At 43.7% G+C, this 231,000-nt stretch overlaps 9 protein-coding genes across 11 annotated transcripts; 6 read left to right on the top strand and 3 right to left on the bottom strand.

Annotated features, from left to right (window-relative positions):
• Positions 1 to 4,725: 4,725 nt before the first annotated feature.
• Positions 4,726 to 9,609, top strand: LOC119163394 (U6 snRNA-associated Sm-like protein LSm2). Its single transcript, XM_037415382.2, has 4 exons — positions 4,726 to 4,860; positions 5,056 to 5,123; positions 5,210 to 5,300; positions 9,316 to 9,609. Exons 1-4 carry the CDS (start codon positions 4,858 to 4,860, stop codon positions 9,439 to 9,441), a joined length of 288 nt encoding a protein of 95 aa, XP_037271279.1. The 5' UTR covers positions 4,726 to 4,857; the 3' UTR covers positions 9,442 to 9,609.
• Positions 9,610 to 11,078: 1,469 nt separating this feature from the next.
• LOC119163393 (uncharacterized) lies at positions 11,079 to 23,645 on the top strand. Its single transcript, XM_037415380.2, has 11 exons — positions 11,079 to 11,545; positions 12,363 to 12,449; positions 14,055 to 14,117; positions 14,410 to 14,488; positions 16,011 to 16,096; positions 16,546 to 16,599; positions 17,361 to 17,468; positions 19,565 to 19,676; positions 21,436 to 21,595; positions 22,349 to 22,443; positions 23,458 to 23,645. The coding sequence occupies exons 1-11, from the start codon at positions 11,471 to 11,473 to the stop codon at positions 23,547 to 23,549; spliced, it is 1,011 nt and encodes a 336-aa protein (XP_037271277.1). The 5' UTR covers positions 11,079 to 11,470; the 3' UTR covers positions 23,550 to 23,645.
• A 9,235-nt stretch (positions 23,646 to 32,880) lies between these two features.
• On the bottom strand, positions 32,881 to 48,535 carry LOC119163392 (uncharacterized). The gene is made up of 4 exons (XM_037415379.2): positions 48,203 to 48,535; positions 46,142 to 46,325; positions 35,880 to 36,034; positions 32,881 to 33,332 (listed from the first exon to the last, which is right to left on the bottom strand). Exons 1-4 carry the CDS (start codon positions 48,398 to 48,400, stop codon positions 33,054 to 33,056), a joined length of 816 nt encoding a protein of 271 aa, XP_037271276.2. The 5' UTR covers positions 48,401 to 48,535; the 3' UTR covers positions 32,881 to 33,053.
• Positions 48,536 to 49,595: 1,060 nt separating this feature from the next.
• MAN1 (LEM domain-containing inner nuclear membrane protein MAN1) lies at positions 49,596 to 88,714 on the top strand. Its single transcript, XM_037415378.2, has 13 exons — positions 49,596 to 50,407; positions 56,385 to 56,531; positions 57,624 to 57,709; positions 58,590 to 58,671; positions 58,820 to 58,911; positions 59,763 to 59,821; positions 60,785 to 60,936; positions 68,480 to 68,581; positions 71,644 to 71,737; positions 75,880 to 76,137; positions 79,851 to 79,956; positions 87,421 to 87,499; positions 88,418 to 88,714. The coding sequence occupies exons 1-13, from the start codon at positions 49,840 to 49,842 to the stop codon at positions 88,567 to 88,569; spliced, it is 1,977 nt and encodes a 658-aa protein (XP_037271275.2). The 5' UTR covers positions 49,596 to 49,839; the 3' UTR covers positions 88,570 to 88,714.
• Positions 88,715 to 93,331: 4,617 nt separating this feature from the next.
• On the bottom strand, positions 93,332 to 98,106 carry LOC119163390 (uncharacterized). Of its 2 annotated transcripts, none has more exons than XM_037415376.2 (6): positions 97,867 to 98,106; positions 96,686 to 97,149; positions 95,516 to 95,824; positions 94,936 to 95,052; positions 94,346 to 94,482; positions 93,332 to 93,895 (listed from the first exon to the last, which is right to left on the bottom strand). In XM_037415376.2, the coding sequence occupies exons 1-6, from the start codon at positions 97,966 to 97,968 to the stop codon at positions 93,669 to 93,671; spliced, it is 1,356 nt and encodes a 451-aa protein (XP_037271273.2). In that variant the 5' UTR covers positions 97,969 to 98,106; the 3' UTR covers positions 93,332 to 93,668. The 2 variants fall into 2 exon arrangements, with proteins under 2 accessions (XP_037271273.2, XP_037271274.2); XM_037415377.2 differs by having other exon boundaries at positions 95,516 to 95,800.
• An 863-nt stretch (positions 98,107 to 98,969) lies between these two features.
• Positions 98,970 to 134,988, top strand: LOC119164830 (transmembrane protein 209). Its single transcript, XM_075873033.1, has 16 exons — positions 98,970 to 99,268; positions 99,986 to 100,044; positions 100,109 to 100,240; positions 104,700 to 104,862; positions 107,577 to 107,655; positions 116,103 to 116,184; positions 117,839 to 117,919; positions 118,749 to 118,903; positions 119,549 to 119,611; positions 120,313 to 120,409; positions 122,594 to 122,719; positions 123,695 to 123,795; positions 124,776 to 124,890; positions 131,328 to 131,422; positions 133,405 to 133,478; positions 134,488 to 134,988. Exons 1-16 carry the CDS (start codon positions 99,102 to 99,104, stop codon positions 134,540 to 134,542), a joined length of 1,644 nt encoding a protein of 547 aa, XP_075729148.1. The 5' UTR covers positions 98,970 to 99,101; the 3' UTR covers positions 134,543 to 134,988.
• A 2,607-nt stretch (positions 134,989 to 137,595) lies between these two features.
• Positions 137,596 to 159,422, top strand: LOC119163389 (cathepsin L-like peptidase). The gene is made up of 10 exons (XM_075873032.1): positions 137,596 to 137,751; positions 138,786 to 138,932; positions 145,850 to 146,040; positions 148,308 to 148,593; positions 150,231 to 150,423; positions 151,771 to 151,964; positions 153,645 to 153,736; positions 155,653 to 155,811; positions 158,062 to 158,248; positions 159,185 to 159,422. Exons 1-10 carry the CDS (start codon positions 137,715 to 137,717, stop codon positions 159,367 to 159,369), a joined length of 1,671 nt encoding a protein of 556 aa, XP_075729147.1. The 5' UTR covers positions 137,596 to 137,714; the 3' UTR covers positions 159,370 to 159,422.
• Positions 159,423 to 164,035: 4,613 nt separating this feature from the next.
• Asx (transcriptional regulator additional sex combs) lies at positions 164,036 to 230,785 on the top strand. 2 transcript variants are annotated; one of them, XM_037415370.2, is made up of 15 exons: positions 164,036 to 164,227; positions 164,754 to 164,836; positions 182,350 to 182,455; positions 186,498 to 186,606; positions 194,096 to 194,232; positions 197,500 to 197,590; positions 200,606 to 200,712; positions 200,893 to 200,926; positions 213,519 to 213,598; positions 213,842 to 214,125; positions 214,567 to 214,696; positions 216,630 to 216,750; positions 225,480 to 225,706; positions 227,425 to 228,027; positions 229,774 to 230,785. In XM_037415370.2, exons 1-15 carry the CDS (start codon positions 164,153 to 164,155, stop codon positions 230,335 to 230,337), a joined length of 2,751 nt encoding a protein of 916 aa, XP_037271267.2. In that variant the 5' UTR covers positions 164,036 to 164,152; the 3' UTR covers positions 230,338 to 230,785. The 2 variants fall into 2 exon arrangements, with proteins under 2 accessions (XP_037271267.2, XP_075729146.1); XM_075873031.1 differs by lacking the exon at positions 164,754 to 164,836 and having other exon boundaries at positions 164,091 to 164,227.
• On the bottom strand, positions 192,001 to 193,380 carry LOC119163387 (uncharacterized). The gene has a single exon (XM_037415373.2). The coding sequence runs from the start codon at positions 193,171 to 193,173 to the stop codon at positions 192,001 to 192,003; it is 1,173 nt and encodes a 390-aa protein (XP_037271270.2). The 5' UTR covers positions 193,174 to 193,380.
• Positions 230,786 to 231,000: the final 215 nt, after the last annotated feature.

The raw sequence follows: 231,000 nt of genomic DNA, 5'->3' as shown, positions 1-231,000 counted from the left end.
AGCCCACACAGGGACAAATGTGCAAAAATGGGAGTTGGTTCTCAGAATGATTTCTTGATCAAAAACATAGGAATACAAAACAAGAACGCGAATACAAGCACCAACCCTTCAAATACCACTGTAGAGAGCTGTAAAGAGGTGCAAGCAAGACCTCGTTTACTTCTTAGGTGCAAAAAAAGAAAAAAAATGTTGCCCCAGGTCTCCCAGTTAGAATCGCAAGACTTAAGGAGAAGTACTACATCCAAAGCATCCCGTCAGAGTGCCATGTCCTGCCTCTGAAATGCTGTAGGACAGAATTCAAATGGTTGAGTCCATCAGTAGCGAGTTTGAAGGCAGGATTTCAACTATGATGCAAATAACACAGCTTTCAAGCTCAACTTGTATAATGACACAAAGTTGGTGCATGTCATTGCTGCTCTTCTTTTAGTCCTCTCATCAATCATGTCGTGCCAACTCTCCATAGAACGCACGTACAGCATCAGATAGCATCCAGGTGCATCAATGCTCTACCAGCCTTGACATATATATCTGAATTCTCTAACACTGTGGAACCCAAGTACAGCCTGGGACCTGACAACATCGGGTTTACGTCTTTAGTGTGCACAAAAATTCTAGCCTTGCATGAATGGTGCACTGTTGCTGGGCCAGTCTGGCAAACAGTCTCGATTTCTTAAACCTGATCGAGGTGAACATCAATTGAGTGGAGGGATTGAATTGATCTCGAAGTCCCCCCCCCCCCCCAAAAAAAAAACATGCAAATACTAGTATAATAACTTTACTTGTTTTTATGTAGTCATTAAACTTGACTATGCCTAATTGGAGTTAGCCTACCATTTACAAAATTGGCACTAGTATGGAAAAATCTTTTGCACCAATATATGCCAAAATTTTTATGGGACAGGGGGAGTTTTTGAAGTCACCTCTAGTAAAGCCTCTCTCCAATACATATACAACATATTTATTATATTCAGAAATTCAATGGAAAATGGAAACTTCAAGAAATGAAAGATTCCTGTACACAAGTTGTTGCTGGAGCCAATGTTTCGACAAGCGGTTTGGTCTTTTTCAAGGCTGCAACCTTGAGGTGGCTGCCTTAAAGAAGACCAGACTGCTTGTTGGATTGTCGATTCCAGTGTCAACCAGTGTGCAAAATCTATTGTATTTATTTCACAGAAAGATGGCACAAGTGCATTAAGCTGACCATTCTAATAACTTCTGCCATAGTATTAGGTTTACCATGCACTACTTTTCTGTTGAATATAACTTTATCTGCACTACAATATCCATTGAAAAAGGAAAATTAAAGACTATACTCTGTAGAAAACCAACAGATAGACAGCATTATCTAGATTACAATAGTCATCAGACACATGCAAGACTCTAAGCCAGGAATATTTGTCAGACAGGTGAGACATTTAAGAAGGATACGTCGCCGAGGACCTCAGAAGATGTTCCTCGAACGATGTGTCCCTGGCAGCCTATCCCCGGGCACAGCAACAATCGTTGGGCAAATAAAGTTTATTCAACTCAACAACAATATGTAGTGACAACAGTAAGTTCATTTACCACATGAGCAATTTAAAGGCATCTTTAGTTGAAAAAAAAAATTGCACACATGACATGCTAAACAGAGCCTACAATGAAACATGTAAATTAGTCACAAAATCACCACTAGCTCGAACAGACCCTAAACCACAGCCCAGCCAGCCACATCCATTTATAAAAAGAAGTACTTAATTAAATGCACTCCCAAGCATATCAAATATCTCAATAATCAAGTTTCAACAATTCAAAAGCTTCTAAAAATATTGATATTTATAATTACTGATTTTTTAATTTAATTTGAGAACATTAGAACACCCTTACACGTGTCGATATAACTGACAATATTTATTGAGCAGATCATAAATAGTTCATGAGTCATGACATTTTCATGCTTACAGAGGGGCTAATTGGCAGGAAGCAAAAGCAACATTTAATTTAAAGGAAACTGAAAGCTGCCACTCTGACCGTGGTATTAATCTTGCAATATCTTCCTAATTAAGCCCTTTGCTTTGAAAACCAGTGTTGTCACCTGTCGAAGCTTGGTACGCTTCAATGTAGTGGGCAGCTTGCATTGTAACCTGCGGGATGCACACAGGCTGCTTTTTGTGCAAGCACATTATTTTTTGATTACCAAGAAAAAAAAACTTTTGTTGAAGCAAAAAAGGCACTCCTTTCAGACACATGGGCTCACATGAACTATTAACAATACAGTTCCTCTTCACCGTGTTGGATGGGCCAAGGAGGATAAAAAATAACGGTAGAGTGGAATATCTCGCAATCATTTCATAGATGAATCAGTTGTTCTTAATTTTGGCACCTCTACTCTGGGCTACAGACACAGGTATTTTTTTTATGTAATAGAAGAGTATAACTGTTAAAGTTTCTTGACATTTTTCACATGTTGGTGGTTTATCGTTTGTGAGCTGCATGTCAGGTGTGCGAGCCCAATTGGAGTCAGCATATCATAACTAAACCGGTCTTGTTGTTGTTAGAACCATAAATTGTCAGAATGACGAAACCATTGCCAGAACGCTGAAAATTTTCACACTTTGTCTTTTGTTTCTTCTCGCTGATTACCATCACGTTAGCTACATTTTCCAAGCTTGAGCAATGAACAATAAACTTTTTTTGGTTTGGCTAGCACACCCTTCAAATTTTTCCAACTGCAGGAACTTTTTTAGAAGAGATATATTCAACACAAACTTCAAACAATTAAGAAAAACAAGCACTTATGGGAGAAAACTAACAAAAAAATAATAGAATTAAGCAGGTTCGTTATAGCATTAGGTTATAGTCTTATGAGTGTACACAGTTGCTTCCAGAATACTAAAAACAATGCGAGAGGTAGATGAGACAGTCACATTACCGAGCTTTCCAGAAATGTACCAACTCATCCAGCTCTTGATTTAAAATGCGAATGCATTTCTTATATAGTTGGGCTATGTCAGGCATCCGGCGTTGTCCGCGTGCCGGCAGGTGTTATCTCTCCGCTCTCACTCCCTCTCCCATAGCAACAGCTGCAGGCGCGTGCGCCTATCCTCGCCTCTATCAACCGGAGCATGTGGTGCGAGAGAGTGTAGGAAAGAGTAGGTGCAGTGCTTCAACGCTCATTCTTTCGCCGTTCGCTCTCTCTCCTCCCTGCGCCCCACTTTTCTGGCCGCTCGCGCCTCACTTTCGACCGTTCGCTGGCTGGTTTCCTCTCAAGAACACCCAGAAATCAGTGTTCGAGCAAAGCTTTGGTTCGAGACGCCACTGTGAAACGCCAAGCCGAGACCGCTGTTTGTTTTGTTCACTTCATATTATTTTTTAACCGTGAACGCTAGCTATTAGAGCTGGAAACGCGGTACGCGTCGCGTTTTCCCGACAGAAAAACGCCGCGTGCTGTGAACAGCGCTATTGGCTACATGGTGTAAGAAAAAAAAAAAGACTGCAGTTTCCCGAGTGGGAACGTACTGGTTAGCATGCGGAGCATATATGTTGAACTGCGATAAATGTGGTTTGTAATTTGCGACATGCGAGTGTGTTATGAGTGAACACGCACGCACGTATGCTGCGAAAGACGATGTTTATGGACGCTTTGGGTATTTTGAGCAAGATGGCTTTATGGTCCGTAAAGTGAAGGGTGAGTGGGACTAGTTGCAGTGGTCGAAGGTCGAAATTTGCAAAGACGTGGTCGATGCACGTCCCGCGAACGCAACACAGTGCGCTGTGTTCAGAGGAGGAAGGGATGCACAGATGGTTGGCGGAGGAGGAGGGGAGGCTGCGGACGGCGATGGCGCATGACTAGCCCCTAGTATAACATGCTCCGCATGTAAAAAGAAAATTATTCTTCTAATGTTGGGTTCTCACGTGCGAAACACCGCTATGGAGGCAACGCAATGCATTCGCATTTTCTCACGATTTCCTTCGGGGAGGTCGGGGCATTTTTGTTTTTAACAGGTACGTATGCACAGACAGTTTCACGCTTGGGTAAATGTTGAAGGGCAATGCTGTCCGAGTTTTGCATCTCCATAATTTGTTGTTGGGGTAGTTGGTGCATATTACAAGAAAATTAGACGACGCAAGCAACGTGGAAAAATAGTCGATAGGCAAAAGTGCTTGGGTGTGAGTGATCATGATTCATGAAGCAAAATAAAAGAAACAAACAAAAAGGGGGAGAGGGGGTGGGGTGGGATGTGCGTTGCAACTTGTTCTTCCAACAAGCACGTGGATGATCGGAACGGGAAAGAATGTTCGCACGTGTGCCCGACCTCATTTCAATCACCCGGTGATTATCTTAAGATAGCCGTGATAAAGGCAGGACCACTTGTCCAAGCGTTCTGTCTTGATCGAGTAATGTGCACCTTCTTGAACTTTCTGCAGGAAAAAAAAAAAAGACTGACCATGTTATTCATTTATCAGCATGATTATAGAACGTGATCTATCAATTTTTCTTGTCCAAGTTCGTCATTCTTCAGCGCGCCTATAGGCTGCTGTGCAATTCAACAGGCACATACCAACACTTAATTTTTTGCGTAGCCTTTGAAATGCTTTACCGGAGTTACAGTGGAAGAAATGCTCTTGCTCCGTGGTTCGGAGTTGGTTGCGGAGGTCATGCTCTTCGCCCGGACCTTATGCTGGTTGCGCCGGTTGCGCCAAGCGTCGGCCGCTCACAACACTAGCCTTGAAACTGGTAGGTGTTCTGTGCTAGTACCGCCTGTGCCGTCTCTTGCTTTACAACGCTCGTTTATAGCCACGCACGGAAGATCGGCGTGTATCGCTTGTAGTGTACTGGTGTTGTCAAGAAAGCTGTCCTTTTTCGTGTTTGTGAACATGGTAAGGAACTTACCATATATCTTATTCGTTAATTGTACTGCCTGCCGACCTAAATTTGCGCGGACTAGCACTCGGGAAAGAACATTTATGCCTGCATACTACTTCACCTTTGCGTTGACAAAGCGTTTTTGCGTGCTTAGTCTGTGTATGAAAAAATTCGACCTGGTGTTTACATTTATGCAATGCCTTTTACAGCTGTTCTACTCGTTTTTCAAGTCCTTGGTCGGTAAGGACGTCGTTGTTGAGTTGAAAAACGACTTGAGGTGAGAAGTCTGTCCAGCTGCGATGCGCCTTTGGAATGCATTGAATTGAATAAATCTTGTCTTTTTCTTCCCCCTTTTTTTACCAGTATGTGTGGAACGCTCCACTCAGTGGACCAGTATTTAAATATAAAGCTAACAGACATCAGTGTCACTGAGCAGGACAAATACCCTCACATGGTGAGTAATGTTTGATCTCTGTGAAATGGCGCGAAGTACGACTGCACAGTTTATGCGCACTAAGTCTTGTTGACTGCCGCATTTCAAACCTGGCGCTCCTTTCGTGTGATGATCCATATATAGTTACACGCTGGGTGTGCCGCATGTACTGTTTGAGTGCTTGTTAAAAAAAGCGAGGAACAAGTCACATGTGCATCACCGTGCACCCAGTATTTCGGAGTGGGGTTGAAACTGGTGATCTCGTAGAGTTACGACAGAGGAGGGAGAGCAGGCGTTTGCATGATATGATGTTTTCTCGCGTCATCAGGAATTCAACAGCAAATAAGATGTCCAATAATAGTAACATCAATGATGATGTTTACCTATTTAATCGAAATTCCTTGGAAGGTCGAGAATCTGTCTGGGAAGTTCAACCTCAAGCCACCTTCTGAATTGCAGTAATGTCAACTGAACACTTGTGTGAACGAATACTGCTACCCTAAGTTATCGCTAACTCTTTGAAATCGCCCTGGTGCTAAGGCTTTCTTCAAGATTTCTGCTTAATGTGCATTCACTATACAAGGTGGCTTGAACTGTGCATACGAAAGACCCGAAGTATGACTCTAATTGCAGGAGTGTGTTTCAAGACTTTATTGAAAACAAAGTTTGAAAGAAAATGGGAACGGGAGAATACCGAGGAACAGTGCTGTGACCACTTTAGGTTGAGTCGGCTCTGTGGGAGCCAAGTGTTGTCACATGCGGTATTTTCTGTTGGGCATCCCGCTAACAAATCTGTGCCTTGTAGTGTCGGGCATCACCTTTGCCACACATACGATTTTGATCTGTTTTCGAAACAGTCTTTTTAAAAAGGTGGGAATTCTACTTGAAAGGGTACTGACACCTTTTTTCCGAAAATGAGTTTACTCGACCCGTAGAAATCTTCTGTATACAGAGATAGCTCTAAAAAAGTGTGAAGCTCATAAAATGCTGATAAGATCTTTTATTTTGATATTAGTCAATTTTCCTGTGGCACACCTAATGTTAAAACTAGCTTGACATCAGGCTACAGTATGAATGCTGGTGACTTCACACTGAAGTTGGCTAGTTGTGATGACGTCGGGTCCCAAAACTTCAAAGATGTCCGCTTGTATGTTGTCAATGGAGCTAGAGTGTACACAGGTCGGAGCGGTCATGGAAATGTCACTGTATTTTGCACGAGCACGTGATGAGAAGCTCAAGTTTAAATGTCAGGGCACAGTGGGAACCGAAACTAGCTTTTAAAAACATACTTTTTTTAGAATTAACTCACGCTTAGCACTGCATTTTGTAGGCTCTTGAATGCTTGAACGTTCATTTGACGAAAAAGCAACCCAAAATTTTCATGTCAGTGCCGCTTTAAAGGCTTTACTGGTATTCTCTGTAAAGAAGATTTGGGCAGTGAAGGCTAAGTTAAGTTCCCTGCCCCCCCACCCCCCATTTGTGCAGCACTGCTTGCACATGGTTACAGACAGTGCCTCAAGATTGATTGTAGGAAATCACCATAGTCTGGGCAAAGTCAGCATAAATAATGATGCAGATATAAACTCGTGACATTCAAACAAATTAGATAAATGCCAGCAAGTTGAATGCGGAATAGATTACTCCAATCAACACTATATTTCTTCAAAAGTTTTCGGGTGAGACCCTGATATTCTATGCGTTAAAGCAGTACTTGCACAAAAAATTTTACATCTTGTATTTTTCTATTTTCTAATAAGTAGTTAATAACCTAATTATCACTACTGGAAGTCTTGTTTTCTGGAGTGTGCAATGTCTACTGTGAGATGCTTTTACTGTGTGGTTTGTTTGTAAATGCGCCCACGTGAACTCGCAAAATAGTGATACACTCGCCACGTGTTCAGCATGCAGCATCATATTGACAACTGCGTGAGAGTGTGCACACTTTGAGCGTGGCAGCCAAAACAGACTTTTGACATAGGTGTTTGCTGGTTCTTTGCATTCAAAACAAGTTGAAATTGCAAGGTGCTATGTTTCACATTCATTTTCGTGGCACACACTTTATAATGGATTTCAAGTATGTGACGGTTTATATTAGCCATCAATATTTTGTGGATGGCATGCGCGTGTCCACACAAGCCTCTCTTGCAAGTTATTTTGCCTTCAGAAGTTTGTGTCGGTACTCCTTCAAGGTAAGCGGGGCTAGAAAACAGGGTGGTTTAACGTTGGCTGAAGTCAATTGGTTGACCTAAATGTGGTAAAGGGGAAAATATAAAGAGAAAGTCTGTGTGCTCACCCATAGATGAATGCTCACTTATATATGGTAATAGGGCATTTGGTCTTGATAATGGCACTGATCATTTGTCAGCTGTCACTGAACATTTGTGTATTTACGAAGCCCACTTCTAATTTCTCATAAGCTGCTGCCACTTCCATATGCTATCAAAGTACTCCCCTAGGAACAATTCATTCCGCATGGCAACATTGGCTTGTTATTTGCATGAATGGTTGCAAAGGAAAATTGAGTGGTGCTAGTAGCATTCATGGCAACTAGGAGTACTTGTTTATGACTCGCCATTTCTTGTGGGTGTTCACTGTCACACATTGACATATGGTCATGAAGCTATTTAGAGGACCCCTGACAGCAAAAGATTTGTTTGCGTGTTTTTTACAGTGATTTGTAGCTGATTTGGATCTGGTTAGGCTGAAATAATATCATAAATGCTCTAACGCATCATATGTTTAATGCTAGCGTCATTAATTCAAAGCGATTTTGCATCAGTTCGAAACGCCCGCTTAAGATACCATAAAAAAATAGCACCCCACAGCAGAGCAACACCTGAGATCACGTGCGCTTAAGCTTCGGAGACGCTGAAACATGCTGTTTTCAAATAGGGAGACCCACAGGCGGTAAAGAATGAGATGACGTGGGGACTTTGAGCGTGTCCCCCTCAGAAAAAAAGAAAAGCATTCTTGGCGTAAGCAGCCAAAACCACTTCGAGAGCAGCCCGACAACAGAGCGGGAGGGATGATGAACAATAGTCCTCACCGGGTGCCAGACTGAGTATTATGTGCGCTCCACAAATGTTCTTGACCTCTGCAACGTCACAAGGGTTTCCCCGGTCTATGTGAAACCACAGAAAACGTCAATTGTATCTGGATACTCGGAGTAGTGTGCACCCTACTTTGAAACCAAATTAAAATATCTTCTAGGCAATGCTCGCCACTAATAATCGGTCAGAGGTGACCCCGCATGTAGGACTATTAAACAGCACAATCATCTTGAGTTTCCAAATTTGGTGTCAGGGATTCTTTAATTAAGTTGCTTGTATAGATAATTTGCTTGCATAATTACCATTTTACTTCTTTCTTCTTCATATGTCAAAAAAGAGTGCACTATCATCAACTCATGCCATCAACTAGGTGAAGCACCACTAGACAACAAGTGATAATGGAGTTTTTAAATTTTTGAACCCATTTTGGGTCTGAGAAAGCAGGTGTATCAAGAAAAACTATAGGTTATGGCCCAGGAGTGTCTCTTCATTTTTTTGTCATTATGAATATCAGCACTAGTTAAACCAACATGTTTGATACAGTTTTCACCTTGTGTATTTTTATTACTTTTATTCACATTGATAACTTTGGATAACAGTGAGCATAAACTAGATGGACAGACTAACATAGTGAACCTTAGTAGGGCAAATCTTTAGAATTGAGTGACATTTTGACCTCAAAGGTGGATTCGCACAAGCCTGCACATATTAGACCGACAACATGAGTTGGAAGGTTGGTGACATCACCAAGTAGATGAGTAGGACCGTTTCTTTAGTCACTGAGACAATGGAGTGTCACACTTTGGTTGCTTTGGTAGGGTCTCTCCTGCGTTAAGTTGTGCTTCTCTATTATAGGGCAATTACCACACTGACTTTTCATAGATAGGAAACAAAAGTGCTTCCTTCTTTGTAGCTAAATGTGACAGCTTGTGTACTTGGATCACCTACAAAGTTGTGTGCTAAGATGTCTAATTTTGTTATTTCAGCTCTCTGTCAAGAACTGCTTCATAAGAGGTTCCGTTGTGCGTTATGTTCAGCTGCCAGCAGACGAAGTGGACACACAGTTGCTCCAAGATGCTGCTAGGAAAGAGGCCTCGCAAAGCAAGCCATGAGTAGATGCCTAGACATATGGAGCAAGCAATGTTACCTTCATCCCTTTGTTTTCATCATTTCAAGTCTTCATGCATTGTCACTATGATGTGTGGATATTTGGTTTCGTTATCTGCTTAAACATTTTGTAAATAGGAAATCAATAAAGTAAACCTGACGCATGGGGCTTATATTCTGCAAGGAAATCATTTTTTTTGTTTCAGTAGTAAAGGTGCACAACTGTGGTTCGGTGGCTGTGGTGTGGCATGTTTGTTTTATTTATTTATTTGTGCCACTTACATCACCCAAGTGGGCGTTACTTAGGGGGGTGAGGAAAAAAGAAGTTTTACACTCGAAAATGGCACACATTTGTGCAGAAGCGCCAGTGCATTCACAAAAAGCGCACATCTCGTAGTGACGAACAAAGAGCATCGGCTGGAACATCAACAACACATGCATTCAACTGGTTTGATACCAAACAGGACAGCCCTGTTCATGGGGGTGTAGAATACAGAATGCATAGCATTGGTACTGTCCTTCATTGCTGCTTTCACTTATACTGGGCCTTGGTGTGAAATATTTATTAACCTCACTTACGCACAACATATCCATCAGTTTCTTCTCTTTGTAAGTGTTCTGATAGTGAAAGTTCAACCTGATGTATAATGCATTGCACTAGAGATACTTGTCACTTTGAGTCTCTAATGTAAGCACAAATGTAGTCATTTTACCAACAATTTAGTGACCCTGCTATGTTCAGACTGCGATTTGCTTCAGTTACAAAATGATTTTCGTTGGGAACAGTTTGTCGGGGAGCATGGGGGACATTGCAGACATTCAATAATAGCCACCACACTAAAAGATATGCTGCTGCAGAGCATAAATAACAGGCTAGATTTTCAGCATTGGTGGCTACTGGTAAGTGTGTAATGGAAATAATGCTTGTGGGAGCACGTAAAGAACCCAGGCGGTGAAGATTAGCCTGAAGCCCCCCAGTGTGATATCCCTCACGAATTGCCATGCCCACAATGGTTCAGCAGCCTCAATAAAACTCGTGAAATTTATGTGGTCATGAACCATGTGTAGCGAATGTAATGGCACAATATTTTTCCATGGGACATGTAAGAACCAATAAGAACAGACTTGTCATGTGTCAGGCTGAATAAGCTAGTGCCGATGCAGGCATGAGCGTCGCGGGTTTCTACACCTTACTAGACTACCTGCAAAGGAGTAAAAAAGAACCCAAGATCTTTCAAAAGTTCAATCGGCTCTGAAAAGTAGGACGTACGTGTGGTTCGTGACGACAGGTGTAGCAACAGAGTCGAATCTCCTCCTTCCTAAACTTACCCAAATTGCTGGGAGGTCGGTTTCGACGCCGGTGAAAACCTTAGTGCTAGGTTCTGAAGCTAACGAAGGACTTCCTGTTTATTTTAAACAATTTAGTTTTTACTGGTGACATTACGTCGTTGATTAAAGTGGTATGTTGGTGCCCTAAAAGTCTGATCGCTTACACTGGTGTTTCGGTTTAGGATACCTACAGCTAGACCCATCGCCATGAACACTGCGCTATGCACTTCGCTTCGTTATGTCTGCTGCTGTGTGTGATTTGTGTCGCAGGAAGAGCAAGCAACAGTCGTGCATTTTGCGCAGATCAAAGACGCTGCTTAATCACTTTCGACTCGTCGCCATGTGGTGAACAGTGTGCCACGCGAAACGTGCCATTTGAGGTGTTTGATCGCTGCGTCGCCGAGCGCATAGTGCATCGCTAAGCAGCCGAGGCGGAGGATGCCTTCGACGCGCTGGTTGCGAGTCCTTGATGGACGCTGGCGCAATGAAACCCGTATGGCGCAGGCGTTTACTCCGCTGCTCTAGCACCTGTGCAGCCGAGTCCACGACTGCGGCGCTGGACTGGTTGGGACTGCGTGCAACAAAGATGCGTGCCCTTCGGGTCGAACCGAGATGACTGTTACCGAGCGTGCAGGCATTCGTCAACTGTTGTTGTGTCCGATCACGTAAGGGCCTCGGGCCCCTACGCAAGCACGGCGAACAGCAATGCAAAAAGAGGGTTCCCCCGTTTTTCTGCGGTACCACCAAGGTAGCGTACGCGGAGTGTCGTTCAGCCCGCGGGTAAGTGCTCAATCTTCCTCCTGTAAACACGCCTCGATTGCTGGCTCAGCTGTTCGAGGAACTGACACGTACCGTTCACGTCGATGCGCATACAACTACGTGCCGAGTTGATTTACAATGCTATGTTCGTACATCTACCGTGCGCTCGCATAATTGAGAAGTGTTGATAAGTGTGAGATGTTTTCGTTTCTTCTTAGGAACGCAAGTTGTTTGATTGAAGACAGTCTGTTAACAATGCATGTTTTGTCTTGGTTAGGTAAATGTCACGCGTTGTAGTCGCACCTATGCTGGTGTAAAATATGAGGGGGAAAATCTGTTACGATGTAGTATGGTGCGTTTTGTTTCGCTGTACAGCAACCACCTGTTAGCCTAAACCCCCTCTCCCCCTTTTCCTTTCTTTTATGTCGCTGTCGTTGGGCTGAAAGAGCGTGCAAGACAAAACAATGCTGGCCTAAACAATGCAATTACGTTCGGCAAATACTGCGGGTGGGTTTGCAACTACGCTGCTAATTGAGTATTGAGCAAGAAATGAGCACCAATTTAAACATTGCAATGATAGACGCAATCGATGTATCTTTGCAAAACTTAGCCTTAAATAGTTTGTTTTATATGGTGTGTGTTCTTAGCTTTCGCTGCGGAACTTGCACTCGATGATAACTATAAAACGATAAAGTAAGCAATTGGATCATTTTGATGTTGAATTACATATTTACTACAGGAATCACGATTTGTTGCATTAATTGAGATTACACCACTTCATCCCCGGCTGTTATGCTCTGTGACTTATTTAATTATGTATGTTCTGATGCTTACACAGGACAGATACTTGTTCTGTTCGGGTGCCTATGATGGAAAAGTCAATCTGTATACAGCACAGCATATGGAGCTGCTTATGTGTTACCAGGCAAGTATTAATCTCCAACAGCCATTTATCCTTCAGCACCAATCTTTTTACCTTATTCAACTTTAGCCTCAAGTTAGTCCCAGTTACTTGCCCAAGTCATGGCTCTATCACAGTTGAAAAATTTGTTTATAGTGCAGAGTGAAAATTATTTCAGATGATTTTCTGAGCGTGTTGGTGATCTGTACGCTTGTGGGAAAGATATTGTCAGTAAGTTGTCTAAAGATTTCAGAAAGTTATCATATTTAGCCGGTACATACTATGCTCTACTACATGTCATGTTCAAAGTGTTCAGCTAGTACCCAAAGGCAATCAAAGTGAACTGCAGGGGAGAGTGGTCATTGCTGCGCTCCTAGTTCAGTGATACTGTGTGATAACTCTTAATGCACGCCTTTGGAAAGCAACAGCTGTTTCTTGACAGTGTCTATTGCCTTATTTGGCAGTTTTAAAATTGGGCAGTCAAGCTTTGTGTTTGTTGCGACTGTGCATGTGTCATACTCCACCCTTAAGAGTACACACACAAAGTGATGGAAATAGTGTATTATACCCAACAAACGACATCCCTGCATACCCCATTTTAAAAACTGCCCGTTTATTGTATTATGGGACTCACTTGGCCATTGAATTATAATTTCAATCATGCCCTAAATGTTCAATAAATATGTGGAGGAAATGCTCATGTATGGCAAGTTAATGCCCAAAGCTGTTGAACTGAATGATTGATTAACCTTGGAATTTAATCCTGCACTGCACATTATTAAAGTTACAACTTAAGCATATCCTAGCAAGGCCATGGTAACTTCTGCGAAGTGAGCTAAAATTAAGATATTAGAACATATGATTAGAGGGACTCTAAAAGCAAATATTAAGTTGATATTGATTGCTGAGATAGCGGTCCAGAAACCTCAAAGTGTTACTCTTGCGCCAAGGAAGTGCTTATTTTGAAATAAAACCACGTTTTAGTGGTCCGCATCACGTTAGCACACTTCAAATCTCTCTCTTGAAAGTGGTTCATTTCACGTCACTGTTGCCGGGCACAACATTGCCCGGCTTTGCTTCACAGCCGCCGGCACTAGTTGCACCAAAGAGAAAGTAGCGGGAGCCACAGCAGCAACAACAGCCATTGAAAAATGTTCTGCCATGGCCTTCGAGATAGTGGGCATGCTTGGTTCAACTGTGCCCCGCTAGATGGCATCACCTGTCCATTTAGCCAGGCGAAAATGTAACTTTTAAACCACTCACACCATTTCCCATGGTAACTCCTGGCGGTTCTTTTTTCTATAAACTTAACAGAAATGAACAAGCAGTATTTTATTATGTCTCTTGGTGCACGGGAGGTTATTTTTTATTGCTGCTAATTTGATAACTAATGAAAACTAATGAACAATTGTAGTCCGTCGCACTCATGACATCAGGATCATTTCCAAAATATTCCACTCATGGGGCCCGTCGTGTTATACATTAAGCTTAATTTTTCAGTAAGTAGGGCACTGCTGTTGATAATATTGCCATTTTAAAAATTGTCATACATTGAACTTTCCCTCTGACATAAATTGTTATTTGCCTTTAGTGTCCCTTTAATGTGACTTATGTTTGTGTCACCTGCAGATAGCATCCATGGGAATGACGCGCAACATCAATGCAGTTCGTTTCACCAGTGACGGCTCACGTGTAAGTGCAAGTTGATTTTATGGACGTGAACAAGTGTCTTAGATTGTAACTTTCTTTTTGTGTATGTGTGTTTTTAACACATCCTTTTAGCAGAGTTTTTCAAGGGGAAAATGTCATAAATATAAATGGACAGGTTGTCTCCAGTTGACTTTCGAACCCTCATCTGCGTACTACTAAACATGGACCTATATATTTCGAAAGCATACTAAATTGAAACTGAAGTGGCTACCTGTAGTTGTCCAAAACTGATTCATAAAATCCGGAGAAAACTTACAATTTCTTGTCTCTACAGATTCTTGCTGCAACCACAGCCAGGAGGTTGGCTGTGATAGACGTGGAGCGTGGGGAGCAAGTTATGACGTACGACAACTGTGAGTACACTTCACGAAAACTGGCATTTAACTGGTGTTGGTGTTTATTTTCTTTTTATTCGCCTTTTGCAAGCTGTGTTATGCAAGCCTCATTTGAATAATGCCAGTCTTGGAGAAGTGTAAATAGAAGGATGTGCAGATCCCATAAGTAGCATGTTCGGTTGGGTCATTGAAGAAGATGGTATCATGCAGAGTCAAAACTCGAATGCTAATGTTGCAACAAGCACAAATGTCTTCATTTTATCCAGTATATACAGGCTGTTTCACACTTAACAGTGCATTGAAACATGCTCACAGTTTTCTTTTAAATGTGAAACAGCCTGTACATATATTTTTTGTGTTATACATAATAGTTCTCTCCTTGTCTTCTAGATTTGTTTGCTTCCTTCCTTATACCTTATAGTTCATTGCTTAAGCAAATAAATAGGTGAGATGCGATAGAGCATTGTGCTGCCAGCAATACCTTTGACACAGGTTGTAAAGAAGACGAATTTAGGCTTGCAACTGGAGTTATCTGTTACGGTGGTCTGGTAGTTGTGCTAGACTTCTGACATGAAGGTCATGATATCCAATCTAGCCACAGCAGCTGCATTTCAATAAAGGGGAAATGCTACTTGCCCGTGTGCTTAAATTTAGGTGCACGTTAAAGAACACCAGATTGCCAGAATTTCTGGAGCACTCTGCTGTGCTGTCCCTGAATAATAATATTGTGGTTATTGGACGTAAAACCCCAACAATTATTATTGTTACTATAATTACTCATAACCACACTTCTGTGCCTAAGTCTTAGTCATTTTATTTAACTTTTTGTGTGGTAGTGGCCTATTGAATAGGCTACAGCACCCCCGCTCACTTTTTTCTTTTTCACGCATCTATTTTGCTCTTCACTTTCTTTTTTATCTTTCTTCCCCTTTTCCTTAGTGCAGGGTAGCAAACTGGATGCTCCAATTTCTCATCAACCTCCCTGCCTTCCCCTCATTTTATTCTCTCTCTCTCTACACCTTGTCAAAGCTTACTTCATGGAAGTACTTTGCGCAGAACACACGGGGACGAAGAAAGGAGACACATGGATAAGCACACTCTAACAACTTATTTATTTCTGAAAAAAAAAAAAAGACTTGCTTAATATCTAATGCGATCTGCACGATTCCACCAGAGAGCACACCATTCGCGCATATAACAATCACTCTGTCCACACACACCGTGTCCAGACACACGCACACAAAAAACTACATCAACGGCACACGTGCACTGACCAAGTGAAAAGAAAACAACATTAAATATATGCAGCTAGTTGCAAAATCTTTTCATCTAGTAAAGCAACAGTAGGATGGCTAATGCACTTGTCTTTTAGTCGATCAATCCAAAGGGCTTCTACTATTTTTCTCGCACTCTTTTCACAGTGTTTTCAACATACTGTTGTTTTCCATGTAGGGTTGTGGCATACCACAGAACCTCATGACGTGCTACAACACGTCATGAGAGGAGACCACAGCTGGTGCTTATTCTTGTGCACTTGCAGGTGCCTATGACACTAAGGACAGGGCAAGCCTTGCCGCTGACCCCATCTGCCCTAACATGGCTGTCTGCAGCTCGGCCAATGGAAAGGTGTGGAAGAGATCCACGTCACTTTGACAGAAGGACGTTGCAAACCATGGAGCTCATCATTCAAATGGGCCCGATTGTTGATTTAGTTCGCTCTAGTTTTCTAGCTGCTCTGCTAAATTGACAGCCAAGCATATACGCAGGTTGTGCAAACTGAATCTACAGATCAAAAGTTCCTTTATTTTCGTACCTTCGTTATATGTTACATGGGTTTTATATAGGGTAGGTGATGACCTTACTATTGTTTCGTGATTTCTTTAGGTAGGACAATAACAAGCACAATATTTGGCCAGAAAAGTAGATTAGAAATAGATTTTTAGAGCGCTGGCAGAATATAAATATCCGCTAACAGTTCAGCAAGGCGTTACAAGCTGATTAAAAATTCCCATGTTAGTAACGGTGTGCCTGTTCTCTTCTTTATTTGCTTTTTTTGTGTGTGTATGTGTATGCAGGGGTTGACCCTTTTTGATCTTCGGATGCCACTGCCACTTGACTTTGTGTATGATGTAAGTCTTCACATGTTATTTTGCTTATCTGTATGATCATAATGCAAGAGGACAGATCAAAAATATAAAAAACATCATCACAATGACATACACATGATTGATATTGGCATGTGATGTAAGATTGTTGAATTGGTGACAGTCCATATCCCCTTCAGGTATTAAAATGCTGTGTCTGGTAATGCATCAAATTTGCATGGCATGATTGCAAGGCATTCAATGTTGCATTCTAAGAAAAAAAATAAGGTTTTTTCTCCCCATAATTAAGTGTAATTAGTATATAACTGTACATCTATTAATTATGTCATCAGTCAGTTTCAATCCTTGCATAAGAAGAACCAAACATTAGGTGCAAAGTGCACTCACAGTTTGTTTCTTTTATTTCGAGCATAGAAAAAAAAAGTCTTGCTGTTGGTCCTGGAACGAGGCATATTGAATAAAGTAGTGCCTCCAGAAAAGTGATCCTGTGCAGTTATATGCGGCACGACAGAGTTAAATGACCCCTAGTTGACCACCCAGGAAGCTTGCACGAATGTGCATACTGTGTTTCAAGCTATGTATTTGAAGAAACACGCGGTACATGACACACCTCTGAAGTTGACGCGTACAATTTTACACGCTGTCACTGAAGGGGATATAACAAACAGATACCATAAATGATGAAAATATAGATGACAGGGCAGCCACACAAGAGATGTATGGGGTTTCCTTGCTCCTCTGGAAGACCAAGTGTGCCTAATAGACAACTAATGCTTGGCTTTCAGCTGCACGACAATGCAATCCGGGACCTGCTGTTCTTGCACAGTAGCTGGCCGTTTGTGCGTAGTCACCAGAGCACGGTGCTTTCACTCTCTGCTGATGGTGTCTGCAAGGTGAGCTGGTCACGTAATCACTTTTTATCACAGAGCCCCCGAACAGCTTCATGCATAGCAAACAAACAAGTTGACTTTAATTTTAATAGCACACAGTAAAAACTAAAACAAACAAAGAGTGACACACACACACAACCAGCGCTGACCTGCAATAATTTAAGAGTATGTTTGATTAAGAGGAATTCCATAATAAAAGGCTCAGAAATTTCGACCACCTGGGAATTTTTTTATATGCATTTAAGTTTGGATTCATGGGTCTCTAGCATTTTGCCTCTATTGGAATGTGGCCAGGGTTCAGTCCCACAACATTCAGGTCAGTAGTCCAGGACTGCTAGATTACTGAAGTGGGTTGAAGGGTTTGTTTGCTCTTACAACAAATATGCACAAAACATAGCTACACTTGATACTGCCACACCCCCCCTTTCTTTTTATGTTTTGTGTCTTTGTCCTCTTGCATATGTAGATAATGCCTTACGCACACCAAGCCAGAACGTCTGAAAGCATTCCAGATTATTTCAGGGTTATCTGTTAGGCTTGAGCATGGAAACATGATGAGCTGAGTTTATTTTCAAACAAACGCGGCCCCCGTTGATAATGCTTGAATGTTCACTGCCACATGTATAAATGTGAACACGTCTTGCCGCAGATCGAATTATTAATGGCCAGCGTTCTGTTCGCCGCTATCAGTGCCAGTGTGTATTGTTGTAGTTCAACTTTCAGCTTCTCGGCGCCAACTGTTGTCTTCGCTAACTTCACGGCCAGATGACAGTACAAATCGCTAGTGTTCTCTATGTCAGCTGTAACTGAGGAAGTACAGTACAGTTGCAGAACAGTAAATTCCTTGTCATGTGAATCAACAAAAGTTGGGCTGACATAGTTCTCTTCGATCGTAATAAGGCTAGATTAGAGGCAGTCACAACCTTTAGAGAAGGGGTGTGCTCCCTTAGTCAAGTGTTAATGCCATGTTTCATTTGCCCACTGTACAAGTTGACCATGTTCTGCTTAGTGGTGACAATGTCTGCAAAGTGTCTAAGCAGCTGCATGAAGTGATAACTTTCATTTTTCAACAGAGGGCCACATATTATTGTTTTTGAGTAAACCATGCTTCAGGAGAGAAAGTCATAAGCATGTGTGTTCATGTACGTTTGTGTGTGCATGCATACATATATACGTATAACATTTAAAAAAAAACATGATGGGACGATTTGACTCCCCCCTCTTCGAGTTTGCAAATGGAAGCAAGATATCCATATTGATGTAGTGTGGGCCGTTTGTGACTGCATACAGTGGAATATTCTGGCTCACACTCTTATGCTGCTGTTATCTACAGATTGTTACTATTTTTTTACTTTTCAAAAAAAGTGTTGTAGTGTCCATATCATTGGCTATGGCCAACAGTAGGTAATTGGAGGATTCAGCAGGGGCATGAAAATGCTCATACATTTTGAGAGGAAAAATAGATTGGTTGATTGATTTATATGTGGGGTTTAACGTCCCAAAATCATCATATGGTTACGAGAGACGCCGTAGTGGAGGGCTCCGGAAATTTCAACCACCTGGGGTTTTTCAACGTGCACCCAAATCTGAGCACACGGGGCTACAATATTTCCACCTCCATCGGAAATGCAGCTGCTGCAGTCGGGATTCGATCCCGCTATCTGCGGGTCAGCAGCCGAGTACCTTAGTCACTAGACCACTGTGGCAGGGCGAGGAAAAATAGAGCTTTTGACTGTTAGTTCTTCAGTTAGGGTAACTGCTATCTACAATGCGAAATGCACCCTTCAATACTTCACACTAACATACAACCGTTTGACTACTGGCTGTGAATGAAATAGAGGAGTTACATCCCCTATATTGCATATTGGCGAGCCATAAGTACAAAATCAACTAGCACAAACTTTAAAAAATGAGGAAAAAAAAAAAACGAAAAATACTTCCAGAATGCTTTCACCCACTGACCCGTATTGGAAAACTACCATTGAACTGATGCCGGTATATTTTGGTTGTGCTGTTGCACATATGTCCAGCTGCTGTGAACAGTTTCATCCTTATACTGCACATGAATGGGTGAACAATAGTGCTGTTTCCTGTTCCAGGTGACCACGTTGGACGGCCGGTACTTGCACGGATTCGAAGTGGGCCACGGCGCGAACTCGGTGGCAGCTACTCCAGAGGCCTATGGCTCGGCAGCTGAAGATGGCTTTCGCAGTGAGTGCTGCCCTTCCTTTTTGTTTGAGTGTTCTACAATGATTACCTTGCAAATTATGTTAGTGTTATCACTGTCAACAGCTTGATATCTAGGCATAACTTGTTTAGCCATATGGAGAGCAGTGACATCACGATAACTAGACAATTTTCCGCAGCTGGTTTGTTAAAACATGATGGCACGACCACCGCTAAGTGACCGTCTCCTACCACGGCTCTCTCCACGTGGCCTTTGGTACCACTGCTCAATGTCCTCATCCACATCACATTGTCTACTCAACGTTTTCATAGCGTCTGCTCTAACGCGAGTAAAAGCGAACCGGCAGACGCGGCGAAAAATGTAACGTGGCTGCTTCCGTGGATGCAGCTTCCTTCCACCTGGAACTTATCACATAGCTGTCCTGTGCCGTGTGGCCCATAAGTTCACAACATACGCATTTATTTGCTTTAAACTTACGTCCTGAAGCTTGTGGAGATAGGTTTGCACTAGGCTTACCTACTAAGCGCAACCGTGTAAGGATGCGACGTCCTCCACTGCCGCTGCGTGCGACGACGCTGCGGCCGGGTTCGTAGTTTTTTCTAACACGGCCCAAAAACCACGCACGAGGCAGGAAAACAAGAACAACGGGTTTATTAACCCAAGATGGAGCATAGTGCGACACTCGCGGGCTTGCAGGCCGTATAGGGAACTTCGCAAGACCGAGCAAGTACGGTTGCCTAGGGCGCGACGACTCCCGCACGAGGGCCGAAGTCGAACGCACGAATGAGAAGCCGCCTGCTGAGCAGCGTGTCAACCCCTTGTGGATGCCTGAGTGCATCTGCCGCGACGAGCGAATCGTCGGGCGCAACATAGCTCGTAGGAGAGGAGGATGTCACGCGCGGCCCAAAGGGAAATGGCGCTGCGTTGTGACGTAGGCCCACGCAGCGTGCCAGCGTAGCATGCCCGAACATGCCAGCGCGGGACAGAGCCGATGCTTGACTCGCCCAGACCAAGAGGCCCCCTGGCAGCCATCTTGGCGGATGCCGATGCTTATGCCCGCCCAGGCTACATTGTCGGCGCACGCGCGGCCGCTGGGGAACGAGGCGCCAGGTAGGAGGGCGCTCTCGATTTCCACAAGCTTCAACAAGAGCAATGAGTTTGTAGGTGTCTTGAACCGTTTTCAAGATTCATGCTCAAATTCTCGAAGATGAAGCTTAGCAGGCACCGCTAAATGAACCCAACTATTCTTAATAATAAAGACAGAACATAACTCATGTTTTATCCCCAGCGTGAGATGACAGAAAGCGACAGCCGATTTCACTATTTATTTATTGCTGTGAAGACAGTGGGGGTGTAGCAAGCGCGAGTTTGGATCGAAACGGGTGGTCGTGTCCGCACGGGTGCTGCCACGTTGGCTTCCAGTTTGTGTTGTGTGGTAGGGCTGCTGCCGCTGACCTAATGCGTTGGCTGGGGCAAGTGGCCGTAGGAAGGCCAGTTATGATCAGTGTCCGTGCGCCGCTTAGGAAAATCGTCAATAACAGTGTGCAAGGACAAATTCTACGTCCCTATCCATCTTTTCGCAAACGTCTGCAGTGTTTGCATGTGAAATATAATTGTTGTACAGTGATATTTTTCTGCTAATTTGTCTTGCTTTATTTGGTTAATTCACCTTAGCATAACTTGATTACTACTTATTTTACTTATATCAGATGCAGCCTGTGGTGATGTAGCTACGGGTGTACATAGTTTCTTTCAGCCCTCTGAAATGGTTGTGTTGTGCAGGTGTGTTGCTCGTAGGAGGCGACACAGTATCGGGATACGTGCCAGACATCGGAGTTCAAGAGAGGCTGTGCGAACATGGCAAAAATTCCGTGTGGAAGCTGCGGTACACCTCAAACGGAGGCCTACTGTACACCGCCTGCAATGGTGGCATTGTTAGGAGGTGAGACAGCATTGCAACCATGGCCATGCGCACAGAGGGAGATGGAAATTTTCGTTTTATTGCGATAGCAATTATATGAACACACTCAGCTGAATTTTGTCGCCAGTGTCAGCGTTGCCATCACTCACCGTATATGTATATGTATCTATATACATAAAAACACAAGAAATAAAAATAATTCAGAAAGACTCCAGCGTGCGGAATCGAATGTGGGACCTCTGAATTGTAAAAGCGAGGCGTTAACTACTGAGCCACGAAGGAGCACCTTATTCAACGTTCAAACAGCAAGTTATTTATATTTACCACTTACAAATGGTGATAGGCTACTCTGGGCGAACTATCGTGTTTTGCCCTGTGGAGAGGGAGCAGGGCAGACGCTAACGCACGCGCTTATCTCGCGGTGAGGACAATTTTACGTCTTGACTGGCCTTGGGCTTTCACCAGGACGGTTCTGTTGTAGTTACCGGGCGCACAAAGGTCACTGCAATCATTGCACAGTCCCTATTTGTGAAAAGGGCACACTTTTGAGACACAGTGAAGTAACAACCGAGACGCTTATTTGCATTCATCTGTATCTGTGAGTACGTTTTGTGCGTCATTTTTGCACGTGAGAAACGCAGGGCATGTTTCGATCTGCTTGCCATTCTGCGCGTGACCTTCCTATTTGTTGCTATTACGTTCATTGCTTTGCCTTTGTGGCAAAGCTGTCACTTTTTACATATTGGTGACCACTTCTGGTGCTGCTGCATGCAGGTACCGGCGCTACCCTGACCAGCACAAGTTTCTGGGCGAGGTGCTCTGGCATGAAGCAAACATTCAAGATATGGATCTGTCACTGTACGATGATTGTATCCTTTTGATAAGCTAGGATGTGTGCTGCTGATGTTTTCATCAAATGCCAAGCCCTGTATACTGAGTGATTCATGCGTTGAAGTCCTGGGGCTTCCGGTCTATGCCACTGGATGTTTCCTCTTGAGTCCTGTTGCACACGCACAGGAACATCTTACAGTTGGATAAATTTAACACTGTATCATTTGCATGCATTCCTTGCTGGAAACGCAACAAACAATTTTTCGAAAAATGATTTGCGTAGATTGAAACGTGTACATGACTGGTCAAGTTTGATGTTATGCCATAATTGTGAACCAGGTAGCCAGTGTAATTCCACTAGATTTCAGTATGCATTAAAGGGGCCCTAAAACACTTTCTTGAGTAACCATGGAAATAATTCACTGGAAAAGCGTATTACCTTACAAATTCAAGGCCGCAAAAATTTTAAGAATCCGTCCAGTTCAAGCGGAGTTACGAAGATTCGTCACATGCTGCAATCACATTCTCTCTTCTCTCGTCTCGAAGAAAGCACTGGAAGCTAAGCAGGGAGGGATAGGAGGGGCAAACAAAAAACGTCACTTGGGCCTCACGACCTTGAGCACTTCTTTTTCTTTTGCGCGCGCATGCGTGGACAAGTGACGGCCTCTCGCGGCCGTCATCTGTAACAACCGAGCACGCCATGTTGAAATCAGCCAATGGCTGATAGATGGGCTTACTACGAGTGATTTTTGGGCTTATTCCGCGATTTATAGAGAGAAGAAAAAAAAGCTAATTTTAGCTGACTTTGATAATCTATTGTGAATTCCAGGCCGCGTGCTGTGCTCCAATACTTGACCCGTGTGTTGTCGGGAGCCTCTACTACTGATCGGCAGAGTTTTCTGACCATGCTCAAAAAGTGTTACCGGGCCCCTTTAAGGCAGAACGAGTCCCATGTAGCAAGGGCATAATAATTGACTTGCTGCATCTCTTTCTTGCTCTGGTACATTAGACAAACCAGCCTGTCGATTGATGTCCTTGACCTAGGCTGGCAGACTTGATCACCGCATCCAAGGACCGTTCAGTGGGGGTACTTCCACTAGGCCCACCTAACCATGGCTGGACGGAGTACTGTGAGCTCTGCTGAGCCTGGCAGCAGCAGCAGTATGGTGTTTGTTGTCGATGCAATGAAGAATGCATAAATTAAAGAAGCAAGAGACTTGCCACTCATCACCTTCTCACAGCTACGCTTCCATTGCCATTTAATACTTGGCTGCACGGGTGCATGTTGCATCAAAAGCCTGCACTCTTGAGTCTGTGCCTCTTTCCCTTGTGCAGAGTGGCCTATATGCCAGTGCACAAGCAGGATCGGTTTGGTTTAAAACTGACTATTGGCTCACTGAGCTTGTGGTATTGTCAAGGAAGTCATATATCATGAAGATCAATGCAAGGACAAAAAAATTTTGTATTAAGGGCAACAAACCCAAGCATTTATGGTCTCCAACATGTTTTCGCAGCCATGCTCCTACACACTAATGCAAATCAATACAATCAAGTAGCATAAAATTAATGGAAATTATTGCTCAGGGCAGGGGAAGTTCTAGATCACAATAGTACCAATTTCCTGCAGTTCTCTTCTTGTGTCTACCATGCATTGCTGTGCTAAAATTTTTAGTGTCAAATTCGTTTCACTAGGCATGAAAAAAGACAGATGCACGAAGATAGTTTTTTTTTATGAACACATTTCCATCACAGCCTTATGAGCAACAATTGTCAAAGGATTACCTAGTGACCTTCATTATAATAAAATTTTGAGGACCTCTTGTTCTATTGTTAACACAACTTGAAGGCAAAAGCTGAAGCCTTATATGGCAATGCATTAAAGACTGAAACCTCGCATTAGGTTTTGACCGGCCATTTGGCTCATATGCTTCATTTTGTACTTGTCAACACAGGTGTGCTCAGCTTTCCCCTTCAGAGGGGTGGGGGCGAAAGGTTTTCGGAGCACCCCCCTCCCTATCAAGTCAGCATAGACTCATATCAAGTCTGGCATAGACTTTGCGCCCACATCCCCCCATGTGCAGCCTATGGTTGTGAACCCTTCTTTAGCATTACGTACTTCTTCGGCCTGCCATAAATATTAATATGCCATGGCTCGTATAATTCTGTAGTGTGCTCTTTGAGTGTTAGTTCACAGCCATCAGTAGGCCAAGTTACGTGAACGCTGCTTTTTTTAACGCTCTCCGAGCAGCTAGCAAGACTGCTGTTTCCACGTCTGCTCCATCTGGTGATTGTCTTCTTTATCTTCTTCACTGCCGTGGCTTCACACTTTCGCAGAGATGAAGTGAGTGTGCAGCCTGTGCACCTCAAATCATGCTTGAAAGGTCGCGCGATTAGCATTTTGTGCAGGCGCTAGCTTTTTGTTTACAAGACTCGTAGGCCTTCACGCCCGATAGGGACCCTGAAACGGTTCTTTGAAGTTTTGTCAGCATTTAGGCTGGAGCATCATCAAATTATTTGCACTACAAATTTAGCGACACGCCGTGTACAAAGGCCGCTACAGATAATTATATCATATACTCCTTCTCACCCCCCTTCTCATATACGCCTTGCCTCCTCAACTCATGAGACACGTTGGCAGCAGTAAAAATCGGAGAGCTTTTGCCCTGTCATGACCTCCGAGATTGAATGTCGACAGGTTGCATGCAATCGTGGAAACCATAGCCCAGTGTGCCCAGCGACACACACGCTGTCTAGCAACAGAGATGAAGATCGCAGAGTGGTGGATATCTGATCCAACAGCTGCCGCCACCGTACCAGCTAATCTTTCTTACATGCAGCGCATTCTATATCCAATCTGATCAGCAGCCTTGGATTGTCGTGTTTCCATGGATATTGTACTGTGTATGGCTGGTTGAAAAAGCATTTGTCTGAGACGCAGTGATCTGCAGCTTCACAGCATTGTAATAAATTACACAGTTTACGCAAAACTTAAATTAGTCTGTAAATGACCCTTAGGACTTTGTTTACCGGCCCAATAAGCTTGTACAAAATCGTCAAACCTGTTTCAGGGTACCTTTAAAGTGGTACTGACAAAATTTCGCAGCAGAGATAGCCTGTGGAATTGATACCTGTGAACATGTGTATATAATCTTTAAAATATCAACAGCAATTATAGCTTGCAAGGTACTTTACATGAATTTTCAAGTTTGCGTGCACGAGCGAGCACTGTATGCTGCACCTTGTGACATTAATAGGCTTTAAAGTGACTTGGTGGTGACCCCTCTACCTCCGTCACATTACCACGCTGCAGCTGCCACAAGTTATAATAGCCGCCATTGTTCAAGACTACTGCTTGGTGGCTGCCCGCGAGTCCGTGGCGGCGCCGAATGTGTTGAAAGTATTTTGTTCTGCAACATTGCTTTCCAGTTTCCTGTTTAAAAGGACTTCTCGATGCGAACACTTTTGAAGTGAGTTACAGTTCTGCGTACCGACATGCTTTAGCATTGCACACGCAAGGTGCTAATAGTAGCATTCAGTGGCTTGTCGTTTTAATGCCCTTTCAAACCCATAATGAGACATGGTCGGTAATGAGCGTGTTATTAGGGGCAAGGCTCCTTAGGGCGTGTTTTTTAAATTCTCCAATGCATGTAGTACGCAGCCACCTTTAGTTCGTGCAGTGTTCTTTAGATGGTGGTACTTGTAGTTGATGAAAAGATGGTACAAAACCAAATGGAACTACACCCGTGCTTCTGTCCGTCCGTCTATTAGTTCGTCTGAGCTTCCGTCCGTCCAAACGCTTCGCCCCACTCATCATCATCCACTCCGTGCATATGCTGTGATTTTTTAGTTATTTGCCAAGCCAGTGTTTGACGATGTGTCGCATTATGGCTAACAGGCCTCCAGCAACAAATAACGGTGGGAAAAAAAACTATAGGCCAGAATTTTTGTCAGTAACCACTTAATAATATTTCTCTAACATTCTGTCCCATTAAAGCACAGCTATGGGATATTGCAGTTTAGTAGGACTGACTGGTAGGCTAGTTGGCCTCGCATTGTCACGATGCCGATTTAAGGCACATACGGTACTAGTGTAAGCGTGATAAGATTACTTAGGTTTGTGTACACAAAAGCACTCATCCTTGTGAGTGCATTTCTTTTGCATGTGTTTAATTAACAATAAATGTAGTGATGGCGACACAGCAATTGTTCACTAGTGAAAGGACCGACAGCTTTCTGAAGTCATGTGTTTAATGAGGCTTCACAAAAACAGAAATGTTGGCAGTCATTACAGGAAATGTGCACCATTGTAGACAGCTAGCACAGTGCACTTGCAACACTGCTTTGCTATTCACTGCAAGCAAACAGACAACATTGTAACAGCAAGAAACAAAATGTAAAATCAACTGCAGGCCTTCAACTTGTGCGCTGTACATTACGTCGACAAGAAAGCCCACTATGAACACTTCCTCAGGCAACAACCATCATCACGTTCCCTCGAACCTCGTAGAGGTGTGTGTCACAGTGAAATTTGTTTCACACAGTGGCTGGCTGCCTTACCCAAACATTCCGTTCAGAATAAATTGGAATTGTACACCGGTAGCAATGCCTCACCAAGCAAAATGAAAGTGAACAACCTAGAAGCACATGCTCTTGTGCAATGCTGAAATGTTGTTTGCAACACTCAAACGTTGACACCAATTTTGTTTATTCGATTTCGCACTGTGATCTGGTACCACTGTATGAAATTTGAGGTGAAATGAAGCACTGCTCAGGCGGGTAGAGCTGTTCACATTTTGCTCCCTTATAAAGTACATCTTTAACTGAGTACTTGCAAGGTGAGTATACATGGCGCTTAGGTTATAAAGATGAAGCAAGGGCGCATGTACCGAGTCACTTTGCTAGAGCACAAATTCAGCTTCTGTGACAAATGCTTATCAGCAATAAATTACTTCAAGCAGCAAGAAGTACTAGTGTAGACAATCTATCGGCGCTACAGCAATGTTTTTGGATACGTTAGGAGGCATGACTTTGCAAGTCAACTCAAAGTTTTCCAAAAACAAACAAAAAAAGCCCCTAACACATTTATCACATTCGCAAGCTGGTGCACACTTGTGACAGATCAAGACAAGACCTGGGCCTGACAGAGCACTGCGTACATGTCTGGTTATGCATCTTTGATGGCTTGCACAGCTTGTAGTTATTACGCGATGTCGCACAACATAATGCTCATATGGACATGTAAAGGCCTGCATTCACTATACAACAATGTCCTGCTTTCCAGCATATGATGTGTGCGACATAATGAGCCCAGTAACTAGCTTGGACAAGTTTATCAAGATTGATGCTACCCGACTGCTTATATTATAGACTTGCAGAGCAGATTTACACAAAAGTCATAAAATAATTATAATAACGAAAAAGGTACACTTGCTCATTCTGATTATTTGTGTAATTCTGCATCGAGATACACTATCCCAACTCGCCCACAAAATTGGGCGCTTTTAACAAGATGGCTAAGCATTTGGAGAGAGAGCAAGATTTAATGTTGTGCTTGGACTTTCAGCATGGTGCTGTACCTAATAAATGGATGTGATGACACCACACAGTGCAGATGGCAACTACTGAAAGAAAAGAGCAGTACCACACCATATATCTGGTGTTTTGCGACATAGATTTGACGAATGCTGTAACTGCATGTATTGCACCTCTGTGGTGCATGAAATGAGACCGATGAAAAAAACCTATGGCTGTGCAGTTTGAGCTGCCACAACCTTCCAAAACTGCGCACATACCTTGATGCGGCTGTTGAGTTAATGGGCACATGGAACTCGCCGGATACAAGAACTGCGAGGGCTACTAAGTAGTTGCAATTTTCACTAGCGTAAGTATACACACCATAAGCCATGTAAGATGATGCAGCTACATCAACAAACAGTGCTCTGTGAGGATAGGACTTAAAGCACACCTATTTCATGCATCCTAAAGCAGACAAACACATAGTACAAACATGCACGACATATTTCATTGCTCTTCTGGCATGCGGACAGGCCATTACAAAAATGCAAAACTGAGGCGATGCAGAACACAGTTTAGCCGACTAACCAGGCGTGCGAAAACAGCATTTTGCTTAAAAACAGGCTGCTCTTTAAAAAAGCAAGAGGAATACAGTGGGAGAGAGAAGCACTAAAAAGACAGCGCTATGTAAAACAGGAACCAACTAAACCCTGAATAACCGAAGGAAACCTGTGACCTAAGCTTGACAAGAACTACAAATATTTTCCAGAAAAAAAATCTTAAATACTTTAGGCATGTGCAAATACAGGTATATAAGCACCTGTTAATGTGTCTACAGATAAAAATATATTTTATACCAAGCCAATGCTGCAAGATAACGGGGCCTGTCTAATGACAGAATCAAGGTGAGCATGTCCAAACTGGCAATGCACACCTGTAATGATAAATATGGTGTGGAACAGAAATATGTAAGAAACCTGAAACAAATGATACCACACACCTACTTTGACTGGGTTCCTGAAAGGCTTTTTTGTCTGCTAGGTACAGTCGCAAGTGAAAAATGTGTGTCAGGCAAAGAAAAGCACAATTGCACTGAATTGTGCAGTTAACAACTGTGGGCAAGATTTGTTTAAGAGAAATCGGTATTTTGTAAAATTCTGAAATACAATGCAAACAAAACAATCTATATCTAGTGCTTTGCCCTAGCCACACCATCGTAGAGAGAGCTAGTTCACAAAAATATCTCTAAAAATACTGGACACACACACGCAACATGCAATTCCTGAATACTTTCAGTATTCTCATGTAGCTGTGTGCTACTGCATTCCATTTTACTGTGTCAACCTCACTCTTTGACAGTGCTGTCTCGTCAAAAAGGCACAAGGAATCATTTGGCTTGTCATGGCAGTGAAAGTGAAGGAAATAACAGGGTACAGGACTGGAATACAACATGAAGGCCAACTTCACAAAAGCACGGCATCACAAGGGCCAAACCCTGAAGGCACATCGTGTCCGCATACACTGTGGTCCTTGCAAATGTTTCTGAGGTCTAGCGCAAACATAGAATTCTCATGGTTGAAAATAGCAATGGCTCAATTTGTTCATTACATCAGTGCTGTCCACTGATGGTAGTTATAATAAAGCTGCCCAATTCAATGCTTCACTAAGGTACGACTACGATAAACTTCATATTGCAACATTGTTGACACCTCCTAGAGACTCCTTTAAGCATTGCGCTGCTCTTTACACAGTATTTGTCAAAATTATGCCGGCTACGTTACCTACTGCAACTACAAGGCTGATTATATATGCTACTAAAGTGACTTCTTTTGTGTTTTCAATCGGTCCTAGTACCTTTGGCTTGCTGTCCAGCAGGGACCACACTGAGCCATCGCAAGACAAAGTGAAATCGCATGGCAGCCTAGATACTTCTGCAGAAGGCTATACATGTATTCCTAGATGCAGAACACAACACTTAAGCAGGATCTAAGCTGTGATCATGAATACAATGAACCAAAGAGCTTTTTTTCAAGCCTATGGCCTTCAAGATATGTGTTGTCACGTAGCATTTTTATCATCCATGTGTCCTTTTTTTTTTAAACCCCAGGTCTTCAAAAGTTTTGTCCATGTGTTAGATTTGTGGGACCACTACATTCGTGAAGACGAGGTTTATACAGCGCTGAGGTAAAAAGTAGAGAGTTTGTTGGAACATCAATAGCACCACGAAAAACGAAGGCACGTTGTGACAGCACATTATGTAAACAATAACCAACAAACCGACAGCACAAAAAAAAAATCATGAAAACAGATTCATGAAAGAAGTGTTTCTGCAACGGTTGTAAAAAAAAAAAAAACATTCTAACAAAGGCGCAATGCCAGCCGAGATGTACGATTGTCCCCATCGGGAGATAAGCTACGTGAGCGAGCATCTAACCTCTACTCCAAAGGGCAAAGTACGCGTGGCAGATGCGAACGCGTGCCGTTGCGCGCTCATTGCACCATCTTGCTGGTAATGTGAAAAACGTGATAGTTTCCCTTCCGAGACATGCGCCTATGTGAGCTCATTGCACCATCTTGTTGGCAATACTGAAAACACAATAGTCCCCCCCCCCCCCCCCCGAAATGCCCATCACCAGCTGTAAGTGGTAGATATTAATAGCTTGCCATTTGAATTTTGAAGGACGTGCTCCGTGGTGGCTCAGTGGTTAACACCTCGCGTCCACGACTCAGAGGTTCAACGTTTGATTCTGTGTGCCGGAGTCTTTCTCAGTTGCTTTTTCTTTCTTGCGTTTTCATATATATAGATACGTATACATATACAGTGAGCGATGGCAGCACCCACGTCGACGCCAGCGACAAAATCCAGTGGAGAGTATCTATATAATTGCTATCGCAATAAAAGCAGTACACATTGTTCGATATAACTACCAATGTGCACGGTGAATTCACTAGAAAAGATTAGGCTCAAGATTTCACCAATCCAGATTCAATATAAAACAAAAATTAAGTAGCAAACATAAGTAGTATGCGAGTACGTCTTCAAGAAAAGCACTGCATTTGCTATGGCTTTTCTTCACCCAGCAAATGAGCTTACAAGGTGGCAAAAGAAAATAGCATTATATGCACAGTATTAAACAGTAATATGAGTGAGATATGCAGCCATACTTTTCTTCATCATCTAGGTCAAGTGTAAACTACTCTCCCAACTCTGTTGCATAGGCAGATGCACTACAGCAACGGTTTAATGAACTAACAAGTTGAAAGTATTATCAATATACTTTTGGTGCAGTTCTATCTAACACTATATTTTATGCATGTACTGACTTCACCACTGCAGTGCCCGAGATGTATTATGAATGGTGCAAGCAACACCATAGCTGGCATTTCAAATCATAATCCAATGCTGAAAATAGCACAAAAAAAGTCCACCAGAAATGTTCATGGCAGTTGATGCTTCAGAGATACCAGTCCTGCTTGCTTCACTGCCTCACACCAAGAAGACAGCTGTTGCACACGGAAGCTCATTGAAAAAGTATTCCTTATGGTGGATTCATGTGACGGACTGAACCGCTGTTTTGGCCAACCGCCACGCCATCACATAACCATCCGCTTCCAGTTGGAGGAGTTCACAGCTGGGCCAGAGATCAAGAGAGCCAACAATGCTGAAAACGTATTTACGTACCACCTGTCCCTGGCCTCAGCTAAGGGCCGCGCACTCAAACGGGTGGGACGTCAACAAGACAGGTTTTTTTTTAGGCTTGTGCGAATGATAAATTTTAGGTTCAAAGCAAATTAAAATAATATATATAGCACATATTATAAAGAAAAATTAGCGTATTTGTCATGACCCAACTAACCCGCACAAAAGTTAAAAACTGACAAAAAGCATGTGTCAATTCCATTCTCTTTGACTCAAAAGAAGTGTAAGCAGCTTTGAATCGCAGCAGGATTTGATTTTCGGTAGAATACAAGTGATAGTTTGTATAACATGTTACACTTTAAAATTTGCTATACTTCAAGTATATGAGCTGGTGGTAATCTAAATACACCTTTAGAAATCTTTCACGCTTTGTTTCTCAGTTTTTTGCCTCTATGCAGTGGATCCTTAGTAAAATGAGAATTTTCCAAATACCACACTCTATTTTCTGATGAGTGAATGCAACACAAAAAAAGAAAAATATATGACCCAAAGAACAACATGGCAAGAGACATACAGAAGACATCAAACCAGCACAAGAAGATTTTACCACGTGGAAAACTAGCATGTGACATTTTTGATGAATCAGCGGCACCAAAAGCATGGAGATAAGTTAACTGTCATATTTTGCTTTGACATCGTTGGTGAAGTAAAAAGAGGAAAACGGAACCTAGAGGCGACAAAGCTTCAGCTGTAAGGGATGGGAAGATCAGACAGCACAGATGTCAACTACTGGTAGAGTATACACAGCCTGTATGACCTTCATGTGGCTGTGACGTCTATGCGAAGTCACAACATGAATAGCGACAAAAGCAGTGCCACATCTTCGGCAGAACGTACAGGAAACACAAACACAGAAAGTCTCCGAAGTAAGCCACCTGCAACATAGAATTTACTAAAATGAAGCGGACTCTGGCACTGTGACTGTTCAGACACGGGTTTCCCTAGTCTCCGTACTTGTGGGCCTCGAATTGCACTTGTGACTTCGTTTATTGCCGTGTTTCAGTTTTGTTTTAAAGAAAAGAGCAAAACCTTTCGAACTTTATGACCCGATTTGAAATGGTAAGCTTAAAAGATGAAGGAGGTGAAGTGCAACTACAGCTCAACATTTGCTGATTGTCGTGTTGCAGCAAAACAGCTTCAAACCACACGAACCGTAATGAAGCGAGAAGGACGAAGATTAGACAAATCCGTGTGCTACCCATCATTCCCATGTTCGCTGAAGTGCCGAGCATTGCAACTCCCATAGACACTAACACCAGAGTTTCCTCTAGTGTGTTTATAGGAAACTCTATGACCTGCAAAGACCACAACGACTAAAGTCTGTTTGAGAGGCGGGAAAAGTGGACGAGGACACTTTTGGTGGCTGTATTCATCAGGATGCTAGTTTTCACAACCAGCCCTCAATGTACTATGTGACTCTTGCGACAGACGATGTCATTCAATTGCAACTCGTGTGTAGGTGGGAAAAAATGGTGCCAGTCGGCTGTTGCCGGGGGGAGCCACGTACGACCCTTCTTGGCGGCGCACCACGTAGCTGTTTTCGGGCACGGCATAGATGACATCGGCCTCTGGAAGAGTGACCACCGTGAGCTTCTCGCCAGTGCCAGGTGCCTCCTGGACATGGCTGCGTGCCTCAGGCAGCTGCACTGGTCCAGCTGCACTGCTGGGGGCAGCTGCGGTCGTAGGAGCACTGCTAGCCTGGTTTTGTGGCACCTGAAATTAGAGCAGGGTAACGTGGCAAGCTTAAGGTGAATGGTTCTTATCTCTTAAGGTTAACATGTAACCTTAAAAGATAAGAGATCAGAGGGAACCAGGGTTAAGGATATCATAGTCAAAATCAAGAATAAGAAACCGACATGGGCTGGGAAGTAGTGCGTAGGCAGGATAATTGCTTGTCATTAAGGGTAACTGACTGGATTCCCAAAGAAGGCAAACGCACAAGGGGAAGACAGTAAGTTAGGCGGGCTGATGAGAATAAAAAGTTTGCAGGTACAGTCTAGCCCGCCTATAACGAACCTGAGTGTGACGCGACATCCGTTCGCTGTATCCGAAGTTCGTAGTGTATGAAAAGCACAGGTTTGAAAAGAGTTGCAAGTGAGAACACACACTCCCCCCCCCCCCCCAAAAAGTCTGTGATGCAGGTGTTTCGAAGAGCCAAAGATATAAGAATGGTCTCGAGTTTAAAGCCACGGCGCGCTCTTCGCCGAAGTCCGTGGCATTTACAAGCTGCCTGAGTCTATTAATGTAGCCAATCGCTACAAGCATGCTTGTTTTGTCGTCCTACAAGTTTCGTCGTCCTTGCTATCCTATTCCTCCAAATCGCTATTGCCGTGCACTCCATTCACAATGCCCTAATTCGTGCACGGTTCCACAGCGTTGGCATCATTATCGGCTGTAATTAAATCATCGCAACAGATGTCCCACACGCCCTCCTATGTCGGAGTCGAGGACGTGCTGCCACAAATCGACACCGGATTAGTCCTGTTCGGAAGCTTCAGGCTCGGCATCGGGTCCGACGTCGACGAAGTCAGCCTCGCAAAAACAGCTTTGCACACATGTAGCCATCACCGCCACCCAAAAAGCCCTTGCAACCTCCGCAGCCGAGTACAGGGCCACCTGAAGTGGCAAGTTGGCTGCCGGGCGGTCAACAGATATGAGCAGGCGCTCCACAACGCAGAACCTATAATAAGCCTTGAATGTGCGAATTACACCCAAGCCAAGCGATCACATTTTCGACGTTTCGTTGAGCCGCAGAAAAAAGTGCAGCAGGCTTCTCGTACGTCATCCTAACCACACATGCACACCAACAACGAGCAAGACGTGCATGCACGACATAGAATCCAGCACGCGTGGAACTGCTCTGAGGAGCATACAGCGAGAAGGCGACCTTGAAAACCAAGACACGCGAAAAGCAGGCAGCTCGGGTAGCTTGATTGCAAGGCCAACGAAACACACAACTCGCACGTGGAGAAACTTGAGAGAGCGGTCTGCGCGCACAGAGGTCAGAGAATTGCATTGTAGTGCCAGCGAACTTGGTGCAGCCCCGCTGACTTTAATAATTCGTGATTTGTTCCGTGTGAAAGCTGTTTTTATGCTTATGAACGCGTGCGGAGGGCATGCTCAGCCATGTGTGAACGAGAACAAGTCTTAAACACAAAATGAATCGGGAATTGTTGAAGTCGGTAGGTAGCGCAAGCGCGTGCACTGAAGCGATATGACATTGATCCAAACAAGACACAGACACCGAAAGTCTGGTACATTCAATGGCCGACAGTGCTGGAAAATGGTCTGGTTACTCCAGGCCGGCGAGTGGAACAAGACTGAGGGGAGAGTACTTGGCCGACCGGTCTTGGAAAGATCAGTGGCAGTGTGAAAACACTGGCATCGTCTGATGATGTTGGGTGCTCAGAGTAGCCGGGGGGCAAAGGACGAAGGGGGTGCGTAACAGAAAACGGTTGGTGTTGCGGAGGTTGACAAGGTTGGTATTTAACAATAAGAATCTATGGGCACATTGCCGATGGCTTATAGGTATGGTATGGTATGAAGAACTTTATTATGGCTTATCGGTGGTCGAAAGTGGTTTCCTGGGAAGTCGCCGGAGCACCGACTTTATTCGTTGTAACCGATCGGCGACGCTCAGAAACGTTCATTGTAAGTGCGTTTTTGTGCCATTGAAATAATGTACATTTCCACGGTCACGCACATATCGTTCGTTTCAAATGGGGCCGTTATATGTGGGCTCATCTGTATAACGTGGCAGCAGAAAGCACAAGGCCTGGTTGATTGCCAGATCACGGGAGAGGCCTCTGCCGTGCAGTAGGCATAGTCAGGCTGATGATGAACGCGGCAAGCAAGTTCAATGAGCATTCGAAACTGTTCTGACTCTCATTCAATGTGACTGACAGTGGAGATAGATAAGAGAGATAAAACTGTGCTTTTCTGTAGTTCATGTTTCTTTGACTCTGTTGCAGCAAACACATTTTCTTGTCATAGGCCTTTTCGAAATGGTGAAGCTAAATGTCCTGCAGTGCAGTTAGCCCAACTGATGGCAGCTCGTCCCCTATTACAAACAGCGTGTCCAAGTGTGAATTTGATTACACTATGCCGCAAAATGTATGGATTCGGCTCTCTTCACAAAAGCACACTAAAGAGACAAGCCTCAGTTTGCAGCAAAACATGTGCCGCCATTAGTTGGGTGAATGTGCAGCGCACTGGTGGGAAACGCACTTGAGGATTATGAAAGAGGTCTATTGCACCCACCTGCTTGGTAGCAACATCCCTGTGGAACGTGTCAAATGTGACAAGGCCGGCACCGTTACGGCACAGGTCGGGCACTGCCACGCCCGCACAGACACCTCCCAAAACATGGCATGTGTAAGTCAGAACCACCTTGGACAGGATAACTGCAAAGAGGGCTGCCAAGACAAAGCCAAGCTTTCTTAGAATGAAATCCACATAAGCGAATAAATGATCTCTAGAACAGAAGCAAGCATAAACAACACTGTGAAATGCAACAGAAAACACGACCTGTGTCCTATTGCGGAAGCTTTGCCATCTCAAACGCTCCTTGTAGTGAAGGAAATGAGAACACAGTGCTGGTTCAAATGTAAAATACACAAACTAGAAGTTTTGTTTAGTGAGCATACCTTATTTTCCTGCATATATACTGCCACTGCACATTCGGCCTCAATGCGATCACTGACCAAAATACTCCTACGCCCATACCGAAACTTTGGCGGCAAAAACTATGGGTGGTACCATTACCCCGCATCATAAAACCCGAGCTACATCCCGGTCGGGGACTAGCACGTTCCACGCGCTTCAGGCGCGACACTCTGATCGCTCTAGCGTTTTCACGTAATCGTCTCGGCCCATCCCCTTCGGGTCACTTCACAGCCGCCGTGATCACGGAGAGAAAACACGTCGATGGACTCTCCTTTAGAGCCAACACTGTGACGCAAGCTGAGGAGGTTGCCATTGCTTTGGCCGCCTCGCATCCCACTTCACTCACCATCCTGATGGACTTGCGCCTGGCCTGTTCCCAATACCTTCAGGGTTCCATCGCGCCGCTGGCAGCTCACCTACTTTGGGCAGCCTCTTGGTGCTTTAACCCTCACTCCATTCGTACAGTATGAACCCCAGGCCACTCGAGCCCGCCCGGCAACGAGGCGGCGAATGCCACTGCCCACGCTTCTTTCATCCGGGCCGTTGCCCCTCCATGTCCAGAGTCAGAATCTGGCAATATGAACCTGACACACTTTCGCGAAATTCTTGCTTATTACCAGGCTTCGCACCACCTCTACCCAGACCCCGCATACGGACTGGAGAAAGCAAACGAGCGAATGCTACGCCGGCTTTGCACAAACACCTATCTCAGTCCGGCGGTCGCCAGGCATTTTTTGCCTGTAGTGCCTGCTCGACCTGCCAGGTCCTGGCCAACACCTACCATGTAGTCGCTTCGTGCCCCACCAACCCCTTCATTTTTCACCCCCTTTTCCCATCCCAAGTAGAGAGGCTTGGGAGGAGTACCTGCTCGGCTGCTAGACCTTAGATGCTCAACGCTCCTTGGTGAGGCACGCTCGAGCAGCGGCTAACTATGATTGGCATCCCGGAATAAGGTATTGCCACTCAAAACATGCAATGTGCCGCAACTCTCTGCTACATTTTCTGTAATAAAATGTTTTCCACCACCAGTACCACTGCACATAAGTTTCAGCTTCATAAAACAGAAAAAAAAAAACACTAATTGTTGTGAAGTTACCTTCCTTGCGTTATCATAAGGCAGCGCCACAAAGCATAGCCACCGAAATTCACATATGATTCACACCTTGACTTTGGCTCCGCATTTTCTGTACATTTCATGCGAGTTATAAGCGATAAATAAGGCATACTCATGAATGTCAAGCTGAGCAGTGCTTTACAACATAAATGGGAATACTTTCCTAGTACTTGTTTTCAAACGTAGGCTGACATTTCACCATAACCTGCTGAAAAGCATTGCCAATATAGGTAGCATAAGCCCGGTATTTTTCTTGCTAATTAAGCGAAAAAATTGCAGAGCACTTTTTAAGTAACTAGCATTAACCATTCTTCAGGTGCCATGGTCGTTTACCTGTCAGCACGCACATTTTTCTTTTACCAAAAGTATGGGCCAATCCCGAAGGGGCTGTTTTGAAAGGTTGCCCTGTGGATATATATATATATATATTGTTACGGGGATTACAAATACACGGAAGATAGAAAGGAGTGTATTTGCAATATTTACAGCTAGGTGTGACACCTCAGGGTTGCTAGGATCTCGCGTGCCGAATCCGCTTCTTCTTCAACGATGCGTCTACGACGAGGCGGAGCCATGCCCACTGCCTCGTAATATCACCCTCGGCGGACGAAGTGCTGTCACGGTGCCGCTAAGTCAATCACGACTGGCAGTGTAGTAGCGTTTTAGTCGCAACACATGGACAACATCAGTAGGTGTTGTGGCAGAAGATGAAAGTGGTTCAACGGGAGTGATGAGGTAGTCGACGTTAGTGACCTTGCGGAGAACTTTGTAGGGCCCGGTGTATCGTGGAAAAAGCTTCTCGCACAAGCCTTCACGTCGATGCGGCGTCCAAAGTAGGACGAGAGAGTCAGCAGGGTAGTCAACGTCGCGGTGCCAGTCACCGTAGCGGACTTTTTGTGAGGCCTGAGAAGCAGTGAGCCTAGTGTGCGCGATTTGGCGAGCAACGCGGGCTCGAGAAGCAACGTCCTGAGCATACACCGTTGGTTCGGTAGTATCAGAAGGAAGGAGTGTGTCGAATGGCAAGGCAGGGTTGCGGCCGTACAGAAGAAAGAACGGAGAATAGCTGGCGGTGTCATGCCTTGATGAATTGTACGCAAACGTAACGTAGGGGAGCATTGCGTCCCAGTCACGGTGATCAGCAGAGACGTACATGGACAACATGTCTGTAAGAGTTCGGTTGTGGCGCTCTGTGAGACCGTTGGTCTGGGGATGGTAGGCAGTGGTAAGGTGATGTTCGGTAGAGCAGCTACGGAGGATTTCGTCCGTAACTTTTGCGAGGAAGCAGCGGCCACGATCCGTCAGAAGCTGGCGCGGAGCCCCATGCCGCAGAATGACGTCATTCAGTAGAAAGTCTGCAACGTCTGTAGCGCAGCTACTTGGCAAGGCACGAGTTATAGTATACCTGGTCGCATAGTCTGATGCGACAGCGATCCATTTGTTGCCTGACATGGACGTTGGGAAAGGTCCGAGCAAGTCGATTGATTGATTAGTATGGTTTAACGTCCCAAAACCACCATATGATTATGAGAGACGCCGTAGTGGAGGGCTCCGGAAATTTCGACCACCTGGGGTTCTTTAACGTGCACCCAAATCTGAGCACACGGGCCTACGACATTTCCGCCTCCATTGGAAATGCAGCCGCCGCAGCTGGGATTTGAACCCGCGACCTTAGCCACTAGACCACTGCGGCGGGGCTCCGAGCAAGTCGAGGCCGACGCGGAAGAATGGTTCCGGGGGAATGTCGATAGGTTGGAGCAGGCCAGCCGTACGGAGAGTAGGACGTTTGCGACCCTGGCAGCACTCGCAAGCAGCGACATAGCGTAAGTGATGTCACTTAGGCAGTGAGTAATGACGAATGGTCCTGAGTACTTAGAAAGAAACTTCTGGCAAAGTCCCTTCTTTCGAACGGGCGTCCACAGCCAGACCAAATCACCTGTAGCGAAAGTCAGGGGCGGGTGTTGTGCGTTGTAACGGCCTTTCGCGCAAGCGTGGGCGGAAAGAGTTCGGAGCCGAGCAAGTCGACGAGCTTCTTCGGCGCGACACAAAGTCTGCGCGACACCGGCGTTTTCGTTCGACGAAAAAGGAAGTATGGTGTCAAGGAAACTTGGGGACGACGAGCATAGAGAAGAAAGAAAGGCGTATAACCTGTGACTTCGTGTTTCGCGGTATTAAAGGCGTATGTAACAAAAGGTAATACGGCATCCCAGTTCTTGTGATCCGCTGCGACGTACATCGAAAGCATGTTGATGATGGTACGATTGGTGCGCTCAGTGAGGCCGTTGGTCTGAGGGTGGTATGGCGTGGAATGGCGATACTGACAGCCACAAAGCCGTAGCAACTCTTCAAAAACGTCAGCGGTAAACTGCCGGCCGCGATCACTTATCACCACACGAGGGGCCCCGTGACGGTGTATGATCGAGTGCAGAAGAAACCATGACACATCAGATGATGTGGCTGAAGCAACCGCCATCGTTTCAGTATACCGCGTGAGGGAATCTACGCACACAATAATCCAGCGGCAGCCGGTGGTAGAATTGGGGAAAGGGCCCTCTAAATCTATGCCAACTTTTTCGAATGGTGATGTCGGTGGCTTAACCGGCTGCAGTGGGCCGGCCAATGGTGGGGTAGGTTGTTTGTGGCGTTGGCAGACATCACGATTTGCGACGTAGTGCTTGGTGGTCTTCCAGAGTCGAGGCCAGTAAAAACGTTGTCGGATACAGTGAAGCGTTTGGGCAAATCCAAGGTGCCCAAACGTGATGTCATCGTGCATGGCTTGGAATACCGCAAGACGCAGGCATTCTGGCACGACGAGGAGTAGTGTGGAACCATGGCTGGAGTAATTCTTGCGATATAGTAGGGCGTCATGAATCATGCGTTTAGAGCTACAAGCCACATCAATCATTGGTTTCAGCGAAGGGTCACGCTGTTGCTCGTGACGGAAGACGTCTAAATTTGGGCAGTTGGATGAGATTGCGGCCAGGTAGTTGTCGAAATCATCATCCACAGCCGGAGATGGAAGACGAGATAAGCAGTCGGCATCTGCGTGACATCGACCGCTCTTGTAGGTCACAGAAAAGTTATATTCTTGAAGCCGTAAGGCCCAACGAGCCAACCGACCAGTTGGGTCGCGTAGTCCGACGAGCCAACAAAGAGAATGATGATCTGTGACAATCTTGAACTGCCGGCCGTACAAATAAGGTCTGAACCTTTGGACGGCGAAAACAACTGCAAGACATTACAGTTCGGTGACCGTACAATTCCTCTCCGCCTTAGTCAAAGCACGACTTGCATAGGCCACGACGTGCTGGCAGCTGTCGTGATACTGAACTAGCACGACACCAACACCGATACCACTACCATCTGTATGCAGTTCCGTGAGTGCTTCCGTGTCAAAATGGCACAAGTGAGGCCCGGAAGTAAGCAAATACTTCAGCTGCTCGAAAGCAGCCTCACACTCAACGGTCCATCGGAATGGGGCGTTTTTGCGGAACAACTCTGTCAGGGGATGAGCAAGCTGGGCGATGTCTTTGATAAACCGACAAAAATAAGAACACAGTCCCACAAAGCTACGGAGATCCTTCACAGACGTTGGTTGCTTGAAGTCTCGGACAGCACTGATTTTTTGCGGGGCTGGCCGTATACCGTCCCTGTCGACTAGATATCCAAGCACAAGGGCTTGACGCTCCCCAAAATGACACTTCTTTGCGTTTAAAACGAGACCAGCTTGTTTGACGCAATCTAGAACAACGCTAAGCCGATGGTTGTGCTCGTGGAATGTCTAGCCAAAAATAATTACATCATCGAGATAACACATACATATCTCCCATTTGAGACCGCGAAGGATGAAGTCCTTGAATCGCTCGAAGGTAGCTGGGGCATTGCAAAAGCCAAACGGCATAATGTTGAATTCAAATAACCCATCAGGCGTGACAAAAGCAGTCTTCTCTTTGTCAGACGGATGCATTGGTATTTGCCAGTATCCAGACCTTAGGTCGACGGACGAAAAGTATGCGGCCGAGTGCAGACAATTAACAGCATCGTCGATGCGTGGTAGCGGACACACGTCTTTCTTTGTGACGGCGTTGAGACGGCGGTAGTCTACACAAAATCGCCAAGAGTTGTCTTTCTTTTTTACCAATATAACAGGAGCTGCCCAGGGACTGCTTGACTCTTGAATAACGCCTTTCTGCAGCATGTCGTTGACCTGATTGGCGATCACTTGCCTCTCTGACGGGGATACGCGATAGGGTTTCTGGCGTATCGGTGTAGCATCTCCCGTGTTGATGCGGTGGTGCATACGGGATTCGGGCAACATGGAACAACGCTTGTTTTGAGCGAAATCAAAGACTCCCGCGTAGCGTGTAAGCACCTTCTCGAGGACATTCTGCTCGGAAGAAGGCAACGACTTATTAATGATACGTTTCGTCTCGCTGAGTAGTTGGGCGCAGTCTGACTGATGGCTGGAGACTCTGAGACCATTCTGACGTCAATTGTGGCCTGCTCCTCGAACGTTCCCAGTTTGAATCCGGCTGGTAGAACAACAGGCTCTGAGGCTGCGTTGAGCGCCCACAAGCAAGCATGTCCGTCGATGGCTGTAAGGACAGACCGTGGGACCAGCACATTCTTCTTGATGGCGTTTGCATGATCAGGCTCCACAAGTCTAGTGCAGGGTCCTGAGCGGACATGAGAAGAGCATACGGGTACAAACACTGCTGTCTGACCAGGGATCGTCACATCTTCAGACAACGAAAGCGCATCGATGGGCAGAGTCGGAAAATCGTCAACTACTGCAGCGGGCAACGTACTTTGTAGAAGAATCTCTCCAGTTCCACAGTCAAGCGTAGCGTCGCATTCATGAAGGAGGTCTATCCCTAAAATGACGTCATGAGTTGCGCGAGCCAGTACAGTGAATTCAACTCGGAAATTTTGTCCACCAATCGCGAGTACAACTGAACAAATACCAACAGGGTATAACGCTTCGCCTCCAACTCCACGAAAAGTTTCCTTACGATTCCACGCGAACATAACTTTGTGACCCAAGAAACGATGTTTGCAACAAAGACTCATAACCGAAACAGCAGCACCAGTGTCTACAAGAGCAAGAGTATCTACACCGTCTATACACACACGCACTTTGTTCATCAACATCACAGCAGAAGGAGTAATTGGCGAAACTGACCGTCCCGCGACCGCACCTCCATCGGTTGCACCAGTTAGTTTTCCAGCTGATGCGGGGAAGGTGACCGACGACGCGGAGACGGCGACCGGCGGGACAGTGTCAGAGGCGGCGTCAGGCTTCGCTCGGAGGCGGGGGACTCGCTGCGAAATTCGTTAGGCCATTGCTGTCGGGGACAGTGGTTGGCCAGGTGAGAGGTCCAGGTTTCGTGCATACGAGGCGGGTACGTCGAAAAAACGTGGCGGCACAGGCGTTTCGTACATACGAGCCGGATTCGTCGAAAAACGTGGCGGCGCAGGCTGCTGTCTGGGACAAAAAGCAAAATATGCCCTGGGAGATCGCATGTGTAGCAAACAAGGACTTGTCGGCTAACATTAGCAGGAGCAGAGGTGGCAGAAGGGTCCTGCGGAGACAGGTCGTGCTCCGCAAGAACATTTTGTGATGGCGCATAGTAATCTTCTGGTAGAGGCCTGGTTGACGAGGGTCGGAGGTCCGCAGCGGCACGTCGAAATGATGACATCCGGTGGTGGCCGTGACCCGTCGGGGAAAACGGAAACCGCGAGGTAAAATCTGCAGTTTCTGTGCGTGGTCGGTTTTCGACATGGCGCTCTCGCATCCAGTAGGGAGGTGGTTCGGGGCACGCGGCGAACGAGCATTGGTGGTGAACGTCACCTGCTTGAAGTCGTACGAGCTCTTCTCGAACTACCCGACGTACGAGGAAGGGAATGTCTTCGCAGGTGGCGACGTCCATACTTGCAACAGTGGGAACATTGTCCAAGCGCCCAAACTTTGGTAAAATTCTCCGGGTCTTCAACGCCTTAAATGCGCGACACTGCTGCCTGAAAATAGAAGGAGTGTTCAAGTTTTCTTTCGTTACCGAAAAATTGTACACGTCCTCGGCGAAGCCTTTTAACAAATGACCGACTTTGTCTTCGTCAGACATATTTGCGTTGACAATCCCGCAAAGCTTCAATATTTCTTCAATGTAGGTTGTGCACGTTTCGCCGGGCAACTGAGCCCTACGTGACAGTGTTTGCTCAGCTTTCTTCTTCATAGAACTCGTGTCCCAAAAGCAGGCCTTCAGTTCCTTAACAAATATATCCCAAGTGGGGAGGACATGTTCATGGTTCTCAAATCAAAGCAAGGCTGTCCCGGTAAGGAAGAATACTACGTTCACGAGCTTCGCCGGTACGCCCCATTCATAGTAGCGGCTCACTCTGTCGAAGTCTTTTAGCCAAGCGTCCACGTCTTCGTCAGTTTTACCTGAGAATATTCGTGGCTCAGGTACCCAGTAGTCCGGTTGTCGAGGTTGACAGCCACCTTGTGCCGTGTCGGTGGCACTGGTGGATGCAGCAGCGTAGTACGTCAATGGCATTGCTGTGTCGTCATTCATGCTGATGTTGTCTGGGGGTAGGCCAGCTAAGCGTCTGCTTCTTCGAAGAACTTCTGCTGCGGGGTCCAGGATGGAAAGTCACCCCAGCACCGCTCCACCAAAGCTGTTACGGATGTGATGGGTTTATATTTACACTGAAAAATGTCAGCGCTCTACCGTCACTGCCGAATCACCATCGCTCGAGAGTGTCCGATCTCTTCTTCCTCCTCGCTCTTTCAGTCCGCGTTACAATATATATATAATATATATGCCTGCATGTGCAATCTCTTCGAGACGTTTCTTGCTGTTATTTAGTAACAAAAATACAGTCCTCAAGTTTTTTTTGATGAATGTTAGAATATAATAAAACATGTTATACCGGTTCCTCCAACACAGAAGCTCAACAAGTTTATGCGTAGCACGACAAAAGCCTGCAGTTAGAGATAAGCGCACATTGTTTGCACAAAATGGCATATAATACGGATCTTAGAGGTCACAGCCTTTTCGTGAGTTAACAACTAAGTGGAATAGTGCAGTGGAAGTGAGGAACGTATTTCTCGCTGCATGTAGCACTAATTTATGACATCCCCTCCCCCCTTCCTACTGCAAGGAGTCCCTCACATCTTCAACCGGTCCACAAGGGGTCCCAAAGATCTGTGGCTGAGAACCACTTGCACAGTGTATTTGGGGGTAAGTGCAAAGGAGAAGCACAGCTGCAGCATATGTGTCATGAGACATACAATGCACAATGCATTCTATAGAAGGTGGCAATGTGGTATGTCTTTACATCACGTCCGCATCAACACAAACCATGAGATCTTCGTACCGCACTTGTCGCTGTTACAGTGATGGAAGTGAGATCTTGATTTTTGGAGCAGATTCCGAAGCAGAAAAAAGGTGCTTTGGAGTAGCCATAAGTGTTTATGGAGCAGAAAAATATGCTACTAGCTTGGAGCGACTATTGATGTTTTCGGAATAGATGGCAAAATATTCCAGACGCCTCCTGGAGTTTGAAGCGTCACCCAAGCTTTTTATAAATATGAATACTAATCAAACATATTGCACATACAATAATCACTTGAAATAGTGTGAAACAAATAATTAAGCAGATGGATGGTCAATGAACACTAAATAAGATGAGCGACCTATATTTGAAATGCCAATAGTTGTGATAGATATCATACACAAGTGGTAAAGGTGAACAACAAATTACAAAACCAGCCATAGCCACATGTAACTATTGCTGAAGCAGCATGTGAAAATTGGTACGGGTATTGTATGTTATTTTCATTTCACCAACACAGGCAGCCTTAAAAACTTCAAAATTAAAATAAGCTAAATGAGCTTAAGAATGATAATAAAGTGGTAAATGTAATCAGTCACACATCACAGTAGCAGTTAGTAATCATTATGATTTTGAAGTAATTTCACACATATTTAAAAAAATAGCCTGATATATATATATATATATATATATATATATATATAGTCTCGTACTGGCAGACTTGGCGCCTTAGGTTGTACACGAGGGACTATATGTCAGCTGCCAGCTCGTAATAAGTTCACGTGCTACGTGACGCCACACAGGCTCATAAAGTGTGTGCTACACATGCCGCCATGGCAGCTGAGGGCGCTGACTGACACTCCCACGTTTAAATTCACATATAGACCAGATAAAGTGGCTGGGAGAATAGCCGCCGTGGTAGCTCAGTGGCAGAGCATCGAACGCGTTATTCGATGGTCGCAGGTTCGGTTCCTGCCCACGGCAAGTTATCTTTTCACCCACTTTTCTTTCTTCACATTTACATAACAATTCGGTCTAATAACTTGCCCTATACTTTCCTTGGAGTTATTGTCTGTTAAATCTCATTTTTTGTGTCAGAAACATGAAAAAATAAGCCCTAAAACATACGCTTCTTTAAATATAGATATCCAGAATGTTACAGCCAGTTTTTATTTTCGTTTAGGCTTGGTCGATGGTCATGCGATTGAAGTTCACTGTTTTCAGTTTCCCAGCTCTATTTTGCAGCAGGTTTGGAGCAGCACAGAACACCATTTCTTTTTTGGAGCAGCACTTCCATCACTGCTGTTTTCCATAGTTGCTTCTCTGATGCCTATCGATCAGTAAAGGAAGTGGATATGTCCAGTAAAGGAAGTGGCAAATGTGGGCTCCGAGACAAGAAAGTAAGACATACCTGTAGTCCTGTCGCCGGTGTAAGTGGCCAGGCACGTCACGACATTGAAGCTGACAACTGCCACAAGAAAGGACAGCAGAACGTGCACTGCAACTAGGACTCGGTTTGGGTGTCCCTGCGTTCTAACTCGACGCGGTGAGTACGCTGCCAGGGCAAAGGCACCAGACACAACGCATACGACACCCTGCAAAAATTGACACATTTCAAGCACTGCTCAATAACAGCCCAGTTGGATGGCAGTATTTCAACCACTTTTCAATGAAAGTCCCATTGAATGACAGTAATGTAAATGGCATAGAGTACTACCACGAAACTTTACGAATGTATTTTTGGAACCAAGCTGTTGAAGCAAAGCTTAAAGGGACACTGAAAGCAAATATTAAGTCGTCATTGAATGCTGAAATAGCATCCCAGAAACCTCAGTGTTACTTTTGTGTCAAGGGAACGTATATTTTGAAATAAAATTACATTTCAAAGGCCCGCACGGCGTTAGTGCACTTCTAATTACTCGCTTGAAAGGGCCTTTCGATGCGGCATTTGCCTTGCCTAGCGTTGCCCACCTTTATTGCACAGCTGCCGACAGCAGAGCAAATGTAGCCGGAGACACAGCAGCTACCACACCCATCGAAGCTTGTCCGGCATGCTGCGATGGAGGTCGGCGGCAAACCTGACAAGACAGTGGCTCGCAACGCTGGTCACAGGCATGGCACTCAGCCATTATGAGAGTAGAGATTTGTTTTGCAGCACCCAGTAGAAAGTCACATTGGTTTACTTGGTGGAGCTCAAGTGGCATACGCTGTTTGAGTGTCTGGCAACACACACATTCACACAGCATTAAGGACTTTTAACTTGTATGCATACTTTCTAACGTTACCGTGTTATTAGAATAACGTTCACCGTGTTACTGAAATGCATGTTTTTGAAAATATTTAGTAATGCTTTAGCACCCCATGCGTAAACATTTACATAAATCTATAAACATATAACTTTACGTTTGTGCAAACCACTAAATTGTGATAACTGTATCTAAATAATATTTTATTTAGACAAAACTGAATCACTGCAGTGGAAAAATCATATTGCCTTTTAGTTTGTACAGTATATTGGTATATGCAAAGGGTTGTAGGAATGCAGGGTTACCGTATGAGGGTGTCAACATCTTGTGATGCTTTGTGCATTCACAGTCATGCATACCTTTGTATGCACCTAGCGTCTTGGTAGCAAAGTTGTAACGGGCTTGACTGCTCTCTCAAGTGTTTTCTTAATGTGCGTAAACGACATTCTACGTTAAAATAAAGGTGGGCTCACTTTTAAATCACGATATCAGTGAAAGTTTTAACGAAATACCTGCTGTAACAGTGATATTGTTAGTTCTAGCCACTCCAACCAAATCAAGTTGCACCATTGGTCTTTGTGGTGTTTGAATTATTTGAAACCTAAAATAAATGCTATTTGATGAGGTACTATTCGATTCGAATTCACAACACGAATATTCGTGCACCCCCAAGATTATATTATTTTTAAATGCTGACTCAAGTCACTGGGGGACATGGAACAATCTGATGGCTATCTTTTTATGGACAGTTTACTTTATATATAGCATCCTCTCATTTTCATTATTGGGCATGTATCTAAACATCGCGCTCACTTCGTGATACCCCATTGTGCGTACTGACATTTTATCAAACTTGTGAAACATGGATGGCACAAATAACTCCCAGCTATGTGTCAGTGTGTAATGAAACTTCGTCGTTTGATAGCACACTACCACGATACGAGAACTAAAGCCACGGTGCCGGAAATCGCGACATGCCGAATACAGCCCTAGCAACAGTACGCGATCGCCGACGGTGTTTCTGGCCATGTTTCGCGCATTCACGACGAAACGCTGTGCACGATGACTCCCACGCTGGCGGAGAAAGTCTTCGAGCTGGGCCTCGAGCCGATTGTACGGCGCTCACTGGCGCTTTCCGCGCACAGCTTGCCCCTGAACACGCGCGCGCGTGCGAAAGTGGCTGCACGATCGAAAACCGCGGACAACAAAAGGAGCGCGCGACTTGCCTGCAAGAAGGAGGCACCCGTGCGATCTTTGCACTTGTGGTCTAGCGTGAAGACAACGTCCGCGGCACCGACGGCCAGGAGGCCCAATCCGATGATGAGCTGGATGATGGCCAGCACGAAGCAGGCCACCCATCTCCGCGGCAGTCGTCCACTCTTGGTGGTTTCGTGCTGTCCTTTGGCTTTTTCGCGGGACGCCATCTTCGTCGCGGCCGCCGAACTGGGCGTGGGTCCACCTCACTCCGGTCCTGTTGCTCCTCTGGCATCTTTATTTTGGCAACTTTCACTCTTCTCGGGGGACCGTCTACAAATATAGCAGCGTCTTCCCAGCTTCCAACTCGGCGCGCGCTCACTGCAAAGAAAGACTCCAAAGCTAAATAGTTGTACCAACTCCTTTCAATGTGTTGCCATATAACAAAACCAAAACAAGTTTTACCAGATGTACGCGCCATCTATAAACTAAATAAACAGTTACGTATCTTCACTAACGTTAGCATACTGAGGAAAAGTTAACTCTAGGACGAGCGAGAGGGTAACCTGTAAGTTCTCAGCATAAATAGTTTTTTAGTTATGCCGAAAGAGTTTCGCGACTGAAAGTATGTTAGATATTAGCGTCTCCTGTTGAAGTGGCTTCGTCGCACAACCTTGCAGGGATTCAGGGAGCGCGAAGAGCTCAAAATTCCTGCAAACTTTAAGCGCCCCGTGATTTCGGGCAGGCTGCCACTCCATTTCTTAGGAGCGCGATGATTTGCGAGCTGTTTAAACAGCTCGTTGACGTGCGCCAGACCTCTTTCATCGCGCGCATGTTCGGTATAAACGAGGCGTTGGGTAAACAAACAGTAGTGAAGGTACGATCGCTCAGCCTGTTGTGTTTTGAGCCCGTGGAATGCGTAAATGACTCATGTATTGTGCGCGCATGCCACAAACAATTAAGATATTCAAAAATGCTAACACAGCGACGACCAATTCGTTTGGTCATTTCGTTACAAAGCGAAATGGCCAAAAATGGTCATTTTGTTACGAAACGGCTAATCGCAGTCGTAGGTGAAAAGCAAAAAAGAAAATGAACCGTTCTCCGCGAAAGAAGTTGAATGAAGCCAAATTGCGCATCTTGTAGATTGCGAGTGAACCCATATAACAACTTTACATTTAATACTGTATCGTGGTTAACTGTGGTGCAGTGTACTAGTGATAGTAGTGTACTGTGGGCTCGTTTTATCTGAAAGCAGACCGGCTCGATCAATGTGATCATTGTCTCGACTGTCCGTAGCGTGATTCGCTTGTGCAATGTTGGCAACCCGAGCGAAGACAAAAGTCAATAAAAACAAGCCATAGACGGGTAGTAGACGTTGGCCGTCTCCTTTTTCCGCTGTTGTTTACCGGACGTGCATTTCTACAGATAAGCGCTGTACTGCCTCTCTGTATTCGCGTGCAGGAGACTCGGTTTAACCGAAAGAAAAAAAACAAAAGCAAAGAAAGGCGAAATCTGCATTCATCGATGGCAGAGTGGCGTCAGGGCTGGCGGCTAAGCTGACGCCCACGCAAGAGCGGCGGTGTTGCGCGCCATGACGAACGCGTGCTGTTTCTGACCGTTCCATTGGAGGCCCGGCGGCGTCAAGCGGGCGCGCGCGACGAAGATCATGGCGTACTATCGTCGCTCCCAGCAAGATCTGGACGACCAATATCTGCGCGAAAAGTTGAGCGGATTCGGCGAAAAGGTCGGCCCCATCACAGACACTACGCGCCCTTTGTACCAGCGACGGCTGTCACACCTTCAGCAGAACGGCACCAAGAGCAGCCCCACCGCGCGGAGGAGTGGCAGTCCCTCGTCGTCAACGTACCGAAATTTGGCCACGCTAAGCTCCGACGACAGCGACTACGACTCCGCCGCCGGTCAACGGAGCGCGCGCCGCAGGTCCGCGGTGCCGGCGCGCAAAAAGACACCGACGGCCCCCGATAAGACGTCGCGGCGTTCGCTACCCGCTACGCCGCTCGAGCGGCCCAGCTTGCGTAGTCGCACTGTGCACACTACTCGCGCTGATGACTTCTCGGACACGGACAGTGAGCATGCGCTGCCCTCGGCGCCGCACTACCAGCTGCCGCAACAGTCGTCGCCGCTTTATTCTAGAACGACGCATTACCAGCTGCCCCAGGCGCCGCCGTCGTACAACAGCAGCAGCACCAGCCTTCTGGTACACAAATCTGACGGTGAGGGCTGCTCGGTGGTTTCGCAGTGCGAAGCGGCCCGTAAACGAAGCTGTGCTTAGCGTTGCATTACCGTTGCATTACTGTGTGCGTGTTCATTGCAGGGAAAAGCGACCTGGTTTGATGCAGTACCTGCACAGACCGCTGGTTAGCGCAGCTGAAGTTATAACATTGCAAAATAGTGCGCTTATTGCATGCGTGTTTCATGAAAAGATTTTGAACGGGCACACGCGTAATTATGCAAATTGAATACACAGATGTTATTGAGTAGCTCGCTTACGTTTGCTGGATATGCCTACCTATTTCTATTCAGGCTGCATTTTAGGAGAACTTAGTAAAACTTGTTTTTGAATCACTTACAATGAAATTAACCCTATTGGATGCCACCTATGAACAAATGTCTCTAAATGTGTGAAAACGATACGCTGTCCTAACACCACTTATGAAGACCTGTTTGTAAATATGTCAAATCGATACAACATAGTTTTAAGGCACCCGTTATTCTATTGTAACAAAAATAGGGTCATAGTGTGTTAATTTATGTGTGTTATAGGAACTAATCCTAATTAAGTTTTAATGAAACATCTCTCAATCCTGAAGTCACTGATGCTCTGTTTTGCATAAATAGGCTAATGAGATCTCGGGCTCATAATATAGGGCAAGTTTATTTTTGGTTATGTCCATTTTGAGCAAAGCAAATTTATACTTTTCACATAGCTCGCATGAAGTGACACATTCAGCATGGTAGTGCCTTCAGCAATGTTATATGCAACATTGAACTTCACAATAAAGTTGAAGAAAGAGAAATTCATTATGCAGAAGGCTTAAACCATTCAACGCTATATATCTCGTGCTTTTTAGCCCCTAGTTGATATAACTATCTAGAACAAGTGGTGTATGCAGTTGTGTACGAAGTGTGTCAAAGGGTTTAAACCTGACTTGTCGAAATTGCAAGCTTAAGAGCACAGAAGCTTGGGCACGTTTGTAAGATGTCATTGAACAACTTCACAGTGCTGAAAAGGAGGACAGATGAAAAAGAGTAGACATAACAAGCTTCAGTTGTGTCCACTCTCTTTCATCTGTTCATGTTTTCGACACTGTTAAGTTGTTCCTTTAAATTCAGTGTCGGTGGCATAAACGCACGATGCACATACAGCTGTGCCATACAGTGTGCAGCAGTTGTATAGAAAATGAGTGGAATGTTCGTCCTGAGTGAGAGGGCCACTACTGTATGGCGTGGCTGTCATATGCTGAAAGCACAGACAACATGCCCATTTGAATACTTTTACAAGCATGGTTGGTAATGCTAATAGCGCTCCCTGTGCATATGATTTAGCATGCAGGCTTGCCTCGAAGTGCCTCAAAAACATTCTTTGAGATAAATCAAAACTAAATAGTGGTTTGTTCTCCACAGATCAGTGATAGCCGTTGGCTGTGCCATTAGATGCAATGTAGTAGCTTTCAGTTTGTTTACTCTTAGGTTTGCACATCACGTGCTAGTTGTTGCTTTGTAGTTTTGCATTTTGTTATTAGTGAGAATGAACATTTTAGCTAAAAATGGCAAACTATTCTTAGAATCTGTGGGGTCTCGAAGTGGAGAATGCCATGCTCTTGGAGTGAACGGACACAGTTGACACGGTCGAAACAAACCAAAACAACATACATTTATTTAACTACTTTGAGAACGACGATATCTTCAGCCGAATTATTATAATATCATTTGTGATCCACACGTTAAACAACCTTACACAATGTTCGACAACACTCAAAAACATAATGGGCACAAGGCGGTTTCCCCAACGCCTGTCTTACCACGAGGGCCCACCGCAGATGACCCGCGGTGTCGTCTGCAGCAGATCCGCCGCTAGAGCCAACCACTCGCGCCTAACGCCACGCGCAAAAGAAGGCAGCTTATCTCCCTCGCACCGCCACCAAGGCTTCCCGCCAGGCGTCACCGCCGGCGCTACCGATCTAATCATGATGATGATGGTGGTGGCGATAACAAATGCTCGCAAGCACAACGCCACCTACCGCTCGGTAGTTGTGAACTCGAAATGCGGCTTATGCACGGAACACGTGCGCCACGAGGCTCAAACAACTTTAAAGAGATGATAGCACCTCCACATCCCCCAACCTTAATTTAAACCATATCCCGAAAAAAAAAAGCATGAAAGAAATCAGCTACACAAGCTGTAACAAAAGATGACAACACACGTCCCTAAATGTTGTCCGTGTACTACGACACCGCCGCCGGTCGGCAGTGCTGCACTGTCCGGCTCGAGTACCTCACCTCAGTAATGGTCCCACAACAGCAACGTTGCCGTCGGTGTAAGGAACCGACACTCACGCCGACACGTCTTCTGTTTGCGATGAGCACTCACGAGGGCGCCGGACTGCAGGCAGTTGCGCAGGTCCCAGGCATGTCCATTGCCCGACCTCATTCCCGGCCAGCGGTGCTGATGTGCAGAAGACAACCAGCCGCAGGTTACATCACTCCCACTGTGTACATTCCAAAACACTCGACGGAACAATGCAGTAGGGCATAGGGAAGGGAGCTTCGGGCTCCTCGCCCACGTGGTACGATGGTCAGTACTGCTAGTTAATCCACCAATGGTGACCAAGACGCCCAGCTAAAATAAAACAAAGGCCGCTTTTCCTAACTCGTGCATCGCAAGATGAAAAAAAAAAAAAAAAGGGAGGGAAGCAAGGTGCAACACCTCAACGCCATGATCCACCTAGTTTTGCCACGTGCGACAGGCGGCTGCGCAAAGCCTTAGGCCTAATGAGTCGCTAGACAACAACCGGCATCCACCCAGCTTAGGCGCAGAAAAGGCAGCCGCAAGGTGACGTCTACTCTGTATGGTTGCCCTACTCGCTCGCCGCACACAGCAGCTTACTGAGCGATCAGCGCCCACTGTCCGGGATAGTGTCACGACGCCCCGGCATTGAGCCGCAAGACAAGGCAGCAACGACGCCAGACTCCTTAAGTCCAAAGATATAGAAGAAGCTATTTACAGAAAATCGGTTCACCCCCGAGGCTTTAGTACTCACTCGCTTCGGGCTTGGCCTATAATCCACGTGCTCTAAGCTTTGCTCACCCCAGGATGCAGACCGCATGGCTCTTGTAACAACTTCACAACATTCTTACAAATAACAACAATAACAAAAAAAGTCTTGTGAGCAGAAAAAAACAAGAAAACTTAACGTGCTGACATGTTCAAACACGTCACATCAACCAATCTCCTCGCTCTCAACAAAGCACACTGCCGACGCTAGCAATGGAAGTCCCTTTAGGCCCACTCTACCCCGACTCAAACAAAAGCTTGTACTGAACTGCGAAAACAGTCGTCCGTTGCTCCAAGAGCTCCACGTTGGGCAGCCAGTGTTGGGGTCTTGAAGTGGAGAACGCCACGCTCTTGAAGTGAATGGACACTGTTGACACGGTCGAAACGAACCAAAACAACACACATTTATTCAACTACATTTAGAACGACGATATTGTCGATCTAAAAGCAGTTAAATGTGTGTTGTTTTGGTTCGTTCCACCGCGTCTACTGTGTCCGTTAACTCCAAGAGCGTGGTGTTCTCCACAGCGATATCCCACAAATCAAGAATTTTTATCCCTGTGGAGGAACATTACGTGTATGATTACTACTTGATCAAGCAGGTTCAGCTCAACTGATGCTGTCAAATGGGGATCTCTTTGAAACCACTTGATGATTCATTGCTTATTAACATGATTTGGCACAAGTAGCATCGTTACTACATTGACTTGGCCATGTAATTAAATGGATGTCATCGAACTGGTTTACATTCAGTGGCTCAATTGTAACTTTAACATTGATACTTGAAAGCTCATCTTGAACTCACACTGACATCGGTTACCAAAATGGGTAACATGTGATGTAGCAGCTGTTGTGCTTCTTGAACTGTGAAGAGAGTGCAGCTTGTTTGGGTGATGCATGTTGAATTATACGGTTTTGTGGCGCCACCCTTGTATCGTTTACCATGTGTTCCTACAAGAAAGCACTCGCATCTGCGACCTGTGCAAGAGTTTACCAGCTGAGTGTGTGAGGTGTGCAAAAAACATGATGCAGGCTGTAAAGGTTACTAGGCCATGCATTGTTTGAAGTGAAAACTACAGCATGCCTATGTGCTTTTGTTGGTACAGTTCGTACTATTGAAGTGACATATCTGTATGTACCAATTAGGCGGGAATGTGAATGGCACTAGGTAACTAGTTGTGTGCAGTAAGATCACTTTCCTCCTGCTGCTCCATTTTGCCAGAGTAGTAGCAGTAGTATTGCACAGATGAATGCTAAGGAGACCACCTTTTTGCATAGGCTGAGAGATATAGATATAGGCTCCCTTTCACATATTCAAGGCTGTAATCATTACTAAGCTTTTGCTTGCATAACACATTTGGGACTCTAAAAACTGCCATTGTACTTTGAAAGAGCTCTGTAAAAGTCATTGCAGGTGCATCATATTACAAAGTTAATCTTACTCTCTCATTGTAAGGGCTAATGTGGGACTTGCCAACTCAGCTTTTAGTAACCCAGTCATATACCAGTGAACTGCTGCCAAACCTGGTAATGTTGATGCTCTCGCTCAAGAGTCATTCAGGCTAGGTAGAGACAGTGGAAAGTTTTCAAATGTGAATCGAAGTGTTGGAAAATTGCAGCTTGTCCATGTATGTGCACCCTTCATGGAGTACAATTTTACTGTACAGAATGGACTTGCCTTGTATGGAGGCCACTCTTCCAATCCAAAATATTAAAAACAAAGAAAGGTTTTTCAAAATGTTTTTTGTGGATGCTACTATTGATGTGTAGCCTTACCTTGTCCTAATCATTATCGTAACCATTAGAGCCTTTTATATTGCATCTGCAACTGATATTCATTTTTGATAACTTTATGATGTCCTGACAAGGTTTTCTCTGCTCTGGCACATGCAGTTTTATGAATGTTATTGTGCTAAAATACAGTGCTTAGAAAGTGCGAAAGAGTGTCTGCTGCAACTTTGGAAAGTTTTACATGTTTTAAAACCTTTAGCAACATCTGTGCATTTCGTTCAATATAAAAGATATGTGTCTAGGCAACGAAAAGTGTTTCATGAGCAAAGCCTTGTGGTAAAAAGTTTCTGTAGTGCATATAAGCAGGATGCTGTAAAAAGCCATGACGTCAAGCCATGCTCATGCAAGGACTATTGCAGCGAACATCTTTCGGGCCTTTATTCTTCCTAACGTTGCCACGCCTCCAGTCATAAGCATAAGGATGCAGGCTTACGTCGCGCTATGCACGATTTTTATATAGAGAGCCTGCTCGTGCTTAGTTAAAAAAAAGAACATTAGCCACAATTAGCAAAGCGGAAACCGGGCGGGGCAATTGCCTGCAAATCATGCAAGGCTAGATCCGCCGGCTACCCCCAACATCCTTTTCCAGTCATGGTAGAGCTGGCATTTTTGCAATTCCAGATCTAAAAGCTGGCAACTTACTGACTTGTCTTCGGTGCTATAGAGTTTCATGTATCCAGTAGAGGCAGCTCTGGCGCTAGTGTATATGAGAGCTGCAATGCATGGCTCTTCTGTGAGCATGGGAATGATGGGTAGTACGTACATGAATTTGCCCTATTTTCATACTTAATGCTTCATTTGGCTTCGCTTGGCTTGGAGCCACTTCGTCATGAAGTAACAATCGGCAAATGTTCGGCAGTTACGCTTCGCCATCTTAATCTTTTAGGATCACCAATTCAAATTGGGTCACGAACTTCAAAACGGTGTCAAGAAGTTCAAAACGAAGACTAGGCAAATTCATGTAATACCCATCATTCTTGTGATCACTGAATGATTGCAGTTCCAGTGTCCCCTTAAGTTAATTTCAAGAAAGCCCCTTTCAAGGGCTTTGAAAGTTCACCCAATGTTAGTACACCATTTCCTTACAAAGTGTTTACTGCACGTTGCCCTGCTCTTTTTTTCAGAGGCCAGTAGGGGCAATGGCTATACAGCTCTTGCAGAGCCAAAGCCCCGATACCAGTGGGTCTCATTTGTGCTGGTTCTAGCTGCTAGCCTTTTCTTTGCGTTCCTGGGTGCAGCATACATGGGTGTGCGCTACCCATCTCAGTCAGGTAAGCTCATATTTTCTCATGTGCCTAGGAAATGAAATGTGTTTCTTCTGCAAAGTTTTGTGGTAAAAAGTTTCACTAGGATATAGAACTCTTGGCTGAATTTTACAAATACAGTGGGAGGGTTTTTTATATTGAAATAAACTTGTTTTTGCTAGTGATGTGTTGTTGCACATTCAGACAGGGAAGTGCAAGCCTCTTACTATGAATACTACCTGCCGTGGTGGCTTAGCAGGTGACTTGCTCTGTGAAGGTCAAGGGGGCAGACTTGAATCCTAGCCTCAGGGGAGGCCTATTGGTTGGGGTGAAAATCAAAAAAGCCCTGCGTGTGTAGATTTATGTTCATCATGAACTCCAGTTGGTTGTAATTATACCGGGGTTCACAATCATGATCGGCCTTATAATCATATCGTGATTTTGACCTGCAGAACCCCAGCGATTATTATGATATTGTACGTACATACTGCATTGAACTGTACTTCACAAACTAGTTCTGTGAGTTTTGCAAACAATGCAGTATCAATAAGGCATTTTTTCTTGTGCACTTTTTATATGCACTATAGTTGTTGAAATCAAGGAATTAAAGTTGGTCAGCTCTTGAGATGCACTCAATAGCTATCTTACTAGCACCATTTTTCATGCATTTGTTTTTAGGAGCAGTTTTGCACACCCAGCAAGTTGTTGGATTGTGTAATGTAGTTCTAGCCCACAAAGCAGAAGAAAAGCTTTTCTGCAAACTGTTTGAAACATAGTATGTTTCACAGAAACCTTTTAACTAGTTATGTTAGAGCTCTGAAAATACTGTTGTTGTTTCAAGGCTGAACTTCTCCACATGGTATAGTACACAATGTATAGTAATCAATGCAGCAAGGAAGTCCACTATGAAAAATGTGTATATGGTGTGAAACTGATCAGTTTTTTTTTTCTTTTCTAAGTCGTTAAGTTCTTACGGTGATACATATTACATCTTATTTTTCCCTCAGAGACACATTTTGTGGGGTCTTGAAAGAGCCGTGCACCCCGCAGTCTTCAGATACTTTTTTGCAAAAACCCGCGTGCTCAAAGTAACCCTTGGATTTTTTTTTACACCGCCAGGTCAGCTGCCCTCTGATGCCAAGACGCCTGGCAGGCCACATGCAGATGCACCTTTTAATGTCACACTCTGTGAGAACAGCCGTGAGGTAGGTCAAGTCTGTGGATATGTACTGAAATGCAAGATTTAGAAGAATAGTGCAGGGCTTGTGGTGATATCACATGACACTGTGTTCAACCAATGCTCTGTAAAGAGACTGAGGACATCTCGGTCGATTTAAAAAAAGATGAACATGGGCACAGCAAGTAGCACACAGTAATTTGGTCAGTAGGGATAGCTGACTCGATTTCTCGAGAAGGCAAACGCACCAGCGGGAGACAGAAAGTTAGGTGGGTTGATGAGATTTGGAAGTTTGTAAGTATAACATTGCCGCAGCAGGCTGCATTGTTTGGCGCAACATGGGAGAGGTTCTCGCCCTGCAGGGGGCATAGTCAGGATGATGTTGATGACGACTGTTTGTATTAATCGGTCTGAACTCTTGCAGAACATATATAATGATGTTTACTTATGCATGGTGGAGATAATTATAGGCGGGCCCCGCCGCGGTGGTCTAGTGTCTAAGGTACTCGGCTGCTGACCCGCATGTCGCGGGATCGAATCCCGGCGGCGGCGGCTGCATTTTCGATGGAGACGAAAATTCTGTAGGCCCGTGTGCTCAGATTTGGGTGCACGTTAAAAAATCCCAGGTGGTCGAAATTCCCGGAGCTCTCCACTATGGTGTCTCTCATAATCATTTGCTGGTTTCGGGATGTTAAAGCCTACATACCATATCGAGATAATTATAGGCATTTTGCGGTTCAGCATCACTCTTGTTGAGCTCGCCAATGTTGTGTGTTACATGTTGCCACTGTTAAAATTGAGAGTGAGAATGACATACAGTGTGGAGTGTAAACCATTATCCAGAATTATGGATCATACTCTTCGTAATTGTGCAGTCAAGTAATGTGATGATTGTGTGTGGCTTGCAGAAACCCTGTATCTATGAAAATGACGTTCCAGATGCATTAGAACTGGCTGGACGGATGCAGAAACTTTTGGGCCAGACTGCAGGTGAGATGCAAAATATATTTTTGATACAGCAGTTCCCAGTTTTTGTGTTATCTTTTGGTATTGAGGCAGTTGTAGTCAATGGGTTATGTATTTTTTTTTTTATCATTAAGTAAACTGGGATTTGAAAACCATTTTGATTCTCTCGTAGGGAATTACGAGTGTGGACAGGCACCATATCGCTCTCTCACAGCTGCATCCTGTTTGGAATTTCTGCGAGCCAACAGTGTGGAGCCCATCACTGTATGTTGTTTGCTTGCACTGTAGACCATTTCACTCTTCATTGGTCGGGATAGGTTCTGCAGTGTTTTCGCATGCTTGTACTCTCCTGCATTTGTTGCACATTACCAAAGGTCATCAAATGAGTCCATATTAATATTCAGATTAGTACTTAGCCTTGCTTTGTTGGTGTAAGGAGGAGTTAAATGTCTAAGCCAATGCTGTCATGGTCCCTTGAAATGACTGAAAACTGTGGTAAGAGTATTCAAGGGACACCCAAAAAGGTACTGACATTATTTTCGGAAGGCGAGTTGATTCTGCCACACGCTTTTGTGTACACTCTTCTGTGCACAGAGACGCCTCTCTCATGCTTTAGAATGCCTGTTTTAACTTTTTTGTCACTTCGAAAGAGCAATATTTTCTCCGCTACCATTTCTGAAACGTTCATTTTAAAAGTACGAGGCTTTGAAAAATATTTGCTATATGTGGACTCGTAAAAAAATTGAAAGTGTGATGAAATATGGTCGTTATAATGGATAGATTGTTACATCTGGGATCGTTGTAAGTGGGCTCAACTGTATATTCCTTATGACAAATAAGGAATATATAGTGAAGCTTAATGTTACTGAACAATGCTGATGAAGAATCTGTAAATGTGGTGTGCTGGGGTCGACGCTTTGACACGTCTTATTTTAGCACGCTTAGAAGTTTGCAGCCTTTAAGAAGACAAGTCAAAATGTTGACTCCAGCACATCCTGTTCACGAATTTCTTAAAAGCTTCCATCTTCCCTTCTTGCCTTTTTTTTTAAACAATGCTGAGAATGTTGACAACCTGTCTGTTTATTTCTTCTTCTTTTTGTTTTTCTTTTGTGCAGGACACTGCCTTTGGGAACAGCTTGTTGCTTTTGTTTGAGAATCCTGCCTGGGGAGTCAAGTAAGATACTCTGACGAGTGCCTTTTTTCTCCTATCTTGAGTTGTCTATGTAAAACTTCAGTTGCTAAGTGTGCCAAACTTAAGCACGGTCCGTGGCACGAAATCGCTTCAAAATGGCATTTTAGCAGAACATTACTCTTCGCTAATGCTTCCTCAATAGACAAACTTAAACCTAAAGGAGAACACCAAGTTTGGCTGCTAGCTAAATGTTCATTCTAACTGCGCAAATAAAACAACGACACAACGTAAGTAAATGACAGCGCATGCACAGACTCACAACTAAAATTTATTGAGTTATGGTTGTGGGTGTGCGCACGTGCTGTCCTTTACATTCTTTGTGTCGTCGTTTTATTAGCACAGCTAAACCCTACTGGATGTAAAGTAGGCCATTATCCTCTTGGAAGGTGATAGAGCAGCGATACTTTCAGATAGACTACCTCACTGCTCGCTTGTTTGCTGCTCCTATGCTTTCATTTCTTTCTGGAGGAGACTCAGTGCGCTGATTCTGTAGTGTCTTGTTTTGAGGACTTGCACTAGTTTTTTACCTCTCTAGGAGTTCAGGAAAAATGCAAAGTGTGCATGTGCTTGTTTTTGTGTGATGTCAATCATGGTTAAACAGATTATTTAAGTTGTTAAATTGTCACTTGTGCTGACATCACTCCAGGCTATACAGTGTGTCTGTTGCAAAAGGTAGCTGTAGAAATAGTACACAAGGAATGGGAAGTAAAGAAGTATCACATTTAGGATGACTGCCAGTTAGGCGTGTTGGTAAAGGTTCATTATGAAACAAGCGCAAAAATACACACACTGAGAGAGGACACAGACAAGCGCTTGTCTGTGTCTTCTCTGAGTGTGTGTATTTTTGCACTTGTTTTATCATGAAGTATCACATTGACTTGTTTACGATGGTCAGAAATAAAACCTCTTTCTTCATGAGGTCTTGACCAGTGAAATGTGCTGCAGGCTCCTCGATTCTGGTGGGCAGTTGCTGCGCACCTACTCCTTGCCCAGTGACGTGTCCTCCTTGGAGGCTAACCAAGCTGTCAAATCCTTCTGGTGCTGCTTGCGCCTTGCGGTGCATCGCATCCTCAACCAGATCATTATGGTCGTCTTTGGTAAGATAGAAATGTAGCATTATACACTCAGCATATAAAGGGCAATCAACTACATACTCAGAACTGTACTTAGTCTAATGACGTGTAAATGTAATGACGTGTAATGACAAACTATCGAAAACAAAAATTAAGTTATCACGTAACTGTGGCTATACATAAAATGTCGATGAATGTTTTGATATTGTCTTAAAATTAATTCAAAAACGAAGCAAAGAAATATTTACCCAAATCTGGTTTGTATTTTGTAACAGTTTGTTTTTTATAATGCTTTGGGTTTTGTCTATGCTGTATGTCGAACAGCAGCATTGCATTACACTGGCAAATGCAGCTAACTCTGCAATTACAGTCGACTCCTGATAATTTGAAACTGCTTAATTAAAATTTCCGGGTAACAAAACGTCAGCAAGTGGTCCCATCAATTTTGCATGCACGCCTATAGGAAAAAATGCTCGATAGTTCAAAGTTAAGAGCCCATAATGTTGGTTAATTATAAGTTCTTCAGTCGAGAGCCTCGAGGCGACTGTAATTCTTCAATTAAGTTATGAACTTTTACGTGCCAAGACAGCTGTCGGACCGTGCTGTTGTCGCCATCGCCACTTCCTGCAGCGATAGGGTTCACGAAGTTGCCACCTTGTTTAGTCAACGCCGGGGTACCGCATCAATCACATCGTCTAACTAGGTCTTTCATTGTGATGTGTCCAGTGCTTCAGCCGCGCGCTTGGTTGAAGTCTGGTTGAAGTTAAAGCAGCACAACTGGACACTAGTGGAAAAGAACGCTCAAACACGTGCACAGCACTGTGTGTGTTAGCGTGTTTCACTGTTCAAACACAGCATGATAAACTAGCTCGCCAACGCACTGTGGGTTGATTTAGAATGTGTTTCCACAGCTGATTTTGAGAGTTGTGGTGGTGACGTTTGACAATGGGAACTTGGGGCCCCTACCAAATGCTTGACCTGGCAACGAAAGTGGAAAGTCTTGGAAGAAGTTGACCAGGGAGGCACCGTCAAGCAAGATATCACACGAAAGTGTGACGCTAAGCCCAACTCCCTCTCGAGTTTCATCAAGTGCGAACAGGTGAACTCAACGATGGTAGTTTTGGGGCCGTTCTTAGTGACGCCTCTTTTGAAAAATTCGTTGCTGTGGACTACATCGTAGAAACATGCGGTCCAGTAATAAACAGAATAATTGTGCTGGTGGTTCGGCTATTGGACGACGACATAGAAACAAACCGACACTGAGAACTACCGATGTTGCTGCGGTTTTTCGTCTTGCGCTGTGGTTTCCATGTTTTGTTGATGAAGACAATGCTGAAAGACCGCTTCGACATGATTAGTGCTTGGAAAACTTGCTGGCCCCAGCCAAGTTCAGCAAGAGAAGATGACAGACTATTTTTTAGAGAACTGTCAGGTTTGAAGCACTAGTAGGACAGTTTCTTGTGTATTTTGCTTAAGGGGGCAGACTGGTCTTTGGAACTGAAAAGTGGCAAAAAGTGCATCTTTAAAAATTGGCAAATTTGGTTTCTGCAAGTATTTTTCTATCTTGTAGGGGTACTGCTACTCTCCTGTAAAGTTGTTTGCGCCGCGTGGCGCAGGTGTCTCGCGCAGAGGTCGCATTTCGGAGTCACGGCTGGTGAGCTATGGGTGGCGTTGTGTACGGGAGCGGTGATCACCGCTATCATCATCATCGTGGTTATTATAGAGGTAGTGCCGGCAGTGACCCCTGGCGGCAGGCAAGCCTTGGTGGCGGCGCGCGACAAATAAGCAGCTCTTTTCTGCAAGTGGCGGTTGCTGCGAACGGTTTTCTCTAGCGTGGGTTTCCGGTGCGTGGGTCCCCGGTTGCGCGTCGGGAGCCCTCGTGGTAAGTCAAGCGTTGGCGACGCCGCCTTGGGTGTGTTATTGTGTTTGTCATGTTCTTTAGTGTATGGTAATGTTGTGTAAGGATGTCCTAGCGTGTGTTGATCACGATTCATGTTATAATTATTTGGCTGACGATATCATCGTTCTAAATTAGTTAAATAAATGTATGTTTGGTTTGGTTTGTTCTGACTGCATCTGCTGTGTCCGTTCACTCTAAGAGCGGGGGTGCTCGCTACATCGTGACCCCACAATCTCTATGCAAATTTTCACCCACCAGGATGTGGTAATTTTTTGGCAATGTCATTTTGCCTGTCCAGATTCTTGGTGCAAGCACAATGCAGAACCTGCAAAAAATGGGGAACCTATTTTGAGGCTTCTTCATAATTTGCCAGGACCTGTGTCTGAAGCTCTACTACCAATTAATGAGCACCTTTATGGTCATTGCAAAACATGCACACCGTGATTGGTGCTTTTTGAAGAAACTGGGTGTTATCAGTTTTTTCCATTTTTCTCAAAAAAGTAAATTTACGACTGTTCAATTTGTAGGCCTTGCTGTCTCTGCTGGTAGGGCAGGGGCAACAATAATTCTTTTTGCAATAGAAACCTGTGCGGGAATAGAATGCAAGTATGGGAGCAGAATTTAGAGCACGAATCTTTCTTATTAAATACTCATCAAAATTGTAACACAGTTAAAACTGCTTTTGAAAATGGAAAGTTAATTTTGCTGTAAAGTAACCAAGAAATGCCTAAAAACAAAAACAAAAAAACTCTTGCATACTTTCTATATATTGTCATTAGTCTATGTTGGCATATCTTAAATATCACTTTTAATTAAGCTCTCTTTTTTTATGGCGGCCTTAAACAATAGGGAGTGAACTTAAGTTACCTCAGGAAGAAGATGAGTTACAGGAAAACCAATTATATATTTGAATTCAGCAGAAAAAAACTGCATAATTTTGTGTAGTCAGATCAAGATCGCTGAAGAAATATACAAAAAATGTCAAAGACCAGTCTGCCCTCTTAATTGGAAGTTCTTAATTTGAAGTTTTTTCCTGTGAACTTTGTATTGACGAGAGTCGATTGTATTTGCTTGCGTTTATTGATGTCAGGCTGTACAAGGGAGCTGAGGCCTTTGTCAGGCACTCCAGCCTTTAATTTGGGCTTCCTCCTTAGTGTAAAAAGAAAATAAACTTCACATCACTTCACAAGAGGTATAGTGCATTACTGGGTACATTGTCATTATAATCACGGTTTTCAGGCTAACCTTATTTTAATGTAGAAAAGAGGCAATTTCCTGTTCGTTTTTCCTCCTGTTCGCCTACCATCCTGACAATTTTGTGTATAACAGGCTTCCATAGCTTTAAATGAGCTAGCAAGCATGCTATGCTGATCATGTAATAGGAATCGCTGCTAGGCAAATCACTTCATCGGTCACTGGCTATCTGGCATCATTTATGGTTCTGCATAACCTCACTAGAAAGACCAACGCATTTGCGCAAGGCAATCATTTACACTTGAGGTAAAAAAACAACGTAAGGTCATTGATCAAAAGATCAGATATGATGACGATTTGAAACTCCAACTGAGCACTCGTCACATAGTGGCCAAGCCTGGAAACCGTGCTAACAGGGTCCACATTGAAAGGAGATATGTTACCATGTTGTGCGTGTTGAGAAGCGGCCGCATAGTTCTTTTGTTTCTCTATGCTGCACGTGCGAGCCCGAAAAAGGAGGAAGTGATGTCCAAATACCATTGATGTGTGCCGTAGCATGTGGCATCTCGGTGGAAATATGGCGACGCATCGTTCAATTATTTCCTGAAGGATGCAGACGATGCACGACGGAGAACGGAGCATATCAGAAACTTGCGCATTGGGAGAAGGTGACCGACACAATGGGAGTAGTTTGTTCTAATCAATTCACACGCTACAACTTAATTCTCTTCAGTGAGTACACCATTATTTAGCGTGTGGGCATTATTATGAGCGTGTATTATTTAGCGTGTGTGCATTATTATTATTAATAGTCTAGTTTTGTTTATGTAAATGAGTGCTTAAAGGGACACTGAAACACTTTAAAAAAAAATGAGATTATGATGTCATGATACGTAATTCAATACGTAAGGCAAGAAACTAGCACAATAATAAAGAACAATGCACTTTATCTTCGCCAAGTTCAGCATACCAGCTGGTAGATCACTTTGAAGAAAAATAGTCCTCAATAGAATTTTGCCGACTCTTCCTCACGTGGATCACTGCTTTTTCAGCTGCAGCAGCTATTTCGAGTCCGTCCTCATTGTCACCGTATGCATCAAAGAAGCGGCGCAGCAGGTCTGTCGCAGTCAGTGCTTGCGCGGGCGTCGGTATGTTGGGTTCGCCAACATTAGGCTCCGGGATGTCGACACATTCGTCACTGTCGTCATGCACCCCCGTCACCGCGTAAACAATTTCCGCATCTGACAACATTTCGGTTGTCACCGCATCAGCATTGGCACCGACGTACATGAAGAAGGTGTCGCAGTCAGGCACAACGACAGCGTCAAGAAGAGCGTCCCACGATGTTTGGGGGTGGTCGCCTGCGGCACCCTCACTTGTGACATTGCTGAAACCTTTGGCCACTTTTTTTTTTCTTGATGCCGAACTCAACGGCTTTCAACATTGCTGACTTATGCTCGGTTGTTATATTTTTGCGCTTACGTTTGCTGTTGCTGTTGTCCATCTCGTGTCTAGTGGCGGAAACTGATAGAGCTGGTGTTGCTCTTCCACAGCGAACTACATGGAACAAAGCCACAATCTCCACCGTCCCGGCATGAAACTGAAGGGGAGAAGGAGGTCATATGCGCGGGTGTGTCAACGTGTTCTACAGGAGAGGGGAGGCCGGCTAACGCTCACGCGAGTTGCTGCGCGGGCGAGTCCATTAGTTCCTGACAAAAGGGAGGCAGGGAGACTCATACACATGTGCGTGTGTACAGGTGGCTCCCAGGGAGCGAGTTCTGAATTACCGGTGCCGTAATAAGACGTAAACTGTCGCGCGCTATGAGATATTGAATTGACATATACCAAAATTATCAGTAAATGCTTGTTGTGGGCAAAGAATGGTTCGTTATATTCATTGCGAGGAAATTTTTGCTTCGTTAAAATGAGGTTTCGTATACATGGGCGTCTATGGGAATTTTAAAGGGAATGACAGTTGCTTTGTTATACACATTAGTTTATGTCCCGCTTCGTTATAACAATGTCCCACTGTACTGCCAACACGAACAAGTGAATGTCTGGAAGCACACAACTTTATTCATTAAAAATTTATTAACATGGATCATCGAACAATAAGTAAGGAGCACTCCTGTTATAATCGAAACTACGATTTGCCTTATCTTAAGATCCACTGGCCCAGGCATAGCTCCATTTTGTAATCAAGTGAACAGCATGTGTATTCAGCTTTTGATGGGACAAAGGAACTCAACAGAATACATGCAATCGGCCGCACGAGTTGGAGCATAGTTACCTCGAAAACTGTCAAGGCCTTGCCTGTAGCAGTGTTGCAACACAGCGCAAAAGTGTAGCACCAGAGAGGCCCGCTACACATGAGCATTTGCCTCCTCCTACATCGTGTTCGCTAGACAGGTTTTTCAACTTGAATTAAATCTGATGTGGTTTGCAGAAGAGGCTTGATGTTTGCGTGCACGGCGCAACTATTTTTGCTGTTTTGCCAGCGAAATCCTTTACGCCGATGAGAATGAGGCGGTCCGCGACCAGCATCATTTCGCCTTTGACGAAACTGTGCAATTCGATGCCACAATCAACAAACCTCAGCACAGCGCCAAGCGAATGTGCCGTGTTGACCCCGTTAAGCATAGTCATTAGTGCTTTTCCAATGAGTGTTGCGAGCACTCTGGTGAAGAAACTTTACAACCAGTTCTGTTTTAACATGAGCCAACCATGAAGGCATTGCAATGTTCTGCCAATTCTGCTAACTTCTATAATGAGAGGACTGGGCAATGTCAGCTGATTCCAAGGGTTATGATGTCAAGCACATCTCTCTGTGCTTGCTGTCCTGGAAGAATGAGGGAGCTGGCATTCTTTTAATTTGACCAGGCAACTTGCAATGATTAGGGCTCGAGCATTTCACTTCTATGTATGTGACCTAGTGGAAACTGGTTAAAGAGAAATGGGAAAGCTTTTCTACAGAAAATCTTTGCGAATGAACATCACATTGAGTGGGTGTGCTCTCTGATAACGAAAATGTGTTTTGCAACTGTAACTTGAAACGAGCCTGTAGGCTCCTTTCTCTCATCTCTCTAAAAAGCAGAACTCTCTTTGATGGTTGATCTCTCTTTCATAGGAAATGTTTGTGGCACATCTTTGTGAGAAATGCGTCTCCATGGAAGTTGTTGCAGCTGGTTGGCCATTCAAGGGGCCCTGCAACACTCTTTGAATGTGGTCAGAAAACGCTGCCAATCCGTAGTCGAGGCTTCCCAGAACACGTCAGGCAAATATTATACTGCAGCACACCGCCCGAAATTGACGATAAATTCTAAATGTCAGCTAAAAATTGCCTTCTCTTGACAAATGATGCTACAGGCTCAAAAATCGCTGCATCTCTGGCGAAGTATCAGTTATTGGCTGATATGAGCATGGTGCACTTGGTTGCTACTGGGGCTGCTGCGACTTGTCCACACGTGTGCTTGCGATTGCACTGAAAAGCCGTGCATTAGAAGGAAAAAAAAAGAAATAAGAAAAAAGTGCTCAAGGTTTTGAGGCATGCGGGACGTATTTTCTTCCCCCACGCCTGCCCTCCTTGCTTAGCTTCCAGTGCATTCGTCAGGACGAGAGAAGAGAGAATGCATCTGCAGCGTGTGACAAAACTCTGCCCGTACTGGATGGATTTCAAAGATTTTTGCGGTGGGGATGAATTCGTGAAGCAATAAGCTCCTTCAGCAAATCTATTCCATGGCTACTTTGAAAGGCGTTGCAAGGCCCCTTTAAAGGGATATTAAAAAAAATTTTAGTCCCCCCCCAAGATTTTCGACTACATTGAAAGATTGAGTCATCAAATCAATAGAGACAACCTTCATTCCATGCAGAAACTACAGGAAAATGATGAATTTATTGTGTTTTTCACAACAGCCACTTTGTGAACCAGTGGAGGCAATGTCACATATACCCTGAACGGGCCAGCTATAGTACTAGCCGAGTGTGTCCCACTGATCATAGGGTCATAACTATCGTAACGCCAAGATGCTGCAGCAACAGCTCGGTGTCGTGGAGCGGTGGTACTTCAGTCGCGCGACTTTGCACTGCTATCACTGCCTTCATGCCTATTAACGTGTTTACGTTTGTGGCACAGTGGCCACTTTTAATGGGGATCAGGCTTAATTGAGATGAAGACAATTGTGACTGTGCACGACGTCAGTGCTGATCTTCGTTTTTTCTAGAAGCCAAGACACAAGACACCTGCCGAGCATCGTCTGCTATTGCTCGCCACAACCAGAATTAGGTTATGCTTTAATGATATAACTTGAAACACTTGCATAAGGTGATAAAGTTTGGATGAAGAGATAAAGCCACATGTATTTATATCAGTTAAAAAAAAAAAGGAAGTGGATTAATCTGACAGTGACTGGTTAAGGTTACCAATTTATGCTTTTCTTTTTTTTTTGTTCTGTTATGTTTTCACTATGATTGTAGTTATTGTGACGCTTGTGGCACTCTACATATGCGTGGTGTGGTACAAGGCACGGAGGGATCGCTGGCAGCAGCAGGTCTACAACCTCGCAGAAAAGATCACAGGTGGGTGCCTCTAAACTGAGATGTATAGCACATCCCATATTTTGGTATACGCAACGGCTTTTGCTTAATATCCTAATAATATCTGGGGTTTACGTCCTGAAACCAAGATATGATTACGGGAGACGCCGTAGTAGAGGGTATCAGAACTCTCGACTGTCTGGTGTTCTTTAAAGAGACACTAAGACAAATGACATTTTATGTCAGAGTGAAAACTGAATGTATGAAAACATCTGAAACTGAAATGATCAACAGTAGTGCTTTACTTGTCAAGACATTAAGCTGAATGTATCGTAAGACATGCGCCACGAGTGGGAAATTTGTGAAATGATCCCAATAACGTGAGAGCGTCAGACTACTATTAATAACTAGTAATCAAACTAGCTGCAATAAATAAAAAACTTTCCGGGAATCGAGAGACGTAATAAAGTGCTGCTTGTTTGCTTCTATTTGATTTATTGAAAAAATAACTGTCATTACTATGGCATTATGTCGATGGCATAACTATGGGGAACAGCACGAGTGGTTCAAAAGTTCAGTTTTCGGCCAGTTAGACCAGATAGGTGTTGCCATCTAGCTGGGCCTAGTTGAACCATGCAAGCAGAACCATGGCCTCTGAGATAGCAGAAAATTGTTCAATGGCTGTTGTTGCTACTGTGGCTCCCACTACTCGCGCTCTGCTGCTACTGGTGTCTGCGTCCATGTAGTAAAGGTGGGAAACGTTGGGGACGGTAACAGTGACGTCTTTTATGCAAGTGACGTCTGCAAGACGTCACTGTTGTTATGCAACAGTGACGTCTTTTATACAAGACCGCTTTTATGCAAGTGATTTGAAGTGCGCTAATGTGTAGACACATTTATAATCACATTTTTTTTGTGTGTTGGATGATTGCGCTAGTAGTATAAACATTAAACTGAGGCACAGATACGAAACTTTACACTAGCAGTGATGTCGAGTGTGCTTGTTTACTGTAATGTTCACGTGGTAAATCTCTGCTTTACAAGTGCCATTACACATGTTTATGCCTCCAATTTGCAGATGATGACATCGAGCCGTATGGCTCTTTTTGCTCTGTCAGTGTAGACGGTGTGTTGGATTGGGTTACTTTGTGCTAGTTTTTGTTTGGTTTTACCGTAAAAGCTCATTAATTCAGATTTCACGAGATGGGAAAAAATGTCTAAATTAACCGAATGTCAACTTATCGAAAGTATCAAGAAAACAATTGTCTGTTACATCACTACACTTCCATTTTCTTGATGAATTTGAAACCTCATAGTTACATAAGAGCAGTGTAAGAACTGCAACTTTTATCCTGCAACTTCGTTATCGATACGACTGCGGTGCCAGACTCTTGTGTTTACTTACCCTGAAACGTGCCCCGCACTCTTCCTTGTGACCGTATTTGCACGATTGTAGATTGATCCATATTATATAAATTCAAAATCTGAAGTTGGGAGGTCGACTTACAGTTGAAGCCGAAACAAGAGCTGCTGCTTTTTGTCTCTCTCTCTTCTTTTACTCATATGATTTTTGAGCAGTCCACCTATATTTCAGTTAACTTACAATCGTGTAAAATACAGTACATATGGCCACCACTACCTACAATCGTGTAACCTACAATCGTGTAAATACGGTCACAAGGAAGCGTGTGGAGCACGTTTCAGGGTAAGTGAACACAATAGTCTGGCGCCGCGGTCGTATCGATGTGACAATAGGGTGACAATAATCGTAGCACGTGACAATAGTCATATTGAAGTGAAATGGTGTACAGCTGATAGTTTATTCATCATCACGTGAAAAACATTTTATGCCATGATGCAGACCGTGGCTGAAAGCTCTTCATCTTCAAGAGCTCTGCCATGTTTTAGCTTTGTGACAGTGCGTGTGCATTGCATCGAGTTACAACGAGGTGGCTGAGTGTCGAATCCTCATATAGACAAAACTGTGGTCACTAACTGTTGTCGATAGCGGTGTGGACAACAGCGCTTCGTTTTGGCTGTCTGCAAGTGCATTTTTGCTCTTTTGTGTGGCACATTTCTGGCGCTTCACGCTATGCACACTAAAAGGGCCCTGCAACGCTTTTCGAGCATGGTCGGAAAACACTTCTTGATCGGTAGTCGAGTCTCCCGAGAACATGCGAGCCAAATATTATAGCTCAGCACGCGACCAGGAACTTGCAATAAGTGATCAAAGTCAGCTAAAAATTGCTTTTTGTCTTCTCAACAAATGACTGAACAAGCTCAAAAATCACTCCTCACAGCTGTTGTATCTGCGATTGGCTGATTTGAGCATGGCGCGCTTGGTCGTTACTGGGCCCGCCACGGAAAGCCGTGACTTCGTCTTTGTGTGCACGTGCGATTGTGCTGAAAAGTCAAGTATCCGAAGAAAAAAAAATATATACAGAGAGAGAAAGTGCTTATGGTCACGAGATGCACGTGGCGTATTTTATTTCTCCGTGCCATCCCTCCCTGCTTAGCTTCCTGTGCTTTCGTCAGGATGGAAGAGAGAATGCTGTGGCAGTGTGCGGCAAATATTTGTAACTTTGCTTGTACTGGATGGGTTCTAAAAGCTTTTAAGGCAGTGAATTTATGGCTTCTTGAAAATGTTTAGCAGGGCCCCTTTAAAGGATCATCTGAATTGAACGGGTTGCAGCCAAAGGTGATTGACTTAATTAGGGTTTGATGTCGTTAAGCACATACTAGACAGGACCAGGGAACACGTTTCAAAATATCTGATTTTCTGAATTAACGAGGGTTCGTTGTTATGTTAGGTTGTAGAGGTTTGCTGACAAACTAAAAGTTTCTTGCGTGTGTATTATATACAGGCAGCATGCCATTAGCCATTATTGTTGTCTAGATGGCAGTTTAATCAATCAATCCGTTTATTTACACTTAATGTGTACAAGATAGTAGTCTAGTTATGAACAGATGAAAAACTGAACAAAGAACAGCTGCAGCACATATTTTTTTAGAGCACTTAGTTAAATTACAGGCTCTAGATTAGCTCAAAATGCAAGGGGGGGGGCGGCAAAAACTGTCGTGGACTGTACTTATACCATTTTCAGCAATTCTGAAGGAGCATGCAGAGCAGCCAAACTGCCGAGAACCCTTCCTGGCGCAAGTGCACGTGCGGGACAGGCTTATCAGCCCTTCCCAACGGTACGTGTCTGAATATTTCACCTACATTCCAGTCCAGGTAATGGGAGCGTGTCGCATGATGTTACATTTTATAGGAGCAAGTATGAATGCCAGTTACTCTCATATGGGCAGAATTAAAACCATCATTCCAATTCAATTCAATTATCTTTATTATTTACAGGAATAGAATAGAAAAGTATTATGAGCAGGTTTGTGGGTTAAAGGCTCCAAAAAAAGGCAATTTTAGAGGGTTTAGGAGACCCATTACATGGCAACATAGGAGAGTATACAAAGAACAATTGCATCAAGCTACAATGACAGCAACATGTGCTGTCAATGTGTGACAGCATACATGTTTCGAGCCTCAGTGCTGAAGGTAATGTTGTGTGGTATTATTAGGCAATCTAAAAGCATAGCACAGTTGAACATCATTAATTTGAACTCGATTTAATTTTAAAAGTTTGCTTAGTTCAACGAATTCCTGCTGTGCCATATTTTGCAATGTGTAAGTTTGAGTGAATAAATTTAAACAGCAGTGAGCACCAGCCCGATCAATTTGAAATTTAGGTGCCATGTGGCAGTGCTGATCCCGATTTTGCTGCAAATTCGCGAAACCCCGGCTTTTACGACCCTCAAAGCAATGCATTATAGCCATACTAATGAGTGAAAGGTGAAGCACCCCAGCCTCACTGCGACCAGCGCAAAATAGATAGTTAACTTTATTAGGGTCCGGAAGAATCTTCACCCCGTTTTTATAGGGGCAAGACCGCGGGCCGCTCCCACATTGGGATAGGGAGGCCAAGCCTCACCGCCGCATCGTGGGCCTTCTAGACAGCCCGGAGTTGGTCAAACCAGTCGTGGCTCGTGAGGAAAGCAGAGAAGGCTTCCTCCGTCAAGCCGTGGATTGTGTGGTACTGCAAAGAGGGGCACGCCCAGAGCATGTGCTTAAAGTCGCTAACCGCCCCGCAGTCGGGACACAGAGGGGAGACCTCTGTGTACCTACTGAAGACGGAGAGTGTGGGATACTACTTTGTCTGCAGAAGCCTGAGAGTCACGGCCTGGGGCCTCGTGAGATTTCGATGTGACATGGGGAAAGCCCTGCGGCTCATCTGGTAGTGGCTAGTGATCTCGTTAAAGGTGGAGAGAATGTCCCTGAAGCGGGGTGGGTCAGCTTCCGAAAGGGTCGGACTAAGCCCGTCGCCGGTCCCACCCGGCACACCGGCTTCCCAGTGCCTGGCGCGGCCGGCAAGACCTTGCGCCTGGGCATGGGCCAACTCATTGACGTTGGCCAACCCCCCTACGAAGGCGCCGAGAACCATGTAATGACGTGATGAGTCAGCACCTTACCCTCAAGTGCCCTAGCAACTTCCTCACAAACAGCCCCAGTTGAGAAAGCTCGAAGGGCTGATCTCGAGTCCGTAAATATCTTCTCTGTCCGACCTGAGGATTGCCAGTGCAATGGCCAGTTACTCTGCCTTATAAGCCGACGACGTGCTGATTGACGCGGCTGATAATATGAGTCCCTTTAGGTCCACAACGTTAGCAACAAAGCGATTGGAGTCACCTTCGTACTTGGCAGCGTCTACGAAACACGACTCTGCCTCATGCGCATGCGCGTACCGCAGAAGCGCGGAGGCGCGAGCCGTCCTCCTGCCAGCGTTGAAAGTTGGATGCACGTTCCTTGGAATAGGGCAGACTGTAATAGCCTGTCGAACACTATCCGAAAGCTGAATGGTCCTATCCTCTAAAGTCATCGGACTGAGCCCGACCTTAGTCAGGATTCCCCTTCCAGCTGTCGTAGACGAGAGTCTGGAAATATGTGCGGTCTGCTGAGCTTCAATCACTTCTTCCAATATGTTGTGTATGCCAAGTCTTGCTAGGTTTTCTGTGCGTGTGTGCATTGGGAGTCCGAGGACTCTCTTAATACACTTCCTGATTAGCGTGTTCAGCTTGTTAATCTCATGTTTCTGCCATCTGTGCATGGGAGTGACATAATTCACATGACTCATGAGGAACGCGTGAAATAGCCTGAGTAGATTATCTTCCCTAAGCCCCCCCCCCCCCCCCCCTTTTTTATTGGAAACCCTTGCAATGAGTCTGAGTACTCCTTCAGCATGCCCTGTAAGCTTATCTATAGTACGCCCGTGCTGACCGATAGCTTCAATAATCATGCCAGCACCCGGAGAGAGCGAACCCTGGGGATCTCGCACCCGGATGAAGTTGGTACCCTAATATCTGTCTCCTCGGGAGGCCTTCACCCTCTAGGCTTCGGTCCCCATCTAGTGGGACGATATAGGAGCAACTCTGATTTAGAAGGTGAGAGACAGAGGCCCATCTGACTAACGTGTTTCTCGACGCAATGCACTGCCGCTTGCAGTGCTTCTTCAACGCTAAATGCTTCTCCAGTGCAAAAAAAGAAAAAAAATGCAAGCAGCCTTGTGGTCAGCTGACATGTGCACCAGTGAAAGGGAAGATGTGCTTCATTTCAATACAGCAGGGACGCGTGGGCAGCATGTTGAATGATTCTCGCAACGTCAGCGCATCGTGATTCATCGTGATTTCTGGGAATATGAAAAATATTATAAAGGACAGTCTGATGGAATTCGCAATGAATGGGTACCTCCAACTGGCGGTTTCTTCAGCAATTTGTGCACTTGCAGTGCTGTTGGAGTTATTGCCTGCGACGCCTACTTCGATTACTCAGTTCAAAAACTTCAATGGTGATGAGGGAACGGTCGCCTCACAATCCACTGAGTTGGTAAAGTGCTGCCACGTGTCAACACTGCGTGGCAGCGAGGCGCGTCTTTTCTGCTGGCAGCAGCGAGGCTCATGGCTCCCCGTGTATGCTGCCCAATTGGAATCGGGTATTGCTGGAAAACAGAACCCTTACGGAGCCAAAAGCTAGCCAGCACAACAAATTACCAGCACTGATTAGTTTCAATAATTCAATGTTCCTTGCATCCCACTTTGTGTATGTTTTGTTAATTTGAAAACCCACTTAATTCAGATATTTTTCACAGTCCCAGTGGCTTTGAAATTATGAGGTTTTACTGTACTAACACAAAATAATCTAAAGAACCTTGTAACCCAAATTAAACATGTTGTTTTTATAATTTCTTATGGTACTTTCGAGTGCACCATTATCATGAAGCAAGTGGCAGCGCCAACCTCTTGCAGTTTTATTTCAATGGAAACCCTACCTTGATATTGAGCTACTGAAATACTCAACGGCTATTTTTGTGAGGGGAATCACGACGTTTTATTACGTGGCTATAGGAATAACGGCTGAGTGTTCCGATTTGCTCTAAATGTCACATGTACTATTCATATGGTCTGAGCTGTGCCACGCTATGTTGTGTGTTAAGAAATTTGAAGAACCCTTCTTATATTTCCTAAGATACAAAAGAATATACATTTTGGAATACCAAAACTTAAAATTCCTGTCAGAATTGCTGCACGTCGATTCTGTCATTGTTGTTTATGTGCACCATGTGCAGCTAGAAGTGGACCACAGAGTTGCTGCTAGTATACATCACAGATTGCTGTCTTAAAAAAATTCGAGCAAGAAAGTCACGAAATGCGTGACGCCTGCAATGCCCGCTGCCAAGTACTCACGGGGAACGTAGCTTTCAGCATGAAATATATAGTGCAGCCTCATGCACAGTATTTCACGCTATAACCAATCATTGTGTAGCTGATGGTGAAGATCGTGGAGCGCGTGCAGGAACTCTCACTACTTTTTTTTTTGCCTGGTTTACACAAGTTCTATCTTCAATAATTTTGTCTATTAGGTGTGTATGCAACCAAGAGGTGGCACACGAGATGTTACGTAATTCTGCCGTACGTTTTTTTCTTTATTGCAAGTTTCTCGTTTCTGTGGCATATAGAGAATTCGTGACATACATAAAAGTATGCATTAAAGTTGCATTTTAGATAATTTAGCTGTTGAATCATTTAATGGTTGCTATTTAAAGCTGGAAATTGAGAACACTTTTTCTTTTGTTCGGAGTTTTATAACACAGACATGAAAGGGTTAACATTCTCTACGCCAGTGTTTTATTTACAGCAACAATAGCATTAGGCAAATTTTTAAAATTCGTCCCAGGACTTCAAAAGTGCCTTGGCGGTAAAGAAAGTCCAATACGATGTTGAAACGACTGCAGGAAACAGCTGAGCAGCCTGTGGCAAAGTGCGGTAGCATTCCTCGAGCAGAATGATTCGCGCCTTCGCACGGAACTACAGCAAATTGAGGGAGAGAGCTACCTGGTGTGGCGTTGGCTGGGCACAGCTTCCCCCTCACGCTCCAAGGTGTGGCAGGGAAAGGCCTTCGAAAGCCAGAGCGGGGCCACGGGCACGCCTCCGGGACCAGCTTGCGTGCCGGCCACCTGCCTAAAGATTCGCCACATGTTCGACCCTGAAGTGTGAGTATGTCCCACGATCTTGTTGGAAGGAACTGCTTGTCTGGATCAGTACCTCCTGTGACACGGTGCCTGGAATTTGAGCTGCGAGAGCACTGTAATTTCCCCAGTGTGTTCTTTTGAGCACTTTTTAATGTGGACCAGGCAGTACTGTATGTAGTATGCTGTCATGGTCGCTTGATCATCATCATCATCATCATCATCAGCCTGACTACGTTCACTGCAGGACAAAGGCCTCTCCCATGTTCCGCCAGTTAACCCGGTCCTGTGCTTGCTGCTGCCAATTTATACCCGCAAACTTCTTAATCTCATCTGCCCACCTAACCTTGTGTCTCCCCCTAACCCACTTGCCTTCTCTGGGAATCCAGTTAGTTACCCTTAATGACCAGCGGTTATCCTGTCTACGCGCTACATGCCCGGCCCATGTCCATTTCCTCTTCTTGATTTCAACTATGATATCCTTAACCCCCGTTTGTTCCCTAATCCACTCTGCTCTCTTCTTGTCTCTTAAGGTTACACCTACCATTTTTCTTTCCATTGCTCGCTTCGTCGTCCTCAGTTTAAGCTGAACCCTCTTTGTAAGTCTCCAGGCTTCTGCTCCGTAGCTAAGTACCGGCAGGATACACCTTTCTCTTAAAGAATAGTGGCAATCTTCCAGTCATGATTTGAGAGTGCTTGCCAAATGTGCTCCACCCCATTCTTATTCTTCTAGTTGCTTCAATCTCGTGGTTCGGCTCTGCAGTTATTACCTGCCCTAAGTAGACATAGTCTTTTACAATTTGAAGTGCACTATTACCTATCTCAAAGTACTGCTCTCTTCCGAGGTTGTTGTACATTACTTTTCTTTTCTGCAGATTAATTTTAAGACCCACTTTTCTGCTCTCCTTGTCTAACTCCGTAATCATATGTTGCAATTCGTCCCCTGAGTTACTCAGCAATGCAATGTCATCGGCGAAGCGCAGGTTACTAAGGTACTCTCCATTAACTCTTATCCCTAACTGTTCCCATTCGAGGTTTTTGAAAACCTCCTGTAAGCCTGCGGTAAATAGCATTGGGGAGACTTACACCCTTCTTGATTGGTATTCTGTTGCTTTCTTTATAAAGCACTATGGTAGCAGTTGATCCCCTGTAGATTTCTTCCAGGATGTTTATATATACCTCATCGTCGCTTGATATAAAGCTCTATATAGAGAATATTAAGCATGAGATCACACCAAAGAGAAGCCTTCCTCCTCTTGTTCAAGTGCCTTGATGATGATTACTTATTGTCAGGAAAAAAATAAACTAGTGCACTTAACGCAGGCAAAACCACATACAAAAACAGCAAAAAAAGTAAGCAAATGCAAAGTATAGGTAGGATTGAAAAAATATAAAAATATAGATAGAGAGGAAAAAATAAATATAAATAAAGAGACAAAATGAAACAAAAAGGAGAAAAAGAACAAAAAAAGAATAGGAAGGAAAAAAATATATATAGAGAGGGAAAAATAAATAGAAATAAAGAGACAAAATGAAATGAAAAAAAAAGAACAACAAAAAAAGGGAAGGAAGGTGTGGAAACCAAAGAGATCAAAAAAAAAAAAAAACACTGCACTGCCGGGATCTGTACTTTTTTCAGGCTTGGCACTCTTTGTGCTAAGCTGGTCTTAATTTTTTTTGTATGTGTGACAGTACCTCTCTTGGTGTTCCCTTGTGAACACGCATAGCTTTAGCAACTGGCTCTGAGTGGCTGCCAATGTTATGTTATGTCACTATGTGGTACAGTGGCTAGCACTCTGCCACGGCATCAGTGTGCAACATGCGGCAGGAGGATTGGCTTCTGCAGCTTTCTCAGAAGGAGGCTTTCACTGAAAAAGAGGGCAATGTTCTAGGCATATAGTTAGAATAGGCGTCCTGGTAACATGTAACTGTGCATGAACTGTTGTTGACAATAATGATACAGAATAGGCATTCTGGATACATGTAACTGTGCATGAACTGTTGTTGACAATAATGATACACGGGTTGAATTTTATCACTTACTCTTTGTATAACTACTTCTAGCCTGTTATGAGCTTGAGGAAAGAGTGCGGTTCAGCGTCGATGTGTTCTATAGCAAATTGTAAGATATGGCCTATGTTTAATTTTTCATACTTTTTAGGACCTTGAAATTGTATTTGAAATAGGGTATTCTGAAGGTAATGCATGTTTTTTGGCTTTTCTTATGGTTCTTAACCTTCTCAATCATATCTCCAGTAGTTCGGAAGGCCTGCTGGTTCGCTTAAAGGTGTCTGGGTGCTTGTACTATGACAGTAGATGGCAGATGCATGCTAATGCCGCATAACCACAGCTCCTTTTCATTCTTGGTATGCTTTGCCACAACATCATGTACGTTTGACCAGGGAGCGTTTTTATACTGTAGTACAGTAAACCTAAGGGATTCGCCACGGCTATCAGGGGACCGGCGCGCTAAAGGACTGCTTCGAGGCTGTGGAATAAGTAACAAAAAGGGAGTGGTGGCTTCGAATAATGGCATTTCTTAACTGTAATCGTGGCAAGAAGTCATAATAATCAAATGGCCAATAATTTCATCTTTTGACATTGTCAAGTGTCTTTATGCGATGGCTGTATCAAGTACATTATAATGCTGGGAAGTTGTCTGAAATATCGAACATGGCTGAAAGGGCTGTTCTTGCTTGAATGTATAATAAAAAGTAACCTTGAAGTGTTTTGTAGAAATATATACCCGAGGGAAAGAATTGGAAAATTCAACGACTTGTTTTTGTTGGACACAATATTAATGAGAACTAACAGACAATCACGCAGAGGAATGTATAGGGGATGTTATTTGTAATAATTATGATGTAATTGTGAAGAAAGTAAAGCGAACAAAAATATAACTTGTTGTTGCCAGGGGCTGCACCTACGACCTTCAAATACTGATGGGTTGGGTGTTCTTCCTATCGAGCTACAATGGCGGTCATCCCCTTGTCCATTTCACGGAGTATATAAGTGCACTTGAATGCGAGTGTTAGCCGGTGTCGCTAGTACTTGTGATGGAGAGTGCGAAACACTCTTTTTCTACCTATTGGCGTCACATAGCACGTGATCTTAGGAGCTGGCAGCTGACCAATAGATAGCTTGCAAGTGACGTCATTGTCGCAGCTTTGTAATGTGCCGGTTCACCAACATGGCAGCCTTGATGACGTAGAGACAGCATGATCACATCATGTTTGACTTGCTTCAATATCATAACGATGTGGCCAGAATTTGATTGGCCTCTTTCCATCAATAACGAAAGAACTTGCGAGGGAAATAAGAATAACATTAACGCTTGACGTCTATACAAAAATAACATTAACGCGTGACGTCTTGAACTTTGCGCGCGCCATGCAGTTCACCAACATGGTGGTTTAGGCACATCAGCGCAAGCCATCTATAATCTCTCGCCCAGTACCTGAAGGCATCAAGTCTGGAAGAACGAGACCTTTTCTATGAGTGAGGGAAAAAAGTGGAAACATTTAAGGGCTTGTTCATCTTTGTTGGACACATTATTAGTTATATTGATATTGTATGCTAGCTATATTAACATTGTATATACATTGTAGTAATTAAATATATGCCTGTAATGTCAGACACTATACAACTTTCATATTAGTTACGGTTTTTCTTTGAGCTTTGGCTGTAATTAGAGCATCTGCATTGTATAACTTGGACTGCATTCAATGACACTGCAGGGAGTATGAAGATGACTGGCCCAAGCAGATTGAGAATGCGATACTAGAGAAGTGTGAAGGAAACACTGGCATCGTACACATACATGTGGACACGTCATCTCGAGAGGTAAGCACAATCCGATGTAATGGCATGAGTGGCTTAGTGGTGGCAGCCCTTACTGTTATGTGGTACTAAAGCACCTGTTATGCATCCTCATTTTGGATGTGAAAGGTGCTGCGGGGCTCGACTTGTTGCTAAGAATTACCAGACCATCTGTCTCGTGCGAACACGAGCTTGAACGAAAAACCTGCATGAGGGAAATGGAGCAAAAAAAGTCTAAGTGATTGAAAGCTACACATTGGCTTTGTCAGTGCTGCATTCACGTGACTCAAAGAATAAAAAGGAGCAGATATGATGGGACTATGTAGGCTGATTGTTCACTTTGTTCTTGTGGCATTCATGTAACAAACTAAAAGAAGAGGTGTTTCGCTCAAACGTGCATCGAGTCAGGCAAGCAGTGCATTAACTTTGTCTGTGGCAGGTACATGGGCAAAATAAATTTTTAAAAGCAGTGTTTGTGTGATAACAAAGTGCACAGAAAAATAACTAGACTGGATGGTTTTTGCCTTCAAGTCATTTTAGGTGAATGCATCAGGTGCTGTCCCCTGCTTTGTGTAAAACAAGTGAAAAAAAGGAATGTCTTGTTTAGTATGCTTGTGCGAACATTCGTACGAATATTGCGGTATTTGAATTTGCTGCAATTTGAATTTTAATTGTTGAAAATTTGGAAGTATTCGAAATGAACGAATAAACATTAATAATCGACACTCAGTTTTTTTTGTAAAAGTGGTTTCACTGCAGTGTAGGCGTGCTAAGCTGTGAGAACACCTATCCAGGGGAAATCTGCACTGCCGTGAAGCCCCACTTCAAGGTTAAATCATCTTACCCTCACACCGATTCATCTCATTTTAAAGGGGCCCACTTTTTGAGCATGGTCAGAAAACCCTGCCGATCGGTAGTAGAGGCTTCCGAGAACACGCGAGCCAAATGTTATATCGCAGCATCCGGTCTTGAATGCACAATAAATTATCAGAGTCAGCTAAATATTGCGTTCTCTTTCCTCGATAAAGGACGGAAGATGCTAAAAAATTACTCGTAAAATACCCATCTATCGGCCATTGGCCGGTTTGAACATTGCGTGCTCTGTCGTTACAAAGATCGCCCCAAGAGGCCGTCACTTGCCCACGCGTGCACGCACGATCGTAATGAGAAAGCTATGTATTCAAAGAAAAAAAAAAGAAAACGAGTGCTCAAGGTCACGAGACGCTCTTTACGTATTTTGTTTGCCCCTCCCATCCCTCCCTGCTTAGCTTTCAGCGCTTTCGTTAGGGTAAGAGAAGAGAGAATGCAGTTGTAGTGTGTAGCAAATTTTTGTAACTCAGCTCGTACTGGATGAATTCTTAGCATTTTTGCTGCGTTGAATTTGTGAGGCAATAAGGTCTTCCAGTAAATTAATATCATGGTTACTCAAAACTGTGTTTCAGGGCATACTTAAAGGGCCACTCACCAGGCCCCATACCGAACTTTAGCTAGACAGTGGAAGTTGTTGGGTGTCCGATGAGGAACGTTTTGCCACAAATTTTTTTCGAATCGGTTCATTACGAGTGGAGAAAACAGGTTTTTTTGAAGCGGCGCGAAACGAGGGTGAGAGGAGGCGATCTCGAAACTCTTGCCGCTCCTCCGCGTAGCCTTCGCAAGCCAAATCTCATCCCCACACTCTCCGGCATACGACCAAGAGGTGACGTTCGCATGACGTGCCTGAACAAGTCCAGCCCCCGTGCACGCGAGTGGCGTTGCTTTGTTGACCAGCGTTATTTTGTGGTCTTCTGCCTGTTTCTGCGCGATTGTTTGGAAACGCTGGCTTAGACGCGGTAGAGTAGATGAGTACAATGAGTGAGCGAACGCGTAGGAGCGTTCCACGGTGGTCGTCTGCTCAATGCGCTGACCGTGGGGACCCGAATGCATGCGAAACGCTGGCACATTAGCCCTGCATCTCGTAGCATTTCACAGGAAAAAATGTAAAAAAAACGTGCACAATTTTTTATTGCGTCTCATTATTTATTTCAAGTTTTATTCATCTCTTAAACCAATAAATACATAAACTACACATGTTGTGTTAAATCAATTTTGCCATGCCACGTGGTATACTGTTGACAATGTCAGAGCAGAGTCGTCGATGTAGAGGACCAACATCGCTGCATTGCCGTGTACGTAGGGCCATTCCTACGCCTACCGTATTTGCACGAATATAACGCGACCGCGAATATAACGCGAGGGGGGTACTATAGGTCTCGACGAAAAAAAAAAAAGTTTAGTACGATTATAACGCGAGGTGATGCAACTGTAAACAGCAATCAAAGAGGCTTTATTTATATTTGCAGCAGTTAGAAATGCTATTATCACTGGCTTGCCTGATCAGTCATCATCGCTGCTAGAGTCTTTGTCACTGTCGACAAAAACCGCGTCGTCGTCCGTGCCGTCCAGACTGTTCGAGAGGCAGCACTTAAGGAATGCCCGTGACACTATTGCCGACGGCAAGGCCTCCCAAGCATTGTGTATCCAGCGAGCGACCTCGCTGACTGAAGCTCGCTTCATGCGACCCGATGGAGTCAGTTGGCGATTGCTAGCCTCCAGCCACTGCTCGTACTCCCGGCGTACGAGGTCCTTAAAAGGCTTATTAATACAGACATCCAGTGGCTGGAGCTGCGACGTCATTCCTCCGGGAATGACAACAAGGTCAGTGTTGGCCTTGGCGAGCGCTTCTTTTACCTCATCGGTCAAGTGGCCTCTAAACGCGTCCAGCACAATCATAACTGGAGTGTTGAGAAGTGCGCCCGGACGTCTTCCCCACACAACACGGATCCACTCAGTCATCATGGTGCTGTCCATCCAGCCCTTATCATTGCACCTGACGTGCATCCGGTGTGGGAATGTCTCATTCTTGGGCAGAGTCTTCCTCTTAAATATGAGAAATGGCGGCAGCTTACGCCCGTCCGCCGTACACGCCAGCATCACCGTCACCCGGGTCTTTTCGTTACCCGTTGTGCGGACGCGCACCTCCTTGGTGCCGAGCTGATCGATCACATAGCCAGCCGGTATGTCCAAAAAGATCGGGGTCTCATCCGCGTTACCGATCTGGCCTAGGGGGTAGTTTTTCTCTCTCCTCATCTTGATAACGTAACGCTGAAACTCAACGAGTTTCTCTTCATACTCGGCCGGAAGTTTCTGGCAAATTGACGTCCTTCGGCGAAGCGAGAATCCCGCCCGACGCATGAACTTCTGGACCCACGAGCGACTGGCTTTGAAGGTGTCACGGGGCACGCCGGCCTCACGTGCAAGCTCCCTTGCTTTTATCTGCACAAGTTCGGCGTTCACAGGCAGAAACTGGCCACGACGTTGACGCACAAATTCCGCCAGGTCCACTTCGATTTCCGGGAAACGGCCGGTCTTAGGCCCACGGAACGCCTTGCGTGTCGGTGCGGCTTGGAATATGCGCTCTCGAAACTTCATCCAACCTCGAATGGTAGACTCCGTCACTCCGAGATGCCGTGCCGCACTTGAATTTCCCCTATTTTCGGCCAGCAGGATCGCCTGTTTTTTGAACGCGGCAGTGTATTGATTCCGTTTGTACATGATGACGGGCCAAGCGGAAGAAAGAACACAGCAACGAGCGACCGCAAGGCGTAGGAAGGCGATGCACACGTTTTTCCGAAATGATTGTTATCCACGTGTTGCCACTGGGGCTGCTGTGGCGCTAGCAGCGCTAGCGCAGATTGCGACCGCCGCAGCCTACCGTAGTGGCGCGCACGTCGCCGGCGCCCTGAGCGGCGGTGCTCCGAGACGTCCGGCGGCCGTCGGCGCCACGGTGCCTTGCCACGCGCTGTCACTGGATGCGCAAGTCAGAATAAAATGTGCTATATGGGGCGACAAAACCACGAAGTTCGTGGAATGTGCGGCGCGCCTTACAAGAACGAAGATTTAAAAGAAAAAAAAGAAAGGCTCGAAAAATTTTCGCGTTATATTTTTGCCACTTTTTGTCACGAACGCGAATATAACGCGAGGTGCCTTTTTCACTCGCATATTTTTGGAAAAAAACTCGCGTTATATTCGTGCAAATATACGTTATTCCCTCATTCTCTACGCGTGCGCCGGCAGAGGGGAGGGGGAGCAGCTTTCATCTTGAAATTTGACCCATTTCCACGGCACGTAGTGTTGTAAATTTTGGCAGACGTGATCATGAACGCCTCGTCTACGCATTGCGCTTGTCAGCTCAAAATTGTCAAACCTGGTGAGTGGCCCTTTAGGGGAGATACGGGTCGAAAAACGTGAGTTTTTTTTTTCAAAACTACCAATTTTTTATTTTCACCTGTTTTGACAAGATGACTACCTCTACTGTTATGTAAAAAATATTACAGGTCGAGACTTAATTGGAAATGCTTTAAAATTTCATTAAAGAGTGTGGGGTCTCGGCGAGGCGAACGAGCGCCTCGCCACGCCACGCTCTTGGAGTGAACGGACACAGTTGACGCGGTTCGGTACAAAGCACGCAACATACATACATTTATTAACTAATTTAAACGACGATATCGTCCGCCGAATGTTACATCGATTTTAATTAACACGCTACTATACAAACAACATAACGCAGTGACACACTAAACACACAATAACATGATAAACACACACTAACACACCCAACACACTAACACATACCCAAGGCGACGTCGCCAACGCCTGACTTTCCACGTGGGACCCCGGCGCGAAGCCTGTGGTGCCGAGCACCGGGGACCCACACTACAGACAACCATTCGCAGCAGCCGCCACGCGCAGAAGAGACTCGCTCAACGCTCGCCCACCACCAAGGCCTGCCTTCCGCCAGGGGCCACCGCCGGCGCCACCACTCCACCAACAGTGGTACTCAAACCGAACACAACGCCATCTATCGCCCGGCGGCGGTCACCACCGAAATAAAGCCTTGGGGTGAGACACGTGCGCCACGCGGCGCAGACAACTTTACAGGGGGGGTGTCAGCACCCCCACAAGAGCACAAGGTGCCTGTTAAAAGGTCGGAAGTGTGCATTCTTCGAGCACCTTGCCGCTGATAATGCGCCGCCGCTAGCCATTGTTGATCGCATGAGTCGAAGAGTCGAGCCTCACTCTTCAAATAACAACAGTTTCTCTCGCTGATGCAGCGCAAGAAATAATAAAAAGAATCACTCTTCTGTGCGTTTTTCGAGCGCAGCGAATGGCTTATCACATGGTACGAATTGGGGACCGCCATTGGCCACTGCGCGACTGTATGTTCTGTGAAACCTATTTGCGGGGTCCATGTCTTGTCGAGCAGTGCAGCTGAACAATGCTTTTATCGTGTAATTATCTTCGTTATGAATTGTAGTAACACAGGCACGCGCAGCGAAGCAGCAGGGACGATGGTCGGGCAGTCAACGACGGCGTTTATTGTCCGCAGCGTGGTTATATACATTGGCATTAGGAGAGGGTGAAGGGAGGGGGGGAAAGGGAGAATGAAGGCGCACAGGGCCCAAACAAAACGGTGCGCGCACAGCTGGTTTTGCTGGCGTTACAAACGAAACAAATACAACATGAATGAAAAAAGTAATTGCTCGCAAATGAAAGCCGTTGTGCGGCATGCTCTGTAGGAATAGGCTGCGAGCAGCTGGTCCGATTTGCAGCAGTTGTTGGCTTGCAAAAGCCAATGCATCAAAAGTCATTCACACCTGTCAGCCGGAAAGTTCGGGATGTGGCAATGGATGACGTCAGCGCCAATCTTGAGAGGTCGAAAGAGGTCGCAGTGAGAAAACTTAGCAGGGACGACATTGCCATTATGTACGACGGTATGTGTCACAAGCATGGCTGCAAAATGGCATGACACTGGACTTAGTTTGGATTTCGCAGTCCTGTCGAGCTTCTTCCTAGCTTGCAGTTGGCACAAGGCTCTGCCAGATGGAGCGGAAGTTTGGCAAGCGTTTCATGGTCCTGTATATGAGCGAAATGTCTGTGAGGAGTCGGCTCGAAAAAGCCGAGAGGGGCAAGCTCATGGTGCTGGCGTATTTTAGTCACAGTGGCCGCTACAAGAAGGATTGTTCTTTTTGGTGTGCAAATTTCATCTGATTTAATGATATCTTTCATAAATAAAAACTCTATTTTAACTTTAAAACTCGTTGTTCTCAAAACACAAATTTTGTCATTTTTTCCAATGTGCCCCTTTTTTTTTTCGGGCACTTCTAGTGCTCAGATCAGCATGAAACTTCGCCCAAATTTTTTCCAAGGTATGACAAATGCAATTATCTAGTTTAAATTTCAATATTTTATTGTATAAAAAATTGTATGTATACATTTATTAGGGTAGGTGAAATATGGACTTTTTACGCCTATTATTTTTCACGCATATTACATATTTTGTATGTGCTTCCTAATTAGTTATTTGCACTCTACACTTTATTTGAAGCATTATGAGCTATGAATGGTAAAAAGTTACCGAAGTTTAGGGATGAAAAGAGGGGGGGGGGGGGGGGGGGGCAAAAGGGTTAAGGTTTTCACTTTGTCATGTTGCAGAGCTAGAAGTGTGTAACTTGCAAGAAAACTATTTATATATTTGAAATCAGCATAAAAAGTTCCATTAACAGCTCATGTTTCATTGCTCTAGGATGAATATTAAAAAAAAAGTGTCTTCGAGTAGCATCTCCCCTTAAGTTTAAAAGATTGTTATACCGGCTCCTATGCTCTGAGTACTGTCAACTTCAGAACGCTTCATGTTTTACAGGTTATCTCTTGCATTCTGATGAAAGTCAAATACTGCTAGTATTCAAAGTTGTTTCAACTTTTTCTGAACTAAAAAAAGTGGCTTTTGCTCAGGCCAGAAATATTGCATAGGTTAGTTGGGTCGTGCAAAAACGCTTATTTTTTGTTTTTATAATATGTGATATATACTACTCGAATTTGATTCAAAATTATTCTACCAAATCACTATTCACTTCGAAAATAATATTTGCTATTGGCACTTGCCTATTGTTTAGTGTTGAAACTGGGCTCTCTTTGACAACTAGCACCACTCCACTGATTATGTCCTTAGAGCATCAGACACCTGAATGCATGAAGACTGGGATTCTCAAATGGAAATAGAAATTAGTATCTCTTTATGCGCAAGTACTATTATTCTCCTAGTTCTATAATTACTACAGAAGAATATTGAAGGCAAGTGCATGTCCAGATGTAAATGACTAGCACTAACCACTTTCTGTGAAATTGCAAGCTCTCTTCAATTTTCAGAATGGGTGGTCCTAGCCATGGTTTTGTAGCTTACCTTTCCTGTTCATTTTTTTTCTCTTATGTTGTTTCTTGGCGTTCCACATGTTGGGGACCATGTCATTAAAAACTTCTGCTGCCGTATCGTTTCTTGAAAGCAGCCACTCACATGAGAAAGATATGTAAAGGATGACAATCACAGAAGTGTTAAAGCGATTTAGTCTTCATTTAATGACCATCGTTTCATGATCTCATCGTATTGAACAGGGCTGCGTCTACATGAAGTGTTCCAGCTTGGAGTCAGCGGGACAAGCATATCGTTCCCTGCATGGCTCTTGGTTCGACGGTGAGTGTTATTTGTACTTTTCTTTGTGTGTACTTGTAAGCATAATAAACACAGATCCAGAATGACAATGTGAAAATTATGCTTTTGTTGTTCTGTGTGTGTCTGCTTTGTTTTTGCTAATAGCAGCAGGCATGCTTATAATGATAAAAAATATGGCAAAAGTATTCTTTTCTCTGTATGGGGCTTGACTGGTGACAAAAACCGAAATGCGGCCTACCCACGAGACATGTCTGCACCGTAGAGTTCACTATAAATACACTAGAGGCAACTCTGGCACTAATGTCTATAGGAGCTGCTATGCACGGCGCTTCAGCAAGCATGGGAGTGATGGCTAGTACACGCATTTGTCTAATCTTCGTACTTCTGGCTCCGTTAGGGTTCACGTGGCTTGAAGCTGTTCTATTACGAAACAAAAATCAGCAAATGTTTGGCAGTTACACCTGACCACCTTAATTTTTTAAGTTTAACATTTCAGATCGGGTTATGAAGTTCAAAAGGGCTCATTCTTTTCTTCAAAACACAACCGAAACACAGCAATAAACAAAGCCACAGGTGCGTTCGCCACCTGTAAGTGCAAAGACTAGGCAAATTCGTGTACTACCCATCATTCCCATAGTCGCCGAACGATATGGTGCGCACCACGAGGCACAAATTATTTCAAAAGAGGTGATAGCGCCCTCCTCTCTAGTTCATTTTAGGAAACCGTACGGTGTGCACTGTGAAATGAAAACGATTTCGAAGGAGATGATAGCACCCTCACAATTTTTTGACTTTTACACATACTTCAGCCTTTTTTTTTTACTGCACATTAAATGCTGGTCCCCCTCATATTTTCACTCTCCGAATATTATAGTGCTGTGCATCTTTGGGAGATTAAGCTACATCATTTCATTTCTGTCATTTTCGAATTCTCTGCAGGGAACCTGATTACGGTGAAGTACCTGCGGCTGGAGCGATACCACGATCGCTTTCCGGAGGCACGATACTGCCAATCGTCGCTCCGGCCCAGCAACTCGTTGAGACTTTCAATGGACAGCAGCCCACCCAACCCCGAGGAGGACATGCTCTGAGGCACTTGGTGGCTTTTAGGATGATCGACTAATTATCACTCTCGCTTTATTGCGGGCTTTTGGCAAGTGGTCCAGCTCGCCCGAGTTCCCTGAAGCACTCAAAATTTAAGCTTGATTATAATAATAAAAAAAAAAACGAAAATAATTTACAGCTCAAGTTGAGCAGCGTCTCATTTTTTCTAGGGTGCAGGTGTGAAGAATGGTGGGTGTTTGATTCTTGTGCACTTTCTGCATAGTAGCAATAAACTGTAGAGTGCATGAATGTGTACAGTGCATGAAAAAAACAGTCGCGAAGGTGGCATTTGCCGACAAACTGGATGCGGAAACAGCATCACATGCTGTAAATTTCATTCCAGCCACTGCTATAAGAAAGTGTTATTCATTCCAGCTTTTTTTGTTCTTGTACTCCATGCTTCAGCCTCATGTTTCGTTTGGTTGCAACATCATGGTCAGGCTATTTACAGGTGCTGCAGCACAAAAATACTAACACATGGGTACTTTAAAAAGCCTTTCTACCTTTGGCCTTTCAGTCCAACATTGCAATCCTTCCCAACTGCATGAAAATTTTATGTTAAGGGGCCTTCATAATATTAGACTGCATTTTTATGCTGAGCCTTTGGAATGGTCACATTTTAAAAGGTGCAGAGGTTTAGAACAGCTGGTCAATAGTATGGAACTCACAGTGCAACATTTTCAAATTCCTAAAGAAATAAGAGGTAGTGCAATAAACTATGGTAGTCACTGGTTGGCTACTGTTAATACTATTAAAAAAAAGAATTACATGTTTTACAAAAGGGTTGGCAAGTCTGACTGGCTTTTCCTGCCTAAGTGACTGTGAGAAAACAGAAATTTGGAAATATCTGCGATCCCAGTGGTTGTCATTTGAACTTGAGGGATATGCGAACCAACAAGTTTAAACTGTGTCTATTGGAACTGTAAAAGTGTGAACAGGGTGTTCTAAGTAAAAAATCTGGCTTTCATATAATCAGGTCTTTGTAAGTCATAGTCTAAGCATGGGAGGAGACGACCCAGATAGTCTCGCCTTTAGTTGAAGTTTTCTCTCGTAAGAAAGCTAAAGCCAGTTCGACATCTTTGCAGTCCAAGTGAGCAGTGGAGCTGCCAAGCAAGCCTCACCTTTTGGCGAGCGCAGATTGAGCTGTTCCTCAGATACTTGGCACAGCCTACTCCAGGGGATAGGTCATTAATCGGAGCGTGTTTTACAAGAAATTAATTAGCTTGCTGAAGGAAAAGGTTAAAGAAAGATTTAGTTCTTTCATCCTTGTTGATTTTATCCTTTCACCCCCACTTTCTCAGCCCTGCATGTTTATTTATTTTGTTCTTCTACTTCTTTCTTTTCTTATCTGTTTCTATACTATTGCCCTCTCTTGTCTTTCTATCAGTCTAACCCTTACATTTACCATATTTTCGCACGCATAACCTGCCCCTGCATATTATTTGCACCCCCACTTTCAGCTAGTCGAGAAAGAAAAAAAAAATCCTCCCGTATTTCCTGCACATTTGATATACCAAAAAGGCTGTACAAAAGCTACTGCTCAAGCAGTAGAGAGCCCTTGTCGCTTCATAAAGTAGTGCAGCCATCCGCGGCTTGCACAGAATCCATAAGGTAGGCCTTGCTTCCTCGACAGTCACTCCGCTTTGCTATTCCTGAATTCCTTGACGATGATCTTGAGCTTTTGCTGTGCAGTGAAGGACTTCCGCCGAACACTACTCATGGTGACAGAACAGAACGAGCTAGGCTTGGCCAACAGGTCCAGATGTGGAGAACTAGTGTTATCGAGGTAAAGATAGCAGATGACTGAGGCACCAAACACATTTCGTGAAACGGGAAGAGCAGAAGAGCAGGAAGAACAGCGCGATGTGCCAAGGGGCTGCCAGAAGCAGCACACTAAACCTTTTAAGATGTGCACAAGGGGTGGTATACAAGACGCCCCTAAGCTACGGCAAGTCCTACTAAACCTTTTGGGCGATGCGCACAAGGGGTGGTATACAAGACGCCCCTAAGCTACGGCAAGTCCTACTAAACCTTTTAGGCGATGCGCACAAGGGGTGGTATACAAGACACCCCTAAGCTGCGGCAAGTCCTACATCGGACAAACGGAACGTTGGATCAGTGATAGATTGAGGGAGCATGCCAATAGCTTAATCAAAAGTGATGATGCACGTCTTCCTGCGTACTGTAGAGCGTGCGGATGTGAGCCATGCTTTGAGCAAACGGTGATTCTTGGTAAGAGTAGCAAACAAACAGCTAGAGAGCTCTGGGAAGCTTTTTTTATCAAAAAGAAAGGGCTTGATTGTATCAATGAAACATTTATGATGTTGCATTCCACAGAAATGCGGTTTTCGATAGCTTATTGTCTTGACTATGTCCCTGTACGTCATTTGTTGGCTGTGCACGCATGCGCAGTCTTCTTTTTTCCTGTGTATTTCTTAGATTGTCGTTAAACAGTTGGTAGTTGGCGCTGTTCTTTCTTCTTTTCTGCTCTTCCCATTTCACAAAATGTTTTTTGCACCTCAGTTATCTGCACCATGTAAGCACCAAGTCACCCAAAAACAAGTGCTTTTGGAAGTAAAGAGAGTTCACCAGCGCCGACAACTTTACTTGACAGCACCGTGGAAGCAATAGAAGTGAAATGCATGTCTGCTACCTCGAATTTACTGATATCTGATTTGCCGTGCTGAAATAAATACTGCTTTATTTATTATGGAACTCAAAACGGTTGTGGGAAGATGTAAATAAGATACGGGTATTGTTTACTTTGCAAAAATTCCTTTCCTTTCTATTTCTTAGACAGCACTACCTTTTCGGCAAGCCTTCTTGCAAGGTAAACATGGCGTCCATAGCGTCCGTGACGTAGGGGCACCTGGAGGGTGGCGAAGTCACTGTGCGGCCGCAAACGTCTAAAAACATACTTGTGATGTAACAGTAAGGTTTACACTGAACAAACGAGTTGTCTATCCCCAAATGTTTCTCTAATAGCTTCAGCTATGCAAGGAAGCAATACCAAAATCGACCACAAGCTGTAGTGCTTCTTGCGGAGCAACACGAATTTGCAGAAACCACTTCCATAGCGTTCGCTACATTGTCAAGAGGCTTAACTGCACAACACACAATGCTGTGAAGCAGCAATACAGAAAAAAACTCAGCGCATTATTCGTACCCTCACTTGCGCCCTGAAATTTTTAGGTTTTTGGTGTGGGTTATACATGCAAAAATATGGTAATTTCCCTTCGCACCCTTTGCTATGCTATGATTTACCTTTTCACTTCCTCATCAACCGAACGTCAGCCTTCCTCAGTCATGCTTCCCTTTCCCCCCGCCTTGCCATACTGCTATGTTATGCATGGTCATGCTATGCTAGGAGCTGTTTGGCGTATACCTGTTTCTGTTGGTCATGTAAACTAGCGGAATGAGAAGCCTAAACAGCTTTGCTATTTCGTACTAAGTTGAGAAAGACCCCATTGCATACTGTTAGAGATAAGCAGGGCAACATTAACAATTTGTAATGATGTAGTGAAGGTAGTTGAGTACTTCTACTCGGAACAAAAGAGCCCCAATGCTAATCGTCTTCCTCCAAGTTGAAGCAATATCAACCACCAAGTGTAACTATCGATTAAGTTAGAAATACCAAGTGTAACTATCGATTAGGTTAGAAAGGCCCGACAGCACATGTCCCACAGTAAAGCAGCTGAGAAAAAAAAGCATAACCGATTTGATTAAAGGGCCACTCACCAGGCCCCATAACAAATTTTAGTTAGACAGTGGAAGTTGTGTGACTGTTGCGGAGCATTATGCCATAAAATTTTTTTCAATCGGTTCATTACCAACTGAGAAAACTGTTTTTTTGAACCGGCGCGAAACGAGGACGAGAGGAGGGGAACCCTTGCCGCGGCCCGGTGCTCGAAACCATTGCCGCGGCCGGTGTAGCCTTCACAAGCCAAATCTCTTCGCTATCCTCTCTGGCATCCGACCAAGAGGTCATGTGCGTATGACATGCCCAAGCGAGCCCAACCCCAGAGCACGTTAGCGGTGTTTTTCTTTGTTGTTGTTGTTGTTGACCAGCGTTTTTTTTTGGTCTACTGCCTGTTTCTGTAGGTTGGTTTGGAAACGCTGGCTTAGCTGCGGTTGAATAGATGAGCACAATGAGTGTGCGAACGCGTGGGAGCGTAACCTTTGCTTCCACGGCTGTCGTCTGCTCGGTGCGCTGACCGCGGGGACACGTACGCATGCAAAACGCTAGCACATTAGCCCCCCAACTCCTTGCAATTCATTAGAAAAAAATTGAAAAAAAAAAAAAATTTACCATCTTGAAATTTTACCCGTGAACGCCTTATCTACGCATTGCACTTGTCAGCTCAAATTTGTCAAACCTGGTGATCGGCCACACCCCGAGCAAGCGCCCCCCTCCCTTCCTTCTTCGGGAATACGCGGCCTGTTCTCTTCCACAATTTTCACTATTTCATTCAGTTTTTATTTGCCCCATGATGGCAAACGAAAACTTTAATGCTCGCATATTCAATAAAGCATTCAATTACAAGCACGGGAGTGCATTGTTCATTTTTTGCGGTTCTTCTGCTGCCATTTTGAATTTTTATCCCTGACTGAGCAAGGGCCCCACTACAAATCTTGTCGAATCATTCTTCTCCGTAGGGGTGGGTGGGTGCTTGCTTGGGATTTTATGGTATATGCAAGAAACTTGCATTCCCATACATGTCTTTTTAAGAGTTTGAATGTACCAGTGAGTGAGAAGAATGTCAATATATTTATTATAATATACAAAGAGGGAGACGTTCACTGTTAAATATTCATCTTTTATGTTTGTGCATTTCATAAGAACCGACTACAAGTACTGTAGTTTGTCTTATTCGCATCTTGCAGGCGGTGTGACTGTGCTTTTGTAGTGACAGCAAGTTTTTTTTTGTAATTAGCCAAGCACTGTAGATCTTCTGTATAATAGCATGCCCCAAAGGCTTCTGTATAATAGCATGCCCCAATACTGCTTTATGAAGCAGGTTTTCCCTAGCAGTAGATTTTTCTGCCCATTAACCAACAAATTTACGAAGTTAAATGGCATTCCTGACTACAAGATCACAATACGTGGCCGGCCTTGCGAAACATTAACATTTGTCCGTTGATGTTGAAGTAGGGAGTCATACTGGGCTCGCACTGTTTGGGAAGCATTTGATGCAGCTGCTATGGTGGCTACAGTAGTTGTATTGCCACCAACAGCTATGCTGGACGAAGACCGCACGTTCTCTTTTGGGCTTGCAGTCTTGGTGGATTGGTTTGCTTGCGTGTGGTCATGCTCTGAAATGAAAGCAAATGGTTCTCATTACTGACCACTTGAAGTTTTGAGCGAAGTCATAATGAGAGAGAATTAGCAGCACTGCCTAGGCACTCTAAATTTATACGATTTTAGTAAGGTTACCATCTCATGGTTGCATCAAGGTGTTACAATGAAAGGCCTTCAGTTGCAATCACCATTAGCTACCACAAACTCAAAAGTGACCTCAGCAATATGAAATGTAAGTGTTGTGTGTCACTCCTTGAAAAATGACCACTGAGCAAGCGTGATTTTTGTTAATGCTGCACATTTGTACTGGCTTAGTACACTAGATTGCTGAGCCCCTCTGCAGTGCAAGTGCTCCCAAGTGATAGGATGGCTTCTGTAAGAAGCTGCTGTGCACTAAGATACCACTTCCAACAATTCACTAAATCCTGTCTTTGGCCTCGAGCATGTTGTAAAAAAAAACTCACCTGCAGGTACAGAGAAAGAGTATATCGTGATGCAAAAGCAGGCTACCATTACAATGGTTAGCAGTGCAGCCACAACAATGAAGCGAGACTTTGGGATGGAGATGATCTCTTGGTGGCCTGGTTTTGAATGCACCACACTGCAGAGGAAAACACAATTTTTTTTTACTGTTATCTGCATACCAAACCTTGCTAAACAATCTGTGCACTTTGCAATTGTGTTTATCACATAAGTGTTGTGGCAAAAGTGGTGAAGCCAGTATGCACTGCACCTATATTTTCGTTCCAATAAATTTGTTTGCTAACAAACAATTAACAACAAACTGCAGAAATTGCATGAATTGTTGCTCATGATGATGCTGTTGGGCAAATCATGCTGCTATGCTATCTGTTGCTTTAGCACAAAACCTAAAAGATTTGTTTTCTACCAAGGAGGCTTATTGTGCCCACAATGTTTTTTGCGACATGGGAGTGCACTAACTCATGTGCTTCCCCAATTCAGCTGATCAAACGGCTTTCTCCTGAGCTTGCCTCCACAGAGAGATGTCAATCCAACTAGCCTCAGTTAATCCAGAAGCAAATGCATACATTACCTAACCATAGAGCTGTCACGCTGCAGGCTTCGCTCCGATATGGATCGATGCGTTGTGCATGAGTGATTTACCGTCATGAGGACTTCTATGCTTGTAGGGAAGGTGCTAGGAAAGTGGCTGCAGGAGAGACAGAAAAGCTCATGACAAGCACTTGCATCATATCAGTTATATATCAAACAAAAACGGAGCGAGAAATATTTTTCATTCCATCTTCATTTTAGTGAGAAATATTTGGCATTTTGTATTCGAAAAAAAACAAAACATGTGCTTGTGTTCAGTAGTATTCATCTTTTTTGGTCATTGTTTTAAAGGTTATTTGCAGCTGACAATACTTAACTTGAAGGACTTTTACTGAACTAGCAGGGGCCACATTTCTGTCTTATCATATTATAAACAAGAATATAACAAGGTAAATAAAATATAGAAGGTTCCTCACCAAATCTTTGATATAACAAAAATGTGCTATATCGAATGCAACTTGGTTAAAAAAAATTGTTCGATTGAAGCATATGTACAGAGTCCCCTAATGTTAGGAAAGCGCATTTCAAAAGCAGGTGAATTGTCAGTGGAAGAAACTTGCCTTCGGCTGCATTGAGCTGCCTCTTTCATGCAGCAGATTTCGTTGTGTTTGTGGGCATGTGTCTTGCTGTCATCATCCTTGTGGACTTTGATGTCTTTGTCCTTGTTTGCCCTGCCCTCTTTGTCCTTGACTTTCATGGAGATCTTGCAGTTGCCCGAACAGAGCTGGCCAAGCAGGGCATCCAGTGACTGAACACCCATAGCTCTGGCAGGGCTCTGGGTGAGAGCCCTGGACGGTGAGTGGCCAGAGGCCGCCTCTTGGTTGTGGCACCCTGGGAAGGCCAGCCTGCAAGAACAGTGTTTGCCACATCTGCAAATATGAGCGTACTAAGCAGACTTTCAAACTTTAACAGCTCAACAGAAACCATTAAGGGATGACTGCCAAGCTTTCTAGCTAAACTACTGAGATGTGCTACTGGAAGCACTCATTACATGATTGATTTGTGGTGTTTAACGTCCCAAAACCACCATATGATAATGAGAGACGCCATAGTGGAGGGCTCCGGGAATTTCGACCACCTAGGGTTCTTTAACGTGCACCCAAATCTGAGTGCACGGGCCTACAACATTACCACATTCATCGAAAATGCAGCCGCTGCAGCCGGGATTCGATCCCACGACCTGCGGGTCAGCAGCAGAGTAAATTAGCCACTAGACCACCGCAGCGGGGCCACTCATTACTTAATTAGCTGTGCTGTTTTGTTATATGAGTATCCTCATTCATGAATCGACTCATTGGACTGATCCAGGTTCGGATCGAGTCGCGAGTATGAGTGAGTCTGAGTGACTATATTGTTTGGCGAGTTTGAGTTCTAGTAAGTATCGCTGAGAAAAATTTTAGCAAGTCTGAGTACAAGTAAATCCAGTTTAGGAAAACTTTGGCGAGTTGCAGAAAGAGTTTCAAAGATAAGGCATCACAAGTGTGCCTGGTGGGCTATGGATGGACCCTCATATGTGCAATGAAAGCATGATCACAATATTGATGCTTGTTGCTATGAATATGGCGTGCATTATTTAGCAAAGATTCATGTTTCATATGTACAATGTTTTGGCAAAAAAGACGCGAGGTTCTTTTATATATATACTGTCATGCGTGGCATAATTGCAAAATGCTTCAACCACTGAGCTGTACGTACACTTAGCCTCACTACAGCCTCTGGAGCATACGTACCGGGCTCTTTCGGCTGGACACAATGACCGTGTTTTGTTGGGTAGCTGCATGGGCTGACATGATGCGGGTCTGGGTGGCAAGGCGGGCACCTCAGATTTGTCTGCACGTTCGGCTTGCTGATGGGCCACAGTGTGGCCCTGCTGTCTGGCCCTGGTGCTCAGGTCTTCCTCTGGCAGGGATATGCGCACCCGCGGGCCATAGGTCCCACTGGCTGCTGTCGGCTTGTGCGGCTGCACAGACGTTGTGGAGGAAGGGCACTTCTTGGACTCGCAGTTGCTGCTGCTTTTGTTGGGTTTCGCCAATGACTTGGGCGCTCCCCCTGAGCCATTAGTGCTGACTGCCCCAGGTTGTCGGCTGCCCCGCACCTGCTGCTGCTGCTGTGAATGGCTTTCGTGACTGGCATCATACTCGGCATCCAGCAGCCCAGCTTCATCGTCTTTGCTTCGCCGTCGGCCGCGGTACCACTGCACTCGATAGCGGCCACATTTTAGATAGCGATAACTGATACTCCAATTGGAATAAAACTTTACAGTCACTTTGCATACAGTGCACTGCTACCCACATTGCACAGATCGCGCACGAAACGGCGCACAAAAAGTGGCTAGGTCATGGTGGACGACCATTGTTTTCTGGTGGGAAGATCGGAGCGGAGTGAACTGGGGTCATGAACGCAGTCCAGGAGACACTGTGGGAATTGTTGCAGCGCGGCTGTTAACATTCTGATGTAAAATCGTCTCGAGGGAGCTGCAGAGAACGGCCATAGTAGTGGGAATGAGGAAGAAATAAAAGGGGAGGGAGGTTAATGCATAGTTTAGCGATGACGAGTGGAGGAGGGAGCAAGTGGAGATTGCAGACATTGTTAAAGAAGGGTATACCTACTCCGTTGATCTTTATTTTCGCACCACTAGTGCGCCGCTGCTTTGTGTGTATGTGTGTGTGTGGGGGGGGGGGGGGGTGCGACTAAGCTCTCTATATTTCACGATTCGTGCGGCGCATTAAAATCGCCTGCGCTCGCATATGCTCGCATATGAAATGAACAATCCAGCAATATGAAACCAATCTTTCACACAACGCCCCATTATGAACTCTAAAAATAACTACGATCACTAAGCTCTGGAAAAGAAATAGCAGCAATGCAGGAGTATCGCCCGTGTCTTCAGGAGCTCTGATCGTATGCGTACCTTGCTGAGAGGATTCCTGAAGAGGTGTTCTTCGCCGGCGTTTTCGCTGCGGCACTCAACGCTGCGACAGCGCCGAGAATGTCCCCTGCGAGGCTCCTTCATGTTACAAGCGGCTTTGCGCGTTTTAGATCACTATCATGACAGCGGGCAACTCCGCAAGCCCAGCAGTTTCTACGCCAGAGCGTAGCTTCTGGCTATGCCGGAATCGCCCCTTGAAGCAGACCGCGCGCGACAAGGTTGTTGTTGTTGTTGTTGCCCCTTCGCACTGGCACATACCCACTATGGGGGATTGGCCATGAAATCTAGAAGTATCCTATATGAGATATATTAAAAGGTTTATCCTTAATGAAAAAACTAATGATGTAATAGAAAAAAATAATTAACTAAAAAGGAATATTAAACTAAACAAATAATTGAAGATTGAATCAAGAAGAGAAAAGGTGAGGTAATACTACAGTGGAAGACAGAAATTTTGAGTAGACCAGACAATCGAGCTTATCTCACCCGGTCACAATCAAATGAATATGCAAATTTCATTCAAAATTAGACAAGTGTCTTCAGAAATATATTTAAGCAGGCATTATTATGACATGCGCTTTGATTCTCGAATGAAATTGCATACAGCATCGAATACGCTCCTGTGGCAATGTCCCAAGCTAAAGGCACCGAAACTTAGAACATTATCTGCAGTTAAATTTAAACCTACTGCTTGAAACGGAACAATTTTAATTGTTCCGTTTCAAGCGACAAGGTTCGCGTTTCGGTTTCGTTGTCTTCTAATAAAAGGCGCCGGCAGCGCCTTGTCAACGATGGAGGAATGTACTTCCTACAAGCTGGAACTTAACAAAGCAATTCGTGCTTTTAGTTTTCTTAACTGAAACGAACGCACAAGTCAAGTTATTCGGGATATTGCACAAAAAAAAAAAAAGCTGCATATCAAACATAAGTTTTGTTTTGTTGATTCCTTTGTACATTGTCGTGTAAATGACGAGCTGATGCCATGAGATGCCTTTATTTATAAGAGCACATGGATTTTCATACAAAACTTTATGTGAGAGCATTAGAAAATATTGTTTGCGGCAGCTTGGACAAACGCATCGCAGTAAGCATCAACATTAGCGGCATTTGCCGAAGTAGCCGAAGCGTGTTTGTGAGGTTGAAAGCTAGCAGGACTATGAAAACAATTTTGTGGAACTCTCTCGTTTAGGCGGAACGCATTGCAGATAGCTGCGAACATGAGTAACAATCAGGGGAACCTCAGTGGTCGGTTTTCTTCGAGCAATGGCCGAATGCCGGTGGTCGACGACATATTTGCCAAAAGAGCCAGGATGGAACGTGTGAAGCCAGCATTGAAACAGGCGACTGTCAACTCTCTCCTCGCTTTGGCCGTGCTCATCGATCTGTGCGTCTACTTTTCTATATGTTTGTACTGCAATTCCGTCCGTTACGCTTGTCAGGTGGCACTTAATGGCCGTTCATCGTGCTGCTTCTCGCTCGATGTTTCGCTTGGTTTTGATCGAGGCAAGGTTCTGTTTGGCGTTGCATAAGTCAGTTAGTTGCCAGACTTTGGCAACTCATGGGTGATCGACACCCATGATTTCATTTGAAGGATGAAACCAAGCACGCTACTAGGATCAACACAATGATCCCACTATAGCACAAATAACGCTGAAGTCTTTAATGCAAATAAAGGCAGAACACCCATGCTGGCGGGTAAATTTTCTTTCTACCAGGGCCCTAGCTCTAACCAGCGAGTCCACCAATGTTCTCTTGCAGCTGACAATTTAGGCAGCCAGAATATTTCCCGTGAGAGCAAGCCCACAGTGATATATAGCCTATGAAAATTAAGTTCTATATCGTATTTACTTTCTAAGTAAGTTTCCTTTAGCGTATACATAATACAACATAAATTCTTCAAGACTGTTTTGTTCAAAGAGTGATGTATAAAAGAAAACCCGTAAGCATATTCAGTTGCGAAATGTAGACTCAGCGTCGCAGAAATAACCCTCGGAGCTGGTGCTACATTGATAGGATGGCACCGTAGCCGTGATTGGTTGTGTAATTGTTTAATTTTACGAACAGTGTTAGTTGAGTTGACTTTACTGTTTTGTTCCGGCAGGCGCCTAGGATCGGTGATGAGGTTTTTTGAAGAAGAGTGGTTAGTGCTTTGGTACATTGGTAAGTTGATCTACTTAAAATGCTATTTTGGTGCTAACCATTCCCGCTTTATTTTGTTATGCAGAGTGTACCTTGGGTGCACTGCTTTGTTGCAACGCCCTTGTGTACATTGCTTCATACATGTGGACTCACTTTTGGGAGCAGCCAGTGCCCATCACTCCCAAGCAGATGAAGTTGTTCCGCATATCTGAAAAGGGTAAGCCTGTAGCATTTCCCTAGATGTTAGGTAACAGTAAAGCGCAGACTCTGATGTGCAGTGGTCAACACACATGCCTAGAATGACGGAGCATTGAACTCAGAACTGCAAAAGTGATATCTGCTGTCGTAAATACTACACACCTAATCATGGGCCGTGCCATCAATGCGCCCGCCTTGAATTTTTTATCCTTGCTTGTCACCGCGTATGCAATTGCTTTGACCATCGAAAGCACTCTGAATGGCTCAGCACACACAAAAAAGCAAAAAACGAAATGAACTGCTGTTATGACATGATACCATGAACAAAGAATGAGCTCATAGTATAAAACGCACCGACCAGGTGATTGAACTTTTTTTTTCTGTTCTATACAGTTGACAGCACTTCTGTCTGCCAAAGCAGTTGTCGTGGCCACGTCAATAAACAAGAACAAAAACGGCAAAGCAGGAACATTACTGACTTTGTGCATGCTCAGACGTGGCCTGCTTTGAACTCCAGAGGTCGCTTGTGCTGTTGTGAGCGTGAGGCTCCATCGTTTTAGGGCACGCGTGTTGACCACTGTACCTGGTCAGAACTGGTACAAGATGACTGTGTTTCCTGCTTGCTCAGTATCATTCAGTCATTTACCACTCATTAGCATTGCCACATTCCCTCCTCAAGATTTGTTATCGTCCCGTCTCACTGTCACTAATTCTCAGCGCAAAACGTGCTTGCAGTGTTCGAGAAGCTTCAGAATTGCAGTAAATCACTTTGTTAAGATTACGCCTATTTCATGAACATTACAGATTATTCTGGAAGCTACGTGGATGCTAGTGATAACGCTAGAATATTCGATGGCACGTGTACAAATGCTGACACACTTCGCCGCTATCAGTGCCGGTATGCTACTGTAATCTGACTTTTCGTTTACTGGCCACAAGTTCGGCCCAAATAAACAGTTTGACCCGAACATCCAGTCTGCTCCCTTCATCCACGTCACGACCCCGTGACAATATGTACGGATGGGCTAATTGGTGAGCCATGATTTTTGAAGAAGCGGTGCACAGAAGGACACTACTCTTTGTGGGTGGCACTCATCATCATCAGCCTGACTGTACCCTCTGCAGGGCAAAGGCCTCTCCCATGATCCGCCAATCAACCAGATATTGTGCTTTCTGCTGCTGCATTATACCTGTAAATTTTTTAATCTCATAGACCCACCTGACTTTCTGCTTTCTGTCTTCCGCTCGTGTGTTGGCCTTCTGTAGGTATCCAGTTTCCTAATGACCTGCGGTTATTCTGCCTTCGGTGGCAGTATAACCGCTCGTTGAACTATAACTATACGATCGACACTTAGATTCGTATCATACAAAATTATTGGTTCACATTGTTGGTTAATGGTGAATGAAGCCATTGAAGTGTAAAATAAATACAAGCATGATTGAGGAACACAAGACCAAACACCACGTCCTCGGTGTCTAGTTTTGTGCTTTTACTTGAATTTATTTTTGCATTGCATTACAATACAGTAAACTCTCATTAAACGAAACCTGAAGTGAGGGGACCGGGTAAATGTGTTCTATTTAACAGGACTTACAATGACTGAGAGGTGAAGCGAGTTGCAGCATTCAAGTATGAAACCAATCATATAACAGGAACTTGTTCCATTTAAGCAGCAGTTATGTCTAACAGATTTACGTTTACTGAGAGTCTTAGATACTTTCAAATTATAAGAAGTGCTAATGCGCCCCGCCGTGGTGGTCTAGTGGCTAAGGTACTCGGCTGCTGACCCGCAGGTCGCGGGTTCGATTCCCGGCTGCGGCGGCTGCATTTACGATGGAGGCGGAAATGTTGTAGGCCCGTGTACTCAGATTTGGGTGCACGTTAAAGAACCCCAGGTGGTCAAAATTTCCGGAGCCCTCCACTACGGCGTCTCTCATAATCAAATGGTGGTTTTGGGACGTTAAACCCCACAAATCAATCAAATCAATCAAGAAGTGCTAATGCAATTTTCCTAAGCTTCTTGACGTAATGCTTTTATGTGGTCAAGAGAATATGGTCTCTCAAATTTGTTCATGGGCTGCCCCTTACTTCTTCGACTTAGCTAGTACAAATTTTCACCTTGTTCGACCAATATGACATGACTAACATGCAGTTTTAGTTTCAGGAGCATTGCTTCTAAAGAACGTTTGAAATTGATCTTTGTTAAGACTTAGGTATAGGTTCATCTGGCAGTCTGTGCGATTCTCAGAAGTTTGTGATGGTCCCACAGCCCGAAAGTGAAGGTTTTTTTTTTCTTTCATATTTCTACGGAGTTGACATCTGCTGTGTTACTCCTATGTCAAAGTGGTACTGCTGTTTACTACAGTGCTCTACTCAAACTTCAATGATGATTGAAGTATCAGGTCCGACATGCTATCATCTCAGAGTGCAGTCACACTGATAGGTTGCATTGGTTGAAAAGCATGTTTTAGTAAAATGGCTTTCCGGCTGATTCTCCAGCTTTGCAGCTACAGTCTCAAAGGTGCTGAGCCTATGAGATCACAGGGCTATGGCACTGCAGTAGCTGTGGCAATATGCTGAAGGTCATTTTTTAACGCAATAGCGTTAAAGAGCTCATTTCGCAGAAGTTCCTGTGTCGGCGTTGTTGGTTATGAGGGAAAAATCATCTTCTTTGCTTGACCAAAAAATAGAGAAACATGGAAATAAAATAAATAATAAAAAATCACAGCATATCTACAGAGTGAATGATGATGAGTGGGGCGAAGTATCCGTCGTATACCCATGCGTTCATCTGTCTGGCGACAAGCATGAGCTGCCGCGGCCCTCAGCTGCGCTTCGTCCATGCCCACCATCGAGGCGATGAGCACGAGCCGCTGCAGTGCCGCTGCTCTGCTTCATGCATGCCCCCGATCCGCCACATACAGCGGCGATCCAGGAGACGGAGAGAGGCACTTGTTCCCCGCGCACCCAGGCACAGCCCGCGCAGCAGCCAATCGGAGTGTAGCAGTACAGCGCCATCTAAAATATCCTCACTCAACTGCAGTTTGTATGTATGTTTTTGAGATAGTGCCATTTATTATACTGTTCGGGAGATACTGCCTTTCTTTTTTCTCGTTTTCTTCTTCCGGTTACCCCTGACGCAGGAGAAGGTTAGACTAAAAGGAGATTCGCCCCTGAAAACTATGGGTATGAGTGGAGAATGAATCCGGGTCGTTAGCGTGGCAAGCAGATGTTGTACTACACTGTCACTCGTCTGTTTGTGAATAGAATGAAAATAACTTCCTCTGCTTAGAAATGCAGAGACGGTTGTGGGAATCGAGGCTAGCCCGCCGCCTATGTACAGGCTTTGCCACCTTTTTCTGCATTCTCATGTCCAGACATCACTCTCCTTCGCGGTCTGTCGCGCTGGGAGAGAGGGAGTAAGTATTAACCCCTCTCACCCGGTAGCAGATGTCGACTGTGGCGCCATGCGCAAAGTCTCTCGGGACGTTACACGCACGCCCGTCAGGAGTGAGGGAGATTTTCTGCGGGACGACATGGGGTAAGCACGCAATTCTTTTCCGTTCGTCGGCTCCCTTTGTTTGGGGCTCGTTCGGACTTCGCCAATGGCGCCCAGGCCCAACGCTTACCTTTTGTAGCCCCCCCCCCTCGTGCACTAGGCCGAAGAGCGGTGCGGTGTCCTAGTGCGTGGTCATACTACGACGATCCGTACCTCTCAGAAGCCAACGCGACCAGAGTTTTTCCTTCGCTTGAGTAACAAGGCCCTTTTGTCCCTGTGTTCCCGTGAATCACCTTTCCCCACGGGGACGTGCTCGCGACCACCTGTGTAGTACTTTTTGCCTGTGGCGTGGATAAGCCCATTTGCTTTCTCGCAGCTCCTGTTGCAACGAGCTCTGTACTGTGTTTTTGGTGTTGTCGCAGGCAATAAAGTGTTGCGACCTTTAGCAGTACCATGTTCTCGCCACGGCGACGGTCAATGCGTGCCCTGCAGCTCGCTAAGACCGGACCCACGCTAGTGACCCTAATCCTTCGGGATCCGTGTACACTACATTGGCGCTTAACATGTACACTACAAAGCCATTTTCATGCTTTGCAAGCGCACGCATCCTGTATATACATGCTTCACAATACAACATGAAATATTGCAGTAAAAATGCATGTTACAAGCGCCGATTGCTATCGAGCATCAGAACATGTGGTTATCATAAGGGCTTCATCTTTTTAAAGCCTGTCACCCTCTAGAAAAGGCACACATATTTTATTATTTTATGTGGCCATGGTTGTGCTTGCAATAAAACAGACGGGAACAGAACTAATCACAGTTTTGATGAAAGGCATGTCCCTATTTCCTGTGTGAACCATGGTCGCAATGAGTAGCTTCTTAGTTGCCAGTCACAGACTTTTGTCAGTCAGCAGTGTGAATGCTACCTTATGATAGTGACAGCGTTTCGGATTTCACGAATTTCCTGGCTTGTAGACCCTGGCTTCAACGTGAAGAGCCCTCCTCAGACGAACCAAACTGAGAAAAGGTGGCCCAGCCTTGATAGCTTTGTCCTGCCTTCTGCAACCCCTTCGCCACTTTCAAGATCAATGGCAATGACTCCACACGACACATCCGCGGCAAGTTGGGGCTCTGCTGGGTATGTTTCTTCAATTGCCTTTGTATTGCTTATGTTGTGTTATCATTGTTTTTGTGATGTCACTTTACATTTTGTTTCTTCCAAGCATTGCCAAGGCAATAGATGTGTGTGAATTTTGGTGTACATATTGGGGGGTCTCGAAATGGCGAGTGAGCACCACGCCGCGCTCTTGGAGTGAAAGACACGGTCGGTACATACCAAACAACATACACACATTTATTTAACTAATTTATAACGACGATATCGTCCGTCGAATGATACATCAATCGTGATCAACCCACTAAGACATCCTTACATACATAGTGCAAAATAACAAAAACAAAAACGGTGACCAAGGTGAAATACACAAAACTTAAAAATTTTCAATTTTTTGCTGAAGGCTCTGTATCTGAGGCTTTAGCTGTGATCACTCATTGACCGTGACTGAACAGGCGACGACCGGCCTTGAAACACTGCATGCTCGACCCAGAGCATGCTTGGACCTCACAAACACATATGGCACATTCTTGTCTTCGCATAGAAGTGGCAGGTGTAAGACGATTTCCAGGGGCATCGCGTCGGCGGCCATGACGAGGGCTCGCCGAAATCATCATCATGGCCGCCGCGACGCCCCTGGAAATTGTCTTACACCTGCCGCTTCTATGCGAAGACAAGAATGTGCCATATGTGTTTGTGAGGTCCAAGCATGCCCTGGGTCGAGCATGCGGTGTTTCAAGGCCGGTTGTCGTATGTTCAGTCACGGTCAGTGAGGGATCACAGCTAAAGCCTCAGATACAGAGACTTCAGGAAGAAATTGAAAATTTTTAAGTTTTGTGTATTTCACATTGGTCGGCGTTTTTGTTATTTTGCACTATGTTTGTCCCCGACCAAACGGGATTCCGTCGGATTTTTGACTATATCCTTACACACAATTTCCATGCACTCCAAAACATGACAAACACACAATAACATACCCAAAACGGCGTCGCCAACGCCTGACTTACCACGTGGGCCCCCGGCGCGCAGGCCGCGGTACCACGCGCCGAGGACCCACGCTAGAGACAACCGTTCGCGGCAACCGCGACGCGCAGGAGAGCCTCGCTCAACTCTCGCCCGCCACCAAGGTTTGTTTTCCGCCAGGGGTCACCGCCGGTGCTACACCATGATGATGATGACGATAGTGGTGGCCAACTCTCGCAAACACAACGCCACCTATCGCCCGGTGGTTGTAACTCGAAATGCGGCTTTTGGGCGAGACACGTGCGCTGTGCAGCGCAAACTACTTTACAAAGGGCGTCAGCACTCTCACAATATTAAATTGTGAGAAAACCTCACCATCCTTGATCTCCTCGTAAAGGTCAAGTCTAACGTTCCTAAGTATCTGGTCTGTACCAAAAAGATTACTTACTGAGGGCAGCATAGGAATCTGTCCAGACTAGAGGCACCACAGGGAGAAGTTGCAGAAGTTGGCATGAAAAGAGCTCATACGGATTTCTCTGAAAGGAAGAGTTCTAGTTAATGTAAAATTTGTTGTGGTGTGGGACTTGAACCTGGCACCAACAGCTCTTTGGATTGGTCACTATGCCAGCTGAACTGAGTGGTTGGCTGGCAGATTTCTGTGCTACTATAAATTTTTTGACAAGGCACATTAGTGTCTTTGTAGCTTTACACTGCTAAATGGGTGGTTGACAGCATCCTTACACTAGTGAAGTTTCCTCCTATCATGTGATCTTTCACTGAACTGATTTTCCAGGGAAGAAGTGTATTAGAAGTGGCAAAATAGAATATTTTTCTAATTTCAACATGATTGAATTCTTGTATTTTGACTTAGCTAGTGACTTCAGTGGCCTTTTATATGAGGACCAGCAGAACCACCTCATCCATTGTGTGTGCTAAGCTAGCTGTTTCTTCAAATGCTCCCTAACCTGAGACATAGCCTTTGAAATAAGTCAAGTACATTTTTCCATGTCTGCCAGTGCACTTCAGAAAGATGTGACAACTGTGGTTCTGATGTACTATATCTAGGGGTGTGCGAATACTTGAAATTATAAATATTTTTCAAAAAGCATTTACTATTCAGTTTGATTTGGGCTGAAATTTTAAAATTCGAGCTATTTAAGCTTCTTGAACACAAATATACTGCTAACGTTCAATTGGCAGGGGCTCCTTCAGAAGTTTGATGTGCTTCACCCCATCACGTTTGCATTGCGGCAAAGATGTCTTTGAGGTTCTGCAGCAGTTGCAAATGTATTGATGCAACAAAACTTTGTTTCTAATATGGAGATGATAGATGTGGAAAAAGTGGGTGCTCAATTTAAGCGTTTTCGGACCTGAAATGTGGGCAGGAAGTGCCAAAAACTGGGTGCTGAAGATTTTTAGCATTCATAATTTAATATTGTTAATAAGTTTGGCTTCGACAAAAGTTGAAAGAGGAGAGGCTGAGGGTGTTTGCCTTTGATGTGTAAAATGTTGTCGGCAACACTTTGGTCGCAGTGTCTCATTCTTGATAAGACAACTATGAAACACTACCATGCCAACACTTTCTCATAAGAGTATGCTTAGAAATCCTCTTCAATTTTTTTAATGCAATTTCACTTCAGCATATTCAATTAATATTTGAGTAATATTTAAAAAAATGATATTGTTCATACTCAAACTTTAATATTTAGATTCACTTCCAATACAAATTTTGCCATTCACACAGCTCTAACTATTTCTTACACTGTCTGTTCCAGTTCAAGCTTTGGTGCCAACGCGAGCCTGTCCTCTAGTTCCTGGATGTACTACCCAGGATCAAATGCTTCCCTTGACAAGGTGGGTACACTTTATCGCACTGTACTGTGAGGGCAGGGTTACATGTTCTTGCAACTGGCAGCCACAGCTTACTGTTTGCGCTCACAATAAGAACATAGTGCATCTTGTACAAGGAACACAGGTGGGTGGGCTGCGTCGATTGTGCCACACTGTACTAAACCGACTCTGCTGCGCCATCCTGCTCCAAAACGCATTATTGCGCCGAAACTGCTCCCACGCGGTCTTTGGTGCCTTCATGAGCCGTCATCCATGATGTGCGTGCCCAAATGAGCTCCTTTATCATCATCACCTGGGGCGCCCTCTGTGAGTTTGGGGATGGTGATGGTGCAGAATAGAAGTTTCGCCTCAAAGGCAAAACAATCAATGCTATAGCAACAAATTTGAATGTTATACGAAGTAAGGCTTTAGCTAACTCTATTGGATCCGATCTCGCATAACTCTTAAAAGGTCAGTGGTGTAAGGAAATATGGTAGCTCAATGGAGTGAAGCAGTTTTTGTACTCTGAAATCTCAACACATAGTAAACAAACTGTTTGGTGATGTCTGCCAAGATAGCATGCACGTTGGCACCATTGACAGTGCCGTTGCGGTCGAAGTTTCAAGTTGCCTCTCTAACAACGCAGCCTACCCCAATGCAAACGAGAGACAGGTGGGGCATTTTCTCTGCTTGAGGGGTCATCAAGAGCATGCCTCGCACAAGGGGCAATGTTATCGCATGCACGTTGCGTGCAACGAAAATGACCAGCCCGTTTTATCTCTGCCTCAGCCACTTTTGTCACAAGCGCTTGCGTGCACATGCTTGAAAATTCAGACGCTTTCACGTGACCGTCACAAGCTTTATAAAGGTAATGTATGGCAGCATCGAAAGTTTTGGATGTTGAAACTTTTGCGAGTTTAAACTGTTTATTCGAATTGCGTGTCGGAAAATGCAATAAATAGCCACCACTGCTACTGCAGCATAGTGCATTTTGAAAGTAGGCTTTGCTGCAATGCTACAACACTGTGCGTTGAAGCATATTGCACATCCAAAGGGGCATTTGGGGACGTTGGAGTTGCTACAACACTGTGCGGTGAAGCATATTGCACATCCAAAGGAGCATTTGGGGACATTGGAGTTGGGGGCAGGAGTTCAGTTGCTTGAACTTCTGATTTGTTTTTCTTTTCGAGGATTTTACATTCCGTTACATTTTGTCACAGACACATAACAGCCGGAATTCACTGTTGTCACCGAGAATGTAATATGCAGATATTGCCCTATGCAGGTTATTTCACCATAAAAGACATAGAAAAGTTGATAGTGTAGCAGCTTCTCGTTGTTTTAACAATATAGTTTTATAAGCAGTACCCCTATAAGTTGGTTACAATATATATATATATATATATATATATATATATATATATATATATATATATATATATATATATATCGGTGTGTGTGTGTGTATATGAACGCAATAACATTACAGTGCTCATTTCACAGAAATTCTGGGTCTGAGTTGGGATCGAACCCGGGTCGTTTGCGTGGCAAGTGGATGTTCTACCGCACAGCCATGTGTCTGCTTGTGGATGGAGTGAAAATAACTGCTGGCCTGTGGTGCAATCTTATACGCGTTCCAAATCTGGCCATAAGTGTTCTGTTCCATCGAGTCGCTCGTGATTGGCACATTTGAGCTGTCGGGAATGCCGTGACGTTCTATGTCAAGTGAGCCCAATTCGGACGGAGGCGTTCCGCTCGATCGAGTCGCACGTGATTGGCCCATTTGAGCCGTGACGAATGCCATGACATTCTAAGTCACGTGAGCCAAGGTGTCAGGTGTCTGCTTTCGTCCATTTCTCGGACGGAGGCAAAGGAATGGTTGAAGAGACCGTTTGGAATGAAACGAATGGATTGAAATGGCTGCGAGGTGGCATAAATTGGATTTAAATGTATGCGCTTCGTGCCTTTCAGTATCCGAGTACTTTGAGAACATGGCGTCGCAGCGGGACTGATGCCCTTTTGCTGTGACTCTATCCCCCTTCCGTTGTCGTAGCCACCAGTCTGCCTGTCTATGTACCTTGTCGTAGACAGAAAGATGGATGGACAGACAGACAGACACAGATAGACAGACAAACAAACAGACAGATGGACACACAGACAGACGTATAGACGAACAGACGGAGAGACAGACAGATGGATGGAGAGACGGACAGATGAAGGGTTCACGGTTTATCGATAAAACTCTTTCAAGCTTTGCCCCACTCATCATCATTCACTCGGTGGAGTTACGAGCAAGCTGTGTCTCTTGCAGAGACACTGAGTGCGTCCGTCACGGACATTGGGCGCGTCCTACGCAGATCGTAGCAAGAAGATGTGCTGGTCGGAGACTATGCGCGCATCTCACAGAGACACTCGAAGCTTTTCTTTTCACAGGGGGCGCATTCCACACAGTTAGCAGAAACGATTGAGGAATCGCTCAGCGAGTTACGTGACCGAGAAGGGGTGCCGCGGTGCAAAGTGATTTCCCTCTCACTTGATGGGAAAGCTTTATTTACAAATCAGGTACATCCGTCATTAATTGAAGTAATTAGTGATACACGTCTGCACACGTTTGCCTTGCAGTGAGTCAATCAATTTCGCACGCAGCAGTTTGCAAAGCGTAGTAGCGCGTGGCCAAGTCCAGCACCAACACTCTCTAAAGACGACAGCAACGACTGCATCTCCCCTGCTACCCTCTGCACCGATAAAGGAGGAACGTCTCCACGTGGAGAGAAGCACATTAGCAATACAGAGAAGTCAACTCTACTCGACAGCTTTCTTTTTTTTTTTTCCTCTCTCTTCGCGCGCAGCCTTGAGAGGAGAAGGGTCTCTATGTGCAGAGACGGAAAATGGAGAAGTGTGGCACAGGCTCGTTGCAGATCGGCATTTGAAAGAGCAAACAATCCGCCACAGTCTTTTCTTTCCTTTTCTTCTTTGTCTTCTTTGCGTGCAGCATTGAGAGATGCCGCCACGGGGTCGGGCATGGTGCTGAGAGCATTTTCGAAGTGCGGTATGTTCGAATTAACCGTCGCAAGTGCTTGCACGTTCGAATTACAGGGCGTTTTCGCCCCATTGGAATACACATAGCTTTGGCGGGACCACAGCATGAGTTCGAATTAACAGGAAGTTCGAATTAAGCGTGTTCGAATTAATGAGATTCGAACGTCGCACGCGTAGTCGCATAGCGGTATATTGGGCTGCGAGGTGGTTTCCGTTTTTGCATGCTGATAGGTGTGCCCCATCTGAGCATACCTTGCCACAAACTGTTATAATCGATATAATGAAATAATGGATATAACGAAATAATTGTGGCTCCCCTTCAACTTCGTTATAACGAGGTATAGGTGTAATCGAGGAGGCCTTATTTTCGCTTAAGGAACATCACTCGTGACCTCCATTAAGTGCGGATGCCCTTGATGTATATATAACGAAAGAGCCTGCGTGCCCACCTGTTGTCATTCATGGTCTGTAGCCAATATTTAAAGGAGATTTTGGTATGGGCCTCTCGATCCTCGAACGAAGACCAACTGACATCCCCCTGGATAGCCTTCATGGTGACACGCTTATAGCGGCCTAAGGCTATGCAGCCCACCTCTCATTGTCCTCGTTCTAGCCAATCCCGTCTCGGTGCTGCCAGACAAACAGCCAAGTTTGCGTGGGTGAGACCAGGCATGTGCACAGCTTTCCACAGTTCGCGCACCATGTGGTATCGACTACAGCCCCACAGGCATTGTTGACGCACTATGCAGCTGGCTCGCTGTGCCGCTTGTTTCAAGCATGCTTCATGTCACGAGATGAGCTTCTCTGAGGTGGACAGTAACACGCCTAGGTATCGGTATTCCTCTGGCCTGGGCAGTTCTTCGTTGTTTGGCAGCACCAGACCAGCCTTGGCACAATCCCCAGAGAACTGGAGCACCGCTGACTTATTTGGATTGAAGGCCAGACATAGGGTGTCAAGGATGTTGGCTGATATTTTGACCAGATGTTGCAGTTGCACCTGATTTACAGCCAGCAGCATGAGATCATCGGCAAAAACAAGGCTGGGTAGTGTCCAAGTTGTTGGGGTGCCATCGTAGGAGCAGTTGAGGTTGAACCCCACACCTGAACCCAGGAGGGCATGTTCCAGACCACTGTATATATGGCATATGTAGCAATGGGGAAAGAAGGCATCCTTGTTTGAGACCACGTTGTACTGGCACGATGCACGTGCATGTTCCACCAAAGTTGGTTTCAACTGTATTGTCAGTGTAGAGTCAGCCCAGTAATTCAATCCACACAGGTGGCATGTTAGGATTTTCCATACGATAAATGAGGTGGCCACGGGGCACCTGATGACAACGTGCCCCGCTAATATAGTGAGCGGTTCGGCGGACCTTTTAAACTTAGTTGTGGCGGGCCCTTTTAATGCATCCTGTCGTCTGAGTCTCAGACTCTTCACCAAGCAGTACTCACATGACAAGGAAGAGCCACGTTGGTGTTACATTGTTACATTGTAGTGCAGTGACCATCCCTAAATAGTAATGGCCACACCTGGGTGGGTGTGACCGTCACCCTCGAAAGTTGTATGTGACGTGTGATTGGACAGTGCAATCTGCACCCATTCCTTGATCTAGGGATCTGGGGAGAATGTACCCTTTATAATGAGCCACCCGCATCGTTGAAGAGGCTCGCCATGTACAGAATGTAAATAAACCCTCTGTTAAGTTCGCCTTCCTGCTTCCTCGAAATCTTTCTCTGGAGTCGCCTTTGCCGCAAAGGCCGGTCGCAACAGTGTACATTGTCATCAGGTGTCAGAACATGGGATCATCATAATGATTTAATCGTTTAAAGTCAGTGACCCATAACAAGAGGCACACACGTTACTGTGCCTTTTCCCTTAAAGGGCCCCTAAACCACCCAGCTGTCGAAAGGAGATGAGAAAGTTGTGCTCAAGATTACAATGAACACGTAGCCGTGAGAATTTTTTGAAACGGTGCTGTAATAGCGGAATTACACGCGTTTGATGATCGAAACGAGATGATCGCTTTTTTTCTATTTCTTACGCTGCCCTCTTCCAAAACCGCTTGGCCCCTCCTCGCTGAGTCAGCTGAGTGCCCCTCCTCATCTCGCGTGGCATCCGTCACCGCTGACGCGCTCTTCAAGACAGCGTCTATTTCCGGTTGCCGCGATCCACCACTCCTACCACCCAGCTCGCCGTCAACTGTGTTCTGTGTGTCATCTGGGTGCACTGATCGTTGACTAACCGCTGTTGCTGTCGCGCTGGCCCGTGCCCTTATGAATCGTGCCGGTATGGACCCGATGTTGCCTTACGGGTCACAGATGTCGATTCGCGAGTGGCAACATGACCAAGAACAGCAAAGTGCGCGCAAATTTATTTATTTAAATACCTTAAGAGCCCAGAGGGCATTACATAAGGGGGGATACATACAAGAGGTTACTATAGCATCAGTAAAACAACATGTCAGTAATACTAGTAATCAAACTGACCGATAGCCCAAGCAACATTACTAATAACACAATAAGCAAAAAACACAGTAAGCAGCTCACCATAACAGGAAACATATTTCAAGAAATAGCAATAAACATTCTCTAAGCATGCGTTACACATTAAATGTCAATGGTGGTTACAAATTATTGTCAACTTCTAAGTAAGTTAGTACTGCAGACTGGAAAATGGAGGGTTCTGTAATAGCGACGATGTTTGAGGGCAGCGCGTTCCACTCGTTAATGGATAACAGCAGAGGTGAAAATTGGTATTTCTTAGTGTGTGAGTATATTGGATTGACCTTATGTGCATGACCAATGCGATCAGAAACGTGGGGAGCCGGGTGAATGAATGATCGGGAAAATGACGAGTCACTATGATATAAGCTATGGAAAAAACATAGGCGGGACAACTTTCTGCGCGTGGCAAGCAATGGAAGGTTCAGAGAACTCTTAAGACATGTTACGCTTTGGTGGCGAGAATGACAGGAGGTGATAAACCGAGCTGCTTTATTTTGTACCGATTCTAGCATATCAGATAACATTGCCGTGTGTGGATGCCAGATGGTTGACGCATACTCTAGTGAAGGCCTGATCAGAGCTTGATATGCGTGAAGTTTAGTTTTCAAGTTTGCGCATCTGAGGCGGCGTTTCAAAAGACCAAGTTTTTTTGATGATTTGCTGGTGATGTATTCAATGTGACTGTTCCAGGTTAGGTCGGAACTAAAGAAAATGCCGAGGTATTTTGTGGATGAAACGGTCTCAAGTACGGTGCTATTGACTATGTATCTGACGGATGATGAGGGGTTGACTACGGAAGTAAATCTAATATGTTTGGTTTTTTCAGCGTTGATGTGCATCTGCCACAAGTTGCGCCACTCTGAGTTTTAACAAATCTGACTGTAGGATGCTACTGTCATTCGGTTCGGTAATCTCCTTATATATAACGCAATCATCTGCGAATAGGCGTAGAGAAGAAACAATATTAGATCCAATGTCATTGATGTAGACCAAAAATAATAATGGTCCGAGCACGGAGCCCTGGGGGACACCGGATTTTACCATGCACTTTCTGGAAATTATGTGGTTAAGTTTGACCGATTGCGACCGGTTACAGAGGAACTCTTGAATCCAATGGATTGTTTTCTGATCAAGCTGGAGGTTACGGACTTTAGTTATTAATCGGTTATGTTGGACGCGATCAAAAGCCTTTGAAAGGTCTATAAAAATAGCATCTGTAGGAGCAGAGCTATGCATGGATTTGTGCAAGTCTGTCAACAATTCGAATAGTTGGGTGTTGCAAGAGCGTTTTTCCCGAAAGCCGTGTTGGTTTGGGATGAGGATGTTGTTTCTGTTCAAGTGAGATATAATTTTCGAGTAAATGATATGTTCTAATAGCTTGCAAGATATACAGGTTAGAGAGATTGGACGGTAGTTGTTCGGACTTGACATTTGGCCGGATTTGTATATGGGTTTAACAAAGGCATATTTCCAGTCTTCCGGTACACAGCCCGTGTCAAGCGACTGCTGAAAGATCAGCGACAATAAATACGCTGATCTGTGGCAGGTTAATTTTAGGAGTTTGGCACTAATTCCGTCGGGCCCCGGGCTAGTCTTGCGAGGAAGGCGTTGTACAGCTTGTGCGACACCATTTTCAGTTATTGTAATTGAAGAAAAAGGGTCGTGAATGGTAGGTTTTAACAGTGTCAGTGAGTCTAGTGGAAGTTCTTCCGTGAACACAAATGCAAAAAATTCGTTGAAGCATTCAGCACTTTCCTCTGGCGACAAAGCTTTGCCTTGATCACTCAGTAGAGTTGGCTCAGAAGGGTAGGCTGTAGGGTTCACCACGCGCCAGAATTTCTGGGGGTCAGTTTTCAAAAGGTTAGGTAAGGTGCAGTTAAAATATTTTTCCTTGGCCTCTTTTATTGAAGCCTCAGCTTGTTTTGAAAGATTTTTATAATTAAGCCAATCTTCCGGAGTATTAGTTCGTGTAGCCCTTTTAAAAGTTCGTTTCTTCCTATTTAGGCATCTTTTTGCATCGCGTGTGAACCACGGGTCATTTGTTTTGGTGCTGATTGTTAGTTTCGGGACGCAGCATTCTTCTATTTTTTTTAGTGTGTCACGGAACTAAAGCCAATTTTCGTTTGCAGCGCGATGTTCAAAGCTTGACTCAAATATTGGTATAAGATCATCTAACATACGGTTCATCTTATCGATGTCAGCACATGCGTAATTCAATAACTGCTTAGTTACCTTTGATTTGTCGGCACGTGGTAGATATAGTGAACAAAGGACAACTCTGTGGTCGCTAATTTCTTCAAGCACGTGGGTAAGAGCTTCCTGGGAAAATAGCTGTTTGCAGAATGACCGGAAGTCGCCGGTTGTCGTTCGGCCAATCGCAAGCATCGAAAGTGGCAACGTCTTCGAGTTTCACTGGTGATGTTACACATGTCAGTGGTGGGAATGGCGGGGACTGGAAAGGAGAAGCTATTGTTTTTTTGAAATTGCGGCGCTCCCGGTACCTGTAGCACTGCGATGCTTGGCATAGTTGATTGCGACGACATTCTGCACGCGATTCGCTTATTTACTTGAAATGTTTGGGAAAATATCAGAGGGGGTTCAGGGGCCGTTTAAGGTCACGTAGTGGGTGCATAGCAAATACGAAAGGATTTCATTTGCTAAGTGTTTGAATTATGCACTCTAAATTCTACAGAGGCTGTATGAACAGGAACAAGTACATCATTTCAACTGGTGTACTTTTACATGTGTTCTGTTAAACAGAACACATTTAATGTGTGCTATTAGTACAATATGTGATTTTAACACGGGCCATAATAGATCCAAATTCTTGGAGCACAGGGTGTCATTATAGCATTGCACCCACACATACGTGCGCACACACATGCGTGTACACGCGCTCATTGGTTTTGTTGTTTTCCTTGGCATAGAGTGGCTTTTCAGATAGGTCTCCAGATTCTGCACTCGGAGGAGCCACAAGTGGCCTACACTGGCGGGGTTCCTCACCTCAAGGTACGGGTGCTGCTCTTCCAATTTCATGGTTGTTTCTTTCTTGTGAATTGGTAATCCATTAACTCTAACTCCAACTTCATCTTGTGTCAAGTTGGGTTTTACAACTTCAGCAGTACACACACAGCCTTTTTTGTGGAGCTTAAAGTAAAAAATTGAGCAGAAGAAATAATATAATTGAATGTCCTCATAATGTTAGCCACGCCTGACGTAAAAATAGCTTTGTTTTATCGAATATGTATTTGTGAGAATGTATGTACATTTTCAAGAGCAGTGCAAGAGTGGTAAATGAGGTTTTTGTTTCCATTATTTATCCCATAATCCAGTGGTAGCATATAATGTTCATGATATCTAAGTCCGACTATGTGGGCTCATAGATGGGCGATTAATCAGTGGTAACAGACAATGATGCCAAAAAAGGTATAGAGGATGTTATTAGTAGTAACGATAATTCAAATCCGAACAAAGAAAAGTGGATGAAACAATAACTTGCCGCTGGCAGAGATCAAACCTGCAGCCTTCAATTCTCTACCAACAGCCCCGCCTTGGTGGTCTAGTGGCTAAGGTACTCTGCTGCTGACCTGCAGGTCGCGGGATCGAATCCCGGCTGCGTTTTTGATGGAGGCGAAAATGCTGTAGGCCCATGTGCTCAGATTTCGACGCACGTTAAAGAACCCCAGGGGGCTGATATTTCTGGAACCCTCCACTACGGCGTTTCTCATAATCATATGTTGGTTTTGGGATGTTAAACTCCACACATCAATCAATCAATCATCAATGCTCTACCATCAGAGCTACAGTGGAGGTCATCTCCCCGTCCACTTTATGGGGTATATGTGTATATAAACTGTAGACTCTTGAGTAAAGTGAAATCTCTTAAGTGGAACTGCTTCTTAAAAATGGAAGAAGTGCTTACGACAAGATCGGTTTGATACTTGTATTCTGCACCCCTGTTCATGTCTGAGTGAACTTAACTCCTATTAAATGGAACAGGTTTTCCTGGTCCCTTCAGGTTCCACTCAGTGAGAGTCTACTGTATACTCCATAAAGTGTGCAAAATGGAAGACTACATTATTAAGTCGAGTTCAAACTGCTTATGTATATGTATGATATATTTATTCATAATTTGAAAGAATTTTATAGTAAACGAATAAAATCTTTATTTGGATGCCATTCTTTAGTTCGGGAAAAATGTGTGAACACTCTTTTTCTGCCTGTTGGCGTCATGTAGCATGTGATCTTATGAGCTGGTGGCTGACCGATAATCCCTCGCATACGACTTTAACACATCATGTCTGTGAAATTGAGACTCTCACTATGAAAGAAGGAATGCATAAATTTGAAGGCTTATTTCTTCTTTTGTTAGACACAATAATAATGAGAACTAACAGACAGTGATGCCAGGGAAACTTTCCTTGGCATCGTTGTCTGTTAGATCTCGTTAATATTGTGTCTAACAATGAAAAAAATGAGCCCTCATAGATGGGGCACCATCTTAAGTGGTATATAAGTGCATTTTTAAGAATACAAAAAGAAATATTTACATGCAGATACAATGCAGTTTTCTCACATTGCTTGCTCATCACAGGGCAAATTGTGAAGCTTTTTTCCACATAGTGAATTCTATTTCTTAGGCACTGTTTTTTGATTCATGCAGTAAGATGGCACATAAGCGATGAACGGAGCTTGGATGACTACCTGGCTTCGCACGAAGAATCTGATCGTAGCCTGTCATTCGGTATGTAACTGAAATTTGATAAACCTGATGAGACGGATGCTTGGGCTGGTTGGTGATTCGTAATCAATATATTTGCACAGCAGTGCAAAAAAGCGAGTACTTACTGCATAACTGCAGAAGGAAGAAATTCCTTCTGTAGTTACAGAAGTTTATTTTCCCGTCCATGTTTCTTTGTTCTGTAGTTAACGCTGTGACTACTCGTCTTCTTGCGCTGTGCAAATATGATGATAAACCTTTTGCTGTGTGTGTGGTCGGTTACTTTTGAGTAAACCAATTTTACTCAGCTTTCTTGCTCTTCCGGTACATGTTGAGGGTAGTGTTGGGGAGCATAGCTGACTGCCTCCATCTGCCTTTCGTGCACGGTCACGAATGCCTTTTGCGGTCTTCCGCTCAGGTCCGGTTTTATTTCTTCTGGTGGATTTGGAACATCCATTTTTGTTGCGCTGCAATCGGCTCTGACTCCATATTATTGTGATATGCTGATTTACTCTGCATATCTCTTAGTTTAGGCACTTGCTCCTAAAGCAAATGAAATGATATTTTATATTTTAGAAACTAACTTTATAAAGGAAAAAAAATAATTGCATATATGAAATCAGCACACAAATATACATAAACTCACCAAGTTCCACCAAACTGATCAAGAAAAAAAAATTTGTTTGTCTGCCTATTTAAATTCTAGCATCGTAACGATTCAAATAGAATGGTTCGAAAGGTGGTGTGTAGAGGAATGCTACATTATTGTCAGCAGAATTCGCTACGCTTGCTGACAAAGTGTCGAAAAGGAAAGATGCGGTCGAGTGACTTCTTTAAACGCTGCTTTGTACAGACCTACCTGAGAGCGCTGGTGTGTTGAACTCTTCCCTGCGTCTGGATGCTGACATGGTGATCTCTCAACTGAACCACTATCAGAAGGCGACCAGGTCCCCACAGACAATGCACGGTGACGACCTGAACTCATCAGCCACCTTCAGCGGAGACAGTGTCAGTGGTGCCTTTTTGTTTTTACCTGATAAAAGTGTGCTGAACAGCAAGCACTACATTCACCATAACTTCTCGCACAATGTTCACTTTAAAAATGTAAAAATGTGCGGGCTATGTGGATAGACTTTCTTTTTTTTTTTTAAATAGAGTTTGAGCTACGTGTTATTTGCAGAGGCTGGTTATATGCAAGAAAATAAAGTTTATTTATATGGCTAGTTTTCAGCAGTGTAATTCAGAGGGAGGCTTTTTATAACCTTGAAGATCATCAGTGCCACTGCAATGTGTGTTATTGGTTTAAAATACTGTAATGGTGGTGATACAGCAAGAATATAATTTACAAAAACATGCATTACCACTGAAGCTGATATATGATGTCTTGCAGCTCACAGTAATATGATATGTGTGGTTTTAAAGATAAGCGAAAACACAAACTTGGCATTTAAAAAGGCACACTGGAATTGCAAAAACTTGTGTAATTTTTTCATCTCTGATAACAGTGCATTTTGTTCACTTCTACAAAAAATGGTGTGTTTTTATTGCATTCTTTCATCATAAGACGATCCACAATATGGAATAATTTATTTTTCTCGTTTCTTTACTTTAGTGTTTGTTTGATATTTTGTTACTATTTGGTCACAATTGTAGGTCTGGAAGAAGTGGTCTATTGATAAAGACAAGCTGGACATTTGGGTCGAGAATATTCGAAAGGTTTGTGAATACTTTTTATGTCTGCCAATGGCCACACTGTGACAGAAATGGCGACTACCAATTAGTAATTTAAAAAAGCCAACTGCAGAAAGCGTGCTCTTCATGGATTGATGTTAAATAAAAGTAGGAAATTTTGTAACAAACCACTTTGTCAAGAATGACTGGTTTCTTGATGGTAAGAGACCTAATGTACATTGATGCCAAAGGGGCTGTTACGAGCAGTGTTGGGATGTAAACAGGAAAAAGAAAAGCTGACTAAGAAACAAATTGACACTGGAAGGGATCAAACCAGTAATCTTCGAATAATGCGTCAGACACTGTGCTGTCTGAGCTACGGCAATGGTCACCCCCCTCCATTCTCTTTGTTGGGTTTACATTCTTGATGGAATGATTGGAGTTCATTATATTTTGCATCCTAGTGTTTCCGATAGCTAACATATAGCCATGTTCCTGTAGTAGCAGTTAGTTGTCAGCTATATTTGTTATGTAGGAAACTTGGGAACATATCCTACTCAACATGAGGAAAGCCACATGTAGAAAGCACACTAATAGTAAATGTGGGTGCATGAGCATAATGGCTTAAACAATGGTGTTAATGTGTGATCAGTTGCTCTGTACCTTGTAAAAAAACTTGTGGCTTGACTCTGAGGCAGTATCTCACCTTGTGAAGATGAGCAGCAGTATTTTTGTTTATGTCGCAGTGGATCAGCCAGACCATCGTGAAGCGAGTGGACTCCGAGATAGACTCTATCAACACTACGCTCCAGAGGTTAGGATCTTCAGACTTGCGTATTGGCGGTAAGTGCAGCACCCTTAAGCACTCGCCAGCTACTTCATTTTGAAGTGCACTAACATTGATAACTCGCATCATGGTTCTCATGTTTGTGTTGGTAATGAGTTGTACTCTTGCTTCTCTTTCACCACGCTATAGTAGCACAGTGCTTGCCTGGAATTGTGTCTCGCGAATCTCCAGTATAAAGCATCATGCTAACGTCATGCCAGGGTCACTTCAAAACACTGCTGATACAAGTATTACCAGCATTTTGATCACTTGAGAAATACTGTATTCTCAGGAACACAACAAGCTACAACAGACATCTGCAGTTTTAGCAGGTTTTTAACATAAGGCCTTATTAGTCATTATTCTACATAAAACACACAGTCAATAAAACTAATAATTTAATTCATTATATTGAAACTAGTATTAACTTGAAATTTGACTCATGTAAAGTACAATCACTAGAGGATTTGAACTGGTATAGCACATTACGGGGAGGAAGAAACGGCCAAGCAGACCGACACAAGAGGACAGAGCGCTAGCGCTCTGTCCTCTTGTGTCGGTCTGCTCGGCCGTTTCTTCCTCCCCGTAATGCGCTATACCAGTTCAAGTACGACGAACCAACTCGCCCAATCTTCAACACTAGAGGATTAATTTTTTTTGTGTGTGAAAAGTGCTGCAAGGATGTCCTTTACTATGGCAATAAAAATAAATGTCAATAATATGAGAAAAATTGACTTTGTTATGCGTACACATATATTAAGATTTCTGATAAACATGGTTCATTGTATCAAGGAAAGAAATGCCGTGTTCTATGGGCATGAAGTCATACAAAGCTAAAAAATGTTATAATAAATTTCATTATGTTGAGGTGTAACTGCACTGTTATACATGTTATCAGATTTCTCATGTGGTTTGTCGCATCAATGTTCAAAGTTCAAATCAGGTTAAGCTACGAAATAATCCAAGTGCAAAAAACGGGGACACAGGTTGAAACAAACACAAGATATGTGCATCTTTCTGTGAGTATATCTTTCAAAGCGATACTTCTTTGCAGACTAGCTGGTTCATACTTGAGTTTTCAAGTGTATCTCTTTGGTGTTTGATTTGCCATGCATTGTCAACATGCTGAAGCCTCTAAACTTTTCATGTTCCGATGCTCAGAGCAATAATCACTGAAATGTTATGGCATAGCATGTACATAGTATAATCCGTTTTATGGGACCTCCGTGTGATAGAGATTTCTAAAGGGAAATGTCATGAAGATTAGTGGGCTTGTGTGAATAGCAAATTCGAAGTGAAGTGTGATTTGGTCAAATAATATCAAAGTGAGTTCGAATAGTATGTATTACATACTATTATGAAATTTAGCTTATTTCTCATGACCGAACTAGCCTGCGCAATTTTTTTTTTTTAAATTAAAATGAAGCACTTGAAAATGTCTTTTTTTTGTTCAAAGGAAGAGGAAGCAACCTTGAATTGAAGGATTCGGCCTTTGGTAAAATGCAAGGGAAAACCTCTAAAATATGTTACGTTTTAAAATTTGCTATACTTAGAGCATATGAGCTAGCATAACAAGCTTTTAATATTAAAAAAGGATCAATCAATGCCGGGATGTTCATTTTGATCCTGAAGTGAGGCTTTCTGGCAGTGTGAATTTCGTCTGGATAAGTGTATTCACGGTGTAGCATCTCTAAAGTGCACAAAGACAACCTGTACAGGGGTTACATGCATATTAACATCCCAGAACGGTTAATTGAGCTAGTTGGTGTGCTTCCATTTTGAACGTATGGCCATGTTCATCATGCCACTTCCATGTCTCATCAGCCACATAGGCTGTTGGTGTTTCAATTGTCACTTTGTGCATGCGTGATGATTGTTTATTTTCTTGTTTTTTCTAGGTGCTATTTATTCCGTTTTTTTTTTCGCCATAAAATTTTAGTTGCGAATCAGTGCTGTAGTCTGTCTTTCCTCTGCTCATTTTTGTTTTTGTCATGCTATTATTCGTTCAAGATTATCACCTATTTGCTAATTTTGAATGTTTCAAAATTTTAAGAAATTCAAAATTGACTCGGAACGAATTCGAGTTCTGTAATATTCATTCGAATATTCGAAGTGCTTGAATATTTGCACAAGTTTAGAGATGCGCTAACTACAGTTTTCATTCTATGATCTTTACCTGAGAATTGTGCCTGCTTTGGCAGAGGCCAACCCGTCGACATTGCAGCAGGTGGCTCTCAGCAAAGGTCAGCACGTGCCCACACTGGCCTCACTCTTGCCTTATTTGGACCTGAATAGCAACCATGAGTATCTGGTGCAGCGTATCAAAGGTAGGTAGTGTCTTCACTCTCAAGCTGTGTGCCATTTGTTGAAAAGGCTAAACTGTCGATGTGGGATATAAATATCGAACTCAGCCGTGTCAAGTCATTGTTTGCATTGAACAGTCAAGCCGTTCCTTCAGAAATATCATCCAGTTGTGTGTTATTGTTCTACTCATTTATTCTCGCATATAAAGCACACAACATAAACAGGAAATTCATAGGTGGAAGTGCAGCAGTTTTGAGGTGCAAGTTGGCTTTGTGACACTGCTTTGTGGTAATGCAAAGTAGGTGGCTTCACAGCTGTGTGCGAAAATTTTTTTATAACTGAAAATATTCAGGGCCAATAAAACAACTCTATTTTGCCAAATGCCACTAAGCAAGACAACGTTAAGTGTGCTTCAAAGAGAACATAATACTGGGGTACTGCAAATTTGCATGGCTTGTGCAAAAGTGTTGTCATTTGTTTGATATTTGCTGGAGTAGATCGCCATGCTGCTTTAAAACAGTCAAAGGCTTGCCTAGTAACGAAGCATAGATGATATTTAATTTACTCACAAGTGGCTGAACTGCAGATGTTTGCATCTGTGAATTTCTGCGCAGTTTGCCAAGTTGCTCTGGCTCAGTTTAGCCAAGAGGCAAAACTTTCGTCAGGATGGGAATAGTACCACGTCCCTCCCGATGTAAGACAAGCCTGCTACTCCAAAATTCCCGGCTTGCTGATTCAAGCTGATTGAAGGGGAGCACTAGTGAAGCACGGTCTGGTGCTTTCTGACCTTGAGGCTTGGGCTGATATTGTTAACAGCTACTAAGGCCTATGCAAGCAGCAGAAATTTGGTTGCCATGCCTTTCAGCGAGACGGTGGCACCCTTGCATAACTTTGTGTCAAATAGCTCGTGTCACAGCAAATCCATTATCGTCATCTGTGATAACGCTCTCCACTCTTAAAGGCAAAGCTTAAAAATGTTATCCAATTTTTTTACTCAGAGCTAGCACGAGGTGGCTGCATGAGCGACTTTCGGTGGAACAGTGGCAGTCAGAACTATAGAGGCAAGCCATGGAGTGACTCCCTGCCCACCGACTCAGCTGTAAGTAACCTGTCGAGTGATTGAATACGTTGAGGAGATAATTTGTCTGACTGTTGTCCCACGTGAAAAGTGAAGTTACGGACAGGCTCTGGTTATGCAAGCTCTTCAATTTTTACATTGACAACTGTCACTTGTTTTTCCATGGCATAAAATGTGCACCTGTACAATGAATGCCTCTACAGAAAAGGGACCTTTATTATAATAGCATTCCATGTGTTCTGACTATACTGTGAGCATTTCAGTGCATAAATTTTGCAATGAAGTTGGTGAAGTCAGTGCTGAACTATTTTGAAAATTTGAAGCAGTTCTTCATAAAGGTGTTTTCTTTTTGTAACACCAGTGCTAATGAAAAAGTTGCACACTCAAACCGTGCTTTAACAATGTCAGATATGCCTCGAAAATACTTCATTATATTCAAAAATTTGTTAGAAACATATATTCTTAACACTGTATCTACAACAAAACTATTCTTCACTTTGTTATAACCGATAATTCGTTATATCCGAGTTCACTATATTAAGGTATGAGTGTACCTGCAGATTTGTTTTGCCAAATTTGCGAACCGATATTCAAAGGCTCAATTCAGGGATTTTCTTCCAAATCTTGGTTGACTAGAGCTAGTCTTGTGAGTCTAATCAAAGTTGCTTCAGTGGATGTGAACTTGAGAAGAAACCAAGATTTCAGTATTCAATTGCACCATTGCAAAGTTATCATGACCTAATTCTTGCACTATCTGTAACAATTTTCGTTGCCTTAACTGATGGAAATTTTCTTGGGCATTTCTACTTGGTGCTCATTGAACATGTTTTGAAATCGTAGGTGAAGGGTTATGGATAACAATATTTTTGAAATGCCAATATGATTGAATTTTTTGGCCATGTTTTGCTACACGAAAGCTATGTCCCTCTATGCTAAATGCTTTCTTCCCTGTTACATATTAGTGAGGTTTGCTGAAGGTTTCTCTGAATTGCTCCTTGCAGATAGTTCTGCACTTGCTGTGTACTTACCTGGACTCCAGGCTGCCTCCTGATCCACGCTTCCCAGATGGGAAAACTTTCACCTCACAGTTCTTTCACAAGGCACCGAACAAGCCTTGTGAGTGCAACACCTTTCTTCTAATTAAATGCTTGGCTGAGGAAAGAATCAACACTTTGCAATTCTGGGCATGCAACAGACTGTATTCTGAAAAGCTAAACAGTAGCTCTAATGTTTGTTGTTGTGGATACTTTTCAACATACTGTGTTTTAAACAGACACTGAAGATCAAAACGATTTTTCACCAATTAGGCAAGTGCAATTTAACAATCCCGAGAACACTGCTCTTATGGCGCCATGACACTTAGTAAGCGAGGAAACGTGTAAAAAGGGAATGCGGCTGGCGACGCCACCTTGGGATTCCTACACCAAACTCCGTAATGTAAGAAATTTCGAAGGCATCCTATGGGCCCTACATAGCTTCCAATACATAAATGTGAAGTACATTGCAATTTGTGGGCACCATAGACTTAGCATACGAAGTTTCAGAAATTTTCTTACATAAAGCGTGGAGATTTTGGCACGAAATAAAAAATGAAACTTCAACCTCAATTTTCTCCACTATGTGGGGATGCTGACACCCCCTGTAAAGTTTTTTGCGCCGCGTGGCGCAAGTTTCCGGCGCAGAAGCCGTATTTTGGGGTCACGACTATTGAGCAGTAGGTGGCGTTGCGTTTGCAAGCGTTGATCACCACTATCATCGTCATGGTTAGATCGGTAGTGCCGGCGGTGACTCCTGGCGGCAAGCGTTGGGGTGGGGGGTGGGGGTGGGGGGCACGAGAGAATTGAGCGAGTGTCTTTGGCTGGTGGCGTTTGGCGTGAACGGTTGTCTCTCGCAGTGGGCCCCCGGTACACGGCACCACGGGCCGTCTGCCGGGGGCCCTTGTGGTGAGTCAGGGGATAACGGCACCGCCTTGTTTGTCATGTTGTTCAGTGTTGTGTAATATTGTGTAAGGATGTTATAGCGTGTTGATCACAAGTAATGTTAGAATAATTCGGCTGACGATATTGTCGTTTTTAAAGTAGTTAAGTAAATGTGTGTTGGCTTGGTTTGTGCTGACCCTGTCTGCTTTGTTGGTTCACTCTAAGAGCGTGGTGCTTTCTCCACTTCGAGGCCCCACAGCTAATAATGAACTTATGGTAGTTAAACATATGACATTAGAATTCTCAGATTACAGTTTGTCAATATAAACCAAGTCATTGTTTGTCTTTAGTGTCTCTTTGAGGTGCTTTCTTTTTTGTCCCCTCAGTGTAAACCAGATAGTCCTTAATCAAGACTCTGTTAATGCATTTTTGTGCTCATATTTAGCTGTTGCGTGTGCACATGACTCTAGCAGACTTGCGCTATTTAGTATGTTAGTACTACTGCAGTGTAAACCTACAAAGCCTTTTGGGACCTCTTCTATGCCTGGATGAGTCAGTGTAAGCAGCTAACAAATTTTTTACTCAAAACTGGAACAAAAATATGTGTACAGAAATACATTTAAAAAAAAAACATTGCAATGTTGATGTCTTTACGAAGAAAACCTGGCACAACTGTTAAAGCAAATGAAAGCTTTGTAAACAGGCTTGTTTTGTAAGATCAGTCAAACTTGGTTTTACATTTGTCATGTCCCTAAGCATGGCATTGCTTGTCACCAATGCGGAGTTCATATTTTGCATTCAAGCATGGCTTTAAGGCAACATGAATTTTGTGAAGTGAGAATATAAAGTAGGAGTTTGTCGAAGTTGTCTGAAATGTAGAAGTTGATGGAAATATGCACTCAATCAAGTTTCAAACTGATGTAGAATAATAATGAGTGAAACAGACATATAGCTAAATGCATAGTACTAACTGGTAGCGTGCTGTTACGTAGCAAGGGGAATCAATGTTAGAAATAGTGCTTTGATGTCAAATGTGTAGATATTCAGTTGTTTATGCAATATTAGTCTTATAATAAGCACAAATCCTCTGCCTATGCAAAGATAAGAAATGTCAAATTAATAGGCTTGTGCAGATATTCAAACGAATAATAAAGTATTTGAATTTGCTTTGATTCGAATTTAAGTAAGTGAAAATTTCGTAGTATTTGCGATGAACGAATAAATGTATATTAATCCTCATGTAATTGCTTGTAAAGGTGGTTTCACTGCAGTGTAGGGATGCTAAGCCATGAAAGCACTTTTTTTTTTTAGTGGGAATTAGCTCTGCCGTGAAGCCTCGCTTCGCATTTTAAAGGGGCCCTACAAGGCTTCCGTCAGTAAGCGCTGCCGATCGGTGGTCGAAGCTATCGAGAACTCGCGAGCCAAATAATATAGTGCAGCATGTGGCCTGCAATTCACGATAAATTCTTAAAGTCAGCTAAAAATTGCTGTTTTCTCTCGGCAAATGACGCCACAACTCAGAAATCACTCGTTACAGCCGTTGTATCAGCCATTGGCTGACTTGAGTGTGGCGCGCTCGGTCGTTACTGGTGCCGCTGCGGGAGGCCGCCACTTTTCCACGAGTACATGCGCAATCGCACTGAAAAGCCGCTTATTTGAAGGAAAAAAAAATAGAGAAAAATCACAGCAAATTTATGGGGTGAACCATGATGAGTGGGCAAAGCTTCAGACAGAATCATCAGTAAACCGTGAATTTTCCATGTAATTCGCCTAGTAGATCATCATTTAAAGACGCGAGAAATGCTGTGTATGTATGCCGTGTCGCTTGGGCCTCCCGCTCTCGTACAACAGGATCTTGGAAACGGCGGCACGCAGCTTCGGCCTCGCGGGCTCGCACATCGGCCTCGCGGGCTCGCACATCGAGATTCTATCTGTGAGCGCGCGCTGCCGCCGCCTTGCGCTCTCGCCGCTCTCCATCCTTGTCCATCTGGCGACTCCGAACATGCGCCAACAGCGAACGAATTTCATTACATCGCCCCCCTAGCGTACGTCGCCACACTAAATCGAACGATTGCCTTCCACCAATGACACGTGCCATATTTATTTATTTTATTTATTAAGTACCTGCTTTGACAAGGCATTACAGCAGGGAGGGTACAGTACATATGATCATACACATAAAAAAACATTCATAAAGCATGGAAAAAATCATCACTTGAATCAATAAAGACTATTTCCGGTGGCAGAGTGTTCCATTCTCTTATAGTGCGGACAAAGAAAGAGTAGTGAAAAGCGTCACCCCCAAAAGGAATCTAGCGTGTTTTTAGGTGATTATCGCGTCTTTGAGAAACATAGTTGGGTGGTTGAATACAATTGCCTGATGATCCCTGTTCTCAAATGATAAATGCTATGAAAGAATTTTAATGGGACCTTTCGACGATGGTTTTTAAGAAGATCCCAATTTAATGTTTTTCTGCTCTTTGCCACACTAAGCATCCTGTCGGAATTTTCAAGGACAAATCGAATCGCTCTATTCTGCAATTTTTTATGTTTATCTGTAAGTTCTTTAGTATATGGGTCCCAGCAGATGCACGCATATTCCAGTATACTGCGGACGTGTGTGAAATAGAGTTGCTCTCTAATTTTTTGTGGTAAACTACTGAAGTTATGTTTCAGAAAACTTAATGTTCCTACCGCCTTGTTCCTAACGTAAGTGACATGTTTATTCCATCTCAAATCAGCTGTGAAAAATACGCCTAGATATTTATATTCCGTGACATGTTGAAGATTAGCGTTATTAATCATGTAATGATTTCTGCAGTGCGAGAGTTTTCTGGTAAAGGTGACGTGGACGCTTTTTTTTCACATTCAACAAGATTTTTCATTTTTCACACCATGCAGCAATTAAATCTAAATCGTTTTGCAGTGCTCGTTTGTCAAGGTCGCTATTGATGGCCCTATATACTATACAGTCATCTTCAAACATTCTAAATGATGATGTCATACCAAAAGTGATGTCATTTATGAACAACGAAAATAAAAGTGGACCTAAGACTGATCCCTGTGGTGCACCAGAGGTCACAGCAACATATGTAGAGTAACAACCGTTCAAAGCCACAGACATCTGCCTTGAGCGAAGATACTCAGCTATTCAAGCAGTAACCCTATCATCCAATTTGTAATTTCGAAGTTTAGCGATCAAGAGACTATGCGTAACGACGTGAAAAGCTTTCCTGAAATCCAAAAATATACAGTCAACAATGTGACATCATTCCTATTATAACATCTCACCTCTTTCATTATCAAATACAAATACTGCCATGTAGTGAATACTGCAAAAACTAAACTAGAGGTGGCTACCTACTACTACAACTACGTACCTCAGGGGATGTACAGACTCACGCCTTAAGGAGCTTCACCTCTAAATATTCTCAAGGTCACGCGGCACGCGTGACGTGATATATTTTCTTTCCAAGTGCATCCCTCCCTGCTTAGCTTCCAGGGCTTTCACAGGGACGAGAAGAGAGAATGCAATTGCAGCGTGCTACAAATCTTTGCAACTTTGCTCATACACGACGAATTCTAAAAATTTTGCAGTGAACTCATGAGGCAATAAGCGTCTTTAATGATTCCATTCAATGGAATTGCTGCAGGGCCCCTTTAAAATAACCAATTACTCTGAAATCGATTCATTATTTAAGATTAAAAAGCTTGTAAGAACAGCTTATATACCCTAAGTATAATAAATTTTAAAATGTTATGTATCTTACAGGTTACGAATTCATTCGTATCCTGCTACTACTCAAATCCTGCAATAACTCAATGTTGTTTTGACTTTCTTTGAATGAAAAAAAAGGGCATCTGCATAGAGGCCTTATTTCAATTTTTAATAAATATTGTGCAGGTATGATAAATATGCCCATTTTTTTATGTCATATATACTATTCGAAATCGTTTCGACCAAAATAACTATTCACTTCGAACCTAAAATTCACTATTTACAAAAGCCGACAAAGTAAGCTTAACACTTATGTGACCGTGCCTATCTCTATCGATAGTATGTTTTCGATGTTTAAAATTTCAATATTTTCCCTGTTTTGATCGCTTTTGGACTCCTCGCGCTATCTAACGCGTAAAAGAAAAAGTATTTTATCAGGTTTGTTTTTGTGTTTCTCTTTTTTCACCGTGTGGTGATTTTAAAGTGCCTTTCCATGTGCGCGAGTGAACGTGCATAGTTTCAATCATGGCGTTGACGTCGCGTGTTACCGATTCACGAAAACGGCGAATTTCGGGGGATTATCATGCATCGGGGCTAGAATATTGAAATGAGGACAACAGCACAGGCTCGGAAGACAACATCAACACTTTTGATTTCAGCGCGTTCAATGAGAGTTCGTCAAACCGCCCCGGAATATAAGGGGTCGTCCACCGCTGAATTAGCTTTGTGCTCGGGCCGCTTTATTGCTGGCACGCGTCTGTGTAAGTTGATCTGATGTGTTCTGAAGGTTCGGGCTCTTGTCTGCAGGGCGTCCACTTTCGGGCGGGATTACTCACAAGCGGCAGCGCAGAGAGTGCAGTTCCATAAGTGGAGGCAGCTGGGAGTGAACCTTGAAACCGCGTTACGTAGTGCTGCGCGGCGCTTTGTAAACGCTGTCGACTTTTTGTTTCTTGCTGTTAAAGTTATTGGAGCGCTATGCAAAAACACAAATAAATATGCTCGCATGCATATTTTTCAGAAGCCGATGTACAGCGAAAGAGGCGGTGGTTGAAGGTCCCACAGTCCATCTTAATGCTCCTACACGAAACGCTCTTCAGTGCTAGCAGCACCAGCCAAAATAAATAAATATATATATATATATATATATATATATATATATATATATATATATATGGAACTGTAAATTATGCTATGAAGAAAGAAAAGTTGAACAGAGAGCAAGTGATTCCTGTGAAACATGCGTAGCAAACCTGTGTTTTACTGCATCGTGAAATTGCTTAGCACGGTGGCATGAAAGACACTAATGTGTAGTGTTATTTTATATATACAAAAACTTTTGTATTAACAGCGCTTGTATTACCAGGTTAATTGTGTGTGCTCCTTATGCTTAAAATGTATATTTTGATTTTTTTATGCTTAGCCTGTCCAGAGCAGTGTTGATGGTTCTATGAAATTTCTTTGTTCATGTTTACAATGTTTTTCATTTGATGATTTTTTCGTACTATTGTTAATAAATTTGGTGTTTCAAACTAACTGTGTTTGAAAAATAACTCCTACCCGCATAATATGACACCATAAACATTAACATCAGTAACTTTGAGTGCCATTAAAAAAAAATAAGGTTTTCTGGACTACCCAAGAACGGCCAAATTTCTCGCAGTCACGAAAGTGTTAATCTGAGAAAATCTTGTGTTTAATTGTGTGGTATGATGTCTCTTGAAAGTGAAGGAATTCATTTGAGGAACTGAGTACTGAATGAACTCGTCAAAATTGTGTATCTTCCGAGTTTTATTCGTTAAGCCTAAGCTGGAGAATCTCAAGAGCCAGCTTTTCTGTTTCTGTGTGTAATATAGCTGAACGTGTGGATGGCATAAAACAATATCTTCTCACAATCTTGCTGTTGTTATTTGATGCAGCTGCGGACAAGGGTGCCTTATGTATTTATCAGACCAGCGTGCTACCACCACACTACCGTGTCATCGTAGGTGAGGACACCTGCGACCTTCCAAAGGTACATTGTGTATTTATTTATTTGCTTACTTATTTTCATATACTGCAGCTTGGTTTCAGAGCTATCGCAGGAGTGGGTACAGAGCAGCAAATAATATGAAAAGAAAACAAGCAATGACAGGTCAGACAATTATGAAAAATATCTTAAACATAATTATATAAACATTGCAAAGCAAAAAGTAAGGATTAGTGTATACAATCTTTTAGTGCTTCCAAAAATTCATTTTTTTTAATGAACGAATGTGACCTGGTATAATATATCACATTTAAATGCATGGGGGGAAAAAGTGTATTTGAAAGTGTACTTGTAGTGGGTGGTTTTTAGGAATTATATCTTTGTTCATTTCCAGAGCGTAGCCAATTAATCAGTAGTTTTATATTTATTTTTGCCACAAAGCGAGGAACAGGCACAAAGTGAATGGATTACTGAAACCGCTAGAATTTGGGGGGGGGGGGTGGCGGCGGCTTAGTAGTAAAAATGTACGTCTTGTGAAAAATTCAGCAAAGTGAAGTCCCCGATACAGCACCTTAGATTGAGCACATTAGCTTTCTTCCTGCTAAAGACAAGCTGAGCTCGTCCACTTGGTTTGTGCCGTTCCTACCGCAGACAAGCTGGGCTTGTCTACGCAATGAAGCTGCTCTGATTAATTTTGCCGAGTGCTCCTTAACTTTAACAGATGGTGCAGCAAAAAATTTAATACATTCAAAGCATGCATTCAGTATCAAAATGCACTGCACTTGCATTTATTTTTGGCCAGAAAGCTTGCCAAGCATTGGGCTATGAACTAAATAGTGAGGCATTCACATTGAATCTTAATGTGTATCTTAGTACAAGGGAACTTCAGTATAACTGAGCAATGTTGCACAGTCGGCATTGTTAGCCACGCTATAGGCTCTATTGGTCGTATGAAACTGAAACATCCACTTTTTGCACAATCTTATACCCCTGTCACACGGGCACTTAAAAGTCTTTTAAGTAAGCGGTCTTTTTCCGAAAAGGAGTTCCTGACAGCAGACACACGGCACAGAGCGAACTCCTTTTCAGAAGCGGTCTTTTTCGTAAACGGCGTTCGTCGATCTCTTTTACGGCTCCGAATGAGTAGCCTCGAAACCAGTGGGTGCCAGCAATTTTCGAGTGGTGGGAAAAAAAGAGCGAATGCTTATTTTTTTGTCACCAAAGCTCTTTGTAAAAACAAATTTCATATCCTGCAGAAGGTGTAGTGAACTCTTTTAATGGTTATTTCCTTTTCTACTCTCGTAAGCAGCTACAACGCATCAGCAATATCACGTGGTGACGCTCGGTCTTGCGCTGCTTTATCCTCTCCTTGGCGGCTTTTGCAGCGTCGGCCTCGCTTTCCAGAGCGAGAAGGCAGGCCGTGAGGCTTGCGATCTTCGCTTTTTCTCCCGTACGGTCGCCCATAACGTGTCGAGAGCAGTCGAGAGCAGCGAAAAACAAATACGGTAAATAAAAGCACAGTGGTGCCAGACGGACTTGTGCACGTCGCTAGTTATGGGAATGCTTCCTTAACTAGTGCAAAAAACATTCACATTGGTGTTTCTTCATCTCTTATTCTTAAATTTATTTGAAGAAACGAGCAGTGCAACAAGTCTTTAATTTGTACATCGCGATACATCGTTTAATTTTCATTGCTTCTCTTTTAATTGCTAGCGCCACGCTTTCGCTAGCGTCTTCGAACGAAAACACTAAAAGGAGATCGTTGCTGCCGTGTGTCTGCGCCGCAAACACCTCTTTGTTAAAAGTCTTTCAACTTCGTAAAAGACCGCTTACTTAAAAGACTTTTTGTTCGCCCGTGTGACACAGGTATTAAGAACAAGACGTGGTGGTTATGTAATAAGCAATATAGGGTAGGTTTTATCTGACTGGCTGGGTTTGGACTGGCAGTTTTTTTTTTTTATTTAATTCGTGAATTTCACTGGCTGGAAGCTTAAATGGGTTCTGTGGCCATGCCTTATTTGCCACAGGGTCGGAACAATCTCTTCTATGCCATCCTCCTGTTCCTGCACTGCATCAAGACTAAACACGGAGGCATGCTAGGGTAAGTAAATGGCAAACACGTTCCTAACTGTCGACCTCCCATGGCGGTGCAAGCCGATGCAGTGATCTTGTACGTCCTACCGGATGACATCTCTTCTAAGTTTCTCTTTCTCACAACCGTGCTCGTTTCCCATGTTCCGCATGGGCTGAGGGCATTCCCATGGCCAAGGTTTGCCCACCTTTAGCTGAGTTGTTTGATAAAATGCTGCCAGAAAAATATGCGTAGGCATGAGAGGTAAAAATGTCAGATTACTATTAAATTTGATAATTAAAAACTGTGCCAGTGTCTGTGTCATGCAAAGCTGCAAGCTTTAAGATCTTCAGCTTGCCACAAGGGGTTCCTGATCTTGGAGACTGTGCCAAGGACTTGCACTGGTTCCCGAAATTTGTAGTCGTGTTTTAATTATTATAATCAGCAGCAAAATCATCAACAAAGTGAGCAACAGCATAGGTTCATGTGTTGCCTTATGAACTCATGGAGGGCCCTTCGCTGATTTGCAAAATACATGAATTACAGTGTTGTGAGCACATTGCAACTGTACTTGCAGTGGGCATTCTATGATAGTTTTAAATGGCCAGCGTTATGTGCACAGACATTCATTTTCTTGTAGCACAGCCGAGGCATATGTCGAGAACTGCAACCAGGCTAGCGATTAAGAAAGCGATGTGCATGAGGCCAGATTGCACTGCCTCATTCTGCTCTTGTAGGCGAAACTCAGTCATCCTCCCAGTTCTTGTTTCTAGTGGGCAGCATGACCAGTTATTTATGTTCTCTTTTCTTTCTTTGAAATTCTCTACATTGAAAGGGCTTTCAGACAGGAATAATGAAATTAAGGACAGGGACTAAACAAAGTCACATAAAAAGAAGGCACGCTGTGCTGAAGAATGGCAAATCTTTTTCTTCTTCACCTCACCGTTGTGCTTGGAGTGGTTGAAAGTGTAAATACATATAAATAAATAGTCGATGCTTTCACCTTCAAAGATTAATGGCTTTGTGACCAACTGTGCAGGAGGATCAACCTTGGTCTTTCGGGAGTGAACGTCCTGTGTGTCTTGGATGGATAGCGTTGCTCACCTAGACGTTGTGCAGTTGCTTCAAGTCAAGTGGGCCTCACCTGAAGGAAGCTGTCCAGTGGGACAATGCCAGGCATCGCCATCAAGTGTTGCTTGCGGACATTGGTGACTGACGCAGTGTACGGTTGAGAACAGTCTTCCTTCAACCAACAGTGCCATTTTTTGTGCAAGCATATGAACTGGGCATTTCTATCGTGCTCTAGTTTAGCACTTCATTCATTACTATTCATCTCGCCATCTTGTTGCGTCATAGTCACGGTAGTACATATATTGTATCGGTACTCACATTGCATAAACATCCAAACGACGAGTTTTCTTTCACTAATTATTGTGGTTCATTGAATTACGATTGCCTTCTGCATCTTGAGCATGTGATTTTGAGATCATCAAGTCATACCATGTACAGATTCGTATAAATAAGCATTCTTGCACTGTTATTTGTCTTCTCTTATTTCTGCTTTTAGGTGTTCAAGAATGTAGCTAAGAACGAAAGCACGAGTTAAGGCATAGTCACATCGGGCACAGATCCAGAAAGCAAACATGAATTTACCGAAGAAGCAAAAAACCCACAGCTGCTTGCCCATATTGCCCCCGGATAGACCTCTGCACGGAGCAGTTGGGCGCTTTCACTGTAGCCAGTTAGGCAGTGGCATGTGCTCCGTAGATTGGTAGATTGCACTGCCTCTGTGATTGAGCGGGCAGGTCAGTCTTAACAGCCGTGTGCAGTTTCCTCTTCTCCTAGAAAATCCACTTCCCTGCTTGCATGCTCCGCAATCAGTATGAATGTGCCTTTAATGCAAAACTCCTGCGCATAACTTGGTGACATGCTGTGATCATCTTCATAACAGGCCCCTTTAACCTTTTGCTGCTACACAAACTCCGCAAGTTGGATGTCCTGCACATCTTTATTTAAAACAAAGGCCATGTTTCTGAAATACATATTGAAAAGGAACTTAGACAATTAGAAGCTTGCAAAGAGATTTTAGCATTATAAAATGCTAACCAACAAGTTGGGCTACCCTTTTTCTGGCGATGTGAGACTTTATTTTTGATGTTGAGTTCACAATGGTCAATGCCTACATTGAAGGTCTACACCCCTTCGTTTGTGGTGTTACAGATGTCAGGTAGATAAATTGTAACTGTGGGATTAAATTATTCATTTTGCACTTAGGGAAAATGAAGGAAAATAACTGTGCATTGCTACATTCATAGCAGATGTTTTTTCTACTTGTGCTGGGTTCCGCAAGCAGAAACACGATATGTAATCATCTATTCAATGGAAATGTAAATAGTGATGTGCTCCAGAACTTCGCAGGGTATTCAAATCAATTACTGTACTCTCGTTCATGGACACACAGCGCAAGAAAATAAACAAAATTCATCAGGCTGTAGAAAAAAGCAATACGACATATTGCAGATGTTCTATACGACTTTCGTACATCACTTACGGCGTAAGTGTAGTGCGAAAAAGACACGGACAAGAAAATGCACACCACAAGTGCTTACTCACAACTGAAAGCTTTAATGCTTGAACCGAAAATATATAACACTTACACTTGGTGCTCAACAAAAGCCCACGCGTGCGCATCGTGGGCAAAACAAAAGGCAATAAATCAAACCAAGAACGCGCATAGGATCAGTACCAACTCGCTCGCCTCTCCGTCTTGCTTCGTACATCAACCTTATTCACAACATTTAACGTGCTTCAACATGAACAGCTGTACAAGGTCAATCTATTTGCTAAATACAAGCATGGCTTGAAGAATAAAAGCAATTTTCTCACCATATGTCAACTAAAAGAGTCGTCTGCAACTCAAGGAAAAAAGACAGGGCATATACCGTTTTCAAGAATGAATTATGGTCTTAAGTTTTGCATATCATGCCAAATTTTTTTTATTGCCTAAACAAAGGTATTGCAGCTGACACGTTGACAAACAAGCAATGGATGAAATATTTAATTGGCAACCCCAGATAGCGTCTTTGAATGCGATCAATTAATCGCATCTTTCTGTGATCAGTTTCAATTTGACATTTCATGTTTAGTTTGATTAGAATTTCATTTTGCTTTTTATATGTACATGCAAAACATGAGCTGTATTATGTATCTAATTTTTTGTTATGCATACCATTTTTATGCAGTATTGTTTTGAGCACATGTTTGGGCTCATTTCTATTCTTTCTTATTTTCTTCTTCCATATGTATACCTTATTTCTCAGTGTTTACAGATTTCTACTTCGGATCTGCAGTTACAATTTGCTGCTAAATTTACTGATGTTTTGCTTGCTTGCATGTTGCTTGCTTGTACTTTGTATGTTAGTTTACTTGCATTTTTTTTATACATGACCATGTGTCTGCCGCCAAGCTGCTTTAGGGTGAAAAATCTCATTAAGCTGCTTTTTTAGCAGCTTTTTATTCATGTCCTTGCATCTTTTTCACTTTTTAATTTTGATTTGCATTATGTTGTGTTGACCATTGCCATTGTATGAAAACATTAAATCATTGTAGCTCTAACATTGTACTTTAACATGATTAGTGAAAAATACTGCTAAATAAACTGAAACTGAAATACAGTGTCTCTTAGATGGCAAGTTAGGCTTGGTGCTGCAACTTTAATTTTGCTGGCATTGTTCTGGTTACTTGCCAATTTCACATACACCGCCTAAGTGTTATGGCTTGGTGTGATGGTTGCTGTATTTCTTATCATTTAAAGTGATAAAGAATGTAAAATAAAAATATTTGCACATATAGAAAAAAATATGCATATTAGTGTATTCCTGTTTCCACCTTTTATAACTAGTAAAAGAGTTGCCCCTGCTCTCTCCTCTAAAAAACAATGGTTGGTATGGACACAGAGAACATATAAAAGGGGCGTGTGTATGCATTCCAAGTCTTATCCTTCCTTTTTGTAAAAAAAAAATAAAGAAAGCAGCTAGTCACACTATCTGCAGTTGCTAATGGCTATCTGTGTAACTTGAAACTGTTTGTGTCACAGCTTTTACTGCCATTGCATTCATCTGGAAGCTTTTTTATCTGGTTTGTTCAAGTGTCAGACGTGAAAGGAGATAACTCGGTTATCTCTTGAGAGCTTCTTCAATAAGCGGGCACTGGCTGGTGCCAAACGCAGAGGTGGTAAGAACCGCCTCCGGGAACGGCTGTAGCATAATGTGGCACGCCGGTGTTGTGCTGCTGTGGAGCATCGGTAAGTTGCATACCCGCACACATTTTGCAGTGCTTGTTTACCTTAACCATGCTTGTGGTTTGTATTGTTTGCACTAACTACCGTAGGAGTGGTGACAGGTTCTAACACAGGAAGTTGCTGCGACTAGTGCAACTATGTTTAACAACGGTTAATACAGTCACTAAATGTATAAACTTCATTGTCAGACAGCCTCACTTCTGTAATCGGGGCCATCCTGTAATGTGCTTAATGTAAAGTTAAAATATTGTCGGCACACAATTTCTTGTCAGAGGTGTTCATTTCTTAGAGCAATTTAGCTGACATGACAGAACTTTGAGCATCTATCCGTTAGTAAGCCTGTTTCTATAAAAATTAGTAGCCCAGCAGAGCTAAGCCTCGATTTAGTAAACATTACTATAATTTACCTGTGTAATGTAACGAAGAAAGTATAAAACTTTGTTGGCCATGCATCTTTTTGCATGCATTATTTCATTCAGTATTCTACTTCTACACTGAAGCTGAAAATGCAACATCTGAGCATTATCTGATGACCAGTTATGGTAAAGCAAATGTCTATTTTCATGCAGCTCCATGTATGTATTCTAACAGGAAAAATTCAGTATGCTCCTGACCACCGTAAAATAGCACTTTCTGGTTATTGACAAAGCCTAGATGATTAGCATTGAGATCATACGTTGTCACACTGGTCGTACTGACGCGGATGGGCCATCAAAGTTATCAAGAAACTATTTGCCCACCTGCTATACACATTGAATTTCCATTTGCTTCACACGTGTTTAATCTAGAATTCTTAAAAGTGTCAATGTGTGTGTTGATAATAAACACTGGTTACACTGAATAGGCTTTTTAACCATATCTAATATTGTTTTGGGGGATTTTCAAACTACCAAAATTTTTGCTGCACAGTTTGCTTCCCAAGCTTTATCATAATTGCCACTTCCCATCATGTTCTATATTGTTAAATGCACTCTAGGTGCTCGCATTTTGTGAATGCTGTGGATATGGTTTTTAGATTTGTTTTCATGCTTTTGCAGCAGCATGCTTGGCTCAAGATTTGCCCGACTGGGGCAGTTTCTACAAAGTGAAAGGCGTTTTGTATTTGCCATATGCGGAAATTCGTGAACCATTCACAGGCTACTACGATGCTACGCAGAACACCAGCCGCATTGACTACTACAATGGTATGCATTTTCACCCTTAAGAATTGGGGGCTCACAGCTTGGTATACAGCACCAATACATTGAAAACAAGAAATAGAGATCCACTACTACAAAAAATATGGTGCATTACCATTCATAAATTAAATCTTATGGAATGTTACCAATGTAGTCAAAACAGTAACCTCAGATACAAAAAATGCTTGAGCTGTTTGAACCATTTTTTATTTGCAACAGAGACATAATTTCATCTAAGAAAAGCACTTGAAATTCTACATGTGTGTGGGTATTTACTGTACATTTTAAAAGAGGCTGTAATTATCGAAGATAGCCTAATGTGTAGGGGTATTTATTATCCATTTTGTAAGTTTTTTGAAGTAATTGTCAATGATGGCTGAGTTGAACCTATGTGGATATTGCAACAAAATTTTTGTGTATATCAAATGTTGTACACTGCTAAAGTTAATGTCGCAGGCAAACTTTTTGTGCCACTCAAACCATCTAGATCTGGTTTTTCAGTACTGTTTCACTGCAAACTTGAGAGATTTGGGACAAAAAAAAATTGTGGCAAAGATTATCACGGGGTTACCAACTAGCTCATGCATGCATATTGCCAAGTTATATTTCTGGCTTTTTGCAAGTTTTATTGTCAACCTAATTCTCGGTAAATGAGTGTTACATAGTGTCTCATAAGTAATGTCTTATCATAGCTAATCAATCGTCAGTGGCCAAGTTGAAGACTCGTGAGCTTTTCATTCATTGGAATTTTGACAAACTCTGTCAAAATTATATAAACTGCATTTGCTGGTTCATCTAGAGCAGACGAAAATTGTGTTACATACCACTCTGAGAAATAAAGACAGAAAAAGAAAAAAAAGGGGGATACATATAAGTTTCGTGTTACCTTAAAATTGTTATACAACCATTTTTCATATGCTACAAATTCACATACCGAATTTGCCTGCTCTAAATGCTCTAACAAAGCCTGATTACGGAAGTACAGTACTGTCTAGTTTTGATGCAGAGCTGTGAATTTGTAAAAGTTTCTTGTTAAAATTTTTTGAACAACCAAAATTTTCAGACATCTCTAAAAAAAATTTTAAGTCCTAAATCAAGATTCCACTTCCTAGGACCACTACAATTAAACTTGCTCTTTGAGATGGGATGAATTTTATTTATATCCATTTGGCAGTTGCGTCATTGCGGCATTTTACATGTAAAGTTTGGACAAGGAACTTTCGGGTACAGGTTGGCACTGAGCCAAAGCACTCTGGGATGGATGTGGGGCCTTGGGTCTTCTTCGAAATAGGGTTGTTTTAAGCTTTCCACCTTTTCTTTATATTGGCGATGCATGTTTGCATTGAAACACATTCAGTCAGCTGGTTTCATTAGATCCTCATTGTTGTGCGAGGCATTGCTGCATAGGCACTGTACCTTAATAAGAAAGGAAAAAAAGACAACGACCTGTTTGTAGCACAAAGCCACAAGCCCTTAATCCTTCCACCACCTCGCGGGCTTCGGCAGAACTCATTTGCGGCACTGTACCTTATCTGACAGTACTTGTGCGCTTGAAGCAGTACATGCGATTTGATTTATCTGGTATGTGGAGGTCTTGAGAATGTATAAATATTTCACTGCTTATGACCCTTGTGGTGCTTCATCTCTATGAGTACATAATGGCAAGTTATTCTAATGTTGCCAAGCGACATCACGTTAAGTGCGTAACACTTTAGGGGTCTAGGCTGTTGTATGTCGTGTGCGGTCATCATTGCTTGGCATAACACAGGCAGAACCACGTATAGTATAGCCGGCTGTAGAATATTGAGTGTGCACTCGCGCTAAGCAGAAGTCTTCGTCCCCTTATTGGTCGAGCGCCTTCTTGATGGTATTAAGTGCATACATTACGACGATGGCTAGGGAAGTGCAACACAAACTATGTACAAAAATTGAAAGAGGAAGCTAGTGAGAAATAGAAATAAAGAGAAATAAAGAAGCAAAATCGAAATAAATAAAAAAAAGAAAATGGGAAAATACAGAAAAAAGGAGGGAAAAAAACAAAATGCCAAAAAGGAAAAGGATGGCTATCTCATGGAGAAAGGGAAACGTTAGCCAGCTCTGCTGGAATTAAAAAAGTGTGATGCAGTGAAAAATACTAAGGATTAGAAAGGGACGCCATCACGTGACATAGCATCCTCTAAATGACTTTTTTTTTTCTTAGGACAAGTTTTGTCAATTCCCATAAGTGGCTTTGCAGAACCCTGAAGTCTGCGGACCCCCATTAAAAAAACCACTGAACTATGGGTTTTGTGAATTAAAAAAAATATAGAAAGAGATAGGATGACATTCATTTTTTTAAACGTTGGTTTTATTCACACTTTTCTGCTGGTTGTCTTCGTGTGGCAAGTTAGCACTATCTGGGAGCTGTCGTGGCTGCTTGCCTTGCAAGAGCAACGCCTTCAGACACCTCTTGTGACTTTCTATCTATTGATGCAATCCACTTAGCAGAGCATATGTCGATAAGGATTTCCTCATGGTCCAAGATATGCCTCTCCAACACCGTGATGCCGTCATCAATGGACTTTCAGAGAATGCAAGAAGGGGAAATTTCCCCGAGGGGCTCGTTCAAATGTTAGGCACAACCGAATAGATCCAACAGAGAATTATGCCAAGCAAAGCATTGAGGATGTTAGTTGATGTCTTGAACTGCTGTGCACTGCTTGTGACATAAATTGAAATGAATTGAAGTCGGTGAAAAATTGAACTTTTCATCGGTACATGATCCCCTCGTATGCACATCCCTAGTACGCACAATTTGAAGGTTGTGTGCTTAGATTTCGTTGGCGTAGAAGTTTTTTTTTTATTTCAATTTATGTCACAATAAATACTCTATAGTTAAAATAACAATTAGCATCAGTTATGCTTTCCCTGGCTTACTTCTCTGTTCAATTCATTTGGATAGAGTTGGAGAGTTATTCTGATATAAATTACACCCAGATGACACTGCATTCTATTCAACATTGTCTCTTTCGTTTGAATGCTTGTGATAATGATTCAAAAAAAACTTTGCTACGTGAGGGCACTGAAGACTCCTCTAGTACCTATAAACAGCTAGCCTATTCGGCATTTACCGCTTGATGGACAAACTTCTAAGTGATACTGTTATGTCTTATCTTTCGTGGCTTCTTTTTTTCTCACTTGTATTTGTCGACTCGGCTTTAGCTATCAATCGCTATAGCTCTTCAGACCCGACAGTCGCGTGATGCTTCTAGCATGATAGCTGCTGCTATGGGCGTCGCCGGTCTTTAAATTCTCTGAACTATCAGTTCTTGCTTTGTTCTCTAAACAAGTGCCGTATGTCTTTTGTCTGAGAAACTGTCTGGTGCGATGATGAACAATAGTGCCGATTGAACGGGGGCACTAGAAGAGGACACACAATGCAGGCGCCAACTTTCAACCTAATGTTTATTACCACACTTGCTTACATATATCGCCAGAGAAATGGCATGGCATGACATATGATGCACAAAAGAAAATTATTTCTTTGAAAAGACTGTTCTTTTTCACTTAAGTTAAGCGATTGTTTCTAATTATCTTGCTATTTTTGTAGTATCCTCAAAAAGAAAGGGATACAAATATGAAAGCTAATTTGTCATTTGAAAATCAGTAAAGATTCACTGCACAATTATGCAGTTCCTATCACCAAGCCAGAAAAGCTGCAAAAATGACAGATTGGTTGTAATAAAATTTTCGAATTACTGAAATAGCTCTCCATCTCTTAATAAACTTGGTAAATTTTATTAATGCCTTCTAGGACCTAGTCAATATTTTTATCTGTATACAAACAGTTTTAAAGGACTAAAATATTGAACTGAACAAGTTTCAAGGGCTTTGACAAAACCAGTTTAGGTAGAATATTAGAAAATACTTCGAAATTTGTGCAATCAACGTAACATAGCTGCTCTGGATTTTCAGCATGAAATTCAAGAAGTTATGGTATTATATACATAGTAATGAAATCCAGGATGTGAAGGGATGCCATCTAGTTGAAAAGAGGCATTGTAAAAGGGAAGAAAACCGACCACAATAAAAGCATTATATCTGCCTCCTGCACGAAAGCTCCTGCACTAAACTTCTATAGTCCAGAAAAGCAGGGTTATAGAATACAGCAAATGCATATAGCATCATGCCATGGGCTGTTCCCTGAATTGTATTTATTCTTAGTTGCAAAAATCATGAAAATATTTATTTCTTTAATTTACCCTCTGGGTTTACACATTGAGAAGAGGGAGTGTAAATTAACCAGGTGATATTGCAGCAAATTTGACACAATAATGAACACAAAACAAATGATCCACATGTACAGGAAAATTGAAGCTGAAAAAAAGTGCACTCATACCTCGATATAATGAACCCAGATATAACAAAACATTGGTTTTAACCATGCTTGTGCGAATATTGAAATATTTGAACGAATAATGCAGTATTTGAATTCGCCTCAAATGAAACTTCAATTCTTGAAAATTTCAAATTATTCGAAACTAACGAATACTAAGTGCATATTAAACTGCATGTAGCACTTTGTAAAGGTGGTTTCACTGCTGTATAGGGATGCTAAGCCCTGAAAGCACCTATCCAAACATATTAATTTGCATGTAAAAATGGTTTCACTGCAGTGAAGTGGTGCTAAGCAGTCAAAACACATGTTCCTGAGAAATTCGCACTACAGCGAAGCCCCACTTCAAAGTTTTAATGAATAATTATCCTCACATTGATTCTGTCTTTTTGTTTATTTTATTTTCAGTTTAAAAGCTCGTTACACCGATTTATATGCTCTAAGTATAGCAAATTTTAAAACACAGCATATTTTACTGCCTATCACTAGGACTGTGCCGAAAGTCAAATCCTGCTACTATACAAAGTTGTTGCCATATTTTTTTTATGCAAAAAAATGGCCTTGTTTCAATTTAAAAAAAAACGTTGTGCAGCTTAGTTTGGTGATGACGAATATGCCCCCTTTCCATTATAATATGCAATGTATATACCATTCCAATTTGATTCGAAATTATATGCCCAAAATCACTATTCATTTCAAATTTGCTTTGAACCAAAAAATTCACCATTTGCACAAGCCTAGTTATTACAAAGTAAATGAAGAATGGTCTTGCAATAGATATAGTGTTAGGAATAAACCTTTACAACGTATTATCGGATATAGTGAACTTATTCTCCCGTAAGATGCAACTTTGCTATAATGAAGTTTGAGTGTACATCAAATGTTATTCTAGCATAAAGATTTCTCTGCTCTACTCAATTGATTGCTTAGCTTCAGCAAAAGAAAAAAAAGCTATAAACCTTCTTTAATGACTTAAGTGTCCAATTCTATATTTTTAGTACAGTTATTGGGAACCACAAGAGAGCAAAGAAAAGGAAAGAAGTGTATATATAAGCGCTGCTTTTTTTTTTGTTAGAAAGATCATTGTCTGTTATTCCTCATTAAAAAAGCAAATAGGTGATATAGTAAATCAATGTATTGAAACAGGCACATTTTAAGAAATTCACCTTTAAAAGGGCCCTGAAACACTTTTTTAAGAAACCATGGAATGAATTTACTGGAAGAGCTTATTACCTCACAAATTCAATGTTGCAAAAGTTTTAAGAATTCATCCAGTGCGAGTGGAGTTGCAAAGATTTGTCGCATGCTGCAATTGCATTCTCTCTTCTCTCATCCTGACGAAAGGGCTGTAAGCTAAGCAGGAAGGGATAGCAGGGGCAAAGAAAATACATCACGCGTGCCTCGTGTCCATGAGCAATTTTTCTTTTTCTTCTTCGAATACACCGCTTTTTTCAGTGCGATCGCGCATGCACTTGTGGACAAGTTGCAGCTTCCCGCAGCGATCTCTGTTATGACTGGGTGCGCTATGTTCAAATCAACCAATATGGTAGATGAGCTTTTTACAAGTGATTTTTGAGTGTCTTCCGTCATTTTTCGAGAGAAAAAAAAAAGCAATTTTTAGCTGACTTTGATAATTTATGGTTGAAGGTTGTGAATTCTAGGCCACATGCTGCTTTCTAATATTTCGCTCACGTGCTGTCGGGAGTCTTTACTACTGATCACCAGTGTTTTCTGACCATGCTCAAAAAGTGTTGCAGGGCCCCTTTAACATCAGTGATATATTGTCATGGGGATATTTAATTGGCTAAACTGAAGAAAAATAAGCTAATGCAAAGATATAGCTTGGAATGATAAACGGTTGAGAATGTAAGTTGGGATTCATTGTGGACAGTATTATACACACTCAAGATGGTGTCCGTGCCTTTTTTTTCACTGATACTCTTGTTGGAATGTCAGTATGCCTGACCTTTTCGCCATGCTGGTCTAGTGCTTATGGTGCTTGACTGCTCATTTGACGGTCATGGGATCGAATCCTGGCCACAGTTTTGATGGAGCTGAAAATGATTGAGTGTGCTTAGATTTACATGCATGATGAAGAATCCAGGTGGGCAGAATTTGCAGAGTCCTCCACTATGGCATCTGTCATAATAATAGTGTGCTTTTGCGACAGCTTACCTCAACAATTATTATTATTATCATGTCGGACTTTTTCAAGAATGCCCGTCTTGGTGGAATAGTGGCTACGGTGCATGGCTGATGACCCAAAAGTTGCTGGTGCGATCCCAGCCGTGGCAGTCACATTTCTGTGGAGATGAAATGGTAGAGGCTTGTGTACTGTGCTATTTTAGTGCACGTAAAAACACCAGATGGCCAAAATTTCCGGAGCCCTGCATTACAGCATTTGTCATAATGATATGGTGCTTTTGGGATGTAAAACTTTAGATAATATTATTATTACATTCTAGGACGAAGATGGGAATTTGATGGACATTATACGGTGTTATATACGCATGAGAAATGTTTTTAATTTTGCTTATTTTCATTGTAGGCATGGTGCAAACAGTGCAGCTTTCACCGAGTGCCCAAACAGAGGGATACCCCTATGGCACTAACTACAAGATCGCATACATGCCAGACCCAAAGACATGGGAGTCGGTCCGCACCTGCTTTCAAGTTAATGGAACCGAGAATGCCACTGTTCCCCTGCAAGACGTACTGCCAAATGTTGAAGGCTTCACGGTGAGTCCCAACATTTCCAAACATATTTCTCAAGTTAAGAAAAAAACTACTTTTGGCTTAGGAGCCTCAATAAAAGCTAGACATTGCCTCTCTACTCCTGCTCTTTTTTCACTTTACCATGCATTAATTCATACACACATTAATTGCGGCCTTACTGCCTACGACCACACGTATCATTGTCACTTCTCATCTGTCCAACATACACAAAACCAAGCTCTGCGCATTATTTCAAACTTTAGACACAATAACATCAATATCGTACGCTTGGAAAGCAAAGTGCTCATAACTAATGATTTATTTGCACTTAACCTAATCACCACATTTTTGAGGTTAATCAACCAGAATTTCACCGACGATGTTATTTCATTGCATTCCTTGAAGAATGATGAGCCCACTCGTTTTGCTCAAAACATTAACTTCTTGCTGCCGAAAGCATTTACAAATTACGACAAAACGACAGCATCATTCTGTGCTGTCAAAATGTAGAATTCTCTCCATCACCCAATCAAAACATCGTCATCTTTTACTGCATTTAAAATAACACTTAAAACTCATTTCTTGAGGCAATAATTAATGTAAGCATGTACTGTGTTCTTTTAGTGCTTTTTTATTTTTCTGTTTAATCACATAAGAACATTACCTTAATTTGTATTGTTACTGTTCATGGTGGCTTTTGCTGCATGTTGTCAAAATGAGCTTGTATTTCTTTATTCTAGTATTTTACAAATAAAGTTCTATGTACTAAAATCCATTATTGTCACCTATTATCGTCGTATTTCTTTTGCGTAACTTTTGCACCCGTGCATGTTTGTGTGTTTTTTGTTGACTGGTATTTTTACATTTTTGTGCATATTTCGTAGTTTGTATTTGATCATTCTGTACAGAGTGTCTTGGTACGGTCCCCTGACCTTGGGAGCCTCTTCTGTATGTCCTTCATGCTGTAACCACGTTATGCCAAAATAAAACTTTGATTTAATTTGAAGTCATCCAGGGTAAACAGTTTTTAAAAAATTGGTAGATTTGTCAATGATTGGGTTGAGATAGCAAGAAAACAACACTGCAATATTACTTGTCTTGAAATGTCAGCTTCAGCTTGTGAAATTCAACTCAAGATAAAATGTTCTTACTACGTTAAAGGAAGTACTACCCTAAAGAATTGAAATAAGGTCGTACAATACATCCTTCTATTCACACAAAATGTGCCGAGTTTGCCTTGGTTATGGAATTGGAATGTGTGGTGTGCCTAGCAAAAGACTGCCTCTTTTCAAGGCAGCTCATATTATATGATAAATTATAGACGTCTTACCCTCTTTGCTCTTCTTCTTTCTTTTTTCAATTTGTTAATGTACGGTAGGCTGTCATTAAAGCAAAATCAAAAGAGGCTATGAAAATTTGCTTGCTCCTACAGACCTTTTCACCAGGAGTGGAAAGGAATTCATTATTATTGAAGAACAAATATGCTAAAAATGAGGCACATGCATTAAAACATTTATTGCACTTGCATAATTAAAACATTTGCTTTGGATTTCCGTACAGAAGCCACGTGTTCAGAAATTGATGCTTGCCGATACTGTGCCTTCACAAAAGTTTACTCTTCATATAACTGGTTAGAAAATTCTTCATTGTCTCAGACTGTTCTAAAAGGGGCCAATGTATTTACTGCATTACCTTGCATCATGTTCAAACACAAATTGTGAACGTTTGCCATAAACTAAGGAGCAATTAATAGTGTTCAGCCGACCTTTTCCATATTAAGTTGGTGAGACATCAACCATATGCTTGTGCATTCTATGTGTAGTACATTAGAAAAATCAGCTTACGGTGAAGTGCTGACAAGCATCCCCTCTCCTTTGGCAATATTTATTCAATCTGTCCTCCGCTACAGAATCCTGAAGTGGTTCCCAAGACCCCAAGTTCTGAGATTCAAAGAACGTTTTTTTTTTCTCTTGTTATAGTAAATGAAATTTTGCTCAGGGATTCTTTTTGATTCAGTAAAAACTGTAAGTGCATGCGTAGTCACTAAAGCATTTCATTAGAAACACAGGTGTTCATTACTTTTTAGAGGCTCTTTCACCTCAATTTTGGCCGAAAACCGAGCAAGAATTCTCCTCCGAACCTCGTTCATTATCACTTTTTGTAGCAGGAGTGCTTGCTCGGGATTTTATGGTAGCCATTTTTTATGCAGTTTTGTTCTACTATTGATAGCTAGTGACCCTAGTGATAGTTAACGACGCTTTGTTTTCAAGTGTGCTCTGGCATTTTTGCAGTTTGTGCGCAAGGAGTCATGCTGGCATGGTAACGATGAGCTGCTCGCTCACCAAGGCAAGAGGCAGTGTGAGCGATTCCAACTCACCGTGCCCACAAGAGATCGTGTGAGCAAATACACACTGTGGGTGTCACGAGACCCTGAGGGACAGGCCGTGCCGAGGCGCTATCTGATGCGTGGCTACAACACCTTGCTAGGCTCCCACTTTGACAAATACGAGGTTCTCTACTATGGCCACTCCCGAGACCCAGTGTCTCCCAGTGTATTCGACGTTACCACGCTTTTCAGTAAGTACACAGCAGCTCAGAGTGTGTAAAGTCAAATTTTATGCAAACACAATTGGGGGACTTCATTTTTACGTTTTCATTTGCTTATTTCTGGCCACTGCACTGTGTTTGCTCAATGCTAGTGCAAATCTCAAGAGATGGGTGAATATTTAGGTACTTGGAATATTCAAACGAGTGTTAGAGTATTCGAATTCACTTTGACATGAATTTAAATGATTCGAAATGAATTGATTGATATGTGGGGTATAACGTCTCAAAACCATCATAGGATTATGAGAGACCTCGTATTGGAGAGTTCCGGACATTTTGACCACCTGAGGTTCTTTAACGTACACCCAAATCTGAGCACACGGGCCTGCAGCATTTATGTCTCCATCAAAAATTCAGCCGCCGCAGCCGAGTACCTTAGCCACTAGACCAGCGCGGCGAGTTTTATTCAAAATAAACCTGTGCACGTGTTTGTGTGTGCGTGTGTGTGTGTGGGTGTGCGTGCATGTGTTTGTGCGTAACCACTTGTTCTCACAGCTGTGTGGGCTTGATATGTTGTAAAACAAGCTATTAGGGAAAAATGCACTCTGAAATTTAAAAGCGTGTTATACAGACTTACATGTGGGAAATGCAGTCCTTTTTAATGTGTAACATAATGTATAAGTTATAACTTGCACCCTGCTGCTATGCAAATCTTATTGTTATTCAAAGGTGCTTTCACTTCACTTTGAACCAATGTGAGACATTCACAAATGCCTACTTACAATATTTAACAAGTTGTGCAAATTAGTTGGGTCATGACAAAAATGCTCATTTTTGTTAAAATAATAAGTTAAATATATAATTCAAGCTATTGACTTGAAATTATTAGACGAAACCTCTATTCACTTTGAATTCACTCCAAACGTCAAGGTTACTGTTCCACCATCTCTACAAATACCACAATAATACAGGCTATTTGGTCACTTTTTTTCATGAATCTTACATTGAATGTTTCAAACACACTCTGGGGTGGTTCTTCAGCCACTTTGGAATACTGGTGCATTCCTACTGAGTAAAATATTTCTAGCTTTCGTTGTTGTGCATCGTAAAGGTACTTGAAGTTTGGAGTTAATGGGGTCAATTGGATTAGCATAAGGCTTCATGATGATTAAAAATGGCATAAGAGTGGTTTAATTGACAAGTATTTTGTTCTCACAGTGTGCTTAATGTGTACTGTAAAAATTTTAAGTTCTCTTGTTTGTGTTTGTGAGTTCACACAGTGATGAAACTTGAGTTTCTTATAAACTTTCTATTTACTCATATTGTGATATGGTTGTGTGTTTCTTTGGTTCTGGGCTGGCTAGAGTGTCATTTACAGAAGGAGGGGGCAGGGTACACTGACAACCCCCACCCTTCTTCAGGCTGAGAACATTAACAAGAAAATTGGCATTTTACTGTGGTAGAGTATTGTCGTAACTTTAAGAGAAAGCAAGTTCTAGTTTATAGCAGTTACACTGATCCATTTCCCCAAGCTAGGTGAATGTTTGCTGCTTTCAAGCCTGTTAGATGAAATTGCCTTTAATGTCTTGGCAAACTTGCTCACTCGAAGTATGCCCACAAGGGCTGTAAGGTTGTGAAAGTCTAAGTGTTCATTATTACCTGTGCAGACGGCACATGCCACAGTTTTCCGGGTCCAGGGGCAGAGCGACTGGCTCTGCACAATCCAATGGCCGAGTTCCTTGGCAACCACGATGGTCACATCAAGCACTCATTTGAAGACTTCAAGGAAATGCACAAGCGCACTTATGAGCATGACGTGGAGCATGACAGGCGTCGTGATATCTTTCGCCAGAACCTCAGGTTTGTGCCGTCTTTCGTGTCTTTTCATTTACTACTCGGCATCATTAAGACACGTTTTGCTGTGACCAGTGCTAAGCTTAGGAAGTTGCCAATGCGGTAAAGTGATATGACACTATCGATGCTTGACTTATAGGTGCAGGCATAAGGTCCTAAGGCATTTTAGAAAGTCTTCGTCACTGAATTTAGGGGAGCAAGAAATTATTGCAAGATATTGATGTTGCTGACATTGTGTGCCCACCAGTGTGTGAAAAAATTAATCTTTGTTTAGAAGCATTGCTATTAGCCTCGCTGTCCATAAAGAAGGCAGTCATGTGAATGTTCGTTGTGAGATTTTTTGATCATCGCTTCAGCTGATCGCATGCTCACCAGGGTCAAAATAAAACATGGCATCTCACTTCTCTTTCTCTTGGCGCAATAAGCACGATCATTTTTACCATGGCAGAGAGAGAATGTTGGGTGTAAAACGCGCTTCTTCTTCATTGTCATCAGCGTCAACGTCGTGACGTGTAGTGGGTACCTTGCATGTGCTGTACAGGGAAGGTAAAAAGAGAATGTGTGGTCTGGGACGCACTTGTTTTTCATCAGCATCATTGTCATCATCATCAAGGAATGATGGCGGATATTGCTGACTCTAAGGAACTTCGCCCCTAAAGGAAAACAAAAAGTGCTTAAAGCGCCCGACAAATTCTTGTGTAACTCTGCTCCTACCTGATGGATTGCAAAAAAATTTTTTTGGCAAGCAATTCATGAGGCAGTGAATTCTTCTAATGATACCATTAGATGATTATTTGCCAAAGTATTCCAGGGCTTCTTAAAAAAAAAATTGTCGCTCAAAGAAATGCAGACGGACAAAGAGCATAGGACTGGTTCTTTATCTGTCCTTTTTCTGCTCAGGGCTACAATTTTTTACTTCTTCAGTCATGAACCAGCCAGCCCAAGAAAACATCTCACTAAGCCATGTTACAGGGCCCCTTGAAAGGTAAAACTCATTTGACAGACCTCTGCCTGACTGGGTAAAAAATGCAAAATTACTCTCCATCCAAATTTAGTTTTAATAAAAGCTTACCCAATGTTTTAGGAGAAGAACAGCCTCCAAATGTTGGGCCAACTTCTTATTAAAACAAAGGTTGACAGGAGGGTCATTTTCTATGTTATATTAAAGGGTGCCAGCATGCTACGGCACAGGCACAAGAGGAGAGACACACTGGATGAAGCCCAATTTCTGTCCTGCACATCTTTCTTATTGTGTTTGTGTTGTAGCACGCTGGAACCCTTCATTTTGTCGTCATGTAGCAACTGGCTCAGAAAACCACATCGCTAAACTTCTGTGTCTTTTACCCTTCGTAGGTTTATTGATTCAAAGAACCGTGCCAATCTAGGCTACAACCTTGCTGTAAACCACCTGGCTGACCGTACGGCACAAGAAATCAGCGTGCTTCGTGGACGTCTTCAATCAAAAGACGGCTCTTCCAAGGCTGAACCGTTTCCCAGGCACAGGTTCACTGCCAAGTTGCCCGACCAAATAGACTGGAGGCTTTACGGTTAGTTGGGAAAGAAATGTTGATGCAATGAAGATGAGGCAATGCTTATTTTCTCTCCCAGTAGTGTTCTGTGGTAGTTTGTTATAAAAAGATTTAATTTCATTAATTAACTGACAATAGGGTTTTATATATGGTACTAGATGTTTATTTTATATGATATACTTCTGAGCTAGAGAGCATAGAGTCTATGGTCATTCGTTGCTTGAAAGGTCTCTGCCGCTGCCCATCCAGCTGCCAAGTCTCCCCATATCAGCTACTTCTCCCTCTCTCGTAAGCCGCGCATCTGGTCTAGCAAGGGTCAGTCTGGTCCTGCCAATCATCCTGGTCTTCAAACCTATCATCCAACCTTTTCCGTAGCAAGGTTAGGAGCAAGAGGTTAATGAGCTGTGCTTAATTGGCAGGGAGTATGTGAAACATGTTCCCATTCTCTCGAATTGTCGGGGGGGCTCTGACTGACACTTGCCTTTCCATGTAAAAGGCTCGGTGATTGTGACTCTTGCATGTAGGTTCAGGAAAACTGGAAGATCTTTAACATAGTTATTGTTGATGTGGCGACAACAGAGCGAACTAAAACATGGTCACAATTTACACTCAAACCTCAATATAACAAAGTTGCATCTTACACGAAATAAGTTCGTTATGTCTGAAAGTTCGTTATAAAGGTTTATTTTTAACACTACATCTATTGCAAAAATATTTTGTCTACTTCTTTATAACCGATATTTCGTTATACCCGGTTTCGTTATATCGAGGTTTGAGTGTAGTGTTTGTAGCTGCGCGCAACTTCTTTTCCACAAACATTTGGGTGTGCTTTAATGTCCACAAGTCAACTATTGAATAATATACTAAAAATAAAGTACTAACAAATTAAATTAGTTACATATACACGAGCCGATAGCGACCTTTGTAAAAGGCCTCTGGCGTCGAGACTACTCATTCAGTCTGAAACTGAATGCAAATGAGTTCCGTGAACTCATTCGATTGCAGATGTCCTTTTCATCGAATGTTATTATATATGCTGTGTGACAGCAAACAGGTGACATTACAAACCAATGTCATTTGTTGTAAATGACATTACATTTGCCATGTGACAGGGGTATAATCTACTGAATTTTTGGGCCTTTTGACTTTTTGGTAAGCATGTTGTTCTTAAATGTTAGACTTCATCTACTAAGCATAAGTTTTGAAGTTGTCGTGCCAGGTCGCTCTTCTGTCACACATTCAGCCCCTGTTGCTTAATGGAGCACATGTGTTCCTTTTCATATTTGTCTGTGCTGTATATCTCTCATTTCTGTAAGTGACATCCACCTACTTGTATACACTGTTATTAATTTCACACGCACGTGCACACTTTGTTTTGCCTTGTATTTGCCCTTGCTGCAACAAGTAAGGGCTAGAGCCCCTTGTGCCAGCATTCTTATATTTTTTTTTGCGAATGAATGACGCATGTCAAATAAAGGTAAGCCTGGGTATGTTGGGCTTGTTCACCAACAATTATTCACTGATTGCTTCCTAAGCATGGCTGTTTTCATAGCCATGTTGAGCTCAATCTCTAACCTTTTTGGATAATAACCCTTTCAGTGCTGCCTATCTGTGCTTTGCACGAATTCAGGACGGAACGAGAAGATCACAATGTAAAAGCCGTAGCAGATATGCAATTCGTGTGCTGTTCACTTGCAGGAGCAGTGACACCAGTGAAGGATCAGGCTGTTTGCGGATCCTGCTGGAGCTTTGGAACTGTAGGAGAACTGGAGGGTGCATATTTCAGGAAGGTGAGATGCCATGTTTTGTGCTTGTTCAAAAAACCATTCTGAACTATATATACACTTTTACATCAAGGTGATTTTAATGCTTCCTTTTTTTTGTATACCAAAGATGACTGAAGATAACAGAACAGATGGTATAATTTTCAAATAGGTGCCACTCTTCTTAATATGAGTGTACTTAAAACTTTAATGTACCTTTTTTCTTGAACATTTGCTTATCATGTTTTTTTGTTAGTATTTTTTCGTGATTTTGTATGCTTGAAATGAACACTGCTCTCGGGTAAGTTTAATTTAGGGAAGTGACAGGGGGTAGATTTAGAGAAGCAGGTCATCTACTAATAACTATATTAATGCGCCTTTTGTTTCAACTGAATGCGATCTTGAAAATCGGCTTTGCATTTTTTAATGTTACAGGCCACATATGTTATTGCAGAGAGGGGCTGCATGTGTTGAAAATAAATTTGCTCGGTTGTAGCTTACTCTATGCCTATGTCGATATCTACTTCAATGGCCTCTCAGTAAACAGAATTGTGGCTTGATTGGAATAACTGCCTCCAATATGATTGTTTCTTACTTGGATCCTGCACCCCTGTTCATCTCTCAGTAAACAGAAGTCCTATTATACAGAAGATATTTTTCTGGTTCATTATGCTGTATTTCCTATCTGTAAAATTCACCAAGTTATTAGGAACATCATGCTTGAAGGAATGAAGGTATTCCTTATTTAAAAGAAGCATAGCGAAGATATGATATTGTTTTCTGTCCGGTACTTGTATTGGTATTTTTGAAGAACTTCTTGCTGGACGTGGTGGTGCATGTCTGTAGTGGGAATGATTCCACATACCATCTGTAAATTCTGGTCTGTTTGTAAGTGCTGTTTGCATATACCATCTGTAAATATTAGACCATCTGTAAAGTCTATTTCTCAATGACTAATCGGTAAGTCCATATACAGTAGAATCTCGGTGATATGATTGCAGTTATTGCAAAGTTTGTGATGTTATGAATTTTAAGGTTGTTTTGAATGGACTGCATTATATAAAATATGCTGTGACTCAGTGTTACATGCACGGTTTCCCCAGGCATCACGAATGATATGAACGTGCGATTGACCGCTGCACGCGAACGGTGAAAATCCAGCGTGTCTGTGGGAATTTTTCCATGTTGACTTCCTGGCATGTTTTTTCCGGCTGCTTAAGCGGCGAAGCGAGTGAACTTCCACTAGGTTTTGCTGCTTTCGCTTCCTTTTATGCCAAGTGTAAACACGCCTTAAGCACCAGTAGCCTGAGTTAGGAAACCGCGGCCTTTTATTGAGAGAGTTGGTGAAGGCAGGAATGTTCAAAGGACATCGCGAACTTTTCTTCTGTAAAAAGTAGTTGAGCCCAATGACATTCTTGTTCATCTTCATAATCAGCTTTACGCTGTTTTGTTTCATACGAATTCTGAATGAAAGGAATATTTTGCGCGCTCCCTTCGAATTCGTATCATCGAGATTCTACTGTAGTTTCGAAAAAGTTCACGTACAATGAATTTGGGTGGAGCCTACTTTTATACTTTGAAGGAGTCCACTCTAGGTTCGATTGTTAGAAAGACTGCACCAGCCAATGTTGCCTAAGGAAACTGCTTCTTGCTGTGGCTTAGACGCCTTTGCTTCAGGGTAGTTACTCCACACGTTACATATAAGGAGCTTTTCTGAAATGCGGAGTATAGATAGCGGCTAGTGGAGAAAGTCCTCTATTATAAGGAAAGGCTTTGAAGACAGACACTTCTTTGGTTTTTTTCCTATGGCATTGTGCATAATGGTGTTTGAGGACTTCTGAACAAAATTATAGACTTATGATGCATTCTAGCCGAGCGCGTTGCTTACACATTTTTTCTTGGAGAATCACCCTCTCAACAGAGATACCTGAATCTTTTTTCAGACCGGTAAACTTGTTCGCCTGTCTGAGCAGCAGCTGGTGGATTGTAGTTGGAACAGCGGCAACAACGGCTGTGATGGAGGTGAAGACTTCCGTGCCTATGAGTACATACGCGACCACGGATTGGCCTCGGATGAGGATTATGGAGCATACATTGGACAGGTAAAGCCACAAAGTGTGTCCCTGTGATTTGTGACTGCCTGAGTGTCATAAAAAGAGTGTTCAACTCAAGTTGAGGATGATGTAGGAAGCAATGGAAAGGAGAATGATAGGTGTAACCCTAAGGAACAAGATGAGAGCAGAGTATATCAGGCAACGAACCGCTGTTAAGGACATCATGGTCGAAATCAAGAAGAATAAATGGCCATGGGCAGGGAATGTAGTGCGAAGGCAAGATAACTGCTGATCATCAAGTATCACCAACTCGATTTTAATAGAAGGCTAGTGGGTTAAGCGAAGACAGAAAGTTAGGTGGGCAGATGAGATGAGGAAGTTTGCGGGTATAAAGTGGCAGCAGCAAGCACAGGACCGAGTTAACTGGCGGAACATGAGAGAGGCCTTTGTCCTGCAGTGGGCGTAGTCAGGGTGATGATGATGAGTTTCATACAGACTACAATATCTAAGTAGTCATTCAATGTTCAAAGTAAAGTCCTCTAGTTTGTTATTTTCCCATCTTTATACTAATTTCATACTTTCTCTCCACTGAGCTGGTATGCACGAGGCCTAATGAAGTCACATCTAGCCTGCTCCCTTGCACATGCCCATCTTTCTATTTGATGCTGTCATACATAATGACAACAATTATATTAGTGTAGCTCACATTTATATAATTTTTCACTAACTTGCTTGAAAAAGTTGGATGCCTCTTACAAGTGCTAATAATAATAAAGCCAAGAAAAGCATTAGGATATTACTTGTACTTTACATTGAACTGCAGTAATTATCACATTAAAAATGCACGAATGCAGACAAAAAAAACCAAAGTTGCTACTGGTGGAAGCTAAACCCACAATGTACAATTTCAAAGGGTGGGGTTTCTGTCCTGATCGGCCTTCTAGTAAAGTATCAAATCAACATTGTTAATGAAACGTATCTTCAAGTTCTGCACACAAGCCATGAACCTAGTCTTCATGTTGATTATTTATCAATCAATCAATCAATTTTATTTGGCATTCATTACAGCAAGATAATGAACACGAGGACAAGAACAAAAAGCTGCTATACAGCAGCTTGACAAAGGTCCTTGCCCCAATTCTCGACAGCCAAAAACAACCTACCATGCATTTAAACATCTCTAATTTCACATTTCTATTAAACATTTTCGGTTATCACATCTAGCAGAAAAATCATGAAACAGTGCATAACGCAAGCGGAAATAATGTAGAATAATGGAATGCACAGGTTATTTCGCACAAATGAGATGTACAAAATTTGTATGCGCAATAAAGACCATTATGCATCATGTATGTAAACATCTTAACAAACTGAGAAGCTTGTATAACAGGCAAATTTTTTGATAAAAAATAACTTAACGTAACGCGCACTACTACTTTGAAGATAAGTGCTCACCCACATACCGTTTTATTGCACTTCTTGAAGATCTTTGTATGCAAATGCCATTTCTTTCAAATTCGTTGAGCAAGCGTGGCACAAGGTATGACAGACTGCTCATCCCATATTTCGTTCGCGAAAAAGGTATGAGCCATCTGTCTCTCTCCCTTATGTTATATGAGATAGCTTTAGGTATAGTCAGCTTGCATAATAACAAAAAACTATGGTTGTTGCATCGGAAGTATTTTTGGCATTTTAAAGCGAGGTTAACGTTATAGAAATTTTCGAGGGGGCAGATCTTAAGGGTGGAAAATAGTTCTCCAGTATTGGCATCATACTGAACATTTGCTATGTGACGAACTGCTCTTTTCTGAAGCACACTCAACCTATGTAAATTGACTTTTGTAGTGTCACCCCATACTAACTGACAATACGTTAAGTGAGGGGAAAATAGGGCGTTATAAATCATGCGTTTAACGCTCCTCGGTAAAGTATAGCGCAGTCTACAGAGCACCCCACAGGCTTTCGCTAAACGGGTGGCAATGTGATCAACATGATCATTCCAAATGAGATGATTGTTAAAAACAACTCCCAAGGTTTTGACGTTTGATGCAAGTTCTATGCGAGCAGATCCAAGCTCCAATCTGAAATCTTTAAGATCATGTCGTTGCGGCGGCTTTAGTTAGTGGCTTTATAACTAGTTTGTGAAAATTTCTTACAACAAATCTTTTAGTATCCTAATCACATCCATAAAATCGCTTGTTTAAAACTGCCTACGTTACAGGTAGCATTTCGACTGTTCTTATTGAAATCAAAATATAATGTGCAGATGTTTACTCAAACATTTTCACCAACTTACAGGATGGAGTCTGTCATGATAGCAAGGTGAACGCCACTATTGCTTCAATCAAGAGCTATATCAATGTAACCAACCGTGATGATCTTCTTACGGCACTCGCTAATGTGGGACCAGTGTCTGTCAGCATTGATGCAGCTCTTCGCTCCTTCTCCTTCTACTCCAATGGAGTCTTCTACGATCCCAACTGCCGTAAGCTATCAATCATATTACTTGTTCACTGCATGAAGTGGTGAGAAACCATTGAGCCAATGTTCCAACAAGTGGACTTGCATTCGTAAAGGCAGCAACTATCTTCCTGTAAATGGCATGATTTAGGTCATATGTGTTAAAGGAAGCTAGTGTATGAGGTTAATGACCTATTTGAACCTTCACATAGACAATTATGGATACATAGAACTAATTATAGAGCCAGTATAAGAAAGTATGTAAATCTAAAAATTATTTTGCCTCTAATGTGTAGCAAATGCATGCTTACGACAAATAGTGGCTCTAATAAATGCATTTAGTAATGAAAAATTGAAAGTTATTCGTAGCACAAAGCAACATAGATATTCATTAAAATTTCTCATGAAGTAGAGGTTTGTAGTTGATGAAAAGTCATTCTGGTTCGGGGATCAAACCCAGGACTGATTTGGTGGTCGCTCTACCGCTTTAGCTAACCAGGAGGCTGGCAATTGGCATTGCAATGGTGAATCCATTTGCAACATGAAGCACATGAACACTGAATATGATAAATCAGTTCTATGGAATCCCACAAGGCAGCAGAAGGGTTTGAAACGGAAATTTGACAATCACTCATTAGTAGCTCAGAGCTACATGGAATGTGTTTGGTGTTAGATGATACATATTTATGCGTATTGATATTTATGCGTATTGATGTTTGACTGTTAGGTGTTGACCACATTTTGGAATGCACTGGTTCTAGAGTGCTTCCAGTGTTCTCAACAAATTCTAGGCTTAACTGGCAGACTTATTTGCAATGAAAGGATTACTCTTTGGAGGGGAGTTTCATTAAATTAAAAACTCGGAGACACCCTTTCTGTTTCTACTTTTATGGTGGCTTTGCCTCTTGTGTATTCCAGTACGCTCAACTTCTGATATCCAATTTTTGTGTTTTATACTCAGGAAATGACACAGACGGCCTTGACCATGCTGTGCTGGCAGTTGGCTATGGAACCTTGCAAGGGGAGCCCTATTGGCTGGTGAAGAACTCCTGGTCTACCTACTGGGGAAATGATGGCTACGTCCTCATCAGTCAAAAGGACAACAACTGTGGTGTGGCTACACAGGGAACCTATGTCGAGCTTTGATAGTGACTATAGGAAACAATTCTCAGCTTTCTTCAATAAACACTCATCAAGGACGTTAATCTCTGCTTTATTGCATGTGCAATGATGAATTTTTGGAGTGGCTTACCTGCACATGTAAAAATATTATTCATGGAAACATTCCACAATCAGTTTCTTTTTGTTGCTGTTGATTTTTGTTTTACCCATGGCAGTTATTTCTTGGAAAGGAGGATATGTAGATCAAAGAGCACAGAATCGGCATGTGTGTTGTCTTGCGTAAAGGTTTGGGGAGTTCATTGTGAAATGGTATCGATGGTGTTGCACACGTTTATTGAGTGCAACCTGTGGGAAAAATTTTGCAATGACGATGACTTTGAACTTTTGTAAAAGTAAGCAAAGCTAACAGCCACTGATATCAATAGAGGAACAAGTCAGAGTGAGCTGGTCAAGCAGGTAATATCTGAATTAATTCAGATACTCAGATTGGAAAAGGAGTTTAGATGGCCAGATAGCATTATTTCATATACCCTCTGCACATGATAGTCACGTTTATTTATTGTCTAATGATATGCTTTGGGTGGCTGTTTGAAGCATTTTTTCAGTGTAAAGATGTGCAAAAGGATTTTCTACATTGTTTAAAAAATAATTTATACATTGTTTTTAAAATAATTTATTGGCAGACTAAATGTATTTTTGTTTGATTGTAATGACCTTGCAAATGTCAGAATATATTTTTTTAAAGTTTGTTGTAAATGAGCCAATTTGGATGATATATATGTCATGTAAGAGCTACGTACTGGAACAACTATGTACAAATGCATTTACAACTACATAGGCACTTAGCTGCGTCGTCATATTTGGCAGACAGAAATTAGCACCTTTTTCCTCTCCTCAAGAAACACTATAAAGGGTATGTAGCACTGCCCAGGACAAACTGCTAGTCGCCGGGTTAGTTTGCCTTTTTCTGTAATGTTCAAATTACTTAGAGTCACTAGAAATAACTGTTACTACTACATTGCACTATTACTTCATGCCATTTTCTGCTTTTAGTTTCTGCCACAACCATGCGATTTCATTAGAATACTAAAATTTTGTGCACCTCCCCACAGTATGCAGAAAGCTTTTCTTTTTTTTAAATACTGTAATTGTTGTAGAAAACTCTGCCCCAAAGTAGAATTGTCATAGAGTGGCATGTGTAATGTCCTTGAGAACACCGGCATAAGCTAGCCTTCTCCACAGTGAATATGGATTTTTCTTGTGTACTTAGGTCACCATCAACGAACGGTACATCATTAGTCGTCCCACCACCTCCATTTGTGTTCAGTAAAAACTTGCTGAAATAAGCAGAGGAGAAATGCAGTTTCAGAGAGCCTGCAAGAACCAAAACGTTTCCTGAAAATCAGTGGCTTGAACAAATGTTCCTCTGAAAGCGCCATTTTTGTTAGGCGTTTATTAACATTTGGTTAAAAAGAAAAAAATGCAGCACATATTTGAACTGAAATGCTGATGCACGAAAGATGTGCATGCAGGGACGAATATTATTTTTCTGCGGTGAACCTAATTTCTGCATGGAGTGGAGATGTGCGTTGCCTACGCCGCTACTCGCAAAGCACGATCAACTGGTACAACATGACGTCGAATGCTCCGAGGCATTGTTAAGAAGCCAAATGCAACGATGTCCGCATTCTGCCATGGCTTCCGAAATTTCGCGCTCGCGCAGTCACGGAGGCCGTGGTTCCTCTTCGCCAGTTGCAATGTGCAGTGCAGCTGAGCGGTAGCACCACCTCGCCAGCGCGCAAGACATGCATTCGGGAGGAGCAGTTTTACCTCGTAGCTTTGGAACAAACATGGCAAACCTATGCAACACTTTGTTGGTAAGCATTTGATTGCAGCCCTCAAACTACTGAAACCGTAAACGGAATCTGTATGCAACTTTCGTTTCATCGACTCGCACCACAGCCTCCTAGATTTCCATTGCCTGCCGGATTATCAGCTGTCACTTGGAAAGCAACCGCCGTCAGAACTGGGGTGGTGGCGTCACTTAGGTATGGTTGTTTTCAAATAAGTTATTACGTTTTTGAATCCTGTATGCAATAAAAAACCTAGAAAGTTTTAAAAACGCGTAAACGTAATCATAATTTGCCGTGTTTTGTTAATTTAGACATTAAAAAAGGTTGTTGGTGGATTTTTTGGTAGGAGACGCTACTTACGTATGGTTCTAAAGCGCGCTTTTTAAATGTTTGTGGCTACGCGTTGGTATGAGCAGTGGTATGATTTGGGATCCCACAGTCACTTGTGGGTTAACTATCACTGACAAAGTGTCGGTGATAGTGTTGTTTGACATAAGGATGAAATGTTTAGGGCTTTTTTCGGTCATTATGCGATGAGCAAAAAAAAATAAGCCGTGTATTTCTAAAGATCGCGTATTGGCGCTACGGAAAATATTTAAAAAGAAAGAAGCGTGAACTCGAATAAATCGAATAATTCGAATAGCAGACCTTCGAATAATTCGAAATCACATTTGGGGTCCATCCATGTGTGTCGATCGCTCTTAGCCCTGCTTCTCCCAGTGTAAAGTTGGCAGGGATTTCATGAAATGATACACCCGGTGCCTTTTCTTTCACATCCGACTTGCAGTTGGGCACACAACAGTACGCCATCTTCCTGCGAAGAGAGAGAGAGAGAGAAGGAACAATAATGTTTTGTCTCTCTCATTTCTTAAAATCGTATAGACCAACATTTTTATAGCAATTCTGTCGGCATATTGCTAATAGATCGACCGGTACCCTTTTAGAAAAATACATTACTTCGACGAGACACATAATAAATTTAGGGGTGTGCGAATATTGGACATTTCGAATTATTTTCGAATAGTGCTTGCTATTCCATTCGCTGGGAATTTTACTATTTGAAGTATTCGAACTTCTCAAAAACAAATACTTTTAATGTCCGATTAACAGCGATCCCTTCAAATTTTTGCCATGCTTCGCAAATGTGCATTGCGGCAAAGTTGTCTTTCAAACTAACGTATCTTTTTTGCGTTATTACCAGCTCCGTACTGAAACAGCAGTTATGGGCAGTCCAGCGGGCCCACAACGCAGTAGAGAGACTTGGTCTTTCTGTTGCTATGTGGGAGCGTCCCGATGGACCACATTAAAGTTTATCCATCCATCCATTCCATTCCATTCCAATCCATCCATCCATCCATCCATCATCGTTATGCCAGCTTTACAAACGAGCATTTGCGTTTTTTTTTTGTTTTGCCGCATATGATGTGAATTTTTTTGCTGCGACTTACAGACGATCAAATACGGTATACGTTCGCAAATTTATCGGCTCAAGAAAATGCTGGTTTTCATCAATACAAAGACGATAGACGCAGCAGAGGTGGGGTTCAATGATTGCCGTTCTGGACCCGAAATTTGGGAAGAAAGTATAATACCGAACGCCAAACATTTTAACACCCTAAATTTCAGATTTTGTTTTTTATTCACATGTATGAGGTAGATTAGGAACTCTATACTCGAAAAAAGCGCGCTCTTGTTCACCACATCAATTGGGCTTCCATAGAGGTCAAAATAGTCGGAGAGGCTGAGGCAATGGCATCTTTTGCTTTCACGTGTAAAGTATTGTGACACCACACTCTGGTAGCACCCAATGAAGTAAATAAATGCAATTTGGCCTCTACATTGCCTCATCCTTGATGAAACAACTAGGGAACACCATCCCTCCATCGCTTCCTGACCGTCAAACGAAACACTCCCATGTTCCTGTCTCACAATAATGTGCTTATGGGTCTTCTGCTCCTCTATAATATCACTTCGAAGTATTCGAAAAAAAAAAGAAATATTCCAAAGTCATTCGAAAAGTATTCGATTCAATTCGCACTTAAGCAATTCATTATTCGAATTCGCTTCGCGCCAAACACACAGCTCTAATAATAATGGTTCAAACAGTGACATATATGCAATCATAAACTTCTATCGTGTGTAATTGAATGCACTGCGTGCAAGAAATACTATTTCAACTCACAAATTAAACTTTCTACAACATAAAAAGTAATAATGGGGACACAGTCGTAGCGAAGTTCACTGCGCTAATAAATCATATTTAGTTCACTACAATCGCAAATACTTACTTGATTTTGGTGCTCCAGCGTGAAATCTTCACTTCTTGAACATAAACTTTGCCTTCTCGGTGTCACAGCTGTGGAGAAACTCAGGGAAAACAGTAAAACATTCACAACGCCATTTAGTCGCTTCTGCGGTTTCCGAAAAAAAATCGTCTGCTACTTGAGTCGTCTGCGGTGGCGATTATTGTATTTGCGTCTACTTTCGTGTGCATCTTTGTGTCTTTTTGTGTGCTGCATCATAATACATCATGGCTTACCAACTAGCTCATCAGTACATTTTAAGTAAGTTTATTGCTTTCCTCCAATACAAGGCAAAGCTACATTGTACTAGAACCCTCTTCTAGTACACTGTAGCAAAGCCTTTAAGATTAGCAAGCGCCTTGGTTGTCAATCTTAAAGGCTAAGTACAAAAACCCTTAGTCCTACGTAGGTAGCGTCGCCATAGATGACGGGCGTTTCGCGCTCATCCGGCAGGCAAAAAAAAATATAGGAGGCTATGCTCACACCTGACAACACAGGCCCTTCGGATAAGAAGGGGCCTGCGGCAAAGCGGATGTCACGTGACTTTGTTGTCCACATCTGAACATGGCGATGTTTACGTTATCGCACTGATCAAGCCGTGCGGAAGCAGTAGCGTCCAATTCTCGCGTGTGGACGTATTGCTGGAGCGCTATGCAGCAAGAGCCCGCGAGAAACAGACCAGTCAAGAAGAAAAAAATCCGAGCATGGACCGAAGCGGCACGAATTGTGAGTGATTTCCCGTTAGGCCTAGTCGGCTGCTCGAGTTGTCAGGGCTCGTTTCACCTGCTCTCGCGAATGAATTCACGTCAACCGCTCTCGGCGCGTTCTCCCATCGCAGTTTTCTGACTTTACGAACGCTACCAAAGCGCATCGGTATAGCTGCTGTGCTAGCGTGGGCAGTGCCACGCCACAGATCGGCTGTGCATGTTCGTACAACTACAGGGGCTGATAACCTTATAAAGCCAGTTTGGGGCTTCCGCAAAATTGCACGACAGCTGAGATCTGTTCCGGGGGCATCGGCGGCGCATGGCATGCTTTCGCTGTCACTTTTCGAGGTGTTTCACCGGCGAGTTGTGTACTCTGTTACAATCGGACAACTCTGTGATCCTCCGGGATGCCGGAAGGTTAAAATGCGACACGCGTGGAAGAGTTCCATCGAATACTAGAACACTTGATATGCCCCTCAATGCACAACATCGACGAAATTTCACAGAGTGTTGAATTGCGGCCACTTCGACTCATATTTGCGTAGGTATTGGAGCTACACCCCCAGACTCCGATGTCTCACAAGGAGATCTTCTCTAGAATTTGCTCCCGAGGGCTAAAGGATGCGAGGTGAGAGTGATCTACTGATTCCATCGAAAAATAAAGTCTTGTGTGTGCTTGAAATCTCGTTGAGCTTGATGGCTTAAAGCATTTCGTTAACCTGCGTAAATAAATAAAGAAATAAAATCACGTAAGAAACCGGCCTCGGATTAGTGTTTTGTTATTGTGTGTGTTGTCATTTGCGCACGTGTTGGAAATTCTGATTTTGCCCACTCTGAATCTTGAAGCTTGCGTTATTGTGGCCTATACTTTTCGTAACACCTTGGAAAGAGACTGTTCACTTGGACAAGGATAGGTTAGGTGCTCACATGCCTCGTCTTTCAAAATTTTGATGTTAGGCCGTTAGTTTTAGCAAACTTGGCGTATCTTTCAATGAACATGGTTTTCAGATCCACCCAAGCTTTGTTGCTGCTAACTTTTTGAGTTCTTGTTGTGTTGAGTGATGTGCCAAGGTCCATCATAGCCATTTAAAGCCAGAAAAAAAAGGCATACATAAATTCGTTTTCCTAAAAAAAAAAGAAAGAGAAGGGTGGGGGTGGAAGAAGTCATAATCCTGCATTGTAAATACCAAATGGTTGCTTAACAAACAAAGAAGAGATGCGAGAAGCAGTGTTAATTTAGAAATTTCTGGAAGTTGCCTTGCACACATTTGCCTCATGGTGCGAGTTTGGATGAGCATATATTTGTTCTTTGTTGAGGCATATGTATTAAGGCATATGCATCTAAGTGTGCTCATTGTAATAACCTTTGCTTATTTGAATGCGTCTACCGAGTCATTTTGTAAATTAGGCGTGTGATTTGGCACACAAGCATAAACAGGTTTGTACAGTGTGTTTTCCATCACAGCCCTTCATGAGACTGTGAGAGAGCTAAATATACATTTGCCGGAATGCTAGCCTCGTTGTAGGCTAACCCAATTCCATATTTCTCAAGTTGCAGTCAGCAACAAGTAAGAAATTCACGGCAAACAACTCTCACAAATGTTTGTATGATAGTTTACTGGGCACTGCCTTGCTGTCCTCTTGCATGACTGCAAAGTAGTTCTTTTAGGGCTGAAATGGCATGCAGAGGAAGTTCTGAGTGGTTAGCCATTGAGGAACATTTAATGGTTCCCCATCGTGGTAGTAGTTATCGTGCAGTATGCGAGCGTGGCTGGAAATCAGCACACAGAAGTGAGTAAGGCGTCCCTTTGAGGAAAAACAACAACTGACATTATTTCTGTGATTGTACAGCCTCTACTGCTCGGTCGTGCACCCTTTCTCACACACAGCATGATTAAATTTCACTGAGAAACATGGGAAATGGTGTCTAGCCGCGGCTGTACGACCGTAAGGCCAGCACATAGTACACACTGTTGGGCTAGTTGGTACATGTCTGGATTCAGTGGTCAACTTTGCGTCAAAATCACGACCACACTAAAATATGATGAAACACAAAGACAGGACAATCGCTCCAATAGACCTGTCTATGTGTTTCTTCGTATTTCTGTGTAGTCGTGGTTTTTGGGTGAAGTTGACTATTGAATTCATCGTAGTTTGGCAATTAGGGTGTCATGTGTTAAGCTTACGGACGTAGGTTCTGTCCCCAACCACAGTACCTGCATTTTGGGTGGACTCAATGCAGAAACAGTACTTAGATTTGAACGAACCTTAAAGAGCCTCAGATGGTCAAAATTAATCCGTAATATCCTTCAACATGATGTTCTGCATTGTGGTTTTGGAACGTAGAACCTTATAAACACTGATAGTACACGAAAGCATGTTTTTTTGAATTACACTTACCTTATTCTGAGCAAAAATGAGCTCAAGATGAAGAACAGTAAAGATACTTATCGTTTGAATGTGATGCAATTATTTAAACCCTTTAACTACTTTGAGAGAGAGAGAAAAAAACAGCAAAAACTGCCCAAAAAACTTTTGCGCTCAATTTGTAAAGTTATTTTTTTTTTTCCGAGTAAAATGTCACCATTCTTTCAATTCAGTACGGTTTCTTTATTGCAATTATTGTACACACATAAAAAAAGAAAACATGAAGGTAGCTTTACCGCTAAGCAATACAATGAGAAATGGCACTAAAACGAAAGCCAAGACATAAATGGCCTAACATGGGAAAGCGTGGCCATCTAGCATTAAGAAACATAAGTGTCACGAGTGTAGTCTACCCTTGGTTTCGTGTGGGACCAGCTTTTGTTTATGATTGTGGTCATAATAGGTCATTTTTACAAAATCTCTTGGCAACCATACTTATCAACGTAGTTTCACCGCTAGGCAATACAATGAGAAATGGCACTGAAACGAAAGTCAAGACACAAATGGCCTAACATGGGCAAGCGTGGCCATCTAGCATTAAGAAACATAAGTATGACGAGTGTAATCTACCCTTGGTTTCGTGTGGGACCAGCTTTTGTTGATGATGATTGTGGTCATCATAGGTCATTTTTACAAAATCTTTTGGCAACCATACTTATCAACGGTAGGGAAAAGGGCTAACACATTTGTTGTAATACCTGCAACCTGAAAAAGTTAGTAGTACACACCAAGTATGTTGAATGAGTTGCTAGATATGTGTGTTTGCTATGACGTGTTGTCATATAGCAGCTGCTCTTGTTTTTGACAGTAGTGATAGGAACCGTGCAGATTTCTGAAGTTTCCTGCGGCTGTTACAGCTTCATGTAAAATGGCTGCGAATAGTTTTTACCTTAAGCTCCTTTTTAGAGTTCAGTCATCTTTGAGAAGCTACCGTGGCAGTGTACGGCAGCAGTGTTGTATTGTTAAGTTCATAGGTTCTTATACATATATACATATATACATTATATGTGTACATATATATACATATATATATTATACTTATACATATAGGTGCATGTTGAAGGAACCTTTGTGGGTTAGAATTAATCTGAAGACTTCCCATCAGTCGATCAGCCTGTCTTATAGAGCGTTACCCTTGAGAACGGTGTAGGTTCCGTTTTAGCTGGCCTGTGCCCCGCTGCGCGCCGCAGCACCCACTGTCGGTCATCAGAACGTGGGCATGGCAAATGCTACATCAGACTTGTGCATTGTGTGATGCACAAGTGTGATGCTGATCACTAAAACGGGATCCTAATGTAATAGTGTTTAAGAGCTAATTTCTCAGAATTGGTAGTGAGCGAAAAATCATCGTTGTTTGTGAAAGAAAATTTTAAATAGATGCAAAAAATCAATAAAAATTGGGGCATCCTTAAGCTTTGCCTTTGCGAGTTGAACGATAGTCATATGCAATACCTAGTTCAATCACTTAGTGCATACTTTTTATTGCATGATGTTACTCGAGAAGTTTTAATTGTGGATTACTACAATGTAATCTCTAAAGTTGAAAGTGGCTTGTTTCAGTGAAGCTTTTGCATATGGCTGCATTCGGTATAACGGGTAGCGCGCTTTAATACAACGTATCACATGTTGTATTGTGAAGCCTGTATGCAGGACGCTTGTCTTTACTGTAGAGGATGAAAGTTATTTTTACTGCATTTGCAAGCAGAGGAACCTATGTTCACCGTGAAATGGGGCGTATTGTTCCTCTTCCTCCTTACAACTGTATTTCCGAGCAGATGTGTGGCTGGGTTCGATCCTCATTCGGATTCATAAATTTTTATTGTTTATTTTCTTGTATCTTTTTCTATTTTTCGGTCATGGACAAGATGATGATTTTTCGCTCACAACCAACGGCACCGACACTGGAGCTTCTGTGAAATGAGCTCTTTAATGCTGTTTCATTAAAGGGTCAGTCAACAGGCTGCAAATTTTTTTTTACACCCCCTAAACAAGCTCCATAATTCGTAGAGTAGACCACAGCGATCACGTTTTCTGAATATTGCAGTGCTGCGCGCCGCGCACAGCCTCCATTTTGAAAAACAATTCCCGCGCTCCTTTTCTACGCCTGTCCAATCTCCTTGCACGTGCAGTGACGACAACTCTATGATCGACGACGTGACGCAACTCGATGATTGGTCTAAGCCAGGTCTCAACGAACAGTAGTGAAGTCAACAACAGTTCCTGTTCCCACCCACAGCTACGACAGAGCTATTCAATCACACGAGTTGCAAAACTTCCCATAGGCTCCATGCATCAAAATTGGGACACTTCACTGACCTGGTCTTTGGGAGTGAGCAGATTGTTGCACCACCTGTTGATAGACATACCCACTGTTAAGCGCATTATTTGTGTTTTGTGTTGGTGCTCCCAGATGGCATGGCAGTCTGTTTCCAAAAAATTGAACTTCAGAAAAATCGGCCCAACTTCATGTCCAGGTTCTGGAACGCAGCTTCGCTGCAAATCGTTGTCGTTGGCAAATCGAGCGACTGGGCTGCAGAGAAGCATCGGCACTGGGTAAACGGAAAACAACCAGGCATCGCAGCAAGCGGACGTGCATTGCGATTGATCGAGTTCGCCAATGACGTCAAACGCTGACGTCTTGTCACATTGCTGAAGTGGGCGGAGTCATGGCGACAGGCCATGCCTTCCCTTTCCTCTGAAGGAGAAGGGTGGCGAGACCGTGCGAAAATTTGAAACCAGCTGAACGCGATGTTCTAGCCCCTGTAACTTCTTTAATATAGCATGTATACGCAAAATTCTTGCGGCAGCATGTTCAGGAAGTAAAAGTGCACATATTTCTCTTTACAACAATTTTTGGACCTTGGTGTTGTTTACTGGGCCTTTTAACAATATGAAAAATATTTGCATCGAGTGGAAATTAAACCTAGGTCCTTTGTATGGCAAGTAGAGGTTGTATTCTGAAATGATCGCAAAAGGTGACAATTGCAAAAGTGTCACCTTCCGTGTGTGCCGGTTGCCTGTTGAGCAAAACCATAAAAGCGAGGGTGCCGTCTAGTATTTTCGTTGAAGGGACGGTGGTCTTCGGTGATCCTGACATGCCTGGAATAAACGAACACGCCTTATCATCGTCAGTTCGTGATCAAGTCTAGCATTTCAGTGACGTAGATGGTAGCTTCAAAATTTTCTACCCTCGGAGGATGTGCGCTGCATTTTTTTTGTGGAAGCTTTCAACGAGCACTCCCTAGGTGTGTTTTCAGCAAACGCTGTTCTACCAGCGTGTGTTTTGGGAGGTTTGAACATGCTGTGATAATGTTTATTCAAGCAGAGAAGTCGCAACGAGGTTGCAACAAAAAATGGCCGTACGACAAGTCTGGCAAAGGTGGCACAGGCTCTCGCGCAATCAGAGCACGGAGGTTTTCGTTATCTCCCGAAGGCACATACGCGTTGGTGCGTATGCTCAACTACAATACCCCCGGAATGAAGAGTAGCCATCCTAACGACTCAGGGAGTAGGCACAATGAGGGGGTCGTAGTAGGGCTTGATACGGTCGACGTGTACGGTCTCGCGTCCTCGACGTCCCAAATCTGGTGATTGTGTTAGTGGCTCGATGATGTAATTCACCGGGGAGGTCGCGTCAATGACACGGTACGGACCATGGTACCGGGCCAGAAGTTTAGAAGACAGGTCAGGAACGTGCGGGGGCATCCAAAGCCACACGAGGGAGCCAGCACGAAACGTAGGAGCTATGTGGTGAATGTCGTCATGTCGTGTCTTTTGTAGACCTTTAGCCTCACTTGTCAGAGACCGAGCCAACTGACGACAGTCTTCAGCGTATCTGGCGACTTCCGAAAGCGGGGAGAACTCAGATGCATCAGGGCGGTAGGGGAGCGTGTAGCGACACCACGGACCCGAGCTAACGGGGGAGTTCTGACTCCCTCCCACGCCTAGCCGTGCGTGGCTTTGCCGTGTCCGGGGAAAAGGGGATCCTGGGGGTTGAGCCAATGCTGGGTGATTGGACCTTTAAGGCCCCCCGGCAGAGGCAACACACCCCTTTGGCCCCGGCTTCACGTAGACGGCATCCCTGGGCTGACCCACCCAGGGGAAATCGGCAGTCGCCTTTTCCTATCTCTCTCTGCCTACATCTTCGTCTTTATCTCTCACTATCTATCTGTCCTGTCTTCTACTCTCTTCTGTTTACTTCCAATTTTCCTGGCGGCAAGGGTTTAACCCTGTGCAAATAGCCTACCTTGGTCTAGGCGCATTGGGTTATGGCAGTGTTCTACGGCTGACGTCAGCAAGCTTTCAGCACCTGCAAACTTGCAGCGTCCCCTTGTTGGGCTCCGTGGTGGGTGGCCGCCAACGCTGCTGAACAAAAATAAGACCGGCATGCATGGAGCATTCCCTCTACTGTCTGATCGTACCGGCCTAAAGCGGGTACGCACCGACGACATAAATTTCTTCAACCAGCCAATAGAAACTTTTCCCCACTTCCACGTCATTCACTGTGAAAAAAACGGAAAGCAAGCCAGGACCATATCTCCTTTCGTAGTTGCCAGGTGTCTTACTGAAACTCTCGGTGCTGGATACAAAGTAACCAAAATGGCTAGCGGAGACCTTCTTCTCGAAATTCGGGACAAAGCACAATTTGTAAAGCTAGACAGCCTCTCAACGTTTGGTGACGTACCGATCACCGTAACACCACACAGATCTATGAACACCACTCGCGGAGTGGTATCTGACGCAGACTTACTTGACCTGAGCGAAACTGAACTTTTGGAAGGGTGGAAGAGCCAAAATGTCAATAATGTACAGAGAATTATCATAAGAAGAGATAATAGGGAAATACCGACGAAACACTTAATACTCACGTTTGCATCCAGTAAACTACCAGATTCCATTCAAACAGGGTTCACGAAGACATCTATCAGGCCGTGTATACCAAACCCTCGTCGTTGCTTCCAATGCCAGAGGTATGGCCATGGCTCTAAAACCTGTCGTGGTCGCCAGACTTGTGCACAATGTGGAGTCCTAGGCCACGTGTCTGAGAACTGCAAACAACCGCGACACTGTAAACTGCGAAGGAAACCATGCGGCATATTCACGCTCCTGCACATACTGGAAAAAAGAAAAAAGAAATAATTACATTAAAGGTGAAGGAGAACATATCATTTAAGGAAGCACGGCGAAGAGTCGCTCCATTCTATGGACCTACATACGCTGATGCGGCGCGTCAGGGGGCACCGCCGCACCAGCCTCCGCCACTCCTTCGGCCCGCGCATACCGAGCCGGCGGTTGTGGCACCTGCCCCCAAGGCGGCTTTAGCCTAGGCTACACCGCCTACTCCGAAACAGAAACTGGAGACTCCAGAGTCCTCGGGTCTCAAGGCCTCCCCTCACCAGGCGAGGTCCGAAATCCGAACTAATAGCCCGCATGTGCGGGCATCCAGTGCCTCTGAGGAGGCAATGGATACGTCGGTACCCTTGGTGCCGAAAGAGCAACGTGGCTTCTTGGAGCACGCCAAGAAAACAAAAAAGCAAATAACAGGGCCTGGTGACGGCCCTGTTAAGTGAACTCAAATTCCCCGTCTAAACAGCCACTCGCTTTTCGTACACACAGCACTATTTTACATTCACCATGAACACTCAAATTATACAATGGAACGTCAGGGGCCTTCTCAGAAACCTTGACGACATCCAAGAACTCTTACACGAACACTCACCAAAAGTGCTGTGTGTACAAGAAACACACCTTAATTCAAAACACAAATTTTCTTCGTAAATACGTTATTTTTCAAAAGGACCGTGATGATGCCATGACATCATCCGGAGGTGTTGCCATCATAGCGAATCAAGGAATTGCATGCACACACTTACAACTCCAAACATCCCTTGAGGCAGTGGCTGTTCGAGCGGTTATTTTTGATAAACTGATCACAATCTGCACTATTTACATTCCTCCTAGCTATCAACTGCAAAAACGTGATTTACACTCTTTAATTGATGAACTTCCGGAGCCTTATGTTCTCCTTGGAGACTTCGATGCGCATAGCAGGCTATGGGGAGACTCTCGTTGCGACGCGCGAGGTCAACTGATTGAACAGTTCCTTCTCTCGTCGAGCGCATGTCTCCTAAATAGAAAAGAACCAACCTATTATAATCTCGCACATAACTCCTACTCCTCCATAGACCTAAGCATAGTATCTCCATCTCTTGTGCCTCTACTCCAGTGGAAAGTCGTCAGTAATCTGTACGGAAGTGACCACTTCCCCGTAGTTTTGAGCACAACTACAGCAACTGAGTGTCCACCCCGTGTTCCCAAATGGCTCATAAACAGAGCCGACTGGGAACAGTTTCATATCATCGCTCGTATAGATTGGAGTGACATATGTACTTTAAGCATTGATGTTGCTGTCGACTACTTCACAGCTTTTTTGATTGATGCTGCAACAAAATGCATCCCACAAACAAATGGACATCCAGGAAAACGGCGTGTGCCATGGTGGAACTCTGAATGCCGAAACGCGCGCAAACAGCAAAACAGAGCTTGGAGGCTGCTTCGGAACTCACCGACAGCCGAAAATCTTGACACCTTCAAGAAAATAAAGTCTCAAGGCAGGAGAACGCGTCGGCAGGCCAGAAGAGAAAACTGGCAGAAGTTTTTGTCGGGGATCAATTCATACACACAGGAGGCTAAAGTCTGGAACATGGTTGGTAGGATAGCAGGAAAACAAGTACACACACTTCCACTCGTAAACACTCAGGGTGATACCTTGAAAGATCAGGCAAACTTCCTCGGTGCACACTTCGAACAGGTGTCCAGCTCATCCCACTATACTGACACTTTCCAAAAATACAGAACAAGAATAGAAAATCAAAAACTCGAACACAAATGCACTAGATACGAGGCATATAACCAAGCTTTCAGTCTAGCTGAGCTCCAAACGTCTCTAAACTCCTGCAGTACTTCTGCCCCAGGTTCTGACCGTGTGGTGTATGAAATGTTAAAAAACCTACTAATCGAAACACGAAAAACCTTACTTTGTTTGTACAATGCTATCTGGTTTTCTGGCACTATTCCTACCTCCTGGAAAGAGGCTATTATTATTCCCATTTTGAAAGAGGGCAAGGACCCTTCTTTAGCTTCGAGTTATAGGCCTATTGCACTTACAAGCTGCTTGTGCAAAGTCTTCGAAAAAATGATAAACTGCCGACTTGTACATTTTTTTGAAACAAACAATTTGCTCGACCCATTTCAGTGCGGGTTTCGAGAAAGTAGATCCACCACAGACCACCTTGTTCGTATCGAGGCACAGATCAGAGACGCATTCGTCAATAAACAATATTTTCTCTCTGTGTTCCTCGATATCGAAAAGGCTTATGATACAACATGGCGTTTTGGAATTCTAAGAGACCTGTCCCACCTTGGCGTGCGCGGAAGAATGTTTCACATAATCAAAAGTTACCTGTCAAACCGAACATTCCGTGTCCGAGTGGGCACGGTTCTTTCCCAAACATTTGTCCAGGAAACAGGTGTGCCACAAGGTGGTGTACCTAGCTGCACACTTTTTCTCATAAAAATGAATTCCTTGCGCTTGACCATCCCTCGCAATATGTTTTATTGTACATATGTCGATGACGTCCAGCTTGGCTTTAGGTCTTGCAATCTGGCAATGTGTGAGCGGCAGGTTCAGTAAAGTTTAAACAAGGTCTCCAAATGGGCAGAGGAAAACGGATTCCGACTGAACCCACAAAAAAGCACGTGTGTCTTGTTCTCCCGAAAGAGAGGCATGCACTTAGAACCCGACATTGAACTTAACGGTCAACGTTTGTCTGTTAATGCGGAGCATAAATTCTTAAGATTAATATTGGACAACAAGTTGACCTTCGTACCGCACATCAAGTATTTAAAAACAAAATGTTTAAAAGCCATGAATGTTTTAAAAGTGTTGTCACGTACTACGTGGGGTAGTGACAGGCAATGTCTCATGAACCTGTATAGAAGCCTCATTCGCACCCGCTTAGATTATGGGGCCGTTGTTTATCAGTCTGCGACTCAAAGTGCTCTGAAGATGCTGGACCCCGTGCACCATTTGGGCATCCGCCTTTCTACGGGTGCTTTTCGCACCAGCCCCGTAGAAAGCCTTTACGTTGAGTCAAATGAGTGGTCGCTTCATCTGCAGAGAACTTGCATGTCCTTTGTTTATTTTCTTAAGGTGAAAGCAGACAAGAAGCACCCCTCATACTCTACTATTATTGATTTGTCGAGCTTCATTCTGTTTCAAAACAGGCCTTCGATGAGGCAGCCCTTCTCAGTTCGCCTGAAGGGTCTAGCTGAGGACACTGGAGTGTCACTTGAACACAGTCTAATGGCTCCTGTAGCATACCCGCCACCGTGGCAATGGCAGACTATAGACCGCGATGTGTCTTTTCCAGAAGTTACAAAACATGCGCCTATTACCCATATCCAAACATACTTCCTGGAACTTCAACACAAATACACACGTCCTGAGTTCTTTACAGATGCCTCCAAGTCTAACTCCTCTGTGTCCTACGCTGCTGTCGGCCCATCCTTTTCGGATGCTGGCCCTCTACATCCAGACACAAGTATCTTCACAGCGGAAGCTTATGCGATACTTGTGGCAGCTAAACACATCAAGCAATTACAAATACAAAAAGCAGTAATTTATACGGACTCCCTCAGTGTGGTAACGGCTCTGCACACTCTTAAAAAACACAAAAACCCAGTCCTTGTCTCGCTTTACTCCATTTTGTGCACACTCTACACACTCAAACAACGTGTTGTAGTGTGCTGGGTGCCAGGGCACCGTGAGATTCAAGGCAACGTGAGGGCGGATCAGCTCGCTGCATCCGTCCACAAAAGCACTGCCCCTACACCCATATCAATCCCGGCCCTTGATCTTAAGCCGTCTCTCAAACGAAACCTCAGGGTATACTGGCAGAGCAAGTGGGATACACACACACAAAACAAACTACACGTTATTAAACCACACCTTGGTCATTGGCTGCCCGTATCGAAATCGCGTCATACAGAGGTAATACTAATGAGACTCAGGATAGGACACACATACACGACACACACATATCTTTTGTCCGGTGGCGATCCACCATTGTGCGACAGATGTGGTGAAGCATTAACAGTCCTTCACATGTTAATCCAGTGCAAACACTTAGAAACTCTAAGAAAACAACATTTTCCATTACCCTACCGACAACATATACCTTTACACCCTGCAATGTTTGTCGGTAGGGAACCGCTTTTTAGTCATAAATTATTGTTAGCGTTTTTAAAAGAAATTCATAGTTTTCATATCATATACCCGGGCATTCCGTAGCACAACCTCTCCAGAGAGGTTTTTGCTGCGGTGGCTACACAAGAAAGCACTTGCCTCACGGCCCTTGGACGCAAGGGTACGAACGAGTGAGGCACTTGTGCTAATGCCATACATGTCCACCATCGTTTTTCATTATCACCAACTTTTGTCACCTATTCACACCACACACCCCTTTCACGGCATGGTCATGATTTTATTACTTGTATGTTTTTACCCGCCTTATTGCGAGGAATTTAATGGCCCTTATACAGCCGCTAATCACAATCATTGTCCACATTCTTTGTCCCATGAACTGGCGCTCTTTGGCCATCAAATGGCCCTTGCGCCAAAAAACACCATATATCATCATCAGGGCGGTAGGGGAGTACAGTGTCGAGTGGATGGGAAGGTTCGCGGCCGTACAACAGAAACAACGGCGAAAAACCGGTAGTCGCTTGCGTCGCGGTGTTATAAGCGAAGGTAACAAAAAGTAATACAGCGTCCCAGTTAGTGTGGTCGGAGGAGGTGTACATCCTCAGCATGTCGCCAAGTGTGCGGTTGAAGCGCTCAGTGAGATTATTTGTCTGTGGATGGTATGCGGTAGATTTCCGGTGGATGATGTTGCATTCAGCGAGGATAGCTTGGATGACCTCCGACAGGAACACTCGACCCCTATCGCTGAGTAATTCCCGCGGAGCACCATGGCGTAGAATGAAGCTGCGGAGGATGAAGAGTGCAACTTCGTGGGCGGTCGCTGCCGGTAGTGCTGCAGTCTCAGCGTAGCGTGTCAGATGATCGACGCCGACAATAATCCACCGGTTTCCAGAGCTACTATATGGGAGGGGGCCATAGAGGTCAATACCCACACGATCGAATGGGCGAGCCGGGCATGGGAGCGGCTGTAACATGCCAGTAAGGTGCCACGGAGGTGTCTTGTTCTGTTGGCAAGTGGTGCAAGACTGAACGTATTTCTGCACAAAGCGATACATTCCTCGCCAGTAATATCGTTGGCGCAGCCTTTCGTAGGTTTTCAGGACACCTGCGTGAGCACTTTGGGGATCTGCATGGAAATTCATGCAGATGTCAGAGCGCATATGAGTTGGGATAGCAAGGAGCCACTTCCTACCACCAGGCATGTAGTTGCGGCGGTACAGAATGTTGTGTCGTAAAGAAAAGTGGGCTGCTTGCCGGCGTAGTGCTCCCGTGGAAGCGACAACAGACGGATCGGTAAGATAGTCGACTAACAAGGCAAGGTATCGGTCTTTACGCTGCTTTGAAAGCATGTCAGTGGTGTCGAGTGGTGACAAGGTGGTAAAAAGGGTGACAGAGAAGCCACATCTGGTGTTAATGGCGATCGGGAAAGTGCATCGGCGTCTGCATGCTTGCAACCGGAACGATATACGACACGGATGTCGTATTCCTGCAATCGAAGCGCCCAACGCCTCAGGCGTCCGGACGGGTCTTTCAAGGTGCACAGCCAACATAGAGCGTGGTGGTCTGTGACCACGTCGAAAGGACGGCCGTAAAGGTACGGGTGAAACTTTGTCAGTGCCCAGATTATGGCCAAACACTCCTTCTCTGTCACGGAGTAATTTAATTGAGCCTTCTTGAGAGCGCGACTTGCATAAGCGACTACGTATTCGGTTTGGGTGCCTTTCCGTTGTGCCAAAACTGCACCAAGACCGATGCCACTTGCATCGGTGTGAATTTCTGTGGCCGCAGCGGGGTCGAAGTGACGAAGAATAGGTGGTGAGGTCAGCAGGCGGCGCAGCTGGCGAAATGCGTCGTCACATGCAGGTGACCATGCAGATATGCCTTTGCTGTTGGAAAGCAGACTCGTGAGAGGTGCGATGATGGACGCGAAGTTGCGCACGAAGCGACGAAAGTAGGAGCAGAGACCGACGAAACTTCGTAGGGCTTTCAGTGATGTGGGCAACGGAAAGTCAGCGACAGCTCGAAGTTTATCGGGATCCGGAAGAACACCGTCTCTGGTGATGACATGTCCCAAGATGGTTAGTTTTCGTGCTGCGAAGTGGCACTTCTTGGAGTCAAGTTGTAGGCCTGCAGAAGTTAGACACGTCAGAATCTCGTGGAGACGACCAAGATGTGTCGGGAAATCAGCTGAAAAGACTACGATGTCATCCAGGTAACACAAGCAGGTTTTCCACTTGTGGGCATGCAAGATGGTATCAATCATGCGCTGAAATGTCGCAGGCGCATTGCAGAGCCCAAGTGGCATAACTCATATAGGCCATCCGGCGTTACAAAGGCGGTTTTAGGGCGATCACATTCAGCCATTGGCATCTTCCAATACCCAGAATGCAGATCCAATGATGTAAAGTACTCGGCGCCTTGTATAAACAGTCAAGAGCATCGTCTATTTGTGGTAGTGGGTAGACATCTTTCTTCGTAATCTTGTTTAAGCGGCGATAGTCCACGCAAAATCGAACGGTGCCATCTTTTTTTTTTTACCAGAACCACAGGTGATGACCAAGCGCTTTGAGAAGGCTGTATGACTCCATGTTTAAGCATGTCATCTACTTGCTCCGTAATGACGTTGCGCTCTTTGGCGGAAACGCGGTAAGGACGCTGTCGTAGAGGCGAATGTGAGCCGGTGTCAATAGTATGAGTGACAGTCGTGGTGTGGCCCAGAGCAGGTTCTTGAAAGTCGAAAGAAGAGCGGAACTTGTTAAGGAGAGCAACAAGTTGGCGGCGATGCGAGGGGGGAAGGTCTGCATCAATAGCATTGTCAAAGGCTAACGAACTTGATGCCTCAGACGCATGAGTGATTGCGGCAATGTGACATGGGGTTTCGTCGGGGAGAATAATATCATCGATATGTTCGACAGGTTGTACATATCCCAAGGTTTCACCACGGAGTAAGCCAATGGGGTAGTTGCAGTGGTTGGTAACCAACATTACGGTTAAACCAGACGCAATTGTAAGAACGGCAAATGGGAGAACGATGCTCTTGCGTTCAGTAAAAACCGGAGATGGTGTTCTAAAAACCGGAGATGGCGTGAACACCACCGTGGCGTCAGGTTGCACTACACATGAAAGGCTAATAGGGACTGAAGCTTCCGGAGGCAAGGTGATGTCGTCTTGAGCGATGAGTTTGCAGAGCAGAGAACGGTCGGGCGATGGAAATTCACACATTGGCACAAGGGACACTTCCGCACGGGAACAATCGATGATAGCTTCATGACGTGATAAGAAATCCCAACCCAGTAATGAGGTCATGATAGCAAGATGGTAGAACAAAAATTGGACGATGTACAAAACCTCTTGGATGATGACGCACGCCGTACACACAGACGAGGGATGAATGTGTTGCGTGCTAGCCGTGGACAGCACCATGCCACAAAAACATGTAGTCACTTTCTTCAGTTTGCGACAAAGTTTTGCGTTCATCACAGAAACGGCGGCCCCAGTATCAATTAACGCTAGTGTGGCGACTCCCTCAACATCGACATCAACAACATTATGCGGCGAATATGGAGGCCTTGGTAATTGCGCAGAAGTTGCAGTTCTGCCTCCGGAACTGCACTGATCAGTTTCCCTCCTCAAAAGGTGGTCGACGACGCATATGCGATGGCGATCGGCGACGAGGAGATGGAAAACGAGCAGTTGATGGGCGGCGATCGGAGTCGGAGTGCCTCTGTTCATATGCAGACGTGGCGGCCTGCTGCGGCGCATAGGTAGGCGTTCAAAAAAGGAGGCGTACGCAGGTGTGGAACGGCGGCGGCAGAAGCGTGCAACGTGGCCAGCGATACCACACGCGAAGCAGATAGGACGGTTGTCATGGCTGCGCCACTGATCAGATGGACAGAAAAAGCGAGGTGGGGGCCTGTATACCTACCGGAGGCGAGGCCGGAGGAGGTGTAGCCGATAAAGAGACTGGCTGCCGTGGGGGCCGTGCGACCACAGCTGCGTAGCTGAGAGGTGAAGGTGGTGCAGTGGTGCGTAGCCGACGGTTGAGAGATCAGGTACTACTGAAGCGCATGGGTAAGGGGCTGGCACTGCAGGGAGGACATCGCAAATTTCAGTGCGTATGGCCTGCTGAAGTGTTGAAGGCAGGCTTGTGGTGGGCGCGTCGCTATGCGGCAGCAGGGAGAGCTGTCGGGCGACTTCCTCTCTGATGAAGTCTTTGATCTGGTTAGACAGACTTTCTTGGCGAACGTTGGCATTTGTGAGTACGACGGCCGAGATCGAATCTGGTGGTGGGACACTCTGTCGGGCGATAGAACGCTGACGGCGCAATTCATCGAAGCTCTGGCACAGGCTTACGAGGATTACCACCGTGGTTGGGCTTTTTGCTAGCAACTTCTAGAATGCGCTATCCTCGATGCCCTTGAGAATCTGCCGAATTTTCTCTTCTTCAGGCATAGATGGGTTAACACGCCTGCAGAGGTTGAGCACATCTTCAATGTAACTAGTAAACGTCTCGCCAGGCTGCTGGGCTCGGTGGCGTAGACGCTGGTCAGCGCGGAGCTTGCGAACCTCTGGTCGGCCGAACGCTTCAGTCACGAGGGTCGTGAAGGAGGACCAGTTGGCGATGGCGGTTTCGCGGTTGGTATACCAAAGCTTAGCTACGTCTGCCAAGTAAAAGATAACGTAGGCGAGCTTAGAGTCGTCGTCCCACTTGTTGCTGGCACTTACGCGTTCGTACAAGGAGAGCCACTCTTCGACGTCTTGTTCACCACTGCCGCTGAAGATTGGTGGGTCCCGTTGGCGGGTAGCGCCGGGGCAGGTAGACAGGGCAGCCGATGGTGCTGGCTGGGCTGGGATGGGCTGGTTGGCGACTGCGTCAGTCATGTTTCGCGGTGGTCTCTCGGCCAACTTGCGAGAGCGGAGCTCCAGGTCTGCTTGGGGATATCAGCAGCCTCCACCAAATGTGATGATGTTTATTCGAGTAGAGTAGTCGCAACGAGGTTGCAACAAAAAATGGCCGTACGACAAGTCTGGCAAAGGCGGCACACGCTCTCGTGCAATCAGAGCACGTGGCTTTTTCGTTATCATCCGAAGGCGCATATGCGTTGGTGCGTATGCTCTACTACAATGCCAATAACACTAACCGTCCGTTTCTTGTGTGGATTATTAAAGTTTGCTGGCTACATTGCACGCCGGCAGCACACTACAGCTGAACTTTCCAAGTAGCTGCTTTAAATTCTAAACAAAAATACCTTTCACACAAAATTGCATTGTTGAAGTATTACATAGTGCTTCAAACAATGGCAAAACAAATTTTGAAAACACTTTGAGCACATCTTATGTTTCAAGTATCCCTAGCCAAGCCTGGATACTGCGTAGAAGCTAGCATGCACGTGAAAACACCACTCTCAGATCGCTCTGCATTTGTACAGTACGCTACCTCCTGTGTTGTTGGATATGGACAGATAATTATTTTTCGCTCGCAAGCGACGACACCGACCAACACCCCGTAAAACAATGACATCATAGGCAAGTTAGTGAAGCAGTTATTGAACACATCAGATGCTACGCCATGAAACACAATACTGTTGCCTTTTACGACTGCTTCAGAATATGGGCCCTGGTGTTCTACCATGAAGCCACATCGGCGCCCAAAATGGCTACGGAAGAAAACGTTATATGAGTGTTATGTAGTGCGAGGGATGTCGTTAACACATGCAGTGTTACGTGGCAGAAGTGTGGTGTCACGCTAGGCATCAAATGTGAATTGTGCTACGAGTGGTTGGTTTAAAGGTCCACCAATTGCAAACCACTTGGGAATGCTTATTATGAACAACAGCATCAACGGTGCGCGTTACCTTACGGATGTGTAGTGGGTACCTTGCCGACTTGCAAAAGAGCAAATTATGTTGAAGAGGACCTTTCAACACAGTACGTGCAGTAGCATTCTAGGATAGCTTCAAAGGGAAGGTTTACAGGTGCATGTACATACTTTCCTTGTGACTCAGTTTATGTGCCCACTGAGAAACGAAACCAGGCTGGCACTTGAGACGGTGATGTGAGCAAGGTCTGATTACGGTGTTGTATTCTACTCTTCAAGGAAATGCACAAGCTTCCACTAAGTTTCTTTTATTTTGAGCATTTCTTTGGCAAGAAACAAACACTATGAGGTTTCTGGAACGCTATTTCAACCATCCTCATTTGACTTATTATTTTCATTTAGTCTCCTTTTAATCCACGTTTGTGTGCACAAACATTCTATAATATTTAGTATTTCAACTCAGTTCCGTTGCTGCATGTTTTTAGTGGTGTTCAAGGTGCATTGAATAGGTTAGTACTGTACTTCAACAAAAAAAAATAATTGTAGCCTGAAGGGTAGGCTAAGTGAAGGAGACTATGGTCGAAAGCAGCAGCCTTTGATGGTGTTCGTATGTGGTGTCCTTATTTAACAGCCCAGCCTCCTTGGCCTGCCTGAATGCGATGCTGCATGCTCACTCCAGGGGTCCAGAGGCTATCTTCTACCGCGTATTTGGAGCTGCAAGTGTCTTTGGTCTCAAGGTTGGTGCACCCTATTCTTTGGTCATGAAGTGCGACTTCTCCCAATACAATATATGCAGGATATGATCATGCAACAGCTGAACAAGTTTCATCTCAACTATTCTATGCTGGTTATTCACCTTAGCTTTCCAAGCTAGCTTGGAAACATGGGAGAATAGTTTAAGCTGTTTAGGGGTGTAGCTTACTGGTAATTCATTTAGTGCACTACTGGAACTCTGAAAAAAAAAAAAAAAAAGCAGTCGGATGACTTGAGAGCAGACGAAGCACTGCCTTTTCGCAGCTTATGTCGAAAAGTTGCTGAAGGTGGCAGCGCGAGATATCGGGCTCATACGGCATCTTTGGCTGAGCTGCTTTAGTACCGGGGGGGAGTTACTTCAAGCAACGTGCGAGAGTAATGCTTCCCTACAAGCCAGGTGAATCTATGAACCACCAAACTCAAATCTGCGATAGCAGTGCTGTTTGTGAGAGACATCATTCAGCAGACAACAGTTTTCAACTTCCATTGTCCAACGGCCAATTCGTACTGGAAATTAGAGTGCAAATGACTGAAAACAAGACAGTGAAAAACGCTTACGAGACGCTGTTTCCAACGAGCAGACACCACGTGCGTGTTTCTTTAACAGGTGGCTGTGCTCCACAAGTCATGGCAATTTATGCATTGCCTTCGCTGTTCATGGAAATTAAAGCAGCAAAAGGTACCTTGTGTGAGTACGGCCGGACAATGTACAGCTTGCGCACGTTTTCCCTCCTGTACGACTGTGTTCTGCGACAGTGCCAGCTGTAAATTACGCCTGTGCTGATGAAATGCTGCGGGAGCACTGAACGATGAGGTTGCACCGTGCTCCATCGTCATTCTCCATGATGGCTCGGTGGCATGCAATTACGTTTTGGCCGTCTACATGCGTGGTCCTGAGACGAATGTATGGCACTGCATGAGGAAAGAGAACCACTCAGCCGACGATCCGAATGCAATGTAACATTACTTGAACAAACTTCAAGGGACTCCAGGAAAACGTTCGTTAAAAATGAAAATTCGCTGAACTGGAATATAGCTATGTTGGAACTTCTCATCAGGAGCTAAAAAAAAAAAAAAAAAAAAAAACCACAGTCGTTCAAATCAAATTGGAACCATTTTGTTTGCAATCCTACTTATTTGAATGAATTTTACTGGCATGTTTTAAAATGTAGTAATCATGCTCTAATCATTTACAGCACTCGTGCACTTAGCACTGCAGTGGTCATGAATCGAGTCGCTATATTCAAGCTCCCATGCACCTCTGGCACTACATTTTGCTAAGCAGTAAAGGGCTTCACTTTTTTTAAGTGCTTCTTTAGCTGAAAATTTCTGTGCTTTGCAAGGATTTATTCTTCCTCCTCCTTGTCTTGAGTAAGAGGGCATGAGGCATGTGCCTGGAGCTGGAATGTAGTGTGTGTGCTCAAGATCCCCGATGGTGCGCTTAAGCGTCACGTTCACGTACGAGATTGGACAAGAAGGCTCGTGGTACGCGACCCGAGCCTTGATGGAAAATCACAGAGGATGAGCTGGGACTGTATTGTGGAGCTTCGAATAGCGAAAGTCGGGAAGGTCACCATTGCTACAGTGACGTAAGCAGTAGCTGCCCGCTCCTGAAGGATGTTGGCGTGAGAGGCTCGGGAAGTGGCCGTCGATCTCTGAACACTCGAGTGAGGCTGCCGGGACTTGGTGCAACCTTGCACAGCAGTTCCTGGGGGGACTACAGCTCTTCCGCTTCGAGCCAGAACGGATGGGGTCCACACCAGTCATCTGAGTGCGTCGTGAATAAGGCCATGGACAAGTTAGGTTTGTTCAAGCGAGCCAAAGATGACGAATAAGACCAGGACGTCGGCAATGAAGACGAGTGGATCGTCAAGAGGACTATGATGACTCTGAGACGGTAATACTTCGTCATAGTTTTGAAGGTGGCATCGGAACAGCAAGAATGTTCTACATTTGTGGGATCGCATGAGAGTAGCCACTGAGACGCCATTTTGGCTAAAGAAAGATTAGGATTAGGACTAAAATTGACTCGGATTGGTATTAGGTCCGCTTTCCTTGTATAGCCGATTATTGTGTACATGTCTCTTTTTAGGAGTGAATTCTTAGTGTCAGTTTGTTTGTTGTTTTGTTTAAGAAAATGGGTTTGCCGTGTTACCACCGACTAACGTCTCTCTCAAACCACTGAAAGTGCTCCCGAGATAAATTCGTGATAAATTCCTCCCTTTCTTGAGGTAGGGTGCTCCCAACAATCTCTTCTGTACACAAACTGGTACATATCTCAACGCGAGATTCACAGGTGACAGTGCTCAAAACGTAAAGTGCTGCGAATTGGGTAGTGTCACAAAATATGTACCTCTGAACTGATTTTCTTAATGAAACATGTTAGTATTGGGTACAGTTGGTTCAACTGACATTAAAGTGGTGCTGTAGTATAGTTATTTGCCTTACCTGCGCCCTTATAGCAGATCCTATGATTGAATGTTCACTGGATGGTTTTCCTTTGTTCTGTTTTACAATGGTTGATTAAGCCTAACTGCACTATTATTTGCAAGATGAGGTCCGATTGTATGGTCACACTGGCTTCTGATGGTTTTCTAACTAGTCAAAATAAGGGAATAAAAGTTTACTGACACTGTTTAATTCTATAGTGCATCCTGAAATGGGAAACGTGTTGTAGCTTACATGTGTATGACATTTAGGCGAACTTATGTCTTGTGGAGAAAGAAAAGCATTTCGTTATTACGTTAGTATTATTTATTAAGAAAAAAATAACTTTTGGTACTCTTATTTAGTGAGTGAGTAGCAGCACAACGAAGACAAGGAAAACGAGAAGCAACCACAAACTTAATTTATCACTCGTCTTTTTTGTTTTGCCCTCATTTTGTTTAGCCCTTAGCACTTATTCGCTCTTTGTTTCACATCACGAACTGTCGCTCATGCTAAGTGACTCATGTGCAGGTGCCCTTACTCATCAAAGAACATTGCTCAGCTGCAGAGGTACCCGTGCAGGAGTTGGAAAAATATTTTCCTCCTCATTCTTCCGTCTTTCCCCTTTCCATGATGTGCATGCATTTGTGCTGTAAAAACAAAATGTGATTATTGTTAATTGGCACTGATCCTGTCTAGCTTTTCTTGTTGTTTTATTGCTTTGTACTTTGCTATAATTAATACCAACTAGCTGAATTTCATTTGCTTTCAACGTTCAATACTTAAGTTCGTAAAATTATAAACTTTGTTTGTGGTGTTACTTCAGATTAAACATTTGTATGTCGCACCTAGATTTTGTTAAATATTAACTCACTGGCTCTGTGATCACGTAAATAAGCCTGGGATTCTGTATAGAATATATTCACAAGAAGTCTGGTAATTTTAGTTGTGATTTGCAAGTGTGGCACTACTACGATATTGTGGTTTCTATATTTCCCACACTAATGCGAAACACAGGCCTGCTCACCACTACGGAGTTCTTTCGTGCCATGAGGGATGTGCACTCAGCTACTTTTTATCCTAGGCTGCTCTGTGTGAAAAAATGGAGCAGATTCTGCCACATTGCTAGCAACGTACAAATGGGCTTAAATTCATTTTAAAGCTTTGTTTAAACAAAACACACTGGGTCATATTGTATAGCTGGTAAAGTGGAATATAAATTTAAAAGAGTGTGTATTAAAATGAGCTACATTTATATTGAAAGCGGTGGGCATTGCTCTGCAGTTATAGTGACATTTTCAAGCGGTATTATAAGGACTAAAGTAAATCATGCCACGTCAGCATCTTTTCAATGTGTGAACATCTTTAGGCAACAGGAGGACACTATGATGTTATTAGCTATGTTAAGGGCATATGCTTTTTTTTATCGTCTCCTCACTGAAGGGTAAAGCAGGGGTGGCGATTCCGCACTGTTAATGACACGCTTTCTCTTTTGTTTCAAATCTTTGCACGCAGGTGATGAGCTTTGACCACTGTGCGGTGTCCTTGCTTCTTTCTTTTTGTTGTTGCACACCCTCTCTGTTGTGGCTGTGCTGACAGACTGACATTCCGGGAAGTGCAGTCTGCGTGGAGGTGGACGAGGATTCTGGACCGGAGGCGGAAGACACTGGTGTAGTCAACTGCGTGCGCGACCGCAAGAAAGCCAAAGGTACTAGTCTCTTGTGGCTAATGGCTGCAGAATGGTATACAGACAAAATCACACTTGTTTAGAAATTGTGGAGCACATAGCTGTGTATGCTGCTGTTGCCCACAGCTGCTAGCTCACATTAGCTAAAAGCTTACATTGGTACTTGAATTACTCTAGCACAAGGATTTAGCATGCAGTTTGACTGTGTTAGGTATCATTGCAGCGTCGGTCATTGCATACTTTTAAAGAAAACAGCTGCTGAAGCAGCTGGCTGGGCGCTCTAGACAAGTGTGGTTCCATCTGTACAGCTAATTTATTTATGATTTAGTGCTTTAATATAATTTCTGTGATAAACTGTTTTGCAATTCTTATGTCGAAGCGATGCATGGCTTTGACCGAAATTCGCCATGCCATACTGGATCTCGCTTGATTATTTAGATGTAGTGTGCTCACATTGCCGCAAAACATGTGTTAGATGCAAAAACGACGATGATGATTTGGGAGACTGGATGGAAAAGACTGGCAAAGAAACAACAGTTACAAAAGAATGTTTATGAGAATACGGCGTCTCTACAGTTGCACAGCCGTCCTTCTTCTGCCTGCTCTTGGCATCTGCGCACAGTTGCACACTCGCGCTCGCCACCGGGGGTTCACTTTGGTGTCACATTACAGCTCCGGCCAACTCGGCTCGCGCAGTGGTCATGGCCTGGCGCCATCTTCAGAGTTCCGTTTCGTGCAACAAGGGCGCGCACACATGAAACTTTGAACAAAAGTGTTTTAATGTAAGAGTCCACTTTGCCTTCATGCAGTTGTGGAACGAAGCTTATTTAATTTTGTGGTTATCAATGGTTTTTACTGTGTGATGTTCATTGGAGAGAGTGGCTATTTTATGCTTTGCATAAATTATCAAATTTTAGCATAACTAGCTAAATTGGAGATTTCTCAGACTGTGATAGCAGTCTATTGTACATATTGCTTTAAAAGATTATCACAAAAAAAAAAATGTTACAGCACATTTTTTTTTTTTTTTTGGGCTTGTGCAAATACAGTCGCCGACCGATTTTTCGGACCTGGCGGGGACCGAAAAAAAGTACGAAAAATCGAACAGTCCGAAAAATTCGTTTTCGCCTAAAATCTGAAGTTTATGGCATCAGGCAGGTTTAAAAAAGTCCTTGATGCTGCCCTGCCTCAAACTACGCTTGGAGGCAATTTGGTTTGCCCGTATTTGCGCCAAGGTGAAATCGTCGCCGTAAACGCCCGACAAAATTGTCACCGCGTTGGCGATCTCCGCCGCCGACGGCTGCGGGCGGTCGTCGTTGTCGTCATCCGAGCCGCTCTCCGGCTCCGGGACAACCTGGCGAAGAATTTCGTCGTCAGTGGCCTCCGCGCACGAAATAATGTCGTCGTCCGCACGAGTGAAGTCTTTAAATGTCATTGTGGCTGGTAGAGAATCCTTCTTTCGCCTCCTCCCCGTGCGATGTGATGACGATAGTGCTGACCGAAGACGAAAAAACGGCATCCATCGCCGCGTCTTTTAAAAAGCAAACACGGCCTCCGAAACTTAAAATATGGCGTGCGCATTCCAATCTCGGAGGCAGGAAAGGCATCTGAAGACCAAGCTTAGCTAAGCCGACAAAAAATCCAACATGGCGGCATTCACAATGGCTTGAGGAGTGGCACAAGACGAGCGATTTAGTCCGAAAAATCGAACTTTCAGAGGCAAATTCGCCCGAAAAATCGGTCGAAACAATGCATTAGCTCTATGGGATCCCTGACGGTGCATTTATGAAGTCCGGAATATCCAACAAGTCCGAATTTTTGGAGTCCGGAAAATCGGTCGGCGACTGTATATGGCACTTTGGAATAGTATTCAGTAGACTATGATGTATAGTGTAGTTTGAATTTGAGTATTCTGAACGAACAAATTTTAGTTTAGGAGGTCTAGAACTTCAGTTTCTATTGGAAGTTTACTTGTGGTTGACATAAGCAACATCTTCACATCTGAATAATAATAATAATGAGAAGAAATGGCAAATAGCCATGGAAATTCGAATACAAATGTATCACTAAATGTAGCACATAAACAACCTTTTTTGTTAGATTCTATGACCTCTTATTCTTCTTTTTTAAAAGTTTTATGTGAATTCTTAAAATATTGACGCTGATATTCCTGTTGCATAAGTCACCATTACTACTATTCACCTGAACTTTGCTTCAAATGAAAACACTGATACGTGTTTGCACAAGCCTAATCTAGTTTGACAGAGTATTGCCGGATGTCCTTTCCTGTTTCTGTCTGACTGAAGTTCTCTGTTGTCTTAGCAAGAGTTCTCTGTTGTCTTAGCGTGCATGCTGACAAAGTGTGCCAGCCAGCTGGGTTGCAGCATGGACCTGCTGCACTGGAAATTAGGGTTAGCAAATGTCTGTTTTTTGTGTGATTTCGAGTAATCAAATGGCTGCATTCCGTCCAAAAAGCACTTCACTTCACTTCACTTTATTTCCTTAAAGACCCCACAGGGGGGTGTTACATAAGGGGTGGGTTGTACAACAAAGATACAAAAGCCACAGGTTAACATTGCAGATGCATTGACACACTTTGAATAAAACGTGATGGACAGGTGATTGAAACAACATCGTGGGGAAGGTCATTTCATTCTTTGGCGGCGCGGCAGAGAAATGATGCAGAAAATGTTGAGGTGCCAGATCGGGGTCGGAAGACTTGAAGTGGATGGCCAGTGCGGGGAGAAATGCGTGCGGCGGGAGCGATGTAAGGTGGTTGGTGGAGTGAGCTGTGATACAACTTGTGGTACAGTGACAACGTAGCAATTCTGCGGCGAAGGGAAAGACTTAATAGACCGGATTCATTTTTAAGGGATGAAACACTGACATCGTAAGAATAAGAAGAATGAATGAAGCGAGCGGCACGATTTTGAACTGCTTCGATAGCGTTGATCAGATAAACTTGGTGAGGGCTCCAGATGGGTGATGCGTATTCAAGTTTGGACCGGATTAGCGACTGATAGGCCAGAAGACGAACGTGATACGGTGAGTGACGTAGGTGACGTTTTAGGAATCCTAATGATCGGTTGGCTGATGAAATCATGTTAGTGATATGCGTTCGCCAGGAAAGATCAGGGGTTAATGTTACACCAAGATACTTGTAGGATACGGCTGTTTCGACTGGCATGTTAGCAATTTCATAGGAAAATTGGAGTGGGTTTTTGCGGTGGTGGAAGGAAACTAATTTGCATTTCTTAGGATTAAGGGTCATAAGCCAATGGTCACACCAGTTTAATACTTCATTAAGGTCATTCTGTAGTGCTGCTTGATCAAAAGTGTTGGTTATTTTGCGGTAGATGACACAATCATCTGCAAACATACGAAGGTTGCAGGATAAATTGTTAGGTAAGTCGTTAATGTAGATTAGGAACAAAAGCGGGCCAAGGACAGATCCCTGTGGCACTCCAGACCTAACAGGAAGAGAGTTAGATTTGACGTTGTTAACGACAACAAACTGAGAGCGGTTAGTCAGAAATTGAGCAATCCAGTTAAGAAGTTCAGCTGGTAGATTTATTTGAGAAAGTTTTTTTAGTAGGCGCTGGTGTGGAACTTTGTCGAAAGCTTTAGTGAAGTCAAGAAAAATGGCATCAGTTTGGAGGTTACCATCGAGGTTAGCATGCAGGTCGTGAAGGAAAAGGGCTAGTTGGGTTTCGCATGAGCGGCCTTTTCGAAATCCATGTTGCGAGGAATGAAAGAAATTGTTAGAATCAAGAAAATGCATGATATGAGTGTATATGACATGTTCCATGAGTTTGCAACATACACTGGTTAATGATATGGGGCGATAATTTAACGGGCAGTCTCTTTTACCTGTCTTGTGAACCGGAATGACCTTCCCACACTTCCAGTCGAGAGGCAGAATACCTGAGGAAAGTGACTGGGAAAACAGCAAAAACAAAAACTCGGCTGATATGGGCTTTGTGTTCTTTAACAGCTTGATGTAATTTCGTCGGTACCCGCCGAGGATGACAGTTTCATTTTTTCTATTAAAGACAGGATACCATTGAAACCTATGTTAAAGGGTGGCATTTCAGGCAGATTAACAGAGACTAATTCTGTTTTAACGGGGTCAGATTCATTCGTAAACACAGACGAAAAGGCGGCATTGAATATATTGGCACATTCTGAACAACTTAATTCTTGACCAGTATCATTAGTAAGGGTGATGGGGGGCGTGTTAGGAGGGTTTATTATTTGCCAGAAACGCTTCGGTGAATCAGCAAGAATTTTCGGAAGTTCCGTATGAAAAAATGAGTACTTGGCGTTGCGCACTTCACTTGAATATGCTTTCTCGGCAACCTTGTATTTTTCCCATGCAGAATCAGTGTTTTTATTCTTCGCAGCCCGAAAGAGGCGTTTCTTCTTATTTTCAAGCCTTTTTAATGTTTTAGTAAACCAAGGTTTTTGGCGGGTGGGACGAAAGCTTATTTTAGGGATAAATTGGTCAGCTAGCTGGTTTAACTTGTTTTTGAAGATTAACCAGTTATCGTTAATGGGCCGCTCCCAGAAGCCATCAAGGAACGTCGGAAGAAAAACTTCAAGTTCTCGGGTGATGGCCGCGTAGTTACCCTTGTCGTATAACCTAATAGTTTTAGTGCAGGCTTGGCGCATTTGAGGAACGAAGGTAAAATTAGCGTGAATGACCTTATGGTCACTTATTTCATCAAGATATGTTATAGAAGAAAGGCTCTCAGGATCAGTTGTTAAGATTAGGTCAAGAATGTTAGCAGTATCTCGAGAAACACGTGTAGGTTGTGTTATCAACTGAGTGAGATTAAAGTTGAGGCAAACATCAAGGAAATCGTTGGCCTCCTTAGCATTGGGTGCTGATGAAGTTAGATTACACCAATCAATGTTAGGAAAATTGAAGTCCCCCAGGAGGAGGACGTGAGCATTTGGGTATTTGGTCGTAAGTTCGGCTAAAATACCATTAAGCTGGCGCGCGAAATCCGGGCTACTTTTGGGAGGCCTATAACAAACACCTAATAGTACGGAATGTTGTACGGAACGAAAAAGCAACCACAATATTTCTAGGTCGGAATCAATGTTTATAAGGGAGCATGAAAGTTGTTCGTTAGTAGCAATCAGGACGCCGCCGCCCCGGGTGCCTGGACGATCTTTTCGAAAAAGATTAAAGTGAGGCAAGTCGGTCAAAATTTCGCTGTCGGTGACGTCAGAGGTCAACCACGTTTCAGTTAGTATAAGTAGGCTGCTGTTAGATGAAGATACAAGGTCGGACACGTGGTCGCGTTTGGAAAGATAGCTACGTATGTTGGTGAAAATGACCGAAAAAGAAAGATTGCCTTTGTGACCAAAGACGGGACAATTAGAAGATCTGGGGCGTGAAGGCAACTGCTACGTGCTTTCTTCTACATTTTCAGTTGCCTCGTTAAATACGTATCGTTTGGATCCCATAAAAAGGGTCTTATACCGTAAAAGGAAGGGACCTGATTTTACTTTAGCAAAAGCCAGTAGGTGCTTCCGTGCGTTCCGGACACGATGCGAGAAATCCTCCCCGATGCTAAAATTTGTATGTTTAAGCTGGGGGCCCTTAGCAAGGACGGCTTCCTTGGTTTTGAAGGATGTAAACTGCACTATAATAGGCCGACACCGGCCTTGCGAGTGGCGGCCAAGACGGTGGGCACGCTCGACATCCTTGGATTCGACAGTTATTTTTAGGTGGTCCCTACAAAACCCAGTAATACGCTCCTCAGACTGCGCATACGTTTCGGATGGCTTGTCGTCCGCTAGGCCGTAAAACAACAAGTTGTTTCGTCTGGAACGATTCTCCGCGTCGTCCAGTCGAGCCTCCAGTACAGAGACCTGGGTAGCTGTCTGGGAGGTGGCGGTGGCCATGGCGTCAAGATCGGATCGGAGTGTATCGACGCTACTGTAGTGGGATTCTAGACTGTCGATTCTCTTGCCAAGTTCAGAAATGGCTTTATCAGTGGTAGAGAGCTGGCTTTTTAGGATTTGTACATCGCTAATGAGCTGGGATTGACCGGAAGACAAGCTTTTTAGTTCAGTCATTATTTGCTCAAGGGTGGTCGGACCAGGGTTAGTTTCAATATCTCCACCCAACAGTAACAGCAGAGAAAACACAATGTTCATACAATCAGAAATAATGCAAACACAGCACTGGGGGCTCGGTAGCTGAACAAGGCATCGGTTGCTTGTTTTTTTAGCAAAAATACAGTGATGATTACTGACCTGCATCACGAACAGAAGTGGATTAGACTGCGTCGTGGCACAGCCACCGAGCCCACAGAGCGCGGCCGGCTGGTGGGGGGGATTTATACGCCGTGCGCTTGTTGAAGTCGATGACGGGGAAGCTGTGAGAGCTCTTTCGAGCGTCCAGTTTCCGGACTGCAGCGTCGATAGGGCAGTGGTGGCCAATGCTGGAAGTAGGTGCCAGTCATCTGCGCTGACGGGCCTTGACGGGAAAGGGTTGCTCGCATCGATGCATGATACCGGGCCCAGAAGAACGGGTACGAGCACGCAGCTGATAGCGCGTACGAAATCCTGCATCACGAACAGAAGTGGATTAGACTGCGTCGTGGCACAGCCACCGAGCCCACAGAGCGCGGCCGGCTGGTGGGGGGGATTTATACGCCGTGCGCTTGTTGAAGTCGATGACGGGGAAGCTGTGAGAGCTCTTTCGAGCGTCCAGTTTCCGGACTGCAGCGTCGATAGGGCAGTGGTGGCCAATGCTGGAAGTAGGTGCCAGTCATCTGCGCTGACGGGCCTTGACGGGAAAGGGTTGCTCGCATCGATGCATGATACCGGGCCCAGAAGAACGGGTACGAGCACGCAGCTGCAATTTTATTTAAGAAACACAATCACAACAAATTTTATTTAAGAAACAATACTTCATATATACATATGCACCCATGCACCCTTGACTGACACAAAAAAATAACAGTCAAATGCGTTCTCACCACAGAACACACCTCCTGCTCACTCCAGTGATAGGACAAGATTTATGAAGCTTAGACACATTCAAGAACAGCCAGATAAGATGTATAGGTGGTAACTTGCGCGTGCCAGTACCATGTGTAGAAATAGGTTACTCAAAGAAATCCATGACAGTTGCAAGCCCTACATATTGAATAAGCTTAAAGCTAGAGTCCTTCCAAGCAGGCGACCTTCTGAATACTTGACCGGGAGGTTTCCTTTTTAGAAGTACACTAGTCTAAGTAGTCTGCACCATTTGACTACTTAGTTGAAAGGTTGGCACCCAGCAAGCTTGATACAATATGGACAGTATTGGACTGTGGTCTTTTCACAAAATCAAAAACTAATGGCAATATAGTAAAGCATGCAATAAAGTTTGTTGGATGCAAATTATTCATAGTGTATTGTTTGCCTCTATCATGTCAAAAAGCATACATTGGCCAGAACACGTTGGAATGTATTAAGTGTCCTGGTTTGCATTTCTTTGTCTCTGCAGTTCTGTATGTAAAGCTGCCTGCAGGGTTTCATGCAACAAAGGGCCTGAGCATGGACATCATGGCCAATGGCGAGAGCCTGCCCAACCAACTGCCCATTCCAAATGGCATCTGCTCTTCTGTCCCTCTGGACCGAGAGGTTAGGACCTTGTGCAAGCTCTGCCAAACTTGATTAGGAGAACCACAGTTCAACCTCGCTCTAGCAAACTCAAATCTGACATGAGGATGCCTTTTTTGTGCTGTAGAACCTCTTTCCTTGGATTTTGCGGGATCAGAAAAAAAATGCACTAATTGTTTTCATGTCGAATTTTATATATTGAGAGAGAGAGAAAAAAAAAACTGTTGTATTATTTTAGTTCCATTTATTGAATGATTCGCAAGTCCCGCTATTATATTGCATGAGAGCAGTGCAAATGCTGCAATTCTCATCATCTTGCAACTTTTTTTGCAATGTTCCTTCTGTGCCAGACCCTTTATCCTCATTTGAGACTTGGTTCTCATGCGTCCCCTGCTTCATCCGCTACCACGACCACTAAGCGCACATATCTTTTAGTGAAAGATCAGCCGTCCGTTGCAATGTAGTGGCAAGTTTGATGCCAGCTTGAATACCACAAAATAGTCGCATTTCATCCTCGATTATATGTCCATCATATTAGTGACACTGTGTGTTTGTTCCTCCGAGTCAAAATGTCACTATAGCACTAAGCACCCACATCTGCTACAGAGATATTGGGGTTCTGGCGACATGATCACACATAGAGTCCGTGTAGTCTTGAAGGCATGTGTGCAGACCATGGGCACGGAGTCAATACAAAGCAACTGTTTACTGCAGTCGCTGCTGGTGAAACGTAAAAAGCTAGAGACTGTGACCCTGCATGGTGACTGCACAAATGTGCAACCAACCAGATCAACACAATGGAATAACACTAGGCTTGTGTGAATATTCTAGTGTGTTGAATATTTGAATTAATATTAGATTCTGCTAGGAATTTAAATTATTGAAAATTTCGAAGTATTTGAGGTGAACGAATAAGTGTATGAACACCCTGTAATACAACTTTCTGTAAAGGTGGTTTCACTGCAGTAAAGGGGAGCAGAGTCGTGAAGATATTCACTTAGGCGACATCCGAACTGCTGTGAAATCCCCACTTCAAGGTTTAAAGAACATATTATCCTCACATCCATTCATGAATTTTAAGATTAAAAGCTTGATATACCTCTCTATATGTGCTAAGTACAGTATATTTTAAAACAAACTATTTTGCACAGGTTATTACTTGCGTTCAGCCGGAAGTCAAATGCTGCTACTATTCAAACTTGTTTCGACTTTCTTTGAAAAAAAAAAAAAAAGATTTAGACGGGCTTTGTGTCAATTAAAAAAATGTTGCAGGTTAATTAGGTTATCACAAATATGCACTTTTCTTTGTGATATGCAATTTTACTATACAATATGTGGTGTATACTATTTGGATTCGATTCGAAATTATTCAACCGAAATCACTATTAGCTTTGAATCTAAATTTGTCTACTCGCACAAGCCTAAATAACACCCCACTTTTCGTCGCCTGTTTGTGCTAAGAGGAGCTGAAACTTGTTAGAACGCAGCTTCAATTCGATTGATACTCTAGAGGAGAAATCCACTTTGTGGGGTTTTGTGCGACATAGAATTCGATATAGCAGATGTTTTGCTGCGTGAGAGTTCGAAATATGTGTGCACCAGCCCCATACTTTTGCATGGGAGATTCAAGGGGATTTCTCAACGGTTTGATATAGCCAATCATTTGATATATCCAGAATTGACGGGGTAAATGCATGAAATTAAGTACTATAGGCATCAAATAAAACACAAACAGCAGCAAGCATTGGCTGTGGTATAGTGCACACTGTCTTGCCATCACCATGGACATGCGCAAAATGTACCATGTCTATGATGATGTCTGGATGGCACGCACTGTACCATCTCTAATGCTGGCCGCTGCTCCTGTTTGATATGATGCCAATAGTACATGTTACATTTTTGCTCGAGTGAGAGGTTGTGTAAAGACTTACTTATCAAAGTTGTGGCTGTTGACACAAGTTCAACATTTTTTTATTATTAATTTTGAGCCACGTAGAGGCCTCTTTTTAGTCTACAGAACTGATTATTACACAGCTTCAGTCTGCATAGAGTTAGTACTTATATACCATATTTACTCCCATAATAAACACACTTGCATAATAAATGCATCCCCTACATTCGTCCACTGCAGTCTCGCTAACCCACACCTGGCGCCTCCTTGCCCGTTAGGTCTCTTTCATTTTTTATTATTATGCTGACCCCCATCGGCCACCTCAGCTCGCTCGCTCCCTCATCCCCTTTGCCTGCTGCCACGCGCTGTATTGTATTTCTTTCCATCTGTGCATGGCACGCCCCCAGTCTTTTTAGTTATCTATCCACCACAGTGGGGTTCACGAACGGCAGGAGTGTAGATATATCGCAGCTGCTAAGCACACAGCGGGCGAAGGTCTCGAAACAGCCCCTCACCAACTGACGGTTTCCTCTTTTAACTTTAAGGCCCAACCACATGCACGCGATTTTCGAGCAATGACAACAAGATTTGCTGTCACCATGGCGGTCGCGAAGAGCCATTCATCGCCATCGCGTTGCAGGTTTCTGGAAAACCTTAAAAAAAGTCGCTTGTCGCCCAAAAAAAGATCGGGACTATTTCTGCAACACGGTAGCACCCCCGATTTTCGCTTCGGTTGCAGTTAGCTTTTCGTACTTGTATCCGCGCTAACTTCAAGGAAAGCAAAATGGAGGCTACCTTTTCTACAGTGACTTCTCATGTAGATAGTGAGGCGATGGCCGTATTTTGTTGTTAATCTTGTTATAGGCGGTTTGTTTAGATTCTTTGGTGGTAGCTTGCTGCTATGTTGGTTACTTAATACAATGTCAACGGCAGCGACACGGTCGTCGTGCGAGGTTGCCATGAAGTTGGCAAAAAGGTCGTAGCGCACGTTTCTGGATGTGCCTCGAGATCACAGCAGGTACCTCTAAACCTATTTAACGATTGCGAGAAAAGATAGTCGCGAAATGCTTTTATGGCGTGCGCGGGCAGTGCGGGGACAGCTTGCAGAAGATAGTGCCATCAACAACCAAAGATGAGTGAAGCGCAACAAAGAAGCCGTTTCCAAACAGTGTACATGTATGTTAATTGCAAAAGGTTAAGCAACCTAACCTTTTTCGCATTGCCGCAATTTTTGCTCATCACGAAAAAGTTTTCATAAAATTTGCCTCTCATAATAAATGCACCTCCAACTTTGCTCCAATTTTTCGAGAAAAAAAGTGTCTTCATTATGCAAGTAAATGTAGTAATGTTTTGTCTCTGTGATATAGAATGCCATGTTGCTTTTTGGTGTCTTGCAGCCGCTCCGTCACTCCGTGCGGCAGCAGAGGCGTCCAGTCTGCTACACAGATGACTCCATTGAACGTCGCACATTGGCATCTGCTGTGCAGGGTGAGCTCTGCTTTATCTAGCTATGTGATAGCTCTAAGTGTGTTACTGTAGTGCTTAAGCTATGAACTCTTTCTCTACTGTGACCATAGGGCATTGAATGCCTGCTATCGATGGTTTGAATTGTAACTTTTAAGGCATTTCACACACTTTATGAACACTCTGCACCATCCACCATGAAAAAGTTTTCTTCTTTATGTAGTTCCCCCCCCCCCCCCCCCCCGTGTGGCCATGATATTTTTTACATGCTCTGAAATTGTGCCATCATGATCATGTTAAGTTGAAAGCAAGAAGAGCTGCCAGTGGACGCTGTTGTTTAAACAATATTTTTGTTGTTCTGATACTTATATTTGGAAAGAGCATTTCATTATGCATAATTTGATAAGCTGCGATGCGTGCTGGAGTACTTTTCAAACTGGTGAAAGCTTTCTTCCAGAAACATGTGAAAAATGACCGTGTGTTGCGGTAACGAAAGAGTTAGGCAGTCAAATTGATAAATATTGAATAGTTTATTCAAGAAACTGGAACCTAGCAAAAGGAACATTCAAAGTGCTAGCAATTCAAAAGAACGGCAAGGGTAAGATAAGAGCTTGCGATGAGAAATTCGAAAACAGGGAGCAAGCGCAAGCAACACTTGTAGTACAGCCATAATAGTGGGTGGAGGATAGTCATTGGTAATCTGGTTGGCGGTGCTGCACGTCAGCTTTTGGGTACATGCATGCTTAAATATTATAGCGCTATCCCTATTGCTCGTGTTAGTTACTGGATCAATGCAACTTGTTGCTTTGTTCGTAGAGCCATTCTGGAGCATAAAAAAGAAATTGTGAACGTTCTTATACATTTTGGCCTGGCCTGTGCAGAGCGATAGCACTTGAAGTTCCAGCCAGTGACATGTGGTCACGATGAAGAGAGGACAAGTATCAGAATTGGAATTATTTGTTTCTCATCAAACAAAGGAACAAATATATCGCAAGTATATACAGAAGGAGGCCCTGTATTTACAAACTGAAATAGGACTGCCTGTGCACTGTAATTTTAAGATGGTGAATAATACAAGCAAAATGACAGTATGAATACTTAATAAGGACAGACGTTAATGTGATTCAAGCAAGAAACAAACCCAAAGAAGCATTAACAAAAAGCATGGAACAAGTAAAGGAATGTGGCTTATTCAAAAAGAGTGAGAAGGGTAAGGAGGGGAGGCACTTTCAAAAGAATAAACAGTAATGTAGTACACAAAATAATAAAACGCAAATAAAATACATTAACCAATTCATGTGAATCATAAAAAAATAATAGAAAAATGCAGTAAAGTAAAAACAAAACAAAAATGCAAAAAACCCAAGAAAGCATGAAAAAAGAACTAGAGCAACCAAGTACCGGAGTTCGACAAATCTATCAGAAAGTGTTTCAGTTCGAATTGAAATCTATGGTCATTTAGTATCATTGAACGAGATGGTAATGAATTCCAGAAAGCAAGTGCTGAAAAAATGAAACGATGGCTTGCCATAGTTGGTGTGAACGATGGGTAAAATGGATATTGTTGCTAGCAAATCGAGTACTATTAATATTAACAAGGGATGTCTTTCATAATATAAATGCAGGGATGTTCTTCTGGAATGAGCTCTTAACAAAAATTTTGAGATTATATTTATCAAGATTAGACACACTTAAAATATTATGGGTATGCAATAACTGATTGGTAGTAACACAACATTGTGATAACATTATTGGATGAATGGCTTTGTCTTGAATAGCTTGCACTGATGTCAGGTGGCTATTGTACGTGCAGCCCCATGATTTAATGTTGTAGTTATGATGAGAAGAAATGATAACATAATAAAGTGCCATGTGAATAGAGAAGGAGAAATTCAATGGACTTTTGATGAGAACCTGTACAGTGGAACCTCGTTCATATGTTTTTCAGCCGACCGGGTAAGAAAAAACGTAACTGCGAGAAAACACAAGAGTGAGGAAAGCTCTGAAAATGAATGCGAGCACAGGCGCTTTCACTACAAACAATTTATTTCGGCCAGGAGAGCCTAAGACTTGAAATATTCAAAAATAGTTGACTACCGCTTCTTTCGCTCACTGGTAAGCATGACGAATATCTCAATAATCTGGAAGGCCGCATCGCTTTCAGCGTCGCTTTGGTGTGCGACGTACATGCGAAGGAAGTGCAGGGCCGCGACGGCTCCTCCAAAGTCGAGATCGGCGGACTCCACTGCCAACTCTGGACGAAGTAGTGGGCAGTTTGCAAAGGTGGAACTATAGGCGGTCACATACATACAAGGGATGGACAGACCCACACCTCTAGGAGCTTCGCCCCTCATAAAAGCACGATGAAAAAAATGACGAAATTGGTCTTACTATGTGTAATTTGCAGCTTGTTATTTTCACACGACGTGCATATTTCAAATATCTTCATTTAATGTACTTGTTAGCATAGATATGCAGCTATTAAAATTTAATATTGTTGTGTAGTCTGCATGTAAAATACAATTAGAAGAGGAGAGGCTAGTTGGCAAGCAATTGGCAAGAAGAGTAGGAGACTTAACATTGGACCCCTGTGGTACACTTACATTAGTAATCGCTTCTTTAGCATAAAATCCAGATACATTGGCAATTTGTTTTCTATCCTGTAATGGCTGCAGTTAAAGGTGAAAGCTTCGAGTTTTGCGAAAAGATATTGATAAAGGTCGCTGTCAACACATGCCTTTTAGTTGTTAAGCAGAAGCTAACTTTTGCATGGTGGTGGGGCCTAACTACAGTAGACTCTCAGTAAACTGAACCTGAAGGGACCGGGAAAATATGTTCCATTTAACAGGAGTTCCCTTTAGTAAGGGGGTGAACATGGGTGGAAAATACAAGCCTGAAACCAAGTATTGCAGAGGCAACAGTTCTGTTTAAGTGGTAGTTCCATTTAACAGATTTCCGTTTACTGAAAGTCTACTCTACTCATGAGGGAGTTAGAAAGAGAGACCACTTTTTCATTGGTTTTTGTTCTGGGTGTTGCAGCATCTCGAAGCTCGGCACGTGTTGCTGCAAAGTGCAATGCGCAATTGGTGGCTAACGACCGTCCCCAGACGACACGCGAAATTCTTGCTTCCTTACCTGGTGTCAAGGTAAGTATCACACAGTTTCTTGTGCAAGATACAGTTGTCGGTGCGCATAGGTGCCTTTTGTGAGCCGTCTATATTCCTTCCTATTGTTTCACACATATGAGTTCTGATCTGCCAGTGCTTTGTAGCGGCATCTGTCTTAAATGTGTTTAGTAACGTGTCCTTACTGATTACTCTGTGCAGCCCCACAAGCGGTCATCACGGAAGCTTAGCATGAGTGAGTATGCTTTCACATTCTGTCATTGCCTTGCTGGTAATTAGTTTTGATTAATATTTAGGGGGGGGGGGGGGACGGTGGCATTAGAGACATATTAAAATTGGCCCTCACACCATATTTGGAAACTCGAGGTGCTTGTGGTCTATAAAAGTCCAGCATGCGGGAGCACTTCTGACTGATTATTTGTGACGAGTGATGCCTGTAAGGTACTTTAATTTGGTGAGCTCTCATATGAGTTATAAGCACCAGTTGACATCTTCTCTGGTTCGAAGTAGTCTGAGGCCCAACCTGACCTTTCACGCGTAAGGCAAGTATTGTCGACGTCGGAGAACATTTGCGGAGCGTGCACAATACTTTGACTGGTCCTCGGTCAGGGCTAATGTTTATTGATCCTCTCTCTCTGTTGTCGGGCTGCTCTCAAGGTCGTTTTGGCTGTATGCCAGGATTGCTTTTTTTTTTCCCTTCTGAGGGGACACCCACCCCTTATAATTTCTCACTGCCCGCGTGTCCCCGACATGAAAACGGGGCATCCAGCATCACCGAAGCTAAGCGCTAGACCTTTATGAATATTCGAATACTTTGAATATTCGAACAAATAGTAGAGTCTTCAAATTCGCTTCTGTTGGAATTTAAGTTATTGCGAATGTGAAGTGTTCACAATGACCGAACGAGTGTATATTAGTCCACATGTAACCTCCTGTAAAAGTGATTTCACTGCAGTAAATAGGTGTTAAGCCGTCAAAACATCTATTCAGAAGAAATTGGCATTGCTGCGAAGTCCCACTTCAAGGTAAATAAACCCATTACCTTCAAATGGATTCATTATTTTATTAGTTTAAAAGTTGTTATACCGGATGACATGCCCTAAGTGTAGTAAATTTTGCTGAGGGGGAAACAGTGCAAAAATGGGATGAAATAAGAATGATGACAGAACACCAAGTGCTGTGTTGTGTGGTAATTCTTACATCATTCCTTTTTAGCGCAGTTTCCTCTTCAGTATCATGTACTAACTGGCCCTTCAAGACACCCTTCTTTATTAGTAAATTTTAAAACATTATATATTTTGGAGTTTATCACTTGCATTCTACTAAAATTAAAATCCTGCTACTCTTCAAAGTTGTTTCCACTTCTTAAAAAAAAAAAAAACTTGCATTTACACAAGCCTTGTTTCAAGTAAAAAAAAAATATACTGTGTGGGTTAGTTAGGTTATGACAAATATGCCCACTGTTGTTTATAATATGTCATGTAAACCATTCAAATTTATTAAAATAATTTGATCCAAATCAGTGCAGCGGAACTTCGATTATACAGTTAAAACCCGCTAAAAAACACTGACAGGGAGGGAAAAAAATTCAGTTGTAGTGAAATCGAAAAAAATATAGCTGATCTACGTTTATTCTAAAAATTTTGAAAATGTCTGCTACTTCCTATTCTTTCCCAGCAGCGTAACGGCATGATTCTCACCCATGCATAGCGAGGCGATGGCGAAAAGCACGCTGAAACACTGCCTCAAACCGCCTTGCATTAATGTGTTAATGCGAACAGTTGCATTAACACGCTAACACCAGCAGCTGTCTGCCGTCAAACGTATCTGACAACGCCGAGATGGAGGCAGGGTATCATGGAGCAGCGACTTTTGCATTATTCTATGCCATTCTTATCATCCAATTACTCGCAACTAGCTGATTTTGTTGATAATGCGGACGAACAGCCACTCTGATTAGTTACCACACTGGCCAAGCGCGAACATAATGATAAGCATCGGAATTGGAAAAGGCATCATGCCGTGGTTGCACCCGGCAGCTGCAAGAAGGAAACCATGGACTGAGCGACTGAGCTTCAGCTTCAAATCATCTGCGGCTCGAAAGCAAGCCAGTGTCAAAACAAAATGCAGGGCAGTCTCATTGCCATCACTATCGAGCAATGGCGGCGCCCATGCTTGCTGAACAGCGGCGGTATAACGGCGGTTTCTGGTGGTGCCAATGCGTGTTTTAGACTTCGTTGATGCATTTTCAGGCTCTGAAAAGGCATTGAAATGTTAAAGATTGAGTTTACTACATAGAAGTAAGTATCTGAGCCTGGAATTGCATTGTAAAATTTCGTTGAAGCGGGACTATCGAAGAAAAAGTGTTCGTTGTGGCGACAATATTTATGTATTGGACTACTGACGGGGAATCGTGGATTTTTCGTTGTAGCGGAAATTTCATTGAAGCGGCGCTCGTTGTAGCGTAGTTCGACTGTACGTCCCCCGGTTTCGCGACGACCTACATTTTACGACAAATTGGTTTGGTCTCGGCAAAATTCCTCCCCATAGAAACAATATATTGAAAACCTTGGTTATACGACACAGTTTTACACCGACCCCGCATCTGACAACGGCTTTCAGATTCAGTCGGAAAGAAAGAAACACCTTTACCCGAATCACATGTCTACCAAATAAATATTCACGAGTGCAAAATATGAACTTGCATACCCCAAGGAGGAAGTAGGTTCAGCTGACCAAAAAGCTGATATTTTACATTTTCGGTTCGCGGAAACATTTTCTGGTTGACATACGGATGATCTCCTGCCTCTGTCACACTTGCAGTCATGGTTCGCGCACGCGTAAGGGCACGACCCAGCTGCTTTCACCGTGCCAAATTACTTTCAATTGACGGCAACGTTCATAACGACAGCAGTACACCACTAGTTGCTCTTCACGAGGCAATATATTACAACGCGCACAGCTCAGTCGCGCACGAGCGCGTCGTACATAAACTCGTTTTCTGTCACCATTATGCGGTAGTGATGGCACTGTGTCCAACTCTTCTGATGGGAGGCTTGCGGCAATACAATTTCGGTCTAGTTTTCACGCTCAGGCAATTTTCGAACTCAATTTGTTGGTAGAAAGATGCGCATTGGGTTTGATTGTTTTTAAGTCTGAGAATAAAGATTCGCTCAGACCTTCTTCAACTAATTACTGGTGTCGTAGGCTACCACTAGGAACAATAATTTAATGTACCCTCATTGCAGAGGCAGACGGTCATGCTGCGGGCTTATTCAAGCAGTCTGTACCCGTTTTTCGAGCAAGGCTGAGTGTCGCGGTCTATAATCTTAGTTTTTCTATTATATGACACCCGGGTTATATATGACGGTTTTGCGTGGCCCCCTAAAAGTTGTATAATTGGAGCTCCACTGCATTTCCTTTGGACCTAAAATTTACCATTCGCAAAGGCCTATTCAGCCCGGATAGTCTCGGGTGCTCCCTTGCTGTGGACTGCTATTTTCTTATAGTATTTAGGGAGGCATTTCGAACTGATGCAATATTGTCCTGAATTTATGATGCTAAAATTAATTATATGAAATATTAGAGCATGTATGAATCAATTTCGGGATTACCAGATGCAGAGCTACAAATTCCAGTAAAAAGTTGCAAACAAAACTTTCACTGTCAGAAGTTTTTTAAGGGTCATAAATTTTTTTTTTAATTTTGAGTATTTAGAGCTGAAAATTTTATGTGATATGCATTTTTTACAGCTAAAAACAAATATGTAATTAGTTTTCAGCTGCCACTTTCAGATTTTGAAATGTTGACTGTTCCATAAACTTACATTCTCACCACTGTTTAGATAGCTTTTGCATAAAAGATTGCTGCAAATTAAATATGGCAGTGTTCTGTGAAGAACAGGGAGTGCAAGGAAACCATAATTTTATTTTTAGATTCATTGGTTCAAGAGTTACGGCCTTAACAATTAGACTCGTCAGAAATCTGAAACTGTTGCTTTATAATATCACTACTTGAGTCACTGTTCTTAATAAAATTATTAGAATTTTTTTGTCTTGTTGCTTGCATCAATGTAATTTTTGCAGCTTTCAAATGCTGTAAAAGTTATCAAAATCCAACCACTAGATCAAAAGATACTGTGGCCTCTGACGGGATGAAAAACGTTTTGAGAAAACGAGAAAAGTTGAGGGACACGATGAGCATATATAATGTGGGATTTATGTGGAGAGCACCACGCTCTTAGAGTGAACGGACACTGCAGACGCGGTCGGACCACACCAAACCAAACACATTTATTTAACTAATTTAGAACAACAATATCGTCCATTGAATTATTATAACATAAATCGTGATCAACATGCTAAAACATTCTTACGCATTGTTAAACAACACTCAACAACATTACAAACAAGGCGGTGTCGCTAACGCCTGACTCACCACGTGGGCCCACCGCAGACGGCCCGCGGTGCCGTCCACAGCAGACCCACCGCTGGAGGCAACTGTCCGCGCTATCATCGCCCCAAAGCAAAAAAGACCAGCTTATTTCTCGCCCGCCGCCACCAAGGCTTGTCTCAAGGCTTCGCCGCCGGCGCTATACCATGATGATGACAGTGGTGACCAACGCTTGCGAACACAACACCACCTACCGCTCAATAGTTGTGACTCCGAAATATGTCTTCTATGCGAGGCACGTGTCACGCGGCGTAAACAACTTTACAGGGGGTGTCAGCACCCTCATTTCTCCAACCTTAATTCAAATCATATCCTGAAAAAAAAAAAAAACACGAAAGAGTCATCTACACAAGCTTTAAAGAAATGACAACACGTGTCCCTACATAATGTTCGTGCACCATGACAGCGCCACTATTCAACACAGCTGCACTGTCCGGCTCGACGACTTCACCTCAGTACTGGTCCCGCAACAGCAACGTTGCCGCCGCGCGACGAACCGTTGCTCGTGCAGACACGTCTTCCGGTTGCGACCAGCACTCATGAGGGCACCGGACTGCAGGCAGTTGCGCAGGTCCCAGGCATGTCCATCGCCCGATCTCACGACCCCATTCTTGCAGTGGTGCTGACGATGTGCAGAAGACAGCCAGCTGCGGGTTACATCACTCTGCTGCTTACTTTCAAAACACTCAAAAGAACAATGCAGTAGAGCAAAGGGAAGGGAGCTTCGGGCTACTCGCCCACGTAGTACGATGGTCAGTACTGCTTGCTAACACATCGGTGGTGGATGAGATGCCCATCAAAATAAAACAAAAATCGCTTTTTGCTAACTCGTGCATCGCAAAATTGAAAAGAAGTGAGGGAAGCGAATTGCAACACCTCAACGCCACAATCTACCTATTTGTGCCACGTGCGACAGGCGGCAGCGCAGAGCCTTAGGCTTAATGAGTCGCTTGACAACAAAAGGCATCCACCCAGCCTAGGCGCAGAAGAGGCTACCGCAAGGAGACATCCACTCTGTAAGGTGGCCCTATCGCTCGCCGCACACAGCAGCTTATTTAAGCAATTGTCCACCGTCTTGGGCGGTGTCACGACGCCCTGGCGTCGAGCCCTATACCAAACAGCAATCATGCCCGGCTCCCTGAGCCCAAAAGAGATAGAAGAAACTATTTACAGAAAATCTTACCACCCACAAGGTTTCCGTACTCACTCGCTTCAGGCCTGGCCTACAATCCACGTGCTTTAAGCTTTGCTCACCCCAAGATGCAGACCGCATGGCTCTCGTATCAACTCAACAACGTTCTTCAAAACCGACAACAGCAAAAAACCACTTGCGAGCAGAAAAAAAATAAAAACTCAACATGCTGACAAGTTGTAACATGTCACAACCGATCTCCTCGCTCTCAAAAAAGCACACTGCTGAAGCTAGCACAGAAGTCCCCCTAGGCCTACTCTACCCTGGCTCTAACAAAGGCTTGTATCGAACCGTGGAAATTGTCGTCCGATGCTCCAAGAGCCCCACATTAGGCAGCCAGTGTGAGGTTTCGATGTGGCGATATTCATGGCACGCTCTTGGAGTGAACGATGTGGGAATTGAGGCTAGCCCGCTGCCATTTCGCGGGCTTTGCCGCCTTTTCTGCCGTTCTCATGTCCCGACATGTCTCCCCTCTTTTGCTGTCTGCCGCACTGGGAAAGCGGAGTGACGTTTAACCCCCTCACCCGGTAGCGGATGTTGACTGTGGCGCTGCGCGCGAAGTCTCCCGAGAGGCTTTCGTGCGCTGCGTCGAGAGCGGGCAGATAGATACTCTCCGGGACTGCAGACGGTGAGCCAAGCAATCTTTTCTGTCCGTCGACTCCTGTCGCTCGGGGGCTCGTCGGACTTCGCTGACGGCGCCTCGCGCCCGAGGCGAACGCTCACTTTTTGTTGCCCCGCTGCGTACGCACGGCCGAAGGGCGGTATGGTGTCCTAGTGCGTGGCCTCGCCACGCCGACCCGTCTCCCTTCGAAGCCAACGCGAGCGCCTTTGCCCTCGCTCGAGCAACCGGGCCTTGGTCCCGGTGTCTCCGGGGATCATCTTTACCGCGGAGCCGTGCTCGTGGCACCTTGTGTAGTACTTTTATGCCCGTGGCGTAGATAAGCCTATTTGCCTTTCCGCCGCGCCTTTGCAACGGGCTGTACTGCGTTTGGTGTTGCCACAATAAAGTGTTGCGACTTTGAGCAGTATTATGTTCTCGCCACGGCGACGGTTAACGCGTGCCCTGCGGCTCGCTAAGACCGGACCCACGCTAGTGGCCGTACTCCTTCGGGATACCTGTACACTACAACGAGCACAGCAGACCCGGTCGGAAGAAACCAAACCAACACACGTTTATTTAACTACTTTTAGAAAAATTAGATATCGTCAGCCGAATTATTATAACCTCAATTGTGATCAACAGCGCTGCATCCTCCCCCCCGCTCTCGGCGAGCTCTACAAATTTAAGTTCCAGTAGTCAAATTCCAGTTGTTGCAGTTGCTTTCGAGTCTCGAAAAACAGACCGCTCGCGTCGTGAGGCTGACGTTGACGAAAGGTCTCTTTGAATATCACTCGCACGACACGCAAGGGCCACTTTTTCAGCGTTGGAAACTAGTGGAGCGCAGACGCGCAGATCTCGCCTGTGATCAATAGCCCCGGCTATCGCGCTCGTGATCGCGGGAGTCACGTTCGTGATAGCGTTGACACAGCCAGCTTTTTCCATGTTCTCCGCAGCCGAGGGTTTCGCTGATAAGACCCTGCTTGCTCTCGGACACCGTTTTTGCTTCTTTTAGAACGCATGAGCAGTATGGAACTTTCGATGACCGCCTGTCATTGCTTAGGCCTTGTCACAAAAAGGCGGGTTGTGCACCGCTGTCTAGCAGACGAATCCGTTGACATCCAATAGGGAACCGCAAACTGCCCCACGTGATATAAACGCACCAATGATGTGCGAGTATTTGGTTTTTCTTCATTCGCAATAGCTGCATTGTTTCTAGACAAAAAGTGTTCTTCCGCTAGGAACAGACAAAAGAAGAATACGGCTTTCAAATGAGACCAAAATGGCCATGCTACTTGGCGCGGTTCTCATGCGCTGCCACCGCCCTCCCGAAGCGCATCGTCCTCAGTTCCGTTTAGCGCGTTCAAACGCCCCATTTTCTCGAAGCTCTTGCGAGAATGCTGGGAGAAACTAGGTCCCACGACACGGTAATACCGGAAGAAATAAGCATCCGCACATAATTGAAAAGGTCTCTTTCAATGGCAGGAAACTTGCATTAGCAACCGTGCATTCTTCTGCTTTCTCGCGTACCGATCGTGCCGGTCGTCACATTACGTCCCTTTGAAGTTCATTGTGTTGGCACACTTCTCGTTTTCTTCAGCGAAATTTACAACAGCAAGCTTCAATTTCGTCGTATATATAATTACTGTAGCACATCGCAAGAGAACCATCAAAATGCGTTACCAGGATGGCGAAGCCTTAACTTCCCAAATCGATCAAGCGTGCATTGCAACGCGAACGCAGAGAATGAGGTTAACAATTGGCGCGACGACAAGCCCTCGCACGCGTCCAATGCAGAAAGTCGTCCGTGTCTTGACGCGAGCGTGCATTCTCGCGGCGTCATTATCGTGGGGGTAGAGATTGGGAGATAGGGGAAAGCAAACGCTCGAGCGGTTTCCGCGACCCGTCAACAGGTTCGTGTTCGGGTGCAGTATTCTAGGGTTTCTAGCTCGGGGGAAGTCCTCGGAAAAAAAGACTTCCCACTAGCAGTCTGCTTGACTGCACTTGTCCGCTCGGCAAGGCGCGCACCAGGCCGAAGCATTGAAATATCCAAAGGTGCGTGCCGGCAAGTTGGCTCGGGCGAGTCGGGGAGCGCCAAATATGTAAGTAAATATTTTTTTTTCGAAAGGCTGGCAAAATATTGGGGGTGCGCAAATTATATGTGTAAATATGGTATGTCAATGCTCTTACATTTTCCTCCTTCACTTTCTGCAAACAATGGCGCCTGAAGCGTCCTTGGCACATTTCCTCCAGCGCAACGGCGTTCGGTGCATTTTTTTACTGGCATTGCAGTTTTCAAGCTTAAAAAATCTGAGACCTTTAGTCTCCTCTGCGTGCAGTGAAAAGCCATGCTATAGAATAAGGAAGCCCAGTATAACTCCCGCTGAATACATCAATAACAACAAAAAAAAAATTGAAAGAAAACAATCGAGAAGGTCCTCGGGAAGGGAGCTTCGAGCTTTTCGTCCACGTGGTACGTTGGTCAGTACTGCTAGCTAATACATCGGTGGCAGCCGAGACGCCCATCAAAATAAAACAAACATCGCTTTTCCTAACTCGTGCTCACAAGAAAAAAAAAAGTGAGGGAAGCAGAGCGCAACATCTCAACGCCACGACCCACGTAGTTGTGCCACGTGCGACAGGCGGCTGCGCAGAGCCTTAGGCCTAATGAGTCGCTCGGCAACAACCGGCATCCACCCAGCACCCAGCCTAGGCGCAGAAGAGGCAGCCGCGAGGAGACGTCGACTCTGTGAGGTGGCCCTATCGCTCGCCGCACACAGCAGCTTACCGAGCGATCGGCGTCCACCGCCCGGGTGGTGTCACGACGCCTCGGCGCCGAGCCGCAATACCAGACAGCAACGAGGCCCGGCTCCCTGAGCCCAAAGATATAGAAGAAGCTATTTACAGAAAATCGGACCACCCACGAGGCTTCCGTACTCACTCGCTTCGGGCCTGGCCTACAAACCACGTGCTCTAGGCCTTGCTCAGCCCAGGATGTAGACCGCATGGCTCTCGTCCTAATTCAACAACGTTTTTGAAAACTAACAACAAAAAATAACACTTGTGAGCAAAAAACATAAATAGAAAGTCAACCTGCCAACAAATTCAAACATGTTACAAAACCAATCTCCTCGCTTCTCAACAAAGCACACCACAGGCTAGCTAGCAAAGAAGTCCCCCCTAGGCCTACTCTATTCCAGCTCTAACGAAATCCCTGTATTGAACCGCAAAAACTGTCGTGCGATACTCCAAGAGCTCCACGTTGGGCAGCCAGTGTGGGGTCTCGGCGAGGCGAACGAGCGCATCGCCATGCCACGCTCTTGGAGTGAACGGACACAGCAGACGAGGTCGGTACAGAGCACACAACATACATACATTTATTATCTAATTTAGACGACGATATCGTCCGCCGAATGTTACATCAATTTTAATTAACACGCTACCATACAAACAACATAACGCAGTGACACACTAAACACGCAATAACATGATAAACACACACTAACACACCCAACACACTAACACATACCCAAGGCGGCGTCGCCAACGCCTGACTTTCCACGTGGGACCTCGGCGCGAAGCCCGCGGTGCCGAGCACTGGGGACTCACGCTACAGACAACCGTTCGCGGCAGCCGCCACGCGCAGAAGAGACTCGCTCAACGCTCGCCCACCACCAAGGCCTGCCTTCCGCCAGGGGCCACCGCCAGCGCTACCACTCAACCAACAGTGGTACTCAAAGCAAACACAACGCCATCTATCGCCCAGCGGTGGTCACCATTGAAATAAAGCCTTGGGGCGAGACACGTGCGCCACGCGGCGCAGACAACTTTACAGGGGGGGTGTCAGCACCCCCACACATTACATTTATCCAATCACAGGCCTGGGCCATCAGTCTTCATTCTTGCTTGCAATAGTTCTGGCGAGTGCCACTATTTGTTGATGCGGTCAGCACCAATGTCGATGTTTCAAAAGAAGTATCCGAGAGCCCATTAAGTGTGGAGAACTTTAGGTGCCCGGGCTGTCGTATGCTGTCATTGTCACTTGGCATAATGCAGGCAAAACCACGTATAAAAATAGCAGAATAACCCTCTTCGGTGGCGGTGTGTACAGTTGTACTCATCAAAGTCTGAAAAATGTCACGCACAGCATGTTTCTCCAAATGGCTTGATATTCATTGTGCACGTGTGTGCAGGCTTCCCGAGTAAACAAACAGCATTCACTTAACTTCATTGCGCTGCTTATTGTGGCAGAGTATCACTTTGCTAGAGACACTATAGCGTTTGACGCTCGTTCAATGTAGCGTGTTTCACAACGTAAAGAGTATTTTTTTTTGTTCCAAATGAGGGCGACCAAAAATCAAACTGCATGCATTTTAGGCCTAATATTTGATTTTTTATGCAAGGATTTACAGGGAATAATTACAAAGTAATTAGATATTTAAATTTATGATAAATAATTTTAAATACATGCTAAATAATGATAATTACTCAAGCTTGCAGAAAACAACACATTCCTTCATTTTCTTTCTTGAGTGCCTCGGAATTATGCCATGAAAAGTTTACCTATTTCCAGACAGTGCATCATAATTCACACCTCAAGGGGATATAGGAAGCAAACAAAAGATAGAAAGAGAGAAAGGGGAAAATAGAAATAAATAGAAAGCAGAGAAGAAATACGGAAAAGGGGGAGATAAAAAAAAAAGGAGAGGAAAGAAAACTAAGGAGAAACAAAAAAGGGTGCCCCAGCTTCATAGGCGTGTGGAGGATACCCACCACTTCAGCGAGAGCAAAAATTCTTCACAGCGCTCCCCTCCCTATTAAGGGGACAGACTGGTCTTAGACATTTTTTGTTCATTTCTTCAGTGATCTTGATCAAACTGTACAAAATTATGCAGTTTTTTCCTTCTGATTTCAAATATTTAGTTAATATTTCTGAAACTCATCTCGTTCCTGAGATAACTTAAGTTCACCCCTTATTGTTTAAGGCCGCCATAGAAAAAAAGCGCTTAATTAAAAATGATATTCAAGGTATGCCAACATAGACTAATGACTATACATTGAAATTATGGAAGTTTTTTTTTTTTTAGCCTTTCTCGGTTATTTTACAGCAAAATGAACTATTTTCAAAAGCAGTTGTAATTGTGCTGCAATTTTGAAGAGTAATTAATTAAAAATGCTTGTGCTCTAAATTCTGCCCCTATACTTGCATTCTACACACATACAGATTTCCATTGCAAAAAGAATGATTGTTGTACCTGCCTTAGCTGCAGAGATATTGAGGCCTCAAAATTGAACAGTCGTGAATTTACTTTTTCGAGAGAAATGGAAAAAACTGAAAACACACAGCTTCTTCAAAAAGCAACAATCATGGCGCGCATGTTTATCAATGCTCATAAAGGCGCTCATAAATTCATTACAGAGCTTCTAACAAAAGTCTCAGCAAATTATAAAGAAGCCTCAAAGTCGGTTCCCCATTTTTTTGCAAGTTCTGCATGTTAACAGCACCAAGAATCTGAACAGTTCAAATAACATTACAAAAAAATTACCACTTCCTCGTGTGCGAAATTTTGCAGAGCTAGAAAAATACTTGCAGAAACCAAATATGTCAATTTTAAAAAATTAATTTTTTTGTCACTTTTTGGTTCCAAAGACCAGTCTGCCCCCTTAAGGCAATGTGTGGGGCTGACTGCTCCCGGGGACAACTTTGCTGGACAGCACTGTGCAAGCTACAGAAGGGAAGGGCAAACTGTGCCGTATTTAAAATAGTATTTAAGTTAATGATGATTTTCTCATTTGCCCTGCTGAAATAACTGCTGCCATATTTATTTCGAGACTTAGGTAAGATATAGTTAGAGTTCACATTTTTTTTAGACAGTACCACCTGTGCAGTGCGCCCGTTTTTCGTAGTAATCATGATGCAGTGGGTCATTGTGTAGTTGCAAACGTACTGTTTATTTTTGCAATATATCTATATATGTGTGTATGTTCACACACATACACACACACACTCAGAATAGTCCACTAAAATGTACAGTGAACCATTGAAATAGTTTTCCCATTCAAATTTTCATGTATATAATTTTCTGAGCGCGTTTACAACGCGAGCGAGTGAAGCCAAGATCAGCCGCAAACTGCTGTACAATTTGCGGAGTAGACGCGAATATGTGGAAGCTTCACCTCCGTAGCCTTCGCTACAATGTCAAGACAAGTTTATTTAGTTCAGTATGCAGTTTTTAAGGTATCAAACATTTCAGAAGCATTGACTAGAGAAAGATTATTTTCTTTTTTCAGGACAGTGAGAGCTTGAAAGCAAATCAACGTACCACTGTAATGTGGAATGAGAACTGTATGCAGAGAAATGAGAATACATGCTCTTACCCAATATGAACAGAAGTTACGGTATGCTGAGCTTTTGTAAGTGATATCTCAACTCGATACGTACTCGCTCGTAAATGTTCAACATATTATAACTTTTCTGTTCCAATGGGCTAAGTGTCCTTTAATAGCATCTTATGTGTGAACCGGTTCATAATTGTCGTCAGCTGGGTAGATCAGTGTTGGTGAAAGTTTGTTCCACTTTCGCAGCGGCCCAGATTGCAGAGACCCGGAGAGGTTTAGTGGACCTAGAGACTCCCGATTCTATATTGGTCAACACTAACATCAAGGTGAGTTCGTGTTGCTAGTAGCTGAAAACTGATTTCATCATGATATGAGCACAATAAACCACAATGATGCACCAAGTGTCATCTATTCCCATGAATATGCCCATGAATAGTAAAGATAGCTGTCCTTAAAACATTCCTTTTTAGCTGTTTAGGGGTGGGGGGAAGAAGGGGAAAAAAGGAAAAAAAGTGTTTCTCACTCATCCTCACTTATTGTTCCTGAAGTAGCTTCACTCGTGTTTGTAGGACCTCCTGACACGACATACGATGGCGTCTCTGCCATGGTCGTACCAGTGTCGCTTGGCCAGCCTGCTTCCAGCAGTGGACTGTTGGCAAGACGCGGGCACCGTTCGCCTAAGCAGCAGTGCCCTGAGCAACGAGTTCTTTGCCCGTGCCTGCCAGGAATGGCGGGAGCGACTGGCCGATGGTGAGCTTACCCACGAGAGCCAGGTGCGGCTGCGAGCCGAACAGGACCGGGCTAGCCTCGATCCCTGGAAAGGGCATCACTTTGAGCACGTCTGGGGACACAGGTCAGTGCTTGGCTGCTGGTGTCTGATTTCTTGTGGTGCACTGGTATCTTTCTTGAAATCAGCAGGCCACTCTCGGGTTTTGGTTCGGCATTGATTCAATTACGGGGTTTGGTAAACACGGGAGCTATGACAGGTAGTGTAGAATAGGGCTGTAGATTGCAACTACCGAGCCCTCAAATACCTCTCTAATTCAAATCTCACGATAAAAATATTCGGATCACGTGAAGTTCGTATCTCCAGAAAACATGGCGAATTGGTGTGCAACAAATGAAAGGTAGCATTTGTTTTCAGTTATTGTTTCTGAGGATCACAGCAATGTCATAAACACCTAACACAAGTATTAGACAAAAGCACAAGCAGACAACACTGACAGCTTTGTTGGAACGACAATGTGTTAAATCCCTTGGAGTCCACATAAAAGCGTCCTGATTGGTCTCGCAGGTTACCCTCCGAAGAACGTGTGGCCTCCTTGAACTTGGCCACTGGCATACCACTGGCAGCACCCCTGGCCAATCGCAGAGCAGGGCGACCACTGCGCAGGCCTCACCGACCTAGAAACAGTACTAGTCCTGTAAGTTGGACTGAGTAGCGAGTAAAATTTTGCCACAGTGCTGAGTTAGCCATTCTGTCATATCTCACATGAAAGAATGTGCAAACACGAATAAAAAATTAATATCTTCATGCCTTCCTGCTGCATGTTTGCACTTAAGTCATTAAGAAGCATTGCAAATATTGCATCTTTTTAGCATTTTTTTGTCGAGGTGAGGTGGCATTGTTTAGCATATTACAAGCTTACACTGACTCAAAGCTGTCTTACGATGTATACTGTCTGCATTGCTGAGCAGAACACACTTTATGTGGGTATACGTTTAAGTGAGGACTACTCGCAGCTAACTCGTTGTATCAAAAGTCGACAGTTCATCAGAGGAGCAAAGATATGCTTGAAAAGAAGGTACACCTAGGTTTTGTTGAGTTGAAGAGGGCTCAATCTCACTTCCGTTCGCTGCCATCCTCTCGTGACGCCTCTCTAGGACTGGTGGCAGTGGGCACCTCGGGGTGGCACTCATGTACCAGTAATCCACCACTGGCATTGCTTCCTCCAGTCAGTCTACATCATCTGGGCAAGCGAAGCCATGATATTCATAGAAGAGGAAAAAAAGTGCTCTGGTTCTGCAAGGCATGTGCATTCATTGGTGGCTACGTGCTGAGTTTCTCCGCGACGCATAGAGCATTGTAACAGTTGTGCATGTTGAAGCCATGAATGTATGTACCGCACTTCTCACATTTTGTATGCCATCTTCATAGCGTTTTGTTAGGGTCTCTTAAAGGCATCATGACAGGGTCACCCAACAAATTGTGGTTTCTAGCGAAAAATAGAAGTAGGGGGTCTTATATGCCTATACATATGAAATGGGAACTGTAAAAGAATATTTCAGTTCAAATCTAGCCCTAGAAATTGGTGGCTATAAACACCACCTTGTGCCAACGCTTCGCCATGACGTCATGAGCTGCATGGAACTGAACTTTTGTTTTCTGCTAAAGTTACAACCGCTGCAAATCGCTCACTTTCTGTACCAATGTGAAGAGAGCTGACGATATTCCAACTTCACATGCAGCTGACCTTTTAACAGTATTGTTCACCAGAGCGCAGATGCTCACACAACGAGCTGCTTTCTACGTCATAGCTCATGAGTGTGACAGTGTTACCCGACTCATGAGCTGCTCACGTGTTAATGAAAATACTCAATTACAAATTAAGTGCTCAACCAAAAGTGCAAAAACTTTGTTAGCTTATTTGTCAATGCGGAAGAATTAACCCACACTACACAGGTTATGATGGATAATTGGGTGTCATAGCCCTTTTAAACTATTATATTAAGGGCATTTATTTGCATGTTGCTGATGTGGAACCACATGTGTATGGTAATGGGCCCATGACCCACTTGCCCACGAAGCCTTATATCCTAGTAGTACTATGCAGTTTTCTTGCAGCAGTACTCAAAGTATCGCAAACTGTTTCTTGATATGCACTAGCTTTGAAATCTGCCCTTCCAGAATAGTGCTTAATTTCAACCAAACCAACTCTGTTTCCCCAATGTTCTGCAAAAGTTCTTTGTTTAAACAGTGTGCAATGAATGCTTACACCATTACAGCTTCACTCCGATCCACGCCTGTGTCAGCGTCACATTTTCTGAAAAGAAATGTAGACTTTTGAAAAAAAATAATGCATTCATAACATTGGCAGCATGCAGGAAGATTTCTGCTGTACTACTAATTTCATTGTTGTATTTGATCACGATGTTTGGATGTTGCCCAAATACTGTGTGTGGGTAATTCTCGTGGGTTGAACTTATAATGACTGAACTGAAAGACCGCTTGTATGCATTAGAATGACGAGGTATGTTCAAATGCTTGTGGCAACTGGCTTGATCTGGGCAGTGTTATAACTGTGAGGAGAATTTTGTGTTGCGAACTGCATTAGATATTTGGACATCCCACCTCAGGTATCGAGGAATCGGTGTGGCCATCCAGTTCGAGGCAATTCTATCAAGCGGCCCGCGAGTGCAGCCCGTGCGAAGGATGAGCCTTTGGCTAAGCGATTCAAAGAACTCCCTGCCGATGCTGGTAAGAAAGATCCCTGTATGCAGTGAGAACTCTTCATGGGCTTTTTGACTTAGTTGGACCCATAGAGTTTCCCAAATATACACTAGAGAGAACTCTGGCACTAGTGTCTATGGGAGCTGCAATGCGCGGCACTTTAGTGAGCATGGGAATGATGGGTAGTACACGGATTCATCTAATCTTCGTACTTCTGGCTGTGTGTGTGTTCGTGTGGCTTGGAGCTGTTTTCTCATGAAACAACAATCGGCAAATGTTAAGCAGTTGCGCTTCATTATCTTGTTATTTTAGGCTTACCATTTCAAATAGGGTCATGAAATTCGAAAGCGTTCGTTCTTTTCTTTAAAACGAAACCGTAACCAGCAATAAACGAAGCCGCAAGTACGTTTCGCCGCCCGTAAGTACGAAGATTAGGCAAATCCGTGTACTGCCCATCATTCCAATGGTCGCTGAACGATCGCAGTGCCAGAGTCCCCTCTAGTTAATTTTAGGAAACTCTATGGTTGGACCTACAGCAAACCACCTATTAACCTTTTCGTTGGAGTTTGAAAACAGCAACAAGAAACGCTGTAGACAGATAACACATAAGTAGTACAAAAAAAGCTGCCATGATTGAAAAAAAAAAACAAAAAAAAAACGTGTTACTGTGTAATAAAGGGGATGAAGTGTACACAGCTCCAACTTGGGAAAAATTAGTCATCGGTCTATGGCCCCTTCTGCAGAGTTTTCTTTAGTGCTCCCCACTTCCTGACGTTTCTTTTCTATTTCCTTCATGTTATATAGAAATATTATGCTGGTGATACATTGGGGTGCTCTTTAAGGACATGTAAGCATCATAATTATCTCATCAGACAAAATGTTCTTCTCACTGCAAGCAAACTTTAGTCTTGAAACATATTTTAGAGTTCCTTACTGATTGAGATAAAATTTACTGATGTGATGTATACAGTGGAACCCCGATTATACGACTTCCAGGGGACCACGCAAAACCGTCGTGTGATTCGGGCGTCATATAATCGAAAAAATAAGAATATAGCAATGACACTCAGCCTTGCCCCCGAAAAGTGGGTATAGACCACCTGAATAAGCCCCCGGCACAACCTTGTGCCTCTGCTAGAAAGGTAGATTAAATTATTCTTGCCAGCGAGAGCTAATGGCAGTGTAACTTAGTTGAAAGTCTCTATTCTGAAGTTGAAAAAGAATTGAATCCAACATGCATCTTTCTACCGATAAATGGAGTCCGAAAATTGCCTGCGCGTGAAAACGAAACCGAAACTGCGTTGCCAAATAGCCTTCCGTCAGAAGAGTCGGACATAGTGTCATCGATATCACATAATGGGGACCGACCACGAGTGTGCGTAGAATGCCTTCGTGTGCGACTGAGCTATGCACGTTGTAATTTGTGGCCTTGTGAAGTGCAACTAGTGATGTCCTGCTGTTAGTATGAACGACATCAAGTGAAAGTAATCTACCACAGTGAAAACAGCTGCGTCCCTTATGCGTCCGCAAGCCTGTGACTGTGAGTGCGACGAAGGCAGGAGATCAGCTGTATGTCGACCAGATAATGTTTCTATGGACCGAAAACGTGAAAATATGAACCTTTTGGCTGACTGAAGCTACTTTTTGTGGATAGAACTTGACTAGGTAACGACCCCAGATTCGTGCACACGCGTTTTTGGCGTGTTTAGAAGCGCATGAACTTTTAGGAGAATAAATTTTCTATTCTAAGAAGACATCTGTTTAGCTCTCCACTTTTCTAAGCGTAACCCTAGGGAAACACTAGTTTATATTCTGCACACTTGAATATTTGGTTCACTTTTGATTCGAGTAAAGGTGTTCTTTTTTCTTCTGGATAAAATCTGAATGTCGTAAGATGTGGGGTCGGTGTAAAACTTCGTTGTATAACTATGGTTTTCAATACATTATTCCTATGGAGATTTTGCCGGGATCTAACCGATTTATTGTAAAATGCGGGTCCATGCGAAACCGGGAGGACATATAATCGAAGTTCGGCTGTATTTGTGTACAGAATTCAAATATGGAATTATTTTTCTCGTACAGTGTGCTAGCATCTGTTGTGTGTGCGCTTTGAGATCAGGGGTTTGCCTGAATCGAGAGAATTCGTTTTTCTTTGTCAAATGCAACAATAGTGAGAACTAGCATTCAGTGATGCCAAGGAAAGTATAGGGGATGTTATTAAAAGTCATTGTAATGTACAGTAAAACATTGTTAATTCAAAGTCACTGGGACCATGAGAAACCTTCGAATTATGCGGGTTTTCGAATTAACAACACATGTAAAAAGTGGGATGCAAGAAACTTGAAATTATTCAAAGTAATCAGGGCTTGTCGTTTGCTGTGCTGGCTAGCTCGTGTCCCCAAGGGCCATGTTTTCTAGCAATATGTGTCTCAGTTGTTACTTTGCTGTGTGTGAGAAGGGTGCCCTTTTTGCAAACAGAGACTGTGCAATGATTGCAGTGACCTTTGTACGCCCAGTAACTACAACAGAACGTTCCGGTGGAAGCCCAAGGTTTACGATTGTCCTTACCGCGGGATAAGCGAGCACACCCGATAGCATCCTATCGCTGCGGGGCAAAGTACGCGTGGGAGATATCGCGTTATGTCTGGCGGCGCGCGCTCATTGCATCATCTCGCTGGTATGGCTGAAAACTTGATAGTAGTTCCACCAAGATGCCCATCACCAGCTGTAACAGGTGCTCCTTCGTGGCTCAATGGTTAATGCCTCACACTTCCACATCAGAGGTCGAGGTTCGATTCCGCGCGCCGGAGTCTATTTTTCTGGATTAATTTCCTTTCTTGCATTTTCATATATATGGATGCGTGTACATATATGGTGAGTGACGGCGACCCCCCTGCTGAGAGTGTCCATATAATTGCTATCGCAATAAAAAAAAAAAAGTGCTCAACTGAAATGAGTGTCTGTGAAAAACAAGACAAGACGCGGGCGGCATGTCGCCTGCTTCTAACTGCGCCAGCACGTCATGATGCGACCATTCGCCCATTCTTTCTTGTAAAATAAAAAATTTAATAATAAACAGTCTGACGAAATTCGCGATGTGTTTTGGTTGGAAAACATCACCATTGAAGCTTTCGACCAGAGTTTTCAAAGTCGGCGTTGCAGGCAAGAAATCTGCTAACTGTGCAAAGTGCGTGAATTGCTGGAGCAACTGGCACTTGGAGGTTCGCATAATCGTATATTTCTCCAGACTGTCCTTCATTATATTTCTTTGAACTTCCAGAAAGAATGGATAAATTATGACACGTTGACATTGCGAGAAGTATGCGATATGCTTCCCGCACGTATGCTGCCCGTATGCAAGTATGCTGCCCGCACGTCTTGTTTTCCACAGGTGCATATTTCAGTAGATCACGAGAGCGTTTTTTTTTTATATAGAGGTGCTTAAGCTACCACTCATTAGTATTGCTAAAGTACATTGCCTAGTGGCTCCTAAAGGCCATCGATTCCGCGGATTTGCGGCCAAATCGGGATCAGGAATTGGCAGACTGCACGTAAAGTTTTCAAATTTTCCGGACTTGTGCTGACTGCCGCTTCAAATTATGCGCTCAAACTTACATTACAAAATGCAGTACCGCAGAAGTACTTAGAAATAAGCAGGATTTCGAAATAACAGTTTGAATTAACGACGATTATTATCTTTTTTACGAGCATTGTTTAGCAAAAGACAGGAAGCAAAGGGGCAAAATGAGTACAGACAACCTCGTTACAATGGATCCGCTTACAACAGACATTCGGTTATTACAAACTTTCACCACCTGAGCAGGTGAGAAAAATTTTTTAAAGCACTTCGACAGTTTTCAGTGAAGGTATTTTGGAATTGGATAGAAAAAAAAGGCTGCAAACACCGAAGAACGATTTCCAAACAATCAACTTTTTTATGTCCCATGGAGAATAAATTCGACATGGCTCCTGATTTTCTCCGGTTATAACAGACCCATTCAGTGTTTATGTAAAAGTATGTTGTAACAGTAGTGGGATTTAAGAAAACCCTTTTACAACAGACCAAAATCCTCTTCACTACGAAGATTTGTTGCTAATGAAGTTATACTGTACTCGGGATTGGCAGGGCTTGTTCAAGCTTTCTCGGAATTGGTAGTGAAAGCGTTAAACGATGGCCGCCTTGAACAGTTTAGAGGACAGAAAATTGAGCAATGCACTGTGCAATTACTGTAAGGCGTCCCAAATTTTATAAAAATACATGACATCTTTTGGGTAAATGATGGCAGTGCTGTGGAGATTTCTAACAGATTGAATTAACGAGGTTTATTATCTTTTTTACGAGCACTGTTTTGCAAAAGACAGGAAGCAAAGAGGAAGCAATGTTTGAATAATGATGCGTGAATAAGATTGAGCGACAGCTGGTGGAGTTTACAATTGTGCAGTGGAATCGGTCTAGTATAAGAGACATGCAGGGGTGCAACAGCTGTTCTAATTGCGCCAATTTGACCCCACAAAATTCAGATTGTTGCGCCAAGCTGCGCCAAAACCGTGAAATTTACTGAAATTGTGCCCTGCTGCACCAAAATGTCCAGCCAGCCTCGAAATTTTCTTAGGTGCGCTAATTTTGGCAAGAAATACAGGCCACGCCACGCCGTGGTGGTCTACTGGCTAAGGTACTCCGCTGCTGACCCGCAGGTCGCGGGTTCGAATCCCGGCTGCGGCAGCTGCATTTCTGATGGAGGTGGAAATGTTGTAGGCCCGTGTGCTCAGATATGGGTGCACGTAAAGAACCCCAGGTGGTCGAAATTTCCGGAGCCCTCCACTACGGCGTCTCTCATAATCATATGGTGGTTTTGGGACGTTAAACCCCACAAATCAATTAATCAAATACAGGTCACGTCAGCCACCTGCAGTTTGCGCCATCCGTCAAAGCGCGCATATTTCAACTATAGTGCTTAAAATGCACTTAAATATGACCAGATAAAGTAGCAACGCTACGGGCGTGTTGGTCGGTTGACCGCTGTGTATACCTATGCGCGGGGGGGACAACGAAATTTCAAGACAAAATTTAATTGCTGTAGTCACCAATGCTTCACGGGAAATGTAAACTTCCTAACCTGAAAATGCGGCTATGGCTTGTTAGGAACAAAAGCTGGAAGTGTATGCCGCACTTTCCTCGCGCGAACCAGCTTGATGTGCTGCGAATGCCGGCATTGCCAGCAATTACGTTGATAAACGGTCACGGTCCTGGAGATAGATATCCGGTACTGTCGCTTGGCCAATGGGCACGCACAGTTGTTACTTCACCTGGTCGAACGCGCTTTCCAAGAGAGCCAAAGTGGCACCTAAGCCCCCCCCCCCCCCCCCCCCTGGTAAAAGAAGAAAAAGATGGGAAGTGCGGGAGGGAGACGTCGCGGTTAGAGAATTTATTGGCTTTGGTTCTAACCCGTGCAGAGAATGCTGCTTGAGCCGCTTAAGCCACTTTTGCCGCAGTATGCCGCTTTTCAGCGGAAAAGCATGTTGAGATTGAAAAGGGACTGTTAGCGCTTTTCACTGAACACTGGACATCTTGCTAGGTTACTCATGAGTTTTTACGCCGCATAATTCTGACTACTAGTGTAATAACTGATGTCTAAATAAGCTTCTGGCAATCATATAGAACAGTGTATGACATCTCAGCTTCCATAAAAAAAACAAACTAAATTGTGCGCCGGTTTCTCTTTTTTTTCCACCACCCCTACTCCTCGGTTTTACGAATCTTCAAAACTTCAAGGTTGCGAGCTTGGCAGATCCATATATAAATTCGCAGAGATTGTCAAATGATTTTACAGGTGCAGAAAATGCTAATATGGATTTCATCACTCTTTGTTCAGTGGGGTGGTTCAAAATACTACTTTCATTGAAATAGCAGTGCTTATGTTCACACTGCAAGATTTAGGTGATGTTAACTCTTTCGCTACTGCACCTATCTAAATCGATCAATTTGAACGACGCATTTCAAGTTTAAATTCTCAAGCGGTTTGCGGGCACGTAGCGCCATCTAGGTAAAAAAGTGGGAAACACACAACGTGATCCATGATGTTTTGTTGCTTTTTCGCTTTGGGAAAGTTTTCTCCCCGCCTCAAAAAGTTTCGGTTAGCTGCTGGTGCACGTCGATCTTGGCATCGTCATAGCACGCAGGCGCCGGTAAAAGACCACGAATTTCTCGCGATTCGAGTCTGTCGACACCCGATTTTTTTGATTAAATGAGCACCAGTGAGTCTGAAGATGATGTTAGCACTTCAAATTTTAGTTCCGACGACGAGAACGCGTCTACTCAGGCTGCAACATCCAGCAAGTGAGTGTCGGCTGTATGTGTGGTGCACATTTTGTTGCCTGCAAGTAGTAACGAGCGTTGTCGCGTGTACGCACAGCCACATTACTTATTTTCAGGGTCTCTACGTCCTAAGGATACGATTTTTTGCCAGCATCAGCGAAGCGGGTGCATTTTTTATCCATAGGAAACTTGGGGGGCCGAAGTCGGCAACGCACTCTAGAGCAACGCACGGCAGTTCGTGTGAGCCGTCGATTTCCTCAAGCTGTTTTTCACTGCACAGCTCATAAACACGATCTCTGAGAACATCAATAAATACGCGTGGACGCACATATTAGACAGACAAACCTACGCTCAGAAAGACGGTTCGTGGAGGAGCTTCAGTCCTGATAACGTGATGAGGTGCATCGGAATACTCATATACACGGGAATTGTTGTGTTGCCTCGACTTCATGTTTACTAAAACACCTCAGAGTTATTTTCGGGCCTAATTACTCCAAATATTATGCCCAGGAGCCGTTTTTTTGCATTTCTAGCTTTTCCAAGTGTCATGGACCCTGAGAAGATTGACCATGTTCGCGATGACAAGCTGCATCGCATCACTCATCTCCTGCAGCACATGAACGACGTATCTTGAAAGCATTTTCAGGTGTACCGGAACCTGTTCGTGGACGAGCGAATGGTGAAGTCGAAAGAATGGTCAGAAATTGTCAGTACATGCGTACTAAGGGCGTGAAATGGGGGTATAAGCTTTAGGTTTTCGCGGACTCAAAGATAGGCTATACTGTCCAATTCAGTGTGTATGCAGGAAAGAGAGAAGCACCCAGCCCAAAGTGACTAGCCTATGACGTTGTAACCCGCCTGTGCGAATCATATTTGCACCATGGCTACATTGTCTACCTCGACAATTTTTACACCTCCACATCTCTCTTTGTGCATCTTCTTGAACGGAAAACTTTGTCTTGCGGAACAACGCGCAAAGATCGCCGTGCATATCCCACCGAGTTGAAAGACAACACCTGGGAGAGGAGAGCAACTCGGGGAGATATTTGCTGAATGAGGTGCAGTGATGTGCTTTACCTCCAGTGGAAGGACAAGCATGCTGTAGGCTTGTTAAGCACTGCACACACTGCAAACAAACATGTCACTGTAATGCGAAAAGTGAAGAGTGCAGACTGATGGACCAAGATTCCAGTCAGGAAACCGCTCTTGATAGGAGAGTAAAACAAGGGCATGCTTGGGGTTGATAAGTCGGATCAACTTATTGCTTCGTAGAATATTTTAATGAAGTGCGTCAGGGGGTCAAAGACTCTGTTCTTCCTCTGCATTGACATTGCTATCGGGAACAGTTTCATACTTTTTGAAGCACACAGGAAAGATCACCCTGATATAGATAGCTCTCCAGAAAGACTGCCTTTGACCAGCTCGCATTTCAAATTGAGTTGGTCAACGAGATTCCTGTCATGGGGACGACAGACATGTTCTCCAAAGAAGTCTGAACACAAGCCCCAAGTCCAAAAAAAGCGACGCAATTGCAAGCTGTGCTACGAGAAGTGAAAAATAGAAATGAAGGCAACAGTTTTTTGTGAGCCATGTGGTGTGTATCTGTGTTTCATTGCGACGAGGGACTGCTTTGAAGAATGGCACGAGACGCACCCAGACTAACTTTCCTTTTTTGTGGAATAAACAATTTTCGGCAATATTTTCTGAAACTTGTATAAACTTTTTATAACATATGAAGCTTCAAATTGTATATCCTGAAATTCTTCCAGTCTCATTATTTTTTAAGTTGTCCTCCTTTTAGAAGTGTTAAGGATGTAATTACTGTATAAACTTTTCTTTATAAAAGGTTTCTTCAATAATTTCTGTAATAAATATATGTGAAACACTTACGTCATTGAATAGAACATTCTTTTAGCTACATTTTGGCACCAAACAATCTCAAAAAAGCGTTAGTATCTAGCTGCCAAAAAATATCATTTCCCACATGCTAAAAACTGCCCTTTTCTTGAGTTAATGGTTTGTAATTTTTTTTTTTTTTCAAAATGTAAGCCTTCTTATCTATACTGCTCCAAATATGGTAGTTGATGATAAAAAAATGTATGATTTTTTTCCCTAACATACTCCAAATTTGGATTTTAATGCTCCAAAAGTAACATTTTGCTGCTTCAAAAATTGCTCAAAATGGTATTTTGGCTGTTGCACCCCTGGACATGTGCCTGGTAGCAATTCTTGTCTTTTCATATGAGGTCTGTCTTATAAGCAGGGTACTGTGCTTCCATTCCGTGGTCAAACTGTATTTCAGTGTAGTCCCAGCGATGTCTCTGATACCGAATTGTGTTACATCAGTGTCTCTTATAAAGGGGTTCGACTGTACTATTGTACGATGCCTTTTGAGGATGCTAATGGGACCTCAATACCTTTCTCACTTTTTTGTGAGCAGCTCTCAGCGCGATGCCACAGGAGAGGTTAGAAGTTGAGCCTGCTGACACCACCCAGCTGACGTTACAGCAGTTATCACACGCTGAAGCCGAGAAGGGCGACCAGGAAGCAGTGTTGACTGTCGATGTCATTGAGGATCATTGCCGTGTCAGCCCCTCAACACTGGAAGAAGTCGTGGAAGAAGAAATCCCCTCGCTGTGTTCCGAATCTGACGAGTCATCCCTACAGGTAAACACACTTCTGCTTACTACACTTTGCAGGTCTTTTTGTCCTCCAACAAATATCCTCACTTGCCTTGCGGGCGTTTCCTTCTGAGATGGCTCGGCATTCGCCACGTTCTTATCAATAGGCATCCCCAATATTCAAGCACTTTGAATATTCAAATAGTGTTGCAGTTATTACAGTGTTATACAGTATTTCAATTTACTTCAACACAAATTTAAATTATTTCAAATTTCAAAGAATTTTATATGCACAAATAGGCATACAGTAAAACCTAGATGTAACAAAATTGACGAATTCCCAGAAAAATTTGTCATTAAGAGGATTTCGTTATATGCAAGCTCGGTACGAAAATTTAGGAAAATAAATGCTCAAATTTAAAAAAGGGGGGAGCTGAAGGCCGAGCAAACCCAATACACTTACTTAGCGGTAAAAAACTGCGTTATTATTGCGATAGCAATTATATAGACTTTTGGTAGGTTTTTGCCGTCGTCGCCATGTTCCGTAACAAGTCGAAATTGATAACATGCCCCCGCGCATCGTAACTTTTACGGGCGGGTAAAAGCGCGAGTGCTGCTGAAGAAGAAATGAAATGAGCTGGTCTATCTCTATCGCCCAGAGGGCGCATATGATAACATCCCCCCGCATGTTTGAACTGCCATCGAAGGCTCGAACAGAAAGGAAACCACCTGTATTGAACGAGCATGAAAAAACCTGGGGGCGAGGGTCGCTTGTGAAGCCACAGTGAACTGCAGTGTTAAGGGCGCGGTCGCAATCACTGGCACCCATTTATCTCGGAAAGCATCAGCACGCTTTAAAGACTTTGAAAAGAACACTTCTCCCTGAAGCGGCCTTATTTGCTTACATCAGTGTTTGGTAGGAGTATCGCGATAACGGATCCAAAAGAGCTCGGTGCCAGCCTTACTTTGTATGACATTACAATCTGTTGCTCTCGCATTCATTTCATCACATTCAGCATGCCGTCGTGTTGTTGCCAGAGCTATTTGGAATTGCGAAGGTTATGATTCGAAGCTATGCCAGTCTCGGTATCATTCACAAGTTTGATCGAGATAGTTTTTGAGAACGACAATGGTGTGCCTTACCCTGCAACAGCCTGAGCTTAACACAAGGTCGGCATTCAATTCAATTTTCAATTTTCATTGGGCATTGAGTGGTATTGAGTGGTTGAGAACAATCATGTTTTGTAAAGTTGTCCTGTGATGCTAGAGAAGATGTCATCAGATGGCATTGCTCATGGAACCATTCTGGTGCTCTGTGCAGTAACTGCTGCAGCCATAAATAGCCTCTTCTTAAAGGTAACTAATTGTAGAGCAGTCTAGAAAAAAAAATGATAAGGGATGTATTAGAATTTTCTTTGTTGTAGTTCTAGAATTGTCGTCAGCTGTTCAAAGTTGGTGATATCTGTGAATGTCGAGTTAGTTGTGGAGACAAATTGTATTGAGCATACAGTGAACCCTTTTGTAAGAGACGCTACACTGATGTGAGAGACGAATGGGCATAAGGGACACAAGTGTGCCTACATTGAAGCAGGTGTTGATAAGAAAACACACATGTGTTACCTTGCTTATGAGAAACACCTCATATAACAGACAAGAATTGCTTTTCGGTTCATGTTCAACTGCATCTTTTTTTGTGCATCTCTTACACCTACGACTTTAGCGTCAGTCTGTGGTGGCAGTTTCGAGGATTTATCTGAATTGCAGGCTAGCAGAGAAGAGCAGCTTGCTGTCCCAGATACAGTTTCAAGCTCATTGGCGCAGCCACTGGAGGCACCGGAGTGCGTAATTCCAGCGGCTGACGAGTCTACTGTACCTTGTGAGGACGAAGGCAGCGAACCACTTTCAGCAGAGCAGCTCTTGCTCAGGGTCTATGATGACAAGTCCGAGGAAGCGTCTCCAGCTCCAGCATTGGACGGCTATGCCAACCTTGATGAGGAAGCAGCTGTAGAAGAGGACACCATGGTCGTAACTGAGGTGGAAGTTGCAGGCTCTTCGCACGAGTTTATGTCTGAGCCGCTTGGCCCCATAACACTGGCACCCGAAGCGACAGCCGAGGTCATCCTGACGACTGAGGTAACACATGCGGTGGGTGCTGAAGAGGAAGTGGTCTACCTCTCCTCCCCAGTGGATCACAGTACTGTGGTTGTAACCACTGAAGAGGAAGAACCAATGGACAGGGACCTGATGGCAGCCAACAATATGCTGCTTTTGCGGGAGGAAAGGCGAGATGACCATGCTCTCCTGAACAACATGGTTGTGCACGACAACGTCCCCAACCAGGTGGCTCTGGAGGTTGTGGCGCAAGAGGTAAGCATGCATTTCACTTTTGTTGTGCACTGATCTCTGTGAAGTGTAAACAGGCGGTTTTGTACTACAAGTGTGCACTGTGAATGTGATGAAATTATGAAAAGTGTATTACATATTCTGTTTTAGTGCTGTGTTTTTGAGTAGCAGTTACTGCATATAGGAGATTGTAAACTCAAGGGCTCATTTCCTTTGTTAGACACAATGTTAATGATAACAGACAATAATGTCAGGGAAAGTTTAGTGAATGCTATTAGAAGTAATAGTAAAAGTGAAGAAAGAAAAAGGGACGAAAAGATGACTTGCCACCAGCATAATCCGAACCTGCGGTCTTCGAATAATGCATCAGTGTAGCACAATTGAATAACGCGTCAGTGTCAGTGTTACACAATATTATTAGTGGCTGATGTATTCTGCCATGACAAGTTGATGTCTCTTGTGATCAGATGCTGGCTTATCTTAATGCTTATACTCGGTGACAACTTATCTTAACATTGTAGTGAAGGCTACTAATGTGGAGATTCCACTCATTAGTGTTGCTCTGCAAGTAGTTCGGTAGCTTGCAGCTGTATTGCTCACTCGCATAGTTTAACCCGCTCAGAATATTATATACACAAAAATGTAAATGGGAAAAACATTTCAATGGTTTAGTGTACCTCATTTCGCCATATTACAATTATGAAGAAAACTGCGTTAAAGTGTGTACAAAGGGAGAAAAGAACAACACAAATGCATGCAGTCATCCAAATTTTTCGCACAGTTTTTATTCATTATGAAATACCGACTTGCCGAGCAGTTTATTCGTCTATAATATGTTACGGGCATTTTGCTTGGAGAACTAAACAGCGCACTTGCGGCTGCACTCAGTCTATTACATCGTGGATGCCATGTTTACTTTTCAACACTGGTAGGCTGAAAAGGTGGGACTGTTAAAGAAATGAAAATAAAACAAAGGAATTCTTGCAAAGTGAATTCTAAATGTATTTTTTGCCTATGACTTCTCGCAACTCTTCAAGTTTTATTATAAACAAGGCAGCATTTATTTTATTACGGCAATAATAGAAAATTATTGGGAAACAACTACTATTTCTTGACGTGGTGGTAGGCATGTAAATCAATTTTGTAGATTCCACAGTGCTGTCAAGAAACATTGCTGCTGAGTATAGGGCTAGTACTGAAAGGAATTAATGCACCATGGTGTGGCTGTAAAAGCAGCAACTCGATCACTTATTTTGCATTTTCATTTTTAATAAGTAAAGAGGTTCTTGGTCATGGTTGGCTGAAAATGTAGACATGGGCACATGCATGAATCAGCTAATTTTCTGTGAAATAAACTTTTGTTGCACAAGTGACATCATGAGAGAAATATACAGCATTTGGTAGACTTTAGATCACATGGAAAGAGTTGGACAGGCAGATGCCAAGAGAAAAGTGTTTTAGGCAATCATTAGAGAATTGCATATTGCAACAAGTATAGGATATGCATCCCTCATCAGTATCGCATGGTATTCAGATATCCTACATTGATACTTCTATCCTTAAATGAAAGTTGTTGTGATTGTAATGATAAAATCTGACATAATTTATTTCATGGTGTGTTTGTTGCTTTGCTTAACCTTATGTATAAAAACTATAGCAATATCTAGCTTCCTAAAAGGCTCTTGGGAGGTCTCACACACAGTTTATACTGTTCTGTGTCTGTGCAAAAAGAAAGGACGAAGAGACATTGTAATGTTTCATCCTTTGCAGGAGCCTGCCGTAGAAGCTGTGGCTGAAGTAGTTGAAGTTGAGGAAGTTCCGCTCGAGCTAGATATGGTCGAACCTTCACCGCCTCTAGTGTTCCAGGCTCTGGTCAGGCCGAGCTCGCGGAGTGTGACACCCGAACCAACAATGCTCATCCACGGTGCACAGCCACTGGTTGTCGTCACTCGCCCGTCGAGCGCACCTGTCACCTTGCCCGAGAGTGCTCTCCTGAAAACTGCAGCGCGAAAGTCGCTGAGCTGTCGAGACCTGCTGGCCCTTCAGCAGCAGGTGTCGTCGTCAGCAACTTCGCAAACTGGCGTGGCATCACAAGTGTGTGTGTCGATTGAGCAGGCCGGCGGCGGCGTGGCGCTTGTTCCTATCGTGGTGTCGGGAAATGGCCGCCGGCGAGGGGGGCATGGCGGAGACGGTACCGGCTGCGGTGGCAGCAGTGAAGCCGGCACTTGCGCGTGCAGTCTGAGGCCCATGGCAGTGTGCCGCAAGTGTGGTGCATTTTGTCACGATGGATGCATAGGCCCTTCCCACCTGTGCGTCACCTGCCTCATACGGTGACAGAATGCATTACGTGTTGCTTCTGTCAAGGACAGACAGCGGTAAATAGTGCCCAAAGGATGAACAGCAGGACTGGCTCATGGTGGCGGTGCACACACTGATTGTGACTAAATGCAAGATGCCAGCACTAGTGATCATGTATCACCGCAGGTGTCCTGACCCTGCCTGTGAATAACAATTGGGACATCCTTTGTACTTGACCCAGCATAGATTGCATCGTTTGTTTTATCATGTAACTTGCAGCATTGACTTTACGCCTGTCAAATCTTATTTTACTTCTGGTGCAGGATGCCTGATGCCTAGTATTTATTCAAGCCGAGTTTTATTTGCACTGTCCAAGCGCAACAAATCATGAATCGCAGCTTCTAACAGCAGCATTGTTGTTGTTGCTGCTACGAAGCTGATAACGGATGCAAAGAGATGTAAGAAGTGTTGGGTGATGCATTAGCTGCTTCCCTGTTGCTGTGCCGGGTTCCCTTGCAGGGACTTGTGGGCAGCTAAGTTTTCGTGGACCCCTGTGGTTGCCAAAGTTTTTAATCTTGTTTTCGAGCATTTTTCAGAAAGATTAAATGTGAGCTTGTTTTGTAAGACCATGCTCCTAGAAGTTGTGTCTTCAGAAAAAGAACACGAGCTTGTCAGAGTGGTTTGCGAGATCATGCACCA

The sequence above is a fragment of the Rhipicephalus microplus genome, chromosome 9 (assembly GCF_043290135.1).
Source record: "Rhipicephalus microplus isolate Deutch F79 chromosome 9, USDA_Rmic, whole genome shotgun sequence".
Lineage (NCBI taxonomy): Eukaryota > Metazoa > Arthropoda > Arachnida > Ixodida > Ixodidae > Rhipicephalus > Rhipicephalus microplus.
This window is presented reverse-complemented; position numbering and strand designations above follow the sequence as displayed.

Coding starts and splice junctions, on each gene's coding strand:
- LOC119163394 (XM_037415382.2), top strand. Junction 5,124..5,209: donor GAGTTGAAAAACGACTTGAG/GTGAGAAGTCTG, acceptor TTTTTTTACCAG/TATGTGTGGAACGCTCCACT. Junction 5,301..9,315: donor AGGACAAATACCCTCACATG/GTGAGTAATGTT, acceptor TTGTTATTTCAG/CTCTCTGTCAAGAACTGCTT.
- LOC119163393 (XM_037415380.2), top strand. CDS start 11,471: ATGCAAAAAGAGGGTTCCCCCGTTTTTCTGCGGTACCACCAAGGTAGC. Junction 14,118..14,409: donor TCACCAGTGACGGCTCACGT/GTAAGTGCAAGT, acceptor TTGTCTCTACAG/ATTCTTGCTGCAACCACAGC. Junction 19,677..21,435: donor AGCTGAAGATGGCTTTCGCA/GTGAGTGCTGCC, acceptor TGTGTTGTGCAG/GTGTGTTGCTCGTAGGAGGC.
- LOC119163392 (XM_037415379.2), bottom strand. CDS start 48,400: ATGGCGTCCCGCGAAAAAGCCAAAGGACAGCACGAAACCACCAAGAGT. Junction 36,035..46,141: donor CACCGGCGACAGGACTACAG/GTATGTCTTACT, acceptor TTGTCTTGGCAG/CCCTCTTTGCAGTTATCCTG. Junction 33,333..35,879: donor GGGATGTTGCTACCAAGCAG/GTGGGTGCAATA, acceptor CTCTAATTTCAG/GTGCCACAAAACCAGGCTAG.
- MAN1 (XM_037415378.2), top strand. CDS start 49,840: ATGGCGTACTATCGTCGCTCCCAGCAAGATCTGGACGACCAATATCTG. Junction 59,822..60,784: donor AATCCTGCCTGGGGAGTCAA/GTAAGATACTCT, acceptor AATGTGCTGCAG/GCTCCTCGATTCTGGTGGGC. Junction 76,138..79,850: donor CACATGTTCGACCCTGAAGT/GTGAGTATGTCC, acceptor ATGACACTGCAG/GGAGTATGAAGATGACTGGC.
- LOC119163390 (XM_037415376.2), bottom strand. CDS start 97,968: ATGAAGGAGCCTCGCAGGGGACATTCTCGGCGCTGTCGCAGCGTTGAG. Junction 95,825..96,685: donor TGTCCAGCCGAAAGAGCCCG/GTACGTATGCTC, acceptor TCATATTTGCAG/ATGTGGCAAACACTGTTCTT. Junction 95,053..95,515: donor GCAGCTCAATGCAGCCGAAG/GCAAGTTTCTTC, acceptor TCTCTCCTGCAG/CCACTTTCCTAGCACCTTCC.
- LOC119164830 (XM_075873033.1), top strand. CDS start 99,102: ATGAGTAACAATCAGGGGAACCTCAGTGGTCGGTTTTCTTCGAGCAAT. Junction 119,612..120,312: donor GGGTCGAGAATATTCGAAAG/GTTTGTGAATAC, acceptor TTTATGTCGCAG/TGGATCAGCCAGACCATCGT. Junction 123,796..124,775: donor CCCTGCCCACCGACTCAGCT/GTAAGTAACCTG, acceptor TGCTCCTTGCAG/ATAGTTCTGCACTTGCTGTG.
- LOC119163389 (XM_075873032.1), top strand. CDS start 137,715: ATGTGGCACGCCGGTGTTGTGCTGCTGTGGAGCATCG. Junction 138,933..145,849: donor CCGCATTGACTACTACAATG/GTATGCATTTTC, acceptor TTTTCATTGTAG/GCATGGTGCAAACAGTGCAG. Junction 151,965..153,644: donor AATAGACTGGAGGCTTTACG/GTTAGTTGGGAA, acceptor GTTCACTTGCAG/GAGCAGTGACACCAGTGAAG.
- Asx (XM_037415370.2), top strand. CDS start 164,153: ATGCAGCAAGAGCCCGCGAGAAACAGACCAGTCAAGAAGAAAAAAATC. Junction 164,228..164,753: donor GGACCGAAGCGGCACGAATT/GTGAGTGATTTC, acceptor ATATTTGCGTAG/GTATTGGAGCTACACCCCCA. Junction 214,126..214,566: donor GAGCACGTCTGGGGACACAG/GTCAGTGCTTGG, acceptor TTGGTCTCGCAG/GTTACCCTCCGAAGAACGTG.
- LOC119163387 (XM_037415373.2), bottom strand. CDS start 193,173: ATGCAGGATTTCGTACGCGCTATCAGCTGCGTGCTCGTACCCGTTCTT.